The following is a 276733-nucleotide window of genomic DNA, read 5'->3' as shown; positions in this document are numbered from 1 at the left end:
TGGAGTTAGCATATACAATGAGATGTTACGTTGTTAAAATTAGTCAGATGTTAGTGTTTTTGATTAAAACGTGCATGGGGGGGCAGTGATATTATATTTTCAAAATGAACTGCAACGGTTCCTATTTGTTCATTGTATTTGTTGTACCAGCAAGCTTTTCCTGATTGGTAAATGCAAAATAAGATAAATTTGAGGGGTCAAAATTATTTATTTTAAATTAAAAGGGTCAAAACTGCACAATTATAAAATTTGGAAATGCAACCAAGCCTAATAAAAATTGTATAAATCAGAGTGTAATATTTTACCTACATTATTATAGATGTAAAATGTAAAAAAAAAAAAGATATTTAATCTAAACCAATATACATGCAATAATAATAATTAAAGAGTAGCGCAAGTGGCCGAGCAAACATCAACTATTACACGGTATTGTTTATCTAGGATGTGATTCATGTTGGATATGCATTTGATTAAGATGGTTTCTTATCGCGTTCTACTCTCTACTCAAACACCTTACTTTTAGATTTATCTGTCAAAAATGTAAAACACCTTAAAAAAACTTTCATTTTTCAATTTAAAGGTTGATGGGTGGGAAAGAAATTATGTTTGATTAAGGTAAAATGAAGTGAAGTGGTGGGGCTTGCTTGAATAGTCCATAATTAATGATTAATGAAATCTCACGCCACTATATTCCCACTAATTGGATGTCAAACAATGATTCGTCAAACCAACCTCTGTGTTTCAATCAACAACTGCCACCTGCCATACCACTTGGTTGGTGCTCATGGTCTGGTCTGGAAGATGGAATACTACAGTACTCATGACTCATCGGTTAGTAAGACAAGATTACAAGTGTGATTTATGTTTATAATAATTACAATCTTATGTTGGAAACCTCACTCCGAACAAGTTAAGTACTATATATTGTAAATATATAGGTTTTGTTAACGTATAATGTTACATGAATGGATTCAAAAACTTGTACATGAATGCTAAAGTGAAGTAACACATGCAGTCTAATAATAGAAAGACTGTGCGGACATTTAATATGCTAGATAACAAAGCTATGAGCAATACATGAAGAATAATTATTATCATTAATCAATCAGTGTTTAATACAAGAAGAATAAGAATAAAAAATACGGTGACTAGCCCAAATATAGGCCGCCCTAGCTAAGCTATGAGCAACCATGTTCGCTTGTCTCCTAACAAACTTCATCTCGAAGTTGGAATGTAAAGATAACTGAAAAATAATATTAGAAACAATAGCATAAAATTCCGAATTAATCACCATGGTCTGGAGATGATAGCGCTTGCACTAGAGTAGCTGAGTCGGACTCGAAGACAACCCGGTCCCATATATTCCCAACAGCAAAGTGAATGGCATCGAGTAAGGCAACTGCCTCCCCCTCCAAAACTGTCATATTTGCTCGTTGTCATTTCGTTTGAGCCCGAATGAATTGCCCACGGGAGTCTCTAAAACAACACGCGAAAGATGTAATATGTTGACGGTCATGAAACACGACATCCACATTGCACTTCAACCACGTCTCACACAGTTTCTCCCAAACTGAGTTGTTAGCTTGCACTCTATTCTGCCCGTGTTGCACAATCGATGACGAGGGTTGTTTATGAACCTCCTGCCATTGCTGCCATGCATCTAGTGTTGTCCTCCCAATGCTTGTTGAAGTGTGATGAGCGTCATTCCAAATGACATCATTACGGGCAGCCCAAATTTGCCAAAGAAGTAAAAACACCCGACCAACAGTGTCTCGATTTTCTGAACAACATATGTCAAAAAAAAAAGAGTAAATAGTCAATTACCCCCTGAAATTGTAACTTTCGTCAAAAACCCCCATGAATTTTGCAAAATGTCAAAAACCCCCCTGAAATTGTCAAGCGTCTGTCAATTACCCCCCTCCGTTAATTTCCTCCATCCAACATGCTGATGTGGCCGTTAACTGCCACGTGGCACTGACACATGGTCAGAAAAGTCATGCCACGTCATAGGGGGGTAACTGACTATATTTATTTATTTTTTTGAAAAAAATCTGATTTTTTTTTCTTTTCATAATTAACATTTGTGCCACCCACTGAACATGCAAATACCCCCCTGAAATTAAACATTTATGTGCAAATACCACCCTCAAATTTAAAATTAATGTAGCAAATATTCCTTCAAATTTATAACTTATATGCAAACATCCTCTCCAAATGTAAAACTTATATGCAAATTACACCTTGAATCATAAAACTTTAATGGTTAAGTAAAACTTATTCTTAATCTATAATTTACTATATCTCTAATAACAATAAAAAAGAAAAAAAATCACATCTTTAAAATAAAACAAAGGGGGAGAGGTTATTGGTGCATGAATGGATGGTTGTGTGTAGGCTCAGGTAGAATTGTTTTTTGGCCAAGAGCTTGGGAATATTTCTAGCTATGCTCCTTCAGGGGTTCCCACGGAACACACCACTAGTTCTCTATCTGTTAAGGCCTAAGGGTGTTGCTCGAAATGATGACAAATTATTGCCATTACACTTTTGCTGTTGGAGAAAATTTAACTTCCCGCTGTAATTACACTTTGCCATAACTACCAAATTTACCTTCATATATTATATATATGTCTTGGTCAAATCCTTGTTAACTTTTTTTTCTGTAGGATCTGGAATTATTTGCTCTCAAAACACAACATTTTGATGCATATGCATCTCTGTTTCCATGTTAGTTTTAAGTTGTTAAATGCAGACTTAAGTTTATGTATTTAAATACATTAACTAGGATGTATGAATATCATCATTGATGACCATTTTCATTTTAAACTTTTGTTGTAGACTTGTTTTCAGCATCATGTAATCAATGCATAATTTTTATGGTGTGATTGAAATTGTGATTTTTATAATTGTTTTATTTTAAAGATGTGATTTTTTTTTCTTTTTTATTGTTATAGATTAAGAATAAGTTTCATTAAAGTTTTATGATTCAAGGTGTAATTTGCATATAAGTTTTACATTTGGAGAGGATGTTTGCATATAAGTTATAAATTTGAGGGGATATTTGTTACATAAATTTTAAATTTGAGGGTGGTATTTGCACATAAATGTTTAATTTCAGGGGGGTATTTGCATGTTCAGTGGGTGGCACAAATGTTAATTATGAAAAGAAAAAAAAAATCAGATTTTTTTTCAAAAAAAAAAATATATAGTCAATTACCCCCCTATGACGTGGCATGACTTTTCTGACCATGTGTCAGTGCCACGTGGCAGTTAACGGCTACATCAGCATGTTGGATGGAGAAAATTAACGGAGGGGGGTAATTGACAGACGCTTGACAATTTCAGGGGGGTTTTTTGACATTTTGCAAAATTCAGGGGGGTTTTTGATGAAAGTTACAATTTCAGGGGGGTAATTGACTATTTACTCCAAAAAAAATCTGCCAAACTACTTGCAGTGCCAACTCGTGATTGCAGCACAGTCGAAAGCCCTGCCCAATACCAACTCTCATGCGCCACGGTACAACCTACAAAAGCATGCCAATCATCCTCAACAGTTGTATCACACCATAGACATAGCACCTCACATTGTACATGTCGTGATTGTAGTCGGAGACGCGTCGAAATACACCCCCTGCAGATCCTCCATAACAAATTACGTGTTTTATGAGGGGAGTTCACCTTCCAGATTCTAAGCCATTCTCCGTCAACATGAAACCTATCGGTATGTAACAACTTCATCATAGCGAGTTTATAACCAGTCTTAACAGTATACCTCCCACTACGTTCCATCATCCACGCTATTCTATCATTATGAACTTCCACAGATAGTGGCGTGTCGAGAATAGCTTGCACCATATCATCTGGAAACAAAGATTCAAGCTTATCAATATCCCAAACTCGTTCCTCGTCAACTATCAAATCAGACACACGCAAACTATAGACACCTTGGCTTTGTGGGGATTGAATCCAGTTTCCACGAGTACCTCGAACCCATGGATCATTCATCACGCTGACCTGCTGCCCATTTTCAATTGTCCATCTACATCCATATAAAAGTAACTGACGCGAATTCCAAATACTCCTTCAAGCAAAGCTCGGGTTATATCCGAGTTTAGCACCCAAAAAAGAAGAATGGGGAAAGTACCTCGATTTAAAGACTCTAGCAACCAGCGATTCAGGTTTAGACAGAAAGCTCCATCCTTGCTTCGCTACCATAGCGGGATTAAAAGCTTTGAAATTCCGAAACCCCATTCCACCAAATTCTTTGGGGCATGCCATGCGTTCCCATGCCATCCATTTAATCCCTCGGTTGTTACTTCTTCCTCCCCACTAAAAACTCACTTATGCAATGAAATATGCTGAAGTATTTTGTACTTCAAATCGTTAACTTTTCATTAAGTTTGTTCGCAAACAATATATGTCTGTTAGAGAAATGAGAAGATCTGAAGAAGAAAATATAGGATTTGTAAAGTTAATACGAGACAAATTATGACAATTTCAATATTATAATAAAATATTAATAAAATTTTGAATGTAACAAGATATTTTAGGGTGTAGTTGGAAAAAATCTTTAGAATTTTTTAATTAATTAATATAAGGATCATGAGAGCTAGCTAATTTTTTTTTTTAACAAAGATAAATAATATTCATTCATTAAAATTGATATAGTACATTCATACAATACAAATTCAAAGTCGCTAAAAACAAAAAGGATTAATATACGAACAAACTTACAACATCCATATTAATAGCATGAAACAACATGGTACCTATGACTACAAATATGATTATATTTAAGTCTATGGAATACTCATGGCTCCAAGTCTGCAACGTTGACGACGTCAAATACATTGATTGAATCTGTACTTGCTCAAAGATAATATGTCAACTTGAATCAAATAAACATTGCACTAAGACGAGAAATAAAAAAACATGTCACACAAAGACGGGAAATCAAAATAAAAAATTTGTGCAAAGATGAAGAAATCACAAAAACAAACGAAAAAATACGAAAAATGTGTAGAAATCACTTAATTGAACAAAAACAACATCGGAGGGGTGATTTTCGGTCAAAGTTGACCCTAAATCACCCCTCTTCGGTAGATAAGAAGAAGAAAAGTGGTGACATCTAGGGCTTGGGAAGGAGAGAAGAGAGAAAAAGAGGGTAGTTCTAAGTTCTAACCAATCATCATGAGAACTAGCTACATGATGACGACAAATGAGTTTATACATAAAAGGTTTGAAATGAAGTTGAAAAATATATGATCAATGTTGTTTTCACTTCAGTTTTTGCTTAAAAACATATAGAAATTTCACATTTAACTTCAACGATAGCTAATTACCATTTGAAAACAAAGAAAACGGAGGAAGTCGAATGGTAATTAACTACCGTTTTGAGATAAATGTGTAATTTTCATGTGTTTTCAAGCAAAAACTAAAGTGAGAAATGTAATGTAATTTTCAAAATGTATTGATTCTGAATTCGTTTAAAGCCTACATATAAAGTTATTGGGCCGGTCCTAGAATTCCCTGGCCTAAATCCGTATATGTACCCCCTCTATTTGGTTAGACTAAAATGAATATTATAATTTGGAGCTAACATTTCTCTTATGTAAAAGACTAATGTTCATTATTAAAATATTTATTTGTAAACATTTACCAAAAATTTCACCTTAACCGACTTATATCGTCATGTCAAAATAATTTTTACCAATCAAATTGAAAAGTTCTATATAAAACTTATTTTTGACGTATTGAGGAAGTTGGGGTACGTAGGGGACTGACTATGTGTGGAACAATATGGGAAAGTAGCTAAGAAAAGAATAGCTGCTGCCGTTGAAGATATATGGTTGAGACAGGCTTGAAAAAGAGATTCAATGATATAATTAAGTAATAGAGGTTAATTTTTTTTGCCACCATGCATTTCATGCAAGATCATATATTGCATTATGCATTTGTCATGTAAAACATGTAGTATGTTAGACGTGTCCGTCCTTAAAACACTTAACTTCCCCAATATGACTTAAATTAAACTAGAATTTATTAAAGAAAAAATTGGAAATATAGATACGTAGACGATAAGAGTAGGCTACCAACCTAATACCTTAACTTCCCTTTCTAACTTCCAACTTCTTCTTTCCCTTACTTGCAAATCATTCCTTAATTTCCAATAACACCCAATTTACCCTCCCCTCTGGCTTCTCATATACTCACGTTGCCCTTTCATATTCATTTTTTAGCTATTATATTGTACTCATTTGTCCCACAATAATTGACCTATTTAAATAAAAAAACTAAATTATTTGCATCTTCAATTTTTAAAGTAATATATATGATATGATTATATATATTTTTCAATTGTATCATTTAATATAATTAAATATTACACACTAATTTTAATTTAATATCTTTCACTTTTCATTTATGATAATGGTGAATTTACATCAATAATAACAATAATGTAGTAAAAGTATTATGATCTCTCTTTTATTTATTCATTTTTCTTAATCTATATGAGATAATCAAATATGTCAATTATTTTGAGATGAAAGGAATCAAATACTAAAGTTAGAAAATACATAAATGATTAATAATTGAGATGGAATTAGTTAACTTCCCACAACTTAACGAACTAATGTTCAAATCTTGACCGTGAGAATTATCCACATTTAATCTGGATAGAATTGCATCCCGTTGAAAGAACATATGTAACCAAAAAAGGGAAATATTAGAGCACTAAGTCTTAGTAATGTATATATCACCCTTTATTTATAATTAAATTGATTAGTATTTTAGAGCAACCACTATTAATATTAGTAATTTATAAGCTTTGTTGACAAAAAAAATCGGCATTTTTAAATGTCAAAATAATAACAAGAGTATTATTGCCTGACGTACATGAATGGGCAATTTTGTTATTTCACACATGGAAATGAATCTGAAAAACTAATTTGATAGCACAAATAAATAAATTATACTGCAATGCAAAGTCAAACCTAAGAGAGCTAAATGTATATGAGGAATGGAATGTGGCTTATATAAAAAGCAGAAGAAGGTATCGACTCATTATATAAGTATGTTGTTTTGAGTTGAGGAGGAGTTCAATTCAAATTAATAGTATATCTCTTACGTAAGTTAAGCCAAAGTTGATAAACAAACTCAAAGACGATGAGCAACTTGAGTGGCAACAACGTTTTTGTGATGTTGTTTTCCCTTTGTTTATTATTATTATTATTGCTTAATATTGTGGTAGGATCTCCTCCATCATCAGCATCAGGAGTTGAAGATTATCAGAATTTGTTCGGTTTATCAAGCAGAGAAGAAGTTGTGGAAATTGCTGGATATGGAGAGGAGAAGCTATCAACTGTACTCATTACTGGCTCACTTCATTGTGATGGACCTAATAATAATCATCATTCAAATGCATGGCCAATACCAGGTACCGTAAATATTTTACAATAATTGTATATTGTCCTTGCTAAAACCTTCATTAATCATTGAATATCCAATATATGTTATTCAGTAAATCGTAGAAGATGTATGATATTGAAAATTCAGTTTATGGCTTATGCATTATAATGATATTCTTGCTAATACAATTATAAGATTAGTGGTGTGTTGCACAATTAGAGATGTACAGAAGAAGTTGTTGTTCCATTGTTTGGTGACAGTATATTATTATATTGCTTTCATATTTTGGTGAAATTTCTACTTCTGAAAACAACAAATGTTGCATTCAACATTATCGATCAGCTGTCGTCCTTGATAACTGAAAAAGAAAGCTGGCCAACATAGAAAATTTTAATGACAATGATTCCCAACCTTCCCGTCAAATGCATAGCTAAGCTATATGGGGAAGCAATATATATAAATCACGTTATGTAATGAAAGTTTACAACAACAATATGCGTGCACTACTTTACTTATATAGTCTGTGCAGAAATATGTAGAGATGTTTGGCCTTAAATAAGAGAAAATGAAGAAAAATAATTATTGAAATTGTGAAATACTTATTAATCTTGAGGTGTGTGTCTAATATAGAACTCGCAAAAGTGGTCCAAAGGTGGACATTAACCATTTTAAGTAAAAAGTTTAATTCTATAATAATAAAAATAAAATAAAAAATAAGGAGGGTTCACCGTTGGACCGAGTCCATAATAGACAGTTCTTTGTTTGAGATTATACTTTATAGTACCAAATATTTTAAAGTAGTCAACCCTAAATCACTTACAATTTCAAAACTAATTGTGACTGTTACATAGTCTTCAAAATTGCAGATTTTTAAGGATCAATTTGATTGCAAGTATTTATTTAACTTTAGGGGCTTAATAGATAAGGTTTACACCAAAACAATTATTACAATTTTAATGACTCTTCTTACTGACTTATTTTTATTTCAAGGACTAAAACCATAACGTTCTGCAATTTTGGATATAAAATTGGAGATTCATTCAAAGAAATATTTTGTCTTTCTCTCGCATCGTATATTACATTTACTATGCCACTTCTATGTTATTGTTGTTTCTCAATGAAAAATGGCAGAATTCAAAACCATTTCTAAATGCAATCTTTGAAATTTGACTCCAACAGCATGCATTGAATACTTCCATCAGTTTCCAAAAGAAAATACAAAATTTCATTTGCCTGCAAATTTTGCTAATTGAAGATTAACTAATGCAGGAGCTTTGGTTTCTGTAAACTGCCAAAGCCACGCTACCGAAAGAACAGGCAAAGCAATGGTAGCGAACGGTGTAACTGATGAATTTGGAGATTTTATGGTGGACCTCCCTTCCTACCTCCATGCTATTCCCAACTTGGAAAAAATATGCAGAGTGAAAGTTCACAAAATTCCAAAGGGATCACTCTGTAGACCAGCTCGACATGTCAACAAACAGAAGGGACTGCTTAAGCTCTCTACTATTGGGAATGGCATCCGAACCTATGATGCTGGAACCATAAGGATCCAACATTCAGCTTCTGAGCTAGTGCGCGCATCACCACGAAAAGATATAGGGGAAATTAAGGAGTAGATTTGAAACAAACTACATCAACAAGAGTATGTTCGTAAGAGCACCATGACTCACTTGGACGGCGCTTAAGTCACAGTATTGGGTTTGCATGGGTTTACATCTTGTAAAATACATACTACATATAGTTTATATGCGACAACCATTCATCTGTAAAGATTACAATGGCTCAAGTTTGATTGTTGTTTGTGTGAGATTGTTAAATTTAGGAGTTGTGTTGGGGGTGTCACAACCTCCAGTATTTGGTCATATGAAAAATTGAGAATGGTCCTGAAACTGTTTTCAATTAAGATTTTCACACAGACGAATATAACATGTAAATATTTGTCATGGACCAATTACTTACCGGCTTACCTCATAAATTTGATTTTGCATAATAAAAAAGTAATTGTTTAAGTTTATGCTTAGCCTGTTAGAAGTAACACTTCCCTTCATCAACCCAACAAACATGATACTATAACAAAATTCAAAAGTTTTGACAAAATCATCTCATTTTTCATCCGTCAATTCTTCAATAAAGCATAACTCAACGGAAAATAAATTTAATTGTACAAAAATAGAAAAAGCAAGGGAATTTTTTGATCAGGTGTCATGCTTACATTGGGGTGGGGTGACATAAAGAAATAAGAAAAGGAGACGGGTAATCTCAATTATTTTCAGTCAAACTGACTTTGTAGAGATCCAAACAGCTCAGCCACCAAAACTTCTTTGTATGCCGCAATCTAAGAGTAACAGCAAAACAATTGAAAAGTTAAGGCTTGCCTAAATTTTTTGGTCAGCTTCAGAGGCTATGTACTTTGCAACATCGGTACAGCAAGTAAGCTTATCTGCTTTCTCATCAGGAATTTCTATGGAAAATTCTTCTTCGAGAGCCATAACAAGCTCAACCCTATCCAAGCTGTCCAGGTTTAAGTCCTTTTGAAAATCGGCTGTTTCAGTAACCTACACAAAAATATACTGATACTTAATCTATACATGAAAACAGAATCCCAGACTGTGTAACACTGATAAAGATAATCATAAACAAAATGTAGAATTTCCTTTTGACTATAACTGGAATACCTTTGCTGCATTAATTTTATCATATTTTTTGACCCGTCTGATTACTCGGTCTAGTATCGGATCGGAGCTGGCACCTGCTGAAGAGCACCGACATCTAAAATGCATAAGCACATTATCATCCTTGGCCAAAAACCATCTTTCAGCTGATCTTCTCAAGTTCACATGACTCAGTATAGATTTCTTTATGCTTTGCATATTTGAGAAATTTGCAGACGATCCAAGTGCTAATTCAAAGTGGCATGAGCTTGTTAGTTTGAAATCAATGAGTAAAAGTGAAAATAATATTGGATATTTCCTCCTTTTCCTCAATCAAAACAGTGCATAGATACTGTCATACGATCAGATACAAAATGATTGAAGCAAAAAAAAAAAGCACTGTAAGTGCATAAGCTTTGCCTTCAATAAAAATAACAAAATCTCAAGTGCCATTCATATAAATAAACATGCAAATAAAAGTAAAAGTCATAGGAGCAGAACTTGAATGTTCAACAAAAATTATGAATTTAAGCTAGTCTCAGTTATGATCAGTAAATATTCTAGCAGAGTTTATGACCAGAAATGTCTGAAAATTTGATTAACTTTATGATCTCTTGTCAAACAAGACATCATTAGTGAAAACCTATAAAGGATTTGTGTTTTCTAGTAATTGGGCCAAAAGAATCGTGCTTGTTCGTTGGCATCTGAATTGTATTACATTCGACCAAGGAAAATAAGAAAGGAAACTAACTAAGTGGAATACAAGCAGAAAAATGCAAGATTCAAATATCTATCCATTTACTTCTATTGTTGATTTAAGTCCTGCTATATACCCAAAAAAACGACACATCCCTTGATGTACTATCAGGAATCAGATTCTTTGGGGCCAATAATTCATTGCAGTTGCAGTCATAATTGTTGAATTAAAATCAAACAATTCACATTCTGAGTTCTTATTTTAAATCAAATTGTCTAAAGTCCGAATATAAGCCGTCAGATCTTCAATCAGGGGATAATGGATAATTGTGTCAGACAGTGACATAAAACACATTTGATTACAATTCAATAGATGTGCACTCTGCGACGCGTACCTATGATTTGCTTAGGTAGCCCACCTCTGTGCAACACACATTCAATGTATCAAACGTTTGCTTGAATTGACTAAATAAACAATTATGAAACTGTTTGTAACATATTCATAAGTTGTTTTTATCTTATTTTCATAAGCTTCCAGGATAGCTAGTTAAAATAGCTTATAGCTTATATGAAAGTAGTTTAAGTTTATTCTATTATTTATTTAATAGCTTATACTACATAAGCACTTATAAGATATAGTTAAGTTGTTTATGGAAACATGGCCTAAATGAATAAACATTGTAGCATGAAGTGCTACTACTTACTTGTCACCAACAAGAACAAAACCAGAAATCTAAGCAGTGAGAATGAATTGGCAACCAAACATGGTATGTTATTGTGAAAGGCAAAAAACCAAAACCAGAAGTACTATCTACAAGACATAAAGGAAAAAAAGGAAAGACATAAGCACTCACTCGCGAGATTCGTTTGGATATGCCGACAAAATTTGATTGGATTAATCTGTTCAGCTACGTGTTTGATGTTTTGCCTAACAGAAAGCTTCTTCACAAAATTTGAAATCTCTTCCTTTTTTCTTCAATTCTCTCTCATTCTACGAGAAATTGGAAAGGACGATGACAATTTCTAGTTTAACATCGTAAACTTCCTTAACACAAGTAAAATACTAAATTATTCACAACAGTGACTTTATAACTAGAAAGACAGCATTTAACTGTCGTTGGATTTTTTGGTCATTTACTTATGTTTCTAAGACATATTGAATGTCAGAACAGCAGCAGTCAAGAACGATAACTCATTTAGCACATAGACATGGGCCCATTCATCGTGGATCCAAAAGGGGCCCATCTATTATTTCAACAAGTTACTTTCCCTCTTCCTTAGACCATGTGCAATGGGTTGTTGAAACCAAGCTTCAGCATGTTGAAACTATTGCATGTGGTTGAAAATGAAAAAAAAAAATGATGCGGAGGTGAGAGTAGATGAAAGAATTAAACATGTTGAATTCTGACGTGGGGGCCATGTGGCGCGTTTTCGCTGGCTGAAGCAGGCGCGTGCGGTACACGCGCCGACAGGGCGCGTGAGCTGGAGGGAGTTCCGGAGAGAGAAAGTTAAATGGATAAAGTGATGACATGTGGCTGATTTCGATTGGCTGCTTGGATTTTTATCATCTTAATATTTTGGACTCAATTATTTCATTGCAAATAATTTTATTTTATTTTTACCAAAATTCGTGATTTTTTTTTCTCTATAAATAGAGACTTGGATCATTTGATTTGGACACAGAAAAAAACCAAGTTTTTCACTCTCTTAATCTTATTATTAGCTTTCTATTTTTCTTTTGAAGTTTTAGTTTTTATTTAGTGAAATGGATCCCACTAACAATCAATTCAACACCCAAAATTCATTACCCATTTAGCTACCAAAATTCCAACAATTATGAACACCCAAATCAATTTCCCAACCAACATCCTCAAAATCCAAATCAATTCCCCAACCAACATCCTCAAAACATGCCTAATTTTGGTTTTGCCTCAAATTTCAATCATCCATCCTCTGTTCCAAACAACTTCAATCCATATTTTAGATCTATGATGTGTGCTTAATTTGTTGTATTTCATTTTAAGTTAAGAAAATAAAAATAAATTATTTAAATAAATTTTGTTTTTAAAAAAAAATAAAAATGTTAAGTGTTTCTTCATTTTAATTTAATTATAATCGATAATTGTAATTTTATGTAATTATACAAACAAAAATATAAAATTAAATAAGAATAAGAATTAAAAGGTGGTGGGGTAGAGTGTTGAATGAAAAAATCATTGGAGAGGAAAAATTGAATGGGTGTAGAATTAAGAGAGAGAAAATGATGTGGAGTGTTGGGAATTGAAAAAGTGGATGTTAAGGGTTGTTGAATATGTTTAACCATTGTAAATGGTCTCATTATTTTAATCTTCATTTAGCTCGTATCGTTGATCAAAAATAGTTCAATATAAGGAGGAATAATTTCAATCATTTGGTTTAACAAGCCAAAAACAAAAAAAATGGACGTCCTTGTAAGGGTATGAATAACCATATTTGTTTCTCGTCTAACAAACTTTATCTTAAAATTAAAAAATACACATAAACTTATTTTAATACTAGCAATAATTAAATTAAATTCAAAAACATCTAAAGAGTGAGAAAAAAAATGAGTATACTAAAATTTAGAATCACTTTCAAACAATAGTCATTCTCATCTTTTATTGACGACCAATTGAATAGCTTCAAGTAACACATTTGCCTCTCCTTTAACAATAGTTAACATCTTTGCAAACTTACAACTCCTTTGAACGAGAATAAACTCACCTTCATTTTTTCTAACACACAACACCCCGATGAAGTAAGACCCCACCATAATGTAAATCCGCATCCATGTTACATTTACTCCAACCTTGGTTGGGTCTCTCCAACCTCGTGCTAGAAGAAAGACTGTTGGCATTAGTTCACACTTTACAAAGACGCGAGTTTTTTACACATTGAAATCTATCTAAACTTTGGTGAGCTCAAATCCAACTCATCTATTTTTTTCTTTAAAAATAATCTCTAAAAATACTTTTTTTTTTTTATTAAAAACGTAATTTACAATCAAGAAAAAGTTTCTCTAATATAGGTCTAAAAGAATTCCTAAAATAAATCCATATTTTTTAGTAAAATATCAGACCTTTCCTTTTTCATATTTTCTAAAACTCGTTATTTTACTAAAAATGACGAGTCCCCCTTTAAAGGTTTACATATATAGGCCCTTAAAAAGAAAATCATATAAAATTAAATTAAGGGTTTATTCAATTTAATAATTAGGTGCTCTCAATTAATGTAATTTTTATAGTAGTAAAAAACCGTTTTTTATCATCCACCACATTAAAATATTTTTTTAGAGCCTACTAAAACCCATTTATCATTTTGATCAAAAACAATTTTTGTATAGTGTATTTTTTTTGGTGGATCCGATATTTTTTGCACACAAATGTAAACATGAATTTACCAAATCCAATTGAATCGCTTAATATTACTCTCTTTCAAAAGATTTAATACTTCAATGGTCTCATAGTTTTTTTTTTAAGAAACTAAAATTATAAGACTTTTACTTAAGCATTAAGGGTGTGTTTGGTTATGAAGAGAAATTGTGAAGAGAGAAATAGGTGAGAGAGAGAGAGTATGAAAAGAGAGAAATAGATGAGAAATATAGTAGATTTGATGGATGGTTTGGAATAAGAGAAAGATAAAAAAAATAGAGAAGAAAGAAATGTTGATTATTATAAAAATACTAAAATACCCCTGTAATATAAAAATCTATTAATAATTTGAATTAAATCATCACATTATTTAATTTCATTTTAAATTTGTTAAGATTGTTATTCAATTAAAATATTAATCAAATGAACTAATTTACTTTTCAACACTCACACCCTTTTGGTTTTCAATTCGCTATCTTCCATATGTTCCTTTTTTCAATCAAACTCCCACATCCACAATTTCATATAAACTAATAGACATAGCGGAAAAAAAAAAAAAAAAAAAAAACTTTGGAGTAACCGAAAAAAACAAATTTGGAGTAACTTTCAAGACATGAATCCAAATTGAAGAAAATAGCTATAGTGGGAAATTGACATGAAGATGGCGAAGAACATTGAGAAATAATGTAGTGGTTATTATTGTGATCTTTGGTGTTTCGATGACTCACTGATCTGGATAGTAGATGTAAGTATAGTTTGGTCACTGTGCAAAAGTTTTAGGCAAAAAGAGAAGCAATGAAGACGAGGGTATAAACGAAGAATGCAAAATATTGGTCATCTCTCTTGGCTTTCTTCGCTCAAGAGAAGAGAAACAAAAAGTTGGTGGGTCCTATGGATTTTTGGTCTCTCTCTTGTATTTCTATGTTATGCCAAACAGTGGAAGTTACCCATTTCTTAAATATCTCTCTCCTTTATTTATCTCTCTCGCATAAATCTTCTGTTCCAAACACACACTAACACTGTGTTTGGTTGGGGTGAAATAAGGAAGAGAGAAGTTGGGAAGAGAGAAGTTGAAGAGAAAGATTCAATTTCTCCTGTTTGGTTTGAAGAGAAACATGAAAGAGAGAAGTTTAAAACGTGGGACCCACACGTTTTTGGTTTCTCCACAAGGCAGCGAAGAAAGAGGAGAGAAAGGGCTGATCTTTATGGATTTTACTATCTTGCCCATGTCTTCTCTATCTTTGATAAGTTTAAAAAGTGCGACCATATACTGTTGGGAGCTTGAGCTGGAGGGAATATAGATAGAGGTGGTGAAAGGGAGTTCAAGCATTATACTCCATAATTTGGTATTTAAACATATTTTCCTTTTTTTTTAACATACAGATTTATTTGATAATTATACAAAAAATATATTTATATAACTTTTTTACTTGAAGTAATTTAATTTACTTAATTATATATATTAATTTAAATAATATTATTACCTGAATTAATTTAAAATAATTTTTCTAAGTAAGCAACTTGCTTAATTAAATAAAATAAATTAACTTTGAAATAAAATAAATTGGATACTTGTTTTTTAGATAAGGGTATTTTTGTCCTTAAACAATAATTACATCTATCTTTCTCTTCTATTTCTCTTATCTTTCTCTTCTACCAAACAATACATCAAATCTACCCTATTTCTCACATCTTTCTCTCTTCTCATACTCTCTCTCACCTATTTCTCTCTTCACAACTTCTCTTCCAAACCAAACATAAGAGAGATTCTATATAATCCCATCTATACTTTTTGGATATACAGTAATTAATTTAAAAAACTAAAAGAAGTATAATTAAAACGATCCATAATAATGTTTTGTAAACTGTAAAGTATCACAACTTTCCTCTTCTTCTTGGTTTTTTTAATAAAATTTATTGTATTACTAAAAATGACAAGCCCCCGTTTAAAGGTTTCCATATATAGGGTACCCTAATTAGACGGAGAGAATAATGCAAATATTAAATTAAGGGTTTTAGTGTATAAATAATTAGGTGCTCTAAACCTGAGACTGAAACTCAACACAACATAGTGTGCTTGTTATTCGTTGCAAGCAATTTGTGTGAAAGAAAGAAAGAAAGAAAGATGGGTAACGTGAATGTGAATGGAAATTCTTCATCTCCTCAAGTATTTATCTCTCTCTTTTTGATTTTATTGTACACAGACAGACACTTATCTTACTACTGTTTGATTTTCACAGTTGTTGTTGTCTGTTGTCTTTTGTTTTGTCTTAGGTTCCTGCTGCTCCATTACAAAGACATGATGAGATGCATGTTATTGTTCCCACTCATTCATCATCACAAACAACTCCTGGCTATCCAGATATATACAATGAAAACAAAGTTCCAACTATGATTACTTGGAGTTATGGTGGTGGTCAACAAATTTTTGTTCAAGGATCCTGGGATAATTGGAATTCAAGGTTTCTGTTTTTTTGAAACTTTACTGTCTTTTTCTTAGAAATTGTTTTCTCTGTTTTTTAGATTCTGATTAAAAAAAATTGTTTATTAGAACTGCCTTGCAGAAATCGGGCAAAGATTTCACAATATTGAAGGTACTGGCCTCTGGTGTTTACCATTATAGGTTTATTGTTGATGGAATAGGCTGTTATGACCCGGAGTTGCCTTGGTCGAAAGATGAAGCTGGGAATGCTTGCAACATCTTGGACTTACAGGTACTATTTTATCGTTGAAGTCTTTAACATGCAAACAAACAGAATTGATGATACTATGGGGTTATATAATGAATTTTTGATGCCACGGCACAAACAGTATTCTCTTGGTAGGATAAAATTAGAGTTGGTTCCAATCAATGTTGTCAAATAGCGACTATAACGCCTCTATGGCCCTAAATTGTAGCAGAATTTAACAAGCTGTTATCGTTATGTGCACTATGAAACACAAATACTCGATTAGGTGTGTCCTGGTGTCGGATACGTATCATGTCTGACACCGACACATATGATTACATTGAACTATGTCATTTCTCAAATTATTATCGGTGTCGATGTGTCCGTGTCGTGTCCGGTGTCCGTGTCTGAGTTTGTACTCCATAGTGCAATACGCAATTTAGTACAAAGTGTTGTCAAATAGCAGCTATAGTAGCGCTATAACACTGCAATGTAGCAGAATATAAAGGCAATTCTGGTCATATAAAGCTCTCGCTCTGGCATAGTCAATGAAAGGGTTGGATCCGTTGTGAATCTATTGTCGGCGTACTTACGTTGCATTTGTAAGATACTAATTTCACAGCTTGATTTTGTAATCTTCTAGCGACGTAGTAGTAACTCAAACCGTTGCACCAAGGCTTCCATTTACTACATTCGTTGTAAAAATACAAGATTGTGATTTCAATTTAAATAACCCTAAGTTGTTTTCCGGTAAGAATCCCAAAGTTTGACAAGTTATTCTTACTTTACCCCCTTTAGTATCACTGTTGAGAAGTTAGATGACAGGTCTTTTAAATTATTGTTTCCCTTGTAATCCAGAAAGGTACTCATGAAGTGCCTGAGAGGAGCTGAGCTGATACCTTGTACTTCTAGCTTCATCTTAGCAGTGCCTTTGACTAACCCACTGTTAGCACCACGCCACATTGTCTTGGTACTTTTGCTTCACTTTGTAGCTAAATATCCATCGGTGTGCCAGTATTTAACCCAGTTCATGAAGGTTGGAGAGCGAATTTTCAGCCAAGTGGACTCTAGGGGAACCGACACTTTGTAGCTAAATATCCATCAAAAGTAAATATTTGATAGCCCACCTTAATGTGCATTGATTGATTTTCGCAATAGTTATCGATTTTGTTGTGATTTCATTTTTAAGTACCTGCATTTTTTTTTTTTAAGGGATGTAGCTGCATACATATATACATATGTATGTAAAAATGACACTTGATAACACATATGTGGTAGCCTGTATGTCTGCATTCTTTTACTTATGGAAGCCGTTGAGGTCTGAATTGACACTAATGCCATTTTTTATATCTGTAGGATTATGTTCCTGAAGATATTGGAAGCATTTCTGCTTTTGAACCTCCTCAATCACCAACCTCAAGTTATGATAATTTACCATTTAGTTCTGAAGATTGTGCAAAGGAGCCGCCATTAGTCCCTCCACAGTTAGCTACGACGCCGCTAAATGTATGTACAGAAAATGTGGAAATCCAACCTACTAAGCCAAGACCTCAACATTCAGTGCTCAATCATTTTTACATCCCGAAAGGAGAAAGCAGTCCTTCAGTGGTTGCCCTTGGTTCTACTAATCGGTTTCTGTCCAAATATGTTACTGTGGTGCTTTACAAGTCTGTGCAGAGGTAGTAAACACAAATGAGATGGACCAGTCATTAACATTAATCACTGCACGAAAGTCAAGATTGTATTACATATAATGCAATTGCTTATTGGCTAATTATCAGATGATTTAGTTTCAATTCTTACACTTTTGGTGATACTTTTATCTAGGAATTTTGATTGAGTATTCAAAAGGATAAAATAGTTTACGCATTCATATCACTTATAGCTGAAACAACAATTATGTGGTTAAGTTATTTTGCAGTTCGTATCCTCTATATTTGCATTTTCATCCTTCCCTATCTTCTTTTTCAGTTCTCTTGCCCTTCTCCTCCGTTTTCTGGGTTCGGTTTTTTGTTGCAAGTTTCATCACATATTAGTGATATTTCTGATCATTCTCCGGTAAATTGACTTTTGCTAGTATACAGAAGTCTTTTGATCTTGCTGGGAGAAATAATAGTTTTATAAAGCAACTGCCTACGATAGTTTTACACGTGCATTTATTTACATCTGCATCTTTGACGTATCGTGCAAATGTTTATTAAGAGCTTATAGATCCTCTCCAGTTAATGGCGAATCCAGTGAAATCTGGACAGTAGAAAAATAGGAACTTTAAATATTGAAATTAGAATAGATAGTATGTTGAAGGATGTGGGCTGTCCCACAGAAGGAAATCGATTCCTGGATAAAACAGGACACTGGTTAAAGAAAGTATCTAAGTTGTTGACAAGTCTATTATTGACATTGATATTTCAACACTTCCATGATTTGTTATGTATAACCAAATAAAATCAACCGTTGATTTTCATCCACATTGCATATTCTATTTAGTGGAGTCAAATCCTTGATTATTTAGTTGGAATTTCTGAGTGTTTGGAATCTTTTTTGGAAAATAAAAATTGCATAATTTGAAAGTCTTATGAAACTTAAGTTTGGTGTCTACTTCTAGATATGTATCCTCCATAAAGGTTAGAAGTATTGCAGAGAGATCAAACTCTCCACTTTTTGCAAAATGCCCACAGTTCGTAACCAATTGAGGACACCAACACTTGTACCTTGAAAGTCCTTTATTTGTTTGTGATTAGATTAGATGCATCCCGATCCTTTTGGTATTATATTCTGTGTCAAATACAAAGTACGAGTGTCCTTTACCAAAAACCATGAATTTGCAATTCCATGTATCCACTTCTAGGTTATAATAAAGATCATGCGCTTTCAACATCAATTTTCAATTCCTAAAATGTATTTCAGACGTCAAACTTTGTTCCATTATCAGTTAACTGAATATATATCCATTAAATAAGGCAGGTAAAAAAAGACAAAAAGGAAAAGCCTCCGTGAAAACAAGCAAGAAGCATGTGCATAATAATTGCTAAGCAATTGGTTATTTAGTCCCTTCACCTTTTGGTATACTCCAAGCCTAACATGGTCCCCACCCCTAAAAGCAAAAACAAGTAAAAAAGAAAGCCTAAGTCAATTAGGCTTCTCTATTAGAATACAGGACAACCATCAACCACAATTCCAGGAGCAGTTGGACAAGTAGCCAACGGGCAATGGTCCAATTCAGTTCCCCACCATTTGAGAGTATGGCCTGCATTTTGCAGAGCAAAGAAAATCAAAACACCCATAAAAGCTGTGCCTGCATCAAGTGCCGCGGATAGAACATAATTATATTTCTGCCACCAACGTTTGTGGAAGCGGAACACAAAGTAGTTGAAGATCATTCCGGTCAATAGCCAGCTTGCAATGTTAGTTGGAGTTGCAGGTGGCATTCCAGCAAAACCATAAGATATAACTGGTATGTTTATCAGAGGAATCCATTTCTTGTTAGGGTAGATTTTGCTAAACACCCAAACAGGAACTGGCAACACTGCTCCAACCAAGAATAGCCATACAAGGTTTCGGTACAATCCACCTGGTCCGAATAGCCGCTTCGGTCCGATTAACCCCCATATAACAGATGCATCAAATGTCACTCGGTATTTGGGACAAGTCCAAGGACTATCATGGTGAGCTTTATCATCCATGCAAATGTCCTTAATGCTATCCAACATCCACCAAGCCACCGAAAGGTTCACCACTCCAGCAACTAGTGTTCCCACCAGCTATTTGGAAATTCAAAATAAATAATCATTAACTAGCAAGAAAGAAAGAAAAAAAAAGGATAACAAAAGAGTTCAAACTAGGAGATTCTGAGCTAAAAATACCTGTGCTGTATACATGCATCGCGGGGGAATTTTCATGTAGTGCCCAAGTTTAAGATCTTGCAAGAAAGAGAGTGCATGGACGGTGCTGATTCTCCCATAAATCTTAAAGAGCAAGTTTGCAATTGGTTTTCCAGGAAGGAGATACCCGATCATGAACTGTGCAATAATGTCATATCCAGGTTGCTGCAAGGTAACCATCATAGGAAACACTCATGTTAAAATTTCAAACTCCTATTGCTTTCGCCTCATTGCTTACGAGAAAAAGAAAAGTGTAGATTATAGGTGGCAGAAATATTGAATGGAGTTAGTACCTGGTTGGTAGTTGCTTGGATGACACCGATTGGGAGAGTTACAACAAAAGCTAAGCCAAAAGCAAAGAGCATGCCCCACCATGGAAGTTGCACATCCGTTTTCCAAACAAAAGCCATTACTAAGGATAGCGCCATGCTTCCAAATAATAAAATGAGGAACCACCATTCTGGTACTTGCTTATAAGCCTTCATGAGCCTACCATGCACATCAACTTTTACGTTACCCATTGCCGATTTACTCTGTCTCAATATGTCTCTGCAAAAAGGAAACTATGTCAGTATCACGTGTCTATGATTGCGATTCCTTAATTAATACATGTATAAGAAATAAGTTTATTCTAAAGGCTTTGTAAGCAGCCTACCTGCCATGAAATAATGCTACATGAGTGAGGGTCGCTGTAAATCTTGCGAAACCTGATCCAATAGACAATGCGAAGAGAGGACTAAGGTATAACTTGCCATACTTGTTGTATGCATCAATGTTAAGATCATATTCCTTGGTTAAGATCTTTGTCGTGTCATACTTGTGTCCACTTGACGTGAACAACTGATTAGAGAATATAGGAAACTTCCTAGCATCAAAAGTGTTAAACCTCCAGTAACATACGGGTAGAATTATATAGATGAACATGATAAATCCAACCCCAACATTAACAATGGAAGTCCACGGTGCAACAAGTGGGCTTCCATGATAAGCTGAAATTCCAGCCCAATCAAGTGTGAATGCACCAATTCCAAGTCCATGGTAACCTGATCCAATTTGTTGTGCTGTGATATTATGTGGCCATGCGTAGCAAATCCATGAGAAGAATGTTAAGACGGTGAAAAGATAGCCGGGGAGTGCATAATACAAGAAGCTAACACCCATAGCAATGAGGAAAAACTGCATCCTTGTAAAGCCTTTTGATGCTTTATTCTCTTTTTCATGGAGTGCCCTGTAGCATAAGGTTAATGATGTAATCAAAATCATATTAGAGAATAGAGTAATAAACAAGCAAAAAAGTAACTTTGACTAAGAAAATTAGTTTTCACTGTTGCATAAGTTCTTTTGGTTAAGATTCTATCCTTGCCTATTTGTTGTCAATTATACAGCCAGAGAAACATTAGAGAATATTTTCTTTCAATGTTGATATCTCTTGTCAAAGAGAATCTTAATTCTTACATCAACCGAACAACACAGCTTGTGATATGTGCCTTTCAGTAGTGAAGATGCGCTTAGTCCACGGCATATTTACAACTTTCAATTTGGTATAATGGCTGTTGTGCCCACTAAGGTTAAACCAAGTGTCTTTTTCAATAGCATATTTCAAACTAGTAATTACTAATCAATCACAAACTTCATTGGCGTTATCTTTTATTGATTTAACTACTCCATACAAGTTCTTTTTTATTTTTGCAGTAACAGTACTAATAGAGTTTATTAAATAAGAAAGTATACAAGTAAATTTCTGTATCTTTTGTTTCTTCATGCAATATATCATATGTATATGTATTCGTTGATTTTGCAAATTGGCTAATGAATATTGGATAAATGAATATTGTTTCTTCAAGGCTTTCATATTGAAGAAGTATCTTGACACACAACAACAATGAAATATGTGGTTACATTCAATTACTTTTATTATCTCAGTATTATTATCAATGTCCACGTATCAGTGTCTTTGTGTTGGTGCTTACTTTTAGAAATCACCAAAGGGTTATTGAAGTAAATAAGTCTGTACCAATTGAATAAAACGTAATATGGAAGAAAAGGGGAAAAGAATGAACCTAAAGAGAGAGACTTGTGCAAGGTTTGATGGCCACCACATTTCAACAGGGTCCACCAGATACCTCCTCAGAATCCCAGCCCATCCATAGCCCAATATCTGCAACTCAATTTACAACATTAAATTAAAATGAAATTTTAGTTAACAACTATTTAAAGCAGATTGATCACAGCATATTTTAACAAAGAAAGATAGGAAAAAATATATATTTTCCAAATTAAATTCACACTTTTTCGTCATCAACCAGAAAGAAAGAAAGAAAAAAAAAAAAAAAACAAATTCCAGATAGACTTGTAGATAACAAAACAAGTACTACAGACCAAAAAAAATTCAACACTGAACATAAAGTACACTAGACGACCACGTTCAACCTTCACGGGACTCAAAGACAAACTTCATCACCATCATTCAATAACCATTAACATATAAGTTATACAAATATTTATTTGATTTTGGGTTATACACCCAAACATAAACAATTGCCTGCAATTATAAACTAATTATACATTCTGCATCTTCAGTTTAATAATAATCTAACAATTATCTTTGCGTTTTTAATTTAACATAAAAACAAGGAAAGGAGAATTATTTTCTTTGACCAAAAAACCTTTGCAATAAATATTTTCCTCAAAATTAAAAATAATAAAATGAAATGAATAAATGTTTTTGACCAAATAGAAATAGAATGAAATAAAAAGAACCTGTGTGGTTAAGACGATGAATAGAGCAAGGAGAAAACTGAGAGATTGTTTGTAATAAGCTTTCATAATAGTAATAGCACCAATGGAGTAAGCATCACCACCACCTTGAGAAACACCACAGTTAGCAAAAATAGTGATAATAACATGCTCCTTCATATTAAACGGACCAGGATTCAACGTGAAACGCCACCGCCCAAAAAAGTTATACTCTTTGGTGGGAAGAGTGGCGGCCATGAACTTTCCGATGGGAAGAACAGCGATTTGCATGAGAATAGCAGAGATAGTTAGTGGTTGAGTTCTGAAAGTGAAGAAAGTGTTGAGAAAGATGAGTATGATGCAAGAAGTAATTCCAAGGAACCATGAACGGAAAGTCATGACTGGAAGAGAAGGGTCGTCGGTTTCAGGGACGACGAGAGCTACTTCTTCAATTGGACATCTGTCGTCTGGGGGAACACCGTTTGACGCTTTTTCAGTGTCTGGAGTTGGATTCATTGGCGCCATTGAAGATAAGAGAATAGTGAGTGAAATGAGAATGTGAGAGTGAAAGAAAGAAAGTTTCTCTGTTCTCTCTCTCTCAAACAATCACAACAAATTGTGAGAAAATTCTTGTTCTGTCAAATGACAGGTTGGAATGGAGAGTGTACTTGTTGTTGATTCACAATGCGTACTCTCAGCGGTGTTTGTTTATAAAAGTCTCAAGGCTTTCATGTGAAATCTCCAAAATGCCCCTTAAAATAAATCCTCATTTTAATAGTATTAGTAGTATATCTAAAACAGTCATACTCTTTCAATGTTTTGAATTACAAAATATCAACAATGTCCCTTAACATGACATGTCACATAATCTTTAGCCATCTTTTTTTACTCTTTTAAAATACATGTCGTAGTCAACCACTTCACTTGAATTAATATATAACTTTGATCATTGATATTTCTAGGTATCTACACTAAAAAAATTATTAAAATTTATTTAAAAAATATTTAACGAGACAAAACAAACATTTTATATGCTAAAATTTATATTTATATATAAGCTAAAGAGTGGGATCAAGGCAAGTTATATGAATAGTTCATATCCTAAAAATACGACATGTTTAAGACCAAAATAAGTTATATTAACCGTGTATATATTTACAAATTCATTTTTGTAAACTTAATTCAGTTGATAGAGACGTTACACAATATATGTATGAACCATTTTCAAATGTTGATACCGAACTTTTTTTCTTTAGAGTGATTTTTTTTTGTTTAGTGGTTATAGCTCATACAATATCTTTTTTAAGCTAAATTTTTATCCATTGTGTTGGTAGAAAAATATATATTAGCAAATTTATAAAAATAAAAAATTAGAGATTATTTTGAATTATGTACAATTATGAGGAAATGAAGGAAATATTTTTTTTTTTGAGAGAAAGGAAAGGAAAGGAAAGGAAAGTCAGAAAAGGAAATATTGTTAGCCAGCAATAAATACGAATTGAAGGGTGTTCCGGCGTGTGAGTACAAGTGGTCAGAACAGTATAACACACTTCTCCTTCTATTTTCCGTCGTAGGTAGCTGCCACGTCACACGGTGGGACTGACATGGCAGAAGCTCGCGTCAACTCATGGAACCGTTATAATGCCACGTCGACACGATGGAGCTTACTTCATGTTCTCCGCATCAAATTTTCAGTTTAATCCACGCTCATACACATGGACCACAATTAAATCACTTGCAATTAATCCTGCATATTTTGTTTACCTTTTGACTTTTCACACTTTTAGTCAACAAAAATAAAAAAATATTGGAAAATCTTAATTTAGGATTTGAGATGCTCTCTTTGGATAATCAAGGAAGAAAAAAGAAAGATTGTTGAAAGAATGAAAGTGAGTAGAAAGTAGGTGAAAAATCGAATAATTATTTAGTTGTATAAAGAAAATGAAAGGAAAAATAGTTATATATTTAGTAAATTGACATAAATATCCCTATATAATAGATATAATATTTTAAATATTTATTTATATAATTTATAGACATAACGTTCTCAAAAACAAAGTAACTTATAAGTATATTATATTATTCCTTAAAAAAAGTATATTATATTATTAATTAGAATAAAAGAATGGTAGACCGAAGTGACGTTGAGGGAAGCATATATTAATTAAAGGAGAAAAAATAGCATAGATAATATGCTTCAATGGCCGTTTTGTAATTTTATCACACTGGCCTCCATTCCCCATGTTTCTTCGCATTTTGGAGAGGAAAGGTTTCTGCGCACGGGGCCATCAAAATCAGGCTTTCTTTCCTCACTGACAAGGAACCAAACGATGGAAACACGTTTCTCAAGAAACTTTCTATCCCTTCTGTCTTCTTTCCTTAATCTCTATATTGTTCCAAACATAGTCTTAGGGATTTGAAATTCAATTTGTGGATATTGATTTTTAGTTCAGGAAAGTGAACATTTTTTACTCTCATTTAGGTCTTAGTGACACTTCATATGTCATGTCATTGTAAAACTTGTGTCACATCATCACTTAACATAATTATTTAACGTCACAGACTAAAACTATAACAAAAGTACACAGTTAGGGAGTCAAGGACTTTTGTGACAGCGAGATGAAGAGTTAGAGACTAAGATGGCAATTTGCTGAAATTAAAATTAGGATTATTGCTAACAAGTGCCCTAAATGCATTGTTTAAACATTTAAAAATAGCAACTTTCTCCTTCGTTCACTGAGGAGAGGTGGTTTTAGGTCATTTTTTTGACCTAGAATCACCCCTCTACATCTTTTTTCCCCTTCTTCTTTCAATCTAAATAAGTGGTTTTCACATCTATCAAGTTTTTTTCTTGTGTTTTTGTGATTTCGTCGTTTAAGTGCGGCGTTTTGTTGTTCGTCGTCTTGTGCGGCGTTTAATTTTGCGTCTTGTCGCAGTGTTTGTTTAGTTCCTATTGGAAGATCTACATCAGTCAATTACAAATTCAACCAATGATTTGGGCGGCAACGTTGCAGATCCAGAAGCATGGGTATTTCGGTGACTTAGGTTTTATCATATTATTTGTAGGCATTTTGTCGTTGTATGCTATTAACTTGGATGCTGTGAGTTTGCTCGCAGATTCACCCTTTACGTTTTTAGCGATGTTTGTATCTGATGTACTCTATCGATTTGAATGAATGAATATCGTTTTGTTTTTGTAAAAACAATAAAAACTTTTACATTAGAAATTGTACCGTTATGACTTTAACAAATGTTTGACTTATATTTTTAAGATATAATTTTCTTATGGGTTCCTTAAACAATGATCTTTGAGCATTTGTTTAAAATTAACATTCTAATTTTTTTTTTTTAAATTATTGGATGTTGCATAAGAAAATGTACCATTGGAAACAAACGGTCCCAAAATGCACTATGTATCCTCAACGAAAATTGTATTTTCAACGTAGATTGTAATCTTTTTTTATAAGCTAATAAAATTTGATTGAAATAAAAGGGAAAAAATTACATACATGAGAGGACAAACAACATAACCATGGAGAACAAAATAAAAATAAAATAAAAAAGAAACTAAAATAGAAGTTACATTAAAAAGTGTTAGATTCAACATAAGAAAGAGTATAGTATGCATTCTTACATTTAGGAGCGGTTTTATCCATCCGGTGAGTCTGAGCACATGTCCGGACTCAACCTATACTTTTTTTTGTATTACGACAAGAAATTTTATTTGTAATGATAGCCGAAATCCGTCATTATAGGGTTAATTTCCGTAGCTAAATCCGTTTGTCATGTCAAATGGTTGTCACTCTATGTTTTACATCTTTACCTATGGACAAAACCGTAGGTAATTCTAAGGATACAATTTTAAAAATATTAAAGACCGCTACCTACGGTTGCAGCTGTCAGTAAAACTTATCATTGTTTTATTTTATTTTATATTTTCTATTCGACTATAAATTTTAAAAATGAATAATTTATAAAATTACCACTAAAATTAATCAATCAATATAATAAAATATTATAATCAATATCATTGAAATTTGAAATTTATTACTATAATAAATTTTTAGAATAAATCCTTGAAGTGACTATAATTCTCCTAACAATAAACTATTATATGATTCACCCAAACCAACACTCATTACTCATAGAAATACTCAATACTTACATAAATCAAAATCTATATATACAACTCATTTAATTTACGACAAAGCTAAATTAATACCACATTTTTTGTAGCGAGTCATAGAAATGCCAACGACTTCATGAACTAATGAGAACCAATAGATTCCTATGCTGCACAAACAAATGAATTATTCACTTCTAGAACATTTAAATCAACCTTTAAATCCAATACCCTCTTCGTAAATTCAAGATGCTCGTTTGAATATTTACGGAACAAGCCGAAGAGAAGATTATTAGTATGACAATACTCATTGGATGTTAGAGTCATGTTGGGGTTTCTTGATCACCGCAATACCAGTTACAATACCTATTATCTAAGGAAGAATCCTTTCAGTATACAAGTCATTTATCTCATCTTCCTCCACATAAGATCACGTAGTTAGTCATGCTAGTTAGAGACCTAAATAGTCATAGATAATTATAAAATGATATTCTTTCGAATGAGATAAGTGAATTTCTAACATATACACAATTCCCTTTTCTTCTAATAATTGAAGAAATAATTTGAAAATAAAACGGTAAGTACCAAAATATATAATAAATCAAGTTGAGATTGATACAATTCATTTAATTAACATCTTATTCATTTGAGTTTGATTGTGTGGTAGCATTATAATCTAGATTAACAACGTGTTTATCTTGTCATAGGTTTCTTACCTCTCAACCAACTTTTATGTCACTTTTGAACCTCACACAGGGCTATTATTTTCTACAATTAAAAATAAATTAAAAATTTGACAAAAAAATAAATAAAATTACTCCCTCCGTCCCAAATTGTATGTCACTTTAGAAAAAATATTTGTCCCAAATTGTATGTCGCTTTACAATATCAATGAAAAATTAATGTTATTTTTCCTATTATATCCTTAACTATTTATTACTCTCTCTTCTTTCAATTCCTTCATTTATCTTTCCCATATCATTTATTGAGGACAATTTTATAAAACAACTCATAATATCTCTTTCCCACATAATATTAATTACATTTCTTAATATGTGTGAAATGCCCAAAACGTCATATAATTTGTGACGGAGGGAGTAGTAGGCAGGGCCGTCTTAACAAATTCATAGGCCCGGTTTTAATTTTATAAGGGATGCAAAAAAAAAAAAAAATCTGGGCCCCAAAAAAATAAATAAGTTATTTAAAAAAAAAAAATTAAAAATCACACTTTGGTGGGTTTAGAACACATGACCTCACACTCAACAAAAAATGGCCACGTCACTAAAGCAAGCTATACAGATTGAATAAACTTACTTTTAATAGATATATAATCATTATTTTCGTATCTTACATATTAAAAAAAAAAATTTGAACCCCAAAAAATTGGAGGTCCGGTGTCGTCGTCCAGCCTCGACGGGCTATGGGCCGGCCCAGGTAGTAGGTTATTAGTTGAAGGAGCACCCAAGCGTGTGATTTCACGTGCATGAAAGAGTTTGACACGCTGGGAACAAAAGCTGAGGTGGTGTAGTACGACACGTCAGAAGAGGTATTTCAGTTTAAGTGGTGACGTGTCATTGTTTGTACACATCACTACCACATAGGATAAAAGTGCAACATAAACTTTGTTGATTTTAAGCTATTCTAAAATACTAACACGTGGAGAGACATAGCAAGTTTTTGAAAGAGTGATGGGGTAAGTAAGTGACTGCATGCATCATCTTTTCCTTTTACAAACATTTAGTTAGCTTCAATTAAATTAAGATAATGGATCAATACAGAAAGTAGCAACATCTCAGTGGCTCCTGCTAGGGCAAACAGAGAGCTATTACTTGGTGATTCAACGGTGAAATATAAGTGCCGATCATAGAAGATTAATAAATTTGGAAGACACAGCCCTAATTAGGACAAGGAAAACAAGAGCTTTAGGCCCACCATATTTTGGTTTAATATACATATTTTTTTAAGATTTAGTTTAATACTCATGTAGGGTTTTGGTATCTAATAATTTATATTTTTAAAAAAAAATATATAAACAAAAACTATGTGGCTTGGCTTCGTGGTGCAAATTATGTGACTTAGTACATATAAAATTTGGTTTTGTCTTTAATTGAATAGGATTGAAAAAGATATTCACATTTGATGTCCGATAAATTTTGAATAAGATTACTTCTAAAGCATGAAGCTAAAAAAATGTTTTTGGTCTAATGGTTAAGAACCATAATTTTGATCTAAGGTTGTGAATATTCAAATTCTAATGTGAGACGAACATGCAAATGTTACTAGTTATGTGTTATGTTAATTTTTTCTCATTCAATCAAGTTTGAATTTATGACCTCTAACTCTTTATCTTTTAAGTCAAATAAGTTGAACTGCTTAAATCTCATAAGAGTTGGTCAAGATATAACAACTTTGATGAGATTATAATACTTCTGCATGTATGAGTATGATCGGTACTTATTAGATTATTGTGTTATTTTTAAGTTCATTTGAGTTGGTATGATGATATTGGTTTATGACTTGGTAATATGCTTCTCGTTAAGGTCACATAATTTATTTTGTGTTGTTTATGATATTGTATTCTCTATAATTAATGATATGTTAAAAATTACAAGAGTGCATCATCAAGATACGGTACTCATTACTCAAGCTATTACTAGTTGAGACTTCATTTTTTGGATTCATGATTATGATATAAACCCCTATATATTTAGTCAGACATTTTATCTTAAACCTATCACCTAGAAAAGGAGAATGACGAGAAAGTGACGAAATAGTTATATGTTTAAGTATAATACCATTAATTATAAAAAAAAAAAAAAAATTATGATATTCCACACTAAAAAACATAAAAGAACAATATTTTCCACATAAGTAGATAAAGAAGTGAGAAAAGGGAAAGGAACGTGTTTGAAAAGTAAGAAACAGAACAGATTGAAGACGACCAATGATTGATTTAGAACCGAAGGTTGATGGTAAAGTGGTGGGTCCCATTCCAATTCCATTGAGAAAAAAAAACAGAGAATTTCTATCCGCAGGCGTTGACGGAAATACTTGTATTGTATGTGCTTCAAACTTGTGGAGTTAAGTAATGTGCATCACTACAGGTGCTTCTCACCCCAACACTTGGCTCTATTATCTTTACTTTAGAATGCTTGCTTGCAGCCTCTAATGCAACACCATCCAACTTTTTTCTTCCTTCAACAAAATACTCAACTCAAATTAACTGAACTCAAATTGGAGTAACATTTTTGTCAAACTTTAAAGTTAGTTGAATGATCCTTTAGTAAAGGAAAATGATTATAAAAATAGGCGTTTTTTGATTGATTGAGTGATGAAATTAATTATGGAATACAATATTTAGAGACAAAGTTAGTCCTATTTATGAAAGTATTGTGGGTTACGACATCTAGCCTCAGTGGCCTATTTTTGTGGGTAGTATGTGATTATTCCCATTGTTATGTCTACGTGATGCCCCACGTTCGGCTTGTTTGTGCGCTTATCCCCCATCTTGTGTTGTAAGACAAAGAGAATAATCGTTCCAAAACCCTTACCATATAAATGGGGGAAAACTGATTAAACTTTGCCGAATCAATTACCTCGACAATAATCTTGATTTTTTCGACTAATTGTACTGCTTAATTAGCCTTATCATTTGGTGACCTCCATGGTAAGTTGTTTACTTGACTAATATTTGAATTTGTTTTTTTAGTCGGCCATCAATCCCTAACATGTACATGTTCAGATTTCCATGTGTGTGGATCTTCAATTCCACAAAAGTCTTTGTCACCTGACCCTTAAGGGAAACATTCACCGTTTCAAGCTCAGACACCCCGAAGACACCCTACTCCACCTTCAGCTCAATCATCCCCGCCACCACTAGAGATTACAAAAGAGGGGTTAAGTCGATACTTCTTTGAAACAGACTCCCAATTATGGTTTCCTCATCTACCAAAGAGGATATAGACAAAATCGATGCAGAAATACGAGGATAAATTGTACTAACATGTCTAGATGAAGTGGCGATCATAAAGACATTGTTATTTCAGCTAGGAAAAGTCGATGAAATACCCTCCCTCTACAAACAATCTTCGACCAAATAACCTTTACCACCATAACAATTTTGATCGCATATATTTCTTTTTTACTATTTTGCCCTTAGTAAAACACAATTATTTTGTAAATTTAAATTTTGAAAATATACAACATGAATACTGAAATCGAAATTTGAATAAATTCAAATAATATAGATATTATTATATTCCCCTAAAAAAAAAAAGTTATTACTAAATTGAAATTATCAAATTAAATATAAATATAAAGCACAGTACTATGTGTTTGTAATATAAAAACTTTGGTTTAATATTGATTACATATATGTATATTTGATTTTGACATAATTAAATATTCATTGATTAAAGTCAAGAATGGATTCTAATTGAAGTTAACATTGAATTTTGTTGGAAAAAAATGTGTTTAATATTACCCTTTTAAGAATTTTGATAATAACAAGGTATTAAAAATTATCGATTGGATATGCTAATATTTGTTCAAGTGTACATGACCATAGACAAAAATTTGACATCTTAAAAAGGTTCTGGAAGAACAAAAGAGAGCAAATGAATCAACAAAAAGAAAGCTTGAAGCGTCTGAAGAAAAGTGATCCTGAAGTAAAAGTGCTTCTGAAGTGATGACGTAATCAGAAGCAAGTTCATCAGAAGCAAGATCACCAGAAGCTGAAGTTCATCAGAAGATGCAAGACTTAAAGCTTCAAAGACTGTTCAATGGATTTAATCTCGTCCAAGCATTGCAGAAGACTGGAAGAGTGAAGCAACGACTATTTTGAAATAATTTGAAGGCATTGGATGTTTGTTCTTCAAAGAGCGTTGACAAAGTACAATTGTCTAAAATGTACAACTACTATCTCCACTACTCAATATGTGTCTCTACTACAAGACAAGGATAACAGCTCTGCCTACAACTATGTTCCCTCTCAATTGGAATGGATTTGAAATTGATCTTTCATAGGACAATAACCATATCAAGCAAAAGATCATTGGTGATTGATCAAAAGCTTCAAACGACTCTATTTTGATGTGCTGACAAATTCACAACGTCTCTTTCACACCTCTATATAAAGGAGTGAAGACTTAGAGATTGAAAAGGACTCAACAACAATTTAAAAAGTGCCAAAACTCTGCTGAAATTGTTCTGCAATCAAAAGTTCATTTAGAATTTCTTAACAACTTTCATATCTTAGAAATTCTAGAGTCTTAAGAGTTGTATCTGATTTGTATTGTGAATACCACTGATTGTATATCAAGTGTTCAACCTCAAACATTTTTCTTTGTAATTCTGTTTGAATTAGAAGTCTCTTGCAATTGTGCTTGAGCATTTGAAGTCTCTTGATCGTGTTCAGGAGCATAGGAAGTCTCTTGCAGTTGTACTTGAGCAATTTGAAGTCTCTTGCTAGTTTTAGCAGTGAGCAATTTTAATCAGATATTACATAGTGAACTCTCATTGGAAGTGCAAGGGGGACATGACTGACTTCCGGTTTGTGGAAGGAATCTGTATAATTGTTTTGTGTCTTTCTTCTCTCTCTCTCTCTCTCTCTCTCTCTCTCTCTCTCTCTCTCTCTCTCTCTCTCTCTGTTTTTAGATTCGCTGCATCTAGTCCTGAACATCACTTCAGAAGTAGAACTCTATCTGCTTCTGATAAGTGTTTTCAGCTTAGGAGAAAAAGAAGAAAAAACCAACACAATTCAACCCTCCATTCTTGTGTTTTTCTCACCTTGAGAGTTTTGTCTCTAGATTGATATTTAACATTTTTTTTAGTAAAGATAATTTTTAACAATGTTTACCATACTTTTTTACATGAATATATTTAAGCATACGTCACTTAATATTCAATTCATTTTTAACTAAAAAAAAATGAATAACAAAAGAATAAAAATCACCTCAAAAAAGGAAAAAAAAAAAAAAAAACAAAAGAATGCAATTGCCCAAAAGAAAAAGGTGAACACAATGATACACTTTGAAGTAGTACAATTACGTCTTTATTCGTCATTCAATTATTCAATGATAGGTCATGTTTTTATATTACTGTACCCAATCTATTTCAACAAAAAAAAAAATTAATGGTACCCAATCAAACTTCAGATGATTTAAAAATTTACCAAAGAAAATTAGTAAATGGAAATAGCCTGATGTGATATCTTTTGACTGAAACCTTCTTGAAAATTTGGCTGTACATATATGGATAGGAATTAAGATTCTGAGACTCAAATTCAATCATTAAATTGAAAAAAATTCTCTGGTTTCACACTGATTGCCTAAATAATTGTCCCAATCCGTAAGGCCATATACTATGACCTCGCACCAACCACGCCAATGGACAACTTGGGGGCTCGTTCACCATGGGTCTTCTTCTCCATTTCATTTCATTGAGTTATACTCAATATGTTTAAGTGGATGGAACATATCATATTTCTATTTTATAAATGGTATTAATATTTCTTTAATTACCCACATCTCTTCTCTTTTATATGTAAATAGAAGGAGTAAAAAAAAAAAGTAGTGCATGGCATTTGAATATATTGTTATAGAACTAAAAGGAGAAAGTGCCATGTACGGGTACGAAAAGATATGGGACAATGATTTTATTTTTTTACAAAGAAAATAAATGAATATTATTATTATATAAACAATGTATTCACAACAAAGACTAATTAATATCATGTTTGAAAGTGACAATACTATTTTATAATGTGCACTGACCCGTTTTACTTCTGATATAAAGAGTATGTTCATCAAGATTTTGAGTTGTTTAAGAACCTGGTTGAATGTTTTAAATTTTTTAAATGCATTTTATTTCAATGATTACGTGTTAAAAAAGATGGCAAGTCGATTTGAGGAAATGCGTTTGTAACTTGGTTTTTTTTTACAAAATAAGAGAAGCTTTTTTCTTCTTCTTATCAAGATAAACTCTTCAATTTTAATTTTTAAGGTTAAATCTATAGTAGACGAGTCTACTGTGAGGGGTGCACACTGTGGATCACAACACGAATTCCTCAACGACTTCAACAAATTTTCGATTGATTTTTCTTGAAACCTAAACTTATAAAAGGATCCTTGCGAGGAGCTTCATCATCATCCTCTGCCGCGCTTCATAAACATATATTCCGTCACATAGATAGATAGATAGATATACATTAGGAAGGCCCATCCACTAAAATTGCATACTGCTTTTAAAATGAAATAAATATATTGTGTCACCCTGCATGTATTGAGAAACGCATAGGCACAATTGGCCTATCATACAACATATACTGTCTATACATATCTAATCACTTCCCCACAATGGAGAATGTTTTACGACCCTTGAGGTCCTTTATGAGAGACAACTATAGTCAATAAGGAACGATGAATCATTCCAAAAGTTACTGAATTATCACTATTAGATGCATTTCCAGAGGAATAAAGAATAAGGAATGTTGAGAAAGGCTAAAGGCCTATTAGATCATCATTCGGCTTTGGTCCATTTCAAGGATTTGATCCACACACCTATATCATCTAATGTTCTCGTAGTTTTTTTTTTTTAAATAACTCTTTTGGTCATATCAAATATTCACAATGGGGGTAGAATTAAACTAGAGTTTGAAAATTTTAGGGTACCCACGTCTTGAAAGGTTTGGTAATATTAATCAACATGCTAGCGCATTTTCGTATCACTTTTGAGTTGAATGATGTAAATTATTCCCCTTCCTTTTTATTTCGTTTGCCTAACTAATATCATGGTTGATATTCCATTATTCCCACCATTGTGCTTATTGTAGAAGTGGGGTTGAAAACTATGGTAGTAGATGCATTAAGAAGGAAGCTAAATGACCTTTTACAGTGCGTGGGTTCAATGAAAGTATACTTTATAGCCTGGACAAATCAAACTCGTAACAAGAATTCCATTGACTTACATATATAAAACCTTTTTTTCGTATGTGGTAATATGTATAGCATATTTAACAGTGTAAAAAGGAGACCTAAACACAGTGTAAAAAGGAAAAATAATGAATTTTTAACTATTCAATTTTTTAATGGATGGTTAATATAGAGTAGAAAAAATATTGATCCACCAAGATACATATTGCCAATGCCATTGTTATTTTTTTAAGCAAAAAATTAGGTATTAAAATTCAAGTGTAAGTGGTTGGTTCTATATCGATTAGAAATGAGCTAGATGAATGATGTATGATCTGAGGTGAATCTTGAACAACGACCAATGTAACTAAGGTGTGACATTGGACAACAAACATGAGCTCTCCAACTAGGATAGTGTACATGCAAACACTCTGAAGTTCAAGTCAGTGAAAAATTGAGGTGAATGAAACGTAATGAGAATAATACCTCCAGAGAGGGAGAGTCCGTTGAGAGCGCGTAGAGTGATTCCCGTCATGATTTGTGGATCACGCTCTCATTTTCATAAATTGTCATTAAAGGGATGTTACACTTTGTGATGATGGATTTTTGGTGTGAAGTCCAATGAGAAGGGCTTTGGCCAATTCCAAAACAATATGTGTTGCGAATTCGATGAAAAATCACACCAATAATAAACTTGATATGTGGAGCAAGAGATAGTCACGCAACCAAAACAAAGTGTATGGAAGTTATAAATACAAACAAAAGTAGAAAACAGCGAGAGAAAGAAAGAAGTGAATAGAGAACACGAAATAATTTGTTGACCCAGTTCGGTGACCCAGTTCGGTCCAAATTGACCTAGTCTAGGGGAGAGAGCAGCCCTCCGTTTCATATGATGAATAACGTTACAAAAGAAATGTCAATGAGTTACAAGAAAAAGTCTCCCGCCTAATTCTACCCAAAGCTCCAATCTCTTCCCGTAACCAAGAAACTCAATCCTAATAGTGTTTCCCAAGGTGAATCAACCCTCAAACCCTAGTGTTTGTTCCCAAGAGACAAACTCTATACAAACTCTAGTTTTGTTGTTGTCATTCTAAACCCTTGTTTCAGCCCCTTCTATCTCAAGGTTTACTCTGATACAAAGCCTATATTTATAGTAAAAATATAACTCATAAATTTGGAAAGAATACCACACCGAAGATACTTTTTTTTTTCTCCTTCAGTGAAAGAATATTTGCACCAAAAATATAATATTCCCTTTCAAAATATATTTGCATCAAATCGTTCTTCATACGGTACAAAAATATATTTATTGTCCATAAATATATTTTCAGCACAAAATATATTTGAAACAAATCTTTTATATTTTTAGCAACAATATTCTCCATCCATCAAATTTTGAGTCATACTACAACAATATGCAATGACAATTGCTCTTTAAGCACCTCAAAATTGCTCATCTTATTGAAAATAGTTGGTCAAAAGTTACGACTCGATCAAATTTTACATACAAAAATAGTTGGTTGGGAGTTACGACCCGATTGAAAGAGAATTTGAAGTGCCTAATTAGCAATTGTCATACGTAATAGATATGATTCATGTATTAAATGTCTTTTAAGTTTTTGGTTGAAAATCTTTTGTACAAACAATTCTTTTGCCGATGCTTTTCACTAGCAGAAAAAAAATGTACTTTAACTATTCAAATTTTAATAACATAGAGTAGATAGAATTCTTGATCCACCATGCTATATATTGCATAGTTATATTTTGAATACATAGGCAATATTCAAACGCAGCATTCAATTCAATACATGGGAAATACATAAACATGATATGATGGACAGAGTATCTTGAATTACCCCAATGCTAACAAAGATGTATAAGTATAACCTTTCCCATATATGCGATTCGTTTCTCTAATATTTAAAAGAATTTTGTAATAGAGACAGCCCTATGATTTCAAAAAGGATAAAGTGGATTTCTTTTTCATTAATGGAAGATTTGAACAAGAGATCTAATAAAGAGGGTCAGGTTTTTCAATGGATGCTTCATGTTGAGATGCACAGAAATAACATTAAATGTGCATATAACACCATAGTCTACCAATGGCATCATTGAATTTCTAGTGACGGTACCACAACTCCAATATCTGTGTGATTAGGATCTGAATCAGTCTCTTTCACATTTATAATTATCCACCATTCTTTAAAGAAAATTTAGAAAAAACCTTATATCAATAATTTGAACTTCACTTAATCTCTACTCCTTAATGTTCCAATTAATAATTTGTGGTCCAAATATATTTGTATTGCCACACTTCAATACACTAGCTACAAATAAAGAGATTCCTACGATGTTATCAACTATATTACGTTGCACTATATACATATGCACTACATATATATAACAGTATGCACTTTGATTTAGCTATACAACATCCTGCTGCTAGGTGATATGTAGAGCTTCAGGAGATTAGGCTAAAAAAGTTCAACTATCTATACTTCTGAAAGATTTATTGTAGTTGTAAAGATCTTTCTTTTAATAGAAAACCATCGTAATTAAGGACTTTAACACTTTAGTGTTTCATTGAATATTTCTACAAGTTTAAGTTCTTTGGACCGATTATGAAACTAATCTTAAGCTATTTCTAGCTAAGGATAGGCCTATCGAATTTTTCCCGATACAACTGACAAGTTTTTATTGCATGCTTTGTTGTTCACTTTCTATTTCTCCGCTACACCTCTGTGTATTGTGGCAAGTAGTATATTGTGATCTGCTGTTCTTTATTCGTAAAGAGATCGTGATGCTCCCTTTCTGTAGATATAATACTACTCTTAAGTTATTTGGAACGTCACTTATGACTTATGCAATAGAGAGAGAACGGGATAAGGAAAATGGAGAAAGTCAATTTACTCTTAACACTTATCTCATTTGATATGCCCTCTATATATATAAGTATAATTTTTTTAGGCATCCATACCTTTTTTGAAGAAAAGACATCTACAATTTTACTTTTAATTAAAATCAAAATTTTATAAAAATAATCATACGCATTATGCAACACATAAAAAAATTATACGCAGTAGCGTAACAAAAAATCAGACACACATAAAGTATTACTCTAAACACTAATGTGTGTGTGTGTGTATTTGTGAGGTTGAATAAAGAAAATAAAAATATTTGGTATCATTAAATGACAGCGTGAATAAAAATATTTTTGAGGTTGTGATGATTAAACGATATTGAAACTAAATATATAAATGATAAAAAGATAATAAAATTCCTTTGAAAAAAGGTAATAAAATTAAATGGGACCTCCTTAAAAAAAATTAAATGCAACGGTTCAAAAAAAAATTAAATAGAAGAAAAAAACGTATTGAAATATAATATTAAAAAAATAAAAGAAAAGGTTCCCAACGTGAATTGAAGAGAGATACTTGTAAAATAAATTGTGGAGAAGTAGTTGTTTGAAGTAGCATTCAACAACTTTTGACCAAAGCTTATTCCATTCAATTTTATGCATTTAAAAATGTACATTTTTTAGTAAGTACTTTAAGATCTAAAATGAAAAGAAGTCATTTGATATGATTCAATCGTGACTAATGTATGTCCATAATAAAAAACATGATTTGGATTTTAAAATCAGAACGAAGAGGCGCGGGGTTGGGGTGGATTATGTCAACTATGTGAAGTGGTTGTACTCACATTTTGAAGATTGTTGTTGACACTTTAGATTTGTTTGAAAAACACAAGTAAAAGACAAAAATGTCTGTCGACAGTTAACTGTCACCGGTTAAAAATTCATCGACAGTTAACTGCCGATGGAATTATATTGGTAAGTTACTGGTGTTTTTCAGTCGAACGCTCCAAACGCTATATGTAAATAACATTCTTCTCACATTTCGGATGTAGTAGATGAAATGCATAGAAAACATCTGGCCCAAATATTCTTTCTCATGGGACGTTCTTTTATTTGTGGTAGTTACACCTCCTTATTTCAATTTACCCCCTATATAGATTAAAAATACTTAATGCCTAAATTCTGATTGTCTCATATTCATTTTTCAAAACTCAATTTCATTTCCAATATTTACTCTCTCCCATGTCCATATGTATTTTTTTTTTTTTAGATTGACGAAACTCGCACAATAACTTTTTATAAACATTTTATTGCATAGACGAGTGAACAATTGAGTAATTTTTAGTGTTTTTTATTTTTTTATTTTTTATTCTGAGTTAAGAATTGAATGTGAGGATTTATTTATTTATTTAATTTCATATTTCTTTTTAGATATGAGGATTATACGCTCTCTCATATAATTTTGCTTTTCTCACGTAAAAAAAGGCATTGCCTCCTTAAATTTTTATTTTTTTTTAAAACAAAAGTATAAAGTTATTAGAAAGAAAATAGAATAAATATAAGTATTAAGTTTAATCATCTATCATTCTAATTTGTAACTGAGCATATATATATATATATATATATATATATATATATATATATATATATATATATATATATATATATATATATTGCTAACTTATACCAACATAAAAATATTAAGGTCTAAGTTAGCAAGTCTGAATCTTTTCATCTGGGAGAAGAAGATTGAAGCAAGTTTGAGAGAAGGAAGAAGAAGGGTTTTGAATAAGAGAAGAGTAAATTGGTCCTTTCATGGGTTTCAGCAGGCATTAAGGAAAAATAGTCATTTCTCAAAAATTTGCTGAGTTACATAGTCATTTCTCCAAGTGTGTCACATCACGAATCTCAGTCCACATCATTAATCAAATGAGATTACGGCCAAAAGTGAAATAATTAATATTTGTAGTTGTCGTTTGGAATGATTAGTAAGTTCAGAGATGAAAACTCAAATGAAGTATATTTATAGGAACGATTTACATGAATAAGTCATCTTTTTTTAAAGTATACATTACAATGACTATATTACCCTTCAATGAAATGCGGGTAAAGATTACACATCTGAGTTGGCATCAATTAAAAAATTTCATTTACCTTCCACTATTTATAACATAAATAATAGTTAAAAATAATGGAAGACAAATGAACAATTTTTATTGGTGTCAACTTGAATAAGTAACCTTTACCCAACTTTTGTTGATGGGTAATTAAGAACTGTCATATATAATGCATACTATATCAATTGCTAATTTGGCTATGCTATTGAAGATTCGGATACTACATCTATAAGTCTTAACACAATCAGTAATATTAACATTGTTTGACTGTATATCCTTCGTGTTGTGTTGAATTTGAACTCAAGATCTTTCACTTTAGGTGTCTAAGTTTAATTGCGGTGTTTACCACTTCATCAACGCACAAAAAGACGATACACATGCTACTTAATATCATACCATATTTAATATTTTTTTGGTTACAATCATACCATATTTAATTGCTATTTAATATCATACCATATTTATTTTAGATGATGTTTTAGATATTTACCACAAAAGCTAAATATGGGCCATGGTGGAGTGAGAAAAAAATTACTCCATTCAATTTTAAACTTTGTGTAAAAATTAGGCTTTTTCATTGCGCTTTTTCTATGAGTTTGGCATATTCAACGTTACAGATCTAGTAATATGAGTATTTTGTATGCTTATATATAATCATATTTATAAACTTAACTTTTTATAGTTTTATGTTATTAACCTAGATGTTAGAAGTTTATTTTTTAGAGGTTATTTCAGCCCAAATAACCCTGAACTTATGCATTTTAAAGAACACAGATTAGGCAGAACTCGGTCATTTATTTTATTTTTATGCATTCACGAACTCGTGATTATTGCTTAATTAAAATCCATTATGTACCAAAAAAAAATCCATTATTTGCTTTTAACAACAATCAATGTGCTTCCTTAAAAAAAAAAAAAATCAATGTGCTGATGTGGATTTGTTTAAACGTGGTTGAAACCAAAGAGAGTGTGGATCTGTTAAATTCTCTTTTAATTTTTTTTTTTTTATCACGGGAAAACAATAAAAAGTTAAGCATCCCTCAAAAATAACCGAGAGGTAACCAACTGAGTGATATTTAGCAGAGGAGGAGGAGACATCTACACCTTCCAGAAATCAACATTTTTAACACCAAACTTAACCAACCAACCACCACATTAATTGTCTTCTTTCAAAGTATAATTTTAAGAGCAATGATATTTGTACATTCATTTAATGACAACTTTGGTGACAACTTTGATTTTCTCTCTTTTGATTGGTCAAAAACAATGGAGAGAGAAAAAGGAACAGAGAGGATAACAACATCATGTGAGTATGAGAGAGAAAGTTGTCAAAAAGTTGTAGCAAAATGGTTGTACAAATATCATTTCTCTAATTTTAATTCAATCATCATATAATATAAATTTATTTTTTTGATTTAAATGTAAATATAATATACATGTATAATCATGTGCATATAAAAAAAATGAAAGATTTTTTTTGAAGAAGTTAAAATGAAATATATTATTGAACGCTTGAAGATTTCAGCACAAGGAGTGCCAAAAACTCAACTGAAAGAGTATCAAATACAATAAAAAAATACGGGGAACAAAAACAGGAAAAACTAAAAATGAAAGCTACCCTGTTACATAATAACCCCCAAGCAAGGTAAAGGATTTAAACATCAAGAATGGTAGGAGAAAACAAAACTAGGACGATTTGCTTTCAGCCACCAGTAAGATTGAAGCTTAACTTTATCTAGCAATTGATTAATCGAAGCTTCTGTTTGGTGAAAAACCCGAGCATTCCTTTCAAGCCAAATCAACCACACACAAGATAACCATATAAGATGAAAAGCGAAGCGGTTGTTTTTTTAGAAGCCTCCTAAGGTGCCAAAATGATATAAATGGTCTGACAAATGTTCAGGAAACACTATGTGGTAACTAAGCCAATGAGAAATACAATACCAAAGTTTACAAAAAAAATCAAAAGAGAGGAATAAGTATTTTGCATCCTCCATCATACCGCATCCACCTACGCAAAACTGAGCATTTGAAAGTAAAATGTGTCTTTTAAAAAAAATGAAAGATTACCAATTGAATCTAATAGTTTTTTTTATGAGATAATCGAAATCTTTTTTAATCATTTCAAATAAACCATTTTAATAGGTCATGTTAAAACATTTTATTAGGTGACAATCAAACATTTTTAGTAATAATAATTCGATGGTTAGAGCTTAGTTTTTTTTTTTTTTTTTTGTTTCAAAGAAGTAAGAGCTTAGTTTTGTTACCTTAATATTGCTTTAATTGACAAAAAAAATTATACTACCCTATTTTATTTTTCTAAAACAAATATTTTAAATCTAATAACGCACAATTTGAATCAAATTACATATAATTTATTTTCCTTCAAAATTATGTATCATTTTAATTTTGTCAAGATGGCTTTTTAATCTTACCTAAAGAATAATGAATAATCAACAAAAAGAGAATAACTTAATGATTGAAGACTTCATTTGATCATTCACACTTTTTTCACGGTAAAATCTAGTTATCGATAAAAAAATATTATCAAAGTAGTCTTTCACATTTTTAAATTGGTGACAAATTAATCTTTATACATATTATAATAAATAATAAATTAGAGACTAATTTAGCCTACGTATAAAAATGTTAGAGATTGGTTTGAGTTTCATTGTGTAACCAAAAAAAATTGTGCTCCGAGAAAATTGTGAGGGTTAAAATTGAGTCATTACTCTATTCCTTAAAACAAATGGAGTCATTACTCCACACTAATTAATAATTCCAATAAATTTAATGGCTTGTTAATTCTACAATCAATTTGATTTCATTTTTTTCGGCCTTCCATGTCCATTTGCATTGTCACATCTCTATAAATAGCCTCCCTTAACGCAAGAAAAAGTACAGAAGTAATTGGTGAGAACTAAGAGAAAAAGGGTGGTAGAAGTTCAAAGGAAGAAGACATAGAAAACATCTTTAAGCCTCTATTTGAGGTACGTTTCACAAATTCATTTCCCTCTCTTGGTGCTACGCTCACTTTTGTTAATTTTCCTGATTGCTAATTTGTGATTTTGGTAGTTATACGCTTATTTTGTTTAGGGAATTATTATTATTATTATGAGATGTATTGTTACTATTTATTCAATTTGACAATCCTTTTTTTTTGACAATTTTTTTTTTTTGTATCATCAACATATTCCCATTCACATTGTTAAAAAAAAAAACATATTCCCATTCACAAATCATAATGATCCACAATTTCTTCTTTTCTTTAAATTCATTTGTTTGCTCATTAAAAAGAAACAATAAATTAACGATTAGTCCTTAAAAAAAACAAATTGATGATTCGATTTTTTAGTGATAATGATTAGTTAAAATTTAAATAGTCATTTTGTTTGTTCTTCACAATTTTAAGTAGATAACAGTAGTGGTTTATATATTTTTTTTGGTTTTTTCTAGATTACCTTTGAAGAATAGTGGGTAATTTACCCACCAACCAATGAAAATGACCAATTTGTTAGTGGGGTCAAGATAGTTCATGGATACCACTTAAAAATGTGCTTATGTGGTTAATGTGTATTGGTTGGGGTAAATTATCCATCATTTTTTCATGGGTACCCTAGTTGTCACCATTTTTTTTTTAATTTGATCACCACGTAAAGACTTATCAAATAATAATATAGATATATATTTTTTCATTTATATAATGCTTCCTCCATCCTTAATTATAAATAATTTTTTTTAAAGGATGCATAATAAAATGAAATGACCGTTCCGTGAGCATAACTCACTCATTTAACAGGAACATGTATTATTATATACCGGGGTCGGAGTTCGAACCCCAGACACCCTATTCATTTATCTCAAAAAAAAAGTGATTCTCACGAAAAAAAAGAAATGACCAATTGAGTATAATTTTATTTTGGACTAAAGAATGTGATTTTGTTTTGTATAGGGATTAGCATCGAAATTTTAAATATTTTATAAAGAGTAAATATATTTAACCCCATATGGACTACAATGATTTTAAATTACATTCGGAGTCATTGTTTTTCTAATTATTACCTTCCATAAATTACCATTTTTTTTCTCTCTCAATATATTCGGTGCAGTGGACTAGTATTTTTTCATTACCATCACTATTTTTGTGGCAAAGTAAGAAAAAAAGAACGAGTGTTTGTTAATACTTCTTTTGGACAATTTTAAAGTTTAACTTTCTCTCATTGTAGTTTGTGGAAGAAGAGATGAGTTGTTTTTCTTGCTTCACTTATCTTTGCAACAAAAATGTTGACAATACTTCCGCTACTGCAGGTTCATCTTCCAATTTTATTTATTCTTTCTAAATAAATATTATTATTATTATTGACGTTGCTGTGTGGGTTTTACGAAATTATTCCATTAAGTGTCATTTTGCTAGTTCGTGAATTTTTTGGTAAAATTAAATAGTTCGTGAGATTAATTTTATGGTGAAAAATGAGACAAATCATGCACTACCATGTATGAATAAATTTGGAGTGTCTGATCAATAAATGTCACCATTAAATTTAAGAAGATGGAATGTTATTTATTGATTTAATGGTAAATATTCTTTCCGTGTTTATATTTAAACACTCCTTATACATGATAGACAAAACATTCACTAAAACATATTATAATTTATAGAATAATAATTAGTTGTTCAGTATTTTATAAAAAAAAATTCTAAAATGTCCGTGATTTTTTTTTGAAATCTAACGTTTGGACCTTCAATGATCACATTGTTGCAATTTTGGTTAGGAGGCGTCCACAACAAAACCAATCCAAAATAAACCACAAACTTGTCAAAAAAGACAAAAAAGACAAAAAAAAAAAACTTCACAACTGAAATCTAATGGATGTTTGGATGTGCTTTTTTAACAACCCCTCATATCAGATCGGTTTTTGGGTTCATTTTTCACAACCGAACCTGATTGAGCCCCATACATAATTATTAGTACTTATTTTTTATTTGTATAATATTTTGCATGATTTTATTATTTGTTGGTTTTTAGTTTTTGTAAATAAATAACTATCAATTGAATTCAATATATCTTTTTTACAATTTCATGTCTTTCAAACGTAATCGATTATTTTTATTCTTATTGTTAAATAAAATTTGATCGGATTTATTTTTTGTCTTCGTCCAAATCGAACCACTGATATTTAAATTTTTTTGATTGGATAACTTTTTGCCTCAGTAACCGATCCAAATCGACTTTTTTGTTTTTGTTTGGAATGAGTGATGATTTTAGTTATTGAAGGTGAAAGGAAGAAATTAATATGTGACAGAAGCACTTCAACAACTAGTTTTAGTTTTGATGAGCTTGTAATTGCGACCGGAAATTTTAAGGAATTGCTGGGGGTAGGTGGTTTTGGAAGTGTTTACAAGGGTCGTCTCCCAAACGGCGAGGTAACTTTTAAGACTATGGTCTATGTATATATATATATCATCATTTCATTTTGTTCTTTAAGTTAGAAATGTTTGTTATTTTTTCCATCTGCAGCTTGTTGCAGTAAAACAGTTAAATCCTGATGGTTGTCAAGGCTGTCACGAATTTATGACAGAGCTTGATATTCTAAGTGTGCTGCGTCATGCTAATCTTGTTAAGTTAATTGGTTATTGCACCAATGGAGATCAAATGCTTTTGGTTTATGAATACATGCCTAAGGGATCTCTTGAAGCTCATCTTTTTGTTAAACAATGTTTAGGATGCTTTATTAGTATACTTTATATATATATATCAATTAGATCATAACTTATTTCTCATTTCAGATGTTACCCAAGACAAAGCTCCATTAAGTTGGAGCTCTCGGATAAAGATTTCTCTTGGAGCAGCTCAAGGTCTTGAGTATCTCCACTGTCAAGTTGATCCACCGGTTATCCATCGAGACTTGAAATCTTCAAACATTTTACTGGAACATGACTTCAGTGCAAAACTGTCAGATTTCGGGCTTGCTAAACTTGGACCGGTTGGAGACGACACACATGTTTCAACCCGAGTGATGGGTACCGAAGGCTATTGCGCACTAGAATATGCTATGACTGGCAAATTAACTAAACAATCCGATATCTACAGTTTTGGTGTGGTTTTGCTGGAACTGATAACCGGACGTAGAGCCCTGGATACTAGTAGGGAAGCAGGGGAGCAATACTTAGTTGCATGGGTAAATATTTAGTTTGAATAGTTTCTTTAAAACTAAATCCATTTTTAAGTATGTCTTAGCATTTGCATGTTGGTGTCTGACCCTGACATATGTTAGACATTTGACACAACTTCTATTAGAAATATCGGTGCTACAAAATTGATGATTCCTTTTAGATTCATCATAATATATCTTCGTTCTCTCTAGATTATTGTATCTATATTTACTTCTTACACTTACGTTTTTTCTTCTTCTTTTTAGTGTCTCCCATATCTGAATGAACCGAGAGAATTTATGCATAAGGTTGACCCTCTTTTGCAAGGACACTTCCCCAACCGAGGTCTGCGTCGTCTGCTTTTAATAATTGATATGTGTCTCCGGGAGAATCCAAGAGAACGTCCAACCATTGGTGAAATTGTTGATGCACTAAAATACTTATCTTCCAAGAGTACCTCTAAAGTCTATAAACATGGGTTGCGCAGCTAACCGTTGCAACCACATTTCAAACCAGACAGAAGTTAATATACTTAGGTATAAGATTCTAGGTTGTTTTTCATTTATGTTCATGCTTTAGATTTTTGAGTATAGATTTCAATAGAGGCTTAATCAGTGTATGCAACCAAACGAAAACTTCCTTGAATTTCATTTCTTGATTGTAGTGTTTGGTTTTCACAATATTGATTTTGCAAACACTGAGGTTGGAGGTGCTTTGATTTTACAATAGATAAATGGTGTTGTAATTATTTGGCTTGCAATTGCCTTGGTAATTAACTGATCTGCCAAAGGAAATTTCAAGTTTTATCATTTGATTGGTGAGAATAGAGAAATAAATTGTTGATTTGTTCAAGGCTATTAGTAGCAAAGTTTGCTTTGGTTGTTGTAATATGGTGTTTAGGCGCTGCAGCACACGTTGTGGTATGGTTTTATGGCATGGAGATCAAGTCTAATAGTATTATGCAAAACATGTTGGCTTAAGGGTGATGGTTTTTTAATGTCTCTTTTTTTGGATAGTGTTTTTGGTGGTTAAGCGTGGGGCTAGATGGTGTGTGTGATTGCATAAGCGTTGTTGTTCTGTTTTATGGCTTGATTTCTGTTGTTACATTATCTCATTTGGCATAACTTTTGATGTCTATTTTGTTTTCGACTACGAGAATTTCCAACATTTACACACATTGCACATCAATCATTTCTACTAGGTCCCAATTGATTACTATGTATATTGCAAAAAATAACATGATCATGACTTAAAAATATTGATTATCATTCGTAAACAAGGCGAGAGAAGAGCATGAATGACTCTGCTTTTTCAATATTCTGTAGCTAGCTTTCATAGGATAGACCATATTCAACGCATGCATGTCTAGCTTTATGTGTATTACATGATGCATCAGTGGCGGATTTTCTTTGAGATCTATAGATGCCCCCAAGTTTTCTATAACTAGCTATCATATTAATGTTATTTTATGTTACATTGGTGTCGCACTAGATTGATGAGCTCCGTTATTTTATGTTACGTTGGTGTTGCACTAGATTGACGAGCTCCTAAACTCTCAAAGGGTGTGGGTTCAATGAAAATAATGAAATACTATTACTTGAATTGATAACCATATTATAAACGAGAATATTATCAACGTACACTTAATTAAAGCCTTGGAGGAACGTGTCCATGAGATTAGAGTTTTTCTACTTGCATCCTAGTTAATCATGGTTGCACCCCAAAATGACAAGATTACCCTTTCATAAAATTTAATCTAAAACTTAGTTGAAGTAGGTCATATAAACTGATTTTAAGTGTATATACTTAATCTCAGTTTAAGTAGGTTCATGTAAACTGAGTTTAAGTAGGTCATGTAAATTGAGTTCATGTAAACTAAATTTATGTAAGTGTACCAACTTAAACTCAGCTTAAATAGGTTCATGTAAACTAAGTTTAAGTAGGTCATGTAAACTTAGTTTAAGTAGATCATGCAAACTTAGTTTAAGTGTACATCTAAAAGTTCAATCTTATTCAATGATTATACGTCATCTCAGTATGCACATGTAAACTCAGTTTAAGTAGGTTCATGTAAACTTAATTTAAGTAGGTTCATGTAAACTCAGTTTATGTAAGTTAGGTCATGTACACTCAATTTAAATTTAAGTAGGTCATGTAAACTCAGTTTAAGTAGGTTCATGTAAACTCAGTTTAAGTATGTTCATGTAAACTCAGTTTAAGTATGTTCATGTAAACTCAGTTTAACTAGGTTCATGTAAACTCAGTTTAAGTATGTTCATGTAAACTCAGTTTAAGTAGGTTCATGTTAACTCAGTTTAAGTAGGTTCATGTAAACTCAGTTTAAGTAGGTTCATGTAAACTCAATTTAAGTAGGTTCATGTAAACTCAGTTTAAGTAGGAAAAAAATTAAGTTAACCTTGCCAATGTAAATTAAAACCGTAATCGTACAGTGCATCAGTGCAGTTGAAGGAAAAAAATTGAAACTAGCAAATAGAAGAAGAAATTCACTTACTTATATCCAATTGAGTATGGATGAAAAATATTTTGATTCACTCTTTAATTTTCATGGAGATTGATATTGAACATCAAATTGTTTGATCGATCGCTTTGTGGGGTGAAAGAGGGTGAAACTCACTGGCAATGAATAAAATTAAGGTTTTAAGAAAATTTATATAAAAGGGCAATTTTGGTATTATAAAAAACTTTTAAGAAAATTTGGATGTAACCAGAAAAACATGGGGTGTAAATAGAAAAACTCATGAGATTATTGGAGTTTAATTGAACGATCATATTGAATATCCATGTTACAATGAACACTCTCATATTACAATCATATTGATTACATTATTGATAACTCTCATTTTACGATGATATTGAATATCCATGTTACAATGAACACTCTCATGTTATTTTATGTGATACATTGATTACATTCATGACCCTTCAATTAGTCCTTGAGATGTCGGGGGATCAATTTGCTTGGTGATATTTATGTTTTTTGATTACACCATTTTTGGATTCTTGTTTGAAGAAAAGAATAATCAAGTAGTTATCGACATACACGACAACTCCATTCATGTGTGAATTAAGAGAGATTCAGTGAAAGATATTGAAATGGTGAGTATGAGGGTGAGATAAAAGGAGATATAAAGAGCAACATTCGTAGAGTGATGGGTGGTTGCCAATTGGCAATTGTAAGGATTACAAAGCTCTCTCTCTTTTTTGAATTTTCTCTCTTTCCTAGTATTAGTTAAGAAATTCAAAATGAAAATTTTATAGGGGATTTCTACGGTACACTCACAAATTTTAGTGTACCGGTACTCTTGTTTTATAAAATAATGATCATTTTTATGAAATAAAAAGCTATTTGTCAATATTTCTATTTTAAAAAATATCATTTCATAAGGAAAAACATCATTCCATTGTTTATAAGGATCATACTCAAAAATACATTTTTTTAATAAAAAATAATCAACATTCATTGTTATGAGCAATAAAAATTCGTAAAAATTAAATTTTATTTCATCGAAGCTCTTGATAAATAAAATTTAATTACTATAGTTGTCAATGATAGAAAATAATTATTTTTCTTCAAAAAAATAACTCATTTATTATTAACCTAACGACTTAGTGTACCGATACACACAAATTTATTGGATGTACCATAAAAATTGCCAATTTTATATCAAAAATTGTGTGTTACATGCATTAAAACAAAACCTTTTTGTTATGCGAGTGTGAGTTAGAAATTCGCATCGGTTATAAAAATGGAGGTTGAATATTTTATATGAGAGAACAAACCTATTGTCTTAAAGTTTTAGTAAAATTATGATTTCTCTCTTACTTGTGTGGTTGTTACTGTCTAATGTGGATGATCTTCAAATTCTGACCCAACATTTTTTTTACATAAAATTTATCGGCTATTTCCTAAACAATTGATCTTTAAAAAAAAAAAAAATCCTAGACAATTGATTTATCAATTATTTCTTCAAGAAAATGTTTTTTGAAAGAATTTTTTTTCGAGGAAATAATTGATAAGTCAATTGTTCAGGAAAATTGAAACAATTGATCATAATAACACTTGTAGTTTTTTTAATTTTTTTTGGTATTTGGATGTTTCGAAGCTAAATTTTTATATTCTAGTTGCAGAGATATAGTGGGCTAGAAGCCTAGAACACTTTCTATTCCCCCGTTTTTTCCTAGTATAAATAAGAAAAACGAAAGAAAAATTAAGAAACAAGACGGGTGAACTACACCCTAAAATATTGAAATGAATGTGCAATTTCCGAGGGTCCAAAGAAATAAGATAGACATTCTAATTAGGACACATGCTAACATGTGACCTTAATTAGAATGTCTATCTTATTAGGGACACATGTTAGATTTTGTAAGAAAAAAAAGGTTTTAATATGTGTTTCATCTCAATTAGGGTCATTTAAAAATTGGTCCATATAATCGCTAATTATGGCAAATTGTCCCTGCAAACGTTAATCATTTAAAATTTCGTCCTTCATCACAGTTAATCACTGCCACGTCACTGATTTGATGACGTGACAGTTTTGATTGGCTTATTTCATATGAATGGACCAAAATACCCCTGTTTTCCCTTTCTTCTTCCGTCTCGTTTTCCCTGTCCATAACATCTCCTTGATGAACCCTGCAACAGTACCATGGCTTTCCCTTCCTTCTTCCCTCTCCTTCATTCATCAATCTCAAATTTTCAACGAACCCAACAACAGCACCGCTGCTTTCTCCCAAATCATCTTCTTCACATTCTTCGTCCTCTTCTCTTCACCACCACCAACAAATCAACGATTTCTCCTATATCCACCATTTTCCAACACCAAACAACAATAAATTCATCAACAATCGCAACAAATTCATCAACCGTTGAAACCGTAAAAGAACAACTTGAAAATTGTTACCTTCTCGCCGAAATCAACTACAAAGGCTTCACCGTGAAACAATTGGTTTATAAAGCAAACCGAGCAATTGGTTTTCTGCATTTAAAAGAAAAACGCAGCAATTTCGTCTTCCGTATCGTACACCACCGCCGCCGCCAACAATTTTGATGAAGAGATATCTGATGAAGGGGTAGAACATAGATCTAAAACACTATTTGCACCCCTTTTTGCTGTTGCAATTCTTCAATTTCTTTCTTTCCTTCTTTTCACACCAATTAATAATTTAATTTTTTTCACACCAATTTTATTTCAAGCAGAGAAAGGTTGTCGTGTTGCTAGCATCGAGAGTGAAAAAGAGATCACTAGTATATGTTTTTACCATGAATCTCAGTCATGCGTGAATGAAAATAACGTAGGATGAAAATAAAAGAATTGGAACATTGAGAAATGAGAAATGATCGGGTATGAGATTAGGTTTTGGGTTTTGAGTTGACATTGTTAGGAATTGGAACATGGTACACACTTTCTAGTTCTCTGATGAAAATAATCTACTGGTGTTATTGTTGATGAAGAAAAGAAAGGAAGAGGATGAAGATGAAGGAGGGTATTTTGGTCCTTTCCTGTTTAACTGGATCAACTAAGGGCATTTTGGTCATTTCACGTGCGTATGATTCAATTAGCAGTGCCACGTCATCAAATCAGTGACGTGGCAGTGATTAACTGTGATGAGGGACGAAATTTTAAATGATTAACGTTTGCAGGGGCAATTTGCCAGGATTAGCGATTACAGATGAAGTGTACCAAACAATTTGTATAACATCATGAGAATTACATTTCACAAGAAGAGTAATACCCAGGTCACGAGCGGGTTTAAGACCTAAGTAAAGACCCCAAAGCTCAGTAGAAATAATAGTAGAAGTTCCAATATTACAATAAAATCCTTTGATGGAAGATGAATAAGGCGAAGAATGTCCAATAAGAGGGGCTGAAAAGCCGCAATGTGAGATAAGGTGTATCGAATAATTTGTATAACAACTTGAAAATCACATTTCACAAGAAGAAAAGTAGCATCCATATCACGAACAAGTTTAAGACCAAAGTAAATACCCTAAAGCTCAGTAGAAATAACAGTAGATGTTCCAATATTACAATAAAATCCTTTGATTTGGTATCCAAATGAATCCCAGGTTTAGTCACCACAAGCCGATGACCGAGTAATGGTATTATGGGAGTTGGTAATCACCCGCTTGAAAGCTTGCATGCGTTAGCACTTATCTCAGTTTTGGGACGAGTCACAAATTTGTGCTCAACAACCCTAAATGACTTTGAACACATGCAAAGATAATTAAAATTGGATAAACATCAATTTTAGTCCCTGAGTGTGTAAGAGAGTGACATTATTGTCTCTAAATGAATTGAAATTGCAAACACATACTCAAACACTTTTATGTCATTTTGATAATTTTATTTGGTTTTTTCTTTTTTTACAAATCATTTTATTAGTAATATTTGCTACTCAAATATGTCATTCTATGATCAATTTATTTTGTAAAATTACAAACAAAATATTAATTTAGAGATCGTATTTACTATTTGGATCCATTCAAAGATTATGTATATGTTTGGTTCCTCTTCTAGAAGAACCATAATTGATTATGTATTTGTTTGATTGTTGTCAAATAGAATCGATTCTGTATCCAGAATTGTTTCTATTTAAAGATAGAATTTTTAGTTTTTGATTCTAGAATTTGTTTTCACGCACAAATTTATAGTTCAAAGTGTATTTTAACACAAATAACTTTTAAGTTAGAGTCTCTTTTACACAAAATCAATTCTACATAATCAATTTTATCACACAACCAAACACATGCTAGCCAATTAAGATCGAGACGGGGTAGAGTGTGAATGAAGGTAACACATACGATGAATACGGTACAGCTGCATTCCATAGTTGGCAATCTATCACTGTAAAGCATTAAGCACCGGCAGCTAGCGTTAAACACTCTTCCAGCATCTTCATGTGACGACAATCTTTACGTGATCCAACGTCGTATTAATACGTGTAACCTTTTTATTGGTCATGCTTTTATGCTGTTGCATTCTTAAGTCTTTTCTTTCTCTATTTCAGTACTACTTATTGACTCATCTTTTCATTATTCCAATTCTCCATCATTTTCATCCCTTCCACAGATCTAAGCTCTAAATTCTAGAATATTCCATAGCCATGGGAGAAAAGGAAAAGGTTAAGGTACAAATACTTAATAATTTTACTTCTATCTGATTGATTGAATTGCAATATGCAATATTCTTTTATTCCATGATCTCTTAGATATATGTACAAATAATAATCTTATCTTATAGTTTTGAAGGATCCTTCTCTTGATCACTTTTATTCAGGTAACCATAATGAAACTCAAGGTTGATCTTCAGTGCGCTAAATGCTACAAAAAAGTCAAGAAAGTTCTTTGCAAATTCCCTCGTTAGTTTCTCTCTCATCACTAATTTGTTTAATTTTCATTCACTTTTTTTTTTAATTAGATCTAATGGTAAAATTTGCATGCCTATATATAGATTAATGAAATTATTATATTTTGTAAGAAGATATCAAATTGAGTTGATTTTTTTGTTGTTTGGTGTTTGTAAAAATATTTGTGAACAAGAGAAATTCGAGACCAGGTGTACGATGAGAAGAACAACATCGTGACAATCACAGTGGTTTGTTGTAGCCCCGAGAAGATAAGAGACAAGATTTGTTGCAAAGGTTGTGGTGCCATCAAAAGCATAGAAATTGTCGAACCTCCTCCACCTCCCAAGCCTAAAGAACCAGAAAAGCCCAAGGAACCCGTCAAGCCCAAAGAGCCTGAAAAGCCCAAAGAACCAGAGAAGCCAAAAAACCCTGAAAAACCAAAGGAGCCTGAGAAGCCCAAAGAACCTGAAAAGCCCAAGGAGCCTGAAAAGCCCAAAGAGCCTGAGAAACCCAAAGAAAAGCCTGCACCTCCACCACCTGAGCCGAAGCCTGAACCACCAAAACAACCTGAGAAGCCAAAAGAAAAACCCGCTCCGCCACCGCAGCCTATGCCGGAACCGGCACCTTATATTCCGGTGTGTCCACCACCTATGGCAGTTCCAATTGGAGTGTGTTGTACGCCATGCTATGAAGGTAGGGGAGGTGGGCCATGCTTTGAAGGTTACGGTGGGCCACCACCAGCACCAATAAGTTGTTACGATGGGTATTATGGAAGACCAGTTTATGATAGTTATGGTGGTGGCAGACCTTGTTATGTGAGTCGTTGTGATGAATATTTATGTGAAGACAATGCAACTGCTTGCACAATTATGTGATCTCATTTGCTAAATATGACACTAGTGCCCAACTAGTCATGCATGCAACCGTCGTCACTCCTCAACTACTATTCTTGGTGGTTCTGTCCTTCATCATCAATTATCTTTGATTTCATAATAATCAAAATCATGGAATAGTCTTTGTTTTTGTAAGTACAAATTAATAACAGTGTCTAGTTAATTGGAACAACCAATCTTTATATACATGAGGGAGTAGATAAAGAATAAATGCTATATTTCCTTCTTTTTTTTTTTTTTTTTTATTACTTCAAAGAATAAATGTTATGTAGTACTATACAGAGACCATATATTTTGATAAGTTAGTGCCGTTCGAAAAGAAAGAAAAAAAAAAATTATGTATGTTAGTAAAGTTTGTTTAACGTGCAAATTGATTGAAAGTGGATTTATTTGATTTGCTCAAAAAGGACATTGCTTTGATAGGGACTTCAATTGGAGGGACCTTGCAGAAGAATTGTTGAATCGTTTCTTTAAATAATTCGTTGAAAAGAAAAGAATTTTGTGACCTCATGTCCATAATCTGCCCACTAATTAATTAATATACTGTTTAATTAGATCAGGATGACAAATTGACAATGACAATCACCTTTGAGTATGCTTCTACAAAGTTCTTTTACAATCTACTAAGGTTTCTGTTTGGTAAAACAGTGAATTGATAAACTAGCTAATAGCTGATAGTTTATAACTGATAGTGAATAGTTGATGACTAATGACCGATAGCTGATAAGTTAATTAAAGTGATTTGTAAAATTAGTGGTTCAACTAGCTGATTAATGTAAAATGACGTAAAAAGACACTCTTAATTCATAGTAAAATTTATATCAATTAAATTCAAAATAAGTTTTTTAATAAATAGTTAAAATCTTAGAATTTAGTTAATATATTGTCTAATTAAATCAATGTGATGATAAATTCACAATGACAATCACATAGGAGTATACTTTTACAAAGTTCCTTTTCAATCTACTAAGTCTACTACTGATATTAAATAGGAAAATATTAACATGTATCTTTAGAACACTCTTTAGTGTAACAAAAATAGCAATTACGTATTAAAAGTTATATATTCTATTTTTAAATAGTTAAAATATTCTTTTTCAAGACATATAGTGGTTCTATAACACGTATACTTTTGACACAAGTTAACATGTTTCTAATTTTTTTTTTTTGCCAAGTGTTATTAGTGTCTAACATGTGTCTAACTTAACTTTATTCACATTATTTACTCAAAATTTCTACTTACATTACAATTTCATTTCACTTTTATATGTTTTTCTTTGCATTGGGAATTTTCGGTTAAGGAAGCCGACATCTAAATGATGTTATCGCAAATTGTCCTTTCAAAAAGATGAAATAAAAGTATGAATGAGGTTTGCCTGCTCTTAATGCTTTGGTTGTTATTGATGAATGACCTCAGTAGATAATGACAACTTGACAACCGTGATCCTTTTTTTTAAGTCCTTACAACCAGCTTGGCTTTTTCCACCTTATTATTAGATTCATTCATTCATGAACCCCCTACTTATATACAAGAGATTTTTTTTCTCTCTCCTTAAACCAAACAATTAATAATTCACTTATTCTTTGAAAGGAAAGGGTTTCTCTCTCCTTAACGAATCGTTTCAGAGAATCGATTTCAATTTTTATGTAAAATAATTTTTTGTTAGACTTTACTTACCACGTAGTCAAACTCGAAAATTAAGATGTCTTTTCATAAGAACAAGGTTAACACAAAAAATAAATACTACAATGAGCAAGGGATAACTAAGACTAAATTCATTCCAATCATATAGGGGAGTGATCCAGCTAACATTCATTACTTCAATTTTGCGTATTTCCTCTCCAAACAGAGACTACAAAAGGTAAAACTTGAAGGAAGTGTTTCTTATGGTAGAAGTGAAAGGGACTTCACAGTCTCCATCCAAGGGGAATGGAAAATGTTGCTTTCATATAAAGGTAATGTTTAGTTTATGTTATCCTTAGATCATACTACTATAATTTTTTGCTAATCAATCAACTTTAGCTACCCAAAATTTATATAACTTCTTATTCTTATTTCTCAATTGATACCAATTAACTTCATCACATTTTCTTTTTGCAGAGAAATCTTTTAAGGAAATATAGTTACTTATATCATAATTTTTTCATCTCAATATGTATAAACTTTGAATTAGGAGTGTCTATCTAATCTATACTGATAAAAAAGTAAGTGTATATCAATTAAAAAAAAAATCCGAACAAATCATTTTTTTTTTTACAAATAACAAATCAAATTCTTAATAGTATGAAATGTTGTAATGATTTATTATAATTAGTTGTTATTTTTTTTTTATAGATAAACAAAATGATAATAGACACTTGAGAACTCACACACGAGTCAAGTTCGATTTATGATCACGCTTTCCGATCTAGCAATTTTTTAAAAAACAATTTAAATTAGATTGTTTCTTTCTTCAACTAATCCAAACCACATATACCCCCACTTCAATCCCTCCATTTTGCTTCATTTTGTTCATTTCAGAACAATTAATTGAATAGCTATGGACTACATTTTTTTTTTTATTTCTTGTGGTGTAAGTCTATTGCATCAAAACTATGGATGTAGTTATACTAGTGAATGCTGATTGTTGCTCATATTCTTCAATGGACCAATGTGTAGAATATAATTTTTACATTTCAAATGCTCAAGTGATGTTTTTCCAAGTGTTCCTCATATTCAATTTCGTGTTGATGCATTTGAAAAACTTGAACAGTATAGTGTGTAAAACTCACAATCAAAGAAACTCTTTTATACAAATTTACAGGTTCACATTGAACATTTTTGTTTGTACATAATCAAATTATGGAACTCCTTTTCGCTAGTGGAAATTTATTCCAATATACTAATCTCATCAAATGTTTTGTATTTACAAAGAAAAATCACAGAGTTGATCAATAAAATTCCTTTAGCTATCTCCAAATAAAGATTCGTCAATGTTTTTTCATCACCCTGCAGAAATTTTATAACATTGTTATCGTATAGTTAAGACAAACAGAACAAACTTGTTAGCATGTATCAGCCACGCTAACCTTTTAGAGGAGTCTTCGTTTCTGTTTTTCCTGTTATCATCTGAACTTAATATTGTTGAAACCTCCTTTTCTCTAGCAGCTGCATCTCTTTTCATTTTCTTGCACTCTACTTCCATGGACTTGGTCAGTGCATCAACTTTTTTCATGAACATCTGAAATTATATTTATATATGTAGTTTAGTATGGTACATGGAGACGATCATAGTATAATTAGTGTATAATTATGTCACAAGTTTATGAAATGTGTGTTTTATGTACCTAAAACTACAGTAACGAACTCATCTATTTCTTTTTTAAAATGGAGAGATCCTACTTGTAGACTGTGAAACATTAACGCAGACACATATACAGACACCAAACACGACGTTGACACTAACCTGAAGACACTGGTAACAATTTAAGAAAATTAAAGTAATTGAATGTAACCATGTGTCAGGATCGTGTTGGTTTCTGATACTGACACGTGTCAGACATTGACACCGGATATGCCATCTATCTCAAGTGTCGGTGATACATAGCTAGTCAAAGTGGGGCACAACAGTCACTATTACCTTAATTTCTTCATCTTTAGCTTGCAACCTACTGTCTTTGGTTTCACAAGACTTCCTCAATTTAATGACCTCTCTTTGCAGCCTATCATACAAAAAACCTGACACCAAATCGTCACTGCACGAGTAATTTGGTTTCTTGCTTTGGAAGTCTTCATTCACATCAACAATTGTTTTGATTTCTGCTGCTTCACTTTCAGCATTGAACTGGTTTAAATTCATGTCTGTGTTCACCTGTATCTCATTTTCCTTTTCACCACCATCAGCAACTTTACTTCTTGAAGTCCATATCCTTTTCTTCAACATGTTTTCTGCAGAAGTATATTTCATTTTAATAGGATTTTCCTGTTTTAAATTCCCATCAACAGTGTTTGTGTTGTTTTTTATATTTGTCTGTTGAAACAAAGGACTCCCAATCGCAGATGCTCTTGGTTGTGATGTGGATCTCTTTTTTGGACCACCACTTGCTGTTGGGGAACTTATGATGTTAGACTTTTCTGCTTTTGAAATTGAAGAATGTTTTAAACCTTCCTCCAGTGTTTTTAGTCTCACTTTTAGTTTTTCCTGAAGTAAACACCAAATAAAACGTTGAAAATTGATTTAGATGCTTACACGGAAAGAAAAACGAGTCAGATAAATACCTTCATCTGTGATTCTGCCTTGGCTGTTCTCTCTGATATAGCTAGCTTGTCTTTCAACCTTTGCATCTCTGCCTACATTTGCAAGGACATAATGGTTTGTAGAAATTTCATTTAGCGCCTGTTTGAATTATCATGTTTGAACTTATCTACTGGCATAATCACTTGTAAGACTGTTTGAGAGAGCTAATACAAGTAACTTATGACATGTCGATTGTCTATTTTGAACTTATTTCTATAAGCTCTCCAAGATAACTTATAAAAACAACTTATATAAAAACAGTTTGACTTTATTTTTTCTTTTGTCATAGAAACATTTTATATAAAAGCGCTTAGTTAATTTGTTCATAAAAGCACATATATTATAAGCACATTAGTGTTGGACAGCCTCTCTTGATAGGACTCCTTAAATATGGAAAATTGTAGTTTACTAGTACACCCTCTTAAACTGAAACTTACCCTTCAGATTTATTTCAGTATATTGTTATTGTAGTTTTCAGGAACAACTCATAAGTCACAAGTAACAAATAAAATTGCAGTATTTAAGGCATGAAAGCAGGATCATATAAACTTCAAAGTTTTCATGGAAAGATATTCATACTTAGTCATACCTGTATAATCCTTCTCTCTTCTAGCCATTGCTTGACAGGCATGACCTTGTCATTTTCATCCTTCCACTCATTAGCCTTGCCATTTGCAATTCTATTGGCCGAAACTTTTACTCTTTCTAGCTCCCTCTCTAGTGTCCTTTTCTCCTCCTGAAAATTTATATGCAAAACCACAAGTTACCACATTAGATCAACCAAACAAAGAGTCAATATATCCAACATAAAGTTCAGACTGCTTACTTGCAATTCAGAAAACTGTCTTTGGTAATCGCGAACAACGTTAGCTGTAGCGCCATTAGCTAAGATGACTTCCTCAAGTTCTTGAATGGTTTGGCTAAGCTTTTCAACTTCAAGAATCTTTTGGCGGTGAGATTTCTCTAAAATTTTGGTCTCCTCCTGTTTGTGGTAGTTGTAAATTGGCTAAAACATTTTCACTTTCACTATAGAAACCAAATATTTATTAAAAAAAAAAAGGAAACACAAAATCTTGCCTGGTAGATATCAATCTGTCTCTTTAAATCAAAATTTTGATTTTGAACTTCTTCAATTATTAGAGCCTTCTCTAGTGCACTTTGCAAAATCCTCTCTGCATCTAGCAATGCCTTCTCTTTCGACTTTTTGAGTCGTTCTAAAGTTTTGTTATCTTCTTGAAGTGCTGTTATCTATGAAACCATATTTGATGTTAGTTTTGTTAGTCTACATAATTTAATTCCATTTTGATCTATCCTTGCAAATGATTACTTGTTGGAAATGTTAGTATTTGTAATATTGTACCTCATTCCTATACATTTTAATCTCAGCTTGAAGAGGGGCAATGACGTTATCAATTGGAACAGAATCTTCATCGTTTTGGTTTGCATGCACCCTTCTAAGTGTTGCTTCTGCGGCATATTGTGCAGCCATTGCACTTTTCTTTTTGTCTGTCAGTTTCTTGATTCCTATATTCTGCATAAGAATAGAGTTTGGAAAGAAAGAAAAACTTGCATTTTAGGTTCTACCAATCTTCAATGTGGTTCCTACTTAAATAAAATACAAGTATACCAAATCAGTGTACCTTTTGCTTAAGACGATCCTCTGTAACTCTAAGTCTCTCGTCGAGTTTACTGACTTCATTTATCAGCTGAAAGTGGTGGAAGACAATTATAGCCATATTAGACTGAATAATACGGTTCTAAATTGAGGTTGCGGCCACAATTGCAGTTGCAGACCAAAATTTAAAACAAGGCTGAATACTGAAAAATTCATATATCTTGTAATTATGCTAAAAGTAAATAGGTAGTTTCATACTTTTCTATTGTAAGATGACATAATTAATGGTCCCTAATGCATAAAGCGGCTTATGATATACAATGTATGATGACCAATTTTCTTTTCCAATTCCAAGAAAGTCCTTAGAGGTGTTTATGTACTGATCCTATGGAGAGTTTGTATAGATGGAATTAATAAAAATACCTCTTCTATGGCCTTATCCTTCAGAGCTTCAGTTGACCTTAGTGCTTTGATTTCACTCTGACAAGTTGCTACATCCTTAACTTTTTCTGCAACAATGATTACATAAAGTTATAAGGTTTTTAGACAAACCACTGACTTGAATAGTTCATTTTGTATTCAACTTATACAAATGGTGGCTTCTAGGATAAGGAAGTCTTTCATATCACCTATGGTGGACAGTGGACTGATACTTGAAAAATTAAAATCATTTAAAACTATAATAAAGATCGGTGCTGCTCCTCACAAGCAGAAAGTACGGTATTACTCGTTCTCACGACTGAGACACTGATCTGGTCAATACTTTTTTTTTTTGGGTAAATATCCAATCAATACTAGTTTGACACTGATCTAGTCTCAAATTTGTTTTCTCTTGATTTTGTTGAATCAACACTAACAATGATCAAATTACTCTCTCTCTCAGATATAAGGACCTCGAATTTTCTTAAAAATGATGACGTTGTAGTTAGAAGTTTTAAACAATTTTTGAACTTTGTCACATGTGACGCTTCTTCACCCTATAGGCTAAGTAAATCAATGAAAACAAATGCATATCAATATTATATAAGAACAGTGGGAATCAAACTGACCAGATGGAAACTAAATCAAACTCAATAGTCCTGATGATGGAAACAGAAAAAACATAGAAGAATGAAAGAGAGATAAACAAAGAACCTTTGAATTGGTTATGCAAACGATTAATCTCCAACACCATAGGATCTGAGAGGACAACTGGAGGCTCCTTTCCATATTGCTTTTCACACCTCACCATTTCCCTTTCCCTCACTTTTAGCATTGGGAGGAGTCACTAGCTTATAGTTATATATGCACAATGTTTGGATTTTGGTTTGGTTCATAGGTAGTGCTCACAGAGTAGGCAGCAGAACCTCTCAGGGGTCACATATATATATAGTAATAATAATTTTATAACAATTTTTTGTATTAACCCTCCGATTCTAGAGGAAGAGGTTCTGATAATTAAGAATTCGGTTGAAGATAATAAAATTTAATAAAAAATTGTTCCACCTAAAATTCGAACTCACTTCTCTTGAACAACTCGTTCTTCGATAAAACATAATAATTATTTGAGCTTAATTACTTTGTTATTAAATAGTAACGATTAGATTAAAGAGAAAATGTGTGAATTGGTTTCGTGAAGCAATTTGAAGAGATGCTAACAGGCCGGCCAAGCCGGCTCATCCTTCTACTTCTAGGCTCTAGTATAGCTTCATCATATATACTTGACACGTTTTCTCATTTCATAATATACTTCACATACTTTTACTCCCATAAATAAATCTTTAGTCTCAGCTGTTTAGATAATATATCAATTGATTTGTGCTTTAGTTGACTTAAAATAAGGTTCATGAACATAGATTTCCCTCTCCTAACTTTTTAACTCTCTCACAATCTCATTCTCGGTCTTGATTATATTTTTATTTTTTTAATGAAAAGAGAAAGTGTGAGAAAGAAGATCCAATTTGCATGGACACCAAATATAAAGTTACTCAATAATTTCAGTGTCTATAAGACTTCTTTCCTTTATAATTTGCTGACACCTTTTGCTTCAATATTCGATATAATTATTATTGAGATATTTAGACAGGATCATCATCACATACCAATCAAGGTCCTGGATAAATGTAAAGTGGACATAATTACTAGGGCTTAATTCTAAGGATCCGAAATCATTTGATTTAACTCTTAAATAAAAGGACAAGACTATTTGTCATATTCTTTTCTTTTCTTTTTGTTACAAATTTGGACTATTGAATTGCTTAACCGCAAAAACAGTTCAGTGATGATTTTATTGTACTTATGGAAATTTCTCTGATAAGACTGCGATTGTAACAAAGGAAAAGAGGTAGGTGGTACTCATGATTCTAATTTGAAAGCGACGAATTAAAGTTGTCTTCTTTGCTCAGAAGTTAAATGTTTTTTTCAATTATCAAAATTGATACCCAAGACAATATGAATACTTATTACAAGGTCGGACGTCTTGATCCGGATTCGACCGAAACTTCATAGTTTTATGTGAGTTTAATTTCAGTAGCTTGCCACTTTATTTAATACCAAAAAAAAAAAAAGTCAACACTATTAAATAGTGGTAGAGCCTTTTGACCGACCTAAAAAAATTAAAAATCATAGATTCATTTTATGAGATTTTAAATAATTACGGTTTTAGTTTTGGCAATTTCAAAAGTGTCCTATATTAATTTTGTCATGCTTATATTTGGTTGGTTAACATAAGTTTACAAAATTTGTAATTTGTGGGATTTCAAAATCTATCTGCTTACTACAATATAAAGATAAATCCCTATGATTTTACCATTTTGCCCCAGGAGGAGCATTTTAGTAATTTCCTATTGATGGGGAGTGGTTAGTGCCACCTCATCATTTTTAAGGTGCATTTCCCATTTTGTCCCTCACCATTTTTTAATTATTTTATAATTTTTATATTTTTAATAACTTTTATATTTTTATACCTCAACAAAAATAACTTTTATACTTTTAATAATTTTTAACTATTTTTCAATTTTTATTTTTTTAACTATTTTTCAATTTTTTCATCCAAATTCAGTTGCTTCTACATTGCCGTTGTGGGAGATTAAAGTATCGTTTGACCCGGCTTTTTTTCAACTTCTCTATATTTTTAAGGAGAAGTTAGGTCAAACACACTATCAATTATTTTAATTTCAATATAGTTTAATCATCACAACCTCACAAATATTTTTGTTCACACTGTAATTTAATGACACCAAATACTTTTATTTCCTTTCTTTAACCTCGCAAATATTTACACACACACACATTAACGTTTAAAGTAATATTTTATTTCCGTCTGTCTGTACTTTTGTTACGCTGATGCATATAATTTTTTTTAGTGTTGGTTGGTTGAGTGCTACCTCATTGATTTTTTTTTAACTATTTTCCAATTTTTATATTTTTAAAAACTTTTAACTATTTTCCAGTTTTTTTATTTTTAACTATTTTCAAATTTTTTTCTCCCAAATTCAGTTGTTTCTACACTGCCGTTGTGGGAGATTAAGATACCGTTTGACCCGGTTTTATTTTACTTCTATACATTTTTAAGGAGAAGTTAGGTCAAACACAATATCAATTAAGTACTTACTAGAAAGGGAACTTTTTTTAATGTATAAAATTGAATGGAATGAGATTTGGCCAAAAGTTGTTGAATGCTACTTTAAAAAACTACTTCTCGACAATATATTTCACAAGCACCTTTTTTCAACTCACGTTGGGAACCTTTTCTTTTATTTTTTAATATTATATTTCAATATGTTTTCTTTTCATGTAAATTTACTTTATTTTTTTTTTAATCGTTCCATTTAATTTTATTATCTTTTTATCACTTATATATTTAATTTCAATATTGTATAATCATAACAACCTCACAAATATTTTTATTCACGCTGTCATTTAATGATACCAAATATTTTTATTTCCTTTCTTCAACCTCGTGAATATATACACACACATTAACGTTTAAAGTAATATTTTATGTTCGTCTGTCTGTTTTTTGTTACGCTAATGCATATAATTTTTTTTAGTATTGCTTGGTTGAGTGCTACCTCACCGATTTTTTTTAACTATTTTCTAATTTCATTTTTAAAAACTTTTAACTATTTTCCAAATTTTTTATTTTTAACTATTATCTATTTTTTTTCTCCCAAATTCAGTTGCTTCTACACTGCCGTTGTGGGAGATTAAGATACCGTTTGACCCGGTTTATTTTTCAACTTCTCTACATTTTTAAGGAGAACTTAGCCCAAGTACAATATCAATTAAGTACTTTCTAAAAAAGGTACTTTTTTTTAATGCGTAAAGTTGAATGGAATGAGATTTGGTCAAAAGTTGTTGAATGCTACTTCAAAAAACTATTTCTCGACAATTTATTTCACAAGCATCTCTCTTAAATTCACATTGGGAACCTTTTCTTTTATTTTCTAATATTATATTTCAATGTTTTTTTCTTCCATTTAATTTTTTTAAGGAGGTTCCATTTAATTTTATTACCTTTTTTTCAAAGAAAAATTATTTTCTTTTTATCACTTATATATTTAATTTAAATATCGTTTAATCATAACAACCTCACAAATATTTTTATTCACGCTATCATCTAATGATACAGAATATTTTTATTTTCTTTCTTCAACCTCGCAAATATACAGACACACATATTAGCTTTTAAAGTAATACTTTATGTGTGTCTGTTTTTTTGTTACGTTAATGCGTATAATTTTTATAAAATTTTGATTTTAATTAAAAGTAAAATTGTAAATGTCTTTTCTTCAAAAAAGGTATAGATGCCTAAAAAAATTATACTTATCTTATATATATATATATATATATATTTCACCTTTATATCGTAACAAACTATGCATATTTTTTTCTTATTCAAAAAAACTAAACATTGCTAAATAGAAAAGGTATTATTTTTTATTTGGCTTAATACATGCTTTGGTCCCTTAACTTATTTTTTATTTTCATTTTGGCCCCCTAACTATAAAGTGTCTCAATTTGGTCCTATAAGCTTTCCTCCGTTTACTAATGTGGTCCTCTTCGTTAGTTTTTTAATGTCTAATTTTTTTATGTGATTTTAACCATTTGATTGCATGTCCATTGTATCTAATAGTGAATCGTCGGCACCTAATTTTTTTCCACTTTTCATCTTCTTCTCTCTTCTTCCTCCTCATGTCTTCATTAACTTTTTCCAAAAAAAATTTCTTTTCAAAAACCTAAATCCATCTATATACATAGCTATATTTAATAGTGAAGAGGTGTGAACAGAAACCAGACACAACACACACTTTACCCTTTAGGTTCTTGTTCTTTGACACTTTCATTTCAGTGCTTAAACTCTATCGCTTTACCATTCAACAGTTGAAGAAGTTATGGATATGCTTTTATCTTCTTCCTCTTCTCTTAACACTAACCTCAAACCCTTCACTTTTCTTCCTCCAAAACCTCGTTTTAATTCAACAGCATTCAAACATGGAATATTAAACCAAGTTTTGCCAACCCATTTTAGAATTGACCCACAACCATGGTTTTTGTCTTCGACATTTTGAAAAAAATTATGGGTTTGTAATGAACATTATGAACAAGTTGATGAATTTTGGGTTTTATGAACAAGTTAATGTTGTTGCTGGTTTGGGCGTTTGAGCAACACGTTTGGTGGAGAAGAAGAAAAAATTCTGGGCTGGTATGAAAATGGAGGAAAAATTATGTTGAAGATGATTAAGAAGAGGATGAAGAATGGAGGAAAAATTAGTTAGTAAATGATATACTATAAGATAGAATAGACATACACAATCCAACGATCCTCTTTTTAATCAAAATATCAAATGGTTAAAATTAAAAAACTTAGTAAGGTCTACGGTGGACCACCTATAATGTTGGTCCACCTTAGACATTTAGTGTTAAAAACTGATGGAAAAGACCAAAATGGTAAACGGCAGAAGAGTTATAGGACTAAATTGAGACACTTTATAGTTAGGGGATCAAAATGAAAATCAAAAATAAGTTAAGGGATCAAAGCATGTATTAAGCCTTTCTATTTTGTCAGCATCAGATGATATGATTTTGTATAAGTTTGATAATGACCCGAAAGATGTCTTTCCTTATGTAGTAGGAATATAGTTGATGTAACACTATGGGAAAAATACTCCGTAGCTTTATCATTTACCATCTATTTACCTTGAGTTCTTTGCTTCCATTTTGTAGTCAATGGCAACCCAAATATATGTAACAATTGGTCAGGTTCGAGGCTGCTCATCAACCTACATCATCCGGTTGTTGAGAAGTTTAAGACTTAGTAAGTTTGCATTATGATTTCACAGTACAGTGTTAGAGTAACTTATAATTTCACAATCCGATTTGATTGTTTTTTTACCATGTTTCTTGAATTGTTGTCGTGACCTTAACACTTCTCAAGCTCAGAGTCAAAGCTTCAGTTAGAACTTAAGTCAGAGTTCGACTTCTTCTCAACGTACTTCGTACAACGATTTTTCCAAACTGTCTCAGGTTAGGCCAATTGCTGAATTTATAAACTTAGTCAATGTTTACTTTTTTTTTATGCACAAACATGCTTTGAGTTTTTTTAGGCACAAATTAAAAATACATATTGCATTATTCTTTATTTCATGCGCATAATTTGTGTTAGGAAACATACTGCATCACTATTTGAAAAACAACTAAATTCAATCCTAACCAGTTTGGATTGTATTATGAGAGTTGCACCAAATGTTCGAAGACATTAATGTCAAATTGTTCTAGTTGTATATGCACATGCGGAAGTGATGCTTAATTTTCATTTATTTCAACAATGTTAATTGGTCAACGGGGTACATATAATGTTCATGCATGCATTTATCTAGACTTTATAGGAAGATAATATCAAGATAAATTATAAGTCATGCTACATTTTCTTTAGCTTAAAATCAGTTATGCTACCTTTATTTTATAAATTATATGTAACTATATTTGCATACATCTTATACATGTAAATATGCATTAGACTAATATTGCAGTTATTTTCCTGTTTAGCATTTCCCAAACGAGGTGTCAAGAACAATTCTGAAAGGAAAGCGCAAAATAATCACTCTCATTGATGACCAGACACAGAGACATTATAACTGTCACCTCATTACCGCCGATAGAGCAAGCTATGAAAATTACTTGGGTGGGCAGTGGTTCAATTTCTGCAGATAACGAGTGATAGAAGAAGGTGGTAAGCTCATCTTTGATCTCGAAAAGTCACAGAAGAACTTGCAAATTCGAGTTGTTCCAAAGTAGATCTTTGTTGTTGAACTATTTCAACTTCTACTAGTTTGACGTATCGCTTTGGACTGTAGTCGTAAATTATCTTGACTTTGGGATGTCATTTGCTCTTTTCATTTTGTCTAGTGTAAATATTGACAAAAATCCCTTTTTGGTTAGTATATGAAACTTGCAATCTCTTTTATAAACTTAACTATTATGTTAAATTAATCTGCACATTGTTGGTTCCTTCATTGGTTCCAATTAGTATCATGTTAATTGTAATGTTGTTTTCTAATAAAACATGCACTTTTCCTACAGTAAATCTTTATAATGTTTTGGTAAATGTTTTAGAAATGTATATATATATAACTTCTAATTAACACTGCAATTTGTTTTTTACCTAGCACTTCTCAAATGAGATATCAATGACATTTCTAAAAGGAACAGGGAAAAAAATTACACTCATCGACAAACAAACTCAAAAAAGGTATAAGTGTCGCTTGATAACGGCAAAGAGAGCAAGTTACGAAAAATACTTAGGCGGTCAATGGTTCAAATTTTGCCGAGAACATATGTTAGAGGTAGGTGATAAGTTAATTTTTGATCTAGAGAAGCCACCTAAAAATATGCACGTTCAAGTCGTTTCCAAATAAAGATTTGGTGTTGATGACCCACACGTTGAACAGATCACCTTAACTCTAATCCTAGACTAGATTATCTTCACTCACCGATGCTACTTCTTTGCTTGATTTCATTTGATGTAAATATGGGTATCAAACATTTTTTGGTAACTCTATAACAACAACACTCTTTTTTATAATTTTGGATAATATGTAAATTCACACATCATTGGTTCCTTTATTGGTTTCAATTGTTTTCATCCTAAATATTATGTCAATTCCTAATATCATAAACTGATTATATGCTCTCTTAAACAGCTCATACATATTTTATGATGAATCACAATGTTCCTTCGTTTTAATATCTCTTCTTTCAAAGATTTTTTTTATCGATAACGTTATTGAACCCGTTCGCACGAATTTGTAACTAGTTTGTATTATAAAAAAAGTTTTACTTTAGAACCTTCTAAGGTGTTTTTTTGGTACTGTCACAACATCAATTCAAATGGATTAATAATGATCAAATAGAGTGAGTGGAAGTGGATTAATAATGATCAAATGGAGTGATAAGAAATAATTAGGGAAATGTTAACCGGTGCTTCGGGGTACTGATTAAGAAATTAAATGTAATAAGTATTGTATTGGAACTTATGCTGTCAACTCTTCAAAAATATAAAAAAAAAAAAGTGTTTTAAAACTTCCATTTTTAGTTACCTTAATCAGTGCCCCAGGAGTATCGGTTAACGAGACCCTTTTTATTTTTAAAATGTCTACGGCTTCAGCTGTGTCTGAACAACACTGCCAAGGCCAAAGCCAAATGTCGTTATATTTTGGTACACGACAAAGAGAAGGTTTACCAACAACGAAATGAACAATGACTTCAAGAGAGATAGCTGTGTCAAACCATCATTCAAAGTTGAATTTTCTGATGAAATGATTTAACATATTTGACTTTCATTATTACTAACCATTAGTATTTGATAGTGATATTATGAAAGTGGGTTCAAGCTAAGCTTCAGGTAGTCCTCTCTACGTGTATTTTAAGGTAGATTAAAAATAAAATGTTTAAGAAAAAAACTATTCATGCCGTCCTTCAATAGATGACCTATTTGATAATATATATTATTGACTTAATATTTTTTGACCATATTTTTCTACTAATTCACAAAAATAAATAATATCATGTAAGATGTTGAATTCATCTCGATGAATATTTTTAAAATATAAAATTTTCATAATTTTTTTTAATAGAGAATTGAAGATATCAAAGATAAAACGTATGCATTGGTACGTGTGTCGGAGTCATCTAACGTGGGACGGAGGGAGTAAAATACATTACTATATTATTTAAAAATACGTTATTTTATAGATGATGTCATAAGCATATGTCATTTACGTATTGGTCAATGTGGAGTTTGCAATCAGATAAATTGACTACTTTAGTCAAACGACAACATTTTTATAGTTAGGGAAGTGTTTGATCCGCTAAAAAATGAAACTTAAGATATGACAATTTCAGATTTACAATGTTTGATTTGTAAAACTATTTTAAAGACAAAACAAACTGGAAATAAAAGACACGACAAAAACAGAAATTCTTATCTCTAATTATAACTCAGTACAACTTTTTGTCTCATACAAAGTTGTCTGAAATAGTAAAATAGTTTTTTGTCCACCAAAAATTGCATGAGACAAAATTATTCAATACCGCAAAAGTTTGTCTTATCTTATTCAACGAATTTATTGCGTTGTCTTGTGCTTCTTTGTCCTGTATTTACCCGTATAGGGGATTTAACGCATCGTAGATGTGGAAATAGTGAACGTCCAATTTTGCACACAAAATTAGATGAGTAGTGATATATGTACAACTTTTTGGTACAATTATAATGACAACTTCAATTTTCTATCTTTTGATTGGTCAAAAATAATAGAGAGAAAAAAGAAGAGAGAGAATAAGAAGATAATGTGAGTATGAGAGAGAAAATTGTCAAAAAATTGTTAGAAAATGATTGTACAAATATCATTTCTCAAATTGGATTACTTCCCAAATAGACAAGTCTAGAAATTTCCTTTGTATTGACTGTTTAGGCTCGCTTTTAGCTCATTTCACTCTTTCACGCTTTGTTTAGATAGAGACCAAAACATTCTAAAAAGAAAATTGCATTGCATTGCATCAATTCTATGAGTATAAAGGCCACAAACATGAATGAAAATAAAGGTATAAATGCTCAAATGTGTATTCATTAAATCTAGTTTTTTTTTTTGCATTTTAAGACCATTCATTAAAAGTGTAAACTTGTTTATTCGGTAGCATTAACTTTAAGTTTCAATTAATTTTGAAAATTAACAACGACAAAATGACAATAATTTAAGTTAAAATTCATGATGTGTGTAGTAAGGCAGATGATGTTAAGATAGTTCAGAATTTCTGATATCAGCTTCAGTCAGAGTTCCTGATTGATCACAGTCTAGTTTTCTAAAACTCTCCATCACTGCTGAAATATCTTCTTGGTTGATCTTTCCCATTTCCTTCAACTTGTATACAACAAACTCTGCAGCACTGGGAAAAAATTGTTGATCAATAATACGAGGATTTAACTGCTTAGTGTAGCTAAATTATTGGAGTAATCTATCAATGCAACACTAGTGATGAGGTGTTATAAATATGAACTCACTGCATCTCCCGGTGCAAATGATATAAATAAAAAGAATACATACATTTATAATATAAGCTTAGCACTGTCGTTTCTTATGAGCTATGAAGCACCGATACACCGTTGGTTGATACGTATTGAAGGAATATCTGAAATTTTTTAATTAAAAAATAAAAATAAAAAATTCCGATATTACTTATTTTAATTTCCATTTTATTTTAATTTTTTTATATATGTATCTTAAATGTATCGTATCTTATATTTTTCAATTATTGACGTATCGCGGTATCAGATACACGTATCGTGTCTGTGCTTCATAACTTATGAGTGAATTTGTAAATTGGTTCTCGAAGCTATAAGCATCAGTCAAAATAATCTCTGATAATTGCGAATTGGAAAGTATATCCCTGCAATTGTGAAGTATCTGTTAAAATAGTTCATCTATTAGTGTATTTTAGTACCTGACAGCTTTGTCTCCGTCAAGATCTGCTGCCTCAAGATCACTGAGTGATAATTTTCGGGTGAGAACCATTTTTGCCAGTGATCTTTGTCTATCTTCAGTATAGAGTTCAGCAAGATAAGCAAAAGACTGAGCCAAGCAAATGGTGCTGCTCAATATCCAAAACACGGCAAAAATCCTACCAGCAGCAGTCGAGAAGCTCTTATCCCCATAACCTAAAGTTGTGACCGTGGAACAAACACAATAGAGTGCATCCACAAAATCTAGATTCTCAATAAAATACAGAAAAACAGTTCCTGCAATCATGAGCACAAAAAAAGTGGCTACTGCAAGCACAAACTTGTATTTGCTTTTCTTAGTTCCAAGTTCTTTAGCAACCTCTTGTAGACCAAAATTTTCAGCCTTGCACATGGACTCAGCAAGAAATATTTCCTGTTTCTCAACAATGTAATCTGCTGCTTTGCTAAGAATTAAGCCACCAAGAGCCATGCCAGTGAAGACATAAATGCATGCAAGGAGTTTTGCTATAGTGCTATTTGGAACAAGATCTCCATATCCAACAGTAGTCATTGTCACAACACAGAAATAAAGGGCATCAAGAAATCCATTTGTTTTTATGCCTTCAATTTGGTAACTTGTTAGATAGAAACATAAGGTACCTGTGCCTAGGTATGCTGCTAAACACAAGAACACTAGCCTGAACTTGAATTCTGCTTCTTGTTTTTCAGTTATACATTGGGGAGATAAAGGGGATTGGAGGACACCATTCTGTTCTTGCTGCAGATTGATATCTGTCTCTGAAGTGCCGCCACACCGCGGTTTTCTTCTCTGAAGAAGGTCATTCTTCTCATTGAGAAGAGAATGTTCCCTTGACTCTGAAAGCAATAGCTGTTGAGTTTCATCACTGCCCATCAACTTACTTCCTAATGCTTCATTCGTTACCTGAAAAGTTGAAGTTCTAAGATGCTTAGGCCCTGTTTGGATAAACAGACTAATTATGCCCTTATTATATAAATGCTTATGTATAAGCTATTTCTATAAGAAAATATAAAATGTAATCAGTATATTTCCATGTTATAAACTATTTTAATAAGTCATTGCGGAGAGTTTATTGAAACGAGTTCAAAACAACTTATAGACATCTCATAAGCTCTCTCAAATAGTCCCACGACCACAAGTGTTCAAGTAAATAAGGTCAAATAAACCAATCCAGATAAACCCTTAGTTTTCTTTTGTAATGTTCGGAAGCTTAGAGCTCTTCAAGAAAATAGTACTAGAAATCAAAAAACTGATAAGTAGTAGTAGAGTTTCTTTTGATGACAACAACAATGGAATGAAGTTTTTATGCAAATCAACTAAAATCAACTCACAGACATGTCATAAGTAGTTTCCATAAACTCTCTCAAACTGCCTGACAAGTGGTTTTACCCGTAAATAAACTCAAATAAATCAATTCATACATGAGAGGAATACACCGGAAAGGTCCCAACCCTACACCACTCACTCTCTTATTATTGAGTGAAATACATGTGGCCCCACCACTTTACATGGGGCCAGTTCCATAACAGTAGGACCCACATGTATTTTAGAGTGAGTGTTAAAAAGTGCGAGCACTCAGCCAAAGAGACGCTTAGTTTTCTTCTACCATGTTCTGAAGTCAGAACCATGAAGCTCTCATGAAAAAAATAGCAGAAGAAATCAAATAACTAAGAAGTAGCAGAGTCTCATTCAATATAAATGAATTGGTAGATCAAATTAACATTAACAATTACAACTACCATTAAATTTGAAATTCAACGTTAGAAACTAATGTGTTTACAGATTAATTAGAAAGAAAATATAGAGTAATAGTTATAGGCTATAAATCAATATCAACAATACATTATTGAAATAGTATAATATCGATTGAAATTTTAAAAGGAACAAGAAGAAGTAGTGTAAGAAAACGATTGGATATACCTGACAAGGTTGTTCAAATTTCGTTTCGTTCAATTAACCATGAAGAAGAAGACGTTGTCGATTGAGGAAGTTCAGAAATCATCCATAAATACAGGCAATAATGTCTCCGATGCTTCCAAATGGCCATTCTAAAAACCTTAAAATGTTTAAGATTGATTGATTATCACATTTTTTGTCGTGGTGGACGATCCAATGACTCAGATTTTACTAGTGTTATCTCTCAATTGTTCATTTCAGATTGAGCGGTCTATAACGGTTATTAATGTGTGGAACCCAAATCCCTTATGTTTCAATCCTTTTTAAACTTTTTCTTAACTCTCATTAAACGATATTCATTCATTCAAATTAATATAACGGAAATATTATTGTTTTATATGTTATTTGTGAATGGATATCAAGGGGGTTCTTTCAAAATTTTAATCCTCTTAGCAAAACAAATCTCATTAAAACGGATCTTGATTAAACACTAATTAAACACATACTTAAATACTTTAAGAATTAATATGTTTACCTCTTGAAACGTAGAACCATTGTACCAAAAGTGTTTCTGATCACGATAAAGCAATGTAATGATGCATCTACTCCGTCCACGTGAACAAAATTTCTTTGGTGACCGGTGCCAGCCAATTCATAAATATACATTAATGTCATGATACAAAGTCAAACCCAATCAATACAAATTGGCTATTAGGGCTTATACAACAACTTATATATATTATTGCTTAAATCTAATATATCAGATTGACTATTAGGGCTTACTCCAACAACTTGTATATATTATTATTGTTTAAATCTATCAAAAATGCTCTTCTGATTGTGTATTTTGTAAACAATAATAATATATACAAGTTGTTGGAGTAAATCCTAATAGACAATCTGATAGATTTAAGCAATAATAATATATACAAATTGTTGTAGTAAGTCCTAAATAAATGTATTTTAAAACTTGTTCACAACAAGAATGCTATTAGACCATAAGAACTTGACAACAATACATCATTAGCCTAGTTCACCCAATAAATTTAGACAATGAAAAAAACATTTTTAAGTCAATTCTTTATATGAGAAAAAACTTTTTTACTATTGAGAAAGATGTTTGTAACACAAAATTAAGTTCAAAGAGGGTACTCGCCCTGAAATGAAATATAACAAAAAATATTCAACTATTCAAGAAATATAACAAAAAAATATGACTTTTGGTTAAAAGTTTAGTCTGCATAGATCAGTTATTCAACTATTCTGTTTGTTTTACTGACTACTTAGAGAAAAAAAAACTACTCCGTTTGTTTATATTTCATTTTAGAGAGAGTTTTTTTTGTCAAAACTAGGGAGATGTGATTTTACCTTTGAAGATTGCTCTTTATGCATCTTTAGGTACCGTTTGGTCAGACTTTTTTTCGGTCTAAAAACTACTTTAAAACAAAGTTAAAATAAAGCTCTTTAAGAAAAAGGCTAAAGCTGTTTGGTTTCTTTATTTTTTTTTTTAGTTCTAAAATTATTTTTGAGTTAAAAGCTGTTTGACAAAATATTGTACAAAACTTTGAATTTATTATTTTTTGGTGGTGTCTGGGTTCGAACACGGGACCTTGCATATATTTATGCATTGTCTATAAATAAAAAAACTTTGAATTCATTATGAATTAACATAATAAATAAAAAAATGTCTAAAATATTTTTTGAAGGGAAAAAATGTTTAAAATATAAAAGATGTATTTTTACGAATACTATATTTACTCAATGACGTTTATTTTGTGTAACATGAATACAAATTTGTACAATATCTTTTCCAATTATACTCTATAACAAATTTTGTTATAAGAATACCATATTTTTAGTGTTGGTCAAAAAGATAAGAATTTATATTATATAATATTATATTTGTTACATTGCTGGTGTCATTGAAAAAGATATGTTTAGTTTTTTTAATAAGAAAAAAATATGCATAGTTTGTTACAATACAAATGTGTAAATTATATATAAGTATAATTTTTTTAAGCAACTACACTTGTACTTTTAATTAAAATCAAAATTTTATAAAAATAATTATACGCATTACACAACACTAACAAAAATTATACGCATTAGCATAACAAAAAAAAAAAACAGAAAGAGGAACATAAAGTATTACTCTAAACGCTAACGTGTGTGTGTATTTCCGTGGTTGAAGAAAGGGAATAAAAATATTCGGTGTCATTCATTGACAGCGTGAATACAAATATTTGCGAGGTTGTGATGATCAAAAGATATTGAAATTAATATATAAGTGATAAAAAGATAATAAAATTCCTTAAAAAAATAGATAATAAACTTAAATGGAACCTCATTAAAAAATTAAATGGACCGGTTAAAAAAAAAAATGGAAGAAAAAAGCATATTGAAAAAATAAAACAAAAGGTTGCCGGCGGGAGTTGAAGAGAGGTGCTTGTGAAATAAATTGGGGAGAAATAGTTTTTTGAAGTAGCATTCAACAACTTTTGGTTAAAGCTCATTCCATTCAATTTTATGCATTTTAAAAAAAAATACTTTTTTTCGAAGGTACTTTATTGATATTGTGTTTGACCTAGCTTCTCCTTAAAAACGTAGAAAAGCTGGAAAAAAAAAGCCGGGCCAAACGGTTAATTGCCCACGGGCATCTGAAAATTCAAAAAATACCCTCCAGCAGGTCCTATTTTTGTTTGCATGTGGAATATAACTTGTAACGCCCTCTTTGAATTATTTGTTTTATTTGATTATTTTATTGAATTTTGAAGGATAATTAGTTAATTATTCCGTTTATGATTTTAAGAAAAAAAGTGTGACATTCCGTTTATGTGAATTACTTTGATTAATTAAATGAAATTTTTACGTTGGGAAAACGGGGTGTTACATAACTCGTGTTCACTATGATTTAGACTGGTTCCCAATTTAACCAATTTAACAAAGTAGCTTAATGGATCTATCAAAGGTATGACATTTTAGAGCCGTTAAACTTGTAATCGATCTAAAAAAAACTTCGTTAAAAGTTCATTTTCTGTTTTCAAGAAGCATCGTTGTTGTTCGAATGTGAACAAGGACTTAGAGATCATTAAGCAAACTCTAACAGACACCAGCAGCAACCCAGAAGCACCCTTCATTATGTATTTATCGAAGTCGCAAAAAAAAGAAGGCAAGTCGCTCAATAATTAAAACCCGGTCTCAGGGTCCTCCAACTCCGGGTTCTTAATGAAGATCTTCTTTTCGAACAATCATGGAATGAGTTCCTCATTTATTTTGGCATATTCTCTTCTATATTGGGGGACATATATATTTTTTAGGCTGACTTGCTTGGATTCATTATTGCTAGGGAATTTGTTGCACGTAGTCAATCACTTGGGTCGTTTTGGATTGAGGGAGATTCTTCTAGCGCCCTTCTTGCATAATTGTTTCACTTTGGGTCTTCAAGTTCTTTCTTCTCATATTTTTGGTGGGGTGCTTTGCTTGATTTTATCAGGGAAGAGTGCTTTAGGGACAGATATGGCATGCCATATAGTCGTTTTCCATAATTTTGTTTGATTTTTCGTCTTTTCTTTTTCCGTTGTTTTTTTAGAGGGTTTTGGTTTGGTCCCCCCTCTCTTGTATAAATTTTTCCTTTTTTTTTTCCTAGTAATATTTATATGCGTGAGTGGCAGAGGATATTGAAATAACTTTGGGGGTGCCTACCTAGTCGGGATGTCAAAGCTTCTCCTTGATGTCTTCCTCACTCTTAGTTCAGGACAAAAAAGTTCATTTTATTTTGTATAAATTATAATTCTTGGTTAAAAAATAATGTGCTCCTTGTAGAATGCATCATTAAAATAGCTTTGGGCATATGTACAACAAGAAAAAAACATCAAAACCAAGAAAATTTTGAGGGCAAACGATCTGCTTTGTTAAATCAGTTAAACAGAGAACCAATCCAAAAATTAGCAATCGAGATTTATCTCCCAATCACAAAGTGAACTGAATTAGGACCCGATGGAGTTATTTTCTGTATTTTGAGGTGTATGTTAGCAATTGAAAGAGCCTAAAGAGTAATCTTCTTACCTTTTTGTTCCCTCGGCCCAAACAAATATCAGCCCATTTTTACAGCGAACAAATCCACATTCTGCTTAATCTATAAATACCCTATAATCATCGCACAAAATGGAACTGAAGATACGACCGGTAAAGAGAAGAAAATCAAAATGAAGAAGAAGAAGAAGATGTTAAAGTTGAACAGATACATCTACCAAGTTCTGAAGAAGGTGCAACCTGACATTGCTATATCTGCTGAGGCCATTAATATGATGATGAACACTATCTTAACAGACATGATTTTTGAAGCTTGCTCAGAAAGCTGCTTCCAAGCATAATAAAATACGTCACAAGAATTCACCACTGGTCGAGCCTGACATCTCGTCTGCGGTTAGGGAAGTCTTTCCCGAAGATATGGCCGACCTTGCCCTCTTATCAGCTTTCAATTATGTAATCAGATTGAATGTAGAAGACATATGTAATCACCAAAATGTAGATAGATAGTTGTATTCCCATTGAGATTGTTAGAAACCTAATTTCATATTCCAATGTCTTTGATTACTTTTTTCTCAATCATTGTAAATATTGCATTGGTAATTCTCTTTTTCACATACTATATAAAGTATAACCATACTATTGCACCATTTATTTCTTATAAAAGGTTTCATATTCCAATGGCTTTGGGGTTCTGGAATTTCAATTTTTTGTTGAAAAAGAACATGGCCAAAGTTGGCTATGGTTCCTGATACTGCCATACACGTGATTGAAGATCACACCGCAATTGTGGATGTGGACCACAATTTGAAACTATGATTATAGTGTATATTTATATTCCCTTTGCTATTATGGTTGAAACTTGAAAGTCTTAGATATGGATGTTGATATTGATGGAATACTACATTTGTTCATATTTTATACAAAGGAACCACTGCTAGTCTGTTACTTTATAATCCAAAATAAATTTGTTTCCCTTATATTTGACAGCGTTAGTCCTTGGTGAAACATTAGACTATGTTTGTTTCAGTTTTGATTTTTAAGTATATGGTATATATATCATTACATCAATAGAATATCCCATGCCAATATTTATGGCGGGTTGCAGTGTTGGATCAACAAAAGATTAATTTAACATTTTGTCCAAATGACACTTCACAAGGCAGTCTTACTGCCTTTGTTATTTGATGAGTTGAGTTGTTGATGAAGGAAACCCTTATGAACTTTGATTGGAGTATAATAGGAAAGTGTCCATGTGATTTTTTATTAAGGACTCAACTCATGAATACATCCTGTGAAATACTAAGTGCGTCTTTTTAGAAGACGTCCTCTGCATTCTTATTAGGCTTAACTTTAATCTGGGCAACACTGGCACACGTTAATGTGGAATAATACTGTTTTCACTTTTCATAGATGATAAATCATTACATCCATTAGAATCATCACCTGGAATATGAAATTAGGCAGCAAGAAAAGCTTTAGAATGCTGACTGCTTTTTATCAGCTTTATCTTCATTTTTGAAGGCTTTTACACATTCTCTATTAGTACTAGAAGCATGGTTCTGCTGGAATCAAATTTGCACTTTGCCACCTGTCAAGTGTGTTTTTATGGTTCTCCCTTAAATTTTAATCGATTCTACATTCTATGTTGACCACTAAATAAAACCCATGGATATCGGTTTTGCAATTTATCAGATCAACTGAAATGACTAACCAATTTGACCATCTTTGTAGTATTTACAAATTCTAAAATCTAGAAACATGATGTTCATTGTTATATAGAGGAAATAGTGTATGTGTTTTAAGAGCCTGGCATAAAACTTAATTTGAGTCATAATGAATGGCATGTTAAAACTTAATTTATTAGATGGAGTTAAAGTCTATCTCATAGATGATACCATGTATAATTTTAATTTTTTGATGCAGCATTCGTTGATGTTGGATTTCCTCATCATCTACCATTGTGCATTCTCACATCGATTATCTTTATCATCTACCGTGTGATTGTGCATTATTTGGTTTATCTTTTTATTCCACCAACTGTGATTTTCTTGATTAATCAATTCATGAGATATCAATTGGAAGTTTTTTTTTTTGCTAAGGAAACTCGGTTTGCTAGCTTTGTTAGATGGTCCTTTAAATCAAGCACATGATCATTCGATGTCTATCAACTTGGATGTTTGATGAGAGAATTGTCATAAATGACTGGATGTTCCGACTCATCTTGTTTTTCTCTGGAATCTATGTGAATACAGAACATGCAATAGTTTGATAATGGGTTAGGTATTTTACTTTTTATTCTTTATAAAATGGTCCTTAGTATTTAAATAAGGATTCATAAACTTCCATGAAAAGGGTCTAACGATATGTGTTCCAATCCTTTTTGTTGATAATGTTGTTGTTTTTCACTGTCCTTATCATTTCTGCTTCCGGTCTGAAGTTTAAGTTTTTTCTGGAATGTTCATCATGTTTCAGCTACATTTTCAAGTTTTCTTTCTTTTTGTTTTTATTTTGCTTTGTTCTGATTTAAATGTAGAAGTTTGTATTAATGCTGTGAGGAAGCACACAAAGGGAAATACTATCTTGTTGGTTGAGTGGTGTTATCCTCCATCGATGTTTTTACAATGGCACAGATGCCTATGCATAAATAAATTGAGATTGCTTAGGGATTAGAGATGGACCTTTTTATTCCTTCTTGCGTTTGTTGATTCTATGGTGCTCCAGAGAATGTGATTTTCTGTCTGGTATCACTGGAATTACTGAATGCCTCAACGCAAGTCGCAAGACGGCAATTAGTTTGTGTTTTTTTATTGTTTTGATTTGCTAGTTGTAATTAATTATGAAGCATCAAGTATTTCTGACCTCAGAAACTCATTGATGAACAATACGTTGAATGTTTCGGTACTAATCTTTCGAGAGTATGTTATGTGCATTTGCACCTGTCCTCTTTACTTTGGTGAAGTCTAACATACCTATCTTGCTTTTGTTGGTGTTAAATGTTTTATGGCTAAACTGCAGTTTTAACCCCCTAACTTTCACAATGGTGCGATTTTGACCCCCTATTAAAAAAAATTAAATTTTAAACCCTTATGTTTTAGCCCCTTTGCAAAACAGACTTTTTGGTCAATTTTGACCAGGTCAACGCGGAGCTGTCATGCCACATGTGTATTTTCCCATTTATTTTTATTCAAAAAACCAATTGTGTAATGCTTGGAAATATATATATATATATATATATATATATATATATATATATATATATATATATATATAAGGTGTTAGCACGTGAGAGCTTCCAACGGCTAAAAACTCCAACCTTAAAAACCCCCAATTCTTCAACCCTTCTTCTTCATCTGTTCTTCTTGATTTTATTCCACCATAACCCAACTTTCATTTGTTCTTCTCCATAAACCTTCATCTGTTCATCACAAATCGAATTCCAGGTGATTGTTCATCTCCTTCCAAAAATGTTTATGTACTATACTGTATTGTTATAGTGCTTGTAGTATCTTGCCTTGAAAATTGATTTATCAAGAAACCATTTATCAGACTCAATTTCAATTTATTTGTCAATTTGCACAAGCCTTGATTTTTTAAATGTATACAAACAATTTTGAAATCAAACTAATCAGATTAGGAAAAGGGAAGCAAAATGAAGAGATAAAAAAATTTAAAACAGAGAGTGGGAGAAGGAAGGAAGAAGGACAATAGAGAAGGAGGGAAGGACGTTCACCACTCGTCACTACTCCAACGCCGCACTCCCCCACCCGACGTTTCAATTGCTTCCACAACCCATATAGAGGTTGCCGCTACTTCAACCACAACTTCCCACAAACATGCTAACCACCGCTAGAAAGGGTTGCCACCACCGTTCTGGAGATTAGAGTCATGGAGAGTAAATCGCAGGATAACTCAAATATTAGTAATGATGATACATTATTATAGAACTTAAGGAAGTAGTAAGGTAGTGGTGATGCATTCTATTGGCTACTGTCCAACACATACACTTTCATATTTTGCAATTCATAGTTTTTCGTTTGACTAACCAGATGAAGAATCAATAGCTCATTTTTTAATCATTTCAGAATATGGAACGGTGGGTGTAATTTTGTTAATATATCATATTAACTAATATTTGAGACTACATTTTTAAAATCTGAGAAAGTGGTGAAAGAAAGGAGAAGAATGGTCGAATAAGATGGTTGAATAAGAACAGATGAAGGTTCGGTTTATGGAGAAGAACAGATGAAGGTTGGGTTATGGTGGAATAAAATCAAGAAGAACATATGAAGAAGAAGGGTTGAAGAATTGGGGGTTTTTAAGGTTGGAGTTTTTAGCCGTTGGAAGCTCTCACGTGCCAACACCTTCTATATATATATATATATATTTTTTTTTTCCAAGCATTACACAATTGACTTTTTGAATAAAAATAAATGGAAAAATACACATGTGGCATGACACCTCCGCGTTGACCTGGTCAAAATTGACCAAAAGGTCTGTTTTGCAAAGGGGCTAAAACATAAGGGTTTAAAATTTAATTTTTTTTTAATAAGGGGTCAAAATCGCACCATTGTGAAAGTTAGGGGGTTAAAACTGCAGTTTAACCATGTTTTATTTATGAACTTTATATTGCATAACATTGATACATTTATAATGATGTTTTTTAATTGCTTTAATACACTAACTCGTGCTTTAATACACAGTTATGAAGATGTTTTTTCTTTTACAAATTTCCCTTTCTCTAGATTGCTGCTATATTCTGCTAGTTTCTTCCAAAATTTTGTTAGTGTTTTTCCGTTGTATATGCTAGTAAACTAATTTCATTTTTACGCAGTTTATGATTGTGCAATATTTATTATACCCTGCTCTATGAGAAACTATCATGTTGCTATCTGCATCTAATACATTTATAATTGAACAATAAAAGTACATCATTTAACATACTAACGTAGTCGTTGCTTGTTCTATGACTTAATACTCCCTCCGTCCCAAATTGTATGTCACTTTAGAAAAAATATTTGTCTCAAATTGTATGTCACTTTAGAATACCAATGAAACATTAATGTTACTTTTCCTATTATATCCTTAACTATTTATTACTCTTTCTTTTTTCAATTCTTTCATTTATCTTTCCCATATCATTTATTAATGATAATTTTGTAAAATAAATCATAATATCTCTTTCCCACACAATATTAATTACACTTCTTAATATGTGTGAAATGCCCAAAACGTCATACAATTTGGGACGGAGGAAGTATATATTGTTGCATGTATGCATGTATCATGTTTCTATACGCAATTTATGATTGTGCAATATTTATTATATCCCATCTACCCAACAAGTCTCTGCGCTGCGGCTACTAATCCACCTTGGCATATATGTCAATCACTTTCATTTTCCTCTTCTCTAAAAGGACATGAAATTTGACATTGAACCCCTCGTCTTATGAGTTTTTCTCTCTTCGGAAAACACCCCCTCGCTATCCTCCACGTGAAAACATAAATGTTTTTTGGTACTCTTAACCTCCACAACTTTGTCCACTCACTAGTTTTCTCAAATGTGTGGAATCTACAAGATTTTCCATAAACTATATGAGCATATGAAAGTAATCATGTTATCTAAGAAGTTTGTCCAAATTACTGCCATTTGTGCCAATGCAGAAACAATTTCTTTTAGTGCTATTTGTTATCAATAGATTGAGAAGATTGAAATTTTCGCCCATTCATTGATAAGATTATTGTTCTATGATATCTATGGCAATCTATAACATGTTCAATTAGAAGACTTGATATTCAATAATTTGAGTTCTGTTTGCTGATGAATGTTTCATGTATATTGGTTTGAAACATATCATTGTTGGTGAAGGTATCACGATTTAAGTAAGAAGAGCACGAGAAATCTCTCTTTATTGTCGGTCGTATCATTATCTGCAAATGAATGGAAGTGTTGTGTGTAGCAAGGGGTAGAGTGAGTTCGGAGATTTTTTTTTTGCAATCCACGTGTGTGCCTCTAATTCCCTTCCCTTACACGTAACAGGTTCTACATCGTTGATCGCTTATGTATCTCTGAATCCTTATGCACAAAATAGGAACTACATTGATTTCCAAGGACACTGTTGAGCTGCTTTTGGGAAAACGTTAACATGGCTGAGAAGATCCTTCAAGATCGATTTTCTGGCCTGATCAAAACATCCACCATTGTAAAGTTTCCCCTAGAATTGGAAAGAGACATAGGAAATAGCGTCACTCGTAGTAAATACCACTCATGCACGCACTCACGATTGGTCTTGCAAATACCAAAACAGAAGAGAAGAAAGAAGGGAAAAGTAATTCAATTTTCTGTTCTGATGAAGTAGTCTGAACTCAGCTGGTGTGCTAATTTCTAATGTGTATTTTTTACATTAGCTAATTAAATTGTTAGCCTAGTGTATTGAAGATTAATATTTCAATATAAATCTTGCCACCTTGGTCTTGGGCTCTTAAGTGTGCTATAGATCGGTTCTCTTCCAAATTTGTCTTTGGGTTTTGACAACTAAGAATATTGCATGCTCAGTTTTTGTGTTAAAAAAATGAATGTTCCCCACTCTTCCAAAAACAAAGGAGTGCACTTGCTAAGTAAAGTAAGATTTTTGAATTAGAAAAGTTCATGTGCATGTATGTGAAGTAGAGTTAAGCCATCAGGGAAGAATCTTGGACTGTAAGAACTTCAGAGTAAGATTAATTTAATCTTCTTTTTCTTTGTATCACCCAATTTTCTATATTTCCTTTCCTCTCTTTTGGATGCAATTTACATTTAAAAATATGGTTTTTGTTGCCAAGTTACCTTATTCTTTTTTGGGTATTTTCCCATTTAGAAAAGTTTTATTCCATTGATCTGTTGGGTTTGATTAAATTTACAGAGCAATTTACCTAATATTTTCAAATTAGTATTAAAGTAGGAATATAATTTTAATTTTATACATGTTTTGAATGTGGTGTTGTAAGATGCAAATACTGCTTGAGTCATAGAAGTGTGAGTATAACCGGATGAATTTTGCATAGTTGGCATGGTTGTAAGCTACAAACTACGAATAATTTTTGAATAAACACAAACATTTGGATCCATTATTTGGTCACGCACAAAAAAGTATACATACTATAATCATTTAAAAATTAATTATTATTTTAATTATTATTTTTTTATACTTTTTCTTTTTTATATGCATGTGACTAAATAAAGGGTCTAAATTCTTGAGTTTATCCAGAGTTGATCTACAACTGCATCCTTACCAATAAAATGATTAAATTTAATATTTATCTAGTTTGTGACTCATACTAGTTTGTGAATCAGAGAGCCTTTTGTCACCTAGGATCATTAATTTTAGTAGGTGAATGTGACAATTATCTTTTAAACTTTTATTTTGTAATTTCATGTATGAACTTGCCTCAAATATACTGTGAAATATCTGTGGTTTTGTAGTCATGTATCTTTTAGACTTTTAACTTTAGATATCACATACTCTTTGATGCAGGTTTATGTGTCATTTCTCCTTATTTGGTACTCTTATTCGATGTGGAGTTTGTTGGCAAAGTATGATTTATATGTCCATGGCAGTCTAATTAGATTTCTTTTCCTTAAACATGTAAGCTGAGATTAATTTAAAAGGAAATCCAGGTTGAATTTTAGATGCTCATAGATTTAGGAAACGTGAAAAATTACTTTGTATTTGATTATCAATTTGTAACATTCAGTACTACTACCTTATTTTGAGTATATTAAAAATTACATTTACTTGGTATGCAAATTAGATTGTTGATTGGATATAGAATATTTGAGTATATTATAATTCTCCATTGGCCGTATGGTCATTGTTCTAATTAATTTTATATTTTTTTTAATGGCAAATGTAAATAATAGTAATTAGTTATGATATCTCTCAACCCAACAAGTACTCAAATAAGAATGTGAGCTTCTAACTTTGATTGTGAACTATATTAACAATACTCATTGGTCATTCATTTGATTTCAACAAATAACCTCAAACATAAACGAACATTCACATTTCTTTGATCACATGTCTTCTTGCTTCACTTTGTTCTAAATTCCATGGTACACACATCCTATTTAACAACCCAAGACTAACTATGATGGTCTTCTTCTCCTACCATGATTAAATTTGTCTATAATTAAAGGGCTTGGAGACGAGTCCAATTAATCAAAATGTCATCTCTAAATGTTTACATTTCACATTTTAAAAAAGTATTTCGTCATATCAACTTCATTATCAACAAGTTTAGAAACATCGGAATTAACAATGTTTTCTTTAAAATCTAGATTTTAAACCAACGAAAACTTAAACATCAATTGGCTTCACATCAATGAAAGACTCAACATTCCACATCAATGAAAACATCGACATTGTTTAAATTTGGATCAAAAGTGTGTTCAACCATAACTAAAAATATCAAAATAAAATAAAAACCATATTATAATTTAGAAACATCAACAAAATAAAATGAACATAGAGTAATCAGGTCTCCAAATGAATGTATAAATATAATAAGATACCTTCTTCCAAATTCAAAATGTAATACCATACATTAACTATTCTATCAAACTAAAAATTGAAAGATAAAACATTAAATTACTTAAACTTAAAATTCAAAACTGTTGAATTTCTTAGTAGAGAAAAACAACCGGTTGATTTCTACCTATTGAACCATTCATCTTTTTCTCATTCTTCACAATCTTCTTAATCAGCAACTGCCCATGACATATCATTCTCAAAAATCCAGTGACATACCTCAATTTGTCCCGGACCCGACCCAAGAGACACAAAAGCACCATGAGTAGGACTCCAATCTGATGTATCCAAATGACAAACAGCAACACCTTGATTAATTTTATCCTTAATTTTCGGGTCAAGTAGCTCTGCTTGATAAACCCTAACCTTAGGAACCGAGTGACAATAATAAAGCAAATACTGAAACAAGCTCTGATGACACGAAACAGTTCGGGTCATTTTTCCACCATTATTAATCCCACTAACATGACCCACCATAAGATCCTTCTTCGACCCATTTACATTCTCAGTAGTCCGAACCACAACATTTCGACCCAAAACCGAAGCTGCAAAGTCGATCATATCCTCAATAGACCCCACACATTTTTTTGTCTCACCTCTAGCAGGAACTCTCTCACATTCACCCAATGAATCTCTCATCATCTTTTCCATTGAATCATTATCCGAAGCATTAAATAACCCACCCCTTCATCTCATCAATCTTTGAAGTAGAAAAAGGTAATTTCGCAAGAATACTCTGGGGTAAAAACGACCTTTTAGGTAATTTATCTCTGATATCAGGCATAGGCATTTTTTTTTTTTTTTTTGAAATCAAAACTAAATATTATTAGCTTATAAGATCATGAAAATAATAACTTGCTGGTGGCACCTCCTCTATCCAGACCATATCAGGGTCTGTATGGGCTAATTGGGCCAAACTATCAGCAGCCTTATTACCACTTCTAGGGGTAAATCTAAAAGTACACTTGTCAAAATCTGACTTGAGACATTGGATTTCCTGGATAAAAAGACTAAGATAAGTTTTCTCTTCTTTTTCGAGTAAATAGTCAATTACCCCCTGAAATTGTAACTTTCTTTTCATAATTAACATTTGTGTCACCCACTGAACATGCAAATACCCCCCTGAAATTAAACATTTATGTGCAAATACCCCCCTGAAATTAAACATTTATGTGCAAATACCACCCTCAAATTTAAAATTTATGTAGCAAATATCCCCTCAAATTTATAACTTATATGCAAACATCCTCTCCAAATGTAAAACTTATATGCAAATTACACCTTGAATCATAAAACTTTAATGGTTAAGTAAAACTTATTCTTAATCTATAATATACTATATCTCTAATAACAATAAAAAAGAAAAAAAATCACATCTTTAAAATAAAACAAAGGGGGAGAGGTTATTGGTGCATGAATGGATGGTTGTGTGTAGGCTCACGTAGAATTGTTTTTTGGCCAAGAGCTTGGGAATATTTCTAGCTATGCTCCTTCAGGGGTTCCCACGGAACACACCACTAGTTCTCTATCTGTTAAGGCCTAAGGGTGTTGCTCGAAATGATGACAGATTATTGCCATTACACTTTTGCTGTTGGAGAAAATTTAACTTCCCGCTGTAATTACACTTTGCCATAACTACCAAATTTACCTTCATATATTATATATATATGTCTTGGTCAAATCCTTGTTAATTTTTTTTTTTCCGTAGGATTTGCAATTATTTGCTCTCAAAACACAACATTTTGATGCATATGCATCTCTGTTTCCATGTTATTTTAAAGATGTGATTTTTTTCCTTTTTTATTGTTATTAGAGATATAGTAAATTATAGATTAAAAATAAGTTTTCCTTAACCATTAAAGTTTTATGATTCAAGGTGTAATTTGCATATAAGTTTTACATTTGGAGAGGATGTTTGCATATAAGTTATAAATTTGAGAGGATATTTGCTACATAAATTTTAAATTTGAGGGTGGTATTTGCACATAAATGTTTAATTTCAGGGGGGTATTTGCATGTTCAGTGGGTGGCACAAATGTTAATTATGAAAAGAAAAAAAAATCAGATTAAAAAAAAAAATCAGATTTTTTTCAAAAAAAAAAAAAATATAGTCAATTACCCCCCTATGACGTGGCATGACTTTTTTGACCATGTGTCAGTGCCACGTGGCAGTTAACGGCCACATCAGCATGTTGGATGGAGGAAATTAACGGAGGGGGGTAATTGACAGACGCTTGACAATTTCAGGGGGGTTTTTGACATTTTGCAAAATTCAGGGGAGTTTTTGACGAAAGTTACAATTTCAGGGGGGTAATTGACTATTTACTCCTTCTTTTTCCTTATTCAAAGCCATACGTATAGGCATTACTACCACTTCTTTCAACATGTTTTCCCGAAAAAACTTACCCGGTTCAACCGATGTTTTGACCAAACTACCACTCACCGTGCTCTTTTTCATTTCCATAGAAGCATTTAAACTCAAACTCGCGTTTGTGTACTTTGCAAAAGAAACACCTTCTTTAGAATACTCTTTGAAAGTGTTGTCAACACCATAACCCTTAAAATCAACCTTTGTTTCACCACTTGATGTTTTAGCATAGCTTGTGAATGTATCAGTTCCTCCATTGAAGGATTTTCCATAGTTATCAAAACCAATTTTCGCGGCATTTGCGGTTTTTGCATAGCTAGTAAAAGAATCAGCACCAACGTTGGCATCTTCACGGTAAGTTGAAAACGTTTGAATTGCACCGTTACCTCCGTTAGCATAGTTACTGAAAGTATTGGTCGGGTTATTCATATCTACGCTGTAACCTTTGAAACTGTCGTTACCGGAGTTTGAGGTTTCGGCATAGTTTGAAAAATCCGATCCAACAGTGTTGGAGCTTGTTCCGTAGTTTGTGAATTCTTCAGTGTGGCCATTACCGTTTTTACCATAGGAAGTGAAAGATTGGTCACCGCCGTTACCGTTTTCGGTGTAAGAGTTGAAGGATTGAGTTCTACCGTTGGCGTTATCGGAGTAAGAAGTGAAAACTTCGTTTGGAACGTTGGCTTCAGTTGTGCATTGCTTGAACTCGTCCCTGCCGCCGGTGGCTCCAGCGCCGTAAGTGTGAAAGCTTTGATCAGCGACGTTGGCGTTTGTGGCGTGTAGTTGGTGAAAGTTTCTTTATGGCCGGCAGAGTTTCGGCTGTAGCGACAGAAATCATTCACCTCTCCGTCAGAGTAGTCTCCGTCCGAGTAGTTTTTGAACGAGTCGTGTCCACCGGGTAGACTCGTTCCGTAGTTGGTGAAATTCTTATCGCTGTAAGCCTTGAAATTTTCATCACCTTCGTGCTTTTCAAGACTCTGGGCTACTTCCGGGAGGCAGAGGAGGTTGGCGGCCGAGCAAAATTCCGGCAAGCGTGTGGATAGCATGTTGCCTGAAGCTAGCTTCGCAAAGGTCGCTGCTTCCGTTGGTGATCTCTTTATCCCAATACCGAGTCACAAATGCTTTTGGTGTGAATGGGTTTTTGTCTCCGGTGACCACATCTCCGACGGAAATTACCTGCATGGATGAAAACACATTTCAGATATAATAATGATGAGCATGAAACAACAATAGAAAAAATTGAAATCAATGAAAAAAAAGAGATTCTTACAGTGAGAGATGAGAAGAGAAGAAAGAGGCAGATAAAGTTGAGTGGTTTGTTCATGTTAAATATTTAGGGTTAGGGTTGCTATCGATGGAGCAGTCAAGGAAAAATAATACAAAGGCTAGTTTTAAAATATATATATATATATATATATATATATATATATAGGATCCATCGACACCAGGTGTCAACGGATTCGTTGACACCAAATCTTAAACGTTCATTTAATTTAATCTAAAGGTCAATAATCATTTATCAAAATCTTAATGTGGACATTCAGTATTTCATATCTCCTTTCCTAAAAATCCTCTTATTTCCTAAAAACCTAAGCATATACCTGACGCTCGAGAAAACTCAACGAAGGCTATGAAGTTCTGCGTTTTATTTCTTTAATTCCCATCTTGTTGAGATTCTCGAGAAAACAATTGTAGGATTCAAATTTTGATTGTCGATTTCCATTCATTCACAAGCTTTTTGTTTCTTTCGTTAGTTATTGGAGTGCAACTTATATCTTATATATTATTATATTTGGGAGAAAGAACAAATTGTTTTCCCCTCAAAATAAAACAAAAAGTAAATTGTTTCGGAATTTCTAAGGAACGATGGTAGAGATAAAAAATTTGATTTGTAAAAGGATATTAGGTTAAACATATGTATTTCAATATATTTTTCAATTCAACTCTATCACTAATTGAAAGAGGACTTTTAATTTCTAAAAGCATCAAATTAGATTGATGAAACATCTCAGCAAGTGTACCTAGTGGTGAAGGAGATAAATGAAAACCATAGATAGCATAATAACGAAAGAATGAAGACAGGAGAAGCATTAGGTGTATGCTTAGGATCATTTAGAAAACAAGAGGATTTTTAGGAAAGGAGATATGAAATATTAAATGCCCACATTAAGATTTTGATAAATGATTATTGACCTTTAGATTAAAAGAAATGAACGTTTAAGATTTGGTGTCAACGAATCCGTTGACACCTGGTGTCAACGGATTCTGTCTCATATATATATATATATATATATATATATATATATATATATATATATATTGGCGTGACGCTGACTTCGGTCGTGGTCTTTGGGCCACGGTCTCTTTTTGTACATATAAACTAGTTTCCTCAATAAACCCCTTAAATTGCTTACATTTTCACTAAAATATTTATTGGAAGTTATATGACTCGATCGGTTGAACAGTTTGATGGACTTATTAAACTTTGAATATATAGTTAAATGGTTTTTTTTTTCCTTAAGTATAACATGTTATATATCATTTAAAAAAAAATATTCATTAAATATCATTTATCAAATTGTGTCTGCAAAATTAAATGAAATTAAATTTATTTTCTTTAATTTTTATTATTCATAATAATAAATATTTAATACTTAGTATAATAGTATAAACAATGATTTTTTTTTCTTATGAGATGATCATTATTAAAATGTAAAAGTCAATAAATAGTTTTTTATTCTTAAAAACGATCATTAATTAATCAATTTTGAATGCAAAAGTACCAAAACACTTCAATTTTGTGAATGTACAATTGAGACAAATGTAGTTTAATATTGCGCAAAAAGTTTAGGTAGATTTTGCTAGGTGTTCTCTTGTTAGAAATACTTTTTGTGATTATAACAAAGTTTGAATAAAATAATTGATTTTAGAAAATTATATATAGTTATATAAGTAGGGTAAACACCAAACTAGTTCCAAAGTTTTTCAATTAATTAGATCTTTAACTTTATATTTTTGTAGTATTTACAAATTCTAAAATATAGAAACATGATGTTCATTGTTATTCAGAGGAAGTGTATGTTTTTCAAGAGCCTGGCATAAAACTTAATTTGAGTCATAATGAATGGCATTAGGAAGAAAACTTAATTTAATCTAAAGGAAGTGATCGTTTGAATTTGAAAGAAAATTAATTTAGGAGGGTGTATTGGATTAGGATTTTAAAGGACAATTTTTGTTTAAAAAAGTCTTGAGGATTTTAAAAGACTTTAGATGATTTTGATGACTTTGATGATTTTAAAAGACTATTAAAGATTTCAATGGATTTAATTGATAAGATTTTAAAGGATTTGAAATGATTTTATGGATTTCAAAAGATTTTATGAATTTTAAGAAATAATTGAAAAAAAATATCATAACACACTCTTTCATAAAATCTCAATAAAGACTCTTATATTTATTTTACTTTATTTTTTACGGGAGAGCTAGAGAGAGAAGCAAGGAGAGATAGTAAAATCTCATAGATGATTCTGTGTGTAATTCTTACTCGTTAGTTATTAAATTTATTTCAACCAACCTATATGTCATCATAATATTAAAATTCAAGTCATCAATTCAAACGATTTTTTTTTTATTTTTTTATTTTAAGGAATCGATCCAAACGATCTTAAAAAGCCAAAAATTTTAATAGGTTGAGTGCACCCACAAAATCTAAAGATTTACAACCAAAATCTGCAATCATGAGCACAAAAAAAGTGGATGTTGCGAGCACAAAATTGTATTTGCTTTTCTTAGTTTAGCAACCTCTTCTAGACCAAAATTTTCAACTTTGCATATGGATTCAACAAGAAATATTTACTGTTTTTCGATGATGTAATCTGCTGCATTGCTAAGAATTAAGCCACCAAGAGCCATGTCAGTGAAGACATAAATGCAAGCAAGAAATTTTTCTATAGTGCTAATGGGAACAAGATCATTAAGATATTCTTTGGTTGGACCATATTCCATATCATGTCAATAACAAACTCCAATTACTCATTTAATCTAAGAGTAAGACGGCGACCTTCTAACTTTGACTTCATCAAATGGTTGTGCACTCCATTAACAATACTCACCGATCATTCATTTGATTTCAACAAATAACCACATAACCTAAATGAGCATTCACAGTTCCTTGACCATGCGTCTTGCTTCACGTTCTTCTTGTTTCCTTGGTACAGACCACCCATTTCACAAACTCGGTGGTCTTCGTCCATCACCATGATTTGATTTGTCAATAATTAAAGTAAATATGGCCGTTGATGCTTGATGATGAGCCTTATTAATCAAATCATCTCTTTAAAAAGTATTTCTCTATATATATCAACTTCATTATCAACAAATTTAGAACCATCGGGCTTAACAATGATCTCCTTAAAATCAACATTTGACTTCAAATCAATGGAAACCTCAACATCATTTGGTTCCACATCAATGGAAGAATCAACAATGTTTGGTTTCACATCAGTAAAAGACTCAATAATGCTTAGTTTCAATTCAACGGAAGCATCAACGTTGTATGAATTTGGATCAAGAGGGTGTTCAACCATAACTACAAATATCAAAATAAAATAAAAAAACTAAACTATAATTTAGAAACGTCAACAAATGGAATGAAAATTAAGTAATCAAGTTGCTGAATGGATCGGGAGTTAGGACATGATCCTGGTCCGAGACTTGACCCTTACCCTTGAAAATAGTAGTTCAACTGGAAAAAATGAGAATCAACCATGTAAATGGTTTAAAGATGTTTTATTTGTTCTTTGTTGTCATGTGAACGTAGAAATCTTTTAGCAATCATTTAATGATTATTTGAGACACTTTTTTTTCTAGAAAAAAAATAATTGAATTTTGGTGTGGATGATGAAAATGGAAGATTGATCGTGTATGTGATGGTTTGTAGTACATGTTTGGTGCCTGATAAATATGGAAAAAGCTTAATAGTGCGACTTGTGTTGTGGGAAATTCAACGAACAAATTATAACCATTGGATCATATACTTGCTTTTGATCTGCTTGATTTTTATTTACTTTTAAAATGTTAATAACAATTTGTCACCGTTAAGCCCATGTTTCGTGGCCAGTCCGCACTGTATTTCTTCGCACTAAATAGCAAGTCTCGATAAATATATCTGTAAAAGTAGATCTGATCGTAACTTCTGAACTTGAGAAATCGGATGTTACGAATTAAGACTCAACGGTATCGGTTCTTAAGTTCAAAGAGGGACAGTTTAGGATTTTTGAGGAGTGTATGAGCAATTGAGGTGGCCTAAAGAGTATTTTTCAACTCTTTTGTTCCACCAGCCGAAATCATTTTCAGCCCAAAACAATACCAGCCCATTCAACGTTTTCTCCAAATAAAAAACCCTATAAATATCCTATAAATACTCATTCAACTCTTTATGTCACATAAGAATTCGATGGAAGTAGATACCACCGATAAAGAGAAGAGAATCAAAATCAAGAAGCGATCGAAGATGTTAAAGTTTAACAAATACATCTACTAAGTTCTTAAGAAGGTTCATCCTGACATTGCTATCTCTGGTGAAGCCCTGGATATGATGAACACTCTTATAACAGACATGATGTTGAAGCTTGCTCAGAAAGCTTCCAAGCATAACAAAATACGTCACAAGAATTCACCACTGGTCGAGCCTGACATATCCGCTACGGTTTGTGAAGTCTTTCCTGAAGACATGGCTTTACAAGCTATCTTATCAGCTTTCAGATCTCAAAATAGAGAACCTGTTGAAGTCTTGTGTGATCGAATCACTAAGATGTAGATTCATAGATTGCTTCTAACAATGGTGGAGTTGATAGTTATATTTCCATTGATATTTGATACTAGTGAGATTGTTAAAAACCTAATTTCATATTCCAATGTTTTTTTCGATCGAGTTAAATTGTGGTTGCGGATGCAGCTATATGCCGCGACTAAATTTTCCTCGAATAGATCACGAAGTGGTATAGTATAGCTTTTAATTTTCAAAAAACTATTAAATTAAGATTAACATAGATAAACAAGTTTAATAACAAAAAAAATATAATGTATAAAAGAATATCACCTTGTATATTTATACTACCACCCTATTAAATCAGAAGTTAGGTCTCTTCCCTTTATGTTAATGATATTTGATACAAAATGATCCTCAATTATTATTATTATTATAAGTATTCAATCCTGCACCTCTTAAAGGTATACAACAAATGTAACTTTACAAAACTCAAGTACAACATTGTAACAATGAAATAAACAACACATGAAATAAAACAAATCAATTAAACACGATTGACATAATTGCAATTCACTCTGATCTCACCTTCATTAGGCCTGGTCAAAACTTGAACATTCCCAAGCTTCACCATTGACACAGCAAACTGACTTGTAAAAACAAAAGGTTGTGTTGCAAATAAATCCACAAAAGGAGATGTTCTTTTATCTGAAAACAACAATTGATCTGTTGACAACAATCCAGCCTTCCTCTTAAGGTTTGTGTAATAGGTTGTGTCAAAAGTCCTTGGTGTTATAACATCAAGGTGAACCAAATCCAAATCCTTTTTACATCTTTTCCTTAACATCTTCAAGTAATAGATGTTAAGTGATGGGTCAGGTTTACCAGTTCCATTGAAATTGTAAATCCTATTCATAACAGAATAACAAGTGCTTCTCCCAATTGTGTGTGAACCTGAGAGAGTAACCAAATCAAGCATGTCAAGTCCTCTTTCTTGAAAAAATCCAATCAAACCTGTGATATTTTCATGTCCTTGTGGAACCAAATTGGCTTCTTTGGCTATTGAAATCTTGCCGTCTTTTCGGCCGAATGGAACTTCCCAAAATGGTCCTCCTGCTAAAATGGTTGCATCTCTTGTAGCAGCAGTGAGAATGTCAGCACATGACACTGTTCTTGGACACCTTCTCTCTAGTTCAGCTTTGATTTCATCAATCAATTGGAACCCTCTCAAGGTTTTACTCGCAAAAGCAGTTCTCTCACTTCCCACATGGTTAAGTAAAATTGATCCATCACATCCCTGCATTTTAAATCAATAAGAAAAATTAGTCACTCTCTAATATCGATTTTAGTCTTTATTTTGAGAGACTAAGATTAATATTGTACATGATATAGATGTCAAAAATAATATGATATAATTGTGCAGACCAAAAATAAATGTAAACTTTAAAGAGAGATTGAGTTATGTGATTAATTAAATTACTCTAACGGCACAGTCATGAAAATGCAAGCGGATGATGGATGGTGCCAAGGTGGGGTCCTTCTTAACCCAAGCAAAAACTTTTTGTGAGATAATGCCTTCAGCATCTGGACATGTTGAATGATAGTGACCAATGGAAAGCAAGGCTTCAGGAGGTGGTAATAAGGGCTTCAATGATCTTTTAGGCATGAGACCATAGACATTGGTGCTTAGCTCTAAGATGATCACAAGAAGGAACAATGATAGGTAGTGGAACTTCATGTTGTTTCTTTAGCTAGCAATGTTTGGTTGTGTAATTGGTATATGATTGATGATGCATTGTGAGAATGTCATGCACGTATTTAAGGTAAAGATTTGATGATAAAACGTGGTATGCACTACTAACATACCAACGCGTTGATGTGCCACATTAATTGTGCTTTATAAAGTTTATATATGTCATTAATATTTTAACAATGGTTTTACTTGGTGAAGAAATATGGAGAGATAATGAGGTCTCATGTGACACCTAACTTCAGTTTAGCATTATTAATTAATTAATTAAAGTCAATCACATGATTCATCAAATTTGTGATTTTCATTTTCAATTTCAATTCTATTGAAAGGAAAATTGAGTATAGGTCGTATGCTCAAATCGTGGATTGTGTACATCAAAAAGTCTCCGTTTCTTCCACCCTCTCTGTATAAAAGTCACCACATAGAGAGCCCAATTTCTACTTCATTATCATCTTTAATAATCAATTCGGCAGGAACTGCAAGCTATTCATTGGCCGCAAATGGTTTGTCCATTTTTTTTTTCTTTCTTTCTAACAAGTGCCCTACGAGACTCTTAATTTGGAGGTCTTAAACGAGTTTCACATGAACATATCACTTTTTTGTAATTTTTTAATAATAGTACATAATAGGTATGCAACCACTCTAATAGAGACCCTGCAACAAAAAGTCTATATGAGTCTCACCAATAACTATTTATTTAAAACACTATTATCTATTTTATAATATTTAATTGCAATTGAAAAACAATAGTACAATGACAATGATTATTTTAAGAAAATGTAATGCGCGGGGTCCACTTAAACATTGAGTTCTTAAGTGAGATCCTAGGTCATAGAAGACCCTAAAAAAATATTCCACATTGACACTTATTAGGTACCAGGTCTTAAATGGTGAAGACCTCACCAATGTGAATGTTTTAAGGGCATTGTTTAAGAAATCCACAAAAAAAAATCATGTCTTAAAAATACATATCAAACACATGTTAAAGTCACAACCCTACAATTTTTAATGCAAAAGTTGCTATTTTTATATGCTTAAACAATACCCTTAAACACTTGTTAGCATTTTTCTATTTTTTTACAATTGAAAAAAATATTAGGTTGTCACTTTTATTTCTAGAAAAATTGTTGATATAATATAGACTACTTACAAGTTATTATTTTTGAGCGGGGCTTACAAGTTATTATTTTCACTTTGTAATAACTGTAATTATAATGTAGACAAGGGTTAATCACTAAAAAAATCATTCTTTTATCTTTCATTTATCATCTTTTTTTAATCTGCGTGAAATTATCACATACAAAAATTATTGTAAGTCGAAGGAATTATTTAATATTTATTTTAATGAAGGCTGTTATAATTAATTCTTCACTCGATTAAAAACTTTAAATTTTTTGTACCAAAAAAAAAAACTTTAAAATTTCAGGGAGAAGGCTGTTATTTATGACGTGTTAATCATGCCTATAAAATTTGGGAACTAAATTTGACATGTATGCTTATGCAAAACAAAATTTTATAGATGTCTCTATCACCTCAAAATTTGATTTATAAATTTGGATTTTCATTCTTTTGTTTTTTGAATTTTTTATACTTAAAAAATTCCTAATTAATCTATCTACTGTCGAAAATTTATGATTTTAGGTAAAAATTCATATTTTAATGTCCAAAACAAGTCTGAAATAAATCATAAAAAAAAAAATCAATAATTAAGTCATTTTTCTTGACTAATGTCTACGGAAAAAATAAAAGATCAAAAATAAAAAAACTTAAATTACTACCTTCGTCCCTATATATAAGATCATTTTGCTAAAATCACCGGAATTAAGAAAGTTGATATTTGTACTCCTTAAGAGAGTGAGTATTAAAGTTGTTTGTAATCACTATTGGTTTTACAATTTTATCCTTAAGAGGGGGAAGTTAGTTTATGTTTTCCATGTGCTATTTATTGTTGATTGAAGAAAAATATTGCACAATAGTGATTAGTAGCCGCAGCGCAGAGACTTGTTGGGTAGATGGGATATAATAAATATTGCACAATCATAAATTGCGTATAGAAACATGATACATGCATACATGCAACAATATATACTCCCTCCGTCCCAAATTGTATGACGTTTTGGGCATTTCACACATATTAAGAAGTGTAATTAATATTGTGTGGGAAAGAGATATTATGATTTATTTTACAAAATTATCATTAATAAATGATATGAGAAAGATAAATGAAAGAATTGAAAAAAGAAAGAGTAATAAATAGTTAAGGATATAATAGGAAAAGTAACATTAATGTTTCATTGGTATTCTAAAGTGACATACAATTTGAGACAAATATTTTTTCTAAAGTGACATACAATTTGGGACGGAGGGAGTATTAAGTCATAGAACAAGCAACGACTACGTTAGTATGTTAAATGATGTACTTTTATTGTTCAATTATAAATGTATTAGATGCAGATAGCAACATGATAGTTTCTCATAGAGCAGGGTATAATAAATATTGCACAATCATAAACTGCGTAAAAATGAAATTAGTTTACTAGCATATACAACGGAAAAACACTAAGGGTGTGTTTGTTTCAAGTTTACCAAATTTATTCCTAGGAATAACATTCCTTGGAATATAAAGATGGGAATTTTATTCCAAGGAATTTAGAAAAAATATGTTTGGTTAACTTTATAATATTCCTAGGAACCATAAAAATAGGGATTATAATAGGTAAACTATTTATGAATTTATTCCCATCTCCATGGGAACTTTATTCCCACCCTTTTTCATGGGAAATTTTTTCTATTCCCAGGAACATTTTATACCCGGGAATAAAATTTAGTAAACTTGTAACAAACAGAGACATATACATTCCAATCATTTTATTCCCGGGAATCAACAATTATAACTTGAAACAAACACACCCTATGTATAATAAATAGATACGTGTATATAAAGAAATAATTAATGTAGTTGAAAATAATAAATGAGTCTTATATTTAGGGATGGAGGTAGTACATGGTAGAATTTGTTTATATTTTTTTTTCGGTCAAGTAGCCTAGTATGGAGAAGTGGGGAATCCGGGGTTCGAACCCCGGCCCCTACACAAATTATCCTTGGTAGTTACCAATTGAGCTACACTTACGTGACAAATCTGTTTATTTTATTGTCTTACATTATTATCCTTCACATTTTCCTTGATCAATTTTTTTATTTTTTTATATTTTTGTCAGGTAGCCTAGTGGTTAGAATTCACCATTTTCAATGCGAATAAGTGGGGTGTCCGGGGTTCGAATTTTGTCCCCTGCATATAACAATGCATGTCAACTATGCTCACGGGGACAATTTTTTTATTTTTTTTAGTAAATATTACATGGTCAAATTAAATAGTTAACCCTAAAAAAAAAACGAACCCTAGAAATGCATGCCTCCATCCATTTGTTGTGAGTTATTCCCTTAGCGTTCCAATCCACAGCAGAAGTCGCAGACTCACACAACTCAACAGCAAAGTATCTCTCATTCCTTGACTTAATTTCATTGTTGTATAATTTTTCCTAAATTATTATCCTGCGTGACCCTTGAAAAATATTTTCTTGATATTTCTCTATAGAATTACTTATTCTGTTCAAAATGCTTTCTTGATACTGAAGAATTTTTTTTCCTTTTTAATGATTGATTATCGAAGGGAAAAAGAGGGCATGTCTGATTTTATCGAAGAGAGCATGAATGGAAAAAAGATGAAAAGAAGAATGCACTCTAATAATGAAGAAAGTGAAGACAGATAAAGTGACTTACCCGACAGTGTTCTCCTTCACATTTTATCATTTTTGAAGACCAAGCATGTCATTAGAACTTGTGTTTTGTCCACAAGATGGAGATATCTCTGGAAACATGTTCCAGCCCTTATTTTGCATTCCTCAACTTCATCATGGGTGAAGCATAGACAATTTGTCATATCCGTATCTAAGATTTCGACTCTTCGTGATAACTCAACTACATTGAACTCTTTTGATTTTGGATGTAATGAAATTATTGGGCCTGAAGTCATCCAAAAGATTTTAGATTATGTTTGTTCCCATAATACCCAACTCCAACAATTAAAAATCGCTATTCGTGGTGATTGTGGTCTAGTTAGGCCATGTGTTTCTTTATGTCAGGCTCTTACATCCCTGCAACTTTCAACTTTCCCTAAAGATATTTCCGAAATCTCTGATTTTGCCAGCATTAACCAGCTTGAGTCTAAAAACTTTCATCTTCTGCGGTGATGAAAACGGTTGTGCTGAGCCCTTTTTGGGCTTTACCAAGTTGAGTAGTTTGGTCATTCGTGTTTGTGAGGTAAGGGATGCACAAATTCTCAGGATATCAAGTTAGACACTAGGCAATTTAGATATGTGTTATAATTCATTTGAGTTTGCCAATATTGAGCTAGTTGCTCCAGATCTTTGTACCTTCACTTTTTTTGGTTCTTCTTTTCCGAAAGGAAAATGTTACATAAACACCCTTTATTCATACATCCCATTGTACATCCCATGTATTAGGGATATTTTGGTAAGTTCATCTCACAACCACAATTTATCTTCTATTTATGTGGGGTCTAGATTGCCACCTGTCAGAATTTTATGTGGGTGTAAAGGGTGTATTGCCACATGGAGTGGTACATGTATCACCACTCTTTCCGAAAATATGTGGGAGTGCTCTTTCTTCTGTTAAACAAGTAAATATTGGTGCACGAGCGATTTATGATTGGGTGAAGCCTCCTATGGTTCTATTGAGCTGGCTGCTAGACCTTGCTAGTGTAAGATCATTGAAAGTCTCTTTAACAACTCTTCAGGTACCTTGGCATGAATTTATGCTTCAATTTTACATTCATCTTAGGATTCTTTATTTTATTTCTACCATTTTTTTTTTCAAATCAATTGACTTACATAACTGGTCCTAATTCACCCTTATTCCTTATTGCTTAGATTCTCTCCTTAGTTCCCAATTTATTGGAGCTCAAACTCCCTTCTTTGTGTAACTTGAAGTCGACGGAAATAGAATTGGAACCACCTAAAGATGATATGGAATTACCCCACTTAATGAAAGAAGCCATGTTAAAGAAAGATGCTGCCGAGTCTTGCGAAGAAGCTACCAAGTTACAAAAAGCATTTGAAGCGGGTTTAAAACCACCTTCAATACCTGGAATAGTGGACTTCTTACTTCAAAACTCACCGTCGGCCAAAGTTGACATCACAACAAACTTCAAACCGGTAAATAAGGCCATTAACATCTCCCAATTCTTCTTTGTCTTCTTTAGTTGACATTGTTGTAACTAACTCATCAATATCATCTTCGTCCTCCACCTCTTCTTCAACGGGAGCTTCATCCTCTCCCCTCCTTCTTCTGATACTTGTTCATAAATTTTTTATTCCTTTTTCATCCCTTGTCCTACTACTACTTCATCACATTCTTCTTGAATATCAGCCACAAGATAAGGATCAGCCTTTGTAGTACTATAGGACAAATCATCATTGGAAGGTTGAGAATATTGAGAATACACTGAGTGAGAAGATGATGATGAGGTAGTAGTGGCTAGAAAAGCAAGGATGAGATTACAGATGAGAAACATGTATTTCCTTTCAAGTGTGTGAGTAAGCATGGAGAGAAAGCACGTTGAGACGCAAGCATTGAATGACTCATTCTGATCAGAGTGTATGTAGAAGGAAAAGTAACTGAATACAAACAAAGCAAATATAGAGACTGAGAAATTCCTGCTAACTGTCCGTTAAAACTAACAATCATTACTTTTTTGAGTTAAAATTATATATGATGAGTGATAGTAGTCTTTCTCCACGAAACCATTGATATTCCTGCTATTGTTGAAAGCTTTCCAAATCCTTTTGTTTTTCTTCATTTCAATTGAAGAAAAAGATACCCAATAATGAATCAAAAGAAACACACCATAGAGAACAAAAGAGACAAGTGAAAAGGAATAGATACCCAATAATATATGAGTTTTATTTCCACGGTGAAACAGAGCTTTGGAATCAAAGTGTTTCGTAAAAAAATAAAATAATGATTGTGACAGATTAATAATTAAAGTGAATTAGTAATTAAAGTTTAGCAAATATTAAACGAGCAACCATGGAAATCCAAAATTCATTTTGATTGAAAAGGGCCACGGCGGTGGAGGCTTGAAACAAATACAGAAACAATCTCCATCTTACCTTCCTTCTTCCATCGCTCATTGATGGGAATATGGGATACACTAAACGGCTTGACAGATTGAGGGGGCTCAAGGAGGAGGAGAGTGGTGATACCGCTTGAATGAGGGATGGAGTAGTGTTGCGGCACAGTGAGGTTGCATATGATTCAACCATAGTATGAAGGACAAAAGGAAGAGGGTCTGACATTTCTATTTTTCTAACGGAAGGTGGGCAACTCTTAACGGCAGGGGAGGTTAATGTCAATTGAGAAAATAGAGGGGTAGTAAGTGACATATACACATAGTTTAGGGGAGGTTAATGTATTTTCCCCTTATTCTTATAAAACTGATTTATAAGATGAATAGTGTTTCTCTATATAAACTATTTTTAAAGATTTATCTTTTTCAATGTGAAATAATGGTCTTGCTACAACTTACAAGAGGTTTTGCGGAACACTCGAATACGCAATACCAGACCTGTTACGGTTAATCAGCCCAAAAAATATAACATTGAAAAATGGAAAAAGTAGAAATGTCAATAAGCATTCAAGTATCTCCTTCCTCGGTAGATTTCCATATCCCAAGTTCTAAGACAATAGAATCCGGAATTCTTGTCATCTGTAGGTAAATAATGCAGTGCTTCAATCACCTACAAAAGTGATGTCCTTACCTGACAACATATGCTTAGTTCATAGACTATCACATTTGAATCCTATGCAGCTGCTGCATCATATAATTTGTTACATGATAGTTGGAGATAGGGAAATTCTAAACTCAAGTCCAACTAAAGTCAACACTTATGCAACAAGCGAGTAAGGTCCTCAAGGTTGACTAGGGTCAAGACAAACATCAAGGTTTAGAGAACACTCACATAGTACTTACAAACTAATCAACCAACAAAATCTTCACATCGGCGGCACAAATTAAATTTACGCTCTTATAGGGTATGTGTCAACTTCTTAGCAACTCAACCGACCTCCATTGTGTTGGCTATTGCGTAGCTAGAGAAAATAAGTGTATATTTGTTATCATAGGGTATAGTATAATTATGTTGAGCCTCCGCCCATCGCGATACCAAATATTCACTAAAAAACAACCATCTTATCCAAATATTATTAGATCAATTTACTTTTAAAATTTGAGTTGTACTTGTATCTAACTCAACTTATAAACATAATTTCAGGCAATTGTAATATCTCATTCCATTCAATGGAGGACTTTTAACCGAGTTTACTATGGTACAAATTAAATAAAACTATGGATTCAAAAACATTGCTTTGACAAATAAACTATCTAGTTTGCATAATCATAACTAAAATCAGAAACGCCAACCATAGCAGTAAGGACTTGAGAAACAATGTAGAAACCACCTCCAAGAATAGCAATGATGAGAATTGCAGTAATTGGATTCTTGAGAAGCTCAAATATAGGCACCAAAATAGTGTAAATTGCACCTGTACTAACAGTTAGTGCATACAAACCATACCTTCTCACGTTGTCCCAGAACTCTTCTTCCAGAAGTGGTCCTTCAGGTACAAAAGCCAATGCCTTTTGCTCATCCATTCCATTTAGAACCAACAAAATTCCAACAGAAACTGCTCCTATTATCACAATCCTTGAATTCTCATTTTCAAGAAATGGAAGTTTCATTGATGGTGCCCTTTGTGCATCTTCCACAGTTGGTGTGTGCTTGAGGGAAATTTGAGAAGCTTCTCTAAGTTTTATTGCATATTTAGAAGGTGGGTTTTTGAAGTTTTTAATGCCTAATACTTTGATGGGTTTGATAAATACTTTTGGAGTGAAAAGAGAACAAGAGGGGTTGGAGGAATTTGGAAGCTGGATCTTTAATTTCAGGCTGAGATTTTTCATCTTGGTTTCTTTTTCAATTCTAGCTATCACTCACATATGGATGGAGCTAACCTTTTAAGTGTATTCAACTTGTGGATGTAAATGAAGGTGTTTACAGCAATTCCTACCAATACAACCTTATCACCATTTGTTTATATTTTATTTGATTTTATGACTTATTACCTTATCTTGCATATACGCCCTCCAAGTGTAGGGACCTTCTCCCTATTATCAATTTTTATTATGGCGTCCTCGTAAGTTTAACTCAGTTGATATAGACAATGCATAATAATATATAAGGTTTGGGGTTCGAATCTCGACCACCAAATTTTTTTTATCATTATGGCATTACCCTCATTTGGATCCTATCCAACATGTATCCATCTTTCAGAGAAAAAAAAATGATGTGAGTGAAAGGTGAGATAAGATGAACGAAAATAATGAAATAATTAGAAGATAAAAAATAATTAAGAGAGATAGATGGAAATAAGATCTTGTAGAGAGATGTATATAAGTTTTGTGAGAGACTAGTGGGAAGTTTCTACTGTACGTGTGTACATTAAAGTGTGTCGGTACGTTCATGTGAGTTTGGCTCAGTAAAAAAGAACAATGTATAATATATACAAAGTTCTGGGTTTGAACTTCGGACACTATAAAATAAAATGAATTGGTACGCTTGTTTTTTAAATTAATAAATTAACAATGATTTTTTATAAAATAAAAAGTTTTTTATGGAAAAAAAAGTTATTTGACGACTTTTATAAGAATAAACATAATTTAATTGTTTAAAAGAAACATATTAAATTTTTTATATTTTGTGCTAAAAAATAATCAATATTCTGATAATAAAAATTCAAAATAATTAAATTTTATTTTTCCAACACTTTTAATAAATAAGATTTAGTTATCACTTTAATAAATAATTTAAGCAATAACTATACTTTAAAAGTTGTGTTTGGGATTGGCCTAGTGGTTGGCTTGGGATCTTGGAGTTTGCTCCTCCAGAGGTCTTCCTCTGGTGCCAATTTCGGTGGGCTAAGTCCATACAGAGCTTGCTCTGACTTTAAACGGGGCCCCACAAGTGGGCGGTGGGATTGGTTCCTTCGGATTAATCGATTCTTGAATCGAATACCGAATTTTCAAAAAAAAATTGTGATATTATTTTATAAATATGATAATTTTTTTTTACAATATTCTTGTAATAGAGACCGAATAGCATGTCATTTATTTAAATGATCTTATTAATTATAGGAGGATGATTAATTTAGTGAAGTGAAAAACAATAAATAAAAGTAATGAAAAATAATAAATGTTTTAATGATATCCAGGCGTCTCCGATGTGAGCATATATATTATTAAACATTTTATCTCTTCTGGTTTCTACATTTAATTCTCTCTATTTTATTTTATTTTCAATGGTCATGATTTCATTGGATTCTACCGTCACCGCAAAGAATCTAGTCCTTGTATTAGGTCCTTTAGGCTATGTTTGGATAAGAAGAGAATGTAAAAGGAAAGATAGTGAAAGGAAAGATGGTATGAGGAAAGAAAGGGAATGGAAAGTGAAATGATTGTTTTGGTTATTTGGTTTAATAGAAAGTGGATTAGAAAATTGGAGGAAAGAAAGATATATTTTTTCTAATTGATATAGATACCCTTGTATATATACACACCCCTCTAGAAATAAAAAAACAATAAAAATAGGGGTGCTTTTGACTTTTCAAACAAAAGTTCTTGTTTCCCCAACCTTTCGTCCATATTGCTGTGAAAAGGTTTTTAGCGTGGGACCCATGTGTCTCATTCTAATTTTCTTAGTTAGTTTTAATTGTTCCAAACCATAAAAAATGCTTATTTTCTTTGTCTTTCTCTCCCCCTCACTATCTTTCCATGGAAATAAACACACCCCTAATTTTGCTTATCAATCAATATCTAGCATAACAGGGGTTCACACTCCGATCAAATTTCTGACACCCTTACCACTAGCACTAGGTAATTTGGGTTATCTTTTAAGAGTAGTGATATTTTAACAACCATTTTGATACAATCTTTGAGACAACGTTGTTGTTTTCTTTGTACATTGGTCAAAAAATTTATAGAGAGAAAAAGGAAGAGAGAGAATAAAAACATAATGCGAGTATGAGAGAGAAAATTGTACAAAAGTTATACCAAAATGGTTATACAAATATCATTTCTCATTTTTTTAATTTTGCGGACCAAAAATATTTAGTTTTTTCCTATTTATTTAAATTTAAGGACCAAAATCATGAAATTAGAAATTAAGAGACTAAAACTACAAATTTGATAAAACAAGGGACTAAAAATACAATTAAATCTTCATTGCAGTAACACCGCTTGAATATCTGCCACCAAGTACACTTTCAAAGGGTAAGACACATTGACTCTCTTTTTCCAATGGTATTTAAACGGTTCGGCGAGCTGGGGACACAATTCATAATATCCCGTATTTTTTAGATTTTTTTTTTTTGAACAATCCCATATTATTTTAGATGAATGACGATTATTTTGTGACAATTGTCGAGACAATTTTTTTCTCTCATTTTATCGATAAAAAACAATAAGATACTGTACCAAAAAAAAAAAGAGATAAAGAAGAAAAGAAAGATTAATAATACAATGTGAATGTGAGTATAAAAGATAAAATTGTTGAAAAATTATAATAAAATAATTGTATAAATATCATTTCTCATTTATTATGCTATCAAATAAATAAATAAAAGTACCCCTAAAAAAAAAGTAATTCACCCAAAAAAAGTATATACGGGTAGTAGGCGAGAAGATCAATTTCAAAGTGGTAATTCACACTGTACTATAGTCGTCTATGCCATGGAATTGAAATCTTCCTTACTCATCATTTCCTCATTCATCTTCTTCTTGCCCCTTTTGTTAGCAAAAACTTATAAGTAGAAATTCAAAGTAACAAGCGAAATCACTTCCACACCATACACTTCGAAATCTGTCAAAAATATGGACCTCTTATGCATCTTCAGCTAGGTGAAATTTCTACAATAGTTGTCTCATCCCCTGATTTAGCCAAAGAGATATTGAAGACACGTGATCTTGCTTTTGTTCAAAGGCCAAAACTCATTGCTCCTAATATATTAGCCTATGATTCAACTGGTATTGTCTTTGCTCCATACGGTGATTATTGGAGACAAATGAGGAAAATATGTACATCAGAACTTCTTATATTAGTGCTAAAAGGGTTCAATCTTTTTCTTCCATTAGAGAAGATGAGGTAGAAAAGCTTATACAATCCATTCAAGGTTCACTTTCACTACCACTTGATGTTACTAAAATAGCTTTCTCTTTGGTAAGTACCTTTGTTTCAAGAGCGGCGTTTGGTTAAAAATCTAAATATGAAGATGAACTTCTATGTTTGCTCAAGGAATCAGTGGAAATGGCGAGTGGTTTCGATGTTGTTGATTTGTTCGCTTCATTCAAAGCTATTCATTTTATTACTAGGACTAAAGCTAGATTGCAGAGTATGCAGAAGAAGTCGGATAAAATTTTAGAAAGCATTATCAACGAGCATCAAACAAATTCAATCCATGCCGGCATGCAAGATGAAAATTTAGTTGATGTTCTTTTGCGCGTTCAACAAAGTGGCTATCTCGAGGTCCCAATCACACAAGAGAATGTCAAAGCCGTAATATGGCTTAGCTAATAAACTTTAATCTGTATCAAGTTTTTCAATCGCGTTGCAAAAATTGATCGCGTAACAATCATTAGTACTTAAGAGAATCATAATTGTGTTTCCGTCACAAGTCATAACCTTGTTTTAAACGTTAATCTCTATTTTTGTGTCAACGTAGTGGTGAGAGGTCGACCTTACAACCTCAAGCAACCAAGTTCACATCCTGTGTAGGATAAATGTAAAAATTTTAATAATAATTTATCTCGTGCCAATTTTTTTTTGGTATATTATTGTTTTCTTCAATGCAAACATATGGTTTATTTTGTTATGATCACAAGCTTTTTTTAACATAATGTATGTGGAATTGAACAGGACATGTTTGTGCCGGAAGTGATACTTCAGCAGGAACAATAGACTGGGCAATGTCAGAGTTGATGAAAAACCCAAGAGTGATGAAGAAGGCACAATCTGAAATAAGAGAAACCTTTAAAGGTAAAAAGAGAACATATGAGAGTGATCTACAAGAACTTAGTTACTTGAATTCAGTGATCAAAGAAACTATGAGGTTACATCCACCTGCTACTTTGCTTATAAGAGAATGCAGGGAAGCATGCAACATAGGTGGATATGAAATACCAATAAAGACTAATGTGTTAGTAAATGCTTGGGCAATGTGAAGAGATCCCAAATATTGGTATGATGCAGAGAAGTTTATACCTGAGAGGTTTCATGACAGTAAATATTTTGATTTTAATAAAGTGAATAGTAATAATAATAACTTTGAATACATCCCTTTTGGAGGAGGAAGAAGAATGTGTCCAGGAATTTTGTTTGGCTTAGCTAATATTGAGCTTCCTCTTGCTGCATTATTGTATCACTTCAATTGGGAACTTCCTAATGGAATGAAACCAGAGGACTTGGATATGACTGAAGCCTTTGGAGCTGTTGTGGCTAGGAGAAACAACCTGTATTTGATTCCAACTCCATATATTTGATTATTCCCTTCAAAAAACTCATTGTCAGCACTTGTCCCTCCTATAAAGATGGTTTTCTGCCGTTAAGATTTTTGTCAATAAGAATATGAATCAACGGTGCTCTCGGAACACTAGTTAATAAGGAAGTCAAAAAAAAGAAAACTTTAAGTTGAAAATATCACATTTTAGAATTTTGAGGAGCTTCAATAAAATAAAGGAAAATATAGATAGACATCCTTTTTCCGTACCACTCTTGTACACACCCAATGTGGGAGGGTATTTTGGTAATGTGTAACAAATGATATGTAGTTATTTTGAACTCACATTGCCACATGTTGCATTTATGTGTGGGGGTTTACGGGGTGTATGTAGGGATGAGAATAGACTAGGCCGAGCTAGGCTTTGCAAGGCCTAAGCCTGGCCTGCCATATTTTTTTAAAGCCAAAGTCTGGTCTGTAGCCTGTCATAAGCCTACTTTTTAGGCCTGAGCCTGGCCTTTTGAAAGCCTGATATGACCTGCTAGCCTGTTTAAAAGCCTATATCTTATGAACATCTTTAAATAACCAATGTGATCTAAGTTTAAGTGGACTAGCGAAATAATAGTTCAATTAGATTAAACTCTCTTTTGATAATCAACACGAGGTTTTAGAGAATTCGACTATATATTGTATCATATTTCTATTTTAGTTTATATGATACATTTATATAGGCAAACAATTAATGTATATTAATAAAGCTTAAATTATTGAAAAAGTTTACAACAATAATAATAATAAATAATATTATTCATATTACTTAAATAGGTCGGCCTAATAGGCTTAAGAGGCTTTTTGAGAGGCCTGTGGCCTGACCTTTTAAGCTAAATATATAGGCTTAGAAAAAAGCCTAGACCTTCTCTATTTAAGAAAAAAGCCTGGCCTAGGCTAGGTCGTAGACCCCTGTAAGCCGGCCTGACCTATTCCCATCCCTAGGTGTATGCCACCTATGTGTGTCTATGTATAAGCACTCATAAAATAAAGATGATGTCGTGATTTTGTCAAACTCATCTTTTATCATACATGAAGAAGTTTTGACGTGGAGGGAAGGGATGCAAAATATTTCTATCAAAAATCCAAAATACATTAGATACAATCAATCTTAAAGTTGCCTTCATGTGGATTATGTAATTCAAAACTTAAAAACACTTTTCAGATTATATAATTTGAATTATCCATCACATGTCCACTGTTCAAATCATTTGAACAGTGGACATACACCTCTTTTTTCCTTATCTTAAACCAATTGAGTTATCTTATCCAACCCCTCATATCCGATACTATTTAAATGTGTTTTAATCCCCATTGGATAGTGTTAGCCACTACAGGTAATTTGAGTTGTTTTTGTACTTTATATACTGCAAAATATGTTTTTTTCGTTTTTTTCTGTTAACCACTACAGGTAATTTGATACTTGTTTAATACAACATGCAACAATTCACTATCACTTTTTGTCGTTGTCTTTGTCTTCAATATACTAAATATAGTAATATCCTGGCGAGAGAAGACTTGGACATAGATCAGTCTCAAGGTCATAAGTGCCAATTTCACTGTATGCCATGGAATTCAAATTTTCCTTCCTCATCATTTCCTCATTCATCTTCTTGATACTTTGTTTAACAAAGATTTATAAGCAGAAAATCAAAGTGAAGAACGAGGTTCATAAACTTCCACCAGGACCATGGAAGCTTCCTTTAATAGGAAACTTGCATCAACTAGCATTAGGAGGATCACTTCCACATCATACTCTTCGAGATCTATCCAACAAATATGGACCTCTTATGTATCTTCAGCTTGGTGAAATTTCTGCAGTGGTTGTTTCATCTCCTGATTTGGCCAAAGAGATAATGAAGACACATGATCTTTCTTTTGTTCAGAGGCCAGAACTCCTAGCTCCTAAAATATTATCATATGATTCAACAGATATTGTTTATGCTCCATACGGTGATTATTGGAGACAGATGAGGAAAATATGTACATCACAGCTTCTTAGTGCTAAAAGGGTTCATTATTTTTCTTCCATTAGAGAAGAAGAGGTGCAAAAGCTCATACAATCAATTCAAGTTTCACTTTCACTACCACTTAATGTTACTAAAACAGCTTTTTCTTTGGTAAGTACCTTTGTTTCAAGAGCAGCATTTGGTAAAAAATCTAAATATGAAGATGAACTTTTGAGTTTGCTCAAGCAAACAGTGGAAATGGCAAGTGGGTTTGACCCTGCTGATCTGTTCCCTTCATTTAAACCTATTCATCTTATCACTCGGACGAAAGCTAAATTGCAGAATATGCAAAAGAAGCTGGATAAGATTTTAGAAAGCATTATCAAAGAGCATCAATCAAATTCAATCCATGGCAAACAGGGTGAAAATCTAGTTGATGTTCTTTTGCGCGTTCAGCAAAGTGACAATTTCGATATCCCTATCACAGACGACAATGTCAAAGCCGTCCTGTGGGTTAGTTGTTAAAACTAGATCTATACTTTGTAATTTATCATAAACATGACATGTATTAAATCTTTCAATTGTGTTCGTCGGTCGCAATATTGATTGCTTCACAAACGAATTCTGGAATTTGGATTAGTGAAGGCAATATCATATAGTCGTGTTTAAGTTGTAGAGGTATAAAAAAACCATGATGTTGCAATCACAAGTTATAACCTTTTTTTAAAAACCTTAATCTTTATTACTGTCTCCTACAATGCAAACATCATATCGGGGAAAATGCAATAAGGTGATGAGTGCTACCTTTTTATAAACTCATTTCGGACTAGGTGCGTAGATAGAAATGATGGGTGATTCTGAATAAACTCTTTCAATTCTTGTATCTATGTAAGATTTGAGTTTTTTTTAATGCATCATGTGATTTTTTGTTGTTAAGGTGATAAGTTGTTTTAACATAGTATATGTGGAAATGAGCAGGATATGTTCGCTGCTGGGAGTGATACTTCAGCAACAGTAATAGAGTGGGCTATGTCAGAGTTGATGAAAAACTCAAGAGTGATGAAGAAAGCACAATCCGAAATAAGAGAAGCTGTTAAAGGGAAAAAGAGAATATATGAGAGTGATCTACATGAACTTAGTTACTTGAAGTCAGTGATCAAAGAAACCATGAGGTTACACCCACCTTTTACTTTGCTTCCAAGAGAATGCAGGGAAGCTTGCAACATAGATGGATATGAAATACCAATAAAGACTAGCGTGATAGTAAATGCATGGGCAATTGGAAGAGATCCCAAACATTGGTATGATGCAAAGAAGTTTATACCTGAAAGGTTTAATGATAGTACTGGTTTTGATTTTAATAAATTGAACAATAATAATAGCTTTGATTACATGCCTTTTGGGGGAGGAAGAAGAATGTGTCCGGGAATTTCGCTTGGCTTAGCTAATATTGAGCTTCCTCTGGCTGCATTGTTGTATCACTTCAATTGGGAACTTCCTAATGGAATGAAACCAGAGGACTTGGATATGACTGAAGCCTTTGGAGCTGCAGCGGCTAGGAGAAATGGCCTGTATTTGATTCCAACTCCACATTGATTCAGCGATGTTATTTATCACGAGGACAAAAATCGTGAAACCATCACGAAACATGTATTATAGTTAAAATGACTCAGTGGCAGATGTCCGGAATTAACAAAAATCAGGTAAGCAGGTAACTAAAATATACACTTATCGTGATGGATTCGTGCATTTTTTTCCGCTATACATATCATTTCCCTTCTTTGCTAATCATAGCATTTTCCTATTTGATTATTCCCTTCAAAAAATTATCGTCAGCACTTGTAACAAAAATTCATTGTCAGCACTTTATTCTATTTGAGATCATCCAATATATTTCCCTTTTGCTATGCATTTTGCAAACATAGATCCTCTGCAACTACAATACAATCATATTTTGTTGTCATATTCTAGACTTTTTGTATAAATTAAAATGTAACACTATCCAACGTTGTGCAGCAGATGCGATACATATTTATTGCTAGAACAGAAAAAGTTTGCCACATTCATTTAACTTTATTCGTCTGTCTCTTTTTTTGGCACAACTTTATTTGTCTTTTTTTTTTAAGTTTATTTGTCTGTATTTAACATCTGTCAATAAGAATATGAATCAACAGAGAGACAGCCCCATATATAATTTTCAATAGTAAAACAAGTTTTGATGCATAGTATCTTTCTCGTGGCATTTTTCTTATAAAAATCTTTTAAATTCTTTGTATATATTGAATTTGACTTATAAAATCTTTTCAAAACTTCAACAAACTTAATATATCATTTGATCCCTTAACTTATTTTTGATTTTCAATTTGGTCCCATAACTATAAAATGTCTCAATTTGGTCCCGTAAATCTTATGCCGTTTACTATTTTGGTCCTCCCCGTTAGTATTTTGTAAAATCTGTTAATTCATTTCCACGTGTCATTTAAGATTGGTGATCAACGGTTGAATTTAAAAAGCACACATGGCATACCGTGGGCTCACAACATATGATAACTCTTTTTTTTTTATTTTTTTTTATTTTTTATTTTTATGAATTTCCCATTCCCAAAATCATTCACTCCACCATAACCATCCCAAAAGAAAAGTTCAGATTCATTCTTTTCAAACAAGCAAAGTTGTGTCACACGGAGACTCGATTTTATCATAAGCAATTCCATTCTTTTTAAAAGAAGAGTTCATAACCAGCAAGGATTCCCAATTCTAATTACATGATCTCATAAAAACAAGTAATAAATTGAGAAAGAATGTTCAATTACGAAAATTACAAGTAAATCAATTATACAGTTTGTCAAAAAATCAGTACAGTTATACAAATAAAAGCTTTTGTGCAGATCTAGAATGAATAAGATTCTAAGAGGAGGAAAGAAAAACAAGAGGTTAGATATGTTTTGAACACACAGATTTATAACGGTACACGAGGTTCTTTTATAGAATGAATAATGATTTGGATTATTGTTTGTTATGTTGCTTCTGTGAAGGTTCGATGAAGAAGAAAGACAAGGTTTCTATAGATTTTCATGAATTTGATAAGTGGGTTTGATTGTGAGTTAGATGATGGTGGTGGTGTTTATTCCAGATTTAATGATTTGATTATATGGTTTTTGATTAAGTTGAAATGATGAATTTTTGAAAGGAAAAAAATTCGATTTTTTTATGAAGGTTATATGAAGATGAGGAGGGAAGAAGATGACAATAGAAGTTATAATATGTTGTGAGTTCACGGTATGTCATGTGTGCTTATTAAATCTAATCGTTTATCACCAATCTTAAATGACACGTGGAAATGAGTTAACAGAGTGAGGACCAAAATAATAAACGACATAAGAGTTATGAGACCAAATTGAAACACTTTATAGTTAGGGGACTAAATTAAAAATCAAAAATAAATTAAGGACCAAATGATAATGTATTAAGTCTTTTTCTTTCTAGATAATGAATTTGACTTGTGAGAGATTATTAATGTATGAGTAAAAAATAACACTTCTGTACTTTATAACCCAAAGGTCAACCCAGATTGGTCCCAACTTCAACATGGTCCCTGTTTTTCTTACCAGATTATTTTGAGTTTGGATGAGACTCAACCTGAAACTTATAGATTGGGATGACTTAAAGCACCATGTCGGATTTTGTGTGCCCCCTAGTTTATTAATATGTATATGTCCAGCTCTAGTAGCGGCAGACTATTTTTTTTTTTTAAAGCTGAGTGCCAGATTAATATTAATAATATCGCATTACTATATATTAATTATTTTAACTTTTTTTACAAAAGAAGGCGAAATGCCCAAAGAAAACTAAGAAACTAGCCAAATATTATTAGGCATTAAAGCATCAGAGGTGTCATCAAAAAGAAATCTATGGAGCTTACATGATCGATTCTCTATTCTGATACGATTAAAAGAGTCTAGAGAAAAGTTAAAGTTAACCAACCAATTAGTACATCGATTACCCTCCCTTCAAGTATGACTAAATTGGATTCGCCAATCTAAAAGTCAGAAGTTTTTGAATACGTTGTACTAATATGGGAACCGAGCCCTTAAACTTGCAGATTTTTGGAACCATGTCAAATAATTATTAGTTTACTTTTGAAAAAAAATAATAATAGCTTGTTAAAGTAAATTAATAGTTTGACAAAAAAATATTAAAGCAATAATAGAAATAAGATGTGCACAGTAAATTCGGTGTAAAGTAAGTTTACTATGTGATTGGTGGTGTAGCTTCATAAATGTCGATCCTAATTGTATACTTTGATATGAGGTTGAATTGAGAATTTGTATATAAGTTTTTTTTTTTTCCTTCTTATGTGGTAGTTGGGGTTCGAACTCCGGATCTTTGCATATATTATGCATTGTCATAACCTAAATAAATTAAACTCACGAGACATAAATTTATAATAATTAATGTCATTTTATCTATTTACAAAAATATCCCCTTTGCCCTATTTTTAAAAAAAAAAATGACTTTTTAGATTTATTGATTAATTAATGTATCTTGTCTTGAATATAAATCAAATACATCATTTATATAACGAATTAAAAAAGTCAAATATTTATTATAAATAAGACCGAATGAAATAATATTTAAAAGAATTTTTATCAATGAGTCTTAATTAACAAAAATGTTAGTCGAGGATACAATGATGGTGATTGGAATATCAATGTTATAGTTATATCATTTCTTCTATCTATCAAAAAATATAGATAACTTTATCACATAATTTCACGCACTCGTCAAACACCAACATATTTAATCCGAGAAGTGTCTATATTAGATACCTCTCTCTCTCTCTCCTGGTTTCGAGCAACCAACCACCCACACCACTTGTGTGAATTTCCAAAGATAAGGCTAAGGAATCACACCACATCATCACACAGAGCGAGTTTAGAGTTCAAGAAAATGTCTTACCATCTTTGCTCTTCCTCTTCCCCTCTTTTCCACGACCCACTCACCATCTCTTCCCGTAAATTCAAACTTCGAAACTTCCCCTCTTCCTTTCATACCCCTTCTTCTTCTTCTTCTTCTTCTTCTTCTTCACTCACCCCCCACTCCAAAACCCTTCTCCACATTTCCCTTCAAGAATCCATTCCACAACAACAACCACAAGACGCTAATTCCCAAAAGGACGCTAAATTTGATAACCCAATTGGCAATTCTACTTCCTCCAAAAGCAGTTACATTTGGGTCAATCCCAAATCCCCCAGAGCTAAACAACTTGGAAAGAAATCTTACGACGCAAGGTACAGTTCTCTTGTTAAGCTTTCAAACGCTTTGGATTCATGTGAACCCACTGAACATGATGTTTCTCAAATTTTGAAGTGTTTGGGTGATAAGGTTATAGAACAAGACGCTGTAATTATCATCAATAATATGGAGAATTCTGTTGTTGTACCTTTTGTTCTTCAGTATGTTCAAAGGAAGAGCATACCCACTAGGGAGGTAATTCTTTACAATGTTACCCTTAAGGTGTTTAGAAAGTGTAAGGATTTGGATGGTGCAGAGAAGGTGTTTGGTGAAATGCTTCAGAGAGGTGTGAAGCCTGATAATGTTACTTTTTCGACTATAATTAGTTGTGCTAGGTCTTGTTATTTGCCTGATAAAGCTGTGGAGTGGTTTGAAAAGATGCCGTTGTTTGGATGTGAACCGGATGATGTTACATATTCGGTTATGATTGACTCTTATGGAAAGGCTGGGGATATTGATATGGCTTTGAACTTGTATGATCGTGCTAGGACTGAGAAATGGCGTATTGAGCCTGCGACGTTCTCTACGTTGATTAAGATGTATGGGGTGGCAGGGAATTATGATGGATGCTTGAATGTTTATGAGGAAATGAAGGCTCTTGGTGTTAAGCCTAACTTGGTTGTTTATAACACTCTTTTGGATGCCATGGGTAGAGCTAAGAGGCCATGGCAGGCCAGGACTATATATAAAGAGATGATAAATAATGACATTTTGCCGAATCGAGCAACTTATGCGTCTCTCTTACATGCCTATGGTAGAGCACGTTTTTGTGAAGATGCTCTTGTTGTGTACAGGGAAATGAGGGAAAAGGAAATGGATTTGAATACACATCTCTATAATTCCCTTTTAGCTATGTGCGCCGATGTTGGTTACACCGACCTAGCGTTTGAAATTTTTGAAGACATGAAAAGTTCTGATACTTGCAGTCCTGACAGTTGGACATTCTCATCCTTGATTACAATATATTCATGCAGTGGGAGAGTTTCAGAGGCAGAAAGAATGATGAATGAAATGATTGAATCTGGATTTGAACCTACAATTTTTGTTCTGACTTCGCTTGTCCAATGCTATGGAAAAGCCAAGCGTACTGATGATGTTGTGAAAACATTTAACCAGCTCTTGGATATGGGCATTGAACCGGATGATCGATTCTGTGGTTGTCTTCTGAATGTTATGACCCAAACACCAAAAGAAGAACTTGGTAAGCTAATTGATTGTGTGGAGAAGGCTAATCCAAAGCTTAGTTTTGTGGTAAGATATTTAGTGGAAGGGCTGGAGGGTGATGGGGAGTTCAGAAAAGAAGCATTGGAACTATTCAGTTCAATTACCGATGGAGTAAAGAGGGCATTTTGCAATTCTCTAATTGATCTTTGTATCAACCTAGATTTGTTGGACAGAGCACGTGTGCTTCTAGACCTTGGGTTGACACTTGAGATATATACAGATATACAATCCAGGTCTCAAACTCAGTGGTCTTTGATCTTAAGGGGTCTCTCAGTTGGAGCTTCGCTGACGGCATTCCATGTTTGGATAAATGACTTGTCTAAGGCTTTTGAATCAGGAGAGGACCTTCCACCACTCCTCGGAATCCATACCGGTCATGGGAAACATAGGTATTCAGATAAAGGTTTGGCAGGCGTTATTGAATCACATATGAAGGAACTCGATGCTCCATTTCGGGAGTCTCCCGATAAGGCTGGCTGGTTTTTGACTACACAGGTAGCAGTCAAGTCATGGATGGAGTCTAGAGGTTCTTCTAAATTAGTTGCTGCATAATTTCTGAACTACATGGTTGTTAGGTCTAGGAATTTTTTTTTTTTTTTTTTTCCATTGATAATGTAGTCTTAAAGTATCTTCCTTGTATTTTGAGGAAAGTTTTGTATTAGCTTCATAAGTAACAACTGTTTTTTTTTGTTTTTGAAACAACTGTTTTATTTTAGATGCCAAATAGAGTAAATGAAGACCTGATACTAGTATATATTAGGCTTAAATATGTAAATCGTCCTTGTAATTTGGCGTGTTTTTGGTTTTCGTCCCTGTATCTTTTTTTGTTCTAAAACAACCCCTGTAAGTTAATAACTTTTGGATTTTCTTCCCTCCCGTCAACTTCCGTTACAAAAACGCACATGTGGCAAACAGAGGATGACGTGGCAGTGCCTGACGTGGCAGACGATGCTGGCGTGGCAAACTTATTGATGAGTCACACAGTGAGAGGGACCAAAACCAAAAAACAAAATTTGTAGAGGGATCAAAGCCAAAAAACAAAATTCGTAAAGGGACCAAAACCAAAAAGCGAGAAAAAAATAGCTTTCTTCATCTTCTTCCTTCCACCTCTTTTACATCTTCATCGTCTTCATAAATTCATAAATAAACCCAGGAAAAAATACTCAGAAAAGAGATAAAAAAAAAAAAACTCAAAATCATCATCTCACTCTCAATAGACAACTTCTCACAAACCCAAACAAAATCTCCATTGACAATGGTCAGATTGACATCTCAACACTAAAATCCACAATGTTCATAGTCCCAACTAAACTTTTATTGATAATATCAAAATCAAATTATAACAACAAAATCCTCATTGTGAATACTCGAATTCCCAATATTGAAAAAATTCACAAAATTCTCAAATTGAAAAACCTAAAGAATGATTTTTTGTTTTCATTACCAACTCTCGTCTCATCATTGATCTCGCATCTCTGTTGTTTCTTGGTCACTCCAAATGCTTTCTTTGTCAATTCTTTGAACTCTAATCTCATCATTTTTGTTTTGAACATTTGGGTCGTGTTCTTTTTTTTCCGGTTGATTTGGAAGATTGTTGTGTGAAATTGGATTATAAGAGAAAGGTTCAAGTTTGATATGAATATTCTTTTCATTTGAATATTTAGAGGGATAATAAATAGAATTGAAAAATATGTTGGAATGTTGAATTGAGATAAGTTTTATTTTAGACGATTTTAAAGTGTGTGAAATTGGATTGCACGTTGAACAGTGAATATATTGGTTTAATTTGATTTTGTTGTTTGTGAGAAGAAATAAAAGAGAAGTTATCACATGAAGGTATAATTGAAGGTGTTGGATTGAGTTTGTTGTTGTTTTGAGTTGATGGATTTTTGGATTTTGAAGTGATGAATTTCCGTGTTTGTTTGATGATGATGATGAAGTTTATGAAGACAATGATAGTAATGAAGAAGAAAATGTGGGAAGAAGATGAAGAAATGTAATTAAATTTGAATTTTTTGTCTTGTTTTTTGGTTTTGGTCCCTCTACAAATTTTGTTTTTTGATTTTGGTCCTGGAAATAGTCAAGTCCATCTACAAATTTCAATTTTTGGTTTTGGTCCCTTTACGAATTTTGTTTTTTTGGCTTTGGTCCTTCTACAAATTTCGTTTTTTGATTTTGGTCCCTCTACTGTGTGACTCATCAATAAGTTTGCCACGTCAACATCGTCTGCCACGTTAGGCACTACCACATCATCCTCCATTTGCCACATGTGCATTTTTATAACGGAAGTTGACGGGAGGGACGAAAATCAAAAAGTTATTAACTTATAGGGGCTGTTTTATAACAAAAAAAGATACAGGGACGAAAACCAAAAATACGTCAAATTACAGGGACGATTTACATATTTAAGCCTATATATAATCCAATTTGGTGGCATGGTTTCTTTGCATCTGTCTGATCTATGAAAGTTATAAATTCTGCTAATTGCTTAATATATTATTTGCCTAACATTCCTTTTTTAAAAGGATACAGCACACTAGGAAAGACATATGAAATGAGTTCTGCCAAAAATATATGAAAGTGAACACTACCGAATTGTTAAACTAATTGAGATTTTAACTTTAGGTTGATTGAACTTTGATCTATCAGTTTATTGTTTCACTTATTATTTTTTCTCATGTAGAATCTAGGCATTAAGAAAATGAGAAAGCGTATCTTTAAAATTCAAAAGAGGAGAGTGTCTTTAAGGGAGGGGATTCAACCAAAGCATAAAACTCTGAGAGTTATATGAATCCAGTAAAACTCTGATAGACATTAAAAATGTAAGAAAATCAACTGACAATTGGCATTGCTGAATATTATTTCTCAACCATTTAAATTTAAATTGCAGAAAAAGAAGAATTTAATGTCATTTTGACACGATAAGCTTTCATATTTTTAGCTATGAAACAACAGCAATTTAAGAGACGCAGACAGAACATTTCATTGACTTTATTACTGTCTTCACTTTGAGAAATCATATTACTCTAAACTTCATTCAAGGGTTATACTCAAACTTGCATGATCCATGACCTGCCATTGAAACAAAGAGAATAGATATCATTTGCACTGATAATTTTTCAAAATCAATTGATAATGTCTACATGTACCAAAGAGACTTTTGTCCCCTTTGGTATTCAATGTCTTACCGTAAATGAAAAGATAAAACATTGAAATTAATAACTCTTTAGATGAGTTGAATGAAGAGAGATAATTTACTTGGGTCAGAAGCACTTGTTATTGCAGCATAGTTGAAATAGCAAGAGCCTCCCTTGTGCTTGTACTTCTGATAGTAATCGTTGAAGGCATAGGAAGCATGATCCTTCACAGTATTTGGAAGGTAACAAGGTTGGTTCACTTGTATCTTGCTGCAATCTACTCCATCCACATGACAAGCGTAATCCATGGCCCTCTGCAGCACATCGTCAGGTATCTGTCCATCAGCTATGCACCATTCCATATATTTTCCTGAAATTTTCCAATAACTCATCACGATCTAATAAGATATTGCACTAGTCTTTGCCTTCTAATAGATAATAATTAAATAAATATATGGTTTTTACACTCAAAAAACGGTCATTTTAAAATATTGCTATGTAAATTCTCTGGCTGAAAATGATAAACTTATCAGGGAAATGCTGATTTTACCAGATGCTTGAAAAGATATGGACGCAAGGAGAATAGCTATCAGAATTTTGAGCATTGGAGAAGTCATTGTTCTTCAGGAGCTACTGCTATGTAACCTGTTTTTTTGGGTGTAATACTGGTCCCTAACCTTGAACTATATATATCTGTAGTCCCATAATCTGTCAATAATATAATTATTATTTTCCTTTCAAGAAAAAATTTATTATTTTCCTTTCAAATAAATATAATTATTATTTTGTCATGAGATGAATGCCTAACGGCCTATTTGGTGCACATGATAAGAGACATGATATGATTAAAATATCCTACCCTTCCTCAATCCGTTGTTTGGTGCACCAATAGGAAAGGATAAATCCAATCTATTTCTAATCCTATCCTATTCTCCATTTCTTATTTTAATCTTTAACTTTTGGTGGGTTAACAACATGATAGGATTACAAAACTTGTATCGTGTGTTATGTTTTGCCTCAGGACTGTCGAAACCTTCACTCCTCCGCACCTCTTATGATAAAATATTTCTTATCATGAGTGCACCAAACGCATTATAGGATAAGTGTCTATCCGTCACTATCATATTCAATTCATATCCAACTTTTTATAATATTTTATCTTTATTCTATCTTACGCACCAAACGGACACTAAAAATTTGACTTTGTATCTCAAAAGTTCAAATCTCAGACAACCATAAAATGATCACTACTATCGTCTTTATTAATAATATTTTCCGATACACCGGACAATGAATTAAGGATAACGTTGATTTATCTCATTGTACTAGCTTTTCAAGTAGCGGATAAAGACAAAAAAAAAATAGTGTTTATGCTATCAAATTTATCTTATTTTGACAATCAAAAAGACCCTTACGCATTGAATTTAACTTGAAAAAAGAATGCACGCCTTGGACTTTCCTCATTTATTTAAATGAGCCTAATTAAAATTTCAAACCATGAATTTGGACTCATCAAAAAATAGTAAAGGTCCCCTAAAAAAACGTTTGTGTTTGTCTTATTTATCTAATTTATAACTTATTCATCTTCTTCTTTTTCTTTCTCTTTTGTTTTTTTACATTTATACACATATTTCTTAAGTTGTTAAAATTTAACAATTTAGTATTTGATTAATATTCCATAAGAATACGTAACTAATGTGTATATCCAAAAATCCTAAACTAAAATTTTTGTTCATAAGATAAAATTATTCACAACTTCTTGATTATAATAAGTTTTTTTTAACAAGAAAAATGGTTTATATTAACAACAACAAAAGAGTCCTTGATTAAAATAAGTTGACTATGAAATCATCTTTTAAAAAATAAGTAGAGTCAATAAGGTTTAAATTAGACCCGTTTAATTAATCAAGTTTGAGCATTTCACGAGCTAAACTCTATTTGTTTGCAAATATCCCAGTTTCTTTTTTTGAGACGACAAATATTTCAGTTTATTCACAACAGATTAGCATTTATCTACTTAACAAAAATATTCATTCAATTAAATTGATAGAGTACTTCAGAAACAACACAAACTAATGTCGCTAAAAACAAAAAATAATAAAAATAATAGCATAAAACATCAAAATAGCTATTAAAAATATGAATATAACATAACAATTAAGTTAATAGCATAAAACATCAAAATAGCTATAAAAAAAAAATACATTTACTATGTCATACATTTATTTATTTCATCTAACATATATAATAGAATTATTACTCACTCATGGTTATTTTTTTTGAAAAAATTGAAATTCTTTAATTGGTGTAGTGTTAAGAGTTTTATTAAAATTACGCTGATTTCTTAAACAATTTGGAATTTTTATTTTTTTTTCTAATATCAATTTAGTAATTTTAAAATATGATATATATATATATATATATATATATATATATATATATATATATATATATAAAAGATATTATTCATCAATTTTTTTCTTAAAAATGGTGAAATTGGAGTTGAAACTAAAGTTTTTAATTGGTTTTTCATAATTTTATGATTGTTGATCACTTCACATCATTAAGTCAACACTAGTTGATTTTAAAATTAGCGATCAATTTCATAAATGTGTGAAAATAAGATGATCAAAATTATAATCAAGCCTAAAAATTAAGAGTGCAGAAACATTTTATATTAGCCACATATTCGATGTCTCTAAAGTGAACAACTCACTTTACACCGTAAAATAAGTGATATTAACCGTTAATCTAAAAATAAATGTAGATATTTATAGATATTTTTTAATCATAAATTTGTTATATTTGATTTTCTCTCTTTACACTTTACTCACTTCAAACCAGAGTAAACAAAAACAAATTATGACAGTTAATATTTACACGAGTCCAATTAAACTCTAGAAAAATAAATTGCAGAAAAATAAGAATTCAATGTCATTTCACCATGGTAATACTACTTCATATCAAGATATGAAACAACAACAATTGAAGAAATGCAGACAGAACATTTCATTGACTTCATTACTGTCTTCACTTTGAAAAAATAAATTACCCCAAACTCCATTCAAGGGATATACTCAAACTTGCAAGAGCCGTGACCTGTTATTAAACAAAGAGAAAAATCATATCACTTGCACTGATAATGTTTCAAAATCAGATAAATAGAAACAATTGATAAAGTCATTTAAGTAAAATCAAAAGGTTTTTGTGTCCCATATGGTATTCATCTTTGGACACTTACACAGACACCGACAAAGGACGCGATATTGACACGTCGAAAATAATTAATTGATTGTTATTACATGTGTCGTGTCAGTGTGACATTTACACATGTTGGACACTAAACACGCCTTAGATCGTAAGTGTCGGTGTTGCATAGGTATTCAATGTATCTTACTAATTGTTACTATATGTAAATAAATGAAAGGATAAAGCATAAAAATTGATAGCTTTTAAGATGAATTATGAGAGATTATTTACTTGGATCGAGATCACTGGTTATTGCAGCAGAGTTGAAATAGCAAGATCCTCCTTTGTGCTTGAACTTCTGATAGTAATTGTTGAAGACATAGGAAGCATGATCCTTCATGGTATTTGGAAGGTAACATGGATGATTAACTTGTATATTGCTGCAATTTGCTCCACCCACATGACAAGCCCAATCCATAGCCCTCTGCAGATCATCATCTGGGGTCTGCTCATCAGCTATGCACCATTCCAAAAATTGTCCTGAAATTTTCCAATAATAACTCATCATCATCAAATAACATATTGCACAATGAAACATATACTTTTAATTTAACTCATTTTAAAACAATACTAAGTAAACTCTCTAGCTGAATGTGATAAACTTTGCAAAACAGTAATTCGGATAATACTGATTTTACCTGATGCTTGAAAAGATAGGGTCACAAGGAGCATAGCTATCAAAATTTTGACCATTGAGGAACTCATGGTTCTTCAGGAGCTTCTAATATCTAACCTTGCAACTATATTCCTTGTAATGACATAATATATATTTTCTTATAACTTATAAGTGTTGCCCTTTTATATGGCTTGTCATTTATAGAAAGAAAAAAAAAAAAGCACAGTTTATAAAAGAGATTGTTTATTTTTTCCAAAATCTGGGACCCCAAATTTTGGGCCTACTTCAGTTCCTTCAGTGTCACGGTAGCTTAATTGAAACTTTTTCGCTATCTGGAATGTCCCTATCACATGATTTTGTTATACTAAGCTTTTATGCTTTTCTTATATCCAATCTTAGATATGGAAATCCCAAATATGGTATCTTAGATTTTTTTTTTTTTTTTTTTTTAAAAAAAATAAAAATTGATAGAATAAGTGTGGATAATTGCACATGGTGCAAAAAGTAAATTCAGAGAATCTCCACAGTAGTACTTAAAGGGATAACAAAATTCTGTCAAACAAATTATCTTATTTAATTGTTATTTTGATTAAGATTAAGATTTTGGTGTTTATACTTTATTTTTATTTTTTTATATATATAAAAAATAAATAGTCCAGTAGGTCCGATCTAAGCAAGCATATTTTTCCTTGTGCAAAGAGGAATCTAGATGATTAATTTTCCAAGCAAGGTATAAGAGTCTATATACAAGGATCCCTACAGGAATTGCAAGTAAAAAAGTTTATACCTATTTCATCTAAATATCATGGCTTGTTTTTTCTTTGCAAGGGATAAAGAGAAAAGGCTATAATTAGGTGCAATCCTAAAAAACTTGAGCAGAGGTTTATCCTGATTGGACCATTATAGTCAAGCCATCACAATCATTTAAATGCATGAAAAAGGGGTATTGTATTGACATTTCAAGGTCTTGAAATATCTTTGAATCTTGAGACTACACATTTAACATTTACATTCTTGAAACATCTTCATTCATGTAGGAAGTCACGTTCTTCTCCTATAAATAGGAGAATTTGCACGGAGTTTTGTCATCTTATCCAAGAGTTATATAGCGAGAGGTTCTAGCAATCCTCTTTGAGTGAAAGTTTTATATCCATCTTAGATTTGTGAGAGTTGAGAGATATGGTATATCATATCCGAATTGAGTGAGATTGAGAGAGAAACTCTTGTATCAGGAGAGTTATTTTAATCCTACTTTTCTATATGCGAAATATTTTACTGAATTGAATCCCGTGGTTCTATCCTTTTACATTGAGAAGGTTTTCCACGTGGAAATTTTATTCTTTATCCTTCTACTCACTTCTCTTATTATTATTATTTTTTGTTTGTTTTTGCTTAGTGCTTATTTTGATTTCACAAATGAGAGAAATTGTGATGGTATTTCCGAACAGTTTCTATTGAAAACTGTACATGTGTTATGAGGTCCTCAAGCATTTGTAGATTGCGCATTCCTTGTATTAGAAGGTGTAAAACACCCTCAAAAAGCTTCTCAAAGTCTCTTTAGTCCTTATTTATTTGCTTAACCTCTGCTTCTCTTTTTTCCTAATAGTAAGAGTTGATAATATACATTACTTAATTTAGGATGCACTACTACTTTATTAGCATTCCCCTTTAGTGCTTTCATATCAGACATGACACTTATACGTCAACACCAATAATAATTTAAGAAAATTACATAATTTAGTATAATCATATGTGTAGGTATCGGACATCGATGAGTGACCGACACTAGAACACGTTTAATCCGCAAAGCGTCTGTGCTTCATTGTTTATGAAATTATTGGAATTAAATTCCTTTCTGAGAATGTTCGGTGTCCGAATCTGTGTTTGTGCTTCATAGGTTATAAAACCTATTTCAATGTTCAAACCATTATTGTTTTCAGTGCAATCCCATATATACTTCAACGTAGGATAGTAACTTCATGCTTACCTGTTTTTATCAGTCTATTATTTTGCTTTCTTCTGGACCAGACTCTGCATTTATATTTTCAGTAAGCCCCCGGGGATAAATATTGTGGACCAATGCAACTCATCATCCTCACTAAGATGAATATATACAAATTGGCAAGCATAATCTCAATAAAATAAAGAAAGGACTACTCTATAGGTTATTAAGCAAATGTGAAATGGTTAAGGTTGATTAGACTTTGTGAGTTCATTTCATACACAAACTGACATACAGAAAAAGACAATTTGGATTCACTGAGCCTTGTAGTCATCTACTCATTTTTAGTTGCTCAATTTCTAGGATGTGGGAGCGTCATCACATGTAGTCTACGGTGGACCGATATTTGAAATTGATGGCTACTAACTTTGCCACTTTTTCTTATTTTTTGTCGAACCAATTCAACAATAACAAGAGAAAGCAGATATAAGAGGAGTTTTGAGGTGTACTAATATTTATTTATCTTATCTTTTGTCGAACCAATACTGACTGATTGGGCCATCGTCTCAGGCGTGAGTATGGGTGATACGTCAGTTTCTACTTACAGGGAACAACATCAATGGTTAGTATATAATTTCAAACGACTAAGTACATTCTTAACTATATGAGACACTTCCTCACCCTATAAAACCACCCTTTAGTTGTTATAATTTTGTAAACCTGGGTTTACTATACTTGTTCGAAAAGATCTGTTCTTGACTTCTACATATTTATTCGAATTTCATTTAGCCACATCCAGCAATATATATCTTCTCATTCTTTAGGTATTTTCCTGACTTACTAATCAAGTTTTACCACATGTACCATATCCATTATCATCCAGTTCTATGTTAAGATTGCTAGCACTTTCCAATAAAAGTAGTGCTAGCAAAACAATCTCTTTTCAACTTGATTGATAAACTTTGTCTAGAACACTCTAAATCGCGTGGAATTTATAAGAATTTCATCCAATTATAAATAGAGCGTTGAAAAAGAGAGTGTTAGATAGTATGTTTACGGCCAATAGTAATACAATTAGACAGGGTTTCATATACAGATTCCCTTTAACTAAAAACATATTACTTAGCATATTTATTAGATGTAAAAGACTAATGTAAACTAAGAACAATACACAACTTGATTTTAGGCCGAATATCAAAGAAAATAACCTAATAAACCCATAAAACGAGACACCATATAATTTATAATTAAGTGTAATACAACTAAAACTGGATTAAACAATGCTACAGGTGAAGAGAAGTATCAACACCAGAGTCATAGACATTATTCCATGATGCCTGCAGGGGTTTTGATTGTGAGCAGAAGTTCTTGAAGAGTACTAGGGTCTCAACAGTATCACTACTACTCGTGCTAGTGCTAGTGCTAGTGTTGTTGTTATCATCTTGCATGCCTTGTGATGTTGTTGGCCATAGTGAAAGAGAAACATGAGGTGGTGATGGTGACCCTGATGAATTGATGTTGATCAATTCAGGGTGGAAAAACAGCCTTGTAATTGGTTCGTGACTCATACCACGACTCGAATAATTCAAATGTTTAGTTTCATGATTGCCAAGCATTTTTAATAGCTCTCTCTTCTCCCTCATTTCTTTCACTCTTTGCAACTGTCTAAACCTCTCTTGTAGCAAAATAATGGAAGAGTTAACCACAACAGGATCATGGATTTTCCTATTCATTATAAAGAGTATGTAGAATTAATAATGATCTCAACTCAAATGTGCATGCCATGAATTGCTTTACGTATTTATAGAGTGATAAGATAACATGGTATGGTATGGTTAACATTTTGTAATACTGCCATATAGATAAATTATTTTATATTTTTAGTCTCTCTATGGAATTTTTAATGATTAAAAAAAGGAATGAGAATCGGCAGCTAAGGTGAAAAGTCCAAAAGGAAGAAGTTGATTGGGCAAATCTAACAGATTATAATTAGTACTTTGTGGGGTATTCATTGATTGCATAAGCATATATGTCCTGTTTTTATTTCGGTACAAAGAGGCAAAAGCATTGGTAAAGCAGAAAGAGGCTCTCACAATAATCCAAGGGAATGTCGGAACTTAGCACATGGAAGGGTGTGTATGGAAGAATATTGAGTCATGTAATGCCCTGCAAAAATGTCCAAAACCACTATTCTTTCAACTTTGGGGTTGGTGGAGTTTTTCTAGTAGGCATTGTTTGGACACTTATGTTATCTTAAATATTAAAATTTCATAACCTTCCCAATTACAATTACTCTCATATAACAGAAGATTCTTTTTTAGATTTATTAAATAAAGGGTTAAATATATTCTTAGTCTCTATAAAATTACGAACTTCTAAGTTTAGTCCTTACTTAATTTTAATAGATTTTTTAGTCCTTACAAAAAAAAAAATTACTTATAATTTTAGTCCCTATTACAACAAAGTTTGTTTAATTATCCTTAAACTCTTAAATTTTTAAACGATTTTTTTGAAATAAGTTTAGAACACTACGAAAGGTCGTTTACTAGAATTTAGAATTTTTTAACATAAAACGAATTAAATCTGAATTTTTTAAAACAACAAATGTTAAAGATAAAATTAACAAAATCTGCACGTAGAAATCAAATTTTGCGACAATTTTTCACAGAGGTACTTTTAGTAATATTCTTAACACGTCTGCAAAAAATTGTTCAAAAACTCAAGAGTTTAAGCATAAATTAAACAAATTTATAGGGACCAAAAATATATTTAACCCTTAAATAAATGATGTTTTTTATTTATATTTTAGATTAGATACAATCAATTATTTAATAAATCTTAAAAAAAAAAATCGTCTTATATTTAAGACTAGAAAAGTACTCCCTCCGTCCTAAAATATAAGCAAAAAAATCTCATTTTCTTTGTCTTAAAATATAAGCAAAAAAGACCAACTTTTATGATATTTTTATGTTTTTTCAAACAAATCATCTTTTCCAATGTAAAATTAAATGCAAGTTGTATTTAATTTGTTCTCCTTTTTATCTTCTCCATAATTTTTAACCAATGAGAATTATTTTTACATTTTTCCATGAAACTTATTTCAAGGAGAACACAAAAACTTATACCTCAAATCACTAAGTGTTAGTTTTCTTAATAAGTATGAATTAGTGTTTTTTACTTATAAATTAGGACGGAGGGAGGGTACTTGTTAAGTGGTTAGTTATCATAATTCAAATAAGTTGTTAGTAATTATGTTTAATAGGTAGGTATACTAGGTGTTAAAATTCATTAACCACCAACATAACTTCATCCACGCTAAATTTAGACGTTAATAACCACAATTTAGGTGTTCATATAATTATGGTTTAATCACGTCATAATAACATCTTAAATGTTGTTTAAATTTGGTTATACAAAGAGATGAATGATAACATCTGTTATAAAGGCGCATGTTAAAAAATTTAATATAGTAATATTGTCTTACAAGTTTTACATTTAATTTTTGAATGTAAAAAGTGTTCATATCAATGTAAAATCGCTTCTTTTAAAAGTTATTTTTCTTGTTTGGTATCATATAATCATTTACCGGTACATAATTTATATTTTCCTTTCCTTTTATATTTTATTCATTTATTTCTAATATTCTTTTTAACTTTTTCCTATTGTTGGGACTTAGGGAGAAGGGGAAATTGGGGGCAGTGTAAATAAAAAGCAAAAGATAAAAGGGTTATTAGAAGGATGGAGGAATAACCTTGGCAAGTGAAAATCCTTTGATCCAACAACTATATAGGACGAAGACAAACATACCAACATTCTTTCCTCTCTCTCTATCTTAGTATCTATGCATGTTCTTTGTCCTAAGTATTTGGATGTGAATGGCATGCAAAAATGAAAGCTGCAGATACCACTAATGCAATTAGATTGGATGTTATGTTATGTACTTTCTTTTATGCAGCATACCTTTATTTTTGCTATTATTTTGTCTACTAAGTGTTTCAAATTTGAAACACGTGTTGACTGATTGAGATTTTTATTGGACTCAAACATAGGTCAGGCGTGCACTAAAAATACCACTGTAGTAGTATTATGTTTTCATTGAACATTAAGTTAGGCTCTGGCTACGGTAGGCGATTTTAATGGATCTCCTACCATAAAAGACTACAATTTTTTATTTTTTTTGGTTTGTAAATTGGTTATGAGCCATTGGATTTAGAAAGAACATTTTAAATGACACTGATTTCTTGGCAGGTTGACTCATTAGGATAGTATATATTTTAATCTTTAAAGTTGATATTTAATAACTTAAATGATTTTGCAAACAATTTATGTAAAGGGTGTTATTGTCAATTTAAGTAAATGATTTTGTTGCGCATATGGTTTTCTTGTGTATATGTTCCCAGGAAAATCTTTGCTTCACGAACCCTTTAAACAAAAAATTAATTTCATATTTTTGCCTATTGAATTTTTGGGTGGGGATGTTTATTAAAGGGTTAGTTAATTTGACTAATTGAGACATGATTTTGTATTATAATTAAATTTTTAACGCAAAAGACAATAATAGAAAACATACGAATATTTGAATTAAATAGGATTACGGCTAACAACATACTACTCCCTCTGTTCCCTCAAAAAACATAATACTCTCTTTGTCCCTAATTCTAAGCACCTATTGAGAAAAAAAAATTGTTCCTGAATACACCATACGGTCACTATTATAAGCAAAAATCAATATTTTAGATTCATTCATTAAATGATGTATGTGGTCGATAATAAAGACGATATACATCATTTAATGAATGAATCTAAAATTATGTTTTTGCTTATAATAGTGACCGGAGGATGTACTCCAAACATAACCCTAATTAATACTACTAATTAATACTAGATGCATTTATTATTATTTTTTCAAACATAACCCTAATTAATACTACTAATTTACCTTTTTTTTTACGTTTATTTACCTTGGAATATGAAAAAGTCAAATTTGAATATATTACTAATTTACCTTATATCAACGTTTATTATTATTTTTTTCAAACATAACTCCAATGCCACAACAGGACACAAAAACACTTATTTTGATACATCACGATGAAAGAATGTTCAATGACTAATCAATCTAAAATATCTTCTAAACAGTTAATAACGTATGAGAGCTACCAATAATCAAATCATGTGTAATAACAATTTTTAATCACTAATATAGGGTTAATTAAGTTTTTGGTTCCTATAAATATCTGCAGTTTTGTTTTTAGTCCTTATAAAAATAAATCACACTTTTTAGTCCCTACAAAATTTTCTGTTAATGTTTTTAGTCGTTGTTAAATTAAAATTTGTTTAGTTATGAAGAAATTGTGAAGGAAGATGTTCTTCTCGTTTAAGTAAAGACAACGAAAAGAGGAAAGGTATTACTTTTGAACTACCCAAAATAACCTCAGCACTCAATTTGTATATGTGATTACTACCTCCGTTCCTTTTTAACTGTCACTTTTTGATATTTTACACAAATCAAGACACTCAATAAATGTTACTTTTTCTTATACAATAATTCATACTTTTACTATAATAGCCTTAGTCATTTAATATCTTATTTCATGTATTTCTCTCTCCATAATAAATAACTAAGGGTAATGTTGGTAAAACAACATTTATTGTTGCATTGAACTTTGAAAGTGACAGTTAAATAGAAACAAAAAATTTCTCCAAAAATAACACTTAAAAAGGAACGGATGGAGTAATATAATACTGATTACCTGCAACAACAGGTAATTAATACTGGGTTGACCTACACATGCAAGTTATAAGACCAACATACAAAAAAAAAAAAAAAAAAAACTTGTAAAAGCATGTCATGCACCATGCAAGACCCATAAGGGTCATGTACCTTAAACGGCGCCTGGCTCCGGCTACGGTAGGCGACCTTAATGGGTCTCCTACCATAAGAGACTACAATTTTATTTTATTTTTTTAGTTTGTAAATTGGTTGTGAGCCATTGGATTTAGAAAGAACATTTTGAATGGCACAGATTTCTTGACAGGTTGACCCACTAGGATAGTATATTTTAATCTTTAATAACTTAAATGATTTTGCAAACAATTTACGTAAATGGTGTTATTGTCAACTATATACATCATTTAATGAATGAATCTAAAATGTTAGGTTTTGCTTATAATAGTGACCGGATGATGTACTCCAAACATAACCCTAATTAATACTACTAATTAATATTAGATGCATTTATTTTATTTTTTCAAACATAACCCTAATTAATACTACTAATTTACCTTTTTTTTTTTTTTTTTTTTACGTTTATTTACCTTGGAATATGAAAAAGTCAAATTTGAATATACTACTAATTTACCTTATATCAACGTTTATTATTATTTTTTCAAACATAACTCCAATGCCACAGCAGGACACAAAAACACTTATTTGGATGCATCACGATGAAAGAATGTTTAATGACTAATCAATCTAAAATATCTTATAAACAGTTAATAATGTATTAGAGCTACCAATAATCAAATCATGTGTGATAGCAATTTTTAATCACTAATATTAGGGTTAATTAAGTTTTTGGTCCCTATAAATATCTGCAGTTTTGATTTTAGTCCTTATACAAATAAATCACACTTTTTAGTCCCTACAAAATTTTCCGTTAGTGTTTTTAGTCCATGTTAAATTAAAATTTGTTTAGTTATGAAGAAATTGTGAAGGAAGATGTTCTTCTCGTTTCAATAAAGGCAAGGAAAAGAGGAAAGGTATTACTTTTGAACTACCCAAAATAACCTCAGCACTCAATTTGTATATGTGATTAATATAATACTGATTACCTGCAACAACAGGTAACTAATACTGGGTTGACCTACACATGTAAGTTATAAGACCAACATAAAAAATAAAAAATAAACTTATAAAAGCATGTCATGCACCATGCAAGACCCATAAGGGTCGTGTACCTTAAACGGCGCCGTATATGTATGTACACATTGAGTTATCTAGAACAGTCCCTAGTACTTTGCTATGCCCAATAAAGAAAAAGGTACTTGGCTACTTTTTCAAAAGAGATTTTTTTTTTTTAGAAATTCAAAAGAGGTTAAGTAATTTAATATCAATATTACTTGCACATGAATAGGAGGCAAGCGGACAACAAACTGCGTCGCTAGACTTTTTTGGATGGCAAAATCAATCATCGTAAACACAACATTCACGGACCTAGGAGACATAATATTGTTATGTATAACCCTTTGGACTCTATGTAGAAGGTCAACAACCTGATGCTAGGAAGTCGAAAGTGTCAAAAGCAAATGGTATAAAAGCATGTTGATTGTTAGAACAAACTTTCTCATGTTTGGCCACTTTGTTTGACGCAACTTTTAGGGCTGACTGTCCTACCGTAAAAGCCCTGACCCTTAAACCCACAAGGGGTGAAACCCCGGTTAAATTCAGACATTCATGTTTTCCTCCAACCCATCCGTAGACCATAACATCTGCGGACCTAAGTGTCGATCTTCTATCTACAATAGGTGCATTTTGTTGGTTTGCAAGTGTGAGTTATATGTCCTACATCGGATAAAATAGTAAGGGTTGAACACCTTATAAGTAAGAGGACCCATAAACCCATTGCCTTAAAGTTTTGGGTAAGAGTGTGGTGTCTCTCTTACTTGTACAGTTGTTCTAGCCTCGATGTGGACGGTCCCCCAAGCTCCCAGTGACCCAACACATTTGTTATATATCATTCATTTAACTTATCTATAGTCTCTTAATCGTTCACACGCTTGAACTCTCTATACAAAAACCTAGCTAATTGGCAATGACAATTTTGCATCAAACGACTAGTTGTTTAAAGTTTTCACAGCTCATGATGCACATCTAAGCGCATTATTGGGGGGTAGTTTTGAATATGATTGGAAAGTGTCCCTTTGTGTATGCTTCTTTCCAAATCAAATTGATCATAGAAAAGTGGTGCCATGGTTTGAAGCTGTTTTTCTCATTGATACATCAACTTTGATTTTGTTTTTTCTTTGCCATAGGAACTTCCATGCATGCACATATATATTCATACATATAGTGGATGCATAAATTTAATAGGCATATCTATTGATTAAACCTTAATTAGTTTATCTCCAAGTAAAAAAAGCAATTAGGTCTATACATTAAACAATATCCCGATAAACACTTATAATCTAGGGAGACACAACTCATAAATAAAAGAACCATTCTAGGGAGGCATTGAGGCTATTTGATGAAATGCAACTGGCTAAATTGGACAGTGTTATTCATGAACCTCATAGAAAGAGGATGAATTATTCAAATATTCAGAAAGTCTTAGGATGTAGCTCAACTGAAGTTGATCGTGAACTTCATGATTTTTTTCTGGAGATAATTCACAACCAAAATCCTTCGAGATATTTGAAACGTCGAATAATATACTTGGCAGGATATGAGCCATTAATAACTTCAACCATGCAAATTTCGATGAATAAGAGAAATAAACTACATAAGCTTCTCGCAGCGACAAGTTGGGAATTTCTTTTGGACTTCTCACCATTGCTCTTGGAACTTCGACGCGGATTTTCAATAATTTGAGAGTTCGCGAGGATTGTCTTTCAAGCATTAAAGTTGAAAGACAAATGATAACGGTACAAACTAAATTAGCTCTAGCCTTATTAAGTATTTGTCCCTAGTAATGGAAATCATAATTAGGTTCTCTACCTGCACATGTTAAATTAAAAAGCGATGCATTTGAACATTAGTGCTTAGTAGTTTTCTACTTAGCAGTGCTCCTCGTGAAGTTGTTGTGTTTGTCTAATTTTGGTACTTCATTATTGGTGTACGTTAGCATCGAGTATTAAGAAAAGTTGCGACCTATCAGTCTCATACATCTTCAAAAGTTTCTTAGCAGTTTTTGATCCTTTTGGATTGTCATTGTTGAAGTTCTCATGATCAGAATGGCATATGGTGTGTATGCTATGATTCATAAGCAGGGTTACCTATACTTGTAAAGGGTAGTATAGTACTAATAATTAATAAATACTTGCTATGTAGGTCTTTGTCCCATCATCACTAATAAGATTCTTATTATGGTAATCGATTTTCTTTGTTCATTATTTCATCTTTTCATATGACTTCTTTCCTAATTTGAAGTGTTTCAAGAAGCCTTTCAAGTTACAGGGTCATCAATATTCCAAATTTGATTGTTCTTTATTTGGTTCATCTAATCATGGTTTTGTTGGTTCTATATGTATTGAGGTCTACCTTTGAACTCAGTTATTGGTTCGATAAGTTCTGTATTGATTGGTTCTGCCAACATTAGGCTTTTGGTGAACCAAATATACAAGTCTCTTAAGTTGAATGTGGGGTGAACTCTTTAAAGTGATCAAAAGTTTCATCACACCTTCATCAACATAATATTAGAGTATGTTTGATTTGCTAAAAGAACATAGAATTGGACATAACCTTTTTATACCCCGTTTGATTTAGAAACTGTCGTGAAATCAAAAAAGAGGTAGCAAAAGACCGGACAAAAACATGAACTCTTATCCCCTCAACTCAAAAGACTGTCTCTCTCCTGTCTATCCTAGACTATAATGTATCACTTATTAGTGCTTTGCGAATCAAACCATCCTTAATGATCATGTACTAATATTTTCCATTCAAGAAAAAGTCAAGTCCTTAGTAAAGTAGCAAGCAACACAGAATTGAGGTAAAAAAACAAAAACTCAAAGTTTCATATCATGCATCTTCTCACACATTTCTTCGAAAGAGTAAACTGTCATTTAACATAAACACATAGGTACAGTAAACAAATGGTCCAGAACTCAGATTATTGCTACAAATATTCAAAGAAGAAAAAGGGGGGCAATAAAAAAAATACTCAAAAGCAGCCAATATTTATACTTAGGTTGTTCTTTGGGTCGCCCTTAAAACATATTGAAGAGATTCTTGAAGCAATACCCATTGAGTTTGTTAATAGCCCTCTGAGCATCTTCTCTGCTAACAAATGACAAAGCCAAAACCCCTACTCAATCCAGTCTTGTGATCAATAGCAACATTGGCACCCGTCACAACACCAAAAGGCCGGAAAGATCGGTCATCGTGTATAAAACAACCATTCATGAATTAAATTAGATTGCTCAATTAATGAATTGTAAAGATTTAATAGAACCAACTAATTGATAATGTATTTCTGTACAAAAATTAAAATTACACAACTTTTGCACAGAAGACCAAATTTATACAAAGATTATGACCTTTCAACATTGTAGTGTCATCACTCAATCTAATCCAAAAACTGACTTGAACACTGCAGGGAGAAAGGCAATGGGGTGAAGAAAAAATAAAATGAAAACAAACATATTTCCTCACCACTCAATAAATTACTACCTCCTCACCACATGCCAAGCAACATTGACCTTACATGACAATCTCTGGCTTCAGAATATTCGACTTAATCTCCTTATGGGGCAAAACCACACCACCATTGCTGTAAATCTCATCACAGACATGTACATCTTCTCCAAGGATAGTCATATTCTCCACTCGAGCCCATTGCCCAACAGAGGAATGCCACCCAATAATACTGTGGGATATGCAAGCATGTTTCTTAATCCGGACTCCTCGCATTACTGTGCAGCGCGAGAGCCTCACACCAGGCTCAACAATGCAGTCAGGACCGATAGCGACATCAGGTCCAATGAGACATCCCTCACTGATTTTTGCTGTTTCATCCACAATGACATTCCCCACAATGTTAGAGCCACTGGCCAACTTAGAAGATGACCTGTTCCTAAGTGAGTCCAGGTAAAGCCTCAAGCCAGTGATATAGTCCCTAGGTTGTCCGATGTCCATCCAGAATCCAGGCAGGAGCATTGCATATAGCTTTTTCTCTGCAGCAATCTTGGGAAAAATTTCTTTTTCGATAGAAGTGGGCCTCAGTTCAATCCGATCCAAAACAGAGGGGTTCAATAGGTAAATTCCAGCATTGATTTTGTTACCAACAAAGTTTTAGGTTTTTCAACAAATTTCTCAACCTGCCCTGCTGTTTCCTCCAACACAGCCACACCATATTTTGATGGCTCATCAACCTGCACAAGTAGATGAAAAATTATATGATTGGATGATCTGACTAGTATATTATATATATATAATATATAGTCTTGCATATTTGCAAATATTTTCTTTAACTTCCTTAGTCCTTACCTTTGTTACCATTATGGAAGCCTCCCCTCCATGGGATTTGTGGAATTCAATCATTTGTTTAAGTGGGTACTCACAGATAACATCACTGTTGAGAACAAAAAATGGCTCTCCAGAATCATCTATCAGCTTATCCCTAGCTAGAGCCAGAGGGCCTGCAGTTCCTAATGGTTCAGTTTCTTGCGAACAACTAATCTTAATGCCAAGCTATGCTTCAAACTTCTTCAAGAAATTCAACATAACCTGAAGCAGGAAGTGTTACAAAAGTCAAAATGAAGAAACTTTGCCGCAAATTCTTTTTGAAGCATTGACTAAAACAATGTTTTAAGAGCTGGTTATCCTATAAAGTATAATCACTTAGTTGAAAATCTATCCTTCAACCTTAGTGTCCTAGGTTTGATACTCTGGCACACCGAAAACAATGTTGAAAAAGAGGTGTGATCCTCCTTACCTCTGGTTGGTAATTGATGGCCAATACCACTTCAGTAACTCCAGTGGCCTTAAGAGCCTCTATCTGAACCACAACGGAATTAAAATGTAAATAGCAAATCAGTAAGATAGTGTATTTTGTCATATTAAGGGAAATAAAAATAAAACATGCACATAAATCCATGCGGCATGCTCATGCATGCACAAATAAAAAATATGATTTTCCTAATGTCCAAATCTGATTGGTTATATTATTTATTTTTTTAAAAATACACATCCCTGTTATATATGAAGAAAGAAAGGCATCATATGTTGCATTATGAAAGCATTCAACAACAAAGCATATCCCTGATATATTCTATAACATATAAGATTTAAGACATGTAGGAACAAAAATAGTTTTAAATAGCTTTAGCTGATGCAGAATCATGGGTTTGTTGGCAAAATCAACAAGAGGTTTAGGGAAGTTGAGAGTCAATGGCCTCAACCTAGTTCCAAACCCCCCCAACTAGAATCAAAGCCTTCATCGTGATAAGCCTTTTGATTTCTTGTGAGATTATAAAATTAGAAACAGGTCAAGATAAGCCAAGAGGATGTAATCTGATATATGAGCAGATAGATTCCACCAAATCCTATCCTATATATAACAATGCCAGTAAAGCTTCTTCAAAAAAAAAAAAAAAAAACAATGTCAGTAAAGAAAAAAGGACAGAAACCTTAAGCAAACAACTGGCAAGTAAGTTGATCATGAACAGACGAGTGTGCTATTGAGCGTGACACAAATCAATTTATGTGTCGCCTCATGAATACCAAATTTTAGCTAGATATGAAAAACAAAGACAAAATCCAGCTAATAGGCCACAAGTTTTCAATGAGAATGACAAAAGAGGAATGAATTATGATGCAGGTTTCTCCATCAATGATGTATTTATCAATTAAGTGGCATATATATGGTGTTCTACACGCAATTTAAGGTATGCATTTGTTTCCTCTTTTGAAATTCCTCTACGTAAAACATATTGCTTTGAGTCACTTTGAATAAACTTCTTCGCCACAAACACTTATGGAAAAACTTTGAGTCACTTTGAGCAAACTTCTCCACAAACACTTATGGAAAAAGAAATAGCAAGAGAATCTTGTAATAATACAAGTATTTAACCAATAACTTCTCATAGAAGTGGAAATTAACTTCTATACCTTACTTTTTTCGCAAGATTTCTCATTTCCCTTATCTGCAAATACCTATAAACCATTTTTTCACCAGTGAAGAACCCACAAATTTTTTTCAATTGTTTGCATGTTTGATTCCTCTAAAGTATAATTGATTTTGCCTTCAGAATTGATTCCACTTGAGGCTAAAAATTGTAGCTTCTGATTCTAGAATTGATCGTCACACTCAAATTTATTGTTCAAGTCACTTTTACATGAATGTATCCAAACATAAATCACATTAACTCCAACTCAATTTTAACTGGAATCAATTTTACGAAATCAATTCATTCAAACTGAAAAAATCGATTACGTACCTTGTCAACACGAGGAGTCGAATCTAGAAGAAGAAAATAAATAGCATTCCGAAGAAAATTAGTGCCGCAATTTCGTTTTGTCTATCTGTGTGTAATATATACACACACACATCACACCCGCCAACCATATTACCAACTACCTTCTTTTTCTTAGAGGAACTACCTATTTTTACCCCACCCCCACCCTAAAAAAAAAAAATGTTTAAAAGTGACTATAAATAAAAAGAATATAATAATAATTAATTAAATATTTATCAATTTCTTAATGTGTAAAAGACTAGTGTAATATTAGTGTTTATGGTTTACCTCTAAAAATAAAATTGTTTAGATTTCAACTATGTAATTTAAAAATTTTTTAGTTTTAGATTTTCATGGCATCAAATTTCAAAATTTAAAGTATATCTCGTCCCTTGTAATTTCAGCGAATTTCAGTTTACCCCTGTTATATCATAGATTTTGTACAGTCAAAATTAATGAAAATCCAAAAGTAAGAATCTTCAAAGAGTAGTGATATTTGAACATCCATTTGAGACAATTTTTGTGACAATTTCTTTTCTCTCTCTTTTCATTGGTCAAAAACAATGAAGAGAGAAAAAAGAAGAGAGAGAATAAGAGTATAATGTGAGTATGAGAGAGAAGGTTGTCAAAAAGTTGTCATAAAGTGGTCTTACAAATATATTTCTCATAAACATATATTAACCCTTTAATTTTTATTCAAAGTATGTTAAAATGTTTGCACCGTGTTCATTCTAGATTCTATGTGTTTATATTTGTGGGAACGAATTTCGCGCATATATTTATCTACGAAAAATATTTCTCTATGATAAAATAAAGGGTTAAATATGTTTAAGTTCTATAGAAATCTATCAACTTTTAATTTTAGCCTCTCTAAAATATTCCTTACAACTTTGATTCCTTTAAAAAATTTGTACATTGCAAATTCTAGATGACTTATCAATGCTAAATATTCAAATATTATCAACTTAAAAATTTAACTATTGAATCTTTATTTTGAAGATATAGACAAATTAATAAAGATTAAACGGTTAAACTATTAAACTAATGATATTTTAAGGTCTTATCAATGAAATGTCATAAAAATAATCACTTGAAATATAAAATTTGATAATTCAAGTATTGCTATTGTTTTTTTTTATGGTATTTTTTTTTTACAAGAATTTTACGGTATTGTTATTGTTTATAATAGATAGATATTAAATAACCATTGAATTTCACAAACATAAGCGGGTGAGTCAAAGTTCGAACCCCGCCTCCGGTACAGTTTCAATATTTTTGTCATGAGTTAGGATTTGTGGAATATTTATTTTTATTTGAAATAATTAATATACAACATTTATTAATTTAATCTTGTCAAAAAAAACATTTATTAATTTAATTGAAATTATATGAACCATTTGATGAAACTAACTAACCTACACAATCATCATAACATAGGGAAAATGAGTGACCGCTCTAATACCGTAATATATCTCTCATTCCTAATTGACCATTAGGGTTACTTCACACACACGGCAATTAGGGTTACTCCATACACTGAAATATATATACTAAACAACATTTTGGATTCTTCCAGTAGTAGCATTAGTGAAGAGGCATTAGGGTTTCAAGCTCAAAGCTTCGTTTTCAAGTGAAGGATTACATAACTTCCTTTTTTCCTCTTCTCTTCACTTTTATGCAACAAATTTTAACTTCACTAATTAGATACTCCCTCTGTCCCAAATTGTATGACGTTTTGGTCATTTCACACTTATTAAGAATTGTAATTAATATTGTGTGGGGAAGAGAAATTATGAGTTGTTTTACAAAATTATCCTTAATAAATGGTATGGAAAAGATAAATGAAATAATTGAAAGAATAAGGAGTAATTAATAGTTAAGGATATAATAGGAAAAATAACATTAATATTTCATTGGTATTGTAAAGCGACATATAATTTGGGACAATTTTTTTTTCCAAAGCGACATACAATTTGGGACAGAGCGAGTATTGTTTTGTTGTTAATATGATTGATTAACATTCTTACTTTGATTGATTTTACGTCATGTTCTTATTGTTTAAACGATTATCATTGGTGAACACCATGTTCTTAACTCTAGTTCTTGAAATTTTACTTTCACTTTTACCATCAATATGGTTTTAGTGTATGTTTAGATCTATGTAACACAAATGCATTGAAAACGTGTTTGGTGTTTGACACGTGACACCGATATATGTAATTGCATTAGAATTATTACTTGTGTAGACGTGTAATTTCAATGTCGTGTTTGAACTTGCGCTAGTGCTTCATAGGTTTGTATGGTTATTTTTGGTGAAATTGCGGTAACATTGCAATTTTGTTAAAGTTACAAAATGTAGTTTTTCCAAAATTATAGGAGCTTACCAGATTCCATTAAACTCACCATCAATATGCATTGGTTGATTATCTAATAAGTCTGTTTTGACGAGAACTTAAGGTTGTATAGTTAAATTTTGTTTTTTTTCTTTCTTTCTTCATATTATATTATAGGTGATGTGACTTCTTAACAACATCAAGTGGAATTCACCGGTATCCTTGAAGGATGGTTTGGTATTCATTGGTGGACTGGTTGTTTGGTTTTTGGGAAATTGAAACATTGTACTAGTTGTCTCACTTGTAAAATTACTAATTGGTGGGAATAAATTACAGTGATTGGAGATGACTCGAACGTTGTCTTAAATGTTTAATGTATCACGCATAGTTTCATGCATCGGTTCTAATTTTTCTATCATCCTAAGCGGTGAAAAGATTATCATCGTTTCAAATCACTTTAAAGTATCTATCCCTGTGAGCTTAGCTCAATTGGTAAGGACAATACATAATATATGCAAGTTTCAGGATTCGAATCCCGACCATAAAAAAAAAAAAAAAAATCACTTTAAAGTATCTGTTAAAGTGTTTACAATCTAGTTAAATTAGCATAAATAAGGTTATAACTGGATACCTAATGAGGAATGGAATAAATATAAAAGAATTAGTTATCATTGTTGTTTGGAAACTTTATGATGGAATGAATGAAAATTTTGCTTTCATTGTTTAAAAATGAACAGAGTTGCAACAAGATCAATAAACAAAACAAATGTATTAGATGGAATAAATTTCATTCCATTTAATCTTGTTTTCTAACAACCAAACAATTACAGCAAATTACATAATAGATGTTCTAATTCATGTATTACTTTAGTTTTGTCATGGTTTCAAAATAAATATTTTAAATGACATAAATTAAAGAAATAAAAATTGATAATTTAGGAAATTGCATAAAAGACACCTACTACAGATTTAGGACCAATCTATTACATTGATACATTATACATGTTTGCATTTTGATGCCATCAAGTTATATTCTTCAATCTTTATGCAATATTTTTTTCGTGTAAAGTTGTGTTGCATGGGACATGGGTACCCCAAAGTAGTTTTCATACCTATACTAATTATATTTTTTGAATTGATACTTGCTGGGTACACATAGTTATGTATCCAATGCTCATTTATCACCTACAAAGCACTACCACGAATTAGGATAGCGACCATGACACTGAAAAATAGACATTGGTAGTTTGAGAAAATGAAAATGGTTGAAATTTTTACCACAAATGTTAGTGTCGTACGTTTGACGGACACCAATGCTATGTTTCTAACTTTTTTATCTAGGAAACGGAAATTTTATATGTATCACAATGAAGAGGCACACTGTTTTAACCTAACTTTTTTTAGTTATCATGGTATCAACCTAAGTTACAGTCCAAGAATCTAGTATATTTTTTTTTCTTTTTCGCGGTCTTGTTTCACTTCTATTCATGTTCTTGTTTTTTCTCTTTTGTTTCTCTATTATTTGTTTCTCAATCCAAATTAACCCCTCATTCTTGTTTAATTCTTATTTACATAGTTCTATGTTTATAGAAAAACATGAAGTCTTGTTGGTTCGCCTTAATGACATGATCTACTCAGTTAGGGCATTCCATTTCAAGATATTTGTCACATAAAAATATTTGTGGCTGGGTTGTGTCGATGGCAGCACTCCATTTTTTGATAGAGACGGATAATGTTGCCCATGTCAAATGGGTAGTCAAAGATGCTCAAGTCATGTCATGGGTCCAAGGTTATATTGATCCTAACATAAAAAAAAGTCTACAATCAGAACATCATCGCTTGAACATGAGTTTTTTCAAAAGAGTTTTTAATTCTTTACAAATTGAAAAGAGGTTAAGCAAATTCAATTTCTATTTTTCACTAGTAAAAGATCCCGCATGCATGAGCTTTCAATGCATCGGGTTGCCTTTTTTACTAGTAAAAGATCTGAGCATTTCCACGGGTTCATTTGTAGTTGGTATCTAAGATAGATAGTATTAAATGAAGAAAAATCATTAGAATTTTTAAAATATTAACAATAATGTAGTATTTTTATAAAATATTTGTTTGTTTTACATGCGTAAATCCGTTAAATATTTGCATTGCATCTATTATGGATTTTATCTGTTTATATCTGCAAAAACAATTTTTTATCTCTCGACGTGTAATTGATGTATAAAGTCGATATGATAAAATTTTGAAAACTATTTTTAAAAATATCAACATTAATATATCATTTTTTATATTTTTTATATGTAAAAATCCATTAAAATATTTGCATTTGATTTTATGTGCTTTATTTTTTTTAAGAAGCCAAAATTATGTCTCAATGTAAAAATCTCTGTTAAACAATTTTTGTACATCTCGATGTGTAATTGATATATAAAATCGATATGATAAAATTTTCAAAACTCATGAGTTTTTTCAAAATACCAAAATTAATATATCATTTTTATAAAGTATTTTTTTTGGTAACAATTTGGTAGTGGTACATTTTTATTGACAAGGAGTATTAACACTTGATTATGACGTGCTCTTTAAAAAAAAGACTAAATATTTTGACAGAGCTCTCTTTTTCTTTTAATTAATATATTTTTTTGTAGACCTCTCCTTTTCTTTTAATTTAATATTTTATACAACAACAACCAAATTTTATTCTATTAGATGGGGTCAACTAATGAATCAAACAACACCATAAAACTTTATATTTTCTATTGAAACTTTTTGTTTGTTTTTTTTCTCATTCTTTATAATTAAGTGATTGAATTGAATTCTAATTTTAAATTTGAATTAAGATTTTTTTTTGTGGTAGTTGGGGTTTGAACATCAAACTTTGCATATATTAAGCATTGTCAATACCAACTGAGTTAAGTTCACGATGATGAATCAAGATCTATTTGAGAGAACCCTAAAAAAAATAGAGACCTTTTGGTGGTTTACTTTATTTTATATTTAATTTTAATAAATGCTTCATTTTTTAATTTAATTGAACTTAATTAAACCTATGGATTGTAACCAAAAAAATAAAAATGGATGAAACTAACATATGGATGGAAAATGAGAGAGCACTGAAAATCCCTCTGAAAACATTCATTCATATACCCAAAGTCCACTGCTCTTCTTCTCTTCACAACTCATAACCCGTAAAAATCATGTTTCCATATTTTTTTTCTCCATATTGTACAATTAAAAAAAGCAGTTTTTCTTTTCATTATTACAATTAAAAAATCAGATCTTGTTCCAAAATTACATTTAAGAAAATCGAATTTTTTTCCAAACTTTGCCATCCACAATAAAAGTGAGTGAATATTTTTCTAAACTCAAAATAAATAAATAAATCCACGCCTTTTCTTTTTACAACCAAAATTAGGATAAGTACTACCATTTCTTTCCAATTAAAAATTAGGATAAGTACTACCATTTCTTTCCAATTAAAAAAATAAAAAATATTTTTTCTTACCCAAAAAATACCGAGCACATAGTATAAATACACCACAACACAACACAGTCCTGACATTGCAAAAAAGTAGGGTTTCAAAAATTATGGTTCCAAGCTCTCTTAACTTTAAGAAGCTTTCTCTTTAGCAGAGTCATGTTCAAAACTGATTCAACATTGTGTTTCCTAGTTCCAAGCTTTGAGTTTTCACACCACATCACCACCATAACCACCTATCTCACCTTATCCTCCATGCTCGATTCCTCCAGCCACCATGGATAGGATAGGTAATCCAAATCCTATATTATTTATTTATTTATTATTATGATTATTATTTGACAATTTATTTATTTATTTATTTTTGTCAGATTCGTTGAGGGATCCTCGTCAGATCTCGTGAATGTTTTGGTCTTCGAGTTGGAGAAGCTGTTTTTAGTGATGGGTCTGGTAGTAGTGTTAGGTATATATATATATATATATATATGAAACTTCTCATGTGTAATGTTTTTAGTGGATCCTTAAAAAAGAAAAATATGTTAAAAAACAAATCTGAACACGTAGTATTTATTTATTATATACTAAACACAACGCAACAGTCATGAGACAAATGTAAAATAACAGGGTTTTCAAAGATTAGGGTTTCAGGCTTTCTTCATTTGAGGGAAGCTTCCTCTTCAGCAGAGTTTTTTTTTTTTTTTTTGCTTTCGCACCGGTTTCCGACCCACCAAAGGTGAGCGATTAATCCGGCTCATACGTAGAGGCATGCGCACTGACCAAGTGTTGTTCCCCCTGGGAATCGAACCCGGTATTCCCCGGGTGCGTCCTTGGAAGGAGCTCCTTGCCACTGGAGCCCAAGCAACTTGGTTTCTTCAGCAGAGTTCTGCTCGTGGTTAAACTTTTGACCTTTAAGGATTAATCATTAAAGTATCATTTTTTTTTTCTCTTCCCTTTGATTTTATGCAACAAATTTTGATTTTAGGGATCTATATTTTGACGTTAATTGCATCAATGTTTCTAGTCTAGTAATTAAAGGTAACACAAATCACATATCAGTGTTACCCAACAATATATTGCAAATAATTTTTAAAAGAATTATTTCTGTTTAATTTATATTTATATTTATATAGAACTCAACATCTTAAACATCTTTTATCGTTGATTCAGTGATAATGTCTTAGATCAGCAACCATCACTTCAACCATTTGAAGCTTCAAATGAAATAGATTGCAATGATAGTAAATATGATAACAATCACAATAATATTGTTGTCAATTCTGAAACTCGCAAGCTTCAGTCGCAAACATTTTTTTCCGTAATAAGAGTTATCAATATCAAAGATGTCATTGATTCGATCAGTGACATTTTTATTGATTTAACCAGTGAAAATGTTATTGATTTGATCGGTAATGATGATTATATGCACGATGATAAGAATGAAGATATTGTTTTAGTAGTTGAAAGAACTAGTAACTTCCAAAATCATTATTATCATTGATTTGCATGTAATCATCATCGCTGGTCAGATCAATAACATTGTCATTGGTCAGATCAATAAAAATGTCGTTGGTCAGATCAATGTCATTATTGGTATTGATATCTTTTATTGCGGGAATAATTTTTATGATTGATGCTTTCTTAGTTTCAAAATTGACAACAACATTATTGTGACATTCATCAGATCTATTATCCTTACAACTTATTTGGTCGTTTGAAACTTTTAATAGTGGAAGTGACGGTTGATGCTCTGAGACATACATTATCGCTATGTCAACCATAAAAGATGTGTTAAACATTGGATTCTATATAAATATAAGGTTAAACAATAATTTCTTTAAAAAATTATTTGCATTATATACTAATTAAAAATAACATTTTATACTTGTTGGATGATACATGGTTTGTGTCACCCTCTTAATTACAAGACTAAATATTTCTTATAAACATTGATAACATATCTTTTACTTACTTGTGTGTTTGTGTTAGAGAGTCTTGGGAGCATTGATACCAATAAAGAGTGAATGGTAAAGATCGTCAAAAGACATTGACACTAGATCTCTAACTAAAATTTTATGAAATTAAGTGTTTTATTTACCTCTTTTATATATCTCTAATTTGTTGTCGATGTGTGGCTAATCACTTACACTTGAATTCTAACAATCTTTGGTCAAGCATGAGACTCTCATATAATTTTACATACACAACTATTAACAACTAACAAAACACGTAGTCTAAATCCATAGGGAGCTTCTATGATGAAGTCAGGAAAATGACTTCTTCGGTGAAGTCGTTTGAATGGGCCAATCAGATTTTAAATGATGACACATCAAAAACCCTAATCATGTTCCAGTGTAGTGCGGTCTACGGTAGCGTAAGTGAAGGAAAACTTTATTTCATGATTTTAATAGTTAGATTTACTTGATCTCTATGTTATTGTGGTACACCATCTACACATGATTTTTCTTCTAGTACCAATTTTCTCTCCTCTTTATTTTTCTTTCTTTATTTATTTATATTCTCTCTCTTCCAGATTTTTATTAAATCAACATCTTCTTCATATCATATCTTCATCAACTTATTCATCATCTTTATGAGAGAGAAAAAAATCCAAAAAATTAAAAAAAAAAATGAAATTACATAATTAAAAAAAAAATGTAGATATAACATGCTTATATATATTATATATAATATATTTCGATTTTAGACATTAAAAGATAGATGATATGGTGGTTACAATTTTGATTTTGCACACCTACTTCCCTCTCAAAGGTCAGACCTCCCTCCCATTCAACACTTCTTTTTGAATTAAATTAAAAATAAAATACTTTATACTCAATATCTTAAATTGTTTTAAATTTTGCATAAGTTTTTTTTAGAATATTATAGGTTACACACAATATTATGGAAACTTATTTATCGTATACAATTTTAAAAAATGTTTATAATTAAGAAAATATATTTAATCATTGTCTAAAAAATTATATTTAAATAAAACATATGATAATAATTATCTTATATTAAAGATATGAATAATATTTATCTTTTTTTTCCATGATTCAACCACATACAATTAATGCCTAAAAAAATGTCAATCTCTTACTCTCCAAATTAACTTGTCATTATTTAATATAAAACCTTTTTTTCAAGAAAAAGACTTCCTTTTAAAAATTTAAAAGTGTATAATATATAAAAAAAACTTATGCATTAAAGTAAATTTCTGTGTGATGTTTTTGATATTTTTTTTTTCTTTTTCTGAAACGTAAGATGTTTTCGATATCGTTATTAACGCAAATTTCTGAGCTAATTAGTCATTTTCGATACTGTTTTAAATAAATTTTCGATGTCAATATTTCTTCTTTAAAAAAATATAATAATTTTTATTCTGCAATCACACTTAATACGTATTTAATGCTAGCTGTATAAATTGAATCACACTTAATACGTTTTTAATGCTTTTTTTTAAGAAGAAACGGAAATGCTAGTTTTTTAGGGGCGTTTTAATGGTAATTATTACTTATTAGTACGTTTTTAATGTTAACATTTTCCTATTAAGCCAAAAAAATAAGTTAGAGTACCTAAAAACTATTAAGACGAAAATGATGATTATATAAATTGTTTTAAATTAAAATTGAAAAAATGGATTGGGTTAAAGTCACCATGTTTACGATAACTATATTTTTCCTCTCAATTCACGTCGTTGATACTTTAACCAATATTGTTGCCCCATAAACGAGTACTCGCTGAACCAATAACATGATGGACATACTAATTTCCAGCCTGACCACATCACTTCTTTTGTGCATCTATCATAGAGATTTGTCGTCTCAATTTAATAAAAAAATTACTTTTTAATTGCTGGAAATTAACTAAAAGCATAGCTGCTCTTGATTCAATCTGTATAATTCTGCAACTAATCCACTGAGAGTATATATTGTCGCATAGCAGCCGCAATTAACACTCTACTTGTGTCCATCAAGAGTTGGATTTAAATTAGGGTAATTGACTTTTGTGTTGATTAGAAAATGGAGATGAAGAAAATATTGAGATTCATGTTATTTGGAGATGTATTTGAGTAGTTATTTTGTTTTTTGTTCAATAAAAAAGATGATGAAGGTATGAAGATGGTGATGATGTTCATAATCTTCCTTGGTTTATTTATTTTTAATAATGAAATATTTTTTTATAAAAAGGTTTATTTAAATATTTTTTGAAATAGAAGGAAGAAAAAATCAAAAAGGAGATTAATTATGAACACAATAACACTAGTGAATTGCTTAATCTGATAGTTCAAAAAAGCTAGTCTACGGTGGTGCATATTGAGCAGATACACGGTATATACCATACAACAGTCAACACACATGACATCATTCAACAATTTGGCGCATTATTATTGAATGTAGGATAACTTCTCTGAAAAAGTCAATTTAATGACTTCACCATAGAATTCCCCAAATCCATAACTAGGAAAAACTTTGATACAAAAACTGTGTACCTGAATCAAATCCCATCACCCGGGCTATATACCACTTGTTGGTGGTAGAGAAATCCTGGTTGGAAGAAAGGAACCTTAAAGAAGGTATCTTATGTACCTTCTCTAGAGGCTACATGACCATTGAAACATGATTGAGATGATTTGCAGGAAAAATAAAAACTTGACAAGGCAGTGACTCAACAGATAATAATGGCTGCATCCACACTTGTTCTTGAGGCTCAATGAGATTTGTTGGTCTAGATAATGAAGTCACCAGGGACAAAGTGTTTTTTGTCATGGTTTTATGCCCCTGAGGAAAATAATTGTGAGTTAAGGCATTGTGGGAGAATGAATCACATACTTGCTTTCTCATGTATGAGTTTCCATTACTTATCTTTCAATTGGATTTGAAAGACCATTTCATTTTATTTTACAAGACTCCTCTTGTTATTTTTGTTTAATTTATAGCAAATTTTGTTGGTTTTGTTGAATGGTTATGTCTTAATTGCCAATGACCATGTGTACAGTTGTGCTTTTGCTCATCTTAGTAGTAGGATGGTACATCAAACCGATGGTATATATTTTATTATTTTTTAAGAGATCAATGGTTTATGGTAGGGATCAAATCCATGCATGCCCCATGATTTACTAAAAAAATTACAAAATTATCAGGCATTGTGAAGGAACATGTCAAAAAGCTCAAACATGATCATCTTTGGCAACTTTAATTATGTCATTATGGTCTTTTGAGATGGAAAGATGAATCTAAAAAGAAAAGTATACATTTCTACATACACTCAAAAGATAAAGTTAAAATAATTAATAAAATTGTCCTTTCTTCCTCTGCCGTTAACTTATCCTCATCCAAAAAAAAAAACACAACTTCTGCCTTTTCTTTTTGTCTCAAAAGAAAAAGAGTTGCTGAGTGCTCCACACTGTTGTCTGTTTTGACGGTTATTATTGTACAAAAATGTATTGTATAGAAAGCAATTGGAGATCTTCATTGCCTTTTTCTCTTTATTAAATGAAGTAAATTCCGACTCATATTTGTGATCAATTTTTTTTGTCTCCTGGTTAAGCATTAAAGAAACGCGGTATTTAACCACTTTTTTCTCTTAAAAGATTTTAGTTGTATAAAGTATAAATTTAAACCATTGGTTAAAATAATTCTGTATCAATGTGTTGCCACGAGAAACTCTTCAATGAAATTCTAGATTTTATCTATATAAAATCACATTGGGGTGTGAGATCAACCAATGAATGTGGACATTATACATATCGTATGTAATATTACTTGAGACATTGTCGGATTTTAAATATGGACACATTTTCAACTAAATTGAAACCTAATTTGTTAAGTCTATATGCAACCTCAATTCTTCTTCTCCTAGTTTTGTATTTTAGGTGGTACCAAGTTTTTTTCTAAAGGAGAAAAAGATGAGCCTAATTATGTTTTTTTCTAATTTCTAAATCACATATAATTATTGTGGTAAAATGTAAGTAAGAAAAAAGTAATGCAAAAGAAGGTTACGTTTGCGAGAAAACGCGTTCAGTTGTCATGAGTATACGACACACTGCCGTCATCATGCAGTGCCAACCATGTGATTTGTAAGTATTTTAATTTCGTAATAAAAAGTAAGTATATTATTATAAAACAAAAATAGTTATAAGTATTAAAAGAAGTGATGAATACTAACACTACTCTACTCGTTTTTGAAGCTGAGGTCAGTTCCAAGTTCCTTCCTTTGTTTCATTTCAATTCAAGGCTACCCCACCAAAACTAAACAGTATTCAACAACAACTCAACCGAGTGAGGTGGAATCTTCTACTCAAAAACGTGTAATATTATTAAATAAACATTTATCTTTGTCCTATTATACGTTATATATATCACCTTATATTAAATCAAATGCTTTAAGTGATTTCTAATCCAAATCCAAATCATAATAGTCCTTAGGTGAGATTTAGGTGAAGTTAAAGACTCTTCTCTTCTTCTTGAGTTGAAAGAAGCAACCACCACCAATCCAGTTTCTAACTCAAATACACAAGCAACAGGTATGTTTGTTTTCACCAGACACTTCTTAAATTATTCTTAGTCTTCTTAGGTTGCTATTACATGTCTCTGCTACTTTTTTCAAGTTTCCATAAAAAGAAAGAAAGAATCATGTAACTTGTGAAACTGAACTTTTTATATCTCTTTTATTATTTTTTCCTTTTTTTTTATTTTACCTATTCAATATTAGAAATTCTTCTTCTATGATGATGTTTCCTTACCATGATTGTTTTTTTTTTTTTTTTTTTTTAAAGAATAATGATGTAAATCTATGAGATATGAGAAATTATTTTGGATCCTCAATTGGAATTCAGATTTTGCATAGAAATAATTTTCAATATACCGATACTAGTTCGAGAAAATAAAAGTGTGATTAAATGTAATCAAATCAGACACTGAGTGATCTCATCTTTTTAACTGTGTATCTCTTTTGTTGTTATATGGATCAATTTGATTTTGATTTAGAATCTTGTGTGTCACAATTTAGCTTGAACTTAGTTTTCTTCAACATATCATTCATTATTGTTTAGATTTTTCGCTGTCAAGCTGTTTTCATTGATGTCTTTGCTTTTTGTTTAATCATTGTTGAAGTTTCCTTAACAGTTTTATTTTGTTATGCAGGTTCTGTTTCTTAAATACATTTCTCAACTGTAGTTGGTGATCATTTTTGCATCTAGCTGATTGCCAAAATGGTGATTCCTCATAAATCTTCTGCATAACTAGGGACTAACTAGTCAACCAGTTCTCTGTTGGGAATAACCTTTTTTCTTTACGATAAGATTGACTACTTGCTATTCCAATTTCCTTTTCCGGCTGAGTAAATAATTATTTCAAGATGCAAATGTCTCAGCAAAGGCCAAATTCATCTGGTCTCGGTTTCTATCACCAACCTGCTCAGGGCATTTACCTACAAACCAATCTATGTGGTGATAGAGATGGTAGCAGCAGCCAGGGAACTGATCTTTCTTTCGAAACCTACAAGCCGCAACGCTTCACCCTGGAATCATACCCAGAAATCACCGGTTTCATTGACTGTGATTCTCCTTCCTATGCCAGTGTATCCTCTAACAGGACTCCATTTTCTCCACAAGAGTCTCAATCATGCCATTCAGATCACCACCAATCACCTGACAACACCTATGGATCCCCGATAAGTGGTATGTCCAGTGTTGACGATGGGAATGATTTGAAGCACAAACTTAGAGAAATAGAGAATTCATTGTTGGGGCCTGAGGATTTTGATATTGTTGACAGTTACGGCAGCTGCATGGAGACTAACCTCCACGGAGCATCTCCATCAGCTAAATATAATTGGGATCTGATTGCTGAAAACATTCCAAAGCTTGACATGAAAGAAGTCCTCTTGCTATGTGCACAAGCTGTCTCTGATGGTGATATTCCAACAGCAAGAGGCTGGATGGACAATGTATTGGTGAAGATGGTATCGGTTGCTGGCGATCCAATCCAGAGGTTAAGTGCTTACTTGTTGGAAGGGCTTAGAGCAAGATTAGAATTGTCTGGAAGCTTGATCTACAAGTCGTTGAAATGTGAACAACCAACGAGCAAAGAGCTAATGACTTACATGCACATGCTGTATCAGATTTGTCCATATTTTAAGTTTGCATACATATCTGCAAATGCTGTTATTTCTGAAGCAATGGCAAATGAATCCAGGATTCATATAATTGATTTCCAAATCGCACAGGGAACACAATGGCAAATGCTTATTGAAGCGCTCGCACGTAGGCCCGGTGGACCACCTTTTATTCGAATAACAGGGGTCGATGATTCACAATCATTTCATGCGCGCGGTGGAGGACTTCAGATTGTAGGAGAACAACTTTCAAACTTTGCCAGGTCTCGTGGAGTTCTGTTTGAGTTCCACAGCGCTGCAATGTCCGGTTGCGAAGTTCAACGTGAAAATCTTAGAGTTAGTCCTGGAGAAGCCCTCGCCGTAAATTTTCCCTTTAGTTTGCACCATATGCCGGATGAAAGTGTAAGCATAGAGAATCATAGAGACAGATTGTTGAGATTGGTTAAGAGTTTGTCGCCAAAGGTTGTTACCCTTGTTGAGCAAGAATCCAACACAAATACTTCTCCTTTCTTTCAAAGGTTTGTGGAGACAATGGATTTTTACACAGCTATGTTTGAATCAATAGATGTTGCTTGCACCAAAGACGATAAGAAGCGGATTAGTGTGGAGCAGAACTGTGTGGCACGGGACATTGTCAACATGATAGCCTGTGAGGGGATTGAGAGGGTGGAGAGGCATGAAGTTTTTGGGAAGTGGAGGTCGAGATTTTCCATGGCAGGATTTAGACAATGCCAATTGAGTTCTTCAGTGATGCATTCTGTCCAAAATATGTTGAAGGACTTCCATCAAAATTATTGGCTTGAACATAGAGATGGTGCTCTCTATCTTGGTTGGATGAAAAGAGCTATGGCCACTTCTTCTGCTTGGATGTGTTAGGTGTAACTGACCTTTATTTTTCGTTACCTGTTTTACTAGTACCTTAGTATTAGCATAATGTATGGTATCCAAAGTTTTTCCATATATAAACTTTGAGATTTAGCTCTATTTCCAACATGTTCCTTTTAGCAGGTTATTATGTAGTCTGCAGAATCTCAACTTTTTGTAAATGTCAATTCTGAAATGAAGGAAAATGTGAGATTTACTTATTTAACTGATTGAGATGAGTAACGTACTCATTTTGCTTTCTTGTTTAATTCCTTACTCCTACATTCAAAAGCAAGAGGTACATGGTGCTCAAGTTTTGTTTACTACTCTTGTATAACCTGTTACCTCTTCCTCGGTTGATTTCTCGTGTATGCAACATACTCTAGAATTTATAAGTTTAGTCTACTCTCAGAATTCTGGTGGTACAATTTTGCTACATATATAGTTTATCATGTGTTTTTTCTTTATCAGGTAACAAAAATATCATGTGTTTGGTATCATGGTTGATATGCCGAAGTCACGGCCAGGATTTACTGATCCCCACGAAAAATAGTATTATCCGTGTCTTTAATATTGAACAAACTTGATCAATTGAGCCAAACACTTCCTTCAAAAATATTAAAAAATTAAGCCTTACACCAGGTGTTAGATGATTAAATAAATATTCCAGGATATTGCAAAGTTTAGTTAGACACGCTATTATCATGTTGTAGGATATTTCCTCTGAAAAAAGAATGTTCCAGGATATTTCATGGGATTTTTTTTATTTTTTTTTTACGTCTTGGAAGGATATGAATAAAATAATTAAATTTAAAATATTTATAAAACACTTACAATAATATCTAAATGATAAAATTTGATTGAACAGTCTACATAAAACACTTGCATAGAATGCTTAAATAGTCCACTACAAATCTACAATGGTATTGCCACTAATATTGCCGTGAAGATATGAATGATCATGTTTCATAGAAAAATAAAATATGAACAAGTGTAACCTTCACCAACAAGCCATCGTTTACTCAATAAAATCTCAAACCAACAAGTAGCATTAGTATCAAAAACTACAAATTCAGCAATTCAAACAGGAATAAATGCCAATCATGTTGAACTGAGTCACTTCATTCATCATACAGAAGCCTTGCATATACTACTCAGGACAGAAATTCATGGTTGAATCCAATCAGTGTAAGCTTCATAGCTGCAATTACTTGGCCTGAAGCAGCACTACCACCAAATACATCTGGGCTACTTGCTACTTACTTGATTATAGGACCACACAGTTACTGATGTCAGGAGGAGTAACGAAGCGTCATGGCCAAGAGCTATGGGATAACTCATCATCTTCCGCACCACAAAGGTCAGGGGCAATGTAGTCAGGTTCGAGTTTCTAAGTAGGATTGGTAGGCTGGTGAAATATCATAAACATGTGGGTCGTAACACGATTTATAAGTAGGATCGGTAGGTTGTTGATAGAGTTGAGAAAATAAAACCAGAGAAAATAGAGGGAAAACAGAGGAACCAAGCAAAATAATAGAGGAAACAAACAAAAAACCAGAGGAAACAGAAGAAAAACAGAGCAAACACATCAAAAACGAACTTGACTTAAAGTCAAAGCACGATTGAGGTGCCGTGGATGTAGGATCGTATGATCCTACGAACCAGCACTCGATCTTGACTACAATGGTCAGGGGATAGTGCTCATATATTTCACTTAGGATGTGCGGAGGGAAAATTTTCATTAAAAATATGTTACTAGGAAAATCGAACGTTGTTATGTCTTTGATCGGGAGTGGTTTTTGAAGAGGAATTTCAGTTTTGTGGAAAAGTTGATGCTTTGCGGTTATATGAGTTTATGGTGATGTATTACCCCGTATATTCAAAGTTGCGGCAAATCTTTTAAGCCAGCTTGAGTTTAAAAAATGGAGCACTGAATACTGTGATATCAGGTGTGAATATATCTTTATTTGATTCAGCAGTTTGGAGCAATAACAGATCTACAAAAATAATCATAGCGGAAAAAAAAGCTAGGAAAAGTAACAATATTCGATTAAAAGGATGTGGCAAAGAAAACTCAATCCAGCCACAAACTAACATAGCAAGAAAGATCCTATGAAACAAAACTGCACAATCAAAACTAAGAACAAAATGCCAATCACGCCCCACCCACAACCTGCATAATTAAGCAAGGAAAACATGGGTCCTAGACACGAGAATAAAGCTGTCAAACTTTTACTCCCTGATACACCTGCTAAAATAAGAGCTTCATTCCTAAACCCCCCATCAAATTTGAAACAGTGGACAAATTGGTTAAAGGGGAATAAAATGATGCAAATGTGAATAATGTACAACTTTGATGGGAAAATGAAAATGGATACAAGGCTTTGTTTCTTGTCACCTCTTCTTTTATAGACAAGCAAGCAAATGAAGCAAAAATTTCTCCATTTAACCATGGCTTTTAGATGTGAAATACTCTCAATTGATACAGTAATATCCCTTGGCAGTTCAGCATCACAAAAGACCCCCAACAAAGGGAATTAAAAAATAAAATCACATCCAACTTTTTTTTTCAACCTAGGTAAATGCATATATGACTTGAATTACATCAAATAATCAGTTCTTAGAAACATGTAATTATCTTACAAGTTCCACAACACAGGAAAACCAATACAAACCGATCATGACAGAAAATAAAATTTAAAAATGATGAAGAATTGAAGTTGAAAAGATAATACCAGTCATGATCTTCACAATAAAACCCACTTATTGGTGTTATTACAGGATATCGCAATCGATCAGTAGTGCAAGAATGAAAAACAAATGCGGAACTTTGAAGGCAATGAAAGTTTGAGATGTGTTAGAGCAACTTTGTGTTTTTCTCATCCACACAAGAAATAAACAAAATTAACAGTGTAAATCAGAAGAAATAAGCCAAAGAAATTTAAAAATAAAGAAACTGACCTAGCTGAAATGCAAGCAGAGACGGCTGAGGGGAATAATTATGGCAGAGTTGAAGTTGCGACGGCAGGGTTACGAATGGAGAAAACCATGAAATTTTGTACTATTTTTTACTAATGATTATAACATGTGCAAAGATGGTGTGCAATTTTAAAAAACCATACCCAATTAGGCTGCTAAATATGATCAATTAAACCCTTTTCTTAGTTAATTCTGCTGTTAGATGGCAAACATATGGCAAGAATATCATACATACATTGAACATCTTAATGGATTATGTAACCTGGACAAAAAGTCTTGCCTCAAACACCTAAATTTATGTTTAAAATTGTTACTTGCTAGAAAAAACAAATGCAGCATGTTATAACAAGTATGCAAAACTCATACTGCCAATGAGGGCTGTAATAAGCATGATGCAAGAATCTTCTTCGAGTAATATACTTTAAGGCAAATTGAAGAAAAACAATAAAAATTAAAATTGCATATAACACCCAACAAATTACATTATAATGCATAGTGATAAGTAAATACACATTTGTAAGTTGACATTTAAAGAAAAGTAATTTCTCTTAGAAGTAAATCTTAAAACACTGACATAATGTGGCACAAGTGGTAGATATTTGGGTCTCTAACTATTTGCTCCAAAGTTTGATCATTTGCTGGTGCATATGGAAAAACATGTATTTGTAGAGGTTAGCCTCTTAAATGGATCTCAATTACCTCGAGGGATTAGTCTTCATAGTTGCACGTAGAGGATAACTTTTCGTTTACCAAGAAAAAAATCTGAAAACAAAAATATCTTACAAGTTAGAGTTCAAACTTTAGCAGGATACATTCAAAATGTTGGAAAACAAGACATCCTTGACGCTACAAGAGTTTCCTCTCTATCGCTGATTCTAAAATGAGGTGGAGCAGTTACCTTTCTTAATGACGTGCTTGAAAACACCACCGATGCAGTAACATTGGCATTCACATTATCACAACCCCCAAATCGACTTCTCTGAGTTGTGTGCAGTTTTCGACTACATGTTTCACACCATTCTCTGTGACTTCATCACAATTTTCCAGAAACAGTTGTAAAAGCCCACAACAATTCTTTGAGATCATATAGAGTGTTTCATCATCAACACATGTATGTGACAAGTTAAACACCTCTAATTCAGGAACTTTAAAGTTTATTCTAAGTAGTTTCACTCTTGAACAGTAGGCTAAATTCAAATGTCTAACCTTACAACATCTCCTTAGAACTTCACAAATACCTTCTTCAGATATGTTATGGCAGGAGCTCAAATCAAGAAATTGCAAATTGGGGAAAATGGAAGCAAACAATATGATGTTTTCATTTAGTAACTGAAAATTGCAAGCTAAATGGAGTGACTTTAATTGATGGTTTAAAACACAATCCATCGAAAAATTAGAATTATCTACACTCTTTTCCCCCAAACTTGTGTGTTCCATTTTGACCTCAATAAGTGAAGGACAATTCCTAACGAGTGCAAACATGGCCGAGTCTGTGAGCATGCTACATTCACTAAGGTTTATAGACACCAAATCACCAAGAAACAAAGACAACTCTGCGACATCGTGATCATTCATAAACGTGGCATTTTGAAGATCCAAATGTTGTATACGACACTTGGATAACAAAGAGTATATTCCAACATAATTATAGCCGGTGCAATTTTGGAGGACAAGTCTTCTCAAAGGAAGACCTCCCATTGCAATAGAAAAAAGCAATTCATCCGAGATGCGCAAAGACGACAAATTAAGACAAGTTAAGCCATTCAAACTCACCAACGAGCCAATGAAGTTTGAACCAATGTTGTCATGGCTTCCATTTGTTCTCCATCTAACGGATAGAGACTTCAAAGTAGGTCTCTCACGGATAGCAGAAGCGACACCATCATGAGTTAAAAATGGACATTTCAACATCATAACCTCTTCAAGAAACTCACAATTCTTACATAAATGCAAAAGTGACGAGTCGTCTATATTATAATAACCCGAGAGATTAACCTTGCGGAGCTTAGGAAGCACCATTGCCATAGTCTTTACCCAAACATTCATATCAAAATCTCTACTAGCGAAAGGATTACTACTACTGAAGTCAAGTTCTTCAAGGAAAGGGAAGCAATCAGAAATAAGAACAAGGTCATTGTTACGTAGAGAAGCAATGTTGGAACAAATGAGAGAATTCAAAGTTGTAATATTTTGGGAGAAAGCTCGTAAGCCAGTAGCGGGGATGATAGGTTGGTTGGAGAGATTGAGCGAAGTGATATTTAATGGAAAAGGTATTTGGCAGAGAAGTGCGTTGAGGTCACCGTTGTAGGAACTAAGATCAAGGTAGGTAATGTAGGTGAACCTTTGGAAGAGACGAGGGAGGAAAGTGCAAGTTTGATAGAGGATAATTAGAGAGAAGAGTTTGGTGACTGAGAGAAACTGTTTGGAGACGGTTGAGAGAGATTTCAAGTAGCGAGGATTGTCGTTGATCAGAAATGTGAAGACATATTCCCAACAATTATCAGATAAATAACAATTATTTACAGCTGTCACAGTTGTGTTTCTTCGTCTTCTTCTTCTTCCTTTTCTTTCTGTGTTTCTGAAAGCAACCAGTTTACTCAACCTCATTGTTGTTGTTCTTCTTCTTTTACTTTCTGTGTGGCTGCTTTGTGATGGTCGTTTTTTGATTTATGAAGGTAGGGGAAGATTAGATTTGATGGCTTAGGTTAATAAGGTTTTTATGAGGATTAGGGTTCTTTTTTCTTTTTTGACAGAATTTGAGTATGGTTACGAACTTGAGTGTGTATAAAATGTGTGACAAAATCAAGGATTCAGCGAGAAATACTAAAAGAGTTCAAACTTGAGTATAGTTACGAATTTGACGGCATTTGAGAATATTCATTCAAGAAGAGTGTTGTGTACACTTCTTCCTAGAGAAATAAATACTACATGTAGCTGCACCCATCCAATTTTATTTCCACTCAAGTATATTCCAACAAATCATTGATCCAACGGTTGTAAACTCTTCGGGATCAATTAGTGGTGTTTTTATTCTCGAAAAATAGCATACCTGCATATATTCACCGTCTTTAAGGTAAGAAAGACAATATTCTAACTTTTTGGTTTAAATAGGTGAATCGTTCATGCACGTGTTTTTTTTTTTTTTTGTATTGTTTTAGTCCTTCTATCTTTTTTGTTTTAAAACAACCCTTGTAAGTTGTATGCGTTTTGGTTTTGATCCATACCGTCATCATCTATTACAAAAACGTCTATATGGTAAACGGATGATGACATGGCAAACGAGACTGATGTGTCGTTCCATATGCTGAGTCGCAAATAGACGGCGGTTTAAATTATTTCGATGACATAAATATAAATGACAAAAACATATAATAATTGTAAATATAAACAAAATTAAAATGACAAAATTATACAACATAAAAGCTTACATTTTATTAATATATCAATACATTTACAATAAAATAAAGTTTAAGCTTAAGCTTAAAACTAATTACATAAAATATTCAAACCTAATGTTAGTCTATTAAAAACCTAAAGCAAAGCATGCGGTGCAAGAAGATGGAGGGGGAAGGAGAGAAGGATGGTGGGAGGAGGGGGGCGTAGTAATGTTTGTTTCCTTTCTAGAGCGAAAGAGACCTTGATGGTCAACCTTACACCAAGACAAACCAACCTCACACCCAAACAGATCCCGCTTCTTTGCAGCGTATCACCATCCTCATTGATCATTCATACAATCCATACAATTGCTTTGCAGTTTATGTGGGGACAGTAGAGACATTTGCTATCAAATACAACACAAAAACAATAGTTCATTTTAATTCGGATTCTAAAATCCAAAAATGCCTAACAATATGTTTCGGATTTTAAAACCCCTGGACATAGGGTATTTTCGAAAGAAAAAAAAGAGTAAGGCACGCAAGTAGATGATAGGGTGGGAAAAGTTAAGCCAAAAAGTGTCATGAGACCTTGCATTGGGCCTGGGTCGTTGGAGCAAAAGCCCATGGGTGTGGAACCGACAGAGTTAGTGTCTCTGTTTTGGAGGCGGCAGCAAGAGGTTCACAAAGTATCTATAAAACTGCTGCCAGTGTTCACCTCTCCGATACTTCATTCTAATTGATTTTTGTTGAATTACTATTGTTTCGGTTTTATCGGTATTGTTATGATCGTTTCAATTCTTTATTGTTGAAAGTTAAGTTTTAGTTAGTGTATTTTGTGACGGGAGATTTTAATCCAAATCTCCAACTTGAAAGGGGGCAAACTAGTTGAGTGTTTGTATAACTCCAAGTAAACGTTGCATATTGATGTTTATCGACGTTGACGGTCTTCTCTCCTCCGTTGGTGCTTGTCTCATATTCCATCTCCTTGTAGAGCTGCATTGCTGCCTTTACTTCTTTGGACGGCCATGAGACACACATTTTTTCCCATATGTTTTTTTTAATCTAAATGTCTTCTTATGAACATAGATATTGCCAATGATGATATATTATACACCAATTACCATCTTTCGGGACTGAATGGCTTTTATGCCTTGTGGATAATATTCTGCAATTCTGAGGCTTATGCGTTTTGTTTATAATATGTTTTTATTCTGTTCTGCGAAAAAAAATTCCCTCAAGATATTTACCCCATATAAAAGCAAAAAAAACATATTTAACTCAAGTTCTCTGTCATGTGCAACAATATTTAACCTATGTTCTTTTATAATAAAATTAAGCATTCTGTATTTATAATAGGTGAAAAGACTAATCTTTAATATCATATATGTTATTCATGTGACCCACAAGTTCATATCTGTAATCTTTCAAAGACAGTCTCTTGTAGAGATTACCTTTGAACTCAATTCCTTGTTATGTTCCCTGGGAAATAATGATTAAGTTGACGAGACTTCCTTTGGAGACCCCTTGTAGAGACTACTCTTATGTTGTATCCAAATTTGACCATTTTCACGATTGTTCCAATGTTTGATATATTTAGTTGTTACTCTACCATTTGTATGTGGTGCTGTTTATTCCTTGCTGTGGCTGCCGGATGATCTTACTATGTTTGTTGGTTTGTTTTTTCATAACTAAAAATTAAGGATCTCTGTGTTGGTTTGTTTTTTCCCCAGTTTGTATTGGTCTCAGTTTGTGTTTCTCTACAGTAATTGGTGCTATTGAGATTCTGTTTATTTTGCTGCATCTTTTTACAAAGTTGTAGTTTATTGTTTGCAGAATTAACGAATTAGTTTGGTGAGCATCATGCTATCTGTACCCCACTAAGAGATGCAATGCAGGATAGGAATCCATTGCAATCCAAGTTCCACCATGCTTGTAGTGATGCATTGTGTTCATGTCTATATTAACTTCCTTTCTATTTGTTTTGGTAGCATATATTTTTGTTCTTTTTATAATCTAGAAATTTGGTCCGCCGATTCTCTGGTTTTGTTTTGGCATATGATAGTCAATGGAAGTATTTGTTGCTTTTGATCAATTTCAGGTGGACGTTTAGTTGTTATTGTGTTTGATTGCTATGAAATTTAAGTTTAGTTGTTATTGTGTTTAATTGCTATGAAATTTAATTTTCAATAGTTATATATTTATTTTGTAAAATATTTTTAAAAAAAAAAAATGCTGATAAAGAGCTCTACAATAGACATTGATTGTAGACAAGTGCTAATGTGTGCATGTATTCTAAGTCTTTTGATCTCAAATTGAAAGTATGTTATATTGTACTTGATAGGCCTCCTTCCCACATACTATTCTGTTACTCTCTGTTGTCTATTTATCATCTCATACCTCTCACATTAGCACAAAAATGGGTGCATCGTAACATTGTTGGTGTACAATATCCAAGACATTTCAAACGCTTCTATCTAAATTAAAAATGACGACTAATTTCAAGACATGTTACTTGGCAGGACAGGAGCTGTGGAGCATTAGACGATAACCATTACATATCTAATAGTGTCAGAAGTCATGAAAAATATTAAGGTTATGACAAAAGGAGAAATTGAAGTAAGAGGATTTATCTTTGAAATTTCATTTTTTCTGCTTCTTGCAACTCTATGGCTTTTGATTCCAACAATTCAACCATGTGGCAGTATATATTTTGAGATATTTTTCTTCATAAGCTGGAAAGACAATCTAATTCATATTCTGAATGAATATCCTTAATTCAATCCAATCCGAGTATGAAGCTGCATATATACATGCAACGATGCAGTGTTTTAGGCCTTTCGTCAATGATTATATAATATTAAGTCTATTCCAAAATCTTAAAAGTTAAATCTCATTGTCCTGATGCAATAATTCTAGCAATGAAGTTGAGTTAGCAATAGGAAAGATGATGATTGTAAAAATGGATCAAAAGGTTTCTCAATGACATCATATTATCTTTGTTTGTGGCTTATGCATCAGTCCAGTAAATTTCTTTTATACTGGGTCGAAATCTTGTTACGCTTCATACACACACACACACACACACACACACACACACACACACATATATATATATATATATATATATATATATATATATATATATATATGTGAAGAGGGATATGTTAACTCCAAGAGTAAGTATAATATCTTACTCTAAATCTTAACCTTTAATTTTAATTTTGGTTAATGGCTTAGATTAATTGATATGATAGGTCTTAATTCCATTTTCTATTGTAGTCAACACTTATCATCACAAAATAACAAAACAATAAATATCTTTTAATTGATTGATTTTTTTTTTTCTTCTTCCATTTTCTTTCTCAAATAACATCATCATCTATGTATGTCTACGACAACAAAAACTAACTACAATGGAGATGATTATTTTAATTTATCGTTATTGATATAAGAAAATACACAAATTTATTTATTTTTTATGCAATTATTGTAAATTTATTTATTTTTTATACAATTATTGCAATCATTATATATATATAGTGTCTTCTAACAAAACCCTAAATATATATATACACAACAACCATTACTATATTTCTTCTAAACCAAGAGCATAACTACTAGTCAAAATAAGTAGTATAGTTTTCACTTGGTAGTTAGGGAACATATATGTTTAATTTCATCACTCTTATGCAACACCAATAAAAAAATTCAAAAGCTAACAAGCATTGTTGTAGTTTTATCATTGCAAGCAAATGAATTCAATAAAATGTATCTTCGAATCTGTGAACTAAAAATGGAAACCCGATTATATGTAAGAAAATTTAGATCTAAATATCTATTTTAAATTCTTGAGGTATTTTTAAATAGACTACGAATTGTTAAAAAAAATGTATTGATGAGTGGCAGGCACCTCGAACTGTTTGATTATCTTATTTCCCTTGTGCCTTGATGATACTATACTGCAACTTTGAGGCATACTGTGTTTCATTCGAACCTTTAAACCTTAAATGTTTTCACAAAGTTATCACTGTGAACATTACATGCCTCAGGACACGAGACTAGTTTCCATGCGACACCATAGTCATTGCAACAAAATATGGGACCATTAATCTTTCCAAAATTGACCAGGCAACACAACACAACCATTACTGTTTTTTCAAACTTTTTACTACTGTTTTACCCATAAGGGGGCAAAAAAAAAACATAAAGAATGATATTACCGTTTTTACAAATTCTAAAAAATTCCAATTTGGTAGGTTTGTGTAAATAACCACCTCTAGTGGACAGGGGTTACTATTTAAAACTGTTTCCCCTGACCAGTTTTGATCTAATGAATATCACACACAAAATTAATGTGATTCTTGATTTACATTTCCACATAGTATTTTAATTTACGTTTTAACTATTTTATTAGGTGGTTGTTTTTCTGGTTTAATAGCAAAATCTTGCTCATTCGCCCTCCTATAAAGCAATGTTGATGCTTCCATCCTGTTTTTTTAGCAGCACAAATTAAATTCAAATGAAAAAGACGGCAAAAGAACACAAATGAAATGCTCCCTTTGTCCTAAAATAACATATAATTTAGAACAAACAGATTTTGCTAGAATGATATGTACTTTGAGACAAAAAATAGTTACGTATAAGGTGCTCACCAGTTAGGATAGACAACAAATTTTCCATTGGAAATCCCCCAATCCACTTTTATGGGACAAAATAACACTCATCAAAAATAGATTTAAGAGATTCTTTTGATAATAACTTTGCCGAAATATAGTGGCTTTTAAGATTTTATTGAAGACTTTCGTACGATCATGATTTGAAGTTTTGATTTTAATGGATTTATAACACATACTTTTAAGATTTTAAACTATTTTATGGATTTATAAGATTTGAAAGGACTTTAGAAAATTTTAGCAAAATTTATTCAAAAAAAAAAAAATATAGCAAAAATTAAAAGTTAAAGGAGTGGATAAAAAAGATAATAAATAAATTTTAAGATTTTGTTGTAATGGGATATATTCTATGATTAAATTATTTGTTGGGATGCATTCTATTTATTCTTGGTCAATGAAAATTATATTTTAGAAGATGTGTCTCTCAGATTTTCTAGTTATCTCAATTCTCAAACATTATGTACTTTACGAATACACTATGGAAGAGTATTTGTTGCCTATAGTTTTCAGTTTCATGAAAAATTCCACTTAATAAAGCCTATTTTATGCTTGTCCAACAATAATGTTTAAGCTATGAAACCCCGATACTTTAAAATAGATGACGTATCGTATCCCCTGTGTATCCTGCACCGATACATACCCGATACTTCTCGATACGTATCAGGAAAATATCCGAAGATTAAATTTTATTTTTAAAAAAAATAATTATCTGATACTTATCAGAAGAGTATTCGATAGTTATCCTACACCGATACCCTGCCCCAATATTTCCCAATTAATGGTGACTAAAAAAACTTAACTCTTGAGTACTGATGTGTTCTTTTATGGATATAATGCTTCTTTTTTGGATCGATATAGTATAACACTAACAATGTTCATTTTGGATATAATATAGCACTGATGATGCTCTTTTTGGTATATATTGTGTATGTAATTGACTAATCATCATTCTCGTAATCGTGAGTATAATTTATATTTATGTTGATGTGCTACGAGCCTATGACTGGTTGTTTTTTACGAATGATGTGTATATAATGCTTGTTTTTTACTAATCATCACTTTCTTTTATTGGACGTTATTATAACACTTGTTTTAGGGAACTTTTTAAATGTCATCTCACACTTTTTATACTTTTGTTGTTCCATATTTTTTTTTGGTTTACAATACTAAAGCAATTTTAGTTAAATAAAATTCATAAAAAAAATTGTTCAATAAAAAATGTCAAATTGAATTCATAAAGTATATTTTAACATATTGTCGATGAAAATAATTAAAAAGAAATACATTTAGTAAAAAATATCATGTGTAATTTATGAAGAAAAAAAAACAAAATAAAAACATGTCCTTTTATGTCATTTTATACTTATCAGCCACTTCAACAACTCATTTTACCAAACACATTATTTTTAATAAGTGAATTTTTCAGCTATAAGCTATCAGCTATTAGTCATCAGCTATAAGCTAGCGCTTCTTTTTACCAAACAGAGCTTTAGTCCCTATTTGCCTTTAGTCCCTATTTGCCTTCTATAGGGATTATTATATTCTTACAAATTTTAATATTTTAGAGGACTAAAATTTACATTAAAGTTTAATAGGGATTAAAAATATATTTAACCTTTAAATCATCCATAATTAAAAAAAAAAACATTTGTAACAATTTTTTTTATAATGTACTAAACATGACTGCAAAAATAATTCATGATTTTGAAGGATGCACATGAGTTTACTTACAAGAATGAACTAAAAATCGTGGCAGATAATATTTGGCAGACCAAAATTTGCTGAAAATTTTTAGAAATTTTAAAAGTACGACAATTGACATCACATCCAAAGAAATTGCAAGATAAAAGAGATGGTTAATATCCTCTTCCTTGCCACAATTTCCCGCAGATAACGTAATATTTGGTTGAAGCACCCTTCGCTTGATTAATTTATTTGTAGTTGGTACATCTTGTACTAGGGAGCTCTCACCGCCATTGTTAATATATCCCGTTTTGATTTCTTGAAAAACAAAAAAAAAACATCAAACAAAGAGGTTGGTTTTTAATGGAACCTCCTTATTCTAGAAGATATTTGAATGATCAACAATGATATGTTAGTCATTGAAAGCGAGTAGTTATAAGCGCCAAAAACATTATATTTTGAAGATTCATGAAGTTTTCAGATCCACCTATCACTAACATTAACATGCAAACCAATAGGATTAAGTAACATGCAACAAATGTCGCAGTCATTTCCAAATGAGTTGTGATATTTGTACACCTCTTTCTAAACAACTTTGTTTTTCTCTATTTTTATTGGTTAAAATCAATAGAGAGATAAAAAGGTAGAGAAAGAATAAGAATATAACGTGAGTATGAGATAAAGTTATTAAAAAGTTGTTAAAAATTTCTTTCAAAAAAAAGTTAAAAATTAGTTGTACAAATATCATTTCTCTTTCCAAATCTCTCTTAATAGATCGTAATATTAATTTTATAATCGACATTGTATACATCTTTTCTTTTTCTTTTTTCTAAGGAATTGTATACATCTTATATATCAACTATAAATGAAAGGTCATGTGACAATGCATATGTCTTTTAGGGGTGGTGTTGTAATAACGATTATAATTGTGTTAAATATATTTATAAAAAACAAATACAGGTTAAATATATTAATTGTTATACCATAAAATGCAAAAATATACAAAGGTCAAGATGGCCGAGTTGGTCTAAGGCGCCAGTTTCAGGTACTGGTCCGAAAGGGCATGGGTTCGAATCCCATTCTTGACAATTTTATTTATATTTTTGTTTTTAGTTGTATTATATTGTCACGGACCAAAGATGGGCAAATTCCACTCCTTTTCTAAATCTGGCCTAATACTTTAAGGGTCTTCTAACTTCTTTTATGTGTGAAATTAAGGTTCTTGTGACTTATGCACACCCATACGTACAGTAAATATACCTGTGAAAATTTTTGCTTTGTTTCATCAACATTGTTTTTGTACTGATTCAAATCAATCTTTCGTTCTCATTATCGTGATTTGAATCATATACTGCACTAAATATGTGGGTGCAAATTTTTCAACATGATTCAAATCATGCAATAACCTCATTTGAATCACACAAATCTGAAGCTTAATTTTAAGATCCCCACATTTATCAATTTGATTAATGTTTATTATTTAAAATACTAATTTCCTATTCATTTGAAAGGTCATACTCACAAGTGTTTTAAAAACATTGTTTAATAAAACTTATGAAACTAATACATACATAATTTTCAATGTATTTTTTTTAATGCGTTAAGTACACTTGTTAATATTATTATTTTTTGACTAAGCTAATATTTTTCTTATTATATTGAAGTTTTGCAAGATAAAATAAAATAAGGTGTGGAAGGTTGTAATATAACCTTTGTGACATACGGCTATATACCGTACACCAACAATGACCTTCTTAAAGTCCACGACACCATTGCATTGCATATATTCTAATTCCAGTCAAATGAAAACGACACCAATGTGATCGATGGAAATTTCCAAGTTGCAGGTAACGCTGGGTCCGTCCAATGAAATAGGTTGTCTTGTATATTTATTTAGATTCATTTTCATGCTTTAATTTTTTCTTTTACATATGTATCTAATCAAATCATGTCAAATACATTTTTGCAGCGATATTATATAAATAAATTCAAATATTTGTATACGGAACCCTCAAGAAATTTAACACGGCTGCATTATTAACCCAAGTTGAAAGAAATTATTTATCATTTTATCAAAGTATTCTTGAATGTATACTGAGGTGATTTGATTAATTCATGTGTAAAAGAAAATCATAATGAATTTCATTTTACTAAGTTGAAATAATTTGCTCAAATAAAATAATTATTGAAAAAGAAAAGGTGCCTGCAGTTTGATTCAACTGGGCTGATGGTCTTGGTCATCTCCTCCTCCACACGCTAAGCCCTCTTGCGTGGTGGTTGTTGTATACTAATTGGACTGTGTATATGAATAATAAATAGTTTAATTGCATAAAAAAATAGATAGTTTAATTAGTATCTTTTTTTGGAGTTCAACTGAAAATTTATTTTTGCTATGTCAACAGAGAACTCTTGTATCATTAAGAAAGAACCGGTTAGGCCTAAGACCCAAGACAAGTTGATGAATTGAGGATAGTTTACCCTTAATAACAAGTAGAATTTAATTTTGGAACGAAAAGAGATGAAGATCATATGTTGAATGAATAAGATAAAGAAGTTTGATGTTTTGGAGATGAAAGCGATAAAAAATGATAAATTGTTAACCAGATGCTACCATGTCTGAGGTTGGGATCCAATATCTACATTTTTATGTGAGTCTATAATGATTTTACCATTTCATTTTTTTTGGTATAATAGTCTAGTGGTCAGAGCTCACACAATTAAATGTGTAGAAGTAAAGTGTCCGGATTCGAACTCTGATCATTGCATAAATTATACAATGTATCTACAAATTGAGCGAAGTTAACGGGACGCATTTCATCTTTCTATATTCAAAAAAAAAAAAAAAAAAGACTTATGGATTATATTTTGTCAAAAAGAAAAAAGATTATTGAGCCGCCTCATGCATATTCACCTACTGCCTGACGTTTTTGTTAAACCTGCCGAGAAAGTTCTGAACCTCTTTACTCTCACAATCCCCACATCAAAATCATAAACGTTAAAATGATGTCTAAGTTGTCAAATCAATTATTAGAAACATTGATTGATTTAAAGAAGACAAAATAACGTTTTCGATTGGGGGAGGGTAGGAATTCAAACTATTTGCGGGAATGGTAATATTTCAATTTCTTAGACTTAAATCTCACTTTGATACTTTAAACAGTATATTGCTCACATTCGAAAACGGTTTTACTATTAACCAAAAATATCAGTACATTAGTTTTCAAACATTTATCAAATTCAATCACTAAAATTTAAAAAACTACTGAAAACTTTATATGCTTTTTAGTAGACTAACATAATAAAACTTATCAAATTAATTTTATTTTATGATTAGTGGTACTATTTTATCTTAAAATTTTATTAATCAAGGGTTTATTTGCTAATAATTCAAAAATTGTATGATATTGTTCCTTCTCTTACCTCTTCTTCCGCCCTCATTCCACATCAACAACCAAACCTCACCAACTCTTTATATAAATAAACAAATCTCCCTCTCATATTGTATTTACATCACAACAAGAAAGAAATAAACAATAAAAGATCCCTTTGAGTTTGGCCAAAAGCAAAAGCAACCGATTGAAGAATCTACACAAAGCAAAGGGAAGGAGGAGACAATTTTAGCACCATCATGTTGAGGCTTACGTTGGCCTTGTGTGTTTTGAGTAGCATAATTTTGACATCCTCAGCTCAAACTCAATCTTGTAAAAACCAAACATTCTCAGACAACAGAGCGTTCACAACATGTCGTGATCTTCCACAGTTAACCTCGTACCTCCACTGGTCATACGATGAAACAAGTGGCAAATTAGACATAGCATACATACATACTGGAATAACTGCAACAAATAGGTGGGTTGCTTGGGCCATCAATCCAAGCAGAAATCTTGACCCAGCCATGATCGGAGCACAAGCTTTGGTGGCTATTCCACAAGCCAGTGGAAGCCCAAAAGCCTATACTTCAAACATTATAGACACAAGCACACGGTTGCAAGAAGGAACCATTAGTTATCCTGTTTCTGGGTTGTCTGCCACGTATCAGAATAACGAGGTTACTATTTTTGCTACTTTGACCCTTCCAAATGGAACAACCTCTTTTGTTCATGTATGGCAAGATGGAGTTCTCTCTTCTGATTCTACTCCTCAAGAACATAGCCATGAATCTTCTCACCAAAACTCCAAGGAAGTCTTGGATCTTGTTTCTGGTACCTCCCAAGCTGCAAGTGGGATTGGTTCGCGTCAAAGAAGAAGAAATGTAAGTTCATACTGTTTTAAGGATTTAATTGATATGCACTAAAATAAGAATTTTTACTCATAACTGCTTGATCATTAGAAATATTTGACTTTTAATCAAATCTACGTTAAAAATCATACATATGAATAAAAATTCTTAGAGTATTATTACGCAGCTTCGATTGTGGTCATAATGTAACTGCAGAGGACCATATCATAGCCCTAGAACTTTATTTAAAATCTTATTTATCTAAACTTAATTTTCAATTCCATATGAATGCATAATCTTTGTTTGGTATCTACGTGACACCAATACTTTAAATTTGAGGTGTTTTCAACATCAAACACGTGTTAGTGTAGTCCGACCAACACTAACACAACACTTACATATCTGGCTTCAGATTTTTAGTACTTTATAATTAGGGATGATTCTTGTTTGATTGATATTTGAATTTAAATTATTGTAATTCTTAATTTTCAGACACATGGAGTACTAAATGCTATTAGTTGGGGAATCTTGATGCCAACGGGAGCAGTAATAGCAAGGTATTTGAAGGTGTTCAAATCTGCAGACCCTGCTTGGTTCTATCTTCACATAACTTGTCAAGTCTCTGCCTACATAGTTGGATTATCTGGTTTTGGTACTGGTCTCAAACTCGGTAGTGATTCAGTGGGTATTACATACGACACTCATAGAGCACTTGCTATTGTTCTTGTAACCTTGGCAACTCTTCAAGTGTTTGCTCTATTTTTGAGGCCAAACAAAGACCATAAGTTGAGATTTTACTGGAATATCTACCACCACGTTGTAGGGTATGTTACCATAAGCATTAGCATTGTAAACGTTTTCAAAGGGTTTGAAGCATTGGGAGATTTTGTAGGGGATCGTTACAAGAACTGGAAGCATGCTTACATTGGTATTATTGGTGCTTTGGGGGGCATTGCTGTCCTTTTGGAAGCTTACACGTGGATGGTATGCATGAAGAGGAAGAAAGCAGAGAACAAGACTTCAGATGGTGTTAATGGAGCAAATGGCCATGGTTCTTCTACCCTTTAAGCCATAGTAAGTATAGGAATGATGTGTAGAAAGATTACATTGGATTTTTTCTGTTATTTTGTGTCTTTTACTTTTAGACCCCTTTGTATATTTTGGGTACTCCAGCTTCTTCTTAAGAGTCTTAGTTTTGACTTTTTTGAGGTAATTCTTTCACAGGATACTTACTTTTAGGGGTGTGCTTTTTGTGTGTGCGCTATACATTGTATCACTTTCTATTTCTTCATATTTGTATTTATTTATTTATTTTAGTTATGTTTTACTCTTCCTACATTCCTTGAAGTTTTAAATATCATTATTGTAACTTTATCTGGGAGCAACACCTTTCTTCGGTTTGTGGCAAAACAAAAGTTGAATTTTTTACTATGAGTTTTGATACTATACTGACAAGTGCTTCTAAAAACAACTACAAGTTTAATATCATTCCCTGAATTTAGACTAATTTTTTAAAAGTAATCAAACGACATCATCTTTAGTTTTAATTTTATTGGTTCGACCAACTAAATGTATGAATCAACTGAAATTGAATCAAACCAAAAAACAAGAAAGGTTCAAAGTAAAACCAATTCATTATCTAATAGCTTCCATTTTTAAAACATTATTTTGATGTCAATTTAGAGGCTAGTTGTAAAGACGAGACGTTGAAGCATACAGCTCAAATGCCCTGTACGAAGATACGTTTAGATACACATTGACCCCATCCTAAATTGAATAGTCATGGTCCACCTAATGATATGCCAAGTGAAAAGAAATCATAATGAGATACAATAGAATGTGGAAAAAATATCTATAAAATTAGAAGAAAACTGTTTTTTTTTTTTTTTTTATATAATTAAAAGACAAGCGAAAACTAATGCTATGTAATGTTCTCTTCATTAAAAAAAGATGTGGTATTTTATTGTTCACAATATAAAATATTCTATTTCATTTAAATCAATTACGTTGATCAAAATCCAAATATACCTAAAGAAACTCATTGGTTCTATGATCATCATTTTTTTCACTTGCCACTTACCAAAGGTTTTAAGAAGTTGGATTATTCAATTGACAATTATCCTCTCTATGCATACAATTAAGGTTCACTGCATGTTATGAATATGAGATGAGAGTTCGTAAACCAAACAAAGAAATAGACGGGCATGCCAACTCACCTCATGATGGATGGCTAACTACTTGTCATTTATTTACATATTTCTTCCAAACAAAATTGATTTTAAGATAATATCAACTACCAAAAGACTCGATCATACAATATTAAAAATAAAAGATATTGAAAAAGGAGTTTTAATATAATAGTAACATGGAAACAAAAAAAGAAGGCTTAAATATTGCACTCGTCCCTGTAAATATGGCTCGTTTAAGTTTTGGTCCTTGAAAAATAAAAATTCAGAAATCAGTCTACGCAAAATTTTTAAAAAAATTTTGCAGAGACCTTTTTAAAAAACAAAATATTTTGCAGGGACCAAAAACTACAAAATGGGTTCAATTAGCGTGCGCCACGTAGGCATTTTGGTGACTTGTCATGACTTAAATGAGCCCAGGGCTATTTTTAAAAGACAGATTTTTTTGCGGGGAATTTCTGAATTTTTATTTTACAATAACCAAAACTTAAACGGGCCATATTTGCAGAGACGGGTGCAATATTTAAGCCTACAAAGAATGGTCAAAAGACGATGATGTTTCTTGGTAGCCGGCTTAGGCCGTATGTGAATGGAATTATTCTAAATCAAGTTGCATTATTATACCATATTACCATGTGTCATTCTTGGAAGAAAAAAAGGACTAAATTAAACTAATGATTTGGTGAGTAAGATAGCAAGAGAATTAGAAAATGATTAAGGTTATTCATGACACTACAAAACATTATGACAACACGGAAATGGTCAAAAGACGATGATGTTTCTCACTCGGTTTGGCCCAGAGTATCAACAAAAGCATCATTGAAAAAATAATTATTCCATTTATATGTAACTTCAAAATTAAAAAAAAATCAATTGTATTTCTTGGCATGGAAACATTGTCGGATGGACATGCAATGTGAATGTGTTTTAACTAGGGCTGGAAATGAGTCGAGTCGAATCGAATCTATCTGAGCTCGACTCGACTCGATAAGAATTTGCTCGGCTCGACTCGAGTTCGACACGAACTATTTTTTTAGCTCGAGTTCGACTCGTTTAAAGTACACGTACAGTTCGGTTCGTTAGGTTCACGAACAACTCGGTTCGGCTCAATAGCTTGAATCAAATGAATCAAGAAAGAGAAAAAAGAATAAACTATGGTTTAAATGAGAAAAAATAACTCATAAACCTTTCAATTGGCCTAAAAATCAATTAAGAAATTAACTAATTGATAACACCATGGACAGATTCCCGTAGTAAGTAAGGAAAGGAGACGTTGTTATTTTATAAGATAAGTTGCTCAATACCCTTATGTAAACTTTTGATGTGGGACTTGTGAACTGCAAGTGTAATAGTTGCTGGTTCTTGAATAACCTTATTTTGCTGTCAACATTTTTAAGTGGGCATTACCATCATACATTATCATTTTATTTTCCTTTGACTCAAGTGGCCATTTCTTTCTCTATTGGATTTAATTCTTTTTTACTTTATAGTTGTTAATAAAATAGCAACAAAAAACACCGATAAATATGATATATATATATATATATATATATATATATATATATATATATATATCGAGCTGGTTCATGAACCAAACGAATTGAACTATACTTGGCTCAAGTTCAACTCATTTGTTTGACGAACTTAATTTTAAACCCAGGTTCGACTCGTTTGGTTCATGAACCAAGTTCAACGAATTAATTACCGAATCGAGTCTCGAACTATTTTTGAGTTGGTTCAGTTCATTGTCAGCCCTAGTTTTAACCATCAGATTTTGAAGCAAATTAACCATCAGATTTTGACACAAGTATAAAATAAAATCTTTTAAACATATACGTGCAAGTTTGTGTTTTAAATAATTCATATGAATAACGATGGCACATAATAACAACTTGCCACATTCACATTGCATGTCCATCCGACAATGTTTCACAAGATAAAAATCCATGCCAAGAAATACAATTGATTTTTTTTTTAAATTTTGAAGTTACAAATAAATGGAATAATTATTTTTTTTCCAAAACATCATTTAAAAGTTAAAAGCGGCATATGGAATAGTATAAATACAGCAAGTACCTGACAATCCAAACACTCTAGTCTCTAGAGGATCTGGATGATCTTCCAATATGTAGCAGTGCAGCTAAGTGTCTTTTAACAAGACGGCATATCACCCAGCGAAGTAGAACTTTGTTACACCTGAAAAATTTGCTGCAAAATGCTGGAAGAAGTAAAGGATCAAGCTCCATTCTAGAATAACAAAAATAATATTCTCTAATTAAGAACAAAGGTGTCTAAATAAAGTACCTTGCGGATCAATCATAACTCCAGCCAGGGCCACATTACTGATAAGAAGGAAATGACCATGCCAATGACATATCTTATTATTACAATGGCCATTATTTACGTCGGATGGGAAACTGATACCAAGGACCTCCAAAGCCATGTTCAAAGCATACATACAGCCTTCCACGTGCAATTCTGCAAAGGTTCAACACTCAGAGAGGCTCTCCTAGTGAGAAAATTCTAGATACCCCATTCCCATCCTCATCCTCAGTATATCAGTTCTGCACAGCAGAATACTTGTATGGCAGCCTTTCTTAATGGTTTCATGTATGATGATCCAGAAAATAAAGCTCGTAATTCAAAAGCTCATGTTAGAATTACTGAATTGATACTTGTATGGCAGCCTTTCTTAATGGTTTCATGTCTAACTGGCTGAAACTATCAAGCAACGTGCTTCTTCTTGATACTGTCCTTTGGTCTCTCTTTGAATCCAGCTATACCCCGAAGGTTTTTTCATTCCCTTTTTACTCATCAACTTCTTAACTTCTTCTGCACGCTCCCATTTATCATTTGATGCATAAGTGTTTGCTAGAAGAACATAATTTCCAGAATCTGTAGGGTCAATCTCAAAGAGATGTCTGGCAGCAATCTCACCCAATTCCACATTGCCATAAACCCGGCAAGCTGCTAATAAAGAACCCCAAGTTGTTGCATCAGCACTAGTTGAATTCTCCTTTATGAGACTGTATGCTTTTTCCAATTGCCCGGCCCTACCAAGAAGATCAACCATGCAAGTATAATGCTCGGGTAAGGGCTCAATACCATACACCCCAGTCATAATCTGAAAAAACCTACAACCTTCCTCAATTAGACCTGAAGTGCTACATGCATTGAGGACCCCAACAAATGTAACTTGGTTTGGCGTTAAACCTTCCTGCTGCATCTTCAAGAAAAGATCTATAGCATCTTGTGATTTCCCATGCTCAGCAAAAGCTGCAATCATTGCACTGTAAGTATACAAATCTCTGTTTCTCATTATATTGAACTCCCTCCATGCCAAGTCTATATTTCCACACTTTGATTGCATGTGGATTAATGCATTGGAAACAATATGTGTCTTTTCTGAGATAAAAGAACAATCAAACAGAAGGACAAAGGTTACTGTCAAACATATTACCTAAAACGAACATAATATTAGACCACCAAAGAAAAAGAAAGAAAGAATAAGAAAGGACTTACCACAAAAACCCTCCTCGATATCGTATGTTAGCAAGTTAGACATTCTAATGTCCCTAAGTTGAGCACAAGCTGATATGGCACCCACCATTGCCACATCAGTGACTTTAATCTTTGCTCGTCTCATTTTCTCATACATCTCTATAGCTTCCCTAGCATGTCCATTTTGGGCATAACAAGCCAGCAATGCCGCACAAGTTGATGGATTCAATGGCACTGGTATTTCATCAAATATCCTTCTAGCTTCACTCACATTCCCCAACTTCCCATACCCAGCTATCATTGCAACCCACGTGACCTCCTCCTTGCCATTCATGACATCATACAATTCCATGGCAGCTTTCATGTCTCCATAGTTTGCATATCCAGCAACCATAGTAGTCCAAGTAAAAGAATTCCTTTCCCCCATGTTATCAAACAGCAACCTTGCATCAACCATTCTCCCCGCCTTGGCATACCCACAAATCATAGCTGTCCATGCAACAACATCTCTGTCAACCATTCCATCAAACACGTCACGTGCATCACATACATAGCCACATTTTGCATACATGTCCAGTAATGCAGTTTGCACAATCTTGTTTCCAAGAAACCCCGACTGGACCAACCTTGCATGAACTTGTTTCCCTTCGAACACAGCAGGGACACGCCCACAAGCATTGAGAACCGAAGAGAATGTGAAACCAGACGGCAAAATCCCTTTTTGGTGCATTATAGCGAAGGTGGAAATGCAATGGCGAAAATGAGTGTGATGGGAAAGGAATGCGCGAATGAGAGAAGTCCAAATGAAACAATTGGAGCAGTTTGGCATTGTATCAAACAGTTTGTGGGCATAGTAAAGATTGGATTTTTCAGCACTGAAGTGGAGAACCCGAAATAGCAGACGATCAAAAAAGTGATGAGGTGCGTTTTGAGGGAGGTGTTTGAGAAAAAGTGCATGGATTTGTTTAAGATGAGAAATGTTTTTGGCATTGTTGAGGAATTGGTTTAAAGGAAGAATAAAGAATGTTGAAGTGGTGATACTCATTTTGAGTTCAACACTTTTGATTAAAAACAAAAAAACAAAAGTATGTTTTTGACATTAACATAACAAACTGTCAGTATCCTTCAAAAAAAATAAAAAATAACACAACTGTCAGTAATTTACGGGTATGTGTCAAATCAATGTTTTTTGTTGAAACTCAGAGTCAGAACTGTCCTGCCACTACATTCCCAGCAGTAAGTTTTGCACTTTGCAACATCACAAAATTATCTCAAAATTCTAGAATCTATCGCAGTATTGTTTCTGTCCTAGAGTAGAATATACTTCCTCCCAGTTTCACTTTTTATTTATATTTTTTGGATATATTAAGCAGGGGAAGCTAAAAGTTATAGTGCTGATTTCTTCATTTTGCAATGTAATTATTGTTTTCTTAACGAATGTCTAGACATTCTTAACTATTTCTTTGGTAACATATTTGAAACACTCTTTAACTTTATCACAATTCTTTGTATTTAATTAATACAAGTCATTTTTTCGTAAGTCTTTTTCGTATTTTTATATTTTCTCTCATGAAAAATATAAAAATACTTTTTGTACTTTGTTTTCGTGGATCCCATTTTAAGGATATGTGCTTGAAGGACGCTCATCGCTTTTTTTAGTCTTCTTTTGAAAGGAATATAATATCCGTCTTTTGCCTTCTAAAAAAATTGGTAGAACACGTCTTATAAATTTACTGCTACACCTACCTGTTTTAATATCCATAAGAACCTTATAATACATAAAACAGAGGAGTATATTTTCCACTGAACTTTCCCTTCATTCTGCAATGCCCAGACGAAACTCCAACCTACTCAATATCCTATGGAACATCTAAAAAGCATTTAAATGTTTCATATTTTTCTTCAAGAAAATGTTTCACAGTGTCAAAGAGAACTTCAATATAAAAGATATGCGCTTGAGGACCAAATTTTGTGCAACCGAATTTTGCACAGAATTTGTTAACGCAGTAAGTTTAAACTACATTTCAAAAGACCATCATACAGTAGTAAAAATAAATTAACCCTATAATTTTTAGCATGACCTTTGCAATTTATAATCTCCTGAGTTGCTACGGTAAAGTAACACCAAGAAAGTTATATACTTCTATCGCATGTATCTCTTTTGAGCCATTTATTTTTGTAATAAATTTACAGAACCAAAATAAAATTATGAAACTCAAACATAGAAATGTGTATGAAATATTAATGTTAACTTAATGAAGACTAAAAGAGCTGTAACAATAGACGACCAATTGAAATGAAAGGGCACAGTTCAACTTGCTACTTGACACAACACGGAGCTCATGATGGTCCCTACTCCTTAGGTTCAAGAGCAGCAATTTCCTTCATAACCTGAGCTTTGTCAGCTTCAAATTGTTCATCCTCTGAACATCCCAATAAATATGTAAATTTAGGAACATGGTACCATCAAAAGAAATGCAAAACTCTTGACAGATAACGTCTAATCCCTTACCTTTATCAATTTTCAAGTCGCCTAACAGCCTAAGAAGCTTGCTTCTGTTCGCAACAAGTATACCAATGATTTCAGCCGGTTTCTTTTGGTTAGCAGCAAATAACTGTTACGACAAGAACACATCAATACAGAGAAGCAGAATTTGAGAGGCAAAACACTAAGAATAACAATTATTCATTGTTAATGTTTTGTAATTAAATAATACCTTGAAAACATGAAATGCTTCTATTTGTATGCTCTTGCTTGACTCCTGCAGAAAAATATCAACAATAACCCATTAAAAGTCAGTGTAAACATATAAGTAACTAACTGACTAACTTTTGATTCAATGTTAAATTGTGTGCTCATCATAAACCCAATAGTGACCATATCAATGTTTAGTATTCACTATGAATGGACAGATTAGATGGAACAGTAAGTACAAAAGATGTTTTGCAGTTCATAAAATCTATCCCCTCCCCCTTTTTGCTTTTGGACAGGGAAGGAGACAAGCAAGGCAAGAAGACAAGTTGTGACTCAGAGTAACATAATTCTTAAGTTGAAAGACAGGAAAAAACATACCCTCATGAGATTCATTAAAATCCTTAAGTTGTCTCTAGAGCTGACATATCGCGTCATTACAGCTGCATTTGAGCGATCAAGTAACATGTCTCCCAACAACTGTAAAAAGAGAGATAACAACATAATTACACATCAATTTAACGGGAAACAATATAATAAAAGCAGCATTAGCAGTGCATTGACTTGTTTATTTTTCAAATTTATACTTGATAGGCCAAATGAACTCAGAAGTGGCATTAAACAAGCAAAATTTAAAACAATTTGAAGAGGCAAATTCTTTCTCTGAATCCCAGACACCTCTATGCTGGCCTAATTCAAGCAAAAAAAATGACAACATACCTTCACAGCTTGTCGCCTTGTAATGTAATTGGAAGATTCCAATAGCTTGGAGTTATATTCATCAAAAAACTGAAAAGAATTAGCAATAAAAACAAATGAGTTGTGGCCGATAAGTAAAATGGAATGACAGATCAAATATGAAATATTTGGAACTAAAACATAATATAATGCTTTGTTTGGTTTTAGAGAGAAAGTGCAAGGAAAGATAGTAATAGGAAAATATGTAAAAGGAAAAAAAGAGTTGAGTTTCATAGCTGTTTGGAAGGAAAGACAGTGAAAAGAAAGAATGCTAAAACTTTTCTCCTTCTCTTGTTTGATTGGTACAAACTGACACGGAAGAAAAAAGTATTTGTGTAAAATGACGTAAATATTTAAAATACGTGAATACTAATAGTTGATAAGGTTAACTATTAAAGATATAAGGTTATTATGTTAATGATAACAGCTACAATATGCAGCCTTTTCTCATGTTTTCCATCCAAAAGGGAAGAAAACGCTTTAACATGTAGGTCCTGCATATTATTCCACTCCCTCTGTTGTAAGTTGCAAACCAGAAAGTAGAATGGATCTCAATTATTGTGTATTCATTTATGAGATTTCCTTTCCTCTCTCTTTCGTACGTTCCAAACAAATGCTAAAAGTGCCCTCACCAGCACCAAGTATTAAACTACATTAGTTTATTACTGTAAGAACCTTCACTAATTGAGAATACCACCCATGCTAGGAAGAGGTGGGACAGGACAAAAAGTGGCATGTCAATAGACAGCATATAAACTAAAAGGGTAAATATTTTCTAATTAAATTCAGTGGGTACGGGGAACCTACCCATTCATAATTGTTGGAAAGGAATTCAGCTACAGTGGATTTGTGTCTCGTCATGAGTTCCTGCAATAAAATAACATGATACAACACCAAACTTTGTGGGCAAAATGTGCATGACACCAAAACTAATAACTACCTTAAAAGTTGCTGCAGCATCTGCAGCTATGTCAAAATTTGGAAGTTGAATGTAGTCAAAAAACTTCTTCATATGCGGTGATTCAAGAACATATCTGATATAAAACCAAGATTAACCGCTAAGTCACAAAAGTTGTGCTTGAAAGAAATAGCATACCTATGACAATTTACTTTTCATCTATCTACGGTCAAGTTTTTGTATACACGGTATCCTTCTCATTTGGTAATTAAAACAATTCACATTGAAGGTGTAATTATACGGACGTATCGGAAACAAAAGCATTTATTAATGACTTTCAAAACATGAAACAAATCTAACGTGATTAAAACCATGACCAAGATGTTTGTATTTCCGTTGGAAAACGACAATCAGAATAAGTTTGAAATAACAGAAAACGCAAAAAGGAATTTTTTTTCTCCTTTTTCCTTACTTTGCAACGATCTGATGTCTTATACACTCCCTTAACATTGCACCATAGTGCAGAGCCATCTCCGGGTTTTCATAGCTGCGAAAAAAACAATAATTAGTCAACAACATATTCTAATCAATCGCAAAAAAAACAAAATTTCACAACAAGCATCCCAATAAGAAACAGAAGAAGTCATATGCACATAGTAATATGAACGCGACATGACTAATTCCCACAAAAAATACATAAAATTCAGCCAATATTTCAAAATCGGATTTGATTTCAATCCATTTGGACAAGCCAGTATATTAAACAACAAACTATAAGTCAAACATCAAGAGACTAAAATGTTCATCCAACAATTTTATTCTATTTTTTAACAAATAAATGTTCATCCAGCATTCTTTTAACAAATAAATGTTCGTCCAATGATTAATCACCTAGATACCAAAATATCCATAAGATCCAAATTTTTCTCCAAATAATCAGATGCAATCAGCTTGGATTGAACTTGTTGCCTCTGTAAATTTGCAACAACTTGAGTAGCATCTTTCCTAGCCTGCACAATCCCAAAATCACAGATATGATTAAAACAAATGCTAATATCATAACTCATAATCCGTGTTAACAAAATTGATAACTACCTCCAAATTCAATTTTGGAAGACAGTGAACAAGAAGTCTCAAAGTGTTTTCGTTGAAGAATTCTTGAGTCAACTGCGAACAAGCTTCAGGAACTGGTTCAGCTTCACTATTTCCATACAGAATCGTTTTCATCTCTCTCAAATTCTTAAACAACTCGATCATCTAGTAATAGCAGAAGAATGAAATAAAACAAAATCAGAATCATCAACAATGAAGAAATTGAAATTAAAGAGAGAGATTGAAATTGAACCTTCTCATTATCGCGTTTGTTATCAGAAGAATTAGAATTTTGAAGGAGACGGAGAAGATCTCTAGTATTACGAACAATGTCGGAAGGAGTACGGGGCTTAGGCTTGAAGAGGCTCTTAGATTCGGTCGGAGGTGGTGGTTCAGAGTAAACCACCACCTCTGACGAAGAGCCTCTTCGAAGCCCCTTGGGTTTAGAAACGCACACACCTATTTTTACAGATTTTGATGATACTTCATTTAAATGGATTGCGTTGGGATTTTTGATTCCGATCGACTTCTTCTCCTAATTCATTTCTATCGTTCGTGCTCCGTTTTTTCAACTATACTGCTGTCTTTTGGTGATACTCCAGAATCATATGATCAAACTAATTTTATTTAATTACCCTTTCATGTTCTTTGGCTTTCCCGTTTTTGTCCTCAACACCTGTCCTTTTCGTGCTAGCCTATTCCTCGCCGTTTCTCTATAATCAAAATATATGTAATTTTAATATGCTTGCTTATAATACTCTTAAAAATAAGATAAAAATCAGATATACTCATACTTTGTCGGTGTACACTTATTTAACACATACAATAATATTGATTTATGAATATGAAAAATCATATATTTTCATATATTCAGTTAGACAAAGTTATAAATGGTTGGATCACTCCTCTAATCAGCAGAACATGTCCCCTAAAGTGGATTTGACGTGTAATGGTTTCATAAATCTCAAGCATTTTTTATGGTTGGTGATGCATGACAATCTCCCTACAAACGCTTTTAGAAGCTCGAGACATCTTACCATTAACAACACATGTCATAGGTGTGGCTCCATTTGTTGAAGATGGCATGCATACTCTTCGTGACTGTCCTAGAGAAATGTATATTTCAGGTAACTTTCATTCAATCTTTCTGAATGACCTCTTTATGAATGATTGTCAAATTTGATTCAAACATCATGTTATGCTTAACACATGACCTCTTTTCGTAGTTACTTGTTGGGAGATTCTTCGATGGTTCATGATCTTAGTCACTCATAAAAACATCCAATCCATCGTCACATTCGTTGGTATCCCCCCCGTAAATACTTATTTAAAAGTTAATGTGGATGGTTCCTCTTTCGATAACCTAGGGAATGCGGGTTTTGGCGGTCTTATAATAAATCATCATGGAGGAGGCTGGATTCAAGGTTTTTCTGGCTCATGCAGTAGAGCGTCAAATTGGTTTGTTGAACTCTCGACAAATTTGTGAGACCTCCAATTAACTTGGGATCTTGATTATCGATCTATTATTTGAAATCTGATTCTAAAGCGGCTTTGGACTTGATTGCTATTGATCATCAGAATGAATTTCATCATCATGCAGCTATTCTTTTACTCATTAAAAAGCTCTCCTCTCTTTATTGGATGGTTTCCTTTTCCCACACATTGAGGGAAGGTAATTAATGTGTCAATTGGCTGGCTAAATATGGGACCGACAACATTGACACTCTGAAGATTGGCTGGCTAAATATGGTTTCCTTTTTCGACTTCTTTCAAGTTTTTAGACACTTTGTTGCTTAATCTTTTGTTTTTCTTTGTGATAAAAACAAATTAATTGATGTGTCAATATATTATTTAATGTATATGTAAAATAATTATACATCCTATATTAACTAAATTCATAAAAAAGTCCAAAATAAAATACGGTAACCCAAAAAAAATGATATTATTTTTAAGGGTCCTACTAACCGGTGCCCCCGAGGCACGGGTTAAGTATACCATAAAAGTGAATTTTACCATAAAAGAAAACTGTTTTTGACTTTATTATAAATTAATTACACAATTTCAATGCATTAATTACTATATAATTTTTTTTTCATATCCTTAACGAGTGCCCCGGAGACACCGGTTAGCATTTCCCTATTTTTAAACAAAGTTTACTTCTTTTTTTGTCTTTAAAGTATTTTATCTATCATAACTATGTATGACATACAAAAAGTAAGTATTTTATCTATTATAAATATGTATGACATACAAAAATATATAAAAGCGAGAGCAAATTTTTGTGTAAAGTATACTTTATCTAAATATTATATTTATAATTTTATGATTTTTTAAGCCAGTCAAACAAATGGACTTTTTAATATACGACTATACTTGATGCTTCATTTTCGAATCAGTTGGCTGAATAGAACATGTATTGGAATATGTATCCGTGATGATGAAGGTACCTTTGTGTTGGCTTCAAACTAAGCCGCTCTCTCCTGTGTATTTTGTTGCCGTGGGAGAAACCTTGGGGTTTATTCCACGCCATACAATGGTTAAGTGACATGCAATTTGAAGACGTCGATGTCGTCTTGGATTCAAATATTACAATAGACTCCTTCCATCTACGTTAGGTTGATGTTACAGAATTTGGAGAAACACTTCTCAAATTCTGAGGTCGAGTTCAACAGGCGACAAACAAATGAGGTAGCTCACACCCTTGCCGGGGTTGCCGCATTAACCGCTAGTCCCACTATTTATTACCGTATACCTCGTTGTATAAACTCTCTTATTATTAATGAAATGCTATAAGCATACTCCTTTTCTTTCAAAAAAAAATATATATGACTATACTTATATATAAAATTGTTACAAATTTTGGTGTATTTTTAAAATAAAATAAAAAGGTTAAATATGCTTTTAATTCTTATAATTATACCAAATTTTCGTTTTGGTCCTATAAAAGTTCTTTTATGTTTAGTCACCACCTTTAGTTTATTATTATTTTTTTATAGAAATCACCACCTTTAGTCTTTACTTTTAAATCAACTCATGCATATTCTTCATATTTTTTGAATGAAAAATTTAAGGAATGTTTGTAATTTTTTTAACAAAACATGAATCAAATATAAATTTTTAAGTGCCAAAACAACCAAATGAATTATTAAAAAGTGAATTATTTTATTAAGTGACTCAAAAAAAAGACATTAGTAAAATGTGATTTGTTTTCTCATTGTAAGTATCTTCTTCTTAATTTCAATTGTTACTATTGGAGTCAATATATCCACTCTTATAAAATAAAATAAAAACAAGTAATATTTAAATGTATTTTATCTTTATAATTACTTTGATTGGATTATTGAATAGGATAAAAATTCAAGAAAAAAAGGTAATATAAAATTCACAATGCTATATATAAGATTAATACAAAATAAACTTAAACCAATATATACTCAAATTTTACACGTGTTAGAAATATTCAAATTAAACTAACACAAGTAATCATGGCTAATTAACACCGATCTAATGGTAATATAGAGATTTTCGATTTTGAGATCGAAGGTTGGAGGAGTCTTTTTGGTGCTTTTAGAATAATGTAAATATTGATATTTTTGTGAGCGTTCTCTAAAATGTAAGATCTTATGCAACAACCCACATTTTTTTTCTCCGTGAATAATTTTAATTAATTGAATATTTCCTAGTCCCAACTAGCTCATGTTGTCCTATTATTAATTTATTACCACTAAATGATGAGTTGGATGTACTGAACTGTACTATATGAAGATTCCTTGTTGATTGAGATATGAGAATGGTGATTGGATTATATGGTTTGACGCTTAACAGTACAACAATATAAGTAGATGTACCCTCATTCCTATATACATATGTGTGGTAAGTAAAAATGTATATGATTCAAACCAGTTAGGTAAATTCTCCAATCTATATATAGGACGGTAGGGGGTAAGTCCATGGTAAGTTACAAGATTTTTTTTTTTTTGAATAAAAGTTACAAGATCTAATTATGTTCAATTTTACCAAATTAATTTTTCGGCCAAAACAACATGCAATATGCACATCAAGTTAGTTAGAATCTAATAGTTTGTTTAAGTGTACAAACATATCTTATAAAAGGTATTGTATGTGTAATCAAGTTCAGTTAGTCAATCAATAGTGTTAGTAAATACTAAATACCGTTACACTAGTAACTCAATTTTATTCCTTTGTAATTTGCTCCAACGGTGACATTTAGGGTGGGCAAGGGAAAGAATTCCCCATTATAGAAAAGTTGATTTTGACCATTAAATCAAATAAAGAAGATAGTATTATCATACTCTCTAAACACAAGATTATTTTTTCACACCATCTTCCACCATCACTCTAACAGCATTGTCGTACCTTTTTCTTGCTTCATTTCAATTTCTTCAACTCTGATAATCATACTTCTTAAATTGCTTCCCCATCTTCTTCCTTTACTGCCGACAACCTATTTCAACTTTCAACCACTTACCCATGTATTTTTTTACTTTTGCATGTAATCAAGCAAAATAATTGGATGAACATTCCATATCTGAAGAAAATCGGGTTTAATAGATATGTTCAAACATCCATCTTCATCGTAATAATCGTGATTCAAGTCACACAAATGAATATATTACTATTTTGAAGGTTTATGGGTGAGCTTTATAATTTTTCAATTTTCTAAAATTAAACAAGTTTGAACAACATCTATGAAAGTTGTGTCTGTCTTTGAAATTGGGGCCTTAACTACAAGGAAATAGGAAAAATCACGCAAGAGAGGGGGTGGATTTTCATTTTAAAAAATGGGAGGTTGGTATAGTTGTACAGCTGTTTCTGGCGCCAATGGAAAATCTGGGTTGGTATTCAAGTGACGTCATTAATGGTTGTCGTTGGAGGTTGAAGACAAACTAAAAAAAGATTTGTGTGGATTGACCATGATAAAATCAGTACTCCACTTTAATCTAACGGTAAACAAACAACTTTCCCATGGTGGGAAATTATTTCCCTCACCCACCCTAAATGCCACCTGCTCCAACATGTATAAGTTGCCTATCTTCACGGGTGGCATTTCGCCTGGGAGAATGGCAAGTTCTTTCCCACAATGGAAAAGTGCCATTTTTCTAAGACAGGTCGGTTCAGAAAGGAAGAGAGATGATTTCTATAATAAATGAACCTGGGTGAATTGCATTGGTAAGTTTCCTCAAATTATGGGTGTATTAATAAGTTTCCACAATTATTGCTTAGTGGGTTTATTGAGATGATTTCTATAACAAACTGAGTTATTATTTTGACTAAATAATTAATGGGTTTAATGAAATCAACAGTTTCAGGGAATAAGAAATGAAAAAGCTTGCACAAAAAAAAAAGGCACAAAACACGTTTGGGTCAAACCCGGGAATGGTCATCAACCTCTGAACCGGGTCAAAAACCATTGCAGAAAACGCAGAAGAGCGTCGATTCTGCGATCTTTCGATTTTCCTCGGCGAATCGTCCGCTCCGCTGTCGTTTCCGATCTCCTAACCGCTGCAGATCGGTGATGGCCATCGGAATTGCAAGATCGTACGATCTTGGGTGTTAGATCGCGATTTTAACAACCTTGGTCCTGTCAATGACTGAAAAGAATATATATAAGGTTTTTAAGTTACTTAATATTCATTCTAATAATGAAAACAAAGTTTGCTAATTATAGGAGCAGTTGTGTGGATGCTACTAAATCTATTCAAAGCAAATAATAAAAGAAATTGGTGGATAGACAAAGTTGAAATCTTAATTAATTTGCAGCTGATACACTTTACATTTGGTAGAATAAGAAAAGATGATTACACTGGGTGTATGATACACTTAACATAGTGACCGTAGCTAAACTAACAAATCTTAACTAATGTGCAACTAATACTATCCAACCTGTAACTAACTTTACAAACTTCAATTATATATCGAACATATCTCATACTATATCCAACAATTAGTGCTTGATGATTAATTTGAAATTAAAAAGAAAAGAAATCTCTCAAGCTATAAACTATTATAACCTTATGTCATAGCAGTACTCAAAGGGAAGATCATCAGAATCAGAAAACGAATGCCTTTTTTTTTTCATTTATTCTATGACATTCCATGCATCAGCAACATAAATTCGTTTTCAATGAATCAATGAACATATGTACGCTAGTGAAAGACAGAATTTTTCACAAAACTGCCAATATATCATAATTGAAATCTAGTCTTCATTGAAAGTGGGTAATGAGAAATGTAAAACAGAACCAACAAATCAATTAAGAAGATTGCATCAATGTATAATTAAAATAGCAAATCAAATCAGTTGTGACACATTGCATACCTTAATTCTCATCTTTAATCTCTTTCTCAGCCATGTATTGCGGTGTGGGTGGTGCGCGGCCAAGCTGCCAGTTGTGTGACTGGCATTGAAATAACCTTCATCTCCTCCCTGCAATGCACAAACTGGAAGAACCACACAGTATTTTCGGCCTTACAAAGTGAAAAGTTTTGGAAATCTTTAGTCTTTGGGAAAGTGACCTTAGTTTTAAAAGCCTTTGATATCACAACTCCACACCACCTATAAAAACTATACAGTCCCAATAAGAAAAAAGATTCAATTAATCTTTGTTTTCCCTCAGACACACACATTGATCATGGAAATAAATAAAAGCCAATAGGAAGCAGCAAATAAGGCATGTGTTAACAACATGAAATCTCATATATTAAAACTTAAAATTGGAGTATACAACAATCTTAAGTTCAACTATTTTTTTTTCCTAATAATATGGCATATACATTAGCACTGAAATCTCATTGCAAATAAAAGAAAAACTATCACTTGTCATCATATTAAAACTCTCCATTTTAAAAAAATCAAAACAATCTATAACAAATATATTAATTGATGCCAAAAGTTAAACAAATATAGAGAAGAAAATATGAATGGGACTAGCCATCAACAAACCTCAACTAAATTCAAGCGATCCTTTTATCATACACTTAGAATGCAAAGTAGCTTTGATCAAAGAGAATGACTCGTACCTGATACTAATATCAGACCACTTCACAAAGTCACAATCAAATAAAAATAATATGAGACCACTTCACAAAGTTACAATCAAATTTAATATCAGACCACTTTACAAAGTCAAAAAGTCTCGGGTAGAAGCTCAGGGAGCAACATAGTTTGCATAACCATACAATAGTTCCAAAATGAAAAAATAATTAGTTCTAAACAATTTAATAATTTGAAGAATATATAGTCACAATGCAAAAAGGAATGCGATTAAAATCACCAATATGTATTTCATCATAATCCTCATACACTAACCTCTCATAGGAACTGAAAATTGACCATTCTCTGCAACCAGAACACAAATAAAAAAATGATTTTTGTTTTCTTCAGGTTTTTCCAATTCACTCGATGCATACCTCAACAAATTTATATAGCTTCTCATCAAATGTATGTACTCATCTGCATACCTCAACGACTTCCAGAGATAACTTCTCTTGTTAATATCCGGTTCTCGTTTCTACGCATCCGATCCGTCGAATCCGCTCATATCATCGTCGTAGTTGGAAAAAGAGATGGAGGGTGTGTGCACTACTTTCAATGTAAGTTGTAAGTGTGAAAATGAGAGAGAAAAGAGAAGAGGTTCTAATTTGAGCAAGAAGAAAGTGTTGGGTCGGAATCGGAGACGGAGTCGGCGGAGATGAAATAGCCGGAGCTGGTGCCGCCATGGTAGATGGTGGTGATACGGAGGAGAAAAACTTCTGCTGCGATGTAAGTGCGTTAATGGGGTGTAGTAGGGTTTTGAGCTGCGGCGAGTGGGACGGTGCAGGAGAGAGTGGATGTCGAGGGTGTTAGTTAGGGTGATATAGAGGGAGTTTAGGGAGGATGAGGGAGGCAGTTGGAGTTTTTGGGGTGATAATTTGTGGAAGAGGAACAGAGGGAGAATAGATACGTATGATGAGGAGAGTGGGTTCGAGAGATTTTTGTTAATGAGGAAAGAGGAGAAAAGGTAGTGGGAAGTTGTTTTTGCAATTTTGGTAATTAAATATGGTAGACAAAATTCATCAATACTCCTTGGTATCCAGCAAATTATATCGTACCTTTTCTTGAGCAGTGCGCAAGACATTGGAAATACTCCATTCGTCCTTAATTATAGGACCCTTTTAAAAAAATAACGGGAATTAAGATAGTGGATATTTGTATTAAATATGTTTGTAATTACTATTGTTTTTACAATTTTATCCTTTAAAAGAGAATTGGTTTATGTTTTCATCATGATATTTATTGTTGATTGAAGAAAATTATGTATAATAAATAAGGGCATGCATGTAAAAAAATAATTAATGTAGTTGGAAATAGCAAAGGAATCTTATAAAAATGAACAACAAAAATTCTCAAAAGGGTCTTATAATTAGGGACGGATGAGTAGTTGGAAGGACACTTAGAGCATACACATCGGTTGACTTGGTGGGTGGTTTCACCAAAACCAATAACACTTTGTCAGGGTTGCAATGATAATTCACTTAATTTTCTAGTTCTTTAATTAGCACCGTGGCTCTGCAATACCACGGTTCCTTTCTCTGCCATTCTATCAACTTTCATTTTTTAATAATACTTTATGAGTTAAATTGATGAAAAAATAATTTAAAAAGCTTGTGATAATAAATTTAGAGTATATTATGAAATTAGTGGGACCAATTGTAGAGTTTTGGGTGAGGGGTATGGATATTTAGAAAGTGTAGTTGAATAGTTTAAATAATTGAGAAGTGTGAAGTAATATAATATATTAAGTAGGGTCCATTTATACCACCAAAATAGGTAGTATGGATGTGGATGCTCTTAGAGCATCCACATCCATACCACCCATGTGTGTAGTATAAATGGGTCCCACATAATAAATTATATTACTTCACATCTCTCAATTACTTAAACCACTCAACTACATTTTTTAAATATTCATACCACTCATCTAAAACTCTAAAATGGGTCCCACTAAATCCACAACCATCAATCATAATGTGACAAGTATGTGTTAGGTGTACTTTATATATTTTTTTATTCTAAACCACCGTAGTATTGCAGTGGAACGGTGGCAATTTTGTGGATGCCTTTCAAACCCAAATATCCACAATATTCTGACACAATTGCTTTTGCATCAGTAAAGACACTCAATTTTGCTACCGATAATGATGCTCTTAGGAGTTTAATAAGCTGAAGGGTTTATTGTTAGATTTGAAATTCAAATTTCAGCATTAAATGTACATTTTTCGCCCATAATTTAGGATTATGATTTTGCGTTTATACTCTACATTAGGATTAGATAATAAGGATAAGGATAAGTTATGGATTTCTCCAATTTACTATATAAAATCTTATCTTATCCTTTATTTGGAGTCTCTAATTCACACAATTATTATTAATTATCTCCAATTTACTATATAAAATCTTATATCATCCTTTATTTAGAGTCTCTAATTCACACCATTATTATTAATCAGATCTGGATCGTTACAATTGTCTTGGTAGTTTGAAGCCAATGTTGATTTATTGACTTTGAAATCAATAACGATATAAACCAGTGTGTTAATCAATATGGTTGTATTGCTCTTATTTGATTTCTGAAATTTGTTTTTATGTTTTTTGTGTCTCCATATTTATTATCTTTATGAACATTCTTTAATGTTGTCGTTATGTTTTTGTTTTTGTTTGATATTGGATAATCTGAAGCTCCTGTTGATTCTCTCATTTGTAAAATATTGTTGGTATCCACCCGCGTGTCACGCACGGGCACTAGACTAGTTAAGCATACAAGTCACAAAATAAGTAGAAACTGTTGCACTAATACAACAAACTAAATACACAAAAGTATAAAAGAGAATTTACTTTGGCATAGAAAGATTCAGCTCTAAAATAATCTTTATAGGAAATGCAGTTCTTTAAAATTCTGATAAAAAACTAAATATTTTGTAAAAAATATTTATGAATTAAAGTCTTCGGACAAACCATATCTTAGTAAGTGGCATTTAACATGAGAAAGGGGAATTAGTTTCCACCATAAAAAAGTTTTTTTTTTTAACTATATTAAAGAAGAACATAGATTTTATGATGGTCAATATGCACTATATATTTTCCCCTCATCATCTTCAACCCCATGAAAATGCAAATCTGCAATTCACCACCACCAAATTGTCAAACAGGTACGCAATTTTTCTATGCATATCTTGTATGCATGTAGTGTAGCTTTTTGTTGTCTTGTTGCTTTTCATACATGAATCATAATAATAACTATATTTCTTGTTTATAATTATGTACATTTTGTTAAGTTTAAAAGTTTGTTCTAGTAGTAAAAAGTCAAAGCTTGAATTTTGAAGGTATAAGTTTGAGCTCCATTATTGTCACTCGACAAAAGAAATCTTACTTTTTGGCTATAAATTAAGAGATCATATATTAGGTGTTTGGTTCACAGGTTTTGAAGGGGAGGGGAGAGGATGGGAGAGAATATTTTAAATTTTTTGTGTTTGGTTCAATTTTTAGAAGGGGAGGGAAATGAAGGGAAGCAAAATCCCTCATAAACTCATTTACTGCTCCCCTTCAAATTGGAGTTTTTTGGAGGGGAGGGGAGGGAAAGAAAGATGAGTTAATGCAATTTTAATTACATTGACATAATTATCCTTATATTTATTTTTAAAAGACAAAATCATCATTATTAAAAATTTAAGTGTTTTCAACATATTGCTTATTACCCTCTTTTTTATAACATGTCAATGTCATTTTTTTTAACGAGAACCACATATTCATGTCTTCTAGTTTTTATTTTTTTTTACTAGAATTCACTTTTTTTACTAACATTGCTTTTATTTTGATATATATATATATATATTATAATTTTTGTTGCATTATATATTAAACATTATTAATTTGTAGCAATTTTTTATATTTTATAATATTTACTATTTTTTATAAATATTTTGACAATAATTTTTTTATAAATATTTTTATATTGTATTAGATTATCTTAGAAGTGCTATAATATTTATGAATACCTAATATTTTTTTGTTAGAATTTTTGTGTTTGGTTATTTATGGAGTTTTCGGTTATTAAGTTATCATGTTTAATTTTTCATGAAGTGAATAATTTAAAAATCATGATATTATTTTAAGATTAGAGGGATAAAAAAGTAATTTGGTTTTAAAATCTCTTCCCTCCCCTTGTGAACCAAACACATATTTAATTAAAATCTCCCCCCTCCCCTTCCCTTCTATCGTTTGAACCAAATATATATTTAATTGATATATCTCTCATTCTCTTTCCTCCCTTTCCCTTCCCTCCATTAAAACCCCTCCCCTTCCCTCCCCACCATTGAACCAAACGGAATGTTTCAACGAGACCTAAAACAACTTCATCCATTTATGAGTTGATGCAAAGTTAAAAAACAAAACAAAAAAATAACACTAATCTTGCTATAAAAAAAAAAAAGAAAAAAAAAACTAATCTTGAATTTGTATTTCCTTCTAAAATAATCTCTACGGGACGCGTAGTAGACCGAACAAAAACAAGTCATGCCCTGAGGCACAAAAATCTATCCCTAACCGTAAGATGATGTAATAAATTAGATTTGTAATTATAATAAAATTATCTGTTAATGTAATAAATTAGATTTGTAATTAAAATAAAATTATTTGTTAATATAATAAATCAGATTTGTGCAACTTTTTGAAAGATTTGTTTATATTTTTGTCATTCAGAAAGTTTTTTTTTTTATCCTGATTAGTAATAATGTGGCTTATTATCTCTTATAAGCTTCATCTTTCTCCATAATTAGAGGTTTTGATAATTGTGAAAAGAAGTTTGAGAAAACAAAATTGACAAAGTTTGCCAAACAGGTACGCAGTTTTTCCTATTTTCGTATGTATGTGGTGTAGCTTTTTATTGTCTTGTTGCTTTTCATATACTAATTTTTTTTAAGCCAAAAAAATAGATTAAATAAAAACAAAAGTATTTGGTTTTATTGTTTTTTTTTTTGTCTATGGTTTTATTGTTTATAATCATGTATTTGGTTAACTTTAGTGTAAAAATGCAAGTCTTGACAATTGAAGTTTTGAGCCTCAACTCCGTTAGTGTTTTTAGAGAAAAGAGTTTTATTTTTTGGCTATGAAAGCTGACGATTGTTTTAAGGACACTTTTTAGGGATTTCTAATAAAATAAATGTTTATTGAAAAATTCAATTAGTTCAATTTTCAATACATTAAACTCATCAATTACTATAAAAACTTAAGAAAAAATGATTTAAAACTAAAAGTGTGTGATCCCCACGAGCATATATTAGTTAACACGAACGTGGACGATGTAGTATGTACGGGTGAAATTCGAACCCTAGGTTTCCTACTTATTCATATGTGAATTTCTAACGATTAAACTGGTTGATAAAAAAATAAATTAAAGGTGTGTTGATTTTTTTCTTCTTCTTTACCTTCGATACAATGAAAATCGAATATTACTTAAAAAGCCCGATCCCCAATTTTTGTTTTGTATGAATTAAAAAAATTATTATTGTAACAAGGAATTGTTAAGAACAGGTCTTCATCTTGTCAAATAAATTAGTAGTTAAAAATCCTTTTTATTTTCTTTATAGTTTAAATAATTTACCTTTTGGTTATTGTTTCTTTTGAGGTAAAACAAATATTGTTAAATTTAAATAAAATTTAATATAATTTATATATACTCACATAGCATACTAATTAAACTCATTTAAATATTGTTTCTTTTATACAATTAATCATGTACAACCGTTTTAACTAACAATGTAGGGTGTTAATACCTTTCCCGCTTGTAATTGACTCTTGAGTCTTGAATTTGATTTCTTGTTTGAGATTAATATTTGTTGGTCTTTTTCATTTTTTCATCAATTAATAAATAAATGAAAACTACTCATTCATCCAAGAGTTGATAAATTGATGATACACCTCTGTCATTCTCATGAAAATTAAGTCCTAACACTTGATATATCAGTCTTGTGATTAAATAGAGCTTGAGCACCCAAAATGAAATCATATTTTTACAAGAAAACTTTACATGGACTCTTGAAGTTTTCTTTTGTTGTTGATCAGGTGGTGACTTGCCTAATCAAGGAAATTAGTACTAAATCCTTTGAAGAGAAGTATTAGCGGTGCTGTTTTTGCGTTTGTACAAAATGCTGTTAAAGCTATCAACATATTTGAGGCATTTAGTTCCACCAGGAATAAGGTTGAGGAAATTCATCAAAGTGATTTTTTACCTAGTGTTCTTCACTTCTCTTCTCGGGTTTATGTTTAATTTGAACGCAGTTGATTGCAGAAATGGTGAAAACAAGTGCTCTAACATAGGTACATTTTCTCTTCTCACTCTCTATTATACACACATGCATTAACATATAATATATCAAAGCATGTATGTATGTGTATTAACTGAAAATAACATTTGCAGGAAGAAAAATTGGGCCAGAGATTTTGGGAAGTAATCTGGAATCACCTGTAATCTCCTGAACTCTTATAACTAAATTAATACATCCTTGAATCCACGTGGTATTTTGAATTAGAGGAAATTAGAAGATAAATATAATGCAAAGACAAAAAGTTTTCAAAGTTCAAATCTCATTACATTATGTTGATCATTTTCTTAGGTAACCTCTACGGAACAAAGTTTTAGGACAGCGAAAATACATGAATATTTTTATCGTCATGTAGCATCGAATAGCATACCGGAACAGCTTCATTGTCTTGACTTGACGCTGGCAAATGAGCACGCCAACAATGCAGCAGCACGCCTTCGGCTACCATCTGCAGACCTTGTTCCTGCTCTGGTTGACAATTCTTACTTCCACTTTGTTCTTGCTTCAGACAATGTGCTTGCTGCTTCTGTGGTTGCAAAATCACTTGTTCAAAACAGTTTGCAACCTTGGAAAGTTGTTTTGCATATAATTACAGATAAAAAGACTTATAATTCGATGCAGGCTTGGTTTTCACTGCACTCATTATCACCTGCTATAATTGAGGTCAAGTCGTTGCAAGATTTTGATTGGTTTAGAGAGGGAAAAGTGTCTCTTCTAGAGGCAATGGAAAAAGATCAACATGTGCGGTCGCGGTTTAGAGGAGGTTCATCAGCTATAATTTCAAATACTGCCGAGAAGCCGGAAGATATTGCCGCAAAACTGAAAGCGCTTAGTCCCACATATAGTTCAGTGATGAATCATATTCGAATATATATTCCAGAGGTAAAGTCGAAAGCAATAGGAAGTAAGGTTTTGTGTGAATAAATAGTTTACTTAAGTACTTATAAGCACTTTATAACATAGATGTTTAATATGTATAATCCATTTTTATAACAAAAGATCAAATAAAGTCAAACTGTTTTCACATAAGCTATAAGTTGTTTTCATAAGCTAATCAAGAGAGCTTATAATATAATTTTAAAACAGCTTATGGACAGGTCATAAACTTTTTTCATAAGCTATCTCAAAGAGTCTCACAAATGTTTATGTCATTAGATAAACTCAAATAAGTTAATCCAAACATGTACTAAATATCCATTAGCCTTTTCATGTGATGTAACAGTTATTTCCAAGTCTTGACAAGGTGGTCTTCCTGGACAATGACATTGTGGTACAAACTGATCTTTCACCTCTATGGGATATTGACATGAATGGAAAAGTCAACGGAGCAGTAGAAACATGCAAAGGGAAAGATAAACGTGTGATGTCAAAGATGTTGAAAAGCTATTTGAACTTCTCCCACCCTCTAATATCTAAAAACTTTGATCCAAATGAATGTGCTTGGGCTTATGGCATGAACATTCTTGACCTTGAAGCTTGGAGGAAGACCAATATAAGCTATACATACCATTATTGGGTTGAGCAGGTATATTTATTTTTTATCCTGCTATAATATTGTAATCAGTATGAATCAAAATCAGTTCCCGGAATTTACCACACACACACACTTCGCACCAATCACCTGTGCTAATCCTCAGTGGTTACCATACAGGAGATAGGGAAGTAGTAAATTACTATTAAAGAAAGATAGTATCATAATTAAACTATTTTTGTGATGTTTTATGCAGAATATAAAATCAGACCTGAGTTTGTGGCATCTAGGGACATTGCCCCCTGGATTAATAGCATTCCATGGTAATGTCCATACTATTGATCCTTTCTGGCACATGTTGGGATTGGGATATCAGGAAAATACAAATCTTGTTGATGCTAAGAATGCCGGGGTAGTCCATTTCAATGGCTGGGCAAAACCATGGCTAGATATAGCTTTTCCGCAGCTAAAACCATTGTGGACCAAGTATGTTGACTTTTCAGACAACTTCATCGAGAGCTGTCACATTAGGGCGTGATTTAAGAGTTGATGAAAAGGTTTTTGTATGGAAGGGAAGACGAAAATGAGAGGATTTTCAAGTGCAAGTTCATCTAAGAAGAAATTGACACAACAATGAAATGGCAAGATGCCCCCTTCTTGTTTTAGATTCTTTTTTTTAGTATTCAGTTGAATTTTTTTAATTCTTTTCCCCCTCTTACTCCATATATATTGTAAATACTAAATAACTATTTGTGGATCATATACACCTTAACTCTGCAACAATGATTATACGATTTTTTCAAACAAAAAAAAAAAGCACATTCAATCCATGTATTTTATTCACGTAGCTCATTTCAAATCCAAGCACCATCAGAGAGAGGATTAATATATCTTTCGTCATCCTTTCAATAAGATATGTACGTACTGCATCATTATACATCTCGCTAATATCTGAATTCGGTTAGTGTGTTTACAAATGAAAATATGGTTGCAGGAAGGTTAAAACAAAATCATTGTTCCTCTTTTCCTCCCTTGATTGTTTAAACATTTGCACTAGTAAGAACACATTCTTCACTGTTTTGCAAAGCCTAAAACAAGATAACGTTATTGTTTGCCTCATTGGATTATCTCAGAACACAGTAGCGACTCCTGGATAACTAATAAAAGTTACCAATTTGTTGCCATGGGCTTGGCCTTGTGCAGCAAATGCAGCAGGGAGTGCAGTGGAGGCAGGCAAGAAACTAGGTTGTGCATTCACCAATAAGAGAAGATTTCAGCTGCTGCTCCCCTATTTCATTTTGAACAATTGGCAATTATTGATTATCAGTGTAAATGGTTAGAATGTAAATGGGGGAAGCTTTTGTACTAAGAAACAAGTTTTGTATTCTCTAATTTATTAGACTATAAATGGTAACCAATCTCAGATTACCTAGGTTCAGCAAAATGGCAAACCTTCTGGTTGGGAGTAGAATAAAATTTAAGGATGGTGTGGCCTAGTTTCCTCGCTAAGATTTTTGTGAAGCACGCTGTCTAGGAAAGGAACACTTGTATAGAAAACATTATAAGCAATCAAGATTACAGAATTGTTGAGGCTAGTTCTAGAGACACAGAAAAAAATTGAAAATATTAATGAATAAAGAAAAGAAAAAGGAATGTTTTAAAAGTCTGGCCGGAGATCAAACTGGTGACACATTCGGTTCATGGTTCAATTGGTTAACTGCGATTGAGCTGGATGGCAAATAAATAGGTTAGAGACATAAATCTGATAATGAATCATTACATTTGTTAAGTATATCAGCTGATCCACACGAATATCTTTAATTACCAGCAAATTGATGTGGTAAAACACAGAAAATTGATTTTATTGTATAGGAAATACTAAAGCCACTTAAAAATGTGGCCCTTGGTTACAAGAAATCTTCACATGGGAAAGACCAATAGTTACTCTTGCTGTATCCCTGATAATCAATCACCTAAATGTAAGTTCTTATTTGCTTTCTCTCTGAATTTAATTGTTTATTTTGCTTGCACGTATCTATCAAATTCATTGTCAGTGAGTTAGTTTTGCTAGACATGAAGGTAAATAACATTAGATAGACAATGCATCAACGAAACAAGGATTGTTCACTGTTCATGAGATGATGCAGAGATCAAATATAGCAATGTGAAAGATATGATCTGTACATATTTTCAAGTCTGACAAGGTAATTTCTTGTATGATATCTTAGTGAAAATTGAAACATACTTATATATAAGGATTTCAAAACAATCATTTTAGTAGAGGACTGTGAAGAAGCATGGACACTACTCAAATTAGACGTGTCTTGGTGTGGACACGTGTTGTGTCCGACACCGACACATTGGAACCGGTCAAAGTCTTATCAGAGTCAAATGTCCTAATTATTACAACATATGTATAAAAAAATATAGGCTTAAATATGTATTTGATCCCTGCAATTAGGGGTCGTTTAAAAATTGGTCCATGTAATCGTTAATCCTTGCAAACTACCCTTGCATTGTTTAATCATTTAAAATTTCGTCCCTATTCCCAGTTAATCACTGCCACGTCATCAAATTAGCAAAATGACATTGGAATTGACAAAAATACCCCTTGACTCATCAGTTCAATGCGAAAAGACTAAAATACCCCCTGGCTTTATCCTCCAGCATTCATCCTCTTCTTCTTATTGCCCAGAATTCATAGCTTCATCATCTTACAGTCCAAAAATTCAACGGTTTTTCATCTAGCATCCTAGAAATTGATCGGTTCATTATCTTGCCATTCTGATTCACACAAAACCTCGCCGAAATCACCAAAATTGAATATTCTCAAATGTTAGAGTTTGAAACGGTGGAACGAGGTGGAGTTGACGGCGACTGCGAGCGTTCCGCCGAGATCAAATATAAAGAGGGGCACTGATGAAAGCGGCGCCGCCGTGTCTATTCCATGAATCCGTCTTCTCAGGTGAAGTCGTGGTGGTTGTAGAGAAGGGTTTTGCCTTGGTTTCGCAGTCGACAAGAACAACAAAATCAACGCACACAAGGCCAGGTATTTAGGAGTAATAGTTTTGCCACCATGGGTTGCTCTTGCTGTTCGTCTAAGGCCAGGTATTTGGGATTATCTAAGAGTGAATGTGCATGCTCTTGTTGTTGAAAATTTGCAACCAGCTGAGTTTCTCAAATTCAAGGAAGAACTTGTTGATGGAAGGTATATAATCAGTAAATTAAGGCTTTTATTAGTTGTGTTTTGGTTATATTTTTACACAAATTATGAATGGTTTTGTTCAACCATGCTTTCATGGATTTGGTGATGAAGATAGATTTCAATCAAAAAATTGAAAAAAAAATGATAGAAATATGACAAAGAAGTCTTATTGTTCCTGGTAAAACAAATCAATAACAGTAGCAGAAGGATGTGATAACGAAAGGACACACCTTGATCAGTTTCAACATGTTACTTTCCATAGCTAAAGAGGTGTGTACAATCAATAATTGTTTGAAGAAAAGTGTTGATTAGTGGTGTTCATTGTTAAGTGCTGTTGGGAGAAAAGTTTTAAGATTTATGAAGAAATAATGTTGCAGAGAAGTGAAGGAGGGAAGATTTTAAGAAGATTGAACACATGGGTATGATGGTCTTTTTACGTTTGTCTGTGAAGTTCAAGGGTATTTTCGTCCATTTACGCCAAGTTTTGTTGAGTCCCACTGCCACGTAAGCAAATCAGTGACGTGGCAGTTATTAACTGGGTTCAGGGACCAATTTTTAAATGATTATACTTTGAGAGGGTAATTTGCAAGGATTAGTGAATACAAACCAATTTTTAAACGACCCCTAATTGCAGGGACGAAATACATATTTAAGCCAAAAATATATATATATTCTAAGTGTATGTTAGCATTTTTTTTCTGAGGAAGTTTGTAATAGATAAACAATCATATCAAATCATAGTTCGAGATTCACATTCCAATCCATAAAGTTTTATTGATATGATAATAAAACATATATAAGATAATCATTACATAATAATCAACGTTCAATAATATTCAAGCATGAACAGGTACAAAGGAAGTGAGATTCCTGAAGTGCTGCCATATCTTCTCCCAAACAACAGCTTCGTAATTCTTAGAATAGGAACCATCGGAAGCGGAAAGGGTGAGACGGTAATTAGTCCCAGCAACCACCTGAGATTCACCGTTGATAACTTTCTCGAACTTCAGCTTCGCTCCACTTCGCCTGTCATACTCAGTGACGGCGAAATTGGCGATTTCGGTGACATGAGGATCGTTGATGTCATCGATGGGACTCCATCCACCAGGCGCAAATTGATTCCTCGCCGCCGCATAGGAGAACAGAACAACAACGAAGAGAAGAACAAGAAGAAGAGTTGGGTTTCTCATGACTGTTATCTTTTCAAGTTTCGCAAATCGTGCTTGTGTCGGTTGTTCTTGGCCTGTTTATATATTGATATTCATTGATTGCTTGTACGCACAAGTTATTTTAAAAGTTAACACTAACTTGCCATATAAATAGATGATTTTGAATTGTAGTTGGAAAGCATTTTGAACGAGGGAGGATTTCTTTTTGTACGCACAAGTTAGTTAAAAGATAAGGAAGTTGTTACTCTCTCTTTCTTAAAATGTTCATGTCCGAGTTAAGTCACGTTGAAAAATACACCGTGAGTTAACTTATGTTAAAAAAGTTAACTGTAAGTTAACTCATGCTCAAAAATACAATGTATAAGTTAACTCATATTGGAAAAGTCGAGCGTGAGTTGATTCGCGTTAAAAAATGCAATGTGTAAGTTAACTTATGTTAAAAAAATCAAGCGTAAATTAACTTGCGCTGAAAAATGATCACGTAAGTTAACTTATGTTGAAAAATTCCAACGTGAATCAACTCACGCTGAAAAATGCACAACATGAATTAACTCATGTTAAAAACGCTAAAAAGGACTCTAACACGCTAGACATAATTAAAGGAATGAGTAATTTTAAAAGAGAAGAGCAATTTCCTAAATATAATAGTAACTTGCCATATAATACTAGTTGGGGGTGGCATTTAATTTAAGAAAGGCTAGTTTTTTCCCACCATGGAAAAGCTTTTTCTGACCATTGGATCTAATAAAGAATACATCTTTATCATGAACTCTCAATATCAAATCTCCCTCACTTTTTCTCTCCACCTCCTCCCAACAACAAACTTCCTTCCACACCATCGGTGGCACCTACTCTTCCACCACCACCACCCCCTTCCCCAATAAATGGATCAACCCAATAAATGGAGGTGAGGGAAGATTTCATGATCTCACCAACTGGTCACAGTGAAGCAACTCTTAGAATGACTCATTTTCTAAAACCCATTTCAAATTCCATTCATGAACCATCACCTTTTGGTTTTAACCCATCATCATTGTCTTATGTGTTTGATCCAAATGAGTGGCCTTTGAAATTCCATTTCAATGGTTGGCGTCACCCACAAGAGAAATGGATTTATTGGGTTGATCCATTTATTGGGGAAGGGGGTGGTGGTGGTGGAAGAGTAGGTGCCACCGATGGTGTGGAAGGAAGTTTGTTGTTGGGAGGAGGTGGAGAGAAAAAGTGAGGGAGATTTGATACTGAGAATTCAGGATAAAGATGTGTTCTTTATTAGATCCAATGGTCAGAAAAAGCTTTTTCATTATGGGAAAAACTAGCATTTCCCAAATTAAATGTCACCCTAGTTGGGCCTCGCCCATAAAATATGATATGGAATGGTAGTTGGAAAGCATTTTGAATGAGGATTTATTTTTAGAGTCCCTCAATATCTTTTTGTGTTGAATAATGTTTGTTTTGTAAGTTATTTTTCAAATGTGTTAAAAATTAGAAGAAGAAAAATACATTCAGAAGTTATTTCCTAATTTATTAGAGACCTAGAAGACATGTAAAGGACCCTAAAAAGAACAGTTGAATACCAACTACCAATCCGACACACAATGTGAAATTAGGTGGGTTAAACCTCCATGAATTGCATATATGATTGAAAATTGTTTTGCATAGATCCATTTTGTTTTACATTTTAATAATTTCAACCTTTAATAATTTCAAAGTACAAAAAATTAGGATTGAAAATGACGTTATTAAAGTGGATTTAAATGGATGACGGCGACCCACTATTGAATTAAGTACCATTTGGCATCAGGTCATGCCACTTTTAAGGAATTCTGCTCTTCTCTCGCAAGTTTTGTTCACACCCAACCAAACTGATCAAAATACTCATGCGTTAGTTAATTAACGTATGTGTAAAACAAACGTAACTTAATTTTATACATATGTGACTTAAGTCACGCCGCATAAGTTAAATCACACAAGTATTATACCCCGCGTGACTTAACTCGCGCTAGTTTACTTGTTGTTGTTTTTTCTTCGGCATTCGTGATTGCTTTTTGAAAAATGAATCAACGTTGGTTGCCATAAATTATAGGCAAGTCTACGTTAAATTGAGAAATCTAATTTCCCATTCCCAACCCAAAAAGAAAACATTCATATGTTCCAGATCCCAATATTAATACAAACCCAAGAGCTTATAGCACACAAAACTACGACAATTGTGTGGATGCTACTGACATGTGTGTTGGCAAGTGAGGACATAAGACATTCATATGCTATTGGTTAGAGATAAGGTGGCATTTAGCTTGGATCTATTGAAGTATTGGTCCATGATGGACCAATCATTCCACCAATTCTTATCATAGTCTATCCACACCAAATCTAACTCATAAACTTCATCTCTCTCATAGCAATCTCTCTTTCTCTCTCATTGCAAGCTCTCTCTCTCAAACTGGGTGAGCTTATTAAAAATGTCAAAAAAGCTTAATACTAATAATCAAAGAGGTTGAAATTATGAACCATAAAGAACCTCAATTCACAAACAAACCCAAAGAAACCAAAACTAGTTTCCTGTCGTGTTCTAATTTTCTGTTGTAATTGGCTATGCTTCAAATCCAAGCTACCTATCACTTCTATTATTTCATCATGTCATAGAAATGCCATTGGCAAGGCTGAAGCAAGTTTGGTCTATTTTTTTACATGAGGAAATTCAAAACTTTAAAACCATTACCAAGCAAGTATATGAGTTTGCTATAATTTCATTATTATTTTGTGGGTACAGAATGAGTGAGTTTGTTACTTTAATATGATTTTTATCTAGCCTAGTTCATAATTTGATTGATTAATGTAAAACTTCTAAAATCTTAGCAAAAAAATTCATGAAGGCATCTGTATGAAAGATAAAGCGGAGAGAGAATATAAATGAGGGTGATGGAATTATTTTTTTGACGGAAAAAATAAATAAATGAGGGTGACAGAGTTGATAGGTTTAATTTGGTGTTCATGGATTATAATAAGATTTAGTGAGTTGATGTGATCTAAGCATGGAAAAAATTGGTCCATCATGGACCAATATTTTGATGGTTCATATTATACATAACCTTCAGATAATTCATGGAAGAAAAAAAAATGAATCTTCATCTAGGATTACTTTTTGTGTATTATTTGTGAGGATGGGAGTTGATGCATTTGATATGGAACAGAAATCATTTTGCACAATCTAGCGTAAACTATGGAACATAAATCATTTGATATGTGTAAACTAACGTGAGTTAATTCACACGGAATATAACACATGCATGAGTTAACTTATGCGGCGTGACTTAAGTCACATATGTGTAAAATTAAGTCACGTATATTTTACACATGAGTTAGTTAACTAGCACATATCACAGGAGTATTTTTGGTCAGTTTAGTTGTATGAAAACGAAATTTTTTAGGAGAAGAGCAGAATTCACATTTAAGAGGTCAGTTGTTTATGCCCACTTTTAAAAGAAATACCATGCCCAAATTAATTTACTTCCACTCCAAAAAAGGTACACATTTAAAAAAATATTAGTAAATTTTGTCAAGAAAATATATAAATAAGAAAATACTAATGAGTATCCTCATAACATTCTTTAAAGATTTTAAATAATAAATTTTTACAGAAAGTTGTGTTTCAGTGAATCAGAAATTGAAAAGTTAATCTTTTCTAAAGAATCATTTTTTATTTGAAAAACCTTAAAGAACATTCTTAAAACACTCGTTAACAAGACCCATAAATTTTCTAAAAAAAAGAAAACAAGACCCATAAATAAAATATCCACATTAATTTTCTTAATTGCCAATGCATAATGTATATTCTTTTTGGGATTTAAAAGATATGCGTCGTTGGTTTAATACAATTTTACACTAACATTCAATCAATATTTTTCTCTAAAATTAAAATCCAATCAAAATTTACTATTTTACTGCATCACTTCATTTTTGTATGGGTACATAAAAACTAGTAGTAAGATGACATGAATTTTCCTAAACAGGTCAAAATGAAATTAAATTAATAAACCAACAAGCCTTTTTCTTACCATAAAGTGTGTCAAAAAAAAAACTTTAAAGCTCGATACAGAATCTATAATCTTAACATTGCGAGCTTCACTGTTCCAGAGAGAACTTTACTGTAGGAGGGGTTGTTTGCGCTAGATCCAACTCCTTGATGGCCCGTTCTTCTTTGGGGATTTATGTCAGTTTCTGTGTTATAATTCAAAAGCTGCTTCAAGAAGACTTCTTTGTATGACTTTTTCGCGCGTTCCCGACGTTCATACGGATTGTGCAGAGATTTTAGTTGGATTTGTCAGATAATGGGGCCGGTACTTGAAGAATTTTCCAGTTGTCCTTCAATTCGGGTCCATAATTTCTTTGTGGTGGGGTTATATTTGCCTTTCATTTTGTATGGGTTTTGTCTTCTTTTGTTGATTGCAGTTTTGTTTTGTTGTTGGTGGGCATGTCTCTCGCCGGATATTTAAGAGGGGTTTGTGTATCTTTCGAATCCATTCCTGGGTTCACTGATAAATTGTGTTATTCTGATTTTCTGATTCGACGGTAATTCCATGGAGGTGGGGTTTAGGTTTGAATTATTTCTTTTGATTTTGTCAATTGGTGTCTGATTGCGGTTTTGTCGTGATAGTGTTCTGTGTGGCGCTGATGATGTATATAATGGTTGTTTGCATTCAGTTTTCCTTCACAATCAAATTTGTTTCAGAATTTTTGTTTGGCAGTGAGACTTTGTATTGCACTCATGGAAAATTAAGGATAGGGTGAGTTTAACGTCAACTTCTCCATCTTCTTCCTATTTTTTTATTGCTGTTTTTTTGTTTATTCTAATTTTTGTGTTCTTGCTGGTTTGTTTCTTGCTGTTCTTTTATTCGATGGAAGCATTGACCACATCAATTCTCGGTAAATTTCTATCTTCCCTATTTTTCTTTTTTCTAATTAGCTTTTATGCATAATATTATCATTCTTTACAGATTTCAGGAGGTAAAATTATTTGTTCCTTTTGCAAGTTTACATGTCAAACTGTTAAAATTTTGTGAGTTGTTATCCCAATATCAATCTTAGTTGTTAAACTACTTGATTTTGAGGGGTGAGTACTTTAGTAGGGTTAGAATCAATAGTAGGGATAAAATGCATTGAAGGTGTTTGATAAATGTCCATGAGAAAAATATTTGCTTTTGTTTGTTATACTATTCTCTCGTGAAAAGATGATATTATTAACATATACTATTTTCTCATTAATTTCATCAAGTTTACATTGTAGAGACACCAAATGTCTATATAATAGAGCCACTTTGCAGTGCTTGAAGGTGAGTTTTTTTACTCTTCTACATATCTTAAAGACATTAACAGTTTTCAAACTAACTTGTGATGAAGGCATGTTTCATTTTAAAGAGCTCGACAAGTAAAGGTTAGATCAATATTTCTTATGCACTAATTTTGACAGATCATGTGTTCCCTGCACATATTCAAGGAGTCTATTTGAGGCATCAATGGCTATGCGTATGATTTTAGCATTGTATATAAATCAATATCAATACTCTTAACAAGCTGCGGAAAAAATACACTCTTTAGATTTGCAAGCCTTTTATATTAGAATTATGTGATTGCTACAAACCTTTAAGAACTTAGACTTACGGCATATCCTTTATTTTCTTTACTTTTTCTAATGTATTATTGTAATTACTTAGGGTGGTGAGGTTGGTAGATTTACCCACTATAAGATGAAAGGAAATTTAATGTTGGTTTCTTTTCTAATATGTATTATCGTTAGTTCCATTTTTCATGAAAGGAACTAATGTGTCGATTTCTTTTTTGTTAACTTAACATTTGGAAGGGTTAGGTTATGGGGTTATTGGATGTATAACTTAACTTTGATTTGGATGATTGATATGTATGTGGGATTGGTTTGGTATTTGGTGTGTGGTTTTTCATCTATTAAGAAACTTTTAGTTCATGCAAAGTGTATTGCTATTGTTTTATTATTATCTACTTTAGACAAGATCACGTTAGAGAGTAGTACTACCAAGCATATAGATCCTGAAATGGTGTGGAACTGTATGTGGGCTATGGTAGTCTGGCTCAAAACTGTTACACACAATAAGAATTAAGCTGCAAGACTCAAACTTATATGTTGTCATTTAGTGGCAGGGAACATTTCATCATCTATATTCAATTCAGGTGCCTAGAAACCATAGTGCTAGGTGACAGGTTTCATCAACATTGATATATTTTCTTGGTTCCAATTTCAAATATTCATACTCCTCTTACATCTTTTATTTCACTCTTTTTTTTAACAATTACTCAATGCATCATTAGACAAAGGTAAAGGAGTTATATGTATGATTGTGATTCTCTTGAGATACCCATTAGAACCAAGATACTTGCCTTAATGCATGTTATTCACTATATCCTTCCATATATTCTATCTTCATGTCACATGCATCTTGATTTTTTCTCCCTAACTTTTGGAAATTTCACATTGCTCTGATTGGTTCCTTTTTACATATATATGTGTGTTGTCAACTTTGATCATGGAACCAATGACTATATGCTTTTATTATTGCTGTTCGATTTATTTGTGCAGGGTTGTGTGATAGATGTAGAATGCATACAATGAAGTGGTGATAGATGTCAGAATTTGGCCATAAAAATTGCATTTTAATCAGGTGATATATGGTTATGACTCATGTGACAAGAGTGTTCTGCTAATTCTTTGTACCTCAATGTTACAATATCTTAGTCTCGGTAGTTATCTGAGGTTACTTTCATGTAGTGATAGGAAATTATGACCGGATTGTGTATATACCACAATACTTCAAATAAATTCACAACATGCCACCTTCACTGTCATAAATGTTGGATTCGGCTGCTTGCTAATAGGGGTTTATAAGGTATGTATGCCTTGGAGTTAAATGCTAATTCTGATTATAAACTGCTGCCACGGTGAAATTAATTTAAATTGTTATAGTTAATATTAGGCCATTAATTTTTATTTCAAAATAAGAGATTCCATGTGAGTAGGTGAGGGGAATAGCAGTGTTCAAAGTGGTCCAACTGCTTAACCATAGACAGATGAACCAAAGTCACATCTCTCCTTCATCATTGATTCAGTATTCCTATACATGTTTCTGCCCAATCACACCCAATTTCTTCAATAATATATCAATATAAGATGGGACATGTCTATACCGTATAAAGTCTTGTGATGATCCATATATATTTCAAGCTCTTACCTTAGGAATATGATACTATTGCACTTATTAAATGTACAAATACACACTACCCTTTGTGTGCATTTTACTCTTCTTAGAAATATGCCTTCTTCCAATAGAAAAGAGATATCGGGGATTAGAATTTTGAAGTTTGTCGTGTTACATGCTCATAGCTATAGTATTTACTTTTACAAATGATTCATGTTAACACAAACAACCTATAGTCACCATTTTTCTATTAAGAATGAATGTTTCAAGAATGAATCACATTATTTATTTTTTGTTGACAAATATGCTAATTCTTGGCTTTTATTTTTATTTTTTTGTTATCAAAATCCATGGAATATTTGATTTCAAACAATGTACACATTTCAGTACATAATCTAGAACTATCTAAGTGCAAAAAAGAACACTTTTTTGAACCATCAAGGGCTGTCATTACTTTAAGTTTAAGCTAAGATCATAATTACCTAAATGTCTCAAATACTTACTGCTAAGCATACCTTTGCTATTACTTTATTCTTTTCTATCACTTTCATTTCATATTACATAGGTTTCTAATTTTGTTGATTTTAGAGTTTTTGTTTCACTTTTCCTTTATGTGAGTAATTTGGTTTGTTGGTTTTGTGTTTTTATTAAGTAGCCAATGCACATGATTTGCGCAGTACAAGATTGCATTGCATATGATAATAGTTATGAGATGAAAGTGCAATATGATGGGATGTGGGATGATGAAAGCAAGATAGAAGATGAGCTCCATATTTTGACTGTATTACATTTGCTATTAATTAGTTGTATTACTTTTCAAATTGACTTCTATGTACCCTAACAGTTAGTGAATGGTGTCTTTTTTTCTTCAATGTTCGGAAGTTTAGAGCATGTTTATTCTATCTTCTTTGATTGCTTCATCTTCAATGATGTGTGTCAGTTGTAAAAAGTAATAGAGTTTTTTTTTTTTTTTTTCTTCTAAGAATCTAAGATGAAGTATACATTATTATTAACATTAAACAACGGGTGGAAGTGGTTCCATTGAGCTAAACCTTAAATCTTGGCATGTTTCATTTTCTCTTTCAACTTCTCAATAGAGAAGTTCTATGGTTTATGCTTTGATTTTTTTTTTATTTTAATAAAATCAGTTATAACATTATTTTATTTTTAAAAAATCTTTTTTGAAGGAACACTAATGATAAAATAAAATACTTTTTTTTTTTGAAAGAGATAAAATAAAATACTTATAATTGCCTTGTTTTGACTCTTGAAATTGCGTTTTAATCTTTGTTATCATTAAATTCCTTTGTTTTGAAATAAATTTTTAAATAATCTTTGGGTATTTATTTACATATTTATGTTATTATGCATTAACATAATTTATTATATGTATAATGTTGTCGTTTGTTGATTTTAGACACTGACTATTGCGCGTATATGATCTGATATGTAATATTTGTTAAGATGTAAACAAAGATAAATTAGCCCGTGCGTATCCACACGGGTCCGCATACTAGTGAAATAAACAAAGTAAAATTAATTAGCACCTAACAATCAAAAGGGCTCTGTCACCAACCATAATAGCCCTAATGTTAAGTTAACAACGTTTGTCTTTAGCCACCAAAGAAAAACATACTTAACTTTATCTAGAAACTAAGACATAGATTATGGCTCATTTTTGTTAACCTAAAAAGGAGCTTTTAACTTTTAGCTTATAGCTTATAAGTTTGTTTGATAAAAGCTCTGTTTGGTAACACTTTTTTACCATGAGCTTATAGCTTATTTCACGAGCTTATAAGCTATTTTTTAGAAGCTATTCCAAGTAGCGTTTGAGCTTATAGCTTATAGCTTCTCACTTTTTCTTCCAATTTTACCCTTATTATTTCATTTAAATTGTATTTTTATCCATTATAATTTTTATAATAAGTTACGTAATAAAGACTACTATCCCTTTATTCCAATTTTTGTATTTATATCAGTTGACTTCGTTTTTTTTTAAAATATATACCTTCGTTTTTTTTTACGAAACAAAATATTATTATTCTATTAGTGTTATTTTTTTTTTTTTTAGGTAAGTGTTATTTTCTTTATTCTCTGTTATTAGTATTGCTCTATTATTAGTGCTACCTTTTTTTTGTTTTTGAGGTAAATGTTATTTTTTTTATAAAGTGGAAACAATTAAATGATAATAAATATAAGATAAAATTTTAGTGAATAAAATTTAATTTAATTTATAATACATAAGATATATTAAATTAATAAATTTAAAGTATTTTTTAAAGAAAAATTAGTTTACAAAATTACAAATACTTAAATTAATGATATAATTTTTTACTATGAATTAAGAATACCATTTATGTCATTTAACATTTATCAGCTAGTTGAACCGCTATTTTTACCAAACACTTCAGTTAGCTTATCAGCTAAAAGCTATCAGCTATAAGCTATAAGCTATCAGCTAGCTTATCAGCTAAAAGTTATCAGTTAGCTTATCAGCTATCCGTTATTTTTACCAAATAGAGCCATTTTATAAATAATTTTTTGTCATTTCTTTCATTTTAAATGACTCAAACATAAACTAAATTAGAAGGAAAAAAAACACATAAGTTATTTCTTGATTTATTAGAGACCTAGAAGACATTAAAGGAGCCTAAAAAGAACGGTTACCAATCTGACACACGATATGAAATTAGGTGGGTCAGACCTCCATGAATTGCATATATCAAGATGAATTTGGTTTATTTAGATAAGTGAGAAAACTAATATCGACGGTGTAATCAACTACGAGTGGAAATTGTCTTGCATAGGTCCATTTTGTTTTATATTTTAATAATTTCAACCTTTAATAAATTTCAAAGTACAAAAAATTAAGATTGAAAATGATATTATTAAAGTGGATTTAAATGTTGACAGCGACCCAGTATTGAATTAAGTACCATCTGGCCATGCCATGTTTAAGAGGTCAATTGTTTAGGCCCACTTTAAAAAGAAGTACTATCCCAAATTAATTTACTTCCACTCCAACAAATGTCCACATTTAAAAAAAAAAATTAATAAATTTTGTCAAAAAAATATATAAATATTAGGAAAAATGCTAACGGATGTCTTAAGAATATTCTTTAAGGACTTTAAATAATAAATTTTTATGAAAAATCGTGATTTAATGTCGAAAATTGAAGTGTTAAACTTTTTTAAAGATTTTTTTTATTTGAGAAATCTTAAATTTTTTTATTTAGAACACTCGTTAGCAAGACCAATAAATAAAACATCCAAATTAAATTTACTTAATTGTCAATGCGTAATGTATATTCTTTTCGAAATTTAAAGGATATGCATTGTTGGAGCTTTGAGTAAGAAAGTGCGGACGGGGTTGCGTATGATTTGGGAGGTAGTGATTTTGGTTATTTGGAAAGCAAGAAATGCCAGTGTTTTTAACAATGTGAATGATAGGTGGGATGAGCTTATGGAGGAGGTGAAAGTGATGTCTTGGCAGTGGTTGCTCAGAAGATCAATTATGTCGGCTTGTATGTTTTACGAGTGGAGTTGGTGCCTTCGGGAATGCCTTTCGTGTTGAGCTATTGCGGTGTCTGCAGGGTACTGTTTCTGCTGTGTGTTTTTGTTGACAGAGCTATTTTGCTGCTGTCATAACAGTGTAGCAGCTGCTGCAACTTTTTTCAGGAAGTTCTGGATCAGGTTTTTGGCCGTTTTTAAGGCTGGACAGATTGGGCCGACCCATCCAAAACATGTCGGCCCGCAAGCAAAAAAAGGGCAACGGGGGGGGGGGGGGGGGGGCGAACCGGGTTCGGCGGGTTGACTGGTTCGGTTAAGGGTGGGCTAATCCGGTCGGTTACGGGTTTTGAAATTATCACTGTCGGTAACCGTAAAACCGACCCGCACGTAGTAGTCTTTAGCCTGGTTGAAAGCCAATAAGGTTGTTTTTAGGTTTGGTTCAGATATGTGGTGTTCAAGTCCCTTACAATGCTTGAGCATCACGTAATGGTTTGTTTTGGTTGTTTGTATGACTCTATATTTGTAGAGTAGTTCTTTTGGCACACAGTTGCTTTTAATGATTAATATAATTCCATTTTTGATTGTTAAAAAAAAAAAAAAAAGCACTGAACAAATTGATTGTTATTACTAAATATTAAAACGTATATGCAGCAACTATTAATCCATTATACATAAAAAAAAAACAAGGGACAAATATTTGCCATTGATAAAAAAAAAAAAAAAATACTAGACAATTTCTTCTCAATGATAAATATTAAAAAAAACATGGGATAAATATTTGTAGCTTATACGTAAAAGAGTACAAGACAAGTATTTATGACAATTGTTTTATGAAGTTTTTATGACTGATAAATATATAAATAAAAAACAAGATAAATATTTGTCAATAATACACATAAGGCTTGATTGTCGTTTTGAAATTGGTAAATCTTTTTCATAATAAATATAAAAAAACAATAGATAAATCTTTGCCATTATTGATACATAAAAAAATTATGGGTCAAATATTTGTTGCTGATAGATATAAAAAACATTGCAAACAAATTATTCATTGATAAATATTTGAAATTGCTAAATTTAAAATTTTTAAAAAAGAGACAAATATTTGTGATTGATACATAAAGAAAATAGGCAAACATATTTCTTTGATAAATATAAAAAATAAAAAAAATATATGTTCATTAATATATAAAAACATGATACATGTACCTATCACTAATAAACATAAGCCACATATTTATCCTTGCGACATTAAAAATACAAACAAATATGAAAAAACACGGGACAAATAACTTCGTTAATAAATAAGAAAAAAAAAACAAAATATAATTTATTTTTAGAGATTAAAAACACGGGTTAACAGATATATACACAAACAAATCTCTTCTAATTTCATTCAAATTAAAACCATAATACAATCCAGAAGTCCTAGCTCAACTGGCAAAAATGCCAAAATTGTTAGGTTGGATGCCATGACCCGATACCTCCACTTATGTGTGTGAGTTTATAATGGCTTTACCGTTTCGTCTATCTACAAAAAAAAAACCATAATACAATCAGATTCAATAAAACACTACTTATGGCCCGTTTGGAAATAATTAAATTTTTATAAGATCTTACTAATCAAAATTATGTATTTTTTTTCCATAAATTATTTTGAAAAACTTATAAATAATACATATCCCCGTGAGCTTAGCTCAGTTGGTAGAGATATTGCATATTATATGCAGGGGCCGGTGTTCGAACCCCGAACATCCCACTTCTTCACAATTAGATTGTGTGAGCTCTAGCCACTAGGCTACTTGACAACAACAAAAAAAACATTAATACTTATTTATTTACATAAATTCTAAAATAAACCAATTCCAAGGGACCCTCGATTTGTAACCTTGAAACTTATACTCGCTGCTGCCAGCTGGCGAAGTTAGTTACAGCTCAATGCATTGTATATAAACCAAATCACTCCTCAAAATATTTTCAAATTTCAACCTTCTTCATCTCTCTCTTTCAGAATTTGGATTCAAGTTTCATTCAACCGATCACTCTTCTAGAATTTGGTGTTGCGAGTAAGTTATATTCTTGTTTTTGTTATATCTATTTGATCTTGATGTTGATAATCTTTTTCTGATTTTTCCTACCGTTGTTGATAGATGCTGTTCCTTTCGAATCTCTTTCTATGATTTCAATCCTGATTTTGTGTTCCATCTATTGCTGTTTCAGGCTCTTTCTTTAGTTCATAATCTTTTTATTTTAATTTTTTCTCTCTCTTAAATTCTATTATTATTTATTGTTGTTGTTGATAATGATGAATCTCTGGTTTGTTTTGATTTTTTTTCTTCATATGTTCATGAATCTCGAGCACTTCTGATTTTGATAAATCTTACTGTTGATTACTCTTCATTTTGATGATTTTTTGTTTCCCTCACGAATCACGATGATGTTGATCAATGTTCTTATGTTTTTTTTTTCACTCACGATGATGTTGATGAATGTTTTTGAATCTCACGCATTTCATTTTTTTTGTACTGATGTTGATTCTTTCACTTATGATTCTGATTTTTTGTTTCTTCTCTATTAGTCTCTTAATGATATACTCCATCCGTCCCAAATTGTATATGGCTTTGGAAAAAAATTAATGTTTTTTGTCCCAAATTATATGTCGCTTTATAATACCAATGCAAAATTAATGTTCGGACGGAGGGAGTAGTTAGTAGGACACTAGATTAGTTACTATATAACTAACATGGTTGACTCATTTGTAGTTATCTTTTACATTCTTGTATCATTTCAACTATCATCAATACAATAGTACAATAGTTTTTCCAAGCTTTTCTCTCTCTCTATATCCATGGATGCCATGTTTCCTAACATCGTATCAGAGCAAGATTGGTATCCACCTCGAATGATATTTTCCGCTGCATTTTCTAGAGAAAATCCAATTTTCTCATCTTTAATTTCCAGAAGATGCGTGTCTCGATTTCTTGATTTTTGTTCTAGGATTCACAATTCGATTCCAATTCCTTGATTTGGATTCGAATCTTTGTTTCTGGTTCAGTCTATGATTTTTGTTCTCTTGATTGGAATTGTCATTTTCTAGTTCTGGTCTCAATTCTAATTCCATGTTCGAATCCTTTATAGATCAAAATTTTCAGTTTCTGAATCTTTCGATTCCTTGTTGCATCCTTTTGTTCTCTCGATAGAGATTATGTTCCCAAATTGGTTCGATTTTGTTCTCACATTTTCCCCCAATTTCTAGGGTTTCATTGTTCTCTAATCCATTCCGTTTCACGTTTCTTTGCTATTTTCTGTGTCTGTGAATTCGTCTTTCATCTGATACTACAATTCGGTATATGATTCTTGTGGTTTGCTTGTCAGAACTTGTTGCGATGGTTGATTCAGAGTTCGTTGCTTCTGGTTTGATTTGGTTTCTGATTCTGGTTTTTACGGCTGTGATTGTTGTTGTTGGTTATGATGAAAGCACCTCTAGAAGCATCATTTCTCATCCCTTTTGCTTCAATCAACTATGGATTTATGTTCAGTTGTAGATGGTGAACCTTCTGAGCAGGTTGTTATTTCTTCTTCTTTGACAGGTTTGAGAAACTCTTAAGAACATTTGGTATTTCTGCTGAATATTGCCACTGTTACTGAAATAGAAGAAGTATAATGGTCTTGTGATGCTGTTTACTGATCATTGAATTCAAAGAGTTGGAAATAAGAATTTCGATCATTGAAGTTTTTGGTTTTGAACCACTTATTTGCATTACTAGTGCATTTGGCATTGTCGCTTATTGTACTTTTGAAGCACCGTTCAAATGAGGATTGGTACAGAAGAATTGAATTGACATTTGGAACACCAATTGATCTTGTTAGATTTCATAGGTTGGTTCATTGATTTCTGTTGCCATAGGATATTATGATGTGGTGCGCTGGTTCATTGTTCTTATTGGTTTGAACCTATTCAGAGGCTATGGTTTGAAGACTTATACAATTGTTCTTATACTTGTGTACAATTTTTATTGTGTTGCTTTCTTGCTATTTGGAGTATACTATTGGTATCACTATGCATTTGAAGTATTAGTGAAATATGCCATGTTATTCCTACTTCAAATAAAGAAGAACTACATTGAGTATTGTTGGGGTTCTGCACATGATAGCAGAAATTGCTGAACACTTTTGGCTGGCTTTGGTTGGAATTCTACTTTGGTTAGAAATTGCTGAACACTGTTGGTCTTGGAACAATTCATAAGCAACACATTTGCACTTGGCAGAACAACACTTATTAGTTTGGGATTTCTTTGATGTCCTCTGTACACCAATATTTGGTGCTATGTTTTTTGTTGCATATGGTTTTGTTGATGCTGCCTGAAGTATATGGGTTGAAGACTTGCAGCCAGACTATTCCATGTTGTAGTGTTGGAGGCTTAGTTCTATTTGCAGATCATTGAATTTCTATATCAGGGTGTTGCAATAGTTTCCGTCCATAGCTCACTTCGTCTTTCTTGTTAGCCTATGATAGCTTTGATTCTTGTCTTGTGCTTCTGTTCATGATGGTTAAGACATGTTGATATGCTTCCATCATGAATGGTTAAGCGTTGTTGAGCTTCTGTCTATGATGGTTAAGCACGATGCTTCTGTCATAGATGGTTAAGCATTTTTGTTAGCTTCTGCCCTATGGTGGTTAAGCACTCTTCATTTTTTCTTTCTAGCTTCTGCTCTATGGTGGTTAAGCACTCTTCATATTCTCTCTCACTTTTGTCCTATGGTGGTTAAGCATTATGCCCTTTGTTGGCTTTATTGTTTTTAGCTTCTGTTAAGTGGTTAAGCCTTGAGTTATGGCTTCTGCTCAATGGTTAAGCGTTTTGCTTTATGGCTTTGATTAGTTACTGCTTGAGTTCAGATATTGTTTGGATTTGGCTTGGTGAAGCATTGCTTACACATCTACTTTGTTGGAAGGACTTAGGTAGCACAAGGTTCTACAATTGTTGTTGGCCTTTCTAGTTTACAAGTGGTTTATTGGATTTACATATCATTGGCACTGCCCTATTTTGGAATAGTTGTTGATACTATCCTGCTGAATGTTTGTGTTTTCGCATATGGATGTTGCGGAGACGCTGTAGGAAGCTTGCGAGGACCCAAAAGTTGGTCAACGACTTCGAGGAGCTATGCACCTCAACTTGTCATATACTTCTGCACTTTATTTCTTCTGTTTGCTGTTAGCTTTGTAATTCAAACTCAAGCTAAGAGTTATCTTACCTTGAGTTTGAGGGAGGCTATTAAGAATAATGATATAGTTAGTTAGGACACTAGTTCAGTTACTATATAAGTCACATGGTTGACTCATTTGTACCTATCTTTTCCATTCTTGTATCATTTCAACTATCATCAATACAATAGTTTTCCCAAGCTTTTCTCTCTATATCCATGGATGCCATGTTTCCTAACATTCATAACCTATTGTTTTTTCTTGATTTTTCATTAATAATCCTACTGATGCTGTTCATCTATGTATTGTTATATTGAGTTCATACATCTCTTTCTGTGATTTCAGTCTTAATTTAGGTCATAATCTGATGATAATTTTCACTCGTAATCTATTGTTTTTTAGTTCATGATTTTAATTTTTCAGATTTTTCAATAGTGAATCCTATTGATGCTGTACGTACATTATGATTTTGATTGTTCAGATTTACTAGGACTATCATTATGGAGCCAAGTTCTGATAACACGAATAGGCCTGTGAAGACTACTTCTGATAACACGAGTAGGACTGTGATGGCAAGTGCTGATAGCACGAGTGGGTCTGTGAAAGCTAGTTCTGATGCTGAAGACATAGTAACTGGAGGAAAGAATAATGAAGGTACTCTAACATCACTGCTATATGATGCTTTGTTGTTTGTGGTCTGCTAATTAATATGGTACTACACTAATAATATAAATAATAATATATGCTAATCACTTACATGTTATTAACAAAGCCGCGAATGAAATGAAATGTGACTGGGCAAAGATATTGACATCCGAAAAGTACTCTGGGGTGTTCGCAGGCAGAACAGCTGATGAGTTGAGGGTAAAGTATTCTCTAAAACTAAATAGCCTAATCTTTGTATTGTATATTAATTGTCTTCAAATTGCATACAGGATAAATACAAAAACATGGAAAAGGATAAATATGAACAGATGCTAAAAGATACAAAAAAGAAACAACAGATGGAAGGAAGCTCGAGAGATTGCATGATGTTGCTCGATAATGGAAAAAACAATATGGTAATGTTAATGATACCATCATCTATATTTAGTATTATGTTTTTGAATAAATTTGAATTAAATGGTTAGTTTTTTTCTTTTTACTTCCAGCTGGAAGCTGTGCTTGTTCGGAATGAGTTGCTGAGAAAGACTTTAGATACAATGGACATTGCGGTTAATATCATGCAAGCAGAGGAAGAAGAAAAGGAAGAATAGATATATTTTTTTGGTAACATTTGCTTGCAACTGTGTTTAAATCGACTCGTTGAACATACCTGTAGCTACTATATAATATTGGTGCGACAAATGAGTGTAAGCAAACATTGCATCATCTGTTTTTTTTTTCTTTCTTTTTTGTGGAAAAGAGCCTAAATCACTAGTTACCTTTCAAATTGGCTGGAAAAAAAATGATAGCGAGTCATTTCCTATGTCCTACTTACATAACTGGTACCTACCTTCTTTATGTGAAACACTTTGCAACCTTGAATTGAAATTTTGTTTTCTTCATTAAATTCTTCGTACAGGGAACCTATGATTGAATAGTTTTCCTTAGGAATTCGCTTGACCAAACGTAATTAAACTCTTTTTTGAATATTTTTTTCTCTTTCTCCTTTTAACCATTCATTTTTGCTTTTGCAGCAATTAGGAATTAGGAACCAAAGTAAGAAAAACTTGTGCACTAGAATCTGTGATGCAATTTATTCATTGAAAGCATTATGAGTTCATATTTATGCTGAAATTGAAGCAATGTAGATAGGCATGGTAGGAGAGTCCATCCGGGCATCCGTCCGAACCAAACTCGATTTGTTGGTTTTTTCTACTTTGATTGGATTTAGGTATGGTTCAAGTTTTATCCGATTTTAAAACAAGGGTATGAGACGGTTAATGAGGTAATAGGTACGTACTCCGAACCCATACTTAAACTTGTCCCAAATATAGAAAATCACTTCATTACCTCTTTTATATGAATAGAAACTCAAATCCTAAATCATTTCACTCTCAAAGTTAGAGTCAATCTATCAGACGACACCCACTCTTCTCTTCTCAATCCACATCTCACACCCGACAATCTCTATCTTTTCTATCACTATAGTCATTAATCGCTATCATATCTTCTCAATCAGTCTCACTCATATATTTAAAACGCAAGTTGTCCTCGGTCTCGCCAACATCTTCACTTTCTCCGTCACCATCATCTTTAGGTGTACTGGTGTTTGTTTCAATGATTACATTTTCAATCCTGGGAATAGCATTCCCTAGAACATTATTCCTAGGAATCTTAATCCTATCAATATGTTTGGTAATTAAGTTAGTTTTCCAGGAATATTTTGAAATATATTTAATTTATAATTTAAAACAAAAAAATAAAAGAGTTAAAAAAAGTGTGATAGTGGGAAGTTATGGGTGGTTACCTCTTATTCCTATAAGAATAAAAAATTCTCATACTTTAACATGGGAATAAAGTGTGGAAAAGTCGTGTAAATTTTATTCCTATAAATAAAATGTACTTGGGAATAATTTATGAAAACTTGAAACAGACATGGGAACCAAAGATTCCCAATATCACATTCCGGAAAATAAATTTGCAATACATGAAACACCCTTAGTTCCTTCAACTCCGTTTACCAATCAATATCTATTATCTAGCATAGGTAATTTGGGTTATCTTTTTAATTTTGCGGACCAAAAATATTTAATTTTTTCCTATTTTTTAAATATGTGGACCAAAATCATGAAATTAGAAATTAAGAGGGGAGTGGTTATGGTGCATAAGGATTTCCTTATGCACCGTGCATAATTGCATAATTACACCCCAATCCATTTTGTCATACACCCTCCAAACCAAACGAAAGCCCATTTGGTTTCACAACTATTTTCATTTCTCTCCAAAACAAAAGCCCATTTCTCATTGAGTAAGGTTTTTCATTGAATCAGTCGGAAACCGAAACCAAACGCTCACAACCTCGCCGGAAACCGTCGCTGTGTTTGTCTTCATCACCGGCGCTGTCTTCATCACTGAAAACGATCTCAAGGTGCTGAAGTAAATCATTGAATCAGTGAGGACTCCTGAACCAGTTTCGTCACCTTCGCCGGCGGTAGTTAAACGAACGGTTTCTGCTCGGTGAATGCATGCTAACTTCATTTTTCACTGTCGTTGTCTTCATCGCCATCACCGTCACCGAAATCATCATCACCGTCACCAAACGAAACAAACAACAAAATGTTGAAAACAAAACAGGTTCAAACTTATCATATATGATTTCTTGCCCATTTTCACTGTCGCTGTCTTACATTGAACATTGTTCTCAAATAGTTTTGAAATTATCTCAAATTGACAGTTTAATTTCAAATTGAAATGGTTTCAGAGTGTTTGTGCCAAGGGAGTGAATCGACAAATGAAAATTAGTCCCTAGTGAACTGAAATTGATGTGAGAACAATGTTCAATGTAACATGTTTAACATGCAACATCATAGCCTCTAACATAAATAGTTTTAAAATTGTATATGTTAGTTGGAAATGGTTTCAGTGTGTTGATTTGAAACATTAGCTGAATTGAAATTGATTATAGGTTTAGAACACATTAATTCATAAGTTCTATTTGCTTAGGTTTTGTATCCAGGGGATTAATCCATTCATGGTTTTTATGACATTCAACCGATTTTTTATCCCAAAATCATTTTGCTTGGGAAATGGTTTTTGTACTTAGATTTGGAGTTAGACCTATTTCAATCAAACAACCACCGATGTACATGTACTGACTGCGTCGGATTTCGGACTACATATGTTTCAAATTCTAACTTCTTTTGAGCTTTGTGCCTGTTTTTACACAAATCTGATGTGGGACTTGTTGTGGTATAAAAGAAAATCAAGTTTCAAGTCTAAGCTTATGTGTTGTGCTATGATGGATAACAATTCAACTTCATTGCACCATCATGAAAGCTTTACTTGCTTTGGATAATAAAGTATGATTGAATAAGCATAAACTACAATGCACCTTCATGATTGGTAAATAGTCTATTGGGTCAGCTGTTACGGGTAGTCATTGTTTAGTATGCTAAAGTGGCTGCGTTAGTCTTGGTTTGTTTCAAATTCTAAATACTAGAAAATAATTACAAAATATTTGAGCTTGCATTCATGACATCATTGTCATTTAGAGAATGACAATGTAAATTAGTTGCATTGTCATTTAGCCCTTGAAAATATAGCATCTTTTGGTTTTAGTTCATGTAATTTTGCTTTTGATTATTGATGTTTTGTTTTAATTTTGTTGTTATTTCACCTGATCACGAAATGAAAATGACTTCTTTTTTCCAAAATCAAAGTCTTTAGGGTTGTAGTCAATGATCTCTGGCTCAGGGAACCCATCAGCCTGAAATTACCAAATAAACAAAAGAAATAGTGCTTCTTTAGGGTTGTGACAAGTGTATGTTTAAAAGAAAACAATTGCTTCATTTTTCTTTCAACGACAATTGTTGTTGAATAGTACTTCTTATGATCTAGTGGAAGAAAATGAACATAACAGTACTTCTTATGATCCTTTTACTTAAGTGGTATGGTATATAACTTTCTTATTCTTCATGTCACAAATATAACTTATGTGTTGTTAATCAAATATCATGTCACTTGTAAGTGTTTTTTTATAAAGTGTATCATGAATGTTTTGTCTAAACAACCTTATTTGATAGATCAATTTAATGTATTCTACTGTCAGCATATGTTTCAGAGCTTCTATAAGAGTATCTTTTTTGTTAAGTATCTCTTGGTCCTCTTATACATTTGTTTCTGCTGGTTTTAGTTAACGTACATTCTAAAGTCATTTCAAAGCTTATGTTTTGTAAAGATGCCACGTGTCCTAGAAAAGGGGTCATAATCGCAACTTTTTGTAAAGATAAGGGGTCAAAAAACATATTTTCCTTAGGTTAGGGGTCAAAAGAGCATATTTCCCTAAACATAGGGGGTCACTTTTGCCATTTTTTTTAATAGGGGGCCAAAATCGCAACATTTGAAAACTTAAGGGGCGAAAAATGAAGTTTAGCCTAAAAAATATTACTGAAACCATAAGTATGGTTTAATGGTTTTGATAGTATTCTATGTGAAACCAAACTAATTGTCTAATGGTTTTAACATATAATCATCAATACATAACAATAAAGAATGTGAAATGTATAATTTCCAATAGATCATATCAAAATATTCCCGATAAAATCTATTACAAACTTATAACATAAAAACAATCAATCAATGACCACTTTTTTTTAAAAGTTTCATCATCTTTCTTTTGTTTCTTCCGATTTATAAGGAATTTCTGCCTCTCTAGTTTTTTCATAATCACTTTTAAGTCGCTTCTTTTGGATTTGATCTTTCTTTGAACTTTGATGTAGTGGACTTCACCCCAGCAGATGGTTCATCGACAGCAGCTACTTTTGAAGACTTGGATGGCGTCACGGAAGATGGGTCTGGACGAATACCTTTAGAAAGAATCAACTCCTCTGCCTTTTACCCAGCTTCAAGAACACCGTTGAGAAAAATTTCAGATGCCTCCGAATCTGCACAAAAACGTGTAGAAAGCTGAACGGTAACAACACAAATTTGTTGATATCTTTGTGCTTGAGTGGTGTCTTCAGTGCCAACATTGATGATAGATTTCAGCTTATCAACAGACGGACGCACATCTCTAGTCCAACGCTTCAAAACATATTGTTCAGGTATTGTCTTCAAAAAATGATAATGTACATAACCACCTAAGAACTCCAAGATCTTCAAAAAATGATATTGCACATAACCACCTAAGCCCCTGTTCTCAAACATACGACATGAACAACTAAAACTTGTGCTTCTAATGTCAACTGTGACAACCCTTTCATTAAGTCGATCATGATCTTCAAAACTTGGGAAAAGGTTTTCTTGAAGTTCTGCATCCAAAACATCGACATTAAAAGACTAAAGACTTCCATGATTCTTTATTTCTATGGGAGTAACATTGAGAACTATCATGAATCAGTGATGAAGTTTCAACACTCAGTTGTCCACTCTCAGATGAAGTTGATATCAAATCCATTGAAAACAGCAACAAACAATGTTAAGAACAAAGAATCATTAGATATGATAAACTGAAGCTAAATTGTTCTTTTACATATCATAACAGAAATTGATCCTCATCCAATTGCTAGATGAAGTTTGAGAATTGCACGTTGTAATGTTTGTAAAAGTTGAGTTCTGATTTTCTTTTGTACATATACTTATAATATATGGTAATTTGTTAAGGTTGTTATAATTGCGACTTATCTAGCAAAAATGTACGATTCAATGATTATATTTAGATAGCAATTTCAAGTTTACTCGCTTGTAAACTCGAAATCTAATGAAATTAGAACAACAAGTGAGTTTAACTCACAAATGAGAACAAAGTTGTGAAACTGAAAACATAACAACATGATGATTACAACATATTTTACTAATGAATAATAAGAAGCATTGGTGAATACCAATTTACAATATCACCCTTTTGATGAATACCAATTCCATCAAATGTTGCTGTCCATGATATTGACAAAATAATAACACCAGAAGCAAACACACCACTTGCAGATACATAAGAAAGAAAACTCAAATTATCTAACCAAATTGTTGGCAAGATAATCACTGCAACCAATATCACAAAGAATTTCTTTGCACCAATTGATAATCCAAATACTTGAAACTCTTCAATTGGGAATAAATTACTCAAATTATCACCTTCTAGAATCAAGAATCCAATTGAAACCAAGTATAGCTCTGTGTACATTGATATTGATACTATTAATCTTCCTATTTTTCCAAATGCAAGTTCACCTATGTCAGGATATGTTTTAATGTTTGAATTTTTTTTCCATGCATCTTTTCGTTAGTATGCCTGTGTAAAATGATGCTGCTGCAATAGAAAATAAAAGTGCTAAACTTAACCATCCTCCTGAGGCTAATGCATATGGAACTGAAAGTATTCCAACACTTGTGAAAATCAATGTCACATGAAAGTACCCGAAATTTCACTAAAAGCAAGAGCATAACAGCACAGAAATTGGAGTTTTAAAAAATAACATTTCAATGTTCATTGTTTGGGGCGATAATTTCTCAAAAAGCAAGAGCATAACAAAATTTCAATTACTCTTTAAAATTGCACAATGTTAATCAATTTATCCTAAAAAAAAACACCCCCTCCATCAAATTTTTCTGTTAGTCAAGATGGCGTTTTGCAAATACCCTTTGAAATTCTGCACTTATGTGCAAAATGTCTCCTGAACTTGAAAATTTATATTTTTTTCCATATCCTTAAAAGTGACTGCATTATTACCAAATTCGCTTAGGTAATCAACAATATAAATTCAACTATCCAGGGACAGAATTAAGACTCTGTTTAGATAATCTAAAACGAGCGGAATGGAATGGAGTGGCATGGAATGAAACGGAATAGATATTCCATTCCACTGTTTGGACATTTTATGATGGAATGGAATAAACTTCCCATTCGATTGTTTGGAAAATGAATGGAAGGAAGAGAGTTATAACTTATTTATTTCATTTTTACCCTTATTTAATTTAAAAGTCATGTACAAAGTATATTTACTTATCAAAACAATGTTAACTAAAATAAAAAATATCAGAAGAATAACAAGAAAGCAAATGCAAATGATTTGATAAAATAAGAATACACTACTAGATACAGGAAAGCAACTCAATATTTCATTTTTTCCATTGTCTGAGGCCGGCCATTAAGGATCTTTTTTTAATTGTTTTAATGATTCCAAAGCTCAATCCTACATCCACTAAATTTTGCTAAATAAATCAAACAGTGAGCATGTTTCTTCCTTCAAATATTATACGTTTCTGGATTTTATTGAATTGTTATCAGGGATGTTTCTAAATTGGAGTTTTAATACCTTTAAGTTGAGTACATTCAAACGAAATTGCAGTTTAGTGTTTTAAAACACTGTACTACTTGAAGAATACTAGAAAAAAGATGAAGAAACAACATGACCCAAATTAAGAACAACAAATAGGAACGATAGAAGAAATGAAATGGTTTATGAAATAAAAAAAGAGACAAAATTGTAATTGCATTATTATTGTTGTTTCATTCCTTTGCATACACTCCAAATTGGAAGGAATGAAAAATTAGAAGAGTGGATGATATTGGATGGAATGAATTCCATTATATTCCATTCACTTATTACTAAACCAAACAATGGAATGATGTTACTCCATCCGTCCCTAATTATAGGACCTTTTAAAAAAATAACGAGAATTAAGATAGTGGATATTTGTATTAAATATGTTTGTAATTACTATTGTTTTTACAATTTTATCATTTAAGAGATAATTGGTTTATGTTGATTGCTGATTGAAGAAAATAATGAGATAATTTTTGTTGTTAAATATGAGTAATTTATGGTATTTATGCATTTTTTTTTTTTTTGGTAAGAGGTATTTATGCATTACGTACATACGATTAATTTGGTTTAAATAAATTAGGATAATTTTTGTTGTTACACAATTATATCAATTTATTGGATATATCAATTTCATTAAAATCTAGTAATTAACTTTTTTTTTAAACATCAAAATTTTATTAAGCCATGCAAAGTGAAAGAAACAGAAAATATCACAAAATCTAATAATTAACTTCTTTTTGCGTTACTGTTTTCTTCAACCTGTGCCACAACCCAATGTTCTTAATAATTCTCCACCGCTTGTTTGTTCATTTGTTTTTGTAATAATAGAGATCCTCAAAATGGGATTGCAATGAAAATTCATTCTCCAACAAAATCAATTATAATTTCTCTTTGAAGCTTAACCATGTCTTCTTCCAAATCTGACCAATTTGATGCAGCAACACCGACGGCAAACCCACCCACCATCAATATGTAGAAGATAAAGGAATTAGGATTGAGATTAAGTATTTGCAAAGTTGCAATAAGATTGAGAACTGACATAGAAGACACTATTTTGAAAGAAATATGATTCGAGATGTAAGAAAAACGTTGCATAGAGATAAGAAGAAATACAGTGTGACTTTTACTCTTTTTGTGTTTTTGCAAATCGATATAAAACAAAGGAACACAATTTCTAATACAATTGACTAAAATTCACATCTTCTCACCAAATCTCAATCTTTATGATGATTTGATCTAACAACTCACATGATGTCAATAATAAATAAAAGGTGACAACTAGGGTACTTATGAAAGAATGGTGGGTAATTTACCCCAACCAATACACATTAGCCACATAAGCACATTTTTAAGTGGTATCCATGAACTATCTTGACCCACCAACAAATTGCTCATTTTCATTGGTTGGTGGGTAAATTACCCACCATTCTTCAAAGATAATCTAAAAAAAACCTAAATAAAAAGGAAGCACGTTAAGATGCAAGTAGGAGATTATCACTATATGTTATACTCCTTGATTTATTATTTAATGATAATCTTCTATTAACATCATAATGTGCTTCATTTTTATTTATTATTGACATCATATGAATTGTTAGATCAAATAATTATAACGGTTGAGATTTGTTGTAAGACCAAACACTTACACCTGGTGTCAACGAATATATATAATGCTATTAATTTACACGCATCTAATAACATTAAGCAGTAAGTTAAATCCGTTTTTGACCAAAAAAATCAATTCTATTTTAAAGGAAGCCAATCGTTGAGTATATGACTAAATAATAATATCTTACGCTGTTGAATGTTATGAAGCAACTATTTTCCTCATATACAAGAAGTCATTAAGTTTGTACCAAAAAGAAACTACTAAGTCATTAGCATCCCATAAAAAAAAACACTGTTAGAAAGAAATTTTCCTTGAACCATTAATTAAAACGGTAGCATATAAAAGATAGAAGCCATTCCACTAAAAAACAGATAGAAGCGCAAAAACATCAAGTTTTTGTGTAAATTGTACACAAAACAGTAAATGATGTATTTTTGACGCCTTCTACCGTACGCGAGTGTGACATATATCGCACCATGCACAAGTTCATTTTATCCGTGGATGTTGACGTTCCATGATTGCTTACAATGCATTGTACACACTCGAATCATTTCCTCCAATCGTGGATCTCAACCTCCCAGCAACTCTCTGTGTGCTACGACATCAATCTCCGTTCTACAAATCTGAAGCTTTTTGAAAAAGATGGTTTTTTGGACATTGGTAGAACCGGTGAAAGTAATTCAAAACAACAAGTTCGTAATCTTATGTATTACATCATTCACAACACTTCCACTCTCATTTCTCTTCATCACTCTCATCACCACACACACCCTCTCTTCCCATATCTACCACCTTGAAGCCCTCACTTGTTTCACCTCCACTCTCATGGAAGCATGTCATGTATGTGTGTATGTTCACCAATCAAGTTTACTTGTGAAACAATATGGCACGTTCTTTGCTTTTTCACATTATAGAATCTGACACCCTCTAAACACCCATTATTTAGGGAAAAAATAATTCGGATTATATGTATAAGCACAAATTTTGAACCTGTCTGTAACATGGATAACCAGTTTAAGAGCCGTATTAATTTTCCTAACTATAATCCTTCTACCTGTTAATAACACGTTTAACCAGTTTAAAGACCATATTAATCTCCCTAACTCTAATCCTTATGTTTTAGGTCATTGTTAGTTGTTCCCAGTCGAAAATTTGGTTTTCGGGCTACTTAACCAGATTGCTCTAAAACTTTCCCTGAAAATCAAGACTCTCGTAGAAGGGACTTCTTACCGGACGGCACCCAATCTAAAATTCCATCGTTTAAACAATTTTTTTCCAAATTTTTAGAAGAAAAAAAAATGCATTAGTTTTACTTGACTTTTAGAATTTTGGTAGTATTTTTCTATATATATATTTTTTTTATGTGACATGTTTTATCATATTTTTTACTTTGTATTTTGGTTGTTTTTTTAAGGTAAAATTCGCAACTACTGAAATGAAATGAGATTTTGATTGTTGCTTATATATAAGCATATTTTAGATTATATAAACCAAACACATCCAAATTATGTTCGAATTATATAATCCGAAACCTCGTGGACATTTTTGTAAAAAAAAAAAATAGAACACGTGAGAAGGTAATAGGGTAAAAAAAAAAAAAGTCAGATTATAAACGATACCAGTATTTTAAGTCTACTTCAACTATTGGCAAACAAAAAGAAAATGTGAGAAACAAGATCAAACACAGATCAAAAGCTACATGGTGTACAATAAGCATTTAGTCAGCTAGAGAATAATCTATCTCGTAGTGAAGATGTCTAAAAGACCAGTCCAACCAGTAGGGTCTCATAATATGAAGACCTTCACGTGGCCCAATGTACTTTGGCAGCTTGTTATCATCCCCTACATACACTCTGCATTTTGTAGAGGAACGATCAAGGACATACACAGAGTTGCTTTCATAACCCCATCTGTTCGGGTTGCTCAAGGCATAGTAGTTTCCACCAGGAGCATATAATAATGCAATGTCTCCCAAAGTTTTCAACTTGACATACTTCATGGTTGAAAAGTCAATCTTATACACATTAAATACTACACCGGGCTTGGTATGAACCACAAAAAGTTGTTCATCACAACTAACCAACCTTAGGTGTGACAAGGAAGTTACGCTAGGAATACTCTTCATTTCTAAAAACTTTATATTTGCAGAATTTAAGTTGAGTATCCCTATGTTGGCCTTGTCGTTGACAACATATATAGTGTTGTGCAAAACAACAAAGTCAACAATCATCCATGGATATCCCATTGTTGAATAAGTAACCCAACCAAAATTTCGAGATTGATAGACATGCAAACTGTTAGAACTTTTACATAAAGCCACTAAGACAAAATCCTTGGAGCCTTTGTCAAAAGCAAGCAAGACACGGTAAGCGAAATAAGAAAAATTTACTTTAAAGGTTGAGGTATTGATTACCTTCTTTCTTCTCGTAAATGGATTCATTAGCAGAAATGAGTTATTGTTCCCTGTCATGATCAAATATCCACTAGAAGATCCAGAATATGCAAAGTGCCAGAAATAATTGATCATCTTTGAGCGATAAACTTTTTGGTTAGGTATGCTGATAAAGGAAAAAGATTTCTTGAAAAAGGAAGACTTTTGAACAAGTAATGGTTCTTGTAATGCCAAGAAATTTCTCCAATACATTTTATGAAATGCCCTCCAATTCTTACACACACAAGCAAATTGAAAGAGATCATCAAAGTCTAGAGATTTGGAAATGATATCAAGAACATCCCAAGAAAGCTCATAGTTAGCTGCTACCATTCTTCTTTTCCCTTTGCATCACAACAATGAGAACGTTAGATGACTATCAAATATATGATATGCTTTTATTATTTATTTCTGAAACATATCTTGTTCATCTGAAAATTTCATGTAAAATGAAGGGGAGATAAAGAAACATTTATTGCCCCTTTACCCAAAATAAAAATCAAGACATACAATACAATTTTGAGTGATCTTCCTTCTTTTTAATATAAGCGGTTTATTTTTTCATTCATGTGATCATGTCAATGTACAGTAAACTATGCAATACCATTTTCATCCTCACATGGAAATTAACATTATAACCCGAAAGCATAAATTATTAACAATAGATGTGACATTTTATTTTAAACAAAAAAAAAAAAAAGAGAGACATGTTTTGATTGACCCCAAATCCCATCAAAAAGGAAAAAGGGGAAAAAAAAAATAGGAAAAAATTTCATCCTCACATGAAAATTAACATTCTAACCCGAAAGCATAAAATATCAACATTTTGTCAACAAAAAAAAAATACAATAGATACGACATTTTATTTCAACCAAAAAAAAAAAAAACATGGCTTTTATTGAAGCCCAAACCCATCAACATGGACAGAGAAAAAGACTTAAAAAATAGGAAAAGGCAAAAGAAGTGAGGAAAAAACAATATACCAAGAAAAGACACTAGAATGGTAATTTTAGACTATTTATCGTACATAACAGATACTATAATACTAATTAAACTGAAATTTAATAGGAAAACGCTATGTAGAAAAACAATAGAATATCATAAATTACTGAAATTGATGAAGGTTTTAGTTGCATGAACAACAACCAAGCTTTATTCCATTAGGTGAGGTCAGCTACATGGATCAAAGTACGATTGATCTATCATAAATTTTATTTGGATCCAACTCATTAATCTATAAATCTTTTCCTCTACCTCTTCTGAGTTGTATGAACATGAAGACATCCACTAGGATTGCACTCCTTAAAAATCTAATGAAATAAATTTTCGAACCCCATTTTCCTTTCCATCATAAACAATTATGAAAATGTTTTAACAATATAATTCGCATACAGCAGTGAAATAGTCTTTTGAATTACTACAATTACAATCAACAACCAATTTCATGATTACAGAGGTAAACATAGTGACGAAACCATAGTTTGCATGCTTGTTGTCAATAGTCCAATTCAAACATAGGCGGACTTAGGTATAAAGGAAGAGATTGAATAACACCCTTACTAATGTTTCACATTATTTAAACAAGAGAGTGAATAACACCACCATCACCAACAACAACAACAAAGTCTTAACTCATTAAATGAGATCGGCTACATGGATCAAAAAATGTCATAATGTTATATCACAGTTCTATGCAACTCATTAATCTCTAGATCTTCCTTACAAGTTTCACTTATAGTTTTTTTAAATCTTCCTTTGCCTCTAGAGATTTGGCTTAGCTTTCACCCGTTCTATTTTTCTCACTACAGAGTTCACAGACCTTCTCTCTACAAGCTAAAATAATCTAAGTATAGTTTCTAGCATCTTTTCTATAATAGGTGCTACCAAACTCTATGATGTTGTCATTTCTTATAATGTTACCATTTCTTAGTGCAGAGTTCACAGGCCTTCTCTCTACATGCCTTCTCTCTAGATGCTCAAATAATCTAAGTATAGTTTCTAGCATCTTTTCTATAGAGACTGAATAACACCTTAGTTACAAAATTTCATGCAATTAAATGTTTGGCACACCTCAACCTTCTAAATGATGACATGGACAAACATCAAAACTACAAACTATGAAGGAAAACACTATCGGTGAATGTTAGACCCACAACCTTCAAGATAATGGCATGGACAAACATCAAAGTTATAAATTATGAAGAAGAAAAACGAGAGAGGGAGAGAGATTAGTTTTCTAACAACTTTGGCATTGATCAAGAGGGTTCTCATAAGTGAACATTAGTTTCCCAGGGACTAAAAATGCATGAACCCCAAACCTCTATTTTAATACTCCAAAGATATAAACCTTCAGTTTGTTTCATGATATATTTCTATCACTAATTTAATTCTTCAACGATGCAAAGTGTAACAACTTAATCATACTAAACGTCGTTAAATTAGTCCCTAAATTTCTCTCAATACAATAGAATTGGAACCAATTTTAAAAAACTTATAACTAGATAAGTACATATTAATGGCGGGTCGATGAGGACTACCAAGAAGGTAGAATAAGAAGAAAAACAACGACAATATGTAGTATTATTTTCATTTTGGTTGGATCTTACGATCTTATGTTTTGCTATCTTGTTACCCCCTTTCAATCCTACAAATTATCAGATAGGATCCTCTGATCTTGGTCTTGCTACCTCTTTTCAATCTTAAACAAGATCCCAATTTTGACAACCTTGTTATTAGTCTTCCCTGGATATTTGATTTAGAAGAAAAACTAAACTCCAAAATAAATGTGCAAGACCATTTTATTAAGTTTTGAAAAAGTGAGTTAAGCATAAGCTCCTCTTTTGATTTTTATTCTTGATTATGGTGCGGTTTCTAAATCTTGCCTATGTTATCCTTGCTATTCCTTGCTATGCATAGCCAGTACCAAGCCTAAGTAAAATGAGGGTTGTGTTAGACCTTGACAAAAAACATAAAACTTTGTCCAATCTCTATGACAAGGATCAAATACGGAATAGTGTGAATGCTAGGTCGTTGCCCGAAAGCAACGTGATGTATAGTTAGATACGGAGTCAAATGAGCAAGGGCCGCTGCATCGTCGCCCGGATGTAGTGAAAAATAAGCAAGGGTTCCTATATCTTCGTGAACGTGTATGAATAAAGAATTTAGGTCGTGAACGTGTGTGAATGAAGAATTTAGGTCGTGAGAGTATGATTCATTGTGAAACATGGAATATTGACACTCTTACACGAAAATCTATGAAAACAATAGACAACTATGACTAGGAGGATGATTAATTTTTGAAAGAATTACATAGTTTAGGACTTTAAACTTTGGTAAACTGGTATAGTTAGACCGAGAAATGGGGTTAACATTATTGTGGATAAGGAATGGAAGAAGAGTATTATGGATGTCAAAAGAATAGGAGATCAGATCATAGTCCTAAAATTTGTAGTGAATCAATACACCTTAATTTTGTTAGTGTTTTGTGATTAGAAGAACAGACTATGCATCAGAGAGGTCGAAACTATAACTACTATCGTCGGATTCAAGAATACGAGGTAAAAGAAGAGTTGACAAGGATGAGTAATGGCAAGGCAGTTGGACGTGACAAAATACCAATTAAAGGGTGGAAGTTTTTTGAAGGTAGTGGTATTGGGTGGCTCACCAAACTTTTTAACGAAATTATGACAGAGCAAATGTTAGACAAGTGGAAAAGAAGCACTTTAATTCCAAAATTGCACAAATTATAAGGAAATTAAACTTATGAGTCATACCATGAAATTATGAGAAAGGCTGATAGAATAGAGACTAAGAAAAGTGACTCAAGCCCATTTGGCTTTATGCTAGGAAGGACAACCATATAAGCGACCTACTTACCTCAACACATGATAGAGTGCTATTGGATGGATAAAAAAGACTTGCAGTTGATTATCATTGATTTTGATAAGGCGTATGGTAGAGTGCCTAGACAGATTTTGTGGAAAGCTCTAGAGAAGAAAGGGATTAGGATTGCTTATATTAGAGCTATCAATGATATGTATAGGGAGCTTCGACTAGTTTGAGGACGCAAGATGGAGCCACAGACAATTTTCCCATAACAATAGGATTGCACCAAGGGTTGGTGTCAACCCTGAACCCTTATCTTTTTACTTTAGTTTTGGATGTGTTTATGGAACACATCCAAGACCTAACTCCGAGTTCTATGCTTTTTTGCGGATAATGTAGTCCTGTTTGGAGATTCGAGAGAGGAATTGAATGGGAGATTGGAGACTTAAGACAAGCCTTAGAGGTGTATGGCTTCCGCCTAAGTAGAAACAATAAAGAGTATATAAAATGTAATTTTAGCAAAAAGCTAAGAAGTTCTACCTTAGAGGTGAAAGTTGAAGATCATGTCATACCACAAGTAACACGGTTTAAATATTTTATGCCCATAGTACAAAACAACAGACAAATACAAGCACATGTAAATGACAATATTAGAAAGATAGTTGGTGTAGCTCTAGAAAAGATTGATCTGACTATCCCTCATCCAATTTAAAGATCTTCGATTTACATGCTCAAATCACCCAAACCTATTTTCCATCTATTAGAGAGATAGTAGGGGTAGCACCTATAGTAGAAAAGATCATGGAAAATAGGTTTAGGTGGTTTAGACATGTAAAGAGAAAAATCTTTAAATTTTGTGGTAAGGAGAATAGATTGGATGGAAGATAATCAGATCACTAGAGGCAGAAGAAGACATAGAAAAAGATATAAAAGAAACTGTTAAGAAAGAATTAAAGATCAATGAGTTGGATCAAAGTATGGTGTATGATAGAACATTATAGCGGAATTTAATCAACGTGGCTGATACCGCTTGTGGGACAATGCTTGGTTGTTGTTGTATGGTGTCTCGTCTGATTCATGTTTATTTGGCTATTAAACCTACCCTAGAACCTAAGCATGAGACAAGGATTTAAAATTATTGATTTGTTTCTTATTTTGGTGCTGCATGTTTTTGGGAATGATCATATATCAAGGTGCTTAGTTTGGAGCCACATCAGAGATGGCATAAACATGCCGGATAGAAGGAAACATATATAGCAAAACCTACAGAAATTATTAACATATGTACCAGAATAAATAATCATAAACTACTAACCAGTTTCATGGCAATGAAGCTCAAATGGAAGTGTGATTCGATGTTCCTCTGGCAGGAAGGCATTGAATCCCAAAATTAAATTTCTATGCTCTTTAAATAACTCTTTCACTATTGCCACAACACCTCTCGTATCAATTCCTTGAGCCTTGTGATCCGTGATCAATTGTAAAAACTCAAAATATTTTTCCAACTTATCATGAAACACGGCTTTGACTTCATTGAGAAATGCATCTTTTATCACTAATTGATGACCTTGTTTATGATCATGCAACAATGGAAATGTGATTTGGATTCTTTCTGGCAAGAAGTAGTTTAATCCCGAAAGTAAATCGACATGCCCTTTAAATAGCTCCATCCCTGTTTTGATGACATCTAATATATCAATTGTTAGATTCATGTGATCGTGTATGACTTGTAGAAACTCATAATATTTTTCCATCTTATCTTGAAACACAACTTTTACTTGTTTGAGAAAAGTTGTTGCATCTTGTCGATTCACTTTTTCATCTGATGGAGGAAGTATGATTTCATAATTCTTTGGCATGATGTTGTTGATTCCCAAAATTAAATGTTTATGGCCTTTAAATAACTCGTGCACTCTTGCTTTGACACCTCCTGGGTCAATTCGTCCATCCCTGTAATCACTCATGACTTCTGCAAATTCAGAATACTTTTCTTGACATGTAGATTTTACTGCATTGTCATACGCACATGCATCATCAAACAAAGCATCGCTTGTGGAGCTATTCATCTTGAATGAGTTGTGATAGCAATGTTGAATCCTAAATTCAGAAGCATCTTCTTTTATACATATAAGGAAATGAGCAATAAAACAACAATGTTAGCCCTATTTCAAAGTAAATTAATTTATTATGATATATCATATATGGAGAGGGATATAATAAATATAAGACCAAGTTTGTAGATTTAACGTTTGTTTAATTTTCTCTTCATGTGAACCGTTTTAGGCTTCCTTCCTCTAAACATGTTCTAAAAAAATATGTGTAACATTGCCGTCAAATAAAAAGCAAATCACCCATTATTTCTACTTTCTAGCAAAAATTGATTTTCCAGATTTTTCTTTTATATGTAAAGTAGTATATCGCATGACTCTTTTCAAATTATGAATTCCATTGCCTAAGAATTCTTCGTTTATCCAAAGAGAAGTTATAAATTCCATTGCCTAAGAATTCTACATTTATAGAAGAACACAACTAATGTCAAATTCAAAGGTATGGTAAAATTATCTGTTAACAAATCAATCAGTACCAATTACTTCTTCAAAGAATCTACGGAAGCATTATCACATTCTAAAAAGCACAGACTAATGGATCAGAGAAAATATATGGATTTTGGGGTAAGATCGACAACAACATTAATTTAGCATTGTGAAGTCGGTGAAATAGTTGCTAAGGTGCTATGTAGAAATAATTGTGGATTGTTTTTTTTTCTTTCAATAATTAAATGATTAATTGTATTTATGAAACATAAAATATTGACGAAGTCGATAAAAAAAGAAATTGTGGATATAGGGAGGATCCGATCGCATGATAATTAATAGGACTAAAATTGAGTCCATTAGACCATTCACAATGGGAGGGGTAACCTTGACGCAACTGGTAAAGTTGTTGTCATGTGATCGGAAGGTCACGGAGTTCAAGTTTTGGAAACAGTCTCTTGTGTGTAAACAGGGTAATGCTGCGTACAATACACTGAATGGTGGAACCCCATCCCGGACCTTGCGTATGCGAGAGCTTTAGTGCACCAGGATGCCCTTTGCCCTTTAGACAATTAAGGGTGGAAACGGACTAGGTCGGACCGGACTTTATAAGGCTTAAGTCTGACCTCCTTCAAAAATTATAGGTCTGAATCTAGTTTATTACTCGTCGATCTTTTAAAGGCTGATGAAGCCTGAAAATCTATTTAAAAACATATTTTACATTAAAGTCAAACAACACCTAAAAGTCTACTACTACTACTAAATAACCCAAAACTTATAAAGGACTAAAGCACACAAATATATTTGCTACTAGATATAACAACAAAATCTTACGAAAGTCAAATCACACTGATATATCTGCTAATAAAAAACCAAATCATACGAAGGAAATGGAGCTGATGCTAATGATAATCCTTAACAGCCGCTGATCATAAAAACAAGTTCAAAACTGTTTTTTTTAGAAAGCTTAGTTTAACAATGGAATCAGTTGAAATTGAATTAGGGCAAAGTAACCAACTAAAGCAACGATCCGTTTCCAATAAACAGATAATTACTAGTAATAAAAGGGGATTCAATTTAATTTACACATTGTAAAGCGAAAGGAAACTAATGAATGAAAATTCATACCTGATTGGAGAAAGATAAAAACAAAGTGGTAAATTGGAAAGGAGAAGTGTTTAAAGGTTTCAGTTGAAATCCGGCGATGAGATAAAAGAAAATCAGCGGCAGCGGCAGCGGCAGCGGAACTAGGTCAACGAGAATCAGTGTCTGCTTTCTTATACTGTATTGCAATCGCAATAAACCAACTGATAGTAAATAGTAACAAAATAATGTGTTGCTTTATGGGATACTGTATTCTCCGTCTACCCGCTTTTTCTACTGCCCGCGTGTGATTATTTGTTTAATTTTGATTAAATTTTAAAATATTAATATAAATTATTGATATATTAATTTATAAATAAAATATTGTATATAACAAAATTATTTATGAACTCAACATATTTTTAGGCTCTGTTTGGTAAAAATAGCTGATAGTTTTTAACTGAAAAGTTAACTGAAGTGTTTGATAAAATTAGCGGTTCAACTAGCTTATAAACGTAAAATGACATAAAAAGGTATTTTTAATTCATTATAAAATTTGTATCAATTGATATTTAAAATTTCATAGTTTAAATATATTAATCTAATATGTCTTTCATAAATAGTTTAAATTCATAAATTGGCTAATGTTTTATTTAAAATTAATTTTATTTCAGTTTTTAGACTTTATAAAAAAATTAAACAAAACCTTTAAAAAAAATTAATTGTTACCCACTAAAACAAAATTAAACGCATTGACCCAAAATCAAACAAAATTTTGTTTTTAGACTTAAAAACAAAATTAAACATAATGTAATATGATTTATTTAGGCAAACGTAACATTTATTTTTTTAAGAAAAAATGTAGTTTTTATTTTTGTAAACATGAGCATATATTTTATAAAAATAAATAAAAGCGTGAGCATATATATTTAGTTAAAGTGAAATATAGGATTAAAACTGCTATGTTTTTCTTCAACGTACTTATTTATTACAAAGGGTAGATATGAATTTTTGTTAAATTGATAAGGGTAAAAATGAGACAAAAAATGAGAAGCTATAAGCTCAAACGCTACTTGGAATAGCTTCTGAAAAATAGTTTATAAGCTCGTGAAATAAGTTATAAGCTCATGGTCAAAAAGTGTTACCAAACAGAGCTTTTTTTGTGAAACGAGCTTATAAGCTATAAGCTAAGAGCTAAAAGCTCTTTTTTTGGGTTTACCGAACAGACCCTTAGTTTGCCTACATATAAAATAAAGATCTTTTATTGTTTATTCTAATAGTAATTAGTAATATCATAAAAGTTTATTTCATCCATTGGTCTTTTAAATAATTTCAAGTTTTTATTTTTGTATCATAATTAATAAAACTTCCGTTTTGGCCACTCAAGTTTTCTTTTGTTTGCCAAATAAATTCTTGTTGTTACTAATATTTTTTTAAAGAATTTAAAGTCCAATCTTTAACATTATTTTTTGTTCAAGTTTGTTACTAATCTTTTTTTTAGAGGATTTAAAGTCTCATCTTTAATATTATTTTTTGCTCATGTTTGTTACTAATATTTTTTTAGAGGATTTAAAGTCCAATCTTTAACATTATTTTTTGCTCATGTTTGTTACTAATTTTTTTTTAGAGGATTTAAAGTCTAATCTTTAACATTATTTTTTGCTCATGTTTGTTACTAATTTTTTTTTAGAGGATTTAAAGTCTAATCTTTAACATTATTTTTTGCTCATGTTTGTTACTAAACTAGTTACGCTACATTCTTTTAAATAATCAAACCATTACGCTAATTAATTTAACCACTTACGCTACATTCTTTTAAATAATTAAACCACTTACGCTACTTCTTTAAAATAATTAAACACTTACTCTAATTAATTTAACCACTTACGCTGCATTCTTTTAAATAATTAAACCACTTACGCTAATTAATTTAACCACTTACGCTACATTCTTTAAAATAATTAAACACTTACGCTAATTAATTTAACCACTTACCCTACATTCTTTTAAATAATTAAACCACTTACGCTACAAATATAAATCACTTTAAAGCATTTAAAGAATTTTAAAGTATTTAAACACTTACATTATGGTGGTTCACCCAAAGAGGGATCTCCACGTGCCTCGCGTAGTTGGACAACAATACCGTGGTCTCAAGACCTCCAGGAAAGGGAGGCCCTACAACAGGGCACGACGGTATCAACGGACCACGACGACGTCGCCGAGACTCGGGCTTAGGCTGAGCCTCAGACACAATATCATCTGCCACAAGATAATCTGCCTCAACATCCTCATCATGTCCCACCTCCTCACCCTCTGCCTCCTCATGTGGCTGATAAAACATACCATCCTCCTCCATCCGATCATATCCCTGAAATCCCTCCGCAGCATACCCCGCATACTCTTGCGCCTGTGTTAGATCAACCACCTAGGAGGAGTAATCCATTTGTGTCTGCGAGCTATCTTCAACTACCCTCGGGTTCCTGCGCTTTCTAGTCTTTGGGACATAGGTGTTTTGGTCCACCCACTCCCTCCGAGCGCTAACAGTACTCTAGAATAAGCCTCATGAATCTAGATCGGTAAAACGTTATTCAAGTTAGTCATAAAACTTCTTGAATAATGGCTCTGCCCCCAACTATTATTTGATCATTAATCATTCAAGTGCATTATATTGAAAGTATCTCCTTAATTTCGATGGCACAATCCCTAAATTTTTTAAAACCCCTCTTCTTCCCTTGTATCGTCCACAATCCTTCCTTATTTTCGTAGATTGGTTAGCTATAATTACTGTATATCTTATGCATCAAAAGAAGCAAAAGCAATAGCAATTAACAACTACTCCATTCGTCCCAAAATATAAGCAAAAATTGGTCAACAAAAGTTAATATATTTGGTTAAAATTTTGTAGCAAATACGTTTAAATAGTGGGAATGATTCTAAAGAGTCATGTAAATCTAGAGCATGTTAACATCCACCTGACACAAGTGAAAAAGCAAGACGAAATGCCCCTTCAGAAATTCACGAAGCTATGTATTGAATCTGAATCAAAGGTAACTAATTCCTTTATTGATAATAAATGCAATCTATCATATGAGTTCAATAGTAGGCATGGCAATGGGGCGGGGTGGGGACGGGTTTTACCTTCCCCGTCCCCATACCGGATTCTCATATACTTATCTGTTACCCTACCCATATCCAATGGGGATGAGAAATTGAATCTCATCCCCGTCCCCGACGGGTTCGGGTATCCCCGCTCCATCCCCGTCCCCGCATTGAATAATTTTTTTAATAAAAATATAAGTTTTTTTGCATCCCCAAGAGCAACGTTGTAATACATTATCCAACAATAAGCTCTCACTTTCACATCTGTCAGACAAAATTATAGTTGATCCTTTAAATATCAATGGTAGTTTTTATTAACGTGACAATTATCAAACAAAATAACATAACATATCAACATAAAGTAGTTTTTTTACATTTGGGACGGGTTTGGATATGGGTTCGGGGTGGGTACCTATATACCCGTTACCCGTCCCATACCTGTGTTTCGAGATCGGGGAAAACCCATACTCATATCCAAACCCAGTCAAAACAGGGAAAATCCGTCAAATTGGATTTGGTTCGGACGGGTAACCACGGGTATGGGTTTTGTTGCCATGCCTATTCAATAGGATACATAAAATCTTATCTGTATAAAAAAAAAATTGCCTCTAGGATACATAATATTATTATGTTGTAGGTCATAATAATAAGTTATGGGTTGTTAACCGGTGTCTCCGGAAGGAATCCAAAAAAAGAAAATTTGAATGAAGAATAACACTTTTTTTATTTTTGAGAAATTGATTACACAATTTCCGATACAAAAACTACTATATTTGTTTCCTTAACCAGTACCCCATGGACATTGGTTAACATTTCGCATATTAATAACAAGGTTAAGGTAGAGATGGTGCTTATCGAGGGTGACAAGTAGAGCTGTCAAAAATGGGTCGGGCTCATGGGCCGGGCCGGCCCTAAAAAACTAACCAAAAAATGCACTCGGGCTTTTTCGGCCCAAGCCCATTTGGGCCATAAAAAAGTTGGGCCGGGCGGGCTGGCCCACCGAGCTTTGGGCCGGCCCATTGACCCATATTTCATTTTATTTATGTTAAAAAACAACATATTTTTTTAAAAAAATATCAACTAATTTAAAATTTATTAACAAAAAAATATTTAAAAAAATAAACTTAATAAATATGGATGAATTTAGCTTAAAGAATGAATATGATGATCCAGAACTAATCCAAAGCCTAGACGCCAAACTTGCCGAAACAAGTGCAGAGATTGAGGTTCTTCAAGAGCAGATGAAAAAGATCCATGCTTCCAAGATGGATTCTGTGAAACTTCTAACTTCAGAACTCAAAGAAGCCACAAAGACACTACAGGATGTTGCTGCAGAAGAAATCTCCCTTAAAAAGCTAGTATTTTCTCTTAGGACAGAATTGAAACAAGTGAAGAAAGAGCAAGATGAACTTAAGGATAAGAAACAAGCAGCAGAAGTTCTTGCTTTTAACCTCACTGGTGAATTGCAAAAGAGCGCAGAAGAGGCGGGGCCTCAGCCAGGTACCGTGGATGCCAATGTTTTCTACATGAAAAGTTGTAAAATCCAGAAGCTACAATCGGAGACAGAAGATGCAAAAAGAGAAGCTGAAGAGATGAGCAGAAAGGCTCAGGAACTGAAGCAAGAAGCTGAAGCATCCCGAGCAGCGGCTGAAGAAGCAGAGAAAAAGCTAGAACTTGTTTTGGAAGAGGCTAAAGCAGCAAAAGCAGCAGAACAAAAAGCCATTAAAGAGATGAAGATTATCTCCGACGTGCAAAGTAGACTCTCGATTTCAAAATTCAGCGGAAAGATCAGGATGTCAAAGGAAGAGTTTGAGTCACTGAATGGAAAAGTGAAGGAATACCAAGAATTGGCAGAAAAGAAAGAGGCAGTTATCATGGCTGAGTTGCAAGGAATGTACACAAGGAAAAATGAATTAGACATAAAGGTGGAAGCTAACCTGAAATCTGTTGAGGAAACAAAGGCTGCAATGGAGACGGCTTTGTGGTATGCAGAGATGGAAAATTCTGCAAAAGTGGCAATTGAACGTGAATTAAGGAGATGTCGTCAACCTGATAGTACATCTTCACCGATATCAAATTGTTCAGATAATTCTTCGATGTTGAGCATCTAGAACTGAAAGCAGAGATTCAAAAGCTAAATGGGAAAGAAAACAGAATGATTGGTTCTTGCGTTGGCTTTCTGCCTTTCCGTTGGAAGAAAAGAAGACTCCTTGCACTGAAAGATCACTTATTATAAGCAGTAATTCTTCCATACAATTTGGAAACCATGTTAATGTTTCCACCTTTCTTAAATGAAAAAAAACAAAAACCTTAAAAAAAATTGTGCAAATACGATTTCTCATTGTTAACATGCTGGTTTTCTCTTCTCAATGTTCCTAGAACCCTTAGTAGATAAGTTTTTGTCTATTTGTATATTCTAATTCCAGGCAGCAACATAAGATGTAGCTATTTTTACCCCAAATTTTGGGGTAAAAATTTGTTTTATGTTTGACTTGTATCAGATACACAACTGTTTATTGGTTCGGGCCTGCTAATGATCTTTTCAACATGCTCTCAAAGTTGTTCACTATACCAACTCTATTGGTCCTGTTGGATCAAGTAACAGTGGAAACTAAAAGGTACCTTAATGTGATTCAAGGCCGAGAGCTTCAGGCCAGTCATATCTAAAACCTTTACACAATTGGTAATAGGCCGCCCATGCTTCTTTGATGCAGAAGGCTACAACCATATCATGGGTCAGAAGAAGAGAACAAAAAGGTCAAATAATAGGTTAAATATGAAGACTCTAAATACTAATACTAACCAATATGACACGATCGCGATATTCATTCATTTGAATGTGAGACTGCACATAATAATGGACCTGCAATCATACAAATAGGAAATAAAGCACAGAAGATTGAGTAAATAGATAGTGCTCCAACAAAAAGCAACATCCCTTTTTGTTTTTGAAATGATTAAACTTACTGATGCTTTGTCAAATGTGCTAAGCCCAACACCAATTGCAAAGACAGGAAGACCCTGAAAAGGAAAGAAAAATGAAGGATATAAACCAATTAACTACTAAGTCATAACATTTCAATTGATGTCAAAAAGCAAACGCTTCGAGTAAGGCACGGCAAAGATGTGATAAAGATTATGATTAAGAATGAGCACCTCTCTTGTATAGCCGGACAATCCAATGAGTTGTGAATCACGGATTGTTCTATATAAATGGGCAGGAATAATTGGTTTCTGAAAAAGAAATGAGCATAGAAACATGTAAAATAAAAATAAAAAAATAGAGGTGATCGATAAAGAAATAATGTAAAGGATGAAGATATAGAATAAGAAACTTACAGATAATATATTGTCAATCTGATTTTGTACTCTCCAGTTTAAACAATCAACCAACTGAAAACATGATCGATCGAGATTTGAGAATATAAATACATTGAGCAAAAAAGAGAGTTAGAGTTGCACATACCATTTGATAAGCCTTAGAAGGATCACAATCCCTTGCTTTTAGAAAGCGAGTCAAGTTTTCAGTGACATATCCTTGATGAACATTCTGATCAATCATTGAGTTGAGAAATTATTATTATTACTAATTAAGAATCCAATATATTTATTTGATCAAAACTAACTAACTAACCTGAAAAGTTGTCTGCAATGGGTGGTCAACTTTGATGATTAATTCCTGCAACTGATTCATGGCATCCATTTTATTGCTTTGAGTTGAGTTCAAAAGTGTTATTTAGTAAAAAAATAAATGAAATAGAGAGAAACAAACAAAAAGAGATTGATAGTTTGTTATGAACAAACAACTTAAGAAAGAAAGAGAAGAGATAAATTTGTTGAGAAGTCAGTCAGTCAACATGTCATGTTAAGTCAAAGAAAGAGAAGATTCAATAAAGGTGCGCTGGTCAGTCTACCATACATACATCTCTTCCATTTCCTTGCGCATACACTTCTCATTCAAGACTTTGTCTCTCTCTCTCTATGTCGTGTTCGACATCAATACTACATCGACATTTGTTTGTAATTATATTAAATTATTTTATTTTTACTTAATTTTATCGGTGTCGTCTTGTATTTGTGTCGGTGCTTTGTAGCTAAGTCTTTTCCACATAATCTATTTATTCTTACAAAAAATATTCAATGTACGTTTTTTCTTATTAAATACTACAAATTGGAAATGCCGAAAATTCAAAGGTTCAATTGAGTTCAGAATCGGACTGCCCACCCCTTTTGAAACGGTACCAAAAATAAGTTACTTCATTTCTTAATAATTAATTCTACAATTTAATTATTATTTCTCTCTCACTCTCTCTTTCGTGGTAATTATGGTTGACTGGTAAATCACGCCGGCTATTTCCTGCATCTTATTCTCTGGTTGTTCTAAAACGTTCCATAAAACTCTATCCTTGTTTTCTTCTTCTTCTTCTTCCTATTAGAGCATTGTGACTTCTACTAGGTTTGGTGCATTCACATGCATGTACACATTCTATCATTTTTCAATCTTGTTGTGAATTCGTTGAGAAAACTATACCAATAAAAACTTGATGTGTGGAGCAAATTAATATCAAGTAATCAAATCAGGCGGGTAGCAATTAATCCAAACAAAAAACAGCAAGAGATAAAAGAGAGAGAGAGAAAACACAAGATATTTGTTTACCCAGTTCGGTCTAATGATGACCTAGTATGGGGAGAGAGCAGCTCTCCGATCCACTATAATGAATGAGTTTCTTTACAAAGAGATAATGAGTTTCAAGAATCAGTCTTCAAACCTAATTCTACCCAAGTCTCAGCCTCTTCCCGTGACCAAGAGACTCAATCCTAATAGTGTTTTGTTCAAGGTGAATCAAAACAATCCCAACCCTAGAGTTGTTGCCAAGAGAGATTCTCTATAAACCCTAATTTGTTTGTTGGTCTAAACCTTGTTTTTCTACACACTAGTGTGCAAAGTGTTTTGTTTTTGTCACCCAAATATTTTATGTTATATATTTTGTTTTTGTAATATACATACTGGGTTATTTTAGTTTGAACACTGAAGTGTATATTAATATCATATATTACACATTATTGTATTTTCTGCACCATAGTTATAATTTTGTGAACGATAGTTCTGTTTGGTGGATAATGTAAAAGGCACTGGACATATATAAAAGCAGTAGCATTTATAGCTTAACATGGAGATGGTGCTTATGTTATTTTCTTGATTGTAGTTTATGGATTTGTGTGAGTTTGAATGATTGCTATTTTGTTCTTACTGGCCCCTGGCCTTGCATTGATGTATGGGAATTGGATTTGTTTTCAGTAGTAGATGCACTAGCACATTTAGGAGTACTGAAGGAGGAGAGCTTTGGAAATTACCGGTCCGTTGCAGCAGAAAGTATTAAAGATGATAAACGGATTAGTGAAACGAAGTTCTGCTACTGTATGTAAGTGCTACTACTGCACTAGCACATTTGGTGTATTGCTTGCAACATGTAAGTGCAACTGCTGCAAATTATGCAGTCTGTGCAAGCTGTGTTCCGGCCAGATTAGATTAATACTGATCTGTGAAGGCTGATTCACAGTGCATCGACAATTTTTTTCATGACTGTTTCTACGCCTTTCATTGCATTGACGCAGTTTCTATGTCTGCTTTGTGTGCATAGTTGTTACCATATAGGTTCTTCTACACCTTGGAAAGCATCTTGGTGACGATTCACTCCATTGAGGTAATTCTCGGATGTGCTTATCATATGGGATCAAATCATTCTCTGAATTTGAGAACAACTAAATAGTTTATTTTTCTTTGATTTTGACAATTGTGAAATTGTATGATGTCAAATTTGATTGCTTTATGGTGTTGTTTGACTGCAGTGAAAGTGAGAATGAGAGAGATTCCATCGTATGCAGATAGTGCATCTACCATTTTGTCTAATTTAGTATCAGTTACACGTCATTCCCTTTTAAAATGATTTTGCTGGTGGACACGTCCTTCATATCCTTCACATATGATCATTTTTTGGTGTCGTTCTTTTCAATTCAAAGGATATGAAGGAATTCTTCCTCACCGATGATACTGGATATTTATGGAAATGCACTAACACCTTCGTTTGTTGCCCGAACATGCTTTTCAAGATTGGTGGAAGCTGGAAGCAATACTGTCAGAGTTGTCGTGTGCGTGAAGGGGCTGGCGTGAGGATTGGTGCACCAAAACGTGTTCTTATTTATAAGCATGACAATTTGTTCAATATTGTATTTAGATTCCATGCAATATTTAAGGTTACAAAAATAGAGAGCTGTAATATGTATGTACATCCAATATTTGAACAAACTCATAAATTATTTAAGGGAGTTAATTGAACAAGATCACATATAATGCTACATAAACTTAAATAAAAAAAATCACGTAAATTAGAAAGATGTAACCTTCAATTTAATCTTGAAATTATAATTATATCATGTATGGCCCTTGAGGTATATATAAATGTGTGTATAATCAATAGTATTATGCAGTCCATAAATTATTCTGAACTACGACTCTCCTCTTCTATTTTGAAGGGAACCGTTGGTTCTTATCAAAAAAAAATCGAGGGACGTTGGTTCTTATCAATTATTCACCTAAAAGACTACAATGACATTTACTTATGGTGTCAACTTGGTCCCTTCCGTTAACACTAAATCAGCATTTTAATCAAATTTTTACTCCGGTGGAAATTGCAAGGATGATTATGACATTAGGAATCATTTTGAAATATAATAATATGGACGACCCTTTTGCAAACGGAATTCATGCGTTACTTTTCCAATTGATCTTTTACAATGTTGTTAACCATCTTTTCCAATCGGTATTCTCCCATGGTCAGCTATATGTTGCAATCTCAAGAGTTACGTCGAGAGATGGTATAAAAATTTTGTTGATTGATGAAAACGACGATTGCATCAATACGACGTCAAATGTAGCGTACAAATATGTTTTTTAAACATGTAAAAATCCAACGCAATGTGACCATATAATAATATTTGACATTCATATGTACTTATTATTCGATAATTTTTTTGTTAAAGATTATCGCTCCCATATTTTTTCATTATATTTATGACCCGTGCGACAACACTGTCAACCCTAATTGTGATGGTTTTGGCTCCAAACTGTTTGTGTTGATCTCGAGACAATTCATCGTTCCCAATAGCATTTTCCAATCCTGTATTTTCTCCAATTCCCTTATGGACACTCATCGATGCACACCTCTTTCTCCTCCATTTTTATCCTTCTCTTCTCTCCCATCTCCCAATAATTCAGTTTTCTCTTTTCATCTTTCTCCATCTCTTCCCATCTCCTCTGCAACTTCTTCTTTTCATTCTTTCTATATCTACAAATCAAATTCGCCCTCCTCCATGTCCGTCAACAAGCCACCACCTCCTCCGCCCTCATCACCACCACACACGGGCAGATTCTTCTCTAATGTTATGACATCGACTGGGCACAAAACAACAACTCTCGCATGATCCTCATCGACGATCTCCTCTGTTTCATCGTCTCCGAAATTCTCTCTCCTCCCATACCAACCATCGCCGTCGTCACCGGTAACGCCTCAGCAGTAGGTTACATCCTCGGATTATCTCATGACTACGTGTTATAGCGATCAGATCGTAGATTTCTCTACATGAGCGAACTTGACAGCGATCATGTAATAGATGTTGTAGCTGTCTTGGACCGGGTCTCCCACTCACTCTCACTTCGCAACCTCTTCCTCCTTGGTTCTTCTGCAGGTAACTTCTAACATCATTAATTGGTTTCTTCATCTCAAATCTATATTTCCGTATTTGTGATTTAGGTTATCAAATTGAAAAAAGAATTGTCTTTTTTTTTATATTATTTTCTTCAATTTTTCCCTTAATTTGTTCAATTTTGGTATGTATTCAGATGGCAAGAGAGGAATATAGTCTGGGACTCTCATATGTGGATCTTCTAATTCCAAAGGAAATCCAGATGTTTGAAATTTTTGATATTTTACAATTTTTTTTTTGTTGATATACTTTTTCTAATCAAAATTCTTTGATGCTTTTCCTTTTCCATTTTTCATTCTGTGTGAATCTTATTCAACACTAATTATTATAGTTTTGATTATTCATCATTTTTCCTCGTTGGCGTATTGTGTTTATGGATTTTCAAGTTTTTTCTATGTTGCATTCTATATTAGCTAACCTTATTGTTGCTTTAATACCTCTTTCATCTGTTTTAGTGATTCCCTTTGAGTTATAATGTTTTGAAGGAATGAAAAAAATATATGATTGTTTAGGGTTTAGAAATGCGTTTGTAAAATCTCATTGGTCATTTTGCTGCTATTGATTTTTATTGTCCATTAAGCATTGGTTTTAAAAGGATGTTATGTGTTCACCCTTAATATTAAGATTTGACCATTTGATTTCAGAATTTTGTTCCCAACTTTCAATTTCACAATGGTATACATTCTTGCATTTTTGTTTTTAGATTTCTATGACAAATTAAGGTAACTGTTCATATAAATAATTGTTGAGGTTTGGTTTGGTTTGTTTTTCTGTCATTGAGCAATTTTAGCGTTGCTTATCTCAGTTTTTTTATAACACAATTTTAAGTTTAGTGTTCTTGAAACTTTGCACATGTTAAAGAAAAGGTCAAATTTCGTTCATGTATAATGCCTACACTACACATAGTCATTCAAGTTTGCACAGGCCTTGGAATTGATTCTTTTTGAATTTATGATTTTTGGATTTTTCAAATAGGAGATTTCGATTTGGGAAAATTATAATTAAATGTATAGCAATATTGGGAAAATTATGACGCTTTGAAATTAGCGGTCTATTTGGCAGGAATGGAACGGGTGTCTGTTTCATAATATTGTTCTTTCAACTGAGTAGGTTGTAGAGAAGGTTAGTGTGAGTAGGTTATTGAGAATATTGGTGGTCTTTCTACCCGTATGTATTATGATTGGAAATTTCAACTGCATGACGAGGCAATTTTCTGCATAATTCGGAGTTGTTTTTCTTTTGTATAAATTTTTTTGTGTTTTCATAGATGTTTTGGCCTATGGATGCTGTTGTACAACATATTTTTCTGGAGGTACAATACTGCAATGGCAACAGAGCCACATTTATACTATTCATGTGCAGCATAGCTTCTTTCATTTTGCTATTTGCTTTGGTCTGCAAGTACGTTGGAATAGAATACGGGTTTTTAGTTTATGTTTTGCCATTCTGGATTTTCATTTTTCGTGGTTGTGGTTTGGCTCTTGCATTTAGTGTAAGATTGTCGATTTTGCAATTTTAATATTGAAATAAGTTAATTTCTTTAGTTGTTTCTATTTCATATTAGTGGAGTTACTGAAAAGACGGTAAACTTCTGAATGGAATATGTAAACTTGACTGCTTCGTGATGTCCATATATAGTTCCTTAAAGGAACCCCTTGCATTTTGGAATCTGTTTTGTTTCACCTATATTATATGGTAGATATGTGCATTTGAGGATATAAAAGTTTTTTCAATTTGAGCAGTATGTTGAGAGTCGATATGCTTTCACAAATCAACTTCTTTCGTACGATGTAAGTTACATATGGGTGAATATAGTATTGAAAAGCCACAGCAACAAATAAATAGATTCATGTAGTAAATGTAATTATTGATTAGTATTATTCATCTTTGTTTTTTAATTTAGTGTTATTGGAAAAAAGGTTTGTATCTAATGAATTAGGATACATGAGATGTTGGTGTGCAAAGGCTAATTTGACACAGTCATTTGGGAGGAGAGAGTTCATTCCTTTAAGGATTTGGGAGAGCAATTGATTCTCTCATACCTCCTCTAATTATTTTTTGTTTAGTCCATTCAATTCATTTATTTTGTTATTTTTCCTTTAAATCATGAGTTTGATAACTATATCATAAATGTTCTCGGCCGTGCTTCTATCTGCTGGCTTCTTTCCACCCCTTGGAATTTTTTTCAAGAAGGTATATGTTTCAATCATTTTTATTTAGGTATTATCATTCTGATCAATGGATATTGCCTTTGAACATTTATGATATAGTTATCTAATGACAACCTGTTTTTTATTTGTGTAGTTGTTGTCTATTTTGTTTGAGAGTTGGTTCTTCAGCTTGACTTTTATGCTTTCCTGGTGCAGTATTTTGCTGGTTTTCAATAGTAAGCGATGTTCAATTTTGCATGTTTTCTGTTGCAATTAGCTTGGGTTTCATTTGAGGCAGGAATAATGGATATGTGTCTGTGTAATGCTCTCTATTTATGTGAAATTAGAATTCCAGTCCTAAACATGCCATTCTCATATAAGCATGAAGGAAGGAAGGTATAAAATTTCCACCTTGGTGACAAGCTATTGGCTCTATAGACAGTGAAATGACTTGGATCACGGAGAAAACAATCAAATTTGTGGAGAACCTTAAATATGAATAAGTTAAGATTTCTGCAAAAAAGTATAAAAAATGATCAAGTAGTGACTAATCGGTCAGCAATGTTCCTATTACCGCATCCAGCAAAAACTATTCCAAACTTAGGCTGCTTTTGCTAAATATAAAGTCTTATACTTTAGATAATGGTGTGTGTTCACATGGGAAAGGTTAATCCTTTCCCACCATGGGAAAGTTGGATTCAATGATTAGATTAAGTGAAGAACATATTCTTAACATGTTCTTTCAACACTAGATTTTTCTTCACACTATCTTCCAACAATTTAAAAATTCTGAAAATTAATTTTCAGAAATTAAAAAAATCAAAAAAATATAAAAAAAATTCAGATTTTTTTTTTTTAATTCTGTAATTCATTTATTGAATGTTAGAATTTTTTTTTTGAAAAAATAAAATTTTGGAAACTAAGATAAGTTTTTATTTTTCTAAAAAGAATATATTTTTTAATTTCATAATAAAATAAGATATTCTGAAAAATAAAATAAAAATCCTAAAAAAAATATTTTGAAATTGAAGTTTTTTATTTTTCTAAGAAAATAAGGTTTTCGAAAATATTTTGAAATAAAATTCTGGAATTTTTTTTTCATTTTTGAAAAAAATAATAATTCTAACATTCAATAAATGAATTACTGAATTTAAAAAAAAATTTATCTGAATTTTTTTCGATTTTTTTAATTTCTTAAAATTAAATTTCAGAATTTTTAAATTATTGGAAGATAGTGTGAAGAAAAATCTAGTGTTAAGAGAGCATGATAAGAATATGTTCTTCACTTAATCTAATCATTGAATCCAACTTTCCCATAGTGGGAAAGGATTAACCTTTCCCATGTGAAATGCCACCTTAGATAATTACTAACATATATAAGATTCATTATCTCATTGGAAGTCTTATATTTTATGACTATTAATCTGTATTATGTATTGAACCTTTTTTGGTAGCAGCTATTTAAACATTGAAATAGTATGTGATTATTAAGGTTTGCATTCTATTTTCTCCGTGCAGACATGTTTTGTGTTTTCTTATACATCAGCTGCCGTATAATTTCTTATATATGCGTGGAATGGCTTCTGTCATGTTGCTGTATAAGTTCAGTTGAAACTCATACCAGTCGGGCCATGGTATATGTATATTAGTGCGTTGAACTATTATAACTTGTTGTTTCCTAATGGAACCATGTTGACACATAACTAAAACATGAAAACTGATATTCTGCTTGATAACTTTCATGGTTGATTTGCATAATAAAGGAGTATTCAATAATTTATCTGTTGTCATTACTTCCTAATCCTCTTTTTGAGATTTGGAACAAATGTAATTGCGTTTTCATTTCAATAGCGTTGTTTAAGCAAAATCTACAAACCATTAGTATGTTTGAAGGTGCAATAAACAGTAAAGATTTTGATATGGTTCCTTTCATACAAATTACGGAAAGGGAAAAGGCTTAATTAATATAACAAATTAACGCACATATGTATTTAACGAGTTGTAGAAATAATCTTCGTAATATATTGCAACAGAATATTTTAATGAATTTCAAGTAGTTTCTTGAACTATATAAGTCCGCACGGGTGGAAGATCTGGTATAAATATTTGAGTAAATTATACTCCCATCAAAGATGCTTGAATTACACTCTCCTCCTCTCTTACGTTAAAATATACACTCCTCTCCCTTGAAAAGTAAAGTTGATACTCCCCTCCCCTTGTGAGATGCTTGAATTTCAACCCCCTCCCTTAATAATTAAATATACACTACACTTTAATCTATTTTAACATAAATAATTTTTTATTTGTCAAAAAAATAAACATAAATAAATATTTTTATAATATATACTAATTTTGAATCACGATTTAAAAAATATAAATTCGTTTTTTATTATTTAAATATCAATTATATTTAAATTTATAATTTGGAGTATAAAATTCACATTTAAATAAGCATTACTTAATTGACTTTAGTTATTTTTCACATATTTTAATTTTATTTTAGGTTGTTTCATATTTTATAATAGAGTTTAAAACTATATGTTAATGAAATTGTGAGTAATAATAGCAAAAATAATGTATTCAAATTTTGATTATATTAAAATGAACATGTAATACTATTTTTCTTCAAAGTGTGTTAGACTATTTTTTTGCTAGATTATTAGAAATAATTTTTTTTTTATAGAGGGAGTAAAGAGTACATTTTAAAATAAGAAGGGATGAGAATGTAATTCAAGCTTCTCTCAAGGGAGGAGAGTGAAATATTTTCTAAGATGTTTTGAATAAGAGGGGAGGGAAATGTATATTTAAACATAAGAGGGAATAGAAGTGCAATTCAAGCATCTTTGAGAAGGGGAAAATGTAATTTACTCTAATTAGTGTTTGCTTGCACAAATCACGAAAGATATAGTACATATGACAAGCTTAATCTGCATGATCTACCAATCAAAATTGAGCATGCATCATAGTTTCACAATCAGCAAAACAAAATCGTGTTTTAAATTTACATGCATCATAGTTTCAATATTAGCCAATCAAAAATGTCTTTTAAGGAATTTAGTATCATTGTTTCAATTGTCAGCGAATCAAATGTATTTCTTTGAATTTAGCATCATTTCTAAGATTATGAGTTTTTATATCATTTTTGTATCATATGCAAATTTGCACATGTTAAAAAGTTTAAAATAATAATTTTGTATTGAAATTTGTACATTCTGTATTAAATATATAACTTTTTAATAAATAATTGTTGATTTTCAATAATAAAAAAATTGTTACTTTTAATTGCTGCAAACCCTTATGTTATTTATGATCATTTTATGGTTGTATCATGATTGGTGGTCTTAAAAGTTTATTTACTTAGGCTTTGTTTGCGAGTTTGGAGGGGAAATGAGAGGAGAGATTAGAAAAAAGGGAAGAAGGAAGTGGAAGAAATAGAGAGGGGATTTAGGGGGCTTATTTTTCTTCAAAATATAAAATCTTCCTCATTTGGGAAACTAAAAAATTGTATTGGAAGAGGTTCAGGGAGATTTGAGAAGATATATATTAATTCTTCAAATTTAATAAATGTTGTTATTATATTCTTAAAATTATAAATATATTAATCATAAGCATTAATTTATCACACTTAAAAATACTCTTTCAAAAAATGTGAATGATTTTTTATTTTTTCCCTATATTTTTATCCCCCAAAGCCTTTTCTTTCACTCCCCTCCAAACTTCCAAACAAAACCTTAGGTTACTCCACCACCAAATACACTACATCAAAATTCAAAGTGGCCAGCACAACTTACTATTAAGCATCCAAGTGTCACAAATTCAATAGAAATTGTTGCACTAATACGACGAACTAAGTACACAAAATAGAGAAGTACTCCTTGGTTTTAAGATAATTGTATCTTTAACTTATCTCAAAATAATTATCATTTTAGAATATCAATGCGGTATCTAAAAGATACAGCATTAAAATAATCTTATAGGAAAACGCAGCTCTTTAAAATTATAATAAATTAAAAACGAAATACCCAGTCAAAAATATCGGACTTAAATTCTCTGCTGCAGTCAAGAAAATCATGCATTCACACAGTCAGACAAATATCCGCCGTTGGATGCATCCAATGATCTTAATCTTGCAATTTTTATCGTGTACTTTCAACCCTTACGATGTGATCTAACTTTGTAGTATTCACTTTTCAGTTGACGGTTCTTCATCCTTCCTCATCACCCCACGTTTTCTTCTTCCTTTCCTTTAATGGTGAAAAATCAATGGTACTTATCTTTTTGTTAGTTTATATAATTGATTGAATTCATCTTTTTTCCAGTCTCAACTATATTGACAAAAAAATTCAAAATCAACTATCTCAACAACAATTTGTACAATCTTCTAATGTTTTGATAAAGAATAAATCCATGACTTGAAGAAAAATAGAATAAATAATAGAAACAAAAAAAATAAAAAATAAATGGCTTTAAGATTTTGGGCCCGTTTGTTTTGGAGTTTTTTGAAAAAAAATCTATTTTTTTAACTAAAAAATCACTTTTTAATTTTTGTTGTGTTTGTTTTAGATTTAAAAAGAAATTATTTTTTGTCTCAAAATGAAAATCTATTTCAAGTAGGTTTTCTAAAATCTTTTTTTTTTTTTTTCAAATGCAAGAAACTCAAGTGTAAGAAACAAATGATTTTTATGATAGCAAACAAATTGAAATAGCTTTAGATTTTTTAAAAAAATCTCTAAAAAAAATCTCTAGATTCTTTTAATTCAAAATCTATTTTTTTTTAAAGCTCAGACAAACGCACCCTTTGATTGGGGGAATAAAATAACAAATGAAGGTTGGGATGAAAAATGAGATGGGTTTACGATTTCGGTGGGATAGTAAACGAATGGAAGATGGGTCCCTCAAGTGAAGGAAAGAGAGATCCATTGAATAGGAGGACGTTGCGGCACGGCGGAGGTTAGGTCTATTATGTTGTTTTTCGTTTTCTCAATTAGCAGACTGCATGTTTAGTGTTGGCACTGGAGAAGCACAAAATGAGTCAATCTATACCATTAGATACATCCAACGATTCATGTTTGCTTGACTGTGTGAATGCAGGATTCTCATGATTGCTAGAATCCACATCCAAAAATATCTACGAATTAAAGTTCAGGCAAACCATATCAATTTTTTATCTCTTAGTAACGATAAATGCAAATCAAGTGATATATGTGATATGTTAAAAAAACATGTTAGCTGTGATGTGTTCGTATACAATGTACTACTCTCTCTGGTTCTGTTTATAAAAGAAATTTAAATCAATAAAAGTTGATGTATGATTTATTTAGATACATCAAATTTTATTGATAAAAAAATATCTCTTATAAATATGATCGGATGAAGTAGTAACTTGTTGATCCAGACGCAAATATGACACGGTACTGCAGTAGGCGTGGGATTAATAAGGGAGCTTAAAATAGAAAAAGCATGATCCCAATAATGAAAGGGAAGACCCACATGAACTAGCTAGGTAAAAACCAGTTTCTACAACATGCATGGTTTTATCTCCAGTAAGTCGTTAATTAATATAAATGTGAAGTAGTCCAACAAAACTTTATCCTATCGGCTATTAATTTAAGGGTTAAATATGTTTTTGGTCCCTATAAATATGTCAACTTTTCGTTTTAGTTCCTCTAAAATTTTCCTGCAACTTATAGTCCCTATAAAATTTTCAATCTTCATTTTTGGTCCCTCTTTTAAAGTAAAATCATATTTAAAATTCATATTTTTTAATAAAATTTTCCAGAAAAATTTAAAATATTATAAGAATGACTTCCAAAAAAATTTAGAATTTTTTAACAAAACATGAATTTAATATGAATTTTTATATTTTTATACGGTTAAAAATTCATATTTAATTTGTGTTTTGTTAAAAAATTCTAAAATTTTTTATAGAATATTTGACACATTTCTGCACAATTTCATTAAAAAATACAAAAATTAAATTAAAAATAGGGACTAAAAGTAGTGATTGAAAATTTTATAAGGACTAATAGTTGAAGGAAAATTTTAGAGGGACTAAAACAAAAAGTTGACATATTTATAGGGACCAAAAACATATTTAACCATTAATTTAATCACTTCATTTTAACATTATAATGAACTTCAACTATGGTTTAAAAATTTCAGAAATCAACACGCATATGATAGAAACTAATCGATATAATCAAGAGATTAGGAAAGATCCCTATTTAAGTAACGATTCCTACATAGTTTAAACTAATCGATCATGAACTTCATGTGCCTGATCATTCACTACATAGTTTAAAATAAGCTTACAAAAATTAAAACATGTTTCCAAATAAATCATAGGAAGGATACTGATTATTAATTTCCAGCTTAATTCTTTCAACCTATTATTTTTTTATTGTACTCAAATCCGGAATCGCATGACAGCTGTGTGAAGTCGATTGAAATATCTATAAAGCAGAAAGAGGTGATAAGCAAACATGACTAGCAACTCACAAAGGACCAAAATCAAATCCAGACACTCCTTGTGGAACTTCATTTTCAGTTTCTTCCTTCCTAGAGTGCTAATTGAGGAGTATGATTAATTTCACAAGGTTTCAGTTATAAACAATCATGGTACAACCATACTGAAAATCAATATTAAAAAAACATGTCTTGTTTGGAATTGAGACTTAACCATTATTTGCTGATTTTACTTCAGAATTAAGAATGTGGTCCCTTGGTTACAACTTACAAGAAATCTTCACACGGGAAAGACAGGTAGTTGCTTAATCTCTAAATTTAATTGTTTATTTTGCTTATATGTATCTATCAAATTGTGTTGCATGGTCGATGAGTGAGTTTTGCAAGACATGAAGGTACCGTTGTTTTTGGATTTTCAAACTGTTGTATTTGGATTTCCAAATTCTATTATCTACCGAAAAACAAACTCAACTACAACTGTCCGTTCGAGAATTACACGTTCAATATGGTACTAAGACCACTCTTTTAATACTGAAACCATTTAAGATAGTATTGTTACCACACTCTTATGGTGTTACCACCATTCCAACTTTAATTTCTCCAACTTATCCTGCTGGAAAAAAAATACACCCAAAAAAATATAAACATTACCATCCCTAGGAGTTGGACCACCGTGCTTTACCAACAGGGCACGCCTACAGCTTTACTCATACTACAATTCTATATGTATATATTAATATTTCGTTGCATTATAAATTTTTAAAAAAAAATATTTTTTGGGCCCTAAAATTGGGGAGGCCCAGCTCTATAGAGCTGTTTGCACCTCCCCAAGGGCGTCCCTGATTATAATGAACACCGACTGTTTGTGAAATTTACTGTTATACTCAATTCAAATGTAGCTCCTCCTGTTGAGAAGAAGCTTAAGCTTCTTGACTACGCTTCAACGAGACAAGAGGAAACAATTGAGTGGAGGAAACAACTTTGTGAAAGTGAAAGTGACCGCAAGACACAGATTTCGAATGCGTTGAAAAATATAGACATTAGATGGTATAGGAAACAACTTTGTGAAAGCGAAAGTGACCGCAAGACACAGATTTCGAATGCGTTGAAAAATATAGACATTAGATGGTATGTTGCTAATTTCAAGGTTGATCATATCATAAGAAAGATGGAGAATTTGCATGGTGAAATTTTGCATGCTTCCTCTATGTATGAAAAGCTAGTATTGTATTGCAGTGCCACCGCGAATAAGATATAATTTTGTCCTTTATTCATTCTCATATTACGGTTATCCATGAGAAGGAAAACGATAACAGGACGTTTGCTCCCTTCATATCGAATTCTCTCTTCATTCTATTTTCTGTTACCATCATTTTTCAAAACTGCATTTCATTTTTTCTTTTTCACTTATGCAGGTGGATGTAGCTATTGATTTTGTTGATGAAATGTCTGAAGCAGGCTTTACGCTCTCTAGTCATGCAATGCAATCTTTATTAGAGACTTGTTCGAAAACTGATCAACATTTTCGGGTACTATATATCTTCTTACTTAAAGCAGCTTCCCTGTTGAGGTAGAGGAAGACCTAGAAAAACTATAAGAGAAACTGTTAGGAAAGATTTAGAGGTTAATGAGTTGGATCCAGATATGGTATTTGAAGAACTTGAACTCTTGACCTTTCTTTCAGTCATGTGACAACAATGGTATTTGAAGAACTTGGTTAATGAATTGCAGAAAAAGTATTTCAAATACAAAACAACCATGTATAATGCCATTATGGCAGGATATTTTTTCGAGGTATCATTGTTGGATGGCTAAAATATAGTTTTGGTCCCATATATTCCCATACTTTCAGCGACTTGGTCGTTAGTTTTAAATCAAGTATTGAGATTAATATTTGATTTTTCAATAATCGAGTTGCTAATTATAATATTTACTTGTAGTATTATGAAGAGATGGAACAATCTGGAATCCACTTGACAAAAGAAGTTTTTGTAGCCCTGATTCATGCATATGTACCTTGCGGTGAATATTATGAAGAACAAGTATATTTGTGTAAATATGTTGTCTTTCTACGGTTTCTCTTTTGGAGTGACCTTGTAAAGGTCATAACATGTTGTAAGTCTCATGGTAGGGTTTTAGATTATTATTAATTATTAATTTGTATACTTTCCACTTTCAACCTTAAAACTCATCGATCATTGTACATTCTTAGGATAACAAGGATGTGTTATGAAATTTACATGGCGAGTTGGAGAGGGTGCTTCTCCTACTCAAGGAGTTGAGTGGTCAAGATTGGGTTGACGGTTGCAGGTGGGCTATCCGGTACTCAGTTCAAAACAAAAATTTAATGTATGACGGTTCTTTTTTCTCAATATTAAATTATGATTTTATTCTGCCATTTGTTTATGTTCATTTTATATTTTGCAGTTCTACCATTGAACTGTTTAAACAACTCAAGGATTATTACAAAAATGATGCACCCGAAAGAAGTGATCCTTTATATTTCGGAAGTAATTAAAAAACTGGTTTTTAATGTTGATGAAGTAAGTTTTTGTTTCCTTATGACTTGAATAAGAATTTGGATTATAAGAATTAAATTTTGGTTTAATATTTATGCGTGTATAAAGCATGACATATTGGTCTCATGTATGTATAGGCGTATTTTCTAATGTTGGAAAGTGGGTCCACCACATATTTGCAATTTGAATTGGACTTGCTGGATCTAATAAAAAAAGAGCTTGGTCTTGTTCCTTCACAAACGTGTCTTGATGTACTCCTAAAACTTTGTGCCCTATCAGAAGATTTGAATAATGCTAATTTGGTTTGGAGAGAATATGCATCTGCCAAATGTTTGTATACTACATTTAGCTACTTGAGGTGGGCTTCTAACCTTCATGCTATTTTTTCCCTTTATTATAATATTTTCCTTCTCCTTATGATTTTACTTTATGGTTGTAGTATGTATCAAGTACTTTTGGCCACAAGAGATCACAAATCTGCTGACATTATGGTCAATCAAGTACTTTTCACCTTTGTAATACATCTCATTTTTAGTTTTCGCCCTTATAAAATTTTCGGTTTGATTTGCATCCTTGTAAAACTTTTATTTTTCGAAAAACACTCATCCCCCATATGACTGTGCATATTTGCTGACGTGATACATTGTGTGGCATGCTGACTGTGCATATATGCTTAGGCGGCGTGTTGTATGTATAATTAATTATTTTTTTTTATTTTTTAAGGGTACACGTGACATTTGTGCCTATTTTTTTAAAAAATATAATATAAATTCATTTATATTAATTTAGAAATAAAAATAATTTAAAAATTAAATTTTGAAAATAAACAAATTTAGGAAATTTTTTATTTACGAAAAATAAATTATTATTATTATTTTTTTAAATTTCAAATTTGTTTTTTCTAATTTTAAATTTTTTTTATTTTGAAAATTGAACTCCGGAATCTTTAAAAACAATTTAATTTTGAAAAAAACCGAATATTTTTTATGATTTTTTTAATATTTGAATTTCGAAAAAAAAACCGAAAAATTTTGAATTTTTTTTTATCGTTTTGTCAATTTTTAAATATTTTAAAAAATAAAATCTGATGTGGACAATTAAAAATAAATAATTTAAAAAAAAAAATCAAGTCAGTGTCATATATGCACATTTGATGAGTTGGATGGAGGAGGGGTGTTTTCTGAGAAAAAAGTTTATGCAAATCAAATCAAAAAATTTATAGAGGCAAAAACAAAAGATAACATATATTATAAAGATGAAAAATATTATTAACCCTAATTTATTTTATGTCAGCATTTTGTCTCTCGGGATTAATCCAACGGTTGAGATTAGCGCAGGATTGAAGGCAGGAGAATACATGGGAGAGGATCCAGATAGCATCCTTATCCCACCACTTAAAAGGTTAACCTAGACGCACCTTTGTATCTCTAGCAAAACTCGATCGATCTAACTGTTCACGGCGATTCCACCCGTTTCTACAAATTTCCGATTCAGATCTACAAAACTCACCTTGCCTCAGCTGTGAGTGTGCAGCTCAAAGATGCTCGCCTTTTGCCTAAAAGAACTACGGGTTCGTAGCTATTATTTCGGTTCAGATCTACAAAACTTTCGCAGAACATCATCTTCATGGAACCTGATTCTCTCCTCCCGCAAACTCCATGATGCTTCTTCTACAGGTATCTAAAACTAATGCGTATCTTAGTTTTAGTTTTCTTCTATATTATAAATTTATAATGAACAGCGACTGTTTTGTGAAATTGACTGTTAGACTCAATTCAAATGTAGCTCCTCCTGTTGAGAAGAAGCTTAAGCTTCTTGACTACGCTTCAATGAGACAAGAGGAAACAATTGAGAGGAGGACACAGCTTTGTGAAAGCGAAAGTGACCGCAAGACACTGATTTCGGATGCGTTGAAAAGTATAGACATTAGATGGTATGTTGCTAATTTTAAGGTTGATCATATCATAAGAAAGATGGAGAATTTGACTGGTGAAATTTTGCCTGCTTCCTCTATGTATGAAAAGCTAGTATTGTATTACATTGCCACTGTGGATAAGGTATAATTTTGTCCTTTATTCATTCTCATATTACGGTTATCCATGAGAAACGATAATAGGACGTTTGCTCCCTTCATATCGAATTCTCTCTTCATTCTATTTTCTGTTACCATCATTTTTCAAAACTGCATTTCATTTTTTCTTTTTCACTTATGCAGGTGGATGTAGCTATTGATTTGGTTGATGTAATGTCTGAAGCAGGCCTTACGCTCTCTAGTCATGCAATGCAATCTTTATTAGAGACTTGTTCGGAAACTGATCAACATTTTCGGGTACTATATATCTTCTTACTTAAAGCAGCTTCCCTGTTGAGGTAGTGGAAGACCTGGAAAAACTATAAGAGAAACTATTGTAACACCCCGTTATCCCAAACTTAATAATAATAATAAATAATCAGAGTTTAACCCGGACGGGCATGTCACACTACTTTTCAAAATTTAATAGAATAAAATACTATTTAATTAAAACAACTTCATAAAATATCAAAACATAGCAGCGGAATAGTTTTTCAAAGCGTATTTGAAGGACTTGAACTCTTGACCTTTCTTTCAGTCATGTGACAACAACTTTACGGTTTCTCCAAGGCTCACCCTTAAACTTTTACAATTACATAATGAAATTTATGATTCCTTTTTTCCCCTTAATTGAAGCATTGTTTCTTGTTTGTCTAGTTTTACTAAAATCTGTTTGTTCATTTTCTATTCCTTTTGCTATATTGAAAATCAAGGTTTTTGAAATCTATTCCATCATGAGTCGCCATCCCCACCATTTCGAGTTAAATGGAAAGATTTGCTGGCTTTTGGTACACTGTTGTGTAGTGATGAAAGATGTAAGTTTTACCTTTTTTATTTCTTAATGTATGCTTGTTTTCTACAATAATATCCTTTGAAAGAAAGCTTTTTACTAACCTGATAATGTATTTACTTTCATTATGCAGTTTGAATGTGCGTACAAGATGGTTAATGAATTGCAGAAAAAGTATTTCAAATACAAAACAACCATGTATAATGCCATTATGGCAGGATATTTTTTCGAGGTATCATTGTTGGATGGCTAAAATATAGTTTTGGTTCTTGCAAATATGCCTTGTTTTGGTTTTAGTCCATGCAAATTTTTTTTGTTGTTTTTGGTCCCTGCAAATATGCATCATTTTGGTTTTGGTCGTTGGCTCCACTTTTGTGATGATTTGCACACGTGGCACAACAATTTTTTTTTACAGGGACTAAAACCAAAACCATATTTTAGCCTTGTTGGATTGTGCTCTCACTCAGATTTTCAACTATGAAAGCTTCTCTCTCTTAATGATTTCATTCATTAAAAAATATATTTAAATGAGTGTATGAAATCTATTTAAAATAGTTCTTTCATATTCTCACTTTTATCGATATTGTAGAAAAACAAAATTGGTGGGTTGGAGGTTCTCAAACAAATGCGAGATGCCAACGTAAAGCTCGATTCATACACTTTCAGCTATTTGATTGAAAATTGTGAAACAAAAGAAGAGATTAAGAAAGTAAGTTGAGTTTAATAATTTCATATATTCAAGTTTGTGGGGGCCTCTGAACGGGGTTTTTGGTTCGACTCCTGATTTCATGTGTCTTATCTCTCTGGTGGGGTTGGCTTGGTCCATTCTTCATTTGTTTTGGGCACCATGAGGGATGGAGATTTCTTGTGTTGTTGTTTTTGTGATGGTGTTGGTTTTTTAGTTCCCCTAGTAGTGTTGCAGATGTTCTTTTTATGTTATTGTTGGGGTTTTTTCCTTGGGCCACCTTTGGTGTGCTTATTCTCTTTGTACATTTGTTATCCTTTTCTTGTATATGTAATTTCCTTTCCAAAAAAAAAATTCCATATATTCCCATACTTTCAGCGACTTGGTCGTTAGTTTTAAATCAAGTATTGAGATTAATATTTGATTTTTCAATAATCGAGTTGCTAATTAGAATATTTACTTGTAGTATTATGAAGAGATGGAACAATCTGGAATCCACTTGACAAAAGAAGTTTTTGTAGCCCTGATTCATGCATATGTACCTTGCGGTGAATATTATGAAGAACGAGTATGTTTGTTTAAATATGTTGTCTTTCTACGGTTTCTCTTTTGGAGTGACCTTGTAAAGGTCATAGCATGTTGTAAGTCTCATGGTAGGGTTTTAGATTATTATTAATTATTAATTTGTATACTTTCCACTTTCAACCTGAAAACTCATCAATCATTGTACATTCTTAGGATAACAAGGATGTGTTATGGAATTTACATGGCGAGTTGGAGAGGGTGCTTCTCCTACTCAAGGAGTTGAGTGGTCAAGATTGGGTTGACGGTTGCAGGTGGGCTATCCGGTACTCAGTTCAAAACAAAAATTTAAGGTATGACGGTTCTTTTTTCCCAACATTAAATTATGATTTTATTCTGCCATTTGTTTATGTTCATTGTATATTTCGCAGTTCTACCATTGAACTGTTTAAACAACTCAAGGATTATTACAAAAATGATGCACCCGAGAGAAGTGATCCTTTATATTTCGGAAGTAAGAAACTGGTTTTTAATGTTGATGAAGTAAGTTTTTGTTTCCTTATGACTTGAATAAGGATTTGCGATTATAAGAATTAAATTTTGGTTTAATATTTCTGCGTGTATGAAGCGTGACATATTGGTCTCATGTATGTATAGGCGTATTTTCTAATGTTGGAAATTAGGTCCACCACATATTTGCAATTTGGATTGGACTTGCTCGATCTAATAAAAAAAGAGCTTGGTCTTGTTCCTTCACAAACGTGTCTTGATGTACTCCTAAAACTTTGTGCCCTATCAGAAGATTTGAATAATGCTAATTTGGTTTGGAGAGAATTTGCATCTGCCAAATGTTTGTATACTACATTTAGCTACTTGAGGTGGGCTTCTAACCTTCATACTATTTTTTCCCTTTATTATAATATTTTCCTTCTCCTTATGATTTTACTTTATGGTTGTAGTATGTATAAAGTACTTTTGGCCGCAGGAGATCACAAATCTGCTGACATTATGGCCAATCAAATTCCAAGTATTTTATCTGGTTATGTTTCCAAGCTGAAGGAGCGCTATAGCGCCAAAAAGGATGACGAACTGGTATCCGATACGTAGGGTTGGCAAAACGGGTCCAACACGTCGGGATGTCCTGTTTAGCCTGTTATTTTTAGCGGACTTGTTTCATATGGTTGGCTCGCCTGCTTAACTCGATGAATAAAGGGGCGGACACGAGGCGGGGCAGGTCCTCTTGCTTAACTGGTTTTTCTTTTATTGTTTTAGACTTGTATTATCCTTATTTTAAGATTTGTTTTATGTTGACGATTTTACTTATTTTGCTATTATTAAGTATGATGTTGAGTTCGACAATTTGTTATTTACTAGACGTCTACCTGTGCGACACACATACAATGTTTATAGAATTATTCTTAATAATCGGTGTACTTTAAATATATTGTTTTGAATATATGTGTGAATAATATTGGTTGCGCTTTCAATTTAGACCTTGAAGAGAATAGGTGCTTGAGTATTTCAAAGAGTTTTTTTATTTTATTTTAGTGAGTTCATCATGTAAAGGAACCGAGTCAATATTAGTGGTGTGGTTTAGTGGAACGGTGTTAGTGAAATACAACTAAAAGTGACATGGTTTATTAGTTAAACTAATTAGAAGTTTATTGATTTTTTTTTGGATGTAGTGATTAGGAGTTTCGGCTAGCTAGACATTTTTAAATCGAAGAGGAATATAAAAATATATGTATCATTAAGAACAACAATAAGTAGAGTCCTTCAGCTCTATAACCATGTTCCAAATATTGGAAGCATTGTTTATATAATCATGGGCCGTTTGGATTAGTTTATTTTAGAGCTTATATAAAACAGTTTATGCAAATAAATAAATTTTATGCATGTAAGTTTTTAAGATAGTTTATGGAAAAACAGTTTATGAAGATACGTTAGTTTATTTTAGAGCTTATATAAAACAGTTTATGAAAATAAATAAATTTTATGTATGCAAGTTTTTAAGATAGTTTATGGAAAAACAGTTTATGAAGATACGTTGGTGAGAGCATATAAATTAAAAATATAAATTAAAATAAAAGCTTATTTATTTACATAAGTTATTTTTCATAAACTCAAATCAAGCGGGGTCCATGTTCCAAATATTGGAAGCCATTATTTAGATTTTTTTTAAATGGAATAAAATTTTAAATAAAAATAAGAAGTTAAAAACATATTATGTTACGATTAAGAAGTTTATATTAATTTATAATTTTTTTTTCTTCTAAAGAAAAGTCTATGAGAATTTAAAGATTGGTGAAAGTTATATATGGATGGAATGATTAAGATGAATCAAAATTTAAAAGTAGCACTTATAATGACACTTTGAGATTACTTATGTAGTGGGAGGTTGGATGAGTTCGGTTAAAACATTTAATTTTTTATCTAAAAAAAAAGGTTTTAAATAAACTTTTTCCAAAATATTATTCTCTAAAATCTATAAGAAAAAATATCACAAAGAAAAGAGAAGAGAATGAAGCCGTGAGGGAAAATCTACACATGATAAGGAACATAATATTATAAGCATCCCTTTTGTAGGCTAATGCTTCAAAGTTCAAATTATAAGCATCCCTCTTGTAGGCTAATGCTTCAAAGTTCAAATAATCTCTTCTCTCACATGTTTTTCATAAAGATAATTCATATCTTAGTCTTCCATGATCATAAACTTATATATTAGAAGAAAAATATATGTATTCATTATTGAAGATTTATGTATTGCATGCTTAGAAAAGAAAGAAAACCTAAATCAAAAGGTGCACGTGAAATCGTTATTTTAGATATCAAGAGATGGAGACAAATACTTCTAGATATGTTCTTCCTAAGAATAACTTTTGTGTCCGTGAAACAAACGCGTCCTTAAAATTTAAGTTTATTATTAATGAGATTTATGCTAGGGTTCACTTATTAAAATGGATATATATCTAGACTCTAAAAAATTGAATTTTAGTTCGTTTTTCCCCCTTTTTTTTAATTCTTTTGTTTGTAACTAGTATTTCTTTTTATAATATGCTAAAAAAGTTACTTCATCTGTTTCAAAATACATGTCAAAGTCAACCACTTTATATATGTCAATGCACAATTTTGACCGTTAATATATTTAATAATTTAAAGTAAAATTTAATATTTTGAAAATATACATCATGCTAATATTTGTATTTATACATTAGTTAAAAAGTATGGTCAAAGTAAGTCAAGTGAATAGTGCACATTGCAAAAATTGAAGATGTATATTGAAACGGAGGGAATAATATTTTGTTATTTAGTGTAAAATTAAATGATATGGACTTAAATTTCATTGAATCATGTATATCACACATAAGTTTATTAGGTCGCTATTGAATTTCAATCAATTAAAAAGTGTACGTGTATCCTACTGAATCATGTGGATGCACATAAATTTAGCAGGACACATTTGAATTTCATTCAATTATGTGTTGAGAAAGTGTACACGTTGCTAGCATTATTCTTCTATAAGTTGTTTAATTCGTATTTTTTTGTGTGTTAACCCTTCAATTCTCAAAGGGTTATGATTTAAATAAAATTAAGAAGGTGTTAGCACCCTAAATATTCGTAGTACTCTATGAGAACCTCTTGATTTTATGAGAATTGGTTTGTATTTTTTAATATTAAAGAAAAGACTCAAAGTAGAATTAAAGTTTATTGCAATTTGATTAAGAAAATAAAAATAAAAAGGGATCACTTGATTTTGGATCAAGGTTTATTGTGAAAATATTTTTTGTGATTTGTAGTTATTTGCATGTTTTTGTTGTTTTCGAATAATAATTAAACCAAAATTAAAACTAACGGAGCAATGAAAATAAAATGTAGGAATTTTGTAGTGATGTTGGATCACCACAAAAACCTTTTACCTAAACTATACATACATAAAAGAAAATAAAAGGAACACACACTCACACACACCACTTTTTATTTATGATTTACATCGACCTAGGATACATTCTAAAGTCTGCGTAATGAGATAAACGACGAAAAATAAATAAATATGCATGAATGAATAATAAAGTGCAGGATAAAACACCTAAACTAAAACGCATGAATAATTTACATTAGGTCTAACATACATCCTAAATCCCATGTGATAAAAATGAATGACAGAATAAAAAGAAAATTCAATGAATAATACAAACGATAAGATGCGAAAGAAATGAATAATAGAAAAAATGCCATAGAAATTAAAATGCATGAAGAAAGAGGAATAAAAAAAATGAGATAAAAACGGAGGTACGGGCAGTAAAAGGGAGGTGTGCAGAATAAAAAAGTTGAAATTGGGCTTAGAGGGTGAAACCGGCTGGGTTGGGTTAGACCGGTTCAAAGGGGCATATATATATATATATATAGGGTGTAACACCCTTTTGTTCATGAGAATTGTTGTTCCCACATGTTGTTTGGCTGTGCCACACGAGTAAAATACCAAAATGCCCCTCAGTTTGCTACCGAGGTTTTTAGGAAATCGGCGGCAGTTAACAGCCGAAGTTTTTAGGAATCCGGCGGCAGTTAAGTGCCGAGTAAAACCTCGGTAGTTAACTACCGAGGCGAATGTTATAAGAACAGAACTGCATAGGAGTTTCCAAAACTCCATTGTTGCGTTTTTAATTTTTCAAGGTGCGATTTTGAGTCATTTGAAGCCATTAGAAGCCAATTTTAATCACAAAAACAAGTAAGTTTTTTGAATCCTATTGCTTTGTTGCTTTGTGGTCGAATTGTATGTTATTTTTTGTTAAATTTCGATTATATAGGTTCGATTATATTGATTTGTTGATTTTATGATATGTTAGGATAATTTAGGTTAGAATGGTTAGAATTGTTAGGATAGTTTAGGTTAGTATAGGTCGAGTTGATCTCCATATTTTTTTTAATGTAGATATGTCTCAGAATCAAAATCAGGGTAACGTTCACGATGATTGATGAGATAAAACCGCAAGTGGACGGTCTTACCGAAGTAGTAAAATAGAGTATCGTTCCGACAGGGAGTTATGAATTCAATTAACTTTAGATAATGATTAGACTAAAGTTTTATAAGGTAGAAAGTTTTGGGTTTTTGATTGAAAGTAAATAATAAAAGAACAGATAAAAGCCTTGGGATCGTTGGTTTCATCTAAATAACAAGTCCTTCTCAAATCAAAACTATAAGCTTATAATGTTATGTTAGACCTAATTTTCTCAAGACAGTTTCTCTTATGTTCCTCTAGCAACCAAGCCTATTTCGCTGACTTGATTACTATTAGATTTTGGTTCCTCTAACAACCAAGCCTATTTCGCTGACTTGATTGTTATTAGTTCCCTTGAAGATCGAAACTATATGTCTCAAAGATTGCAAAGCCTATTTCGCTGACTTTGCAATCCTTGTCTGAATTCACTTGTTCGAATATCAAAGCTCCACTTTCGTTTTATGAATTGATATTTGGAATAATGGATAAACAATTATCAAACCCTCCACTTTCGTTTCCACAGTTTGATAATGGTTGATCCATGTTAAGACGGTGAATTCAGATAAGAAATTAGGGTTACATAAGATTAAGGCTTAGAGCTTGGCTTGATTAGGATTATGTCATTTAGACTTATCCAACAATCCCAAGACAAGAGAAGTCTACTCACTAATGTTCATCGTAGACAAGGGGAAGAAGAGAGAAAGCATAAAAGTAAATAACAATAAAGTAAAATGAACTTTTATTAGAAAAACAATTGTCACATATTGTATTCCAAGAAAAGATGAATATTTGTGATGGCTAGCTACTCTATTTATAGTACACAATTGACTTAAAATCTAAGCAAGTATATTCCAAGAATATTCCTCGGTAGATTGTGCGCCAAAATAGAATAGCTTGGAGTCCAAGCAAAAGGAGCAAAAGGTGTTCTGGAGAATATTCCAAGTATATTCCACGAGACATATTTTTGTCTCCGAATCTTCATATTTTTGTACCGAATCAGCTCCAAATCCCTTTCTTTTGCTCCAAGACTCAATCCATCCAATATTCGTTCCTGAAATATAATAAAATGCAATTGTAGTAAAATAGTTCAAGAAAGGAAATAATATTAATATAAAATAAACTTAAATCTAAATAAAACTAAACTAAATAACATATTAAAATAGATAATAAATTACTCATCAATGATGAAAAGAAAAAAGAAAAATGACCTATGACGTGGCATGGAATTGTTTGCAATGGTTCTGAAAAAAAAAGAAGGGTTCGAAGGTGCCAGTGTACAATCACTCGAGGTTGAGGAGGAGCGGGAGGACATGCTATTTCGGTCCTCAACCAAAACAAGGTACCGCATGGACTGTAGCGGACAAGCCAATTGATTTGTGTGACGAGGAAGAATGAATGTAATGGCTTTTAATGCCTAATTGTTTTGGATTTTTTTATGTTTTATTTTTGTGTCGCGCACATTTTGTTTGACATTATGGTACTTAGAATAAAATTGCATTTGAAATAAATAAATTTGAAAACAAAATAAGATAATTATTGTTCCATTCAAAACAAAATATATGTTATCACATTACATTGCATTACACATTACATTCCGAAATTTACCTTCCGGCTGCAACAATCATCTTACCACTGAATGGGGCAAATTCAAACTTGCCAAGCAGCAGGACACCAGTGTTCGATTAGCATCTTGAACGCTGGTATTCAAGTGTCAACAGAATGAGGTGCATTCATTGACACTTGAATACCAGTGTTCAAGAGGCTTATCGAATACTGGAGTCCTGCCGATTAGTAAGTTTGAATTGCCCCATCCAGGGTAAGACAATTGTTGCAGTTGGAATGTGAATTCCAACCACAACAATTGTGTTACCTTTGAATGGGATAAATTCAAACCTGCAAAACAACAGGACTCAAGCATTTCGCCAAACACCTCATGTTTTCCCTTTGAAAATAATAAATTTCTGTGAGGCTAGCTTTGGATGATGGTATTCAAGTGCCACCGAATTGAGGTTCAATCCTTGACACTTAATACATTCATCTAAACCAGCATAACAAAAATTTAATACTTTCAAAGGAGAAACATGAGGCGCTTGCGAAATGCTTGAGTCCTGTTGTTTGACAAGTTTGAATTAGCCCATTCAAAGGAAGACAATTGTTGTAGTTGGAATGCACCTTACCCTAACTAATGACGATCTTGTGGCGGAATCAAACTTTTGATGATATCTTCAGTTGATCTAAGCAACTTCACCCGCATATCGATCCACTGGAACATGCTGTGCTCCCAAAACATGGTCGTCACGTTTTCGTCGTTCGTTAATTCCACCCAAGTGAATGATACTCTCCCCTCGTCGAGCGTTGGACGTTTATACCAAACGTGTTCCACCATCCTTGTGTAACGCCCACTTTCGTTTAATCGTTATTTAATCGAGTTTAGGCAATTATATTATAATTATATAATATGTGCATGATTTTGATATGTTTTGATGATTTTGATGATTTGATTGATGACGTGATAAGTTATGAGTTTTGGAGGATTTGATAAGATTAGAGAATTTATTTTATTGTTAAATAAAATAAAGATTTGAAAAAATATTTAGTTGAGGGCTGTTTTGATATTTTAGATAGTTTTGGGGGAGAAAGTGAAATAAGATAAGTTATTAAGGAGAGATATAAAAGAATAGACCTAGGTTTAGAAAAAACACTTTGTACGTGAAAACATTGGAAAAGGGAGAAAAAGCTTAGAGAGGAGCAAGAGACCAAGAGGGCTGCGATTTCTTCATAACCAGGTAAGGGTGGGACTAATAACACAGTAACATTAATCTCTGTAATTCTGATGATTAGTTAACAAAGTTAGGATTGATTTAGAGAAGTTTTGGAATTAGGTCAAAACCCTAAAAATTGAGAATAAACGGTAAAACTTGTTTAGATTGATGAAAGAACCGTCCTTTAACCTTAGAATATGTTTAGGATGAATTCTGGAATCAAAACTAAGCTTAGAACCATGTGAATCGACGGATTTTTGTGTTTTTAGGAAGCCTGGCCGTAGCGACATTCATCGCTCGCCACAGCGAGCTATGATCCTCGCCTCGCGAGTGATGAAGTTCATCGCTCGCCACGCGAGCCTTTTCCCTTCGCCTCGCGAGTTGTTTGGTGCAACCCGCCATGGCGAGCAACCCTTCCTCGCCTCGCGAGCTTAGGCAGAGTGCATGTCATATTTTGTAGTTTCGACTTTTTAGTTGGACCTTGAGTGCCTTTAAGTGCCTAAACATACCTAGAGATGATTAGGAATGATTTTAGGACAGGATTGAACCCAAAACAACATTAGTTGGGAATTTGAGTGGTACTCGCCATGGCGAGTGAGAACTCTCGCCTCGCGAGCAAGTCCAGAATGTAGCAGTTGAGTGGTTGTGCGATCTGTGTCGCACCTTTTGATCAAGAGTGAACCCCTAATTGGTAATGAAACCCAATGATAACGTTTAATGCAGTTTGTAAAGCTATTAAGATATGATGATATTATTTGAGCATGATTAATGTATTATGCAATATGTGAGATATAATGAAATGATTATGATTCTATAGAATTGATGTTGATATATTGATATCTCTTTGCTGTTATGTGACTTGATTATGCTGCTGCTGTTATTTAACTGAGTATGCAATGTTTATTTATGAATATAATGAAAATGATGACGTTTCGCTTCAAGTTATTGAATGCACATGATTACGAGGATTACGATGTTTTGTTGTTAAGAGTCCATGCATAGCATATCATTGAGCTTAGTCCTCACCACGTTTTATTAGGAGCTTTGTCCTCCGCACGATTATTAGGAGCTTTGTCCTCCGCACGATTAAAGTATATTTATACTTATGATGACGATTGGTACCACATGCATATACGGAGTCTAGGAGCATTGTCGCATTGTCATGTCTATTATGCTTTGTTGATGATGATTGATTATGTGATTACGTGATAAATGCTTATTAAAGATACAATGATGATTATGTTTAAAATGATTATGATCAAGATTGATTAAGATGTTAATTTTATGATTCTTAATTGCATTGATTAACGTTATTCTGTTATGAAATCTCACCCCTTCTGTTTGAATGTTACCTCGACCGTGGGTAACGTGCAGGTGATCGTGCTTAGTGTGCTGTTTCCGTCGTGAGTGGCCTTGCCTTCACTGTGTCGTCTAGGTCGCTCTGATACGTAACGGGATGGGGCTTTATGATTATGCATGCTTCATTCTCTTACGTGACTATCATGTTTATGTTTTATGATGTTGAACAATTACTATGTTTTGTTTAGTTGGTTTAACTCATTGAGATATTTGATGGGGCCTACGTGCCAAACTGATTTATGGATTATGAACTAAATTCCGCTGCAATGTTTACGACTTTTGGTTAAATTATTATTTAACTGTTTTGGTTCATGTTATATGTGATATCCCGTTGTTTATGATGCTTACTCTGATAAATGTTTTTTAAGAAATTTGTATATTGGGAAAACGGGGTGTTACACCTTGTGTCTTTGAGGTTGACTCCTTGGTTGAATTCAGTCAGTTTATCCTTGAGACCTCTTAACGTTACACCAAGGCACCGAACCTTCAACCTCTGAGGTTCTCCGTCGTTGAATTGCGCATGAACGTCGATCCACCCGGCCATTGTTTTAAATCTACACAATAAGAAACTAAAAACAATCAATCAAAAACTCATTCAAACATTTCATCGAACACTTGATGTGCACATTATACCCTAAAATTCATAAAAATAACCCTAAAATTATAAATCATATACTCTTACTAAAATAAAAAAATTAATCATATAACATAAACATCATGCAAATATTTTAACAACATTAATCAACTAAAATATACCCTAAAAATTAATTATAACATGTAAATCTACTAAAAAATAATAAATGTACTCAAAAACTAAAAAATAATAACATTTATAACAACTAAAATGTAATTTAATAGCATTATAATTACTTACTTGTGATTTTGTTGAATAAAGTTGGTTGGATTTGGTTGTGTTTTTTAGAGAGAATTTGAGAGACATTTGAAGAAATTATTTGGAAGATAAGATGAATAATGGATGAGAGGAGATTCTGCCAGATTTTGTAGTGCAGAAGATCCTCGGCAGTTAACTCCCGAGGTTTTCCTCGGCAGTTAACTGCAGCCGGATTTTTCAAAATTTCGGCAGTTAACTGCCGAAGAAAACTGCCAAGGAAAACAGAACATCCAAAACTTCACAAAATTCTTAAGTTCTCTCAAATATACTACTACACTCTTGGAAAAAAGTAACGATCACGTCTCTTTGAAAATTGCTTATTATCAAAAAAGTAACGATCACGTTTCATTGAGTCTAAGTATTTACACTCCTCTCTCTCTCAAGAGCCCAGTTAAGGTCTTCACCTTACACTCTCTTTTCCTCTCTTATCTCTTGATCTGAAACTATGGAAAGAGTTGTCCTTTGTGCAGCACCTATCATTTTTAGATACCATTTCCAGCCATTGTCATCAGCTTTCATGTTTACTATAAATTAGATCTATTTAATTTTATTTTTCTCTTAAGTTCTACTATTTGAAACAAAATAATTGTTTCTCATCCCTATTTTTCCTACTCTCAACTTATTTTTATGTTTTATGTTCTTAAATCTTAATGAATTAATGATCATGGAGATGATGATCCAGTGAAGAACCCAAACAAATGTTAATCTTCCAAAGCAACCTATATTTGCACATTAAACAAAGTAAAAAAAGCCCATGAAATTAAAAATAATGTCATCAAAGTAGAAATATACAAATATACATAACTCAATGTCATCAAAAGACTTGTCATACCCCAATTTTTGACCTAAGGTCCCACTGACACTTGTCGTTTAACCCTGAATAGTCTTTGACTTTTCAAAAGGAAATTTCGGCAGGGAGGTATTTTAAAATACCTCATTTTTTTTTTATTCCGAGTCGGACTCTCTTTTCTCTTTTTATTTTCTTTCCATCTTTTATTAATTTTAATTTTAAGATTAGTTACTTGTTTTTATATTTAATAATTTTTATTTTCCATCTTTTAATTTTATTTTTCTTTAAATAATTTAGTTTAATTTGTTTTTATTTTATTTCGTATTAGATTTATTTTATTTCTTTTTAATTAATTAGTGTCAAAAAAAACAAAGTGTCAATAGGTCCAAAATAAAATGTACAAGGTCTAAAAAAAATTTCAAGTCAAGTGTCAACTTTAACATTCCTTTTTCAAAATTCACCATAATTGTCCATCATTTCCATTAAACCAATTTTCCATTTTTCATCAACCTCCCCACCTATAAATAGAGCCCTCATTCCACACAATTTCACACACCAAAAGTTCTATTGAGTTATCAAAGAACTTTTCTCTCTTCTCCCTCTTAGCTTGTGTTGACGAGCTATTCTTTTCTTCTCCCTCTTTTTTCTGTCCCTTCGGTTGTCCATTTCTTTTATTTTCTTGCATTTTATTTATTTTTAGCATTTTAATTATTGTTATTTATTTTCCAGCAATTAGAATGTATTTAGGTCCAATGTAAAATATAAATGAGAAAAGTGTGTGGGTGTGTGTGTCCTTTTATTTCTTTACCGCCTTAGATATATCCAAAAATGCAAAAAAATTAGATTAGGGATTTTGTGGTGATCCAACGTCACGACAAAAATCTACGCGCTTTTATTTTTATTGCTCCGTTAGTTTAATTTTCATTTAATATTCCAAAAAATAACAAAAACATGCAAATAATCAAAATCACAAAAATATTTTCATAATAAACCTTGATTCCAAAATCAGGTGATCCTTTTTTTTTTTTTTTTTTTCTTAATCAAACTTTCAATCAATTTAATCATACCTTGAGTCCATTTTCTTTTAAATTAAAAAATACAAACCTAATCTTATTTGCCACTTGGCTTTTCATTTTAAAACCTTTTTCAAAACTAATAAAAAAACACTCAACCAATCAAACGTCAATTTCTACCCCGAACTACGAGGTTTTGATCCCTCACGGGTACGTAGGCAGATGACAATCGTCCTTCCAAATCAATAAAAATGTAGATAAATTAGGTCTCACTTTCTTCTTTTCTTTTAATCATCGCATTATTTTTTTTTTTTCAAAAGCAAGCAAGTTATAGCACATTAAATTAAATAAAACCAAGAGGTTCCCGTAGAGTACTACGGACATAAAGGGTGCTAACACCTTCCCTTTATGTAACCAACCCCCGAACCCTAAATCTTTTCAATATGGGGTGTTTTGAACTTTTTCCCCTTTTTCTTAAAAATTAAATGTTCAGTCGTGAAATAAATTAGTGAGTCAAAAGCTAATTAAATAGCCTTGATCTCCAAAAAATGACGCGACAGAAATGGGAAATCAGAGTTCGCTAAGTTGAAAACCTGAAAAGGTGGCTTAGGCAAAAATGAGCGTCCCGGTGGATTGAAAACCCGAAAGGGCGGTCCAGGCAAAAATTAGGGGCAGAAAAAAGAATATATTCCCAATGGACTGAAAACCCGAAAGGGCGGTCCAAGCAAAAGTTAGTGATTTTCAAAAAAATAAATAAAGCATGACTGCTGAAGCACACCAATGGAAGGACACTCTGTGCCGGTTCACAAATGGCGACTTCTTCTATACCTTTTATCAACAATGGGCTTTACCCCCAGGGGGCATCAATTGCTACCTTGTGCCAATTCTTACACCGTCAACGGCTCGATTTGTTCACAATAGTATCATCTCCAAGGAAGTTTGCCGAGTGTTTGTACTGCTATATCAGTCCGCCTCCCATCTTACCTGTCTTGTCTCGTTTCGTCGAGTCACCTGTCACATAAAGTTTATATAGTCATGCAAGTTTTACATTCATAAAATTCGTACATTCATGCATACACCATATATATATATATATATAACATCATTCACGCATGTTTGCATTAGTCACCTAGAGTCTTGTTTAGCCGTGTGTCGCGCCATTTTTCGGACGTCAAGGCCATTTGATTGACTTTGACTCACTTTTTATCTCACGACTGAACAAATTTTTTTTAAGGGGAAAACGTTCCAAACAACCCATTTTGAAAAGATTTAGGGTTCGGGGGTTGGTTATATTTAGGGAAGGTATTAGCACCCTAAATATTCGTAGTACTCTACGAGAACCTCTTGATTTTATTTAACTTTTTGTGCTTAAACTTGCTTGCTTTTGAAGAGATGAAAATAGAATTGAATGATGAGTTTGAAAAGATAAAGAAATTTGATCTTAGTTGAAGAGAAAAAAAATGTTTTTTAGTTGATTTGGAAGGACAAGTGTCCTCTGCCTACGTACCCGTGAAGGATCAAAACCTCGTAGTTCGGGGTAGAAATTGACGTTTGATTTGTTTGGTGTTTTTTATATGTTTTGAAAAAGGTTTTGAAATAAAAAGCCAAATGGCAAGTGAGAATTGATTTGTGTTTTTTAGATTGAAGAAAATTGACTTGAAGTTGAATTAGAATTGATTTGAAATTTGATTAAGAAAAATAAAAAGACGGTCACTTGATTTAAGATCAAGGTTTACTGTGAAAAGTTCTTTTTATGAATTTTTGATATTTGAATGTTTTTGTTGTTTTTGAATAAAGATATGAAAATTATATAAGCAGAATGAGAAAAATGAAGTTAAGCTAAATTGTGAAATTATTTTAACATGGACCAGAATATTCTGGAGAATAATTATGTTAAACAAAAATAAAATAAATATTAACATTTAAGTTTGGACCAGAGCACTCTGGATTAACAAAAATATAATATTAACAGTTACTTTAGGACCAGAGCACTCTGGATTAATTTAATTAAC

General features: G+C 32.3%; 27 protein-coding genes, 4 long non-coding RNA genes, 2 other non-coding genes and 4 pseudogenes across 49 annotated transcripts; 19 read left to right on the top strand and 18 right to left on the bottom strand.

The window, feature by feature from the left end:
* Window positions 1-6982: 6982 nt before the first annotated feature.
* LOC25494318 (uncharacterized) lies at window positions 6983-9323 on the top strand. Its single transcript, XM_013603200.3, has 2 exons — window positions 6983-7435; window positions 8677-9323. The coding sequence occupies exons 1-2, from the start codon at window positions 7165-7167 to the stop codon at window positions 9024-9026; spliced, it is 621 nt and encodes a 206-aa protein (XP_013458654.1). The 5' UTR covers window positions 6983-7164; the 3' UTR covers window positions 9027-9323.
* A 173-nt stretch (window positions 9324-9496) lies between these two features.
* On the bottom strand, window positions 9497-11814 carry LOC25494317 (acyl carrier protein 3, mitochondrial). The gene is made up of 3 exons (XM_024782786.2): window positions 11612-11814; window positions 10086-10309; window positions 9497-9965 (listed from the first exon to the last, which is right to left on the bottom strand). Exons 2-3 carry the CDS (start codon window positions 10278-10280, stop codon window positions 9786-9788), a joined length of 375 nt encoding a protein of 124 aa, XP_024638554.1. The 5' UTR covers window positions 10281-10309; window positions 11612-11814; the 3' UTR covers window positions 9497-9785.
* A 4319-nt stretch (window positions 11815-16133) lies between these two features.
* On the top strand, window positions 16134-18763 carry LOC11438642 (SNF1-related protein kinase regulatory subunit beta-2). Its single transcript, XM_003610556.4, has 4 exons — window positions 16134-16313; window positions 16421-16608; window positions 16698-16860; window positions 18172-18763. Exons 1-4 carry the CDS (start codon window positions 16272-16274, stop codon window positions 18496-18498), a joined length of 720 nt encoding a protein of 239 aa, XP_003610604.2. The 5' UTR covers window positions 16134-16271; the 3' UTR covers window positions 18499-18763.
* A 953-nt stretch (window positions 18764-19716) lies between these two features.
* LOC25494324 (oligopeptide transporter 3) lies at window positions 19717-24107 on the bottom strand. Its single transcript, XM_013603197.3, has 6 exons — window positions 23457-24107; window positions 22757-22854; window positions 21352-21924; window positions 20990-21245; window positions 20679-20861; window positions 19717-20576 (listed from the first exon to the last, which is right to left on the bottom strand). Exons 1-6 carry the CDS (start codon window positions 23955-23957, stop codon window positions 19962-19964), a joined length of 2226 nt encoding a protein of 741 aa, XP_013458651.1. The 5' UTR covers window positions 23958-24107; the 3' UTR covers window positions 19717-19961.
* Window positions 24108-45302: 21195 nt separating this feature from the next.
* LOC11440117 (probable serine/threonine-protein kinase PBL21) lies at window positions 45303-47436 on the top strand. Its single transcript, XM_024781467.2, has 4 exons — window positions 45303-45864; window positions 45959-46166; window positions 46204-46619; window positions 46860-47436. Exons 1-4 carry the CDS (start codon window positions 45697-45699, stop codon window positions 47082-47084), a joined length of 1017 nt encoding a protein of 338 aa, XP_024637235.1. The 5' UTR covers window positions 45303-45696; the 3' UTR covers window positions 47085-47436.
* Window positions 47437-53371: 5935 nt separating this feature from the next.
* LOC11437310 (pollen-specific leucine-rich repeat extensin-like protein 2) lies at window positions 53372-55084 on the top strand. 2 transcript variants are annotated; one of them, XM_024782995.2, is made up of 4 exons: window positions 53540-53559; window positions 53688-53745; window positions 53895-53976; window positions 54160-55084. In XM_024782995.2, exons 2-4 carry the CDS (start codon window positions 53722-53724, stop codon window positions 54837-54839), a joined length of 786 nt encoding a protein of 261 aa, XP_024638763.1. In that variant the 5' UTR covers window positions 53540-53559; window positions 53688-53721; the 3' UTR covers window positions 54840-55084. The 2 variants fall into 2 exon arrangements, with proteins under 2 accessions (XP_003610595.1, XP_024638763.1); XM_003610547.4 differs by having other exon boundaries at window positions 53372-53745.
* Window positions 55085-57617: 2533 nt separating this feature from the next.
* LOC11437901 (microtubule-associated protein 70-5) lies at window positions 57618-62094 on the bottom strand. The gene is made up of 11 exons (XM_003610546.4): window positions 61884-62094; window positions 61173-61258; window positions 60775-60840; window positions 60495-60665; window positions 60212-60382; window positions 59961-60116; window positions 59724-59870; window positions 59116-59187; window positions 58478-59038; window positions 57927-58078; window positions 57618-57846 (listed from the first exon to the last, which is right to left on the bottom strand). Exons 1-11 carry the CDS (start codon window positions 62002-62004, stop codon window positions 57828-57830), a joined length of 1722 nt encoding a protein of 573 aa, XP_003610594.2. The 5' UTR covers window positions 62005-62094; the 3' UTR covers window positions 57618-57827.
* Window positions 62095-70892: 8798 nt separating this feature from the next.
* LOC11446434 (two-pore potassium channel 1) lies at window positions 70893-73948 on the bottom strand. Of its 2 annotated transcripts, none has more exons than XM_003610544.4 (3): window positions 73688-73948; window positions 71730-72670; window positions 70893-71174 (listed from the first exon to the last, which is right to left on the bottom strand). In XM_003610544.4, the coding sequence occupies exons 2-3, from the start codon at window positions 72638-72640 to the stop codon at window positions 71024-71026; spliced, it is 1062 nt and encodes a 353-aa protein (XP_003610592.2). In that variant the 5' UTR covers window positions 72641-72670; window positions 73688-73948; the 3' UTR covers window positions 70893-71023. The 2 variants fall into 2 exon arrangements, with proteins under 2 accessions (XP_003610592.2, XP_024637552.1); XM_024781784.2 differs by having other exon boundaries at window positions 71034-71166.
* Window positions 73949-86202: 12254 nt separating this feature from the next.
* On the bottom strand, window positions 86203-89806 carry LOC11437900 (polygalacturonase 1 beta-like protein 1; annotated as a pseudogene).
* Window positions 89807-94749: 4943 nt separating this feature from the next.
* Window positions 94750-96198, bottom strand: LOC11439576 (peroxidase 7). The gene is made up of 2 exons (XM_003610537.4): window positions 95872-96198; window positions 94750-95688 (listed from the first exon to the last, which is right to left on the bottom strand). The coding sequence occupies exons 1-2, from the start codon at window positions 96127-96129 to the stop codon at window positions 94939-94941; spliced, it is 1008 nt and encodes a 335-aa protein (XP_003610585.1). The 5' UTR covers window positions 96130-96198; the 3' UTR covers window positions 94750-94938.
* Window positions 96199-99830: 3632 nt separating this feature from the next.
* LOC11439080 (putative F-box/FBD/LRR-repeat protein At1g66300) lies at window positions 99831-101430 on the top strand (annotated as a pseudogene).
* Window positions 101431-103482: 2052 nt separating this feature from the next.
* Window positions 103483-104296, bottom strand: LOC11439079 (uncharacterized). The gene has a single exon (XM_003610534.3). The coding sequence runs from the start codon at window positions 104181-104183 to the stop codon at window positions 103608-103610; it is 576 nt and encodes a 191-aa protein (XP_003610582.1). The 5' UTR covers window positions 104184-104296; the 3' UTR covers window positions 103483-103607.
* A 2704-nt stretch (window positions 104297-107000) lies between these two features.
* LOC11444725 (cytochrome P450 71D8-like) lies at window positions 107001-108812 on the top strand (annotated as a pseudogene).
* A 1535-nt stretch (window positions 108813-110347) lies between these two features.
* Window positions 110348-112657, top strand: LOC11437899 (cytochrome P450 71D8). The gene is made up of 2 exons (XM_003610532.4): window positions 110348-111279; window positions 111745-112657. The coding sequence occupies exons 1-2, from the start codon at window positions 110386-110388 to the stop codon at window positions 112360-112362; spliced, it is 1512 nt and encodes a 503-aa protein (XP_003610580.1). The 5' UTR covers window positions 110348-110385; the 3' UTR covers window positions 112363-112657.
* A 2928-nt stretch (window positions 112658-115585) lies between these two features.
* Window positions 115586-118037, top strand: LOC11437309 (pentatricopeptide repeat-containing protein At4g16390, chloroplastic). The gene has a single exon (XM_003610531.4). It carries the CDS (start codon window positions 115717-115719, stop codon window positions 117835-117837), a length of 2121 nt encoding a protein of 706 aa, XP_003610579.1. The 5' UTR covers window positions 115586-115716; the 3' UTR covers window positions 117838-118037.
* A 2036-nt stretch (window positions 118038-120073) lies between these two features.
* LOC25494316 (glucan endo-1,3-beta-glucosidase 4) lies at window positions 120074-121127 on the bottom strand. Its single transcript, XM_024780863.2, has 3 exons — window positions 120973-121127; window positions 120544-120792; window positions 120074-120357 (listed from the first exon to the last, which is right to left on the bottom strand). The coding sequence occupies exons 1-3, from the start codon at window positions 121037-121039 to the stop codon at window positions 120323-120325; spliced, it is 351 nt and encodes a 116-aa protein (XP_024636631.2). The 5' UTR covers window positions 121040-121127; the 3' UTR covers window positions 120074-120322.
* A 2116-nt stretch (window positions 121128-123243) lies between these two features.
* On the bottom strand, window positions 123244-124453 carry LOC11444189 (PLASMODESMATA CALLOSE-BINDING PROTEIN 5). The gene is made up of 3 exons (XM_003610530.4): window positions 124310-124453; window positions 123903-124151; window positions 123244-123521 (listed from the first exon to the last, which is right to left on the bottom strand). Exons 1-3 carry the CDS (start codon window positions 124374-124376, stop codon window positions 123487-123489), a joined length of 351 nt encoding a protein of 116 aa, XP_003610578.2. The 5' UTR covers window positions 124377-124453; the 3' UTR covers window positions 123244-123486.
* A 3059-nt stretch (window positions 124454-127512) lies between these two features.
* On the bottom strand, window positions 127513-127962 carry LOC11441443 (uncharacterized). The gene has a single exon (XM_003610529.2). The coding sequence runs from the start codon at window positions 127960-127962 to the stop codon at window positions 127513-127515; it is 450 nt and encodes a 149-aa protein (XP_003610577.1).
* Window positions 127963-136348: 8386 nt separating this feature from the next.
* Window positions 136349-139172, bottom strand: LOC11442705 (mannose-1-phosphate guanylyltransferase 1-like; annotated as a pseudogene).
* Window positions 139173-145296: 6124 nt separating this feature from the next.
* Window positions 145297-145865, top strand: LOC112421030 (uncharacterized). The gene is made up of 2 exons (XR_003010970.2): window positions 145297-145497; window positions 145579-145865. It is a non-coding gene; the product is annotated as an uncharacterized lncRNA (long non-coding RNA).
* Window positions 145866-151582: 5717 nt separating this feature from the next.
* LOC11439575 (scarecrow-like protein 13) lies at window positions 151583-154419 on the top strand. Its single transcript, XM_003610523.4, has 2 exons — window positions 151583-151733; window positions 152353-154419. Exon 2 carries the CDS (start codon window positions 152567-152569, stop codon window positions 154199-154201), a length of 1635 nt encoding a protein of 544 aa, XP_003610571.1. The 5' UTR covers window positions 151583-151733; window positions 152353-152566; the 3' UTR covers window positions 154202-154419.
* Window positions 154420-155801: 1382 nt separating this feature from the next.
* On the bottom strand, window positions 155802-159775 carry LOC11441080 (F-box/LRR-repeat protein 2). The gene is made up of 2 exons (XM_003610521.3): window positions 158067-159775; window positions 155802-157930 (listed from the first exon to the last, which is right to left on the bottom strand). Exon 1 carries the CDS (start codon window positions 159773-159775, stop codon window positions 158117-158119), a length of 1659 nt encoding a protein of 552 aa, XP_003610569.3. The 3' UTR covers window positions 155802-157930; window positions 158067-158116.
* A 1859-nt stretch (window positions 159776-161634) lies between these two features.
* On the top strand, window positions 161635-161727 carry LOC112421470 (small nucleolar RNA SNORD96 family). Its single transcript, XR_003011796.1, has one exon. It is a non-coding gene; the product is annotated as a small nucleolar RNA SNORD96 family (small nucleolar RNA).
* Window positions 161728-167908: 6181 nt separating this feature from the next.
* On the top strand, window positions 167909-167989 carry TRNAL-CAG (transfer RNA leucine (anticodon CAG)). Its single transcript has one exon. It is a non-coding gene; the product is annotated as a tRNA-Leu (tRNA).
* Window positions 167990-170325: 2336 nt separating this feature from the next.
* On the top strand, window positions 170326-172458 carry LOC11437588 (cytochrome b561 and DOMON domain-containing protein At5g47530). Its single transcript, XM_003610519.4, has 2 exons — window positions 170326-171153; window positions 171613-172458. Exons 1-2 carry the CDS (start codon window positions 170530-170532, stop codon window positions 172186-172188), a joined length of 1200 nt encoding a protein of 399 aa, XP_003610567.1. The 5' UTR covers window positions 170326-170529; the 3' UTR covers window positions 172189-172458.
* Window positions 170981-178231, bottom strand: LOC11427129 (putative pentatricopeptide repeat-containing protein At5g37570). Of its 5 annotated transcripts, none has more exons than XM_039833953.1 (4): window positions 176829-178231; window positions 175611-176711; window positions 175383-175524; window positions 170981-171115 (listed from the first exon to the last, which is right to left on the bottom strand). In XM_039833953.1, the coding sequence occupies exons 1-2, from the start codon at window positions 177850-177852 to the stop codon at window positions 176014-176016; spliced, it is 1722 nt and encodes a 573-aa protein (XP_039689887.1). In that variant the 5' UTR covers window positions 177853-178231; the 3' UTR covers window positions 170981-171115; window positions 175383-175524; window positions 175611-176013. The 5 variants fall into 5 exon arrangements, with proteins under 5 accessions (XP_039689887.1, XP_039689888.1, XP_039689889.1 ...); XM_039833954.1 differs by having other exon boundaries at window positions 175383-175514; XM_003610518.4 differs by lacking the exon at window positions 170981-171115 and adding an exon at window positions 172549-172911.
* A 614-nt stretch (window positions 178232-178845) lies between these two features.
* LOC11444724 (putative MO25-like protein At5g47540) lies at window positions 178846-182859 on the bottom strand. Its single transcript, XM_024782622.2, has 11 exons — window positions 182481-182859; window positions 182231-182392; window positions 182027-182145; window positions 181608-181682; window positions 181178-181271; window positions 181045-181104; window positions 180220-180288; window positions 179881-179979; window positions 179525-179569; window positions 179320-179422; window positions 178846-179230 (listed from the first exon to the last, which is right to left on the bottom strand). The coding sequence occupies exons 2-11, from the start codon at window positions 182390-182392 to the stop codon at window positions 179160-179162; spliced, it is 897 nt and encodes a 298-aa protein (XP_024638390.1). The 5' UTR covers window positions 182481-182859; the 3' UTR covers window positions 178846-179159.
* Window positions 182860-187437: 4578 nt separating this feature from the next.
* LOC112421382 (uncharacterized) lies at window positions 187438-190298 on the bottom strand. Its single transcript, XR_003011674.2, has 2 exons — window positions 188568-190298; window positions 187438-187839 (listed from the first exon to the last, which is right to left on the bottom strand). It is a non-coding gene; the product is annotated as an uncharacterized lncRNA (long non-coding RNA).
* A 5132-nt stretch (window positions 190299-195430) lies between these two features.
* Window positions 195431-197960, top strand: LOC11444188 (probable galacturonosyltransferase 12). The gene is made up of 5 exons (XM_003610513.4): window positions 195431-195602; window positions 195703-195749; window positions 195899-196489; window positions 196830-197132; window positions 197335-197960. The coding sequence occupies exons 1-5, from the start codon at window positions 195431-195433 to the stop codon at window positions 197614-197616; spliced, it is 1395 nt and encodes a 464-aa protein (XP_003610561.2). The 3' UTR covers window positions 197617-197960.
* A 3071-nt stretch (window positions 197961-201031) lies between these two features.
* LOC11435797 (cysteine proteinase inhibitor 5) lies at window positions 201032-201657 on the bottom strand. The gene has a single exon (XM_003610510.3). It carries the CDS (start codon window positions 201471-201473, stop codon window positions 201120-201122), a length of 354 nt encoding a protein of 117 aa, XP_003610558.1. The 5' UTR covers window positions 201474-201657; the 3' UTR covers window positions 201032-201119.
* Window positions 201658-205516: 3859 nt separating this feature from the next.
* LOC112421263 (uncharacterized) lies at window positions 205517-209602 on the top strand. 4 transcript variants are annotated; one of them, XR_005645890.1, is made up of 5 exons: window positions 205518-206236; window positions 206355-206375; window positions 206737-208141; window positions 208249-208366; window positions 209331-209602. It is a non-coding gene; the product is annotated as an uncharacterized lncRNA (long non-coding RNA). The 4 variants fall into 4 exon arrangements; XR_003011481.2 differs by having other exon boundaries at window positions 205517-206236; window positions 206355-208141; XR_005645889.1 differs by having other exon boundaries at window positions 205519-206375.
* A 4490-nt stretch (window positions 209603-214092) lies between these two features.
* On the top strand, window positions 214093-218921 carry LOC25494311 (uncharacterized). Of its 2 annotated transcripts, none has more exons than XM_013603189.3 (5): window positions 214093-214251; window positions 217870-218042; window positions 218161-218252; window positions 218324-218449; window positions 218540-218921. In XM_013603189.3, the coding sequence occupies exons 2-5, from the start codon at window positions 217889-217891 to the stop codon at window positions 218642-218644; spliced, it is 477 nt and encodes a 158-aa protein (XP_013458643.1). In that variant the 5' UTR covers window positions 214093-214251; window positions 217870-217888; the 3' UTR covers window positions 218645-218921. The 2 variants fall into 2 exon arrangements, with proteins under 2 accessions (XP_013458643.1, XP_039689394.1); XM_039833460.1 differs by having other exon boundaries at window positions 214096-214251; window positions 217879-218042.
* A 9624-nt stretch (window positions 218922-228545) lies between these two features.
* LOC120580317 (uncharacterized) lies at window positions 228546-239967 on the bottom strand. 5 transcript variants are annotated; one of them, XM_039834005.1, is made up of 3 exons: window positions 238927-239967; window positions 234539-235339; window positions 228546-229742 (listed from the first exon to the last, which is right to left on the bottom strand). In XM_039834005.1, exons 2-3 carry the CDS (start codon window positions 235287-235289, stop codon window positions 228685-228687), a joined length of 1809 nt encoding a protein of 602 aa, XP_039689939.1. In that variant the 5' UTR covers window positions 235290-235339; window positions 238927-239967; the 3' UTR covers window positions 228546-228684. The 5 variants fall into 5 exon arrangements, with proteins under 5 accessions (XP_039689939.1, XP_039689938.1, XP_039689940.1 ...); XM_039834004.1 differs by lacking the exon at window positions 238927-239967 and adding an exon at window positions 236886-237159 and having other exon boundaries at window positions 234539-235336; XM_039834006.1 differs by lacking the exon at window positions 238927-239967 and adding an exon at window positions 236886-237159 and having other exon boundaries at window positions 234539-235320.
* Window positions 239968-241075: 1108 nt separating this feature from the next.
* LOC120579999 (WEB family protein At1g12150) lies at window positions 241076-241865 on the top strand. The gene is made up of 2 exons (XM_039832840.1): window positions 241076-241807; window positions 241860-241865. Exons 1-2 carry the CDS (start codon window positions 241076-241078, stop codon window positions 241863-241865), a joined length of 738 nt encoding a protein of 245 aa, XP_039688774.1.
* On the bottom strand, window positions 241744-243957 carry LOC11427127 (SEC14-like protein 5). The gene is made up of 8 exons (XM_003610501.3): window positions 243577-243957; window positions 243409-243492; window positions 243282-243335; window positions 243099-243176; window positions 242910-242963; window positions 242746-242805; window positions 242565-242660; window positions 241744-241946 (listed from the first exon to the last, which is right to left on the bottom strand). The coding sequence occupies exons 1-8, from the start codon at window positions 243643-243645 to the stop codon at window positions 241875-241877; spliced, it is 567 nt and encodes a 188-aa protein (XP_003610549.3). The 5' UTR covers window positions 243646-243957; the 3' UTR covers window positions 241744-241874.
* A 14298-nt stretch (window positions 243958-258255) lies between these two features.
* On the top strand, window positions 258256-258811 carry LOC120580183 (uncharacterized). Its single transcript, XR_005645867.1, has 3 exons — window positions 258256-258363; window positions 258534-258670; window positions 258749-258811. It is a non-coding gene; the product is annotated as an uncharacterized lncRNA (long non-coding RNA).
* Window positions 258812-260211: 1400 nt separating this feature from the next.
* On the top strand, window positions 260212-264333 carry LOC11440113 (pentatricopeptide repeat-containing protein At4g21880, mitochondrial). Of its 3 annotated transcripts, none has more exons than XM_024782219.2 (11): window positions 260212-260516; window positions 260626-260897; window positions 261056-261169; window positions 261625-261726; window positions 261835-261933; window positions 262291-262410; window positions 262853-262954; window positions 263125-263261; window positions 263340-263451; window positions 263566-263786; window positions 263894-264333. In XM_024782219.2, the coding sequence occupies exons 1-11, from the start codon at window positions 260381-260383 to the stop codon at window positions 263910-263912; spliced, it is 1434 nt and encodes a 477-aa protein (XP_024637987.1). In that variant the 5' UTR covers window positions 260212-260380; the 3' UTR covers window positions 263913-264333. The 3 variants fall into 3 exon arrangements, with proteins under 3 accessions (XP_024637987.1, XP_024637986.1, XP_003610545.2); XM_003610497.4 differs by having other exon boundaries at window positions 260213-260516; window positions 263868-264333; XM_024782218.2 differs by lacking the exon at window positions 262853-262954 and having other exon boundaries at window positions 263868-264333.
* The last annotated feature ends 12400 nt before the right edge of the window (window positions 264334-276733 follow it).

The sequence above is a fragment of the Medicago truncatula genome, chromosome 4, assembly GCF_003473485.1.
Source record: "Medicago truncatula cultivar Jemalong A17 chromosome 4, MtrunA17r5.0-ANR, whole genome shotgun sequence".
NCBI lineage: Eukaryota > Viridiplantae > Streptophyta > Magnoliopsida > Fabales > Fabaceae > Medicago > Medicago truncatula.
This window is presented reverse-complemented; position numbering and strand designations above follow the sequence as displayed.

Coding starts and splice junctions, on each gene's coding strand:
- LOC25494318 (XM_013603200.3), top strand. CDS start 7,165: ATGAGCAACTTGAGTGGCAACAACGTTTTTGTGATGTTGTTTTCCCTT. Junction 7,436..8,676: donor AAATGCATGGCCAATACCAG/GTACCGTAAATA, acceptor TAACTAATGCAG/GAGCTTTGGTTTCTGTAAAC.
- LOC25494317 (XM_024782786.2), bottom strand. CDS start 10,280: ATGCAAAGCATAAAGAAATCTATACTGAGTCATGTGAACTTGAGAAGA. Junction 9,966..10,085: donor ATAAAATTAATGCAGCAAAG/GTATTCCAGTTA, acceptor ATTTTTGTGTAG/GTTACTGAAACAGCCGATTT.
- LOC11438642 (XM_003610556.4), top strand. CDS start 16,272: ATGGGTAACGTGAATGTGAATGGAAATTCTTCATCTCCTCAA. Junction 16,314..16,420: donor GAAATTCTTCATCTCCTCAA/GTATTTATCTCT, acceptor GTTTTGTCTTAG/GTTCCTGCTGCTCCATTACA. Junction 16,609..16,697: donor TGGGATAATTGGAATTCAAG/GTTTCTGTTTTT, acceptor ATTGTTTATTAG/AACTGCCTTGCAGAAATCGG.
- LOC25494324 (XM_013603197.3), bottom strand. CDS start 23,957: ATGGCGCCAATGAATCCAACTCCAGACACTGAAAAAGCGTCAAACGGT. Junction 21,925..22,756: donor GCACAAGTCTCTCTCTTTAG/GTTCATTCTTTT, acceptor CTTATGCTACAG/GGCACTCCATGAAAAAGAGA. Junction 20,577..20,678: donor GATGCATGTATACAGCACAG/GTATTTTTAGCT, acceptor ATTTCCAAATAG/CTGGTGGGAACACTAGTTGC.
- LOC11440117 (XM_024781467.2), top strand. CDS start 45,697: ATGATTTTAGTTATTGAAGGTGAAAGGAAGAAATTAATATGTGACAGA. Junction 45,865..45,958: donor GTCGTCTCCCAAACGGCGAG/GTAACTTTTAAG, acceptor TTCCATCTGCAG/CTTGTTGCAGTAAAACAGTT. Junction 46,620..46,859: donor AGCAATACTTAGTTGCATGG/GTAAATATTTAG, acceptor TCTTCTTTTTAG/TGTCTCCCATATCTGAATGA.
- LOC11437310 (XM_003610547.4), top strand. CDS start 53,722: ATGGGAGAAAAGGAAAAGGTTAAG. Junction 53,746..53,894: donor GAGAAAAGGAAAAGGTTAAG/GTACAAATACTT, acceptor ACTTTTATTCAG/GTAACCATAATGAAACTCAA. Junction 53,977..54,159: donor AGTTCTTTGCAAATTCCCTC/GTTAGTTTCTCT, acceptor TGTGAACAAGAG/AAATTCGAGACCAGGTGTAC.
- LOC11437901 (XM_003610546.4), bottom strand. CDS start 62,004: ATGCTAAAAGTGAGGGAAAGGGAAATGGTGAGGTGTGAAAAGCAATAT. Junction 60,841..61,172: donor AGGATAAGGCCATAGAAGAG/GTATTTTTATTA, acceptor CACCACTTTCAG/CTGATAAATGAAGTCAGTAA. Junction 60,383..60,494: donor TTAAAATGTATAGGAATGAG/GTACAATATTAC, acceptor ATGGTTTCATAG/ATAACAGCACTTCAAGAAGA.
- LOC11446434 (XM_003610544.4), bottom strand. CDS start 72,640: ATGGGCAGTGATGAAACTCAACAGCTATTGCTTTCAGAGTCAAGGGAA. Junction 71,175..71,729: donor GACGGAGACAAAGCTGTCAG/GTACTAAAATAC, acceptor ATTTTTTCCCAG/TGCTGCAGAGTTTGTTGTAT.
- LOC11439576 (XM_003610537.4), bottom strand. CDS start 96,129: ATGAAGTTCCACTACCTATCATTGTTCCTTCTTGTGATCATCTTAGAG. Junction 95,689..95,871: donor TTCATGACTGTGCCGTTAGA/GTAATTTAATTA, acceptor TTTAAAATGCAG/GGATGTGATGGATCAATTTT.
- LOC11439079 (XM_003610534.3), bottom strand. CDS start 104,183: ATGAAAAATCTCAGCCTGAAATTAAAGATCCAGCTTCCAAATTCCTCC.
- LOC11437899 (XM_003610532.4), top strand. CDS start 110,386: ATGGAATTCAAATTTTCCTTCCTCATCATTTCCTCATTCATCTTCTTG. Junction 111,280..111,744: donor ATGTCAAAGCCGTCCTGTGG/GTTAGTTGTTAA, acceptor GGAAATGAGCAG/GATATGTTCGCTGCTGGGAG.
- LOC11437309 (XM_003610531.4), top strand. CDS start 115,717: ATGTCTTACCATCTTTGCTCTTCCTCTTCCCCTCTTTTCCACGACCCA.
- LOC25494316 (XM_024780863.2), bottom strand. CDS start 121,039: ATGACTTCTCCAATGCTCAAAATTCTGATAGCTATTCTCCTTGCGTCC. Junction 120,793..120,972: donor CATATCTTTTCAAGCATCTG/GTAAAATCAGCA, acceptor GGAAAATTTCAG/GAAAATATATGGAATGGTGC. Junction 120,358..120,543: donor AACAAGTGCTTCTGACCCAA/GTAAATTATCTC, acceptor TTTCAATGGCAG/GTCATGGATCATGCAAGTTT.
- LOC11444189 (XM_003610530.4), bottom strand. CDS start 124,376: ATGAGTTCCTCAATGGTCAAAATTTTGATAGCTATGCTCCTTGTGACC. Junction 124,152..124,309: donor CCTATCTTTTCAAGCATCAG/GTAAAATCAGTA, acceptor GGAAAATTTCAG/GACAATTTTTGGAATGGTGC. Junction 123,522..123,902: donor AACCAGTGATCTCGATCCAA/GTAAATAATCTC, acceptor GTTTAATAACAG/GTCACGGCTCTTGCAAGTTT.
- LOC11441443 (XM_003610529.2), bottom strand. CDS start 127,962: ATGAATAGGAAAATCCATGATCCTGTTGTGGTTAACTCTTCCATTATT.
- LOC11439575 (XM_003610523.4), top strand. CDS start 152,567: ATGCAAATGTCTCAGCAAAGGCCAAATTCATCTGGTCTCGGTTTCTAT.
- LOC11441080 (XM_003610521.3), bottom strand. CDS start 159,775: ATGAGGTTGAGTAAACTGGTTGCTTTCAGAAACACAGAAAGAAAAGGA.
- LOC11437588 (XM_003610519.4), top strand. CDS start 170,530: ATGTTGAGGCTTACGTTGGCCTTGTGTGTTTTGAGTAGCATAATTTTG. Junction 171,154..171,612: donor CGCGTCAAAGAAGAAGAAAT/GTAAGTTCATAC, acceptor CTTAATTTTCAG/ACACATGGAGTACTAAATGC.
- LOC11427129 (XM_039833953.1), bottom strand. CDS start 177,852: ATGAGTATCACCACTTCAACATTCTTTATTCTTCCTTTAAACCAATTC. Junction 176,712..176,828: donor TATCGAGGAGGGTTTTTGTG/GTAAGTCCTTTC, acceptor CTTTTATCTCAG/AAAAGACACATATTGTTTCC.
- LOC11444724 (XM_024782622.2), bottom strand. CDS start 182,392: ATGATCGAGTTGTTTAAGAATTTGAGAGAGATGAAAACGATTCTGTAT. Junction 180,289..181,044: donor TTTCCAACAATTATGAATGG/GTAGGTTCCCCG, acceptor AATTCTTTTCAG/TTTTTTGATGAATATAACTC. Junction 179,980..180,219: donor CAAGGCGACAAGCTGTGAAG/GTATGTTGTCAT, acceptor CTCTTTTTACAG/TTGTTGGGAGACATGTTACT.
- LOC11444188 (XM_003610513.4), top strand. CDS start 195,431: ATGCTGTTAAAGCTATCAACATATTTGAGGCATTTAGTTCCACCAGGA. Junction 195,750..195,898: donor GAAGTAATCTGGAATCACCT/GTAATCTCCTGA, acceptor TCATTTTCTTAG/GTAACCTCTACGGAACAAAG. Junction 197,133..197,334: donor ACCATTATTGGGTTGAGCAG/GTATATTTATTT, acceptor TGTTTTATGCAG/AATATAAAATCAGACCTGAG.
- LOC11435797 (XM_003610510.3), bottom strand. CDS start 201,473: ATGAGAAACCCAACTCTTCTTCTTGTTCTTCTCTTCGTTGTTGTTCTG.
- LOC25494311 (XM_013603189.3), top strand. CDS start 217,889: ATGGAGCCAAGTTCTGATAACACGAATAGGCCTGTGAAGACTACTTCT. Junction 218,253..218,323: donor GAACAGCTGATGAGTTGAGG/GTAAAGTATTCT, acceptor AATTGCATACAG/GATAAATACAAAAACATGGA. Junction 218,450..218,539: donor ATAATGGAAAAAACAATATG/GTAATGTTAATG, acceptor TTTTACTTCCAG/CTGGAAGCTGTGCTTGTTCG.
- LOC120580317 (XM_039834005.1), bottom strand. CDS start 235,289: ATGAATAGCTCCACAAGCGATGCTTTGTTTGATGATGCATGTGCGTAT. Junction 229,743..234,538: donor GCTTCATTGCCATGAAACTG/GTTAGTAGTTTA, acceptor TGTGATGCAAAG/GGAAAAGAAGAATGGTAGCA.
- LOC120579999 (XM_039832840.1), top strand. CDS start 241,076: ATGGATGAATTTAGCTTAAAGAATGAATATGATGATCCAGAACTAATC.
- LOC11427127 (XM_003610501.3), bottom strand. CDS start 243,645: ATGGATGCCATGAATCAGTTGCAGGAATTAATCATCAAAGTTGACCAC. Junction 243,177..243,281: donor AGATTGACAATATATTATCT/GTAAGTTTCTTA, acceptor TTTCTTTTTCAG/AAACCAATTATTCCTGCCCA. Junction 242,964..243,098: donor TGTCCGGCTATACAAGAGAG/GTGCTCATTCTT, acceptor TTTCCTTTTCAG/GGTCTTCCTGTCTTTGCAAT.
- LOC11440113 (XM_003610497.4), top strand. CDS start 260,381: ATGCTCGCCTTTTGCCTAAAAGAACTACGGGTTCGTAGCTATTATTTC. Junction 262,411..262,852: donor CAAAAGAAGAGATTAAGAAA/GTAAGTTGAGTT, acceptor ATTTACTTGTAG/TATTATGAAGAGATGGAACA. Junction 263,452..263,565: donor TGGTTTTTAATGTTGATGAA/GTAAGTTTTTGT, acceptor ATGTATGTATAG/GCGTATTTTCTAATGTTGGA.